Source organism: Hyperolius riggenbachi, chromosome 7 (genome assembly GCF_040937935.1).
Source record: "Hyperolius riggenbachi isolate aHypRig1 chromosome 7, aHypRig1.pri, whole genome shotgun sequence".
Lineage (NCBI taxonomy): Eukaryota > Metazoa > Chordata > Amphibia > Anura > Hyperoliidae > Hyperolius > Hyperolius riggenbachi.
In genome coordinates this window covers 217075384-217363741 of record NC_090652.1, presented here as the reverse complement: position 1 = coordinate 217363741, position 288358 = coordinate 217075384, and the positions used below count along the sequence as shown (strand labels likewise).

The 288358-nt window shown below is 44.6% G+C and overlaps 2 protein-coding genes across 3 annotated transcripts; one reads left to right on the top strand and one right to left on the bottom strand.

The window, feature by feature from the left end:
- Nucleotides 1-49662: 49662 nt before the first annotated feature.
- Nucleotides 49663-275346, bottom strand: TSPEAR (thrombospondin type laminin G domain and EAR repeats). The gene is made up of 12 exons (XM_068245224.1): nucleotides 274892-275346; nucleotides 170640-170857; nucleotides 166919-167157; nucleotides 165455-165545; nucleotides 151943-152102; nucleotides 151351-151482; nucleotides 143947-144179; nucleotides 121994-122180; nucleotides 116567-116796; nucleotides 63039-63229; nucleotides 58136-58237; nucleotides 49663-50248 (listed from the first exon to the last, which is right to left on the bottom strand). Exons 1-12 carry the CDS (start codon nucleotides 275025-275027, stop codon nucleotides 50095-50097), a joined length of 2073 nt encoding a protein of 690 aa, XP_068101325.1. The 5' UTR covers nucleotides 275028-275346; the 3' UTR covers nucleotides 49663-50094.
- Nucleotides 50390-58354, top strand: LOC137524837 (uncharacterized). Of its 2 annotated transcripts, none has more exons than XM_068245223.1 (2): nucleotides 50390-55309; nucleotides 55419-58354. In XM_068245223.1, exon 1 carries the CDS (start codon nucleotides 51107-51109, stop codon nucleotides 53915-53917), a length of 2811 nt encoding a protein of 936 aa, XP_068101324.1. In that variant the 5' UTR covers nucleotides 50390-51106; the 3' UTR covers nucleotides 53918-55309; nucleotides 55419-58354. The 2 variants fall into 2 exon arrangements, with proteins under 2 accessions (XP_068101324.1, XP_068101323.1); XM_068245222.1 differs by having other exon boundaries at nucleotides 50390-55313.
- Nucleotides 275347-288358: the final 13012 nt, after the last annotated feature.

The window sequence follows — 288358 nt, the reverse complement described above, 5'->3', positions numbered from 1 at the left end:
AGTGAATTTACCTGATTTCCAGCGCGAAATCGATATTTTTTGTTTACCGATTGTACATACAATCGTTATTGTACATGTATGGGCACCTCCAACCAATCTTAACCGTTTACTACACCCACAATTAATTTGCCTCCAGGAGTCTCTAGTGCATGAGACCTGCATGGCAACAGTGGCCTAGTAATACGGGACTGGTGAGTGATTGTCCCATTACATATTGTCGGCAGCTGCGCGACCAATCTCTATTGTCAGTCTGCTCACCGTACTTCCTGCGTATGCTAACGGGAGCAGATTAGACGGGATCACGGGGCTGGATTGTCACACCTAGTATAAAAGCCGTGATTAGTGGTAAAGAAAGGAAATTTGGGTGCACGGTGGTGTCAAAATGTACCTTCATTACTGCAAATCACGGCTTTTATAAAGCCTGCAATGTGTGGCAACCAAGGAAAAATGTCGGCGCCGGGGTTCTGACTGGTGCCAATATTCAAAAGCATTACCGCTAATTGCCACCTGCACCCGCCAAAATTCACCTTGTTTGCCGTACATCGCGGTTTTCCGGTAGAGAGGTTAAGAAAGGTTTAGGGGGGGGGGGGGGTTAGGGGTAGGCACCACCAGAGGGGGTTAGGGATGATCGGAACCAGCAAATTCCGTTCCGCCGGAATTCACGGATTCCGTCAGTATTAAATTCTGTCGCTATGAAAATTCCGCCGGATGTTTATTAAGTTCTGCGGAATTCCGTCGGAGATTTTTTTTTTTTTTAAATCTCATGGCTGGGATTTGAACCCAGGTCTCAGGGTGTAGTAGGTATCTGACTTACCCCCTAGACCACCAACCACACTACATGCTAAAGCCAGCCTAGCATGTACCATTTTGATCAATCCAATAGAAAAAGTAGCGTGCTTAAGGATTTGTACTTTTTCAAAAGCCAGCTTATATACCTTGGCCAGGAATTGAACCCAGGTCTCAGTGTGTAGTAGGTATCTGACTTACCCCCTATACCACCAACCACACTACATGCTGAAGCCAGCCTAGCATGTACCATTATGATCAATCCAAGAGAAAAATGAGCTCTCTCTAAGGATTTGAAGCCAGGCATGGCCTTGCCTTTTGTGTTCAACAGTTGTCCGAAGAGAACCCCAGATATGAGGAGGAGGAGGCGGATTTTTTAAAAATTCCGCGGAAATAAAAAAATTCCGCGGAATTCCGTTTGATAGGTATAGCAATTCCGTTACGACCACCGGATTCGGAATTGAACTAATTCCGACCGGAATCGCGGAATCCAGCGAGCATCCCTAGTTAGGGTAAGGCACCACCAGGGAGGGTCTTAGGGTTAGGCTCTACTGGGGGAGGGTCTTAAAGTCAGGCACCACCAGTGGGGTTTTAGGGTTAGGAACCACCACGGTAGGTCTTCGGGTTAAGCATCAGTAGAGAGGGTTCTTTGTGAGAGTAGGATTAGGTTTAGCCATAGTAAAATATCAGAATTAATAATCGTAATTCAGTAGTAGAATATCCCTAATCTTAGCAATACTCTACTAGCACCAATGCCCTGCACCCTTTTTTTAAGATGCCTTTTTTACACGTATGCATGATGACACCCTGTGTAAGGCTTTCGCAGTTTAAGCCCCGTCTTGCCTTCTCTTACACTTTCTCTTTCCCCCTCCTCTTCCTAAGCCTCTTTTCTTGTGCTTCTCTGTCTCCCCTCCCTCTTCTGATCTCTGGTATATTTCTCTGTCTCTGTTCTCTTCCCGCTCTGATGTCACTCTAGTCTCCAGCGTCCCTTTTGATCTGATGATTAACAATTTCATGTCTTTAAGTGCAGTTGACAATCAGGACACTTGTTCAGACAGCTTAGAAAACCTTCCCTGACTGCTTTTGTACTCTGCAGTGATAGATGGCACTGGCAGGCAACTTAATTCACATAAACAATCTACATGTGATCAGCTAACTAGCCAAGCTCGAATAACCATAATATAATTGGTACGCAAGAAATTATTATTATTATTATTTAGGTAGCAAAACATAATTATCAGAACCCGAACTAGACACAAACATTTAAAGTGGAATTAAATATGCATAGCTCCCAATTGTCCCTTTTTTGGAGGGATAGTCCCTCTTTGGGAACTCTGTCCCTCTTTCTTCCTCATTTGTCCTTCTTTCAAGACAGGTGTACAGATCTATGTATATTTCTACAGAAAAATGTGTTTAATAGGCTCTACACTTTACTCCAATGCTTTCAATTGATTAATTTCACATTCTCAAAATGTTAATATGAAGGAAATGAACAAGGATAGAAAGGACCAGTGTGGTTTGAATGATAAAACTTCATCTTTTTCTTATGAAAGGTTTATGGTTTGCAGCAGTAAGGGTGTGGCAGGGGCATTATTAGAGGTATGGCAGGGGTGTGGTTGGGGTGTGGCATGGGCATGGCTTAAAGGAGTTATCAGGCATTTACTAGTAAAATAAGGGCTACTTACCCGGGGCTTCGTCCAGCCCCAAGCATGTTCCTCCCCGCAGCCGTTCGCTGCCTCTGCCTCCCGGTCCGCAGTGATGACGTCAGGCTGACCCGCAGGTCTTGTACTGCGCCTGAGGCGCTGTCAATCACCGCCACGTGGACTGGAGCATACTGTGCAGGTGCAGTAGTTCTGCGCTTGCACAGTACGCTCCAGTCCACGTAGCGGTGATTGACAGCGCCGCTCGGGCAGGCGCAGTACAGGCCGACCTCCAGGTCGGCCTGACGTCATCACCGCGGACCGGTAAGCAGAGGTGGCGAACGGCTGCGGGCAGAGCTGCGGCGAGGGACATGCTGGGAGCTTGGGGCTGGACGAAGCCCTGGGTAAGTAGCCCTTATTTTACTAGTAAATGCCTGATAACTCCTTTAAGTATCCCTCTTTCTTATCTTAAAAAGTTGGGAGGTATGAATATGCATTGTTTACAATAGATGTCAAATTCATGAATGTGGTGCTGTAGCCGGAGGTTGTAATGTTTAATTAAAAAAAAATAAAAAATCTCAGCTGCTTATTTTGACCACATTGCATCAGGGAAACTGCCGTGCAACTTGCAATAATGTCCCATTGTACATCTCATTGTACGCAGAGCCGGATTAAGACCACACAGCGCCCCAAGCAGAGCAACAAATTTAGGGCCCTCTCAGTGACCCTGTTGAAAGGATGTCCCCTCAGTATAGGCGGCCGGATGTCCCCTACTAAAGGTAGTAACTAGCCAGATGTCCCCCCAGAATAGGTAGCAAGACAACCCCCCACTAAAGGTAGCCGAATGACCCCCCCCCCACACTATATATAGCCAGCTGTCATCCCCTCAGTATAGGTAGTCAGATGTCCCCCCACCAGGGGTGTTCCTAGGGCCCTTGGAGATCGGGGGCACCTGTGGGCACTAAGTGGGGGGGGGGTTATGCGCGGCAAAAATGGGCGTGGCCATGGGTGGGGCCAAATGTACATGAACTTAGCAGCGGTGTAAGCTACAGATAACCGGCCTGCCCTTCGAAATATTGGATGGAGCCCCCTGTCCTTTATTTAGATAATTTACAATCAGTATAGGCATAGATCAAAGATGTATACGCACATACAATTTTGATTGGTCAATCACTGACCAATTTTACCACCCCCATGCAGTAAGTTGGTCAACAGACAATGAATTTGATGAACAGAGCTAAAATTGGCTAATCAAAATTGTATGTGTGTACCAGGCTTTACAGTTAATACTGTACATACTGAAAGTAGCAGGGATTAGCATACAATACAGCTGGTTTACAATCAGTAAAGGCACAGAGTAACACCTTATACTGTGCACACTGGAGGTAGATCAGCACACAGTGCAGGCACTAGAGAACAGCTTATACTGTAGGCAGCAGAGATCAGCACACTGCAGCTAGCGCGCTGAAAAATATGAGGGTTAGGGCTGGTTCAAAACGGACATCTGCGTGGTGTCACGTTTGGGGGCGTTGCGGCGGCTGCACGGACAGGCTTCAGTAGCCTTCGCGTCGCGTTTCCGATGCGGTCGCGGTTTTTCTTCCCCTAGGGGGACAATAGCCGTCACGGTTGGCCGCCCCCTGGAAGCTACTTGTTGCTTCGGGACCCAAACGCTGCAATCGTGTAAACGCGCGCAAAAGCTTGGTGTAAACGCTCCCATTCACTTGAATGGGAGCATTTACCGCGACATTCCGAACGCTTGTGGTAAACGCTCCACAAGCGTCCGTCTGAACCAGCCCTTACGCCGAAAAATAGGTGTGGCCATGGACCAGAATATAGGTGTGGTAATGTGTGGAGACAAATGTACATGAACTTAGCAATGGTGGGACCTTAGATTAGGACTGTGGTGGCAAACTTTTTGGAGGCCGAGTGCCCAAACTGCAACCCAAAAGTCACTTATCACAAAGTGGCAACAGCAATTTAAACTAAATACTGTACAAACGTTTTAACACATACATGAACATTATGGAAAATCCAAGTTGAAAATAAACTGTGAAGATAAACAATTTCATCCATCCTACTCCTGAAAAAATGTATTCATTTTTTTTTAGAACCTTCCAGTTTTATTTTCTGTTTTAAAAAGCTAAAAATGTAGGTTTAATGCTATTGTCTCATATGATGATTGTTAGAATTTAAGGGGGGGGGGGGGGGGGTTGGGGCTACTACTGCTGCCTCTGACTTCTGGTTGATGACGTCCACTTTCTACTCTTTTTGTAATGTCTTGTCATCTTATCTAACTGTATGCTGTATATAGGCCTAAGCCGAGCGCAATGCAGTATAGATTTAACATAAGAGAGGCCTGATCTAGCTATTAGAGATAGATCAAGTATACAAGGAATGCAAAGAGGACTTACTACAGACCAATTGCTTCGCTGAGGTGTAACGAACATGTAAAGATAAGCATCTGTATAAACTCCTGAAACTTTGAAGACGGCTAAGAAGTTCTATCTCCTATGCTGTTGCTGTGATAAGAGTCAAGTTATCACACTTCCTGTGATATGGTACCTAATGAAGGTGTAGTGTGGGTTAAATGAGTACAGGTTTTAACACAAGACAACAATTTGTTACAACGGTTAAACAAACAGAGCACTAGCCCAAAAAATGCCCCCCAGGTTAGGTAGTGAGTGACAGGGACCCCCCAGGTTAGGTAGGGAGTGACAGGGACCCCCAGGGTAGGGAGTGACAGGGACCCCCAGGGTAGGGAGTGACAGGGACCCCCAGATTAGGTAGTGACAGGGACCCCCGAGTTATGTAGTGAGTGACAGGCGCCCCCCTCACCTGACAGCCAGCAGCGTGTCAGACCTCGATCAGCGGGCGACCCGACCAGTCAGAGCGGGCGCACCACGCTTTATATGCGGAAGTGATGTCACTTCCGCATATCAGCGGTGTCCGCTAGGTCCTAGCGCCCGCTGATCGAGGTCTGACGCTGCTGGCTGTCTGGCAGCGGCGCCCGGGAGGGGGCACCGGCCCGGGCACCCCTGGAAATAGATTGGGGCACCCCAGGACATGTTGGGGGCACGGGCCCCCCCAATATAAGGCTAGCGACGCCCATGCCCCCACCCAGGCATTTGTGGCCGATGTTGATCGATTTGATCTGTCAGAATGGAAAATTTGGGTTGATCTGCTGCTGGCAGCAGATCGTTGGCCTATAGAGTTGCATTGGATCTAATGATGCAGTAATGCCTTTAGATCGATTTTCAATAGATTTCATTCTGAAATCTATGGGAAATCTGTTCCTACTTTATGGCACACATCAGATAGATTCCTGTCAGATTCGACCGGACAGGCCTCTGACAGAAATATATCTGATGGTCGAATCTGCTGCAAATCTATCAGTGTATGGCCACCTTAAGAAGCACTGAGGAGAATCTGCAGCGAAGATGCAGCGCTGGAACCTGGAGAGGTAATAGACACTTAGCTCCTCTCTGCTCACACAATGCGAAATGCATCTTTTTTGCTGCTGGGTAATACTACAACATGTCAAACTAACAAGATTCACATCTGAGCTTGGCTGTGGCCACATTCAGGTATAACTCGGGTGATAAAACTAAGGCTAATTAGCTCAGAAATGACAGGAACCAATGGTACACATCACAAACACAACTCTAGACTAGGAGCACACTTGTCTACTTTCTGCCCTGGAGAACCAATGTAAACCAATGGAGAGCCAGTGCACACTGTTAGGGCCCATTTCCACTATCGCGAATTCGCATGCGTTTTTTGCATGCAAATTCGCATAGCAATACAAGTGAATGGGACTGTTTCCACTTGTCAGGATTCCTTTGCTTTTTTTGAGCAGAAAAAAATTTGCATAGCAGAGGCATCAGAATTCGCATATCGCATACCGCTATGCGAATCGCATACAATGTATTTAATAGGAAATTCGCATGAGGTTTGGGTATGCAAATTTTCATGCGAATTCGCATAGAAACAATGGAAAAGCACATCAGAACTGCCATGGTTAAATTCGCATACATCGTCATCCATGCGAATTCGCATGAAAATTCGCATAGACCCGCATGCGAAATGCGCATCCGCATGCGAATTTTTACCGCAGCGATTCGCACCGCACAAGTGGAAATGCAGCCTTAGGTGTTTTTCCTATCCAGAAAAAAAAACCTGACAGCAGTGAATCAAAGTGTGGATTTTCTATATCAATTAAAGTAGCTTCTGTGAAAAAAATGCCTGGGTTTTCCCACGTACACACTTGGTAAAAAAAACACACGCAGAAAAGTATGCACAGAAAACTGACAGATAAGTGTGCAACTAGCCAAAGGCTTTTTAGCAGAGCAGTTTGTAAAGGATGATGCTATTATGGATGAAAAGTTAACTACAGATATAAGTGTATCCTTCCTATCTAGGGAGCAGATTCTCCTGTTTGAATGCTGGATTGAACTGGCCAGAGATCACACAGATAACCTTAGGGCCCGTTCAGACTACAAAGTGCGGACCGCAACGCATGCGGACCGCAACGCGTACGAACGCACGCCATCCGCGTTCGTATGCGTTGCGTGGCTGATCCCATCACTGAAAAGTGAATGGGACAGCCGCGCGTTTTTGTAAAATCTGCGTGCAGCATGCGTTCCCGGACCGCACAGGTCCGGAACATCAGACATTGCACTCTATGCAATGTCTGATGTCCTGCGTGTCGGCCCCCCCGCACACGTTTCCAAAACGCATATGGAAACGCGTGCAGTGTGAACGGGCCCTTAGTCTTTCCAGCCCCAGCCTGTGTCTGACAGCTTTACAAGCTAAGAAGAGGGGGGGGATGCAGGAGTGTGAGAAACGCTTTAGCTTCTTGTCTGTAATGGCTCATACACATGCAACGTGTGTAATATGGCAATATTGCAAGAGCCATAAAAAAACAGCAGCGACAGCTCGTCGCCATGGTCCCTCTGTGCAACAGCCGTACACACGGCGCACAGAGGGACACAGATTTGGCAGAAGCTGTCGCCGAAGGTTCCTCCCCCCGCCGGAAGCTCCATACATATGGAGTTGCTGTCGCTAGTCTGCATACACACAGCGGACTAGTGACAGTTGCGTCGAAGGTGCGGCGACAGCTGTTGCCGGTGACAGCTCTGAGTAGCGATGGTTCGGGGTGCGCGCCTCATACACACGGGCGACCTGTCGCCACAACACACACGTGCCACGTGGTTGCGGCGACAGTTATAGCCCGTGTGTATGAGCCATTACAGAGAGCATTCATACAGACTTTGTTTTTAACGGACCATAAAACGTTACACGAACAGGGGCAATAAATCTTTACTGGGGCTGGCGGGGCCCCTGACCTTTCATTAGATCAAAGCAACTGCCTCTGTTGCGTGGTGGATAATCCGGCTCTGGGCCATGCTTACCACATATGATAGTGCGGCCCCTTCCAGGCACTAGTGGTCCCACAGAACCAGCCACACCACCTAGGCTACCAGTGACAGTCACTACATTACTTTTCACAACCCCACCATGCACATTATATGGAACAGACTTACCAGCTCCAGTCGCAGTTCCTCTTGGCAACAGCGTGCAGTTTAGGTGAGAAGAGAATAAGCTCTCCTCTCCAGGCTTTGCTTTTCCCACAAATTTATGACACTGTGCAAGCTCCCTTCCACTTGCATGCATCAAACATTTTGGGGTTCACAGATCCCTCTGAAAACAAACACACAGCTCCTCCTGCTGCTCTGGCTTTTGGTGATCCAGCTTCCTCAGGTGGCCTTTGGAAACAACACTCTATATCCGCTGCTTTGGCTTTTCCAAACTTTTGGACATCACCCTCTTATCCGGGACTGGCTGCTTTGGGCCTTTCAAGCTCTTGGACAAAACACTCTCATCCAGTACAGGTTGGTTACCCTTGGCAACAACACTTCCAATCAGCTGTTTTGGCACTACCTGTCTTGTGGAGCGCTTTCCAGGTTAGTTCCTTGGTAACGACATCAATCCACTGACAAGCACTGGACCCCAGTGATCCTCTTCATCCAGCGCAGTTGCATCACTCTGAACAGCCTGCAGAAATGCATCCCCCTGCTGCCGCCTCCATGCTGGTTCAGCCTTCACAGATCATTTTGGAAACACATGGACCTGCTTGGAAACGACCGCCTGATCTAAAACACCTGTGTGCACTTGCTGCAATACTGGCTGCAAGCTTCTCCTCACAGACACTTTTCCTGTGCTTTTAGCCGATTCTCATGATCTTGCATGATAATATGCTCAAACCATTCCATCACTGTCTTCAAACCATCTCTCTTGGACAGCAGGCGGACATTTTTTCTTGCGACCCGTCTCTGCATTATTAAGTTAATCCACTCGCAAAAAACTTCATAGAGGTGCAAAAAGGAAAAAAGAATGTTCTTTACTTTTGCAGACTGACATTTAACCCTTTCACTGCTGGCATGCTTTTTGCTTTTGCCCGCATCCGAGCACCAATTGTGATATTCTGGGATTTTTTTTTAAATGCGTAGCTCATATTGGTAGGGGAGATCATAGCATTAAGGGTCACAATATATTAGCCAGTGAGTCTTTTTAGGGTTAAAACAAAACAACACAGCTTTATTTTGTCAGTTAAACAATGTCCAAAACAGAAACAATCCACCATACAGGGTATTTATCACACTGTTTGTACAGCACTCTGCTTCTGTGCCATCCTGACCTCAGGTTATCTTCGGGGTTGCTGCATACCACCCTTTTGTACTCTCAACAGCCACACTGGGCTCTTCAGTGACACCCTGCCACGGGATAATGGCAGTCCTGGGCCACTCACCTTTTCCAGGCTTTTCCTGGATTACTAGTACTGGAGTCCAAATCCCTCCAGAACTTCTGCAGTTTCCCTGCTGCAAGAGGCCTGGCAGCCCTCTCGGCTGCACAGCCTTTCAGGAGTCTTTTTGCTCCACACACAGCCCACTGCATTCTGGGTAATGCAGCTACATAAACAATTCTTGCAAATTACACAGGTGAGTTAATTAACCCCCTCTCGGCTAGACTCAGGCCTGGACTTGGAGGAGTGGTGTGCAAGGCCCACCCTTTTCCCAATACACACTGGTCCTGGATCCCATACTAATCTGCACAACGGTGATGTTGCTAAATTGCAACAACAGTCACTATCCAGGACTTTTCCATCCAAAGCCAGACCAGAAACAAGCAGACATCTGCTCTGCCCATCACAGTGGGTATGTTTAAATGCATACCCAGGTTTACTGCTCATGGTTCCTTTAAGGCCTATTACTTATGGAAGACAAGAAATACATTCAGATATTACAGTATAACTTTTGCCTACTTCAAGCAATAAAAATATAATAAAAACGGAGTTGCACTTGAGAGATTGTGCATGAGTCCGGTTTCATACTTGTGCAGTGCGATGATCCCACAGCAGGGGAGCCTGCCACGCGGTCACCCCATGAATCTGCAGTTCATATGACCCTGTGGCAGAGCTGCACTGACAGGCTCGCTCCCGTTCAGTGACTTACCCCCTGCTGAACAGAAAGTACGTCACAGGGATGCCTGTCGGTCCGTGCATGCGTGCCAAGTCGCAATGTGCTCGTCATTTACACTTTATGCGTCGTCATAGGCTTGCATTACTGCATGATCCATGGGGTAGCCACAGTAACGCATTGTTGACTTCGCATTGGGTTTGCAGTAATTTGAGTTCTTCCCAGTGGCGTTCCTACCGTCAAGCGGCAGGGGCGGCCCTCCCCAGGTGTCTTCATGGTAGGGGGTGACACCCGGAGTCCTGTGTAGCCGCTCCTGCCGCTGCCCTGTGTTGCCGCCATGGCAATTTTGCCCCCCCCCCGTCCGCTGCCCCCCCCATCCGCCCGCTGCCCTATACTCACTAGCTAACCTGGGGGTCCCTGTCACTACCTAACCTGGGAGGTGCCTGTCACTACCTAAACTGGGGGTCCCTTTCACTACCTAAACTGAGGGGTGCCTGTCACTAAACTGGGGGGTGCCTGTCACTATCTAAACTGGGGGGTGCCTGTCAATATCTAAACTGGAGGGTCCCTGTCACTACCTAAACTGGGGGGTGCCTGTCACTCACTACCTAACCTGGGGTCGCCTGTCACTATCTAAACTGGGGGTCCCTGTCACTATCTGAACTGGGGGGCATGTCACTACATACACTGGGGGTCACCAGTCACTAACTGAACTGGGAGCTCCTGTCACTACCTGAATTGGGGGGCACCTGTCACTACCTAAACTGGAGGCTCCTGTCACTACCTAAACTGGGGGGCACCTGTCACTACATACACTGGGTACTCCTGTCACTACCTAAACTGGGGGGTACCTGTCACTAACTGAACTGGGGGGCTCCAGTCACTAATTGAGCTGGGGGGCTCCTGTAACTACCTAAACTGGGGGTCTCCGGTCACTACCTAAACTGGGGGGCTCCTGGCGCTACCTAAACTAGGGGGCACCTCTTACTACCTAAACTATCTAGGCCAGCCAGCCCAACATCACCACCAGCCAACCAGCCCAGAATCACTGGGAAGAAAGGCCACAGCATCACCACCAGGCAGGCCAGCATTTACTTCAACCAGCCAAGCACAGCCCAGCATCACCGCCAGCCAGCCCAGCCACAGCATCACCGCCAGTCAGGCCACAGCATCACTGCCAGGCCTTTCAGCCCACACATCATCCCCAATCCAGACAAAAACAGTATTGCCAGCCAGGCACAGCAGCCAGTAGAGGAGAATTCAGAAGCCACGTGAGAGGTGTCTACCATATCAAGATTGCTGAATTTGTCTTGCTGGAGGCCTCATGATTGCTGAATTTGTCTTGTTGGGGGCCTCATGATTTGTTGGGGGCCTCATGATTGCTGAATTTGTCTTGTTGGGGGCCTCATGATTTGTTGGGGGCCTCAAGATTGCTGAATTTGTCTTGCTGGAGGCCTCATGATTGCTGAATTTGTCATGTTGGGGGGCCTCAATATTGCTGAATTTGTCTTGCTGGGGGCTTCATGATTGCTGAATTTGTCATGTTGGGGGCCTCATGATTGCTGAATTTGTCTTGTTGGGGGCCTCATGATTTGTTGGGGGCCTCAAAATTGCTGAATTTGTCTTGTTGGTGGCCTCATGATTGCTGAATTTGTCTTGTTGGGGGCCTCATGATTTGTTGGGGACCTCAAGATTGCTGAATTTGTCTTGTTGGGGGCCTCATGATTGCTAACTGCGAGACTATGGGAAAAGCTGAATCATCATCATATGAGACAATAGCATTAAACCTACTTTTTTTTTTAGCTTTTTGAAACAGAAAATAAAACTGGGGGGTTCTAAAAAATAATACATTTTTCAGGAGTAGGATGGATGAAATTGTTTATCTTCACAGTTTATTTTCAACTTGGATTTTTCATAATGTTCATGTATGAGTTAAAATGTTTGTATTTAGTTTAAATTGCTGTTGGCACTTTGCGATAGATAAGTGACTTTTCTCCACCACTGTCCTAATCTAATGTCCCACCCATTGCTAATTTCATGTAAATTTGTCTCCACCCGTGACCACACCCACATTTTGGTCTATGACCACACACATTTTTCGCTACACACACCGCACAACGTAGCCCCAATTACTGGGGGGGGGTGACTGTGGATAATCAGCACCGGGTGTCAAATACCCTAGGTACGCCACTGGTTCTTCCGTCTCACAGTGTCGCTTCGCACTAATTCTGAAAGTCTCCATGGACTTTCATTAACTTAGCAGTCTTTTGCGGTAAAATTGCTTAATGCAACTTGCAACTGGAAGGGGCCTGAAAGACAAAGCATGTACTTAGTGTAAGATTACCCATATGGCAACCTAGGCAACTGCCTATAACTAAGTGGCTGTAAAGGCAGGACCTGGATGACACTGCCTCATACCCCATCTCCAAGCTTACCATCTCAAAAAAGGCACTTGGCAAGTATGGAGAACCAGGGCTTCTATCTTGCCATGGGCTCCATGTTGGTCTCACCTTTGTATGCATTTGTTAGAGTACGATATAAAAAACGAGAAAAAACATCTGTTTTGACCAGCAACTGTAATTATTATACGTTACTAAAGGGAAAAACATGTTGTACCATAATTATGATGAATTAGCTCTAGTTTTTCTGCAGTAGAATGTCTAACAGAATCCACTGCAATTACTGCCCGCAGGCAAACATCCAAGTCTCTGAGATGTATTTGAAAATTGCCTCTTGATGTTTAGTAGCGTGCGCCGTGCGGTAAATACATATGGTAAAATAGTACTGGTAAGTGGTGGCAACTGTAATTGCTGCCATGCTCTCAGTAGGAAAGACATAATTGGAAGATAAATCAGAAACGGAATGATTTTTATAGCCTACTTGCTGTAGGATTTTAAAGACGGTAGAAGATATATGGTTATATACTGTATATGGACGTAATGTCTTGGCTTTCTGTTAAACATCAGTCAAAAGGTCAACAATTGTATACATCACTGAAGAAGTTTAACGCAAGAAAGTTTAAGGCTACTTGCACACCAAGACGTTGCGTTAGGTGCTACGTTAAGGTCGCATAACGTGCACCTAACGCAAGGCCTGTTGCTCTTCGATCTGGACGTCAGAGTGAGCCGCGTTGTGCAGTAAATATTTATTAGCCATGTGCCCGGCTGCTCTCCGCTCCTCCCCAACATGACTGCGCATGTGCAAACAGTCTAACGCGGCTTAAGCCGCTGTAACGCCGTAGCATCCTGCACTTTCGGCAGAACGTGCAGCGTTACATGTAACGCAACGTGGACTGTGTGAACAGCCCACTTGTGTTACATTGCTGTGCGTTGGGGGAGCGTTACAGGCGCACTAACATGCGCCTGTAACGTCTTAGTGTGTAAGCAGCCTAAAGGATACCCGAAGTGACATGTGACATGATGAGATAGACATGTACTAGGGCACTTATAGCTAGCTAACTATACTGGGGCACTTGAAGCTAGCTAACTATACTGGGGCACTTATAGCTTGCTAACTATATTGGGGCACCTGAAGCTTGCTAACTATACTGGGGCACTTATAGCTAGCTAACTATACTGGGGCACTTATAGCTAGCTAACTATACTGGGGCACCTGAAGCTTGCTAACTTTTACTGAGCCACTTATAGCTAGCTAACTATATTGGGGCACCTGAAGCTTGCTAACTTTTACTGGGCCACTTATAGCTTGCTAACTATACTGGGGCACCTAAAGCTTGCCAACTTTTACTGGGCCACTTATAGCTTGCTAACTATACTGGGGCACCTGATGCTTGCTAACTATACTCGGCCACTTATAGCTAGCTAACTATACTGGGGAACCTGAAGCTTGCTAACTATATTGGGGCACTTATAGCTAGCTAACTATACTGGGGCACCTGAAGCTTGCTAACTATTCTGGGCCACTTGTAGCTAGCTAACTATACTGGGGCACCTTAAGCTTGCTAACTATACTAGGGCACTTATAGCTAGCTAACTATACTGGGGCACCTGAAGCTTGCTAACTATGCTGAGCCACTTATAGCTAGCTAACTATACTGGGGCACCTGAAGCCTGCTAACTATACTGGGACACTTATAGCTAGCTAACTATACTGGGGCACCTGAAGCTTGCTAACTATACTGGGCCACTTATAGCTAGCTAACTATACTGGGGCACCTGAAGCCTGCTAACTATACTGGGGCACTTATAGCTAGCTAACTATACTGGGGCACCTGAAGCTTGCTAACTATACTAGGGCACTTATAGCTAGCTAAGTATACTGGAGCACTTGAAGCTTGATAACTATACTGGGCCACTTATAGCTAGCTAACTATATTGGGGCACCTGAAGCTTGCTAACTATATTGGGGCACGTATAGCTAGCTAACTATACTGGGGCACCTGAAGCTTGCTAACTATACTGGGGCACCTGAAGCTTGCTAACTATATTGGGGCACTTATAGCTAGCTAACTATACTGGGGCACCTAAAGCTGGCTAACGATACTGAGGCACCTAAAGCTGGTTAACACTGGGGAACCTATAGCTGGATTACCTGTATCTGGGTAGCTATAGCTAGCTAACCTATACTGGTGCACCTACACTTGGCTACCTATACTGGGCACCAGCACACTTAAACTCTCTATTGGCATGCTGATCCTGTGTGTCAAGAGGCAAGTTCGCCGGCGATCGGTGCAGATGATGCCAGGGTCACGCAAAGTCATCAACATCTGGCAGCAAACTTATTTTTTTTAGTTTGCATTGAATTCATTATAATAACCTGCAGGGAATTCCAAAGATGGTTGAGCACTGCACAATGGTGACACAGGACTAGAGATGGACCGAACCTCCGATTTTCGGTTCGCGAACTTCCGCGGAAGGTTCGGTTCGCGTAAAAGTTCACGAACCGCAATAGACTTCAATGGGGATGCGAACTTTGAAAAATAGAAAAAATTATGCTGGCCACAAAAGTGATGGAAAAGATGTTTCAAGGGGTCTAACACCTGGAGGGGGGCATGGCGGAGTGGGATACATGCCAAAAGTCCCGGGGAAAAATCTGGATGTGACGCAAAACAGCGTTTTAAGGGCAGAAATCACATTGAATGCTAAATTGCAGGACTAAAGTGCTTCAAAACATCTTGCATGTGTATACATCAATCAGGGAGTGTAATTAGAGTTCTGCTTCACACTAACACACCAAACTCACTGTGTAACGCACCGCAAACAGCTGTTTGCGTAGTGGCGGCCGTGCTGGAATGGTGTGCACTGTGGCGAGAGTGTAGGCCGTGGCGGTTTTCAAGCCCATATGGTCTCCGGACTGTGGTAGCTCAATGATAGAACAACAGTGACTGTCCAGCTGATCAAATTTGGTCTGACCACAATGAAGCAACGACCTTATTATATTTTGTGTGCCACCCCCACCCGAGACACTCAAATAGCCGGCGGTCATTGCTTCATTGTGATACGCAAGCCACTGCACCGCGGCAAGGTAATGATCACGAAGGGGGATGGGCACATGTACATGCCTTTTGTTTTTTTGTTGCAGCCGCCCGCAGTGCAGCCAGAAAAATTAGGCAGGCATGTACACGCACCAGAAAAATTAGTGCAGCGGCCACTGCTAGCAGCTGCCTTAAAAATTCAGGAATCCTCCTAGAGTCCTGGACCCTGTTGGTGGTGGCGTAGAAGGCAAGTGGCCTGCAGGCAGAGATGCTGTGTGTGGGGACTGACTTAGTCTTCGGTCGCGCAGTAGCCCTCCGTGATCCATTCCTCATTCATTTTGATAAAGGTCAGGTACTGAACACTGTCGTGACTTAGGCGACTTCTCTTCTCAGTGACAATGCCTCCAGCTGCACTGAAGGTCCTTTCTGACAGGACGCTTGCGGCAGGGCAAGAGAGAAGTTGTATGGCAAATTGGGACAGCTCTGGCCACAGGTCAAGCCAGTGCAACCAATAGTCCAAGGGTTCATCGTCGCTGCTCGCAGTGTCTACATCCACACTCAAGACCAGGTAGTAGAGTTGGGCCGAACGGTTCGCCGGCGAACGTGGTTCGCGCGAACTTAGGTGGTTCGCGTGCGGGTACCGCACGCGAACGTTTTGCGGAAGAAGTTCGGTTCGCCCCATAATGCACCTGAGGGTCAACTTTGACCCTCTACATCACAGTCAGCAGGCCCAGTGTAGCCAATTAGGCTACACTAGCCCCTGGAGCCCCACCCCCCTTATATAAGGCAGGCAGCGGCGGCCATTACGGCCACTCGTGTGCCTGCATTAGTGAGAGTAGGGCGAGCTGCTGCAGTCTCTCATATAGGGAAAGATTAGTTAGGCTTAACTTCTTCCTGGCTGCATACCTGTTCTGTTCAGTGAGCCCTCAGCCCACTGCATACCTGTACTGTGATCCTGCCACTGCATACCTGTTCAGTGATCCTGCCACTGCATACCTGTTCTGTGAACCCACCCACCACCACTGCATACCTGTTCAGTGATCCTGCCACTGCATACCTGTTCTGTGAACCCACCCACCACTGCATACCTGTTCAGTGATCCTGCTGCCACTGCATACCTGTTCTGTGAACCCACCCACCACTGCATACCTGTTCAGTGATCCTGCCACTGCATACTTGTTCTGTGAACCCACCCACCACCACTGCATACCTGTTCAGTGATCCTGCCACTGCATACCTGTTCTGTGAACCCACCACTGCATACCTGTTCTGTGAACCCACCCACCACTGCATACCTGTTCAGTGATCCTGCTGCCACTGCATACCTGTTCTGTGAACCCACCACTGCATACCTGTTCTGTGAACCCACCACTGCATACCTGTTCAGTGAACCCGCCACTGCATACCTGTTCTGTTCAGTGGACCCGCCACTGTATACCTGTTTAGTGAACCCGCCACTGCATACCTGTTCTGTTCAGTGGAGTTTGGTGTGTCAGTGTGAAGCAGTACCTTAATTACACTACCTGATTGATGTATACACATGCAAGATGTTTTAAAGCACTTTAGGCCTGTCATTTAGCATACAATGTGATTTCTGCCCTTAAAACGCTGCTTTTCGTCAAATCCAGATTTTTCCCGGGGACTTTTGGCATGTATCCCACTCCGCCATGCCCCCCTCCAGGTGTTAGACCCCTTGAAACATCTTTTCCATCACTTTTGTGGCCAGCATAATTATTTTTTTTTTCAAAGTTCGCATCCCCATTGAAGTCTATTGCGGTTCGCGAACTTTAACGCGAACCGAACCTTCCGCGGAAGTTCGCGAACCCGGTTCGCGAACCTAAAATCGGAGGTTCGGCCCAACTCTACCAGGTAGTCGGCTACCTGCCGGTCCAGGCGTTGGTGGAGGGTGGATCCGGGAGGACTATGGCGAGGAGTTGGACTAAAGAATGTCCGCATGTCCGACGTCACCCTGAGATCGCTGGAGCGTCCTTTCCTTGCCTGCGTGGACTTGGGAGGAGGAGGGTTACTGCCAGTGGTATCTTGATTGCGTTGTGCAGCCACATCACCCTTAACCACTTGAGGACTCAGCCTTTACCCCCCCTTAAGGACCAGCGCTGTTTTTTCCATTCAGACCACTGCAGCTTTAACGGTTTATTGCTCGCTCATACAACCTACCACCTAAATGAATTTTGGCTCCTTTTCTTCTCACTAATACAGCTTTCTTTTGATGCTATTTGATTGCTGCTGCGAGTTTTACTTTTTATTATATTCATCAAAAAAGACATGAATTTTGGCAAAAAAATGATTTTTTTAACTTTCTGTGCTGACATTTTTCAAATAAAGTAAAATTTCTGTATACATGCAGCGCGAAAAATGTGGACAAACATGTTTTTGATGAAAAAAAACCCATTCAGTGTATATTTATTGGTTTGGGTAAAAGTTATAGCGTTTACAAACTATGGTGCAAAAAGTGAATTTTCCCATTTTTAAGCATCTCTGACTTTCCTGACTACCTGTCATGTTTCATGAGGTGCTAAAATTCCAGGATAGTATAAATACCCCACAAATAACCCCATTTTGGAAAGAAGACATCCCAAAGTATTCACTGAGAGGCATAGTGAGTTCATAGAAGATTTTATTTTTTGTCACAAGTTAGCGGAAAATGACAGTTTGTCACAAAAAAAAAAAAAAAAAAAGGTTTCCATTTCTGCTAACTTGTAACAAAAAAAAATGAAATCTGCCATGGACTCAACATGCCCCTCAATGAATACCTTGAAGTGTCTATTTTTCAAAATGGGGTCATTTATGGGGTGTGTTTACTGTCCTGGCATTTTGGGGGGTGCGGAATTGTAAGCACCCCTGTAAAGCCTAAAAGTAGTCATTGCACTGTGGGCCTCTTAGCGCAGTTTGGCTGCAAAAAAGTGTCACACATATGGTATCGCTATACTCGGGAGAAGTAGTACAATGTGTTTTGGGGTGTATTTTTACACATACCCATGCTGGGTGGGAGAAATATCTCTGCAAATGACAATTTTTTGATTTTTTTACACACAATTGTCCATTTACAGAGTTATTTCTCCCACTCAGCATGGGTATGTATAAAAATACACCCCAAAACACATTGTACTACTTCTCCTGAGTACGGCGATACCACATGTGTGGCACTTTTTTGCACCCTAACTGCGCTAAGGGGCCCAAAGTCCAATGAGTACCTTTAGGATTTCACAGGTCATTTTGAGACATTTGGTTTCAAGACTACTCCTCACGGTTTAGGGCCCCTAAAATGCCAGGGCAGTATAGGAACCCCACAAATGACCCCATTTTACAAAGAAGACACCCCAAGGTACTCAATTAGGAGTATGGTGAGTTCATAGAAGATTTTACTTTTTGTCACAAGTTAGCGGAAAATGATTGTTATTGGTTTTTTTTTACCAAGTGTCATTTTCCGCTAACTTGTGACAAAAAATAAAATCTTCTATGAACTCACCATACTCCTAACGGAATACCTTGGGATGTCCTCTTTGTAAAATGGGGTCATTTGTGGGGTTCCTATACTGCTCTGGCATTTTAGGGGCCCTAAACCGTGAGGAGTAGTCTTGAAACCAAATGTTTCAAAATGACCTGTGAAATGCTAAAGGTACTCATTGGACTCTGGGCCCCTTAGCGCAGTTAGGGTGCAAAAAAGTGCCACACATGTGGTATCGCCGTACTCGGGAGAAGTAGTACAATGTGTTTTGGGGTGTATTTTTACACATACCCATATTGGGTGGGAGAAATCTCTCTGTAAATGACATTTTTTTGATTTCTTTACACACAATTGTCAATTTACAGAGATATTTCTCCCACCCAATATGGGTATGTGTAAAAATACACCCCAAAACACATAATACTACTTCTCCTGAGTACGGCGGTACCACATGTGTGGCACTTTTTTGCATCCTAACTGCGCTAAGGGGCCCAGAGTCCAATGAGTACCGTTAGCATTTCACAGGTCATTTTGAGAAATTTGGTTTCAAGACTACTCCTCACGGTTTAGGGCCCCTAAAATGCCAGGGCAGTATAGGAACCCCACAAATGACCCCATTTTAGAAAGAAGACACCCCAAGGTACTCAATTAGGAGTATGGTGAGTTCATAGAAGATTTTACTTTTTGTCACAAGTTAGCGGAAAATGATTGTTATTGGTTTTTTTTACCAAGTGTCATTTTCCGCTAACTTGTGACAAAAAATAAAATCTTCTATGAACTCACCATACTCCTAACGGAATACCTTGGGATGTCCTCTTTGTAAAATGGGGTCATTTGTGGGGTTCCTATACTGCTCTGGCATTTTAGGGGCCCTAAACCGTGAGGAGTAGTCTTGAAACCAAATGTTTCAAAATGACCTGTGAAATGCTAAAGGTACTCATTGGACTCTGGGCCCCTTAGCGCAGTTAGGGTGCAAAAAAGGGCCACACATGTGGTATCGCCGTACTCGGGAGAAGTAGTACAATGTGTTTTGGGGTGTATTTTTACACATACCCATATTGGGTGGGAGAAATACCTCTGTAAATGACAATTTTTTGATTTCTTTACACACAATTGTCAATTTACAGAGATATTTCTCCCACCCAATATGGGTATGTGTAAAAATACACCCCAAAACACATAATACTACTTCTCCTGAGTACGGCGGTACCACATGTGTGGCACTTTTTTGCATCCTAACTGCGCTAAGGGGCCCAGAGTCCAATGAGTACCGTTAGCATTTCACAGGTCATTTTGAGAAGTTTGGTTTCAAGACTACTCCTCACGGTTTAGGGCCCCTAAAATGCCAGGACAGTATAGGAACCCCACAAATGACCCCATTTTACAAAGAGGACATCCTAAGGTATTCCGTTAGGAGTATGGTGAGTTCATAGAAGATTTTTTTTTTGTCACAAGTTAGTGGAAAATGACACTTGGTAAACAAAACCCAATAAAAATCATTTTCCGCTAACTTGTGACAAAAAGCTAAATCTTCTATGAACTCACCATACTCCTAATTGAGTACCTTGGGGTGTCTTCTTTCTAAAATGGGGTCATTTGTGGGGTTCCTATACTGCTCTGGCATTTTAGGGGCCCTAAACCGTGAGGAGTAGTCTTGAAACCAAATGTTTCAAAATGACCTGTGAAATGCTAAAGGTACTCATTGGACTCTGGGCCCCTTAGCGCAGTTAGGGTGCAAAAAAGGGCCACACATGTGGTATCGCCGTACTCGGGAGAAGTAGTACAATGTGTTTTGGGGTGTATTTTTACACATACCCATATTGGGTGGGAGAAATATCTCTGTAAATGACAATTTTTTGATTTCTTTACACACAATTGTCCATTTACAGAGATATTTCTCCCACCCAATATGGGTATGTGTAAAAATACACCCCAAAACACATTGTACTACTTCTCCCGAGTACAGCGATACCACATATGTGGCACTTTTTTGCACCCTAACTGCGCTAAGGGGCCCAGAGTCCAATGAGTACCGTTACCATTTCACAGGTCATTTTGAGAAATTTGGTTTCAAGACTACTCCTCACGGTTTAGGGCCCCTAAAATGCCAGAGCAGTATAGGAACCCCACAAATGACCCCATTTTACAAAGAGGACATCCCAAGGTATTCCGTTAGGAGTATGGTGAGTTCATAGAAGATTTTATTTTTTGTCACAAGTTAGCGGAAAATGACACTTGGTAAAAAAACCCATTAACAATCATTTTCCGCTAACTTGTGACAAAAAGTAAAATCTTCTATGAACTCACCATACTCCTAATTGAGTACCTTGGGGTGTCTTCTTTCTAAAATGGGGTCATTTGTGGGGTTCCTATACTGCTCTGGCATTTTAGGGGCCCTAAACCGTGAGGAGTAGTCTTGAAACCAAATTTCTCAAAATGACCTGTGAAATGCTAACGGTACTCATTGGACTCTGGGCCCCTTAGCGCAGTTAGGGTGCAAAAAAGGGCCACACATGTGGTATTGCCGTACTCGGGAGAAGTAGTACAATGTGTTTTGGGGTGTATTTTTACACATACCCATATTGGGTGGGAGAAATATCTCTGTAAATGGACAAATGTGTGTAAAAAAAATCAAAAAATTGTCATTTACAGAGTGATTTCTTCTACCCATCATGGGTATGTGTAAAAATACACCCTAAAACACATTGGTCTACTTCTCCCGGGTACGGCGATAGCACGTGTGGCACTTTTTTGCAGCCTAACTGCGCTAAGGGGCCCAACGTGCAATGACTACCTTTGGGCTTTACAGGGGTGCTCACAATTTAGCCCCCCCCCCCCCACATGACAGGACAGTTAACAAACCCCACAAATGACCCCATTTTAAAAATAAGACACCACAAAGTATTCCATGAGGGGCATGGTGAGTTTATAAAAAAAATTCTTTTTTGTCACAAGTTAGCAGAAAAGGATACTTTGTGAAAAAAAACAAAAAACAACAATTTATGCTAACTTGTGACAAAAAACAAAATCTTCTATGAACTCACCATGCACCTCACGGAATACTTTGGGGTGTCCTCTTTCCAAAATGGGGTCATTTGTGGGGTCTGTCCTGGCATTTTAGGGCCTCTGCAAGTACATGTATGGCCAGTATTTCTGCTATACTCCTTATATTGGGCATACAGGTAGTGCATTCTGGGCTGAAAGGAAAAATGAACGGCAAACATCCCTTCATTCGCATCGATCAATGTGGATGAACAAATATCTGCCAAAAAATGTGAAACAAAAAGAAAAGAAAGAGAGACATAGGAGCTGCCACCCCAAAAATCCAAACCCACCAGCTCGTATGCCCAGGCAATCCTGATTTATTCATCCACATTGATCGATGTGAATGGAGAAATCATTGCTTGAGTTCTTTTTTGATACAAAGTGCTTGCCAAAGCATATGAATCCCCAACACCACACCTTGGCCCATATGCCTCGGCAAACGTATCTTTTTTACTGTGGAGGAGAAATCTCGTCCTCCAGCGCTGCATGCACCGATTTTGTGTAACCTGACAGAAGCGCAATGCTTCTGTCAGGATGCACCATCAGTGCTGCAGCTGATTGGTCGGTCGGTCGGTCGGTCGGTCTGGATAGAAAAAAGAGAGAAGAAAAACGAAAAAAACAAAACAAAAGGAGGGGAAGGCGTCCGCCTGGACATAGGAGCTGCCACCCCAAAAATCCAAACCCACCAGCTCGTATGCCCAGGCAATCCTGATTTATTCATCCACATTGATCGATGTGAATGGAGAAATCATTGCTTGAGTTCTTTTTTGATACAAAGTGCTTGCCAAAGCATATGAATCCCCAACACCACACCTTGGCCCATATGCCTCGGCAAACGTATCTTTTTTACTGTGGAGGAGAAATCTCGTCCTACAGCGCTGCATGCACCGATTTTGTGTAACCTGACAGAAGCGCAATGCTTCTGTCAGGATGCACCATCAGTGCTGCAGCTGATTGGTCGGTCGGTCGGTCGGTCTGGATAGAAAAAAGAGAGAAGAAAAACGAAAAAAACAAAACAAAAAGGAGGGGAAGGCGTCCGCCTGGACATAGGAGCTGCCACCCCAAAAATCCAAACCCACCAGCTCGTATGCCCAGGCAATCCTGATTTATTCATCCACATTGATCGATGTGAATGGAGAAATCATTGCTTGAGTTCTTTTTTGATACAAAGTGCTTGCCAAAGCATATAAATCCCCAACACCACACCTTGGCCCATATGCCTCGGCAAACGTATCTTTTTTACTGTGGAGGAGAAATCTCGTCCTACAGCGCTGCATGCACCGATTTTGTGTAACCTGACAGAAGCGCAATGCTTCTGTCAGGATGCACCATCAGTGCTGCAGCTGATTGGTCGGTCGGTCGGTCGGTCTGGATAGAAAAAAGAGAGAAGAAAAACGAAAAAAACAAAACAAAAAGGAGGGGAAGGCGTCCGCCTGGACATAGGAGCTGCCACCCCAAAAATCCAAACCCACCAGCTCGTATGCCCAGGCAATCCTGATTTATTCATCCACATTGATCGATGTGAATGGAGAAATCATTGCTTGAGTTCTTTTTTGATACAAAGTGCTTGCCAAAGCATATGAATCCCCAACACCACACCTTGGCCCATATGCCTCGGCAAACGTATCTTTTTTACTGTGGAGGAGAAATCTCGTCCTACAGCGCTGCATGCACCGATTTTGTGTAACCTGACAGAAGCGCAATGCTTCTGTCAGGATGCATCATCAGTGCTGCAGCTGATTGGTCGGTTGGAGAAAAAGAGAGAAAAAGAAAAAAAAAAAAAAAAAAAAAAAAAGCAAGCAAGCAGCAAAGCACTTCAATAACATTAACTTTTTAAACTTTATTAAATATGTTCAAACCAAACAATAACATTGGTAACCAAATATTAACTTTTTTGCTTACCTGTTTTTTTTTTTTTTTGTTTTTTTTTACCTGCGAGCTGAGGATAAACTTCTCCTCCCCCATGGGTCAATGTGCAAAGTGCAAATCGCACAGATATGTGGCGAAGTACATTATGCATTCTGTCCCAAGTGAAAGGAGAGGTTTCTGGCAGGCCAGTGTATTTGGATCTCTCAAAACCTGATGTTTGGGTTCACACTGCATACTGGCCTATCCGGTCGGTCGAGCCCGCCGCACCGTCTCGCCCAAAATAGATCTTCAGGGAATACCACAAGAGTAGCATTCGGCCTAGTAATTAACTGCGTCGCCGTAGACTAACATGACTTCCGGGCCGACCCAAATTGCCGCAGAAGCCACGCAGTAACGTAGGCATGCACTAGCGTTAAGTCAAGCACTTCCGGCGTAGGGGGGGACCGCAAAGTGTGACTTTTGCTAGGCAATTTGCCCTAACGCATCGCGCCAGTGTGAAATAGCACTGAGAGACCCTTGTGTGCCTACTGCTGTGTCTGTAGTTCCCTAGGTTCTAAAAGTGTGCCTTCTCATGGTACCTCTCATAACACTCCCCTAGGCATAGGCCAGGCTGGTCAGGACAGCGGGGACAGTAAACGGGGGTGTCATGCCTTATTCCAGCCTTGCTGCAGACACGACATCTTTTTCTGGGGTTGCGTTGAGTTGGGGTACTGGGAATCGGGTAGGCGTAATGCCTTCCATGCAGCCGGCTAGTTGCATTTGGGGGTTGGGCTCTGTCACCTTCTGGATAGAGGAGTGCCGAAACAATGTCTTCCTGGAATTGAAGGAAAGATCCAGTTCTCCCAGCCTTACTGTAGAGAACAAAGCTGTTGTACATCGCCAATTGAATTAAATACACAGACACTTTCTTATACCAGCGTCTGGTTTTCCGGGAAATTAAATAGGGCCCTAACATCTGGTCATTGAAGTCCACCCCTCCCATGTTGGCATTATAGCTGTGGACGGCGAGGGGCTTTTCAATGACCTCTGTTGCCCGTGTAATTTGTACTGTCGTGTCTGTGTGAATGGTAGACAGAAGGTAAACGTCCCTCTTGTCCTTCCATTTCACCGAGAGCAAGTCATCGGTACACAAGGCGGCCCTCTCCCCCCGTTGAAGTCTGGTGTTAACGAGCTGTTGGGGGAAGCCCCGGTGACTAGGCCGCACGGTGCCACAGCATCGGATTCCTTCTAACTTTAAGTGCTGAAAGAGGGCCACACTTGTGTAAAAGTTGTCCACATAAAGATGGTACCCCTTCTGGAACAAGGGTGACACCAAGTCCCACACAATCTTTCCACTGCTCCCCAGGTAGTCAGGACATCCGACCGGCTCCAATTTTGAGTCTTTTCCCTCATAGACCCTAAAACGAGATGTATAGCCTGTGGCCCTATCACAGAGCTTATACAGTTTCACCCCATACCGGGCGCGCTTGCTTGGGATGTACTGTTTGATGCCAAGGCGCCCGGTAAAATGTACGAGGGACTCATCTACACAGATGTTCTGTTCAGGGGTATAAGCATCTGCAAATGTGGATGACAGGTGGTCTATGAGGGGCCGAATTTTGTGGAGCCGGTCATAAGCTGGGTGGTCTCTTTCATGACAGGTGTCGTTGTCATTGAAATGCAGGAAGCGCAGGATGATCTCAAATCGCGTCCTGGACATGGCAGCAGAGAACACGGGCATGTTATGTATTTGGCGTGTAGACCAATAAGAGCGCAATACATTTTTTTTAGTAATACCCATGTTGAGGAGAAGGCCCAAAAAAATTTTAAGTTCGGAAACTTGGAGTGGTTTCCACCGAAAAGGCTGGGCGTGGCAGCTTTTCGGATGGGCGGTTATAAATTGTGTGGCATATAGGTTGGTCTCAGCCACAATTAAGTCAAGGAGATCCTGGGTGAGGAACAGTTCAAAAAAGTCTAGGGCCGATCCTAGTTCAACTGTCTCCACCTGGACTCCAGACTGGGCGGTGAAAGGGGGCAGTATGGGTGCGGCGGGATCAGGGGAATGCCAATCAGGGTTTGCCAGCACCTCTGGAAAACCAATGGGAGTACGGGCCCGTCTACTTGGTGGCTGCGGATCGGATCTTAATTCACGTACCACCGAACCAGTTTCTACTTCCAGGATGGTGTCCGCCACTTCATCAGGGTCTTCTGCGGAAGTACTGGTGTTGATAGGCCCAGGAGATGCTGCGCTGCTGGTGCATGCCTCACCAAGAAAAATCAGATCAGCGCCACTCTGCTGCCCTTGAGACTGATCTTCCGCCACCTGCAGTCCAGTGACATGGGGTGTGGTACGCCTGGCTCTAGCCGGGACCTCAACCTCGTCATCGGAACTATCGGTCTGAGAGCCACTGCTGTCTACAGGATCGTACTCTGAACCCGAAGATTCGTCGAATAAGTCGACCCAATCATCCTCATCCGACTGGTCCATGTACCTGTAGATGTCTTCATTGGAAAACCTCTTTTTTGCCATGGTGGCCTGCTAAATTTAGGAGGTATTCCTCTGAGACTACCCAGGAAAAGAGCACCTACCTAGCGAAAGGGAGTACTTGAGAGGTAGAAAGCTGTGGTCACTGAGTTTAGATAAAAAAAATCAAAACTGATGTTTACAGTGCCACAGCTTGTGTAGTGTTTTTTGCAGTGATCAGAAAAAAGAAATTTCTGTCACTGCGGTGGGGCGGGCTGAACGCAGTGCAGGCGAACGATCAGGTCTGATCGGGCAAACACTGCGTTTTTTTGTGGATCCTAGAGACCCTAATATAGATCTGACTGTGATCACTAATAATCACTTACAGATACTATATAGTACCAATGCTGATTAGCGACAGTGATGACGCTAATTAGTGACTGTGGTGCAGTGGGCTGAGCACTAACTGACACTAACAACCCTTTTGCTTAGATAACTGGCCTAACTGTTTGTTACCACTAGTGATACTAAAAAAGTTTTTAGATCACTAGGATAGTGATGGTGAGGGGGGGGGGGGGGGGGGGGGGGTTGGGGATCAGAGAGCAATCACAAATAATCAAAAACAATCACGAGACAATTACAACACAATTACAGCAATCGGCGCAATCAAAGCCAATCACGGACCAATTGAATCCAATAACGTGACAATCAAAAACCAATTACGTGACAATTGAAGCCAATCACACGACAATCGATGCTAATCACAGGGCAAAACAGCCAATCAGTGGGCAATTGGCACAATCAAAACCAATTACGGGCAATTGAAGCCAATCACGCGACAATCGAAGCCCAATTACGTGACAATCGAAGCCAATCACACGACAATCGATGCCAATCACAGTGCAATTGAGACAATTGTAGCCAAACAAAGCACAATCAAGCCTTACAGACAGGAGATAAGATACACAATGGCAGGGGGGAGAATATACGCAATCAATGAACTAGGACGGTGTGGGGAGGATCGGAAGGGGTGGGGGGTGATCAGATACCCCTAAGGGGTAGTTGGGGGTCTAATCTGATGGATAGGAGTGACAGGTGGTGATAGATGGGTTATTGATGGGTGATAAGTGGGTGTTTACAGGGAAAAACAGATGTAAACAATGGACTGCTGATGTGATCAGGGGGGGGGTGTCTCGGAGGGATCTGAAAGGGTGGGTGGGTGATCAGAAGCCCCTAATGGGCAGTTGGGGGTCTGATCTGATGGGGGGCAGTGGCAGGTGGTGACAAGGGATGATTGACAGGTGACGGATAGGTGATTGACAGCTGATCAGCGGGCAATTACAGGGAAGATAGATGCAGTATACGGGGGGAGGGGGGGGGATCTGAAGGGGTGGGGGGTGATCAGATACCCCTAAGGGGCAGTTGGGGGTCTGATCTAATGGGGGGCAGTGACAGGTGGTGACAAGGGATGATTGACAGGTGACTGATAGGTGATTGGCAGCTGATCACTGGGGAGATAGACAGATGCAGGGGAGATAGATAGGTTCAGTATACAGGGGGGGGGGGGGGTCGGGGGGAGATCTGGAGGTGTGGGGGGTGATCAGATACCCCTAAGGGGTAGTTGGGGGTCTGCTCTGATGGATAGGAGTGACAGGTGGTGACAGGGATTGATTGATGGGTGATATGGGGGTTGGTTGGGTCTGATCTGCGGGCTGCAGGGGGGTACAGGGGGGTGTCTGATGGGTGCTGCGGGTGATCGGGGGGTCTGTGGGGCTCCTAATGTGTGCGTGTGTGTGTGCTTACTGTGCCTGCTCTCCTCGCTGGTGGTCGATCGCTAAGTGTGACCACCAGCGGGAGGCAGGCAGTATAATACAGTTTGTTACGTAAACAAACTGTATTATACCTGTTCTATTGGCCGATTTGAATTTTTACAGCCCGCCGGCGCTGCTGATTGGCCGGCGGGCTGAAGTCACATGGGGGCCGAAGAGTGTGACGTAGCGATCGCGCGGCTACAGCCGCGCGATCGCTCGTTAATTAGGCTGCAGCCGGCGACGCAGTACTGCGTCGCTGGTCCTGCAGCTGCCACTTTGCCGACGCACGGTATAAGCGTGCGGTCGGCAAGTGGTTAAACGCATTGTAAAGCATAATTGACAGCTTGTTCTGCAAGTGCTGCATTCTATCCGCCTTCTGTTGAGTTGGTAACAGGTCCGCCACTTTGTGCCTGCACCGAGGGTCTAGTAGCGTGGCCACCCAGTGCAGGTCATTCGCCTTGAGTTTTTTGATATGGGGGTCGCTCAACAGGCTGGACAACATGAAAGAGGCCATCTGCGCAAAGCTGGATGCAGACGTACTCTCCATCTCCTCTTGCTATTCCTAAGTGACGGGACGCAACTCCTCTTCCTCCCCCCAGCCACGAACAATACCACGGGAACGTGGAGCAGCAGAAGCCCCCTGTGACGGCTGCCGCGGTTGTTCTTCTTCCGCCACCTCTTCCTCCTCCACAGAAACACCTTCCTTATCATCTTCATCAGAGTCTGACTCCTCTCCTTCCTCACACGACTCCTCTTCTTCCTCCTCCTTCTCCCCCCTCTGTGCTGCCGCAGGTGTTGTGAAAGCCTCCGGTTCAGATGTAAATCGCTCCCACGACTCCTGCTGCCGTAACTGTTCTCGTTCACGCTCCTCCACAGCTGTATTCACCACTCTACGCATGGAACGCTCCAGGAAGTAGGCGTAGGGGATCAAGTCGCTGATGGTGCCCTCAGCGCAACTCACCAGTTTGGTCACCTCCTCAAAGGGCTCCATGACCCTGCATGCATTTCGCATCGGTGTCCAGTTGTTGGGCCACAACATCCCCATCCTCCCAGATTGTGTCCTTGTACTGTAATGATACAGGTACTGGGTGACGGCCTTCTCCTGGTCTAGCAGGCGAGAGAACATCAGCAGGGTGGAATTCCAGCGAGTCGGGCTATCGCAAATCAGGCGTCTCACCGGCAAGTTGTTTCTACGCTGAATGTCCGCAAAGCGTGCCATGGCCTTGTAAGAGCGCCTGAAATGCCCACACAACTTCCTGGCCTGCTTCAGGATGTCCTCTAAACCTGAGTACTTGGACACAAATCTTTGCACGACCAGATTCAGCACATGTGCCATGCAGGGTACGTGTGTCAGCTTTCCCAAATTCAACGCTGAAATGAGATTGCTGCCATTGTCACACACCACGTTGCCGATCTCAAGCTTGTGCGGGGTCAGCCATTGCTCCACCTGTTTGTTAAGAGCAGCCAGGAGAGCTGCTCCAGTGTGACTCTCCGCTTTGAGGCAAGACATGTCTAACACTGCGTAACACCGTCGTACCTGGCATGCAGCATAGGCCCTGGGGTGCGAGGGCTGTGTAGCTGGAGAGGAGATCACGGCACCAGCCGAGGAGGAGGAGGATGACGACAGCGAAGAGGTGGTAGCAGGTGGAGAGGAGGTGGCTGGAGCCCTGCCTGCAAGCCGTGGAGGTGTGACAAGTTGGTCCGTTGCGCAGCCACGTACTCCCTGCTTGCTGCCATCGGTCACCAGGTTGACCCAATGGGCTGTGCACGTAATGTAGCGGCCCTGCCCGTGCTTGGCAGACCAGGCATCCGTGGTCAGGTGGACCCTTGACCCAATGCTCTTCGCAATCGATGACACCACTTGCCTCTCAACTGCACGGTGCAGTTTGGGTATGGCCTTTCGTGAAAAATAAGTGCGGCCTGGTATCTTCCACTGCGGTGTACCAATGGCCATTGGCCACAAATTTATGGAAAGCCTCTGACTCCACCAGCTTGTATGGTAATAGCTGGAGAGCTAATAGTTCCGCCACGCCAGCTGTCAGACGCCGGGCAAGAGTGTGACTGGCAGACATTTGTTTCTTACGCTCAAATACTTCCTTTACGGACAGCTGGGTACTGCTGTGGGCAGAGGAGAAGGAACCGCTGACGGGAAAAGGCGGTGTGGAGGAGGGTGGCTGTGAAGGTGCAAGGGAGAAAGTGGATGAAGACGATGCACCTGAAGGAGGAAGAGGATAAGGAGGGTGGCTTGTCTTTTGGGTGCTGCTTTTCCTCAGGTGTTCTTGCCATAGCTGTTTGTGCCTTCTTTCCAGGTGCCTTCGTAAGGCACTTGTCCCTACGTGAGAGTTGGCCTTTCCACGGCTCAATTTTTGCTGGCAGAGACAACAGATGGCTTTGCTCCGATCTGAGACACACATGTTAAAAAATTTCCAAACCGCTGAGCCCCCCTGGGGTGATGGCGCTATGGTGACATCAGCAGCTGACGTTGAAGGGCATGTTGGCTGGCTGTCCATAGCTGGCGATACATGGCGCCGGACACTGCCCCCAGCTGTTTCTGAGGACGAGCTCCCTCTGCTTCTATCATGGAGTCGTCTCCTCCTACTCCTCTCTGACTCCCCCTCTGAACTGTCCCCCTGGTCATCTCCTCTACTGGGAACATACGTGGCATCCGTATATCGTCATCATAATCCTCCTGGCCAGCTCACTTTCCTCAGACACCTCCTTGAACTGCACCAACTTCAGGTGGTTCATCATCCCCCTCCTCACACGTTACGTCCATACTATCGCCACCTAACTCAGACGTATGAGGTGGTGTACCTGCGCCTTCTTCTTGTTGTTGCAGTAGTGGCTGGGAATCAGTGATTTCACCACCACCACCAAAATTTGAAAAACTGCGAAGTGTCAAATGCAGTGGATGTGGTGCTTGTTGTAGCGCTGGTGGCTGCGGGAGATGAGGTGTTCTGTGTTAAAAACTCAAGCACGTCCTCACAATTTTGGGAAGTGATGGCACGTGCCTTCTTCTGAGCACTGTATTTTGGGGCAGGTCTGCACGAAATCACAGCAACACCACCTCACACAGACCTGCCGGTGCCTGGTGGCCTTCCTCTGGGTCTGCCTCTACCTCTTCCTCTACCTGGTTTGTCCATTTTGTCCATCTCGGGGGGATGCTAGGTATATTCAGTGAGCTGGGTTCACTCAACACAACAGGTAGTTATATGCAGTGAGGTGGGTTCACTGAACAGTAAAGGTAGTTAGATGCAGTGAGGTGGGTTCACTGAACAGTAAAGGTACTTAGATGCAGTGAGGTGGGTTCACTCAACACAACAGTTAGTTAGATGCAGTGAGGTGGGTTCACTGAACAGTAAAGGTAGTTAGATGCAGTGAGGTGGGTTCACTGAACAGTAAAGGTACTTAGATGCAGTGAGGTGGGTTCACTCAACACAACAGATAGTTAGATGCAGTGAGGTGGGTTCACTGAACAGTAAAGGTACTTAGATGCAGTGAGGTGGGTTCACTCAACACAACAGGTAGTTATATGCAGTGAGGTGGGTTCACTGAACAGTAAAGGTACTTAGATGCAGTGAGGTGGGTTCACTCCACACAACAGGTAGTTAGATGCAGTGAGGTGGGTTCACTGAACAGTAAAGGTACTTAGGTGCAGTGAGGTGGGTTCACTCAACACAACAGGTAGTTAGATGCAGTGAGGTGGGTTCACTGAACAGTAAAGGTACTTAGATGCAGTGAGGTGGGTTCACTGAACAGTAAAGGTACTTAGATGCAGTGAGGTGGGTTCACTCAACACAACAGGTAGTTAGATGTAGTGAGGTGGGTTCACTGAACAGTAAAGGTACTTAGATGCAGTGAGGTGGGTTCACTCCACACAATAGGTAGTTAGATGCAGTGAGGTGGGTTCACTGAACAGTAAAGGTACTTAGGTGCAGTGAGGTGGGTTCACTCAACACAACAGGTAGTTAGATGCAGTGAGGTGGGTTCACTGAACAGTAAAGGTACTTAGATGCAGTGAGGTGGGTTCACTGAACAGTAAAGGTACTTAGATGCAGTGAGGTGGGTTCACTCAACACAACAGGTAGTTAGATGTAGTGAGGTGGGTTCACTGAACAGTAAAGGTACTTAGATGCAGTGAGGTGGGTTCACTCAACACAACAGGTAGTTAGATGCAGTGAGGTGGGTTCACTGAACAGTAAAGGTACTTAGATGCAGTGAGGTGGGTTCACTCAACACAACAGGTAGTTAGATGCAGTGAGGTGGGTTCACTGAACAGTTAAGGTACTTAGATGCTGTGAGGTGGGTTCACTCAACACAATAGTTAGTTATATGCAGTGAGGTGGGTTCACTGAACAGTAAAGGTACTTAGATGCAGTGAGGTGGGTTCACTGAACAGTAAAGGTACTTAGATGCAGTGAGGTGGGTTCACTCAACACAACAGGTAGTTAGATGTAGTGAGGTGGGTTCACTGAACAGTAAAGGTACTTAGATGCAGTGAGGTGGGTTCACTCAACACAACAGGTAGTTAGATGCAGTGAGCTGGGTTCACCGAACAGTAAAGGTACTTAGGTGCAGTGAGGTGGGTTCACTCAACACAACAGGTAGTTAGATGCAATGAGCTGGGTTCACTCAACACAACAGGTAGTTAGATGCAGTGATGAGGTGGGTTAAGTAAACACAACAGGTACTGGGTATATGCAGTACTGGGTAGTACAATGTGCAGCTCTCTGTCACACACACAGGTAGTCACTGAATGTGCTGGGCTGCTGGCAGTGGCACACACACTATGAATTAGCAAGGCTGTGCATGCAACAAAAGTGGCAGTTTGACACGCAGAAAAAAAAAAAGTACAGGATGAGCTCTGAAAAGAGCTGTTGAGGGGTGCTATAAAAGCAATAATAATCAGCCAGGAGCAAGCTAAGCAGCCAATAACCTAACTAATCTGTCCCTAGAAGAACAAGTCTGCAGCAGCTGTCCCTAGTCTGTCTCTCTAGCAGGCACACGAGTGAGGCTAATGGCCACCGGAGGCTGCCTTATATCAGGGGGGGTGGGGCTCCAGGGCTTAGTGTAGCCTGAATGGCTACAATGTGCCTGCTGACTGTGATGCAGAGGGTCAAAGTTGACCCTCATAGTGCATTTACTTCCGCCGGCGAACCGTTCGGCCCATCTCTACACAGGACAGATAATGTATAAATGTACACACGAGGGGGTACATTTATACACTAGTGGGGCAGCGGCGAGGCGGCAGAGACAGCTGATTCTCGAGAGATTTCATGCTGAAATCGACCGGGAATCAGCCTGTGGTATATGGGCAGCCGACAGATCTCTCTCCAATCAGATTTGATCAGAGAGAGATTTGTCTCTTGGTCGAATCTACCCATCATTTCTAGATGTATGGCTACCTTTACATTTGTATTAGTGCAGGTTGAGATGTGTAAATGAACAGAGATTTTAGAGAGTAATTTTAAAATTTTAGTTTTTAATTGATTTGATTTTGTGTTTCAAGCTTTTATTATACTCAAAATGTTTACTAGACCCTTGCTTGACACATTTTGGTAAGTTACAGGAAAAAGGGTTATGAAAATTAATTAGGTCACTTTTTGCACAGAAATCCAGCAGAAACTGAATGCCAGGGAGGTTAACTAAGAATTACCTGCACTCTGAATGGGCATTCAGCTTGCAAAAACACATTGCTTGCAGCTAAGTTTTATGTTTGTTGCATAAGCTTGAAATACAACCAATTTATCTGGTCTAATTAAGCCCTGCAGGAATGGAGACACTTTTTTATCGCGACTTATATAACCGGTTCAGCGCCGCAGTGCCGAAAATCTCATGCATCCGAGCAACATTCACCTCCCATTCATTCGCCTATAACTTTATTGCTACTTATCACAATGAATTGATCTATAGCTTGTTTTTTCCGCCACCAATTAGGCTTTCTGTGGGTGATACATTTTGCTAAGAGCCACTTTACTGTAAATGCATTTTAACAGGAAGAATAAGAAAAAAACGGAAAAAATTCATTATTTCTCAGTTTTTGGCCATTATAGTTTGAAATTAATATACGCTACCGTAATTAAAACGCATGTATTTTATTTGCCCATCTGTCCCGGTTATTACACCATTTAAACGATGTCCCTATCACAATTTATGGTGCCGATATTTCATTTAGAAATAAAGGTGCATTTTTTCAATTTGCGTCCATCACTATTTATAAGCTTATAACTTTAAATAATATAACAACATATTCTCTTGACATGCATATTTAAAAAGTTCAGACCCTTGGGTAACTATTTATGTTGTTTTTGTTTTGTTTTTTTAATTGTTTTTTTTTTTTTTTTTTTTATAAAAAAAGTGTATGTGGGTAATTTTTGGTGTGGGAGAGAAACTGCTAATTTTAAATGTAAAATAATGTTTTTTTTTAATCAAAAATGTATGTGGGTGCAGTTTACTATTTGGCCACAAGATGGCCACAGTGAAAAAAGTCCTAGATGCGAACCAGCTCGCATCTAGGAACTAAAATGTTGAGGAGTTGTTTCCTGGGGGCAGAAATACCGCGCTCTCTGGAGAGAAAGCGTTGGTATTTCTGCGGGGAAGTTAGATCGGTGAATGGGAATTATATTCCCATTCACTGATCGGGGGGCTAGCGGCGGGCAGCGGGAGCGCGCGCGGGGGCGCGCCCGATCGCGCGCACGAGCCGGCGGCAGCACCAGTGTCTATCTGGACGAGGAAACTCGTCCAGATAGGCCGAACTGGTTAACAGACTGCATATAGACTTTTTAGACAATTTTATTTCCATTCTTTTTGACCAATTTTAAGCACATTTCAAACCCCCCCCCCCCCCCCAGTTCTAGTGGTGATACACATGGCCTGCATGAGTGTATGGATGTGTGCATGAAGATATTATTCTGTTTAATTTCATAAAACGTGTGCATAACTATTGCATTTTATTTGTTTTCATTTTTTCTCTATTAAATTGCCTTATTAATTTTATTACCCTTGTACCCCCCCCCCCCCTCCCCCCCAAAAAAAAAGAAAAAATACACTATTTCTCCAACTCTATCCCCTATAGTTTTAAAATAAGCAATGCTGCTATAAATAAAACCCACCATTAGTCCCGGCTATCACAACAGTCAACTTATGTTCCTAGCACAATGTATGGCGCCAATATATTATTTGGAAATAAAAGTGTATTTTTTCTGTTTACGTTTTTTTTTGTGTCCCGTCAATTATAAGCCCTTATGTACTAAAATAACAGTAATATACCCTCATGACATACATAAAAAAAGCTAAGTCCCTAAATAAAAATATATTTGCCCATCCAGTATTGTTAAAGAGTAATGAAGTTTGCAGGAATTTATTCATGCACAGCACTTTTAACATACTGCCAGAGCATTTCACTGGGTTTGAGGACTGGACATGGCACCCTGAGTCTTTTTTTTCCCCCAACCATTCTGATGTAGATGTGGTGGTGTACTTTTGATGATGTGTTATCCCTGTTCATTGCAGGATTTTATTTAGGACAAGGTTTAGCTGTTGCATAGATGACCTACAACCTGCCTAGAATACCTAGGCTTAACTCAATGAATGCAAGGGGCCCAGGTCCTGTGGCTGCAATGTCAGTCCTCTGTATGTCAGTGTATATAAGCTGTGTTTTTCAGTTTTGGTCAGGAACCAGTCCGACGAAGGCTTTTTATAAGTCGAAAGCTCACTGTTTATCCATCTCTAAGTTAGCCAATAAATGGTATCATCCTGATTCAAAACTTCTTGCTGGGGCTGCAATACAAGCCAAAATCATCACCTCTCCTCGAGCGCTGTACTTGCTAGTTGAGATAATGTAGTTGTGCATTACTTTGCATTATGGGTAAGCATTTCCACTTTGGTCCTGTATGTCCAAAAGTCTGTGGTTTTAGTGTTTCTGTTATGAAGTAGGAAAAAGCACCAAACCTGCACTGCGCGGAAATCACTCAACATATAAAGTATGGCAATCACTTTACATATGAAGTGTGGCAATCATCCCACATATAAAGTGCGGCAATCACCCTACATATGAAGTGTGAAAATCCTCTTACATATGAAGTGTGGCAATCATCCCACATATGAAATGCAGCAATCACCCCAAATTTGAAATGCAGCTTATACCCCACAGATGAAGTGCAGCCATTACCTGGCATATGAAATATGACAATCAACCCACATATGAAATGTGGCAATTATCTCAAAAAACAAATGTGGTAATCACCCTAACATTGCAGAAATTAGTCCGCATAGATTAGCCAAATTCACAGACTAAATGCAGCTACTTCACATGCACCATTGCCCCATGTTATCACAGCCTCCCCCCATAGCCCCCACGTGCAGCATATCATTACCCCCAACTCACTATCTTCCACAGCCTGGCCATCATTGGTGTTCAGTGGTGGGCTTCAGAACGCTCAGTGCCCCCAGCCCTTTCCTTGTTCAAAGGTGGTGCTTAGTGCTTTAGTGTGTGGAGAGGCAACACAGTCACTCACTCAGTCCTCAGCTCGTGGAGCGTGGACCACTAGGTAATATGATAAGTGGGAGGGGGACTGCTAGACCAAAAGGGAATACATTAAGTATAAATGGGGACCAGTAGACTAGCAGGGAATACAATAAGGGTGAGGGGGGGACCATGAGACCACCAGGGAAACCAATAAAGATGGGATAGGAACCATGTCTTCTACATGGGAGGGGATCACCCAAAATTTTTCTATGAGGCCCAGTAATTTCTAGCTACCCCTCTGGTCTTTCTCTTGATAAACAAGGAGTCCTCAGGTAATGGCTCACTGTGAGGTGTGCCTCATGTACACTAGCACCTGTCTGGTTGTAACATTTGATCACCTTAATCTTTGGAAAGTTATCATTCTATCCAAACCAGGCAACTCTGTCCCTCCCTCCACCCCCACCCTTCATAAATCTTTGCTTGCCCTTCAGAGGAAACTGTGTACCATTTTGCAAAACATAATTACTCTTAAAAACCTTTTTTCATACTCCTACCTCTGAGTTTCTATTTATAAAAAAACGAAAAAAGAAAACAGAAAACAAATACAAGTTTTATGATTTCTTTAGCAGTTTTATTATTAAATAGCTGTAAAAATTAGGAAATTGTCAGGCAGTAAATAAATATACTGATAATATTAAAAAATTACTCATATTCTTAAACCTTCTACTGATTTATATATTATAAATATCAAACTTTTATAGATGACACAAACATAATTGATAATGAGTCCCAGCAAAGATTTACTACAGACAATGGAAAAAAAAAAACTACATATAATATTTAGCATGTTAGAACCAGACAAATGTTTGAAGATATGTTTTACACTTATTTTAACATATTTTCATGCACTTGACATGTTTCTACATTGAAATAATGGCTATAGGCTTATATGCTTTAGGTGTCCTTAAAGCAGACCTGAAGTCAGTACTTTCTCTCTGCTCTAAAAGATAAGGGACAGCTTAATATCCTTTAAGAAAAACGATTTCCTTGTTACAGTTTATAGGGCTCCTCAGAGATGCTGCAGTGTAGTTACTTCCTGTTTTGCTGGGTGCACAGAAATGGTTAACATTCTGTGTTGACATATTAGCTATCAACTTGGCAGACTCGGCAGGCACATGGGAGATCAAATTACTCTAACTCATTACTTGCTGAGAAAGGAGAATTATACAGGCTGTTCTCTATAAACACATGCAGGTTGGACACAGGGGGGATTTTTCTGTGTTCTCCTCTCCTGTGCAAGTAATCAGGTCCACTTTAAAGCAAAGAAGTTGTAGTTGACCCTAGTGCTAAGTACATGATGAGGGAGGGATCTTCTTGCACGACTGATCTCTTTAATTCATTTCCTGATAGGTAAACGACTGAACTGTATTGCAAAATCAACATACACAAAAGTACAATAGTTATCCGTCATGATATTTAGTTCCAAAAAAATCAGTAGGGACTTTTGGCAATCCATATTTACTACAATGTCCAGTTACTTAAAGGGAAACTCCGACCAAGAATTGAACTTTATCCCAATCAGTAGCTGATACCCCCTTTTACTTGAGAAATCTATTCCTTTTCACAAACAGACCATCAGGGGGTGCTGTATGTTTGATATTGTGGTGAAACCCCTCCCACAAGAAACTCTGAGGACCGTGGTACTCCTGGCAGTTTACTGTCTGTGAACCTTGTTGCATTGTGGGAAATAGCTGTTTACAGCTGTTTCCAACTGCCAAAAAAGCATGCAGCAGCTACATCACCTGCCAATAGTAAAAATGTCACCATGTAATAAATGTCAGAATGTAAATCAGGGATTTAAAAGATTTACAATGGGCAAACACTGACTAAATCATTTATACATAATTATTGTAAAAATGAAGCACTTTTTATTACATTATTTTCACTGGAGTTCCTCTTTAATTATCCCCAAAATGTTGGTCAGTAGAAGAATTCAGTCCTGACCAGTGGCCAAACCAATCACTCTGATCCGATCTTCCATTGATCAGGAGTAAATATTGACTTTCGTGTACTAGCCCTATGTGCTGTACAACACAACTCTGCATAATAAAAAAATACATTCTACAACTTCCACAAATACTAGTATAAAAACATTTGCAGAATCGTTGGCTTGTAGGTCATGCATAATACACATTCAGGCAAACACTGCCTGCTTGCTTGAAAAGTAGTTCATATTCAGCTTCCAAATGTAATTTCTCAGAGTGCAAAGTCCAGCCAAGCAAGCCCATTATAATTTTAATTCTTTATGTACAGTTATTAATAATTAGAACTTTTAACTTGACTAGAGAGCTAAGAGCAAATAGTAATTGGTGAAGTTCATTTGTATATGACCATTTGGGTCACTGTGTAATAATCACAGTGAAAAAATATTCCAAGAAAACCTAAAATGCATACTGGGATATGTCTAAACCACCTTTACCTCTAGTAATGACATGCTATACGCTGTTCCCAAATGTATACAATGTGCTCTTCAGCACCAGCTCTGATATCTCAGATTAAAGATCAATGCATATTGGGAATGGGTGAGATTACCTTTTAACATGTACCAGGGATTGCCAGAATCATGGTGCAGAGATTAGTACTCGGAAATATCCCTAATTCTAAGAAACCAACCGTTTGTTGTCAGATTTTCAGGGCTAATATTTACTGGTTGCAAGCAGAACAATCCTAAAAGCGCAGTATATTTAGAATAATTTCTGCCATTATAAGATACTGTATGTGCCATCCAAGGGGAATATGGAACATGATGGGCTTAACCTCACCAGCTTAGCTGCAGTAGCTACCAAGAAAATGATTTTAGAAAAAATAGCCATTATCCACCACGGAGGAGTCAGAGCAAATACCTTAGAATTTTTGTGATTTGCATTATGAGCAAATGTCAAATAAAATGACTAAGACAGCTTTCTCTAGAGCTCACCATATATATTTATGTAAAATTTAAGGTCATGTTCATAAAATAAACTCAACTTTCTGATTTAAAATGTGAAAAAAAGAATATTTTTCTTTTAAAGTCTTGTTTTTGACATTAAAGTTGCTGTTATTTGCAGTTTGTCATTTGGATACTTGACTTAAATTTTAATACACTCACTTATTTCAGAGGATCATCTTTTTATGTCATTCTGTCACTTAGCAGAAAGGTTCACTGATAGTAATTATTTGGAATCTAGGGGTCCTAGTCGTGTGAAGATATCCAATGTTGTCCCCATATCCCACTTCATAATGTTATGTTCAGATATCCAATGTTGTCTTATATCCCAAATCACAATATTGTGTGAAGATTTCCATTGTTGTCCTATATCTCATCTCACAATGTGATGTGTAAGCACTCTAGGTTTTGTACCGTGCTAGCCATCAGTAAAAGCAAGAAGTTTTGAATAAGGATGATACCATTTATTGGCTAACTTAGAGATGAATAAACAGTAAGCTTTCGGCTAATAATAAGCCTTGATCGGACTTAGTTCCTGCATATGTAAAGATATATATGCAGGAACCAAGTCTGACAATGGCTTATTATTAGCCCAAAGCTTACTGTTTATTCATCTCTAAGTTTGCCAATAAATGGTATCATCCTGATTAAAAACTTCTTGCTAATGTGATGTGAAGATATCCATGATGTCCCATATCCCACTTCACAATATCCTATGAAGGTATCCAATGCTGTCCTATATCCCACCTCACAATGTCATGTGAAGATATCGAATGTTGTCTTATATCACACTTCACCATGTTGTGTGAAGGTATGCAATGTTATCCCAAATCCCTTCTCACAATGTCATCTGAAGATAATTAATCTCTTTTATATCCCACTTCACAATATCATGTGAAGATATCCAATGTTATGCCATATCCCACTTCACAATGTTGTGTAAAGATATCCAATGTTGTCCCATATCCCAATTCACAGTGTCGTGTGAAGGTATCCAATGTTGTCCCCCACTTCCAAATGTTGTGTGAAGATACTGTATTTTATGTTGTTCAGTATCCCACTTCTAAATATTGCGTAAAGATATCCAATTTTGTCTCATATCCCACTTCATAATGTTGTGTAAAGATATCTAATGTTGTCTTATGTCCCACTCCAGTGTTGTTCTATATCCCACCTCCCAAGTTGCTTGGGTACAGGAAGTGACTGTACATGAATCATGAACACCACATAAGTTTCACTAATGCTTGGTGTATTTTTCGATCCCAGTTCTGCATCTCAATAAATCTGTGACTGCACAGGTCAGAATGGCTTTAACAAAAGTTAACACTTTCAAAAGGCTTTTTTTTAATCTCCAATCAGAGAGTGAAGATAACATTAACAGGAGCCATTTGTAGAAATACAATAAACCAATCAGAAATACATAGCAGCTTGAAAGGTGGCTTGGATGCTTTTCTTGTATTGAAGGACATCCATGACTATAATTACTAGGTAATGCCTGGTGGTGTTGATCCAGGGATTTTATCTGATTGCTGTCTGGAGTCAGGAAGGATTTTTTTCTCTTTTAGAGTTAATTAGCCCAGGCCTTGTATGGGGTTTCACCTTCCTCTGGATAAACTGCGATTTGTAAAGGTGCAGGCTGGTGGTGTACCAATGTTTCTGGTTGGAATCCATGAACATGAAAGTCTTTTTTCAACCAATATGTAACCATGTATATGTGCAATTTAAATTGAAGCTCTACCAAGCAGGTGCATGAAGAATATTGCTATAGTGTCATATACGTATATTCTTTATAAATGGACCCCTTTATCTGGGTAATGGACAGTTCCCCAAATTCGGAGCATATGTCTGTGGAGATAAAGGTACTTGTACACTTGTCCTAGTCTTTGTTGAGTGACACCACTGGAAACCCAGTGTGATTTGTGTGGAGTGCGTACAGTAAACAAATTTCCATCTTCTAGCACAGAGCAAAATGGACACAAAAAGAGGATGGCTTAGATTCCATCATCTAATCTAGACTATCCTTGATTCTATAATAAATTCAGATCTCAGTGGTAGCATTTCAGTTCCAAAAAGCCATGTGCCTAGCCACCAAGCTTTAACAAGTAAACAGTCCTGGTTTCCAAGAGAGGGCCAAACAAACATCACTAAAGGTCACATCTTTGTGCCAAGGTCACAGGTCAGACATTGTTGACCTGTGCAAGTCAAAAATCTTCCTGTGCGCACTGTGACTCACATGTTCATGTATGTAGTGTATTTTAAAGTAAACCTGACAAGACTGCACTATGGAGGCTGCTATTTATACTCTTATAACTGTTGTTTGGTTACATTGCTGATCTTATGGCTCCAGTAGTTTGTAGTGTTGACAGCAAAAATTCCATAGACATACACTACCGAATAGAGGAGTACCAGGGAAATAAATTCATACACTTGAAGTCCAGAAGGACATAACCCTATAGGTTCAAATAGTTAAGCTTATCACTCAACTGTATCAATACAGTGTCACATGTGAATACCACAAATTCTGAGTATTCTCCTGTGTGGGTCTAAATTGTCTATCTGCTGTCCGAGTGTGGGGGTCTTTGCTCATCCTCCTTTGAAACGTAGCGATAAGAGCTGTGGTTCCAAGGTGTAGCTATCCCACACTTCGGTGACTGCTGTCCCCACACAGTGTAGCAGAATGTTACACAGTCTTTGTACAGCACTTAGCACCTTGTATATATGTTTTATACCCTCCCGTCCATCGAGTCAGTGTGTACATGGGGAATTGATTCTGATGGTCGCATCTATCGGCACACTTTGCTTAATAGATAGCCTCTATCTCCTCAGTTACATTCTGTTACACTGTGTGGGGACAGCAGTCACCGAAGTGTGGGATAGCTACACCTTGGAACCACAGCTCCTATCGCTACGTTTCAAAGGGGGATGAGCAAAGACCCCCACACTCGGACAGCAGATAGACAATTTAGACCCACACAGGAGAATACTCAGAAGTTGTGGTATTCACATGTGACATTGTATTGATACAGTTGAGTGATAAGCTTAACCATTTGTACCTATAGGGTTATGTCCTTCTGGACTTCAAGTGTATGAAGCAAAAATTCCATGAAAGCTAATTTACTCCAAAACGGATAGTTTTTACATCTGGAGATTTTTGATGTGAAAACCTAAAATAAATTTGTATTTCTTCTTGTCTTGTCTCCCTATTGCTGACAGTCAGTTGAGAGCAGCTAACTGTCGGCAATAGGGAATCGCACACTATATATGAAAAAAAGCAACTGGTATTTTTTTGGGAAAATGCACATTACTTTCATTTCACTGTGACTTTGCATTTAAGGATACCCGAGGTGACCTATGACAAGATGAGATAGACGTGTGTATGTACCGTGCCAAACAAATTTTAAAAAAAAATTTAATAACTATGCTGTGTTCCTTTTTTTCTTTCTCTATCTGAAAGGTTTAAAAATCAGGTATGTAAGTGACAGTTCCTGTCTGAGTCAGGACTGGGTCAGACTACAGTGTAACCCTCAGTGATAAGGAATTACAGTCAGAAAACACTTTCCTAGCAGAAGATGGCTTATCAGAGCAGGAAATACATAAAAAGGGTCAATGGTTCATAGATTTTAGCTCTGGCACACTTTAATGAATGTGTCATTGAGCAGAAACAATGAAACAGTAAAAACTTAAAAAGTAGATTTAAATATAAATTAAAACTATGGGATATCTAAAAAAAGTAATTTCTAGGAGAAGAAGGATAGATGTAATTGTTCATCTTATCAGTTTATTTTCACCTCGGATGTCCTTTAAGTGCATTTTTGCTTTGTGAAAAACCACATGGGATTTTTGGAAAGTGTGACTCCTGGTTTTAAAGTCACAAGATATGACTCGTAATCTGTCTTGCTTTAGGCAATTGTTTGTGTTGGGGGAATTAGAAAAAAATAGTTTGAGTCCCCAACCTTGAATAAAAGAAAATGGAACCAGGTAGGAGTGAGAAAACATACAGTAGGTCTTCATCCAGACAACGCTTTTCCTGTGTTTTCTCACAGTAGAAGTTTTCATACCTGATCTACAAAATCCAGGCAGGCTTGCAGTGATGTTCCCTCCAATCACCCTCCCTCTCCCTCATTTTCCTGCCCCTTAAGAGGAGTGGATGGGGTGGAGGGGAGGAGGGAATGGGAGGGTGATAGGAGGAAACAACACTACAAGTCTGCCTCTTCTTGTCTGAAAATTTGCCTTTAGCCAAAAGTCACATTTTTCGAGGAATGATTATGGGGACTGGGTCAGGGGTGTGAGGAGAGGAATGGACAGCGCACAGAGGTATGTGGATCCGGCATGAACATGCCTCTGTGCTTACCTTAAAGGGTACCTGAGATGGGACTCCAGGCTATATTTATACTTACCTGGCCTATCCTCTCAGGCAGCTCCATTCTTTTCTAAGTCTCCCTGGTAATCTGGTCAATCGTTGCCAGTTGTGCGCACCTGCGCATGTGCGGTCCATTGCGCGTGCAAACCCGCCAGGCTCCCGTGCCTGGGATCATTCTGCACCTGCGCAGTGCTACTGCCCAGGAGCAGAACGTTACGTAATGTGGTTGCGCGGGGGGGGGGGGGGTGTGCGCGCAGCCGTGTCATGCATGTATAGAAGAGTGTGGCTGACCGGGTGACTGGAGAGAATTAGAAGAGAATGGAGCAGCCCGGGAGGACAACGAGGGAGCCCACGAGCCACATGGGTCTGGAGGAAGCCCCCGGTAAGTATTATTATAGCCTGGGGTCCCATCTCAGGTTCTCTTTAAGCAGCTTTGCCTCAGGTCTGGTATACTTTAACTCAGGGGTAGGGAACCTATGGCATGGGAGCCAGATGTAACTCTTTTGATGGCTGCATCTGGCTCGCAGACAAATCAGTAGGGGTTGATTCACAAAGCTGTGCCACTCAAGAAGTGCAACTTAGTGTGGCAGCGCGAGTAACATTTTCAAACTAGGTACGCTACTGCTATAGAGTGCACTACTAGCTTACTTGCGCTCCCTCCAAAACTAATAGCCAATCCAATTGTACTTGTAATTAGTTTGAAACATATTGTATGGCTCTCACAGAATTCCATTTTAAAATATTTGGCATTTATGGCTCTCTCTGTCACAAAGTTTCCTGAGCCCTGAATTAAGGCCCTGATCTGCATACTTACTCTGGGTCAGAGACTAAGAATATAATGAAACAGTAAAAGTCAAAGCAAATAGCAATTTTAAAAGTAAGCTCACATATTCATTTTGCTTTAGGTTTCCTTTATAATGCCTAGTGACTAGAAACTGCAGTGAAATTTGCAGGTATCCAGATCCAAAGATTAACCTAATTTAGCTGTTCATGGAAGGCTGCTAGTGTCTTCCTTTCTGCTCTGAAATTTGCTGCTAAGAGCGCACATTCCCATTTCACACTGTTATACATGTTCTATTTTACAACAACCTTTTGATTTTCTTTTACTCCGGGCAAATTACAGCATTCAATCAATGTAGCCTGATATCTGAATGGGCGCTAGGTGCAAATAAATTTCACGGCCACCCTAATTACATTTTGGTTATCGCCTGTGGGACTGTATTCATAGAAATTCATTATTCCTCTAACTTCAACTGGAGTGAGAGAAAATGAGTTTGCAGAACTACCGGTGGAAATGACAAAAGAGCCGTTAAACACGACTTATCTGCCGCTCTCTGTCTACAGCACAATAAATTATTTAACTGGCTTGCATTGCGTGCAAGCATGATCTGGCAAACCAATACGCAATCCAAATAATAGATTACAATTTAGCTTAAACAGAACATTTCTACAAGTATAAATATGCATACATAGCACCACTCCGCCATTTAAATGTTTATCCAGCGCAAGTGTGGTTGAATGTTATAACTTAGCTGATAGCAATAGACAAGCAAACGTGACAAAGTGTGCTACAGTGTGATTGTTTAGTGCAATAATACATTAATAATAAGTTGTTATCTCAGTTGTTATAGTCATGTTTTAGAGTAAACCTGTCATGAATGCATTGGAGACTGCTGTTGCTGAGATCCTAAAAAGATGCTAGTTTCATATTATTTGGTTGTAATCACTTCTACATCCACAACCTAGTGCAATTATATGGATTGGGAAAGGCAGGGGAAGACCAAGTCCCCTGATCTGCTTATTTGTTCTGGGTGAGTCATATTTGAAAGTATTATCAGAACCAGACTTCTGAAAAGGCTACAAGGCCTGGGTCTTGGGTGGCTGCTGCCCAGGAGGGCGGCTGGAGATGGAAAAAGGGTTCCTGAATATGGAAAAGAAGACTGCAAATAGAAGAGAGACGCTGCAAACATATGGAAGAGGAGAGATGCAGCTCAACGAAGCTGAACATAAAAGAGAGGGTAGTTTATGTTGATGGTTCCTGTGATTACAACAACCCCAGGTTAATCTAAAAGACAAAAGGAGACCCAATAGTGCAGAATAGTGTAAGATTCAGGAAAGCAAATTGCTAAGGATGTATATACTCACAAAGGCGGGTTGCAAATCCTTGCAACCACCATCAGAGCAGGCGGGAAATTAACCGTCCCCACTCAGTTTCCCAGGTCTGTGACAGGAACTGGGTGGTCGCACTCCGGAAGTTCTTTAGGACAACTAAAAAACTATCACCTCTAAAAGAGGTATGGCAAGATACTTCAAACAGGGGTGGAGACGCTCAATGCATAAAAGATAGGCTAATAAGCTATTAATATTATAAACAGAGGGAATCTTACCTCTCTTGAAGAATTTGGACCAGTTTATTGAAAAAAGGTATTTTATTCAAGCACATAAAATTGACAAGGCATTCGCACTCATGCTTACTACACAGCCATAGCAGTTAAAGTGGACCCAAATTAAAAATACAAGATTTCAGAAATAAAGTCTGTTTTCTAAATTATAATAATAAATAGCAGCCTTTTTTCAGCTGCATGATGACAAATATAAAATATTTTACATTTATTGGAGGAACCCCTCCCTTCCTTTCAAATTGCCGGGATTTTTCCGGCAAACTGGTGGAGTAGATGGTGTCCGGCAATGGAGGAATTGCTAATGGCTGCCCCCAGTATAACCCTAGCTATGAAAAGAGAAGGGTGAAAAGCATGCACTGAAATGCTCATAGGCTTGAAGGAGTGTTTATTTATGTTTGTATGTGTCAGAGTGGTGCAACTAAATATTTTTAATTAAAAAAATGTTTGGTTTGCGTCCGCTTTAAGGCACTTAACTTTCACTGACCTGAAGAAGCGGGCAAGTACCCGCGAAACGTGCTGTCAATTTTATGTGCTTGAATAAAAGACCATTTTTCAATAAACTGGTCCAAATTCTTCAGGAGAGGTAAGATTCCGTCTCTGTTTATAAGGTTAATAGCTTATTAGCCTATCTTTTATGCATTGGGTGCCTCCACCCTGTTTTAAGTACAAAAGAGAGGGGCTGCTGTACATGGATGTTACACATGGAAGAAGAGGCTGCACATGGAATGTGGGTTACTGTTTCCCATTGACAGAGAGCAAAGGGAAAATTGAGTATTATATCCAGAGGATCAGCATTAGGTGCGGGAGATGTTGGGCAGTTTAGCATCCCATTTGCCAGCCAATGAGCACCTTTCAGGTGAAATTTGATGCAGCCGAATGGCAGCATTTGCAACCCCACGTGTGTCAGCGTTTGACATGCGGTGTGGTGACATCATACCTCTAGCAGGCACCCAACCAGTGCAGGCAAACAGCTGACAGGCGGTGGATTCACCTCCTTCAGCTTGTGTGAAAGAGGCCCTACAGTCTATATAATGTATAGGCAAAACAGAGGCACCAAAAGGATAAAAATCCACTAAAAAGTTTAAAATAAGAGGAGGTCAAGGTGAACTTACCTCCTCCAAGCAGACAAACTATACTGTTATTATTCAACAAAAATATTTATTTACATACTCCAGAAAGTGCAACACGTTTTGCAAGGCATATCCCGCTTCCTCAGGCTATGAGCTGAGCATATAACTCATGCAAGCCTGGTATTAAGCTTAGCGCCTCTGTGTCAGAGCTTGATACTAGACTTGCATGAGTTATATGCTCCGTTTATTCTTTTGGCGCCTCTGTTTTGCCTATACATTACCTGGGTCCACCCTTGGTGGAGAGGTGTTGCCCCTTTCTTCCAATCTACAGAGAGTGACTTCTTAATCCTGAGTGGGGACAGATCTAATCTCCCTACCTGCCTATTCAGTGGTTGCCTTGAGGGTAACCCTGGTTTGTGAGTATCATTACATACTTGCTTTTTCACATCCATTTACCAGTACATACTACACTACATAGACTAGCAGTATTTTTTTTTTACAAGAAATCAGCAATTAGCAGTCTCCATATACTTCTCAATATAGATGTACTGTAATAATAAGTTTCAGTTCATGTATATTTACAACTTCAATAGCTTATTCTCAGTGTCACAGTGTAATTGAACAATCTGGCATGGGTAGAAACACATAAGGTAGCTAAACAGGTGAGGAAAGAATAAAAGGAAAACAAATGATCTATCCTCACCAGGTTTTATAGACCATGTAGGCTGCTATATAAGAATGCAGTGCCCCACAACAGGATTAGTGCATTTAAACAAACCATATACACATTCGATAAGCCCGTTCCTTCTTCAGCTTGTCCTTTTTACTATCACACTGAGCCTAGCTTATATATAATAGAATGGTAAAAAAAATATTTCTCTAGGAATTCCACTTGTAAGATTAAATCTTTTCAAATAGATCTGAAAGGTTGAAGTCAGTGGACATATGACCTCTTTTAACCTAAATGATTATGAAAGTATGTAAATGTCGATGTCCTCTGTATGTTAACACCAACAAGCTTGCATCCAGATTCAGAATTGCTGCAGTTCTGCAAAACAGAGTACATAAAGTAGGTTTTTTTTAATCAACACATAGACTGTTTTTTTTCTGTTATTTGCCTTAATTCAAGTCTCCTTTTTTATGCTATGTGCAGTGCTGTCAGTTCTGATACACCACACATGGTATGTGATCAGCATGGTAGCATGAAAATCCATAGACTTCCATGCATTGTGGGTAACCACAAATGTTCACTTATAACTGAATTATTGCAAAGTTCCTTCTGTTTTAAGAAGGCAGATTATACCAACCTTTGTTTTTTTAGTAGGAGGTCTTTTTGGTTCTTTTTATCCCCCTATACATTCCTAGTAGTTTGGGTCACCCTGAGCTGCTTGGTTACTCTGTTGTACTGGTCCAAGCCCTATTTCATACAGCCTTATCAATCCCTGCCATGTACTGATGAGGACCAAAAGTCTGAAACAGGCTGTCTACATGTGGGTTTGATATGGCTGTATAAAACTTAAAGCTATAGGCTTGCTATACACCAGCGGTTCTAGATGCTTGCTTGGCTTAACAAGGGCGAAAAGGGATAATTTGCATATTCAGTGGTAGTACATTGTGGGTAACCACAAATGTTCACTTATAACTGAATTATTGCAAATTTCCTTCTGTTTTAAGAAGGCAGGTTACACCAAGCTTTGCTTTTTTTAGTAGGAGGGCTTTTTGGTTCCTTTTATCCCCCTATACATTCCTAGTAGTTTGGGTCACCCTGAGCTGCTTGGGTACTCTACCGTTCACAGTACAGTGACATAATGCGTTCCCCAGCTTTGCTATTTAAAGTGGACCCAAATTAAAAATACAAAATTTCAGAAATACTGTAAAATCTATTTTCTAAATTATAATAATACATAGCAGCCTTTTTTCAGCTGCATGATGACAAATATAAAATATTTTACATATTGCCGGGACAGAATCCGGCAAACTGGTGGAGTAGGTGGTGTCTGGCAAAGGAGGAATTGCTAATGGTTGCCACCTGTATAACCCTAGTTATGAAAAGAGAAGGGTGAAAAGCATGCATTGAAATGCTCATAGGCTTGAAGGAGTGTTTATTTATCTTTGTATGTGTCAGAGTGGTGCAACTAAATATTTTTAAATAATAAAATGTTTGGTTTGGGTCCGCGGGTAAGCTTTAATGTGTCTGGTACAGTGGCTGAATAGAGTACTGGTTAAGGGCACTGCCTTTGACATGGGAGACTAGGGTTCGAATCCTGGCTATGGTCAGTACCTATTCAGTAAGGAGTTCAAGGCAAGACTCCCTAACACTGCAGGGTGGCCTCCTGAGCGCGCCCCAGTGGCTGCAGCTCTTGAGCACTTTGAGTCCGACAGGAGAAAAGCGCTATATAAATGTTCAAATTATTATGGGATCTGTCTTGCAGACAACCCACATGATTTTTCATTAAATCACATTGTATCGCTTTATGTCGCTTCCCGACATGCACTGTATGTGTCAGAAAATGCATGCATTAGAATGCATTTGCACATAAAGTGTGAATGGGGTCTAAAAATGTAATCAACACTTAGATTTCTCCTCTACCTATTATTGATGATTACCCAGCAAAAATAAACAAATATATGACATTCACAGATGTGCCGTATTTAGCCAAGGAATAATAGATCACACTTCTCATGTGACATCAATAATTCAAGATCTCTTTGGCTTATGAAGGCCTCTTTTAACGATGTTGAATAAGATCTTTAAACCTCTTCCTTTCATCCCAACAATCATGTTGATGTCATTCTTTTGCTTGTGAATGTGTGTCGAGTGTCTCTGTATTTCCTGGTGCTCAAAGAGTCTTCAGTCTCAGCACTCTTGATGTTGGCTCCTTGGCGCTCGAGTACATTATATAGGATCCATTGCTGGTTTTAAATGCTTCCCAGTCCCTACAGCCATAAGTAGGTAAATAATGGACAGCCACAAAGCCCTCATAGCCCTGCCACCTATAAAAAATAAATAAATGTAATGTTTAAAGGGAATCATTTGTTTCTTGAAACATAGCTTTCTAGTATACGGTGTGTTATTTTACTCCTGCAATGTGTATGATGATATAACTGTTGTGAATAATATATGTTATGTGTGTGCTGTCACAACAGCCTCCTTTAATGTTATTTAACATTATTTATATTCTTTGTATTAGTATATTCCAGTCCCCCTGCAAGATTTAGTTATTTAGCATTTCCCAACTGTAACTCCCTGCTCAACAGCCTTGTCTAGATGTTTCTGCAACAGTTGAGTTCAGTTAGTGAGGAGATCCTGCTGTGCTTGTAGTCGCATCATATTTTTACCTATGAATATGCTCTAAAAAACATCTTTGTATGCTTTCAACGCAAGTAAAGATACTACAGATTATACTTGGAGTCATTATTTCATCGAGTAAACTGCCTGTGGAGGTTTCTAAATCAGTGTGGAGTTATACTGCTATACAGACTGGGTCTTCTGGAGTATGCCTCACACATAAAGCGGGAATTCGAAACAGAACAGTAAAAATACGATATCTGCAAGAAGGTAATGGGATTTCCTGTCAACTCATCAGTAAAGGACTGATCTGCAATACAATAAAGGATTACCTAGCTACACATCAAACACAAATCTACAAAGAGTAAATAGACATTCAGCAAAAAAGTACAAGAATTGCCTGTTTGCCTTCCTTCAGTGAATACAGTGAGTACAGACTGCTTCAGAAATTGTGCATTTCTTCTGTTTGGGACTATCACTATTAAGTTTAAAAAAAAAAAAAAAAAAAAAAAAAAATCACCCAGTGATAAGATTCATAAGCATCATATCTGCAGCCATAGAGCATGTCTATTTCTGCGCATTCTATTAACATGGAAGATGAATTAATTCTCGGTCAAGATGATTCAGATAAACATGTTGTACTACCTGAGAGACCAAGGCGGTCAATACATCTTTCTCTAAAGGCAAGAGAGAGGTATGAAGCAGAAAGTGAAGGAATGTTTCATAGTCTGTCTGAATTGTGGATAAAAACGCTGCAACACATATCTGATATTGAGAAGACTGGCAGTAATGGAGAGCAATTAAACAATGCACTTACAAGACTTAAGAAGACATATGAAAATTACAGGAAACTCTCTGAAAAATATTCTTCCTTTCTATCGCAAGTTAGTACAGAACAAGCGTCAAAAGAGTTGAATGACTTTACCACCGCTGATCAACAGAGACATGTTACGTTTATGGAAGCAAAGTTACAGTTAGAGAATAGGATAGCAAATTTGATCGAAACTACATCCTGTACCTCTATTTCTTCTAGACACTCAAAAAAACTGTCAGTGCAAGCAACCTCTCACAGATTTACTAGATCATGCAAATCGCTGCAGTCACTCTCCCAGAGGTCATCATTAAGCATTCAGTTAGTCAAAGCCCGTGCAGAAGCAGAGGCTGCGAAAGCACAATCTTTTTGCTTTGAACAAGAATCGACTCTTAAAGCGGACGCAGCACGCAAACAGGCGGACGCAGCACGCAAACAGGCGCAAGCACAGGCAGAAGCAACACGTGTGCAGGCAGAAGCACAGGCAGAAGCAACACGTGTGCAGGCAGAAGCAACACGTGTGCAGGCAGAAGCACAGGCAGAAGCAACACGTGTACAGGCAGAGACAGAGGCCCAGTTAGAACTTCTGCAAAAGAAAAGAGAAGAAGCAGCAGCTCTAGCAAGGTTAAAGGTCTTCGAACAAGCTGTGGAAGAGGAAGAAGGAATTAATTACTCTAGCCTAAAGTCTGCTGACGATCCTGCTAAACGAACTTTGCAATTTGTTATGAACCAGAACAATGGATATACTCCCCTGCATACAGCTGAAGTCTCTACACCTACCTGTTCAGCAAGTAAGCAGCCAGAATGCATACCATTAAAACATGAATCTCAGCTTAACACTGTACCTTTGAAGGATTCTGCTATGCTGTCCAATACTACAAGTCCAAGAGAACAAATCTATACACCTTGTCAGACCTCAGCAAGATATAATCACAAAGAAATATCACAACCAATTGGAACAAATCCCATGAATCTCATAACACAGTCTTTTTCAAGCTCCCATGCTCCAAACATCACACAGATCAAACCCTTGCCTGGAGTAAACACATCTGCATCTCCATTCTCTACATCACCACTGGAACAGCACAAGCCACATACTGTCTGCAGTGGTGACGCATTTCCACGTACAGAAATAAAATCAGAAAAGTCTGAAATTGAAGAAGTTGGCAAGTATATGATTCGCCGAGAGCTTCTTAACTCTGGACTAACGAAATTTGATGATCAACCAGAAAACTACAGAGGTTGGCGAGCTACATTCAAGACTATAATCCAGAACCTGGAGATTGAACCTATAGGAGAACTTGACCTACTTATCAAATGGTTGGGACCGCAGTCATCAGAACAAGTTAAAAGACTGAAATCTGTTCATTGCGATGATCCAGCAATGGGTCTTAACATAGTTTGGGAGAGATTAGAGAGAGTTTATGGATGTTCTGAAGCTATTGAGCTTGCCTTTTTCAAAAGACTTCGAAACTTCCCAAAACTGTCTAACAAGGACAACCACAAGTTTCAAGAATTAAGCGACCTTCTTCTTGAAGTAGAAAGAGCCAAGGCAGACCCACACCTTCCAGGTCTTGTCTACTTGGATACAGCTCATGGTGTAAACCCAATTGTACAGAAGTTGCCACCGAATATTCAGAGTGAATGGGCAAAGAAAGGATCTAAATATAAACAGGACTATAAAGTATCCTTTCCACCTTTTTCTTTTTTCTCCAAATTCATTAGAGACATAGCTACTGTAAAGAATGACCCAAGCTTTTTATTTTTTGATACTACAGTTCTTCCTTCAACATCTTTAAATTGCGATACTCAAGGCAAGTTTAAGGACTCACGGAACTCTGTCTATGTCAAGAATACTGGAATCTTCTCAAGTTCTCAAGACTCTGATTTTAAACCACAGCAAGTCAAGGAAAATGATCCTAGGTATCAATGTTCTATTCATAACAAGCCACACCCTCTTAGAAATTGTCGTGTGTTTAAACAAATGCCCTTTGAAGAGCGCAAGTCTTTCCTCAGAGAACACGATATTTGTTATAGATGTTGTGCATCTACAGACCACTTTGCTAAAGACTGTAAAGTTCCTGTCAAATGTTTTGACTGCAACAGTGATAAACACATAACGGCTTATCATCCTAGTTCTCCCAAAGAAGTGCTTCAAACTGCTCAAGCCTCAAAGACCACACCAAGTTATGGCGGGGAGAGTACTGAGGAAATGACAGCATCTGTATTCACAAAATGTACTGAGGTATGTGAAGAAGGATTCCACAGAAAGTCATGCAGTAAAATATGTCTGGTCAAGGTATATCCAGAAGGACGACCACAGAGCGCAGTGAAGATGTATGCTATCCTTGACGACCAGAGCAATCGTTCATTAGCAAGTCCAGAATTCTTCAACGTGTTCAATATTCAAGGAGAAACCTGGCCCTATACTTTACGAACTTGCTCAGGCCTGGTTAAGATATCTGGAAGAAGAGCACATGGTTTTGTGGTAGCATCTGAGTATGGAAACACAGAATTTTCACTTCCAACACTTATCGAATGTGATCAGTTGCCAAACCATTGAGAAGAGATCCCTACACCAGAAGCGGCTCTTTATCATCCTCATATGAAACACATAGCCAGTTACATTCCACCGCTTGATGATGATGCAAAGATTCTCCTTCTTTTAGGCAGAGATATCCCAAGAGTCCATAAGGTGCGACAACAATGCAATGGACCAAATGATGCCCCTTATGCACAGAAATTAGATTTTGGATGGGTCATTATAGGAGATGTTTGCTTAAATACATTTCAAGAGTCTTATGATGTGTTCTCATGCAAGACCAACATCAGAGAATCTGAATGCACCTTTCATTCACTTAAACATCCTTTTAACTTTCAAGTTCAGGAGAGTTTCAGTTTAAAGACTTCATGCGATCTACAAAAGCAAATCAGTTGTAAGAACAGTTCTCATCAAGACTTTGGTGACACTATATTCCAAATAACTTGTGATGACAATAAGACAGTTCCTTCCATTGAGGATGAAGAGTTCATAAACATCTTGAATAATGAATTCTTCAAGGATGAAACTAACAGTTGGGTAGCTCCTTTACCATTTCGTTCACCAAGAATTAGACTTCCAAATAACAAGAAACAAGCTATTTCTAGGCTAACTTCACTTAAAAAAATTCTGAAGAACAAACCCGATATGAATGATCACTTTATAAAGGCAATCACTAGTGATGATGGAAAGGTTCGCAAGGTGAAAGTGAAGACAGCAAGAAATGGTAGTGTTAAGACTTTGTTTAGACCCATCACGGAGACAGTCTTACTCTTGCCTTCAAATGAAGATGTCTTATCTACTCGATCCAAGGGAACAGCCTGATATGCCTTCGAGTCTACTGAGTTACATCCTTTCTCCAGTGATGGAAGATTCTTCAAAGATCTGCATTCAAGAATTAATGTTTATGTTTTATGTTTTCTCTCTTCTCTACAAGTCTTAATTATACTTATAGTTTTCAATGTTAAATTGTATTATATATAGTGGTATCTACCGATACCAAGCGGGGAGTGTGCTGTCACAACAGCCTCCTTTAATGTTATTTAACATTATTTATATTCTTTGTATTAGTATATTCCAGTCCCCCTGCAAGATTTAGTTATTTAGCATTTCCCAACTGTAACTCCCTGCTCAACAGCCTTGTCTAGATGTTTCTGCAACAGTTGAGTTCAGTTAGTGAGGAGATCCTGCTGTGCTTGTAGTCGCATCATATTTTTACCTATGAATATGCTCTAAAAAACATCTTTGTATGCTTTCAACGCAAGTAAAGATACTACAGATTATACTTGGAGTCATTATTTCATCGAGTAAACTGCCTGTGGAGGTTTCTAAATCAGTGTGGAGTTATACTGCTATACAGACTGGGTCTTCTGGAGTATGCCTCACACATAAAGCGGGAATTCGAAACAGAACAATGTGTGTAAGTTTATTACATATTAAAATCTAGAGCATTTAGAAATCAGAATGTGTCTGACACTGTGGCTGCCTTCTCCATTATAACCTCTCACTCTGGTTTTCATCCCAGGGCCTCAGGAATTCTGGGTATACCTTAATTGGAATCATCCCATTGAATCAGTCAACAGGTTCTCCCACCTCTTAACTCATAAATGAGTTCTCTGGAGTGCTGAGCTGCATTCAGAATCTGCAGGGAAAAGAAATGCCTGGAACCCACCCACTGCTGAATAGAGTTTCAGAAAACCATATTTGACACTCACAGACAGTCTGCTAAATTGGGTCTGTAAGACATTTTCTAGTAGCTGTTACTGGGACCTATGAGGTTTTACCCAACAACAGAGAGAGGGAGGCTGCTTCTTTGTTATTCACCTTGGATCTAAAGGACGGATAGTGGTCTGCATCCTACTTCTATACTGGGCCATTCTGGGGCACTAGCCTGCACATTTGAACAATATCTTTTAACCACCCTGGCGTTCTAATAAATGCGCCAGGGTGGCTGCGCAGCACTATTTTTAATTTTTTTAATCATGTAGCTAGCCTAGCGCTAGCTACATGATAGCCGCTGTGAAGGGGCATCCCCCCACCCCTTCCGATCTCCTCCGGTGATCAGAGCAAACAGGAAATCTCGTTCAGAACGGGATTTCCTGTTTGGCTTCCCCCATCGTCATTGCGATGATCGGGATGACGTCATCGACGTCATCCATGTCATGGCGTCAGAGGGAGTCCCGATACACCTCTTAGCGATGCCTGGCACTGATTGGCCAGGCTACGCATGGGGTCTCGGGGGGAGGAGGGCATGTTACGCAGCGGGTTGCTGCGCATCGGCGGCGTGCGGCGGCGGCGATCGGTATAAACACGCGGTTAGCAAAGTCCTAGCTGTGTGTTTGAAAAAAATTGTGAAAATCGGTCCACCAGGGCCAGAGCAATCCAGCGCGGCAGTCATGGACGAGCTGAGCTCGTCCATACCGCTAAGCTGGTTGGAAGGTACCAATGTGTGTCAACAGACTACCATAAACACTGATGTACTGTATACTGTATAAGCAACTGCATTTCCTGCTGTGTTAGAGGCTCTCAGATTAAACTCTGCAAAGATTGTTTACATCTATCTACATATTTGTAAAAAAAATTTGAGGGGAGGCAGCCTTTTACAGTAAGCAATGGACGGAGGGGACTTTGGATGTCTGGTAGCTGGCTTGTGTTCTGGAGTAAAGGAATGTGTGTTATTATTGGCTACACTGCTGATCCAACAGATTCTACAATATCTTCTTTCTTGTACTGGATGACGTTCTAGGAGGAGGAATGCAGGGTTCACTCATTTTGATATATTCCCATTGGCCATGTTACATCCTGAGAGGATTGTTTTTCTTTTCTCTCTCTTAACCACTCAAGGATCACTATGCATAGAAAAATGTCCTGTTTGCCCCTGTTAACTGCAAATAAACGGTTTAATATGTTGCTCGCCGCTGCCACCCCCATTCACGCGTGTGTGCGCTCCCGCCGTGTGTACTCGCCAAGACTGACATATTTGTGATTGGTGAACAGGAACATGTGTTGAACCAATCAAAGTGCCTGTAATCTGGGACTGTCCTGTCCAAAATGGGATGGTTAGGGATATGGGTTTTCAATACCACTTACTTGCAGATGATACACAACTGTACCTCTCAGCCCCAGACCTAAACTCCCTCCTCACACGTGTTCCTGACTGCCTGTCTGCTATATCCTCTTTCATAACCTCTCGCTTCTTAAAGCTTGATATGAGTAAAACAGAACTAATTACCTTTCCATGGTCTCTGTCCACCTCTCTGCCTGATATAACAGTAAATGTTAATAACATTCCTATTACTTCACTTCCCAAAGCACAGTTCTTAGGGGTAATATTTGACTCCTCTCTTATTAATTCCTCACATTCACTCCCTAACCAGCTCCTGTCATATCCAACTCAAAAACATACAGTATCTCGCATTCAACCTTTTGTCACTTAGGACACAACTAAAATGTTAGTACATACTCTTATATATCTCATTTGGACTATTGTAATAAACTGCTTTGTGGACTACCAACTAACCGAATGGCACCGCTCCAATCTGTACTGAACTCTGCTGCTCGTCTCATTCATCTTTCTTCTTGCTATTCCAAGCTCTACATTGGCTGCCAATCAGCAAGAGGATCCATTTTAAGTGCTTAACCCTAACCTACAAAGCTCTCCACAATCTCTCTCTCCACTTTACATTTCCTCACTTGTTTCCAGATACCAACCCAACCATAATCTCAGATCTTCACACAACCTTCTTTTGGTCCTTCTCTAGAATCACCTCCTTGCATTTATGTATACAAGACAGCCCACGTGCATCACTTTTTCCGACAAGCACATGCTCTAACTTAGGCCATTCCCCCTTTGACCTCTGGCCAAGCTGTACTCCTCCTTACTAGATAACCTAAAAACAGTCTGCTATATGAATAACGTACCCCACCTCTTGTTCCCCCATTCCTTTAGATAGTAAGCTTGCAAGGGCAGGGCTCTCTCACCCTTTTGTGTCTTTGAATTTGTTATTCATTTTGTATCTTGCAATCTGTTATACATATTATTTAGCATGTTACATTTGTCACCGTAATTACTAATTCTGTATTTCGTACCAGTGTCCATATTTGGTGTATACCATTGTCTGTATTATATACTCCAGGTTTGTTTTACTTTGTACAGTGCCATGGAATACGTGTGTGTTTTATAAATCAATAATAATAATGTCTACATAGAGTTATGTGCACAGTACAATACAAACATCCCACCTGTATATGACACTGTTGACAGAGAAGGAATTGCCATCATAGGAATTTGCCACAACGAGAAAGTAATCCTCTCCAACTGTGAAGAACTCCCAGTCCACAGCACTGAAAAAAAGCATTAACATGTGTGTATTTTTTTTATTGATATGTAACACTCTAAGGCAACTTGTTTCTTTCATTTATTTTTGTGCAGGATACAAATAAAATTGTAATTGACTTAAATGTGTTAAGTATTAAAATTAAACTTTGATCAATAGTGCAATGTACTTGCACTATTTATTAATACCCCCTAATTAAGATGCAGGCATGCCACCCGAGTATGAGCTACTGCTCTGCGCCCATACGAATAGAAATGTTCTTTCTGAAAAATGAACCCACAAAATGCAATTATCCTTCCATTATCCTATTCAGTGATTCATTTTTTCTTTCAATAGTAAACCCCGCCATTGACACATAACACCAACCCTGTGCTCACTCCACTGGCTACCGATAAAATGGAGAATTCTGTTTGAGATTGGCTTACTGACATTCAAATCCTTGCACAATCTGGGCCCTGGATACCTGAAGGACTTGTTGCAACTGCATCACACCCCCCACAATCTTAGATCAAAAGGACGCAACACCTTGGTCACCCCCAGAGTCCACCTCAAAACCTTTGGAGACAGAGCCTTTCGTCATGCTGCCCCTACACTTTGGAACTCCCTGCCACACCCAATCAGGACAGCTCCATCCCTGGAAGCATTTAAGTCTAAACTGAAAACCTACCTCTTCAGTCTGGCATTCATGAACATCTGACTATCTCCTCTGTAACACAACCCAGCCTGCAACCCTGTATTAATCTGAGACACAACTATGCGCTTTGAGTCCTATGGGAGAAAAGCGCTTTACAAATGTTATTGTATTGTATTGTATTGTACTTATTGTATATGTAAACACATGAAAACCAAGGTACTTTTCACACAATACATATGTTGCACTATACAACTCTGTGCCGCTATTGACCAGCTGATTAGTCAACTTAATTGCACAGTTATTTATCTACAAAGCTACACATTACCTTGTTTTTTTGGCTTGGGGATTGTTTTGCTACACACTGTAAAAAATATCACATAGCAAAGCATGCTAATCGATTTTCACCATCATGGTCTCTCAACAGTAATTTTTCCCATCACAATTGCAGCATCTTTATGGGAGAGATTATTTATTGTTGAGTGATTATGACAATAACCATGGATATCCTTTAGCAAAACAAAACTGTAGAGCAAGGCATCTTGGGAGAAAATTTCACTTGAGAAATTGTTTAGACAATCAGCTAGAAATCTGGAATAGTGATTCTGCAATAAAATGTATAGTTTGAAGGTACAACCTACAATGCTTCAACTTCAGGTGCCAAGCACATATTTCACAATTCACAAACACCTGCTTAAAGTGAACCTCCAGACTAAAAATCTACTCAGCAGTAGAGATGTGGCGAACGGTTCCCGAACCGTTCGCCGGTGAACATCTCTAAATCTATGGGCCTCTTACTACTTCCGGGTCGCAATGACCCGGAGTAGTACGCCTGCGCTGCCCGGCGGAGCGCGTCCTAGATCGCGCTCCCGTTGCCGGGCACTCTCTGCGCATGTGCGTGACGTCATGAGTGACGTCACGCTCATGCGCAGAGAGTGCCCGGCAACAGGAGCGCGATCTAGGACGCGCTCCGCCGGGCAGCGCAGGCGTACTACTCCGGGTCATTGCGACCCGGAAGTAGTAAGAGGCCCATAGAGGTTCGCCAGGCGAACTGTTCGGCCCAACACTACTCAGCAGCACTGAAAAGGCTTGGTGTTTCTTTAACAGTTTCACAGCATCAGAACTTTTTTTTTTTTACCCAAGCCATATTTTTAGCTGTACAAAAGCTAAGCTCCGCCCCATCAAAGAAAACTGCCCGGGCTTTTTTCCCCTGATGCTGTGCAAAGCATGATGGGATTTCCTATGTTGTTGTTCACATTGCCTAGCAACTGGGAGGGGTGATCAGCACACAGGACAGTTGGAACTGTTTCTCATTCTCCCTGTCACCGCCTTTCAACCAAAAAGATGGCTGCCCTCATGAAATCACAAACCTTTGCCTGTTCTTTTAAAACAAGGTCGGTAAGATATTATATTACCTATCTATATTACCTATCTAATGTTGTTCACATTGCCTAGCAACTGGGAGGGGTGATCAGCACACAGGACAGTTGGAACTGTTTCTCATTCTCCCTGTCACCGCCTTTCAACCAAAAAGATGGCTGCCCTCATGAAATCACAAACCTTTGCCTGTTCTTTTAAAACAAGGTCGGTAAGATATTATATTACCTATCTTAATTAACATAACTAATGTAAAGTAATGACAGTATGTTTGTTTAGGCTGAAGTTCCTCTTTAAAAAGCATTTTTTACGTTAGTCATTTTTTGTTTTGTTTAAATGTAAGGCTTCCTGCTAAAACTACTACTGTAGTATTTTAGTTTTCTACTAAAAATATTTTCTGAAACAGGAAAATAGTGAATATTACAAAAGTGAATATGCTATTTTGTGGAGCCTGCTGGTCTGACTGGCAAGCAGAAGGTTTTTGTTTTACTGCTATGTTATAATGATAATATACTGTAACTGTACTGTGAGCAGTAGGGTTTATTTATACAACAGGTCACTTCTTTCATATTTGAGACATGTCTACTACAACAGTAAGGGGGGATATTTATCTGCTCACGTAACTTGCCAGTCAAGGCTGCAGGTAAAGCCTATAGAAGTAAAATATTAATATTTCCTATGTTCCTGAAAGAATAAATTACTTTTATTACAAAAAAAAAAAACAAATAAAATACTATCATTCAGCACTAAACACAAACAAAATAAGACAATTGTATTAAAAAGCACCATACATAGCCTGTAAAAATAACCAAAAAATGAAAGGGAATAACTTGGAATAGCTGGGACCCCTTAAAAAGTTTAGGTTTGGATTTGTTAAAAGTTAACATGGTACAAAATCAAGGTCATGAAGTCAACCAAAAATAAAAAAAAATACTAGCTAAACAGCAACTCTGAGGACATAAAGGGGTATATTCAATAAACTGCAGTAAAATTGTCATGCACAGGCATCGCACAGCAAATGTACAGCTATTTACAGGAGGTATATTCTGTTGCGCAATTAGCGTGATCCATGTTACCTAGCTTATAGGCGCATTGATTACATTACCAATGTATGCATTATCTAGGTAACACGGGTTGCGTTAATTGTGCAACATGTGCTACAAAACTGCCGTAACAGTAAAATTGCTGTGTGCTGCCTGCGCATATCACTTTTACTAATATGCCCCTTATGACTACCTGCACGTGGTAATTTTACTGCTGTTTAGGGAATATCCCCCAAAGTCGCTTGCAGAGCAAAAAAATAAGAGATTGGGGGATTTATGGGTGAATAAAACTGTATCCTTAAAGAGAAACTCCGACCAAAAATTTAACTTTATCCCAATCAGTAGCTGATACCCCCTTTTACATGAGAAATCTATTCCTTTTCACAAACAGACCATCAGGGGGCGCTGTATGACTGATATTGTGGTGAAACCCCTCCCACAAGAAACCTGTCCCACAAGAAAAGTACGTACTTTTTGGGCAGTTTCCTGTCTGTGAACCTTGTTGCATTGTGGAAAATAGCTGTTACAGCTGTTTTCAACTGCCAAAAAAACATGCAGCAGCTACATCACCTGCCAACACTAAAATGTTCACTGGAGTTCCTCTTTAATATATTACAGATCCATGTGGCTCTTTAGCATGATCACCATCAAAACAATTACAGCAGTAGGAGAACAGAGGCGCCAGCAGGATAAAAGCGGATAAAAACTTTAAAATTTGCTGGGAGGAAGCGGTGGACTTACCTCCATAAAGCAGACACGAAAGACTATCTGAATAGTAGCAATCACATTTATTATTAGTGGGGTACTAGTTAATAAATGTGATTGCTACTATTCAGACAGTCTTTCGTGTCTGCTTTATGGAGGTAAGTCCACCGCTTCCTCCCAGCAAATTTTAAAGTTTTTATCCGCTTTTATCCTGCTGGCGCCTCTGTTCTCCTACTGCTATACCGTGTCCACCCCTGGTTGAGGGGTGATCTACCCCCTTTCGCATCTACAGAGAGCGACTTCTTATCCCTGAGTGAGGACAGGTCTAATCTCCTCACCTGCCTATACAGTGGTTGCCTTTGTGTTAACCCACGTTTGTAAGTATAATTTTATCACGATAACCTTTACTTCATTTATGCTTAACATACTACACTATATTGGGCTCTCGGTTTCTCTACACTTTATCAAAACAATTATACAAGATATAGGGTACATACTTTACATTTGTATATGTCAGTGGTGATATGTAGTATTTCACTTGCTATGTATATTGAGTACTGGGGTTTGATGATATTTAAAGTTATTTTTTTTTTCTATCCATATGGACGCGTAATATATAAAGTATACAGTTTTTGTCATTTATTTAAAAAAAGCAAAACAAAAACGAATCTCATTTTGTGCTCTTTTAAGTTTTTATGTCCTCTTAGTTACTGTTTATCTTATTAAAAATCATGTGCCATTAGGAGTTAAGCAAGGGTTTGTATCCTTCATTTGAGTTACAACAGGCTTCAGTGAGGATTGCTGGAAGATTAATACATTTGTGGTTCTTCAACTGTAGTCTGAAACATTCCCACACATTACAAAAACACTTTGAAAAGGCTACATATACTCTTGCTTCTGAAGTGGGCACAGCCTTGTTCAGATCCGGCAGTGTGCTTATGTGAACAGAATGATCATCCGCAGCATCTCACAAAGGAAGCCCAGAGTATCTGGAAACACACAGGCCTCTAATACTTCTAAACTCTACAAACGCTGCATGAACAAGTCATTACCTGTAAGTGATGACATCCTGGAACTTCACAAACTGCTGTGCAGTGATATTCAGCTCGTAGATGTTGGAGTTAATAGCATATTCTTCTGGCTTTTGGGTCTTTATTCCCACAGTGTAATTGTGGCTGTTGGCTACAGCCAGGAAGAAGCGATCCTGTATTCTGAAAAACTCCCAGTCAGAAGCTCCAAATGTCTAAAATATAACCACAAAACAGTCAAAAAATAAGAAACTCTGGTTCCCCGAGAATAAGACCCACCCCGAAAATAAGCCCCAACATGATTTTTCTGGATTTTTGAGTATGCTTGAAATTCAAGCCCTACTCCCAAAAAAGTGTCTTTTATTACAGTTTATAAAATGAGTGGTAAACTGGCCACTGACTTTTTTTGTTTGTTACCAGCCCCTCGCCTGTGACAGGGGTTTCTACAAGCCAGGCAGGAGACCACATACTTTTTTTCCCTAGGCACTTTGCAAAGCTCCTGCAGTGATCAGATTGCTCCATCCAAAAAAGAGAACTGCAGGAGTATTGATGCACCCCTCCCTATACATGAGATAATTCTCACATTAGTCTTGTGAATCAAGTGTAAGGTGTAGTAACCTGTGTGATAACTGATGCTTAGGGTACCTCAACCATACTGAACATTTGTGAATCAATCTCAGTGTGAGATAATTCATAATCTTAGATTAGAGATGTGGTTAGATAACTGGCTAAGTTAAGCTTAAGGTAGCTACTAATGATACAATTTGACAAACGATCGTTTATGAACGATTATTTGTATAAATGATCGGAAATGAATGTTTTGGAGCAGTAACGAACAAACTGTCTTGACCAATCCGATCAAATTGATGGGATTGATCTGAAAATCAGATTGATTTCATCAATCTGATTGGATTGGGTTAGGATATTTTTGTCCATTAATGGTCCCACATTCACTTCTGATCTTTCAGGTGAATAATCAATTGTAAATTATTGTTCATCGAATTGTATCGTTACTGACCACCTTTAGGCATCAACAGATTCTTGGCATCAAAAGTTCATGTAAGTATAGGGTAAGGTTTAGCCATAGTAAAATATCGGTAAAAATGACCGATATTCCACTACTGCATTACCCATTGCCCAATAGTAGAATATCAGTAATTTTACCAATATTCTACTAGTGGCTATCCCCAGCACCCAAATTACCACAGCACCCTTTTAGAGTGTATGCTTGGCAATTGCTTTATGCTACAAAGTAAACAGACCTTAAAAGACAACTGAAGTGGGAAGAATATGGAGGCTGCCATATTTATTTCCTTTTAAACAATACCAGTTGCCTGGCAGCCCTGCTGGTCTATTTGGCTGCAGCAGTGTATGAATCGCACCAGAAACAAGCATGCAGCTAATCTTGTCAGATCTGACAATAATGTCAGAAACCCCTGATATGCTGCATGCTTTTTTAGGGTCTATGGCTGAAAGTATTAGAGGCAGAGGATCAGCAGGATAGCCAGGCAACTGGAATTTCTTATAAGGAAATAAATATGGCAGCCTCCATATACCTCTAGCTTCAGTTGTCCTTTAACTGCATTAGGGCCTGTTAAAATTGCAGCAAAAAAATATGTGTTTATTGGAACCGAATTAAATGCAAAAACGTATGGTAAATGCATCCTATGTTATTAATAGGTGTGTTTACACTGTCAAAGGGAAAGCAAATGCAGGACGCAATTGCCAGTCCACAAAATCCCGACCTGCTGCAATTTTCATGCAGGAGAACAGAGGCGCCAAAAGGATAAAAGGAAGCTAAATGAGCTTAAAAAAACTAATTCTTGGTAAATAGAGGAGGTAGTGGTGGACTTACCTCCTCCAAGTAGACACACAACAACTGTAGTAAAGACAGTTAATATATTTTATTTATGAACTCCAAATATGCAACGCGTTTTGCAGGTTTGATCCTGCTTCATCAGGCAATAACAACGGAGCAATAGCATATGTGGTCAGTAGAAGAGCCAGGCACCTCTGTTTGCTGCAATTTTCAGCAGCCATATCGAGAACAAACCGCAAATTGGAAGCAATGGAAACCTATGGGTAGGGATGCTCATTCAGATTTCCCAAAATTTAAATTTCCGAGTTCCGATCGGAAATCGGAAAATGGAACTCGGAAATCGGATTTCTGCAGAAATACTGCATTACTGCAATTCGGTAATTTTAGCCCAATTACAGAACTCAAACTCAATGGATCAATCAGAGAATGCAGAAACAACTCGGAAGCATTTGGCCAATCAATGAATGCAAAAAATGTCAAAAAGACACTACTCGGAAATCGGAAATACGAACTTGGAAATCGGATTTCTTAGAAATACTGCAATACCACAACTCGGTAATTTTAACCCAATCACTGAACTTGGAAACATTGGACCAATCAGAAAATGCAGAGTCAATTCGGAAGTATTTGGAAATCAGAGAATGCAAAAAATGACCCCAAAAAACCCACTACTCGGAAATCGGAAACCAATCGGAAATCCGTAATGGGCATTGGAAGAAATTGGAATTTCTCCAGAATCGGAAATTGACATTTCCGACCATCCCTACCTATGGGAGTGGACGGTGTCTGTTCCCACTAGGCTTCTTGCCACAAGATTGCTCACCTTCCCTGTGGATTTTTGGCTCCACCACTGCTGTTTGACCTCCTGTAGGGCAACCGACCGAGCTCAGCAGAAGCATGGGGCACCCAATTGGTTTGCAAAAGGACCAATGGGAATCTTCCTACAACAGGGGAATTCTCACTGTTTCATGGTGGACCAATGACAATGATCCCTGTTGCTAGGCAGGATTCACATTTGAGATTTTTATAAACCTACAGGTAGTCCTATGCTTCCTGGTCTCGTGGATCGAACAGGGACGTTACAGGACAACGGGGACAATGCATAAAGTGGCAGAAGTTACCAGAGAATGAGTGGATGAGTGGCCGGGTGAGGTAAACACAGCAAGTGGAAACAACAGGTAATGTGAACACAGCATCGCAGATGCAAGCACATCCCTAACGGACACGCTTAGCATGCCATTTCTGCATCCGCTGCTTTTGCATCCTAGTGTAAACAAGCCCTGATGGTGCCCATACATGGTACAATTTATACAATTATAATTTATACAATTATAAGGGTAATTTAAGTGAATTTACCAAAAGGATAATTTAGGCAGTTCCCTTATATTACATAGAAATGGTAAGATTGGATGAAAAATATTGTACCATGAATGGGCACCATTACAGTGCTTTTGCATTGCTACTGTATGCTTTGCCTGTGATGCACTGGGAGACATCTCGGAGCTCACTCCAACCTGAATTATCACAAATACTTTCTGTTTTAGTAAGAGGGCTTTTAGGTCAATTGTAGCCCCTTACACACTACTAGGAGTTCTGGTTCACCATGCTGGGTACTCTGTACCTTTGCCTGTGAAGAAACTATGAAAAAAAACAACAACAACACTGTTTTGGAGAAACAAAACATTAGCTTGTCGTGTATCATTATATACTGTAGGGCACATCACATAGGGCCTGAACACACTAGAGCGCTTCTGTCTGCTTTTCAGCAACCCAAATCAATCTGTAACATGAATGTGCTGTTAAAATGCGGACAGAAGCGCACAAATTGTGAACGATTTCAAGATTAGGATTTTGTTTATCTTTTATTTTGCTTATTACACTTAAAATGGCTACAATTGGAAATAAGCAAATTGACCAATTTTGAGCAGTTTGATTTACTCCAGAAGGATAAATACAAACAATTTGGGGTGGTAACCAAAAATTAAGCCTCCTGTTCTATCATCTGAGTCATCTTACGTATTTACAAGCTCCTAATGCTGACTTGAATGGCCTCGTACCCTGAGAGCATTTGTTAACTGTCAGTGGCAGCAGCTGTTTCTGGCTTCTCATGTGTCCTCAGACCTTCTCAATGTGTATGATGGGTAAGCTGACATGACTGCTGTCACATATGAAGGAAACAGCTGCCTATGACACTGGCTGAGGGTCAGAGGAGGGGCTGAAGCTAGGTATAGGACATACAGTATTTTGCTGTGTCCTTGTCAATTGTTTAGCCAAACAAAACTGATAACCAAACCAATGCCATCCTTTGCTGACAAATACTTAATTGCCTGAAAACAGGCTGGTATGCTGTATACTTTCCGTTACTGTTATTGTGAAAGAAAAACTACCAACCATACTGTAATTTAACAAAATACATGAAGGGCCTGATTAACCCTTCGGCTCTCCTCAGTCGGTAAGTGATAGCATTTACCAGACAGGAAACAATCACTTCCATACCTAGCACACAATACTATGCAGGGGCGCCTGAAGCAGCAGGCATTACAAGCAGCCGCTTGGGGCGCATTCCTATCAATAGGCGGTACCAGCCGTTACTAACGTTAATTATCTTTCACGTCTGACAATTCCTTCTCCCCCTGTCACTCTTCAGTGCTTCTCTCAGCTCCTTTACTACACTATCCTTCTGCCCCTCGGCCAATAGGTACATAGCTCTGTCCCACCTCCCCGCCCCTTCCTGGAAGCAGCCACAGAGCGTGTGTGAATCTGCCTGCCTCTGGCCCCCGCCAGCCAGAAGATCGGAGTTGCTTGGCTTGCCATACCTAACCCACTAGATCCTGTTTCCTCTGCAGAGGTGAGAGTAAGCTGCAGGGGGGAGACTCACTGCAATCAGCGGCAGCCAGCAGTGCTGATAAGGAGGAGAGAGGACAACTAGTCTCCTGACAAGGCAGCTGTGCACTGTGTGAGCCCACTTAGAGTTGTGTATATCGGCATGTAGCATGTGAACTGTAGGATGCTGATATACACTGTGCACAGCTGCCTGTCAGGAGACTCAAGTCTCATGTCATGTCCCTTGCTGTAATCAGCACTTCTGCCAGAGATCCAGAGATTTTGAGTCCTGATTAGGACAATGACTGACCACCTGCTGAGAAGATCAAAAAACAATAGCTGCATGCTGTTAGGGGAGGGGGCAGTGGTCAGGTGAGAGGAGAGATAAGCAAAGATTGAACACAAAGTAAAAAAAAATTACCTATGACATTTCTCTGGTCTTTGTAGCCTGAGCAGAAGCCATGGGTTTGCATATAAGCATACCCATGGCCATGGCTATTTAGTAAAGAGGCGAATCTCATCAGCCCCTTCAGTAAGCGCTGCTTCTCCCTGCTATAAATTACATGGCAACAAACAACACTGAAGCAAAGTCGTGCTGTCCCTGGACCAGAAAGGCTGCGCGTCCTCTGCACATTTACAGGCTTCCTGGCCTCTTCCCCTCTCCGTCTGCTGCGCATCATTATTCGGTTCACGCACGGAGGGGAGCAGGAAGCCAGTGCATGCACAGAGACGACTCTTAGCCTTCCTGTTCCGGAGGACAGCTCAACTTTTCTCCAGTGTCGCTTGTTGCCATGTAATTTATAGCGGCCACCCGGAAAGAAGCAGAGCTTACTGAAGGGGTCAGTGAGTGTCCCCTCTTTACTAAATAGCCATGGGTATGCTTATATGCATACCCACAGCTTCTGCTCAAGATCCCTTTAAGTGATTTAAAGTGTACCTGAGCTGGCATAATCTTGATTTGATACTTACCCGTGGCTTCCTCCAGCCCCATAAGCACGTACGAGTCCCTCGCCATCCACCCGCGGTCTGCCGTTCAGCCACGATCAGCCCTGATAACTGGCTCAAGTCGCATCTAGCCTGGGTCTTCTGCACACGCATACATCTGGCGACTTGGCTGCAAATCGTCCATCCGATTCGATTATTATAATCCAATCTGATGAAAATAGCTGCCATCAAGTGTATGCCCGACCGACAAGCGACCAATTTCGGCCCGAATTTGGTTGCATTAGTTGATTGCACATGCTGCAAGATATAGGGCAGACTTGCTCAAACGGGTGCTCGGCAGTAATGGCGTGTGATTTCGGGACGAGCGTTGAACGTGCTGAAACCACCAGCGCTGTCCCCTCAGTACCCAGTGCAAGTGGTACATTACCTGTCCGCAGCCCCCGGGCTTACTCCGTTCTCCATACATGCACGCCCCACGTTTTTGCCTAGTAAGGACACACGTGTGACATCAGACGTCACACACGTGGCCACATTACTAGGCAACCACGTGGCACATGGAGTGCGCCCAGAGCCAGCGGAGGTTTCAGACAGGTAATGTATTGTATTTTGTGGAGAAACACTGACGCAATACATGTATTTTCTGGTGAAACTCTGCCGCATTAGAATTATTTTGTGGTGAAACGCTGCCACAATACGTGTATTTTCTGGTGAAACGCTGCCGCAGTACAATTATGTTCTGGTAAAATGCTGCCGCAATACTTATATTTTCTAGTGAAACAGTCACGCATTACGATAATTTTTGGGTGAAACACTGCCACAGTAAGTGCATCTTTTGGTGAAACGCTGCCGCATTCCGATTATTTTCTGGTAAAATGCTGCAACATTACGATTATTTTCATTGGGGGGGGGGGGGGGCGCCACAGGTTTTCTTGCCTGGAGTGACAAAATGGCTAGAGGCGCCCCTGATACTATGCAGATAACTTTTCGGGTTAACCTGGCTAGTGCTACCCACCAGACATTGCAGTATATGTGGGAAGGGCACTTGCTTGATTAAGGGCTCGTTTCCACTGTTGCGGTGCGGAATCGCCTGGATTCCACTGCTGATGAAATCGCATGCGGATGGGATTCCCTATGCGTTTTTTTGCCACGAATTCGCATGCGAATTCGCATACGTGAGGGTATATGCAATTTTAACCATGTCACTGTAGGTGTGAATTTACATCGTACCTATGCGAATTCGCATGCGAATTCGCGGCAAAAAACGCATGGGGAAACCGCATGCGATTTCCCTATTAAATGCATTGCATGCGATTCGCATGCATTCCACTCTCAGGCAAAATCGTTGGCTCTTTTGTGCGTTTTTTCACCGCTGAAAAAAACGCACATCACCAACGCAACAGTGGAAACCGGCCCATCCACTTGCATACCATGTGCGAATCCGCATGCGTTGGACGCATGCGGATTCGCGATAGTGGAAACGAGCCCTAAAAAAAAAAAAAAAAAAGTGATGTGCACATATGTGGATACATGCACTGTGTTGAAATTGTGACTTAGAACTTTTTTTTTTAAATAAATGTATATAATAATAATGCTAACATTTGTATAGCGCTTTTCTCCTGTTAGACTTCAAAGTACTTGAGAGCTGCAGCCACTAAAGGTGTGCTTAATAGGCCACCCAGCAGTGTTAGGGAGTCTTGCCCAAGGACTCCTTACTGAATACTGTCCCCAGCCAGGATTCAAACCCAGCTCTCCTATGACAAAGGCAGTGCCCTTAACCAGTACTGTACATTATCTAGTAACTACTTGGAACATTGTCTTTTTCTTTAATAAAAAATCTAAAAAGAAAAAAAAATCACTAATATTTTGGTGCATGGGAAACACTCCAAAAAGAACGTTATATGCAGTCCTGCACTACACTGTTCACATCAGGATATTTGAAATATTATACTTTGCAGAGACAAAAGGGCCAGACACACTAGTAGCCTATAGAATTATTGCTAGCCAGTGGACGCGCTAGAGATCAGGGGCATAACTTAAATATGGCGGTGTTGTGTCTGATCGAGCTGCCCTATGAATTACGCTGCCCCGCATGTGCAGTAGGATCCTGTGCTGGCACACCTCCTATTCAATTATGCTGCCAGCGCTAAACACCCCAAATACTTCCGTAGCCACATTTTCTACACTCCCCAAAATTTAAGGGAGGGTTAAATTTAGGGTCCCCTAAACTACATCTGTGCAAAATTGCAGCACCCGAGCCCCACTGGTTCAAAAATGAAAAGATATTCATGTTAAAAATTGTTATGTAATCAAACAAAACAGCTTAACCTACCCTACTCTCACACAGAACCCTCCCCTGGTGGTGCCTAAACCTAACCACTCCCCTGGTGGCACCTAACCCTAACCCCCCCCCCCCCCCCCCCGGTGGTGCCTAACCCTAACCTCCGGAGTGGTGCCTGACCCTAACAACCACCTGGTGTTGCCTAACCCTAACCATCCCCCAGGTGGTGCCTAACCCTAACACCTCCCCTGGTGGAGCCTAACCCCAAACCACTCCCCCTGCACAAACACCCCTACAAACATAGAAACGATAATATATTTGATAACGTCAAATCTGTACATACAAGCAAAATCATATGGGTGCCATATTAACGATAAATGCATTAGTCAATGGCGGCGCCCTTTTCATCCACTAGCCGCCGCCGGCGTTTTTTCTTGCTTCCATATATTTTATATTGCTACTGTGTGGGGGTTATAGATGACCATTGGTTAATTAAATATAACACACCAGATTTGTAATTATATTGGCTGTTCTCAAATTGCACTGATTTATTAATGAATATTTGACTGGATGAAATATTGCTGTTTTAAATTTGCCTGCAGCTGTGCTTCACATTCAGCCGTGGTCATTCTCTGTCCAGCACATTAGGATTTTTTCATTAAGCACAGGGATCAAAGTTTAATTTCAATTTCTTGTTTGTGTTTCTAAGGAAAAGGATGGCTTTCAATCTTCTCTAATATGAGTCTCTAGCCACACTGTTTACGCACACCGGCATTTAATGTCCAATTTACAACACACGCAACCAAGCTTATGTGGTTATAAAGAGTATTGATGACACTGGCTTGTGAAGTATAACTCAGCAGCAGTCGATATACTAGACCCTAGGTTCTCAACGTGTGGTACGCGTACCCCAGGGGGTACTTTTGATGGCTCCGGAGGGTACTCAGGCTTGATATACTTAATCAAGAATAACAAATTTAGAGTTTTAGAAAATCATAAATCTTATTTGGAGCAACACCAAATTAGTATTTTAGCTAAGTAAAATCAATAGTAAATGCTTGAAAATTGTTTAGAACCAATTATCACGTAGTACGATTAAATATATTTGTCAAGGGGTACTTGTGATAATGTTTACTATGATAGGGGGTACTTGGTGAGTACAGGATTTTAAAAGGGGTACATACCAATAAAATGTTGAGAAACACTGTACTAGACAACTAATGAGTTCTTTTTTTAAATGAGAAATAAAGTAAATACCCACTTTCAGTTTTCACTGTTACATTTAACTGAATGTATTTTTGGCATTCATGTTTTCATTGTTTTATTCCTTGTATGCGAAGTTGGATTTCTTGCACTCTTTTAGGCTGGGTTCACATATGACATAGCGTGAAAGGCTGCGTTTTATGTCATGTTTTATGTTAATGTTGTGTGCAGTTTCGATGCGTTTTTCATGTGTTTTGCATGCGTTTTAATGTGTTTGCGGTTATACAAAACATATATGCGAAAAAATACATATGCGTTTTGTTTGCATTTTCCATGCATTTTTATATTTCCATTTATGCAAATCACTAGGAATACAACAGGAAGCAAAAAAACCCCACATAAAAACCGCATGGAAACCGCATGAAAACCGCATACCACTGCGTTCCCATTATGTGCATTTTGGCAGGTTTCCTGCATAATATGCAACAAAACCAGCGTTTTTAAAAATGCAGCTTTGAGAAAACGCATAGAAAATAGAGATGGCCCGAACAGTTCGCCCGCTAACTTCGGTGGTTCGAGGTCATGGTGAACCGCAAACTTTACTATACTACACCCCCTATACTACATCATTAGGGTCAACTTTGACCCTCTACATCACAGTCAGCAGGCACAGTGTAGCCAATCAGGCTACACTCCCTCCTGGAGCCCCCCCCCCCCTAATAAAAGGCAGGCAGCATCAGGCATTTCACTAACTCGTGTGCCTGCAATAATTAGAGAAGAGAGAGGTGCTGCAGAGACATTAGGGAAAGCTTAGTTAGGCTTGTTAGGTTTCTCTTGCTTGATGATCCTTATTGCTAAAAAGCACTCTTCCTCATCCTCAACAGCTCTTTTGAGAGCTAATTGTAATAAATCTTTGTTGGTTGCTATGGGCAACAACACTACACCTTAGTTCAGCACCATATCACAGGAAGTGTGATAACTCGACTCTCATCTAGTGTTGGGCGAACACCTAGATGTTCGGGTTCGCGAACGTTCGCCGAACATCGCCGCGATGTTCGGGTGTTCGCGCCGAACTCCGAACATAATGGAAGTCAATGGGGACCCGAACTTTCGTGCTTTGTAAAGCTTCCTTACATGCTACATACCCCAAATTTGCAGGGTATGTGCACTTTGGGAGTGGGTACAAGAGGAAAAAAATATTTGAAAAAGAGCTTATAGTTTTTGAGAAAATTGATTGTAAAGTTTCAAAGGAAAAACTGTCTTTTAAATGTGGAAAATGTCATGTTTCTTTGCACAGGTAACATGCTTTTTGTCGCCATGCAGTCATAAATGTAATACAGAGAAGAGGTTCCAGGAAAAGGGACCGGTAACCGTAACGCTAACCCAGCAGCAGCACACGTGATGGAACAGGAGGAGGGCGGCGCAGGAGGAGAAGGCCACGCTTTGAGACACAACCCAGGCCTTGCATGAGGACAAGAAGCGTGCGGATAGCAATGCTTTTTGCCGCCATGCAGTCATAAATGTAATAAAGATGAGAGGTTCAATAAACAGGGACCGGAAACGCTAACCCAGCAGCAGCAGCAGCAGCACACGTGATGGAACAGGAGGAGGCGCAGGAGGAGAAGGCCACGCTTTTTGAGACACAGCATCCCAGGCCTTGCATGAGGACAAATAGCGTGCGGATATAGCAATGCTTTTTGCCGCCATGCAGTCATAAATGTAATAAAGATGAGAGGTTCAATAAACAGGGACTGGAAACGCTAACCCAGCAGCAGCAGCACACGTGATGGAACAGGAGGAGTCGCAGGAGGAGAATGCCACGCTTTTTGAGACACAGCATCCCAGGCCTTGCATGAGGACAAATAGTGTGCGGATATAGCAATGCTTTTTGCCGCCATGCAGTCATAAATGTAATAAAGATGAGAGGTTCAACAAACAGGGACCGGAAACGCTAACCCAGCAGCAGCAGCAGTAGCACACGTGAGGGAACAGGAGGAGCCGCAGGAGGAGAAGGCCACGCTTTTTGAGACACAGCATCCCAGGCCTTGCATGAGGACAAATAGCGTGCGGATATAGCAATGCTTTTTGCCGCCATGCAGTCATAAATGTAATAAAGATGAGAGGTTCAATAAACAGGGACCGGAAACGCTAACCCAGCAGCAGCAGCAGCAGCACACGTGAGGGAACAGGAGGAGCCGCAGAAGGAGAAGGCCACGCTTTTTGAGACACAGCATCCCAGGCCTTGCATGAGGACAAATAGCGTGCGGATATAGCAATGCTTTTTGCCGCCATGCAGTCATAAATGTAATAAAGATGAGAGGTTCAATAAACAGGGACCGGAAACGCTAACCCAGCAGCAGCAGCACACGTGAGGGAACAGGAGGAGCCGCAGGAGGAGAAGGCCACGCTTTTTGAGACACAGCATCCCAGGCCTTGCATGAGGACAAATAGCGTGCGGATATAGCAATGCTTTTTGCCGCCATGCAGTCATAAATGTAATAAAGATGAGAGGTTCAATAAACAGGGACCGGAAACGCTAACCCAGCAGCAGCAGCAGCAGCACACGTGAGGGAACAGGAGGAGCCGCAGAAGGAGAAGGCCACGCTTTTTGAGACACAGCATCCCAGGCCTTGCATGAGGACAAATAGCGTGCGGATATAGCAATGCTTTTTGCCGCCATGCAGTCATAAATGTAATAAAGATGAGAGGTTCAATAAACAGGGACCGGAAACGCTAACCCAGCAGCAGCAGCAGCACACGTGAGGGAACAGGAGGAGCCGCAGGAGGAGAAGGCCACGCTTTTTGAGACACAGCATCCCAGGCCTTGCATGAGGACAAATAGCGTGCGGATATAGCAATGCTTTTTGCCGCCATGAAGTCATAAATGTAATAAAGATGAGAGGTTCAATAAACAGGGACCGGAAACGCTAACCCATCACAGATGGTCATTGTTCATGTTACTTGGTTGGGGTCCAGGAGTGTTGCGTAGTCGTTTCCAATCCAGGGTTGATTCATTTTAATTTGAGTCAGACGGTCTGCATTTTCTGTGGAGAGGCGGATACGCCGATCTGTGACGATGCCTCCGGCAGCACTGAAACAGCGTTCCGACATAACGCTGGCTCCCGGGCAAGCCAGCACCTCAATTGCGTACATTGCCAGTTCGTGCCAGGTGTCTAGCTTCGATACCCAATAGTTGAAGGGTGCAGATGGATTGTTCAACACAGCTACGCCATCTGACATGTAGTCCTTGACCATCTTCTCCAGGCGATCGGTGTTGGAGGTGGATCTGCACGCTTGCTGTTCTGTGGGCTGCTGCTGCATGGGTGTCATAAAATTTTCCCACTCCAAGTACACTGCCGATACCATTCCCTTTTGGGCACTAGCTGCGGCTTGTGTTGTTTGTTGCCCTCCTGGTCGTCCTGGGTTTGCGGAAGTCAGTCTGTCGGCATACAACTGGCTAGAGGAGGGGGAGGATGTCAATCTCCTCTCTAAAGTCTCCACAAGGGCCTGCTGGTATTCTTCCATTTTGACCTGTCTGACTCTTTCTTCAAGCAGTTTTGGAACATTGTGTTTGTACCGTGGATCCAGAAGGGTATAAACCCAGTAATTGGTGTTGTCCAGAATGCGCACAATGCGTGGGTCGCGTTCAATGCAGTCTAGCATGAATTGAGCCATGTGTGCCAGAGTCCTGCCAGAATCCTCATCATCCTCTTGTGAGCGTTGTGATAGTTGTTGTGATGCATCATAGTCGTCACCTTCTTCCTGGTCTGCTTCTGCTGACCATTCGCGCTGAATTGTGGATGTCCAACGTGCACCGCTCTGGCCCTCGTCAGTGGTGGCAGGAAATTCCTGCTCCAACTCCAGCTGTTCCTTCTCCTCTTCTTCGTCATAGCTGCTGGGGCCAGCGTTTCCTGATGCGGATGGCCTGATGTTGGTACCATCACGCTGATCGTTTTCTCCTTCAGATTCCCCCAGTTGCATCATGACAGCTGTTTCCTTGATTTTCAACATTGACCTCTTCAGTAAACACAGCAGTGGTATGGTAATGCTGACTGAAGAGTTGTCACTGCTCACAAGCAACGTGGATTGCTCAAAATTTCGGAGGACTTGGCAGAGGTCCAACATGTTGGCCCAATCGGATCCACAGAAGCTTGGCAGCTGTCCGGATGCGCCTCGGTACTGCGCCGTCATGTACTGGACCACTGCACTCTTCTGCTTGCAAAAGCGGGCTAGCATGTGCAGCGTAGAATTCCAGCGCGTAGGGACATCACACAGCAAGCGATGGTGGGGGAGATTGAAGCGCTCCTGCATCTTGGCGAGTGCCCCCGAAGCAGTACTGGAATTTCTGCAATGTTTGGCCACTCGTCGCACCTTCAACAGAAGATCGGCCACGCCTGGGTATGTCCTCAGGAACCGCTGAACTACTAGGTTCATCACGTGCGCCAGGCAAGGGATGTGTGTCAGCTTAGCCAACCTTACAGCGCGAATGAGATTACTCCCATTATCACACACAACCATGCCCGGTTTCAGGTCCAGCAGTGCCAGCCACAAATCCATCTGTTCCTTTATTCCCCTCCAAATTTCCTCCCCTGTGTGCTGCTTATCCCCAAGGCAGATCAGCTTCAGCAACGCTTGCTGACGCGTGCCAACAGCTGTGCTGCACTGCTTCCACGATCCTACTGCTGCTGGGTTAGCGTTTCCGGATGAGGTACAGCTTTGAGATGCGTTGGAGGAGAAGGAGTCAGAGAGGTAGGTGCTGCTGTTGTTATCCAGTGGGAGGGACGGCGGTGCAGCTGTTTGCGGCGTGGGCAACACCCGCGCCGTAGCAGGTGAGGAATCGCTGCCAGGCTCCACAAGGTTCACCCAGTGCGCGGTAAGGGAGATGTATCGACCCTGGCCGAACGCACTCGTCCAGGTGTCAGTGGTGAGGTGAACCTTGCAGGCAACGGCATTCTTCAAGCTTCAGGTTATTTTGCTGACCACGTGCTCATGCAACTCAGGCACTGCAGAGCGCGCAAAGTGGTAGCGGCTGGGAACCACGTAACGTGGGATGGCCACTGACATCATGCCCTTGAAGCTGTTTGTCTCCACCACTCGATATGGCAGCATTTCACAGGCCAGAAGCTTGGCTATGCTGGCTGTTACTGCCACGGCCCGGGGGTCATTTGCTGGCAATTTCCTCTTGCGATCAAACATCTCCGAGACAGACAACTGAATCGTAGGGCTGCACACTGAAGGGCTGTTGGTTGTTGTGTTTGATGAACACTGGGAGACCTCAAGAGCACTACTCCGGAAAGTGACAGTGTCAGCGTCGTCTGATGTTTGTGAATGTTGTGAACCACGCAATGGCTGGGCTACTGTTGCTGCTGAGGCGGGTCTGGTGGTGAGTCTGGTGAACCCAAGGGAGGCAGTGTTGCTGGTACCCTGTCCTGCCGCGTTTGCCCACAGAGTGGGATGTTTGGATAGCATGTGGTGGCTCATGCTGGTGGTGGAGAGGTTGTTAATACTTTTCCCCCTGCTCAGGCGGGTCTTGCACACCTTGCAAATCGCCATAGTACCATCCTCAGTGCAGTCTTCAAAGAAAGCCCAGACTTTGGAGCACCTGCCTTGCTGGCGATTTCTGTTTGCGCCTCTTTTGCCTCTCACTTGAACTTCCACGCTTGTGGTGCCTGAAATTGCGCGCCGCCTACCTTGTGGCACAAGGCGAACTCGTGCAGCAGTGGGTTCTTCAACAGACTCATCTGTGCTGCTGCTACGACGGCGATGTTCTCGTTCACAAACAAAATCTGGGTCTCTGTCCACATTGTCCATACCCTCCTCTTCCATCTCCTGAAACTCGTCATATGTCATTGTGGGGGGCCGCCGCCGTGGAGTAGAGCTCCCCAGAACAACCTCTGCGCAGCTCACTCCAACGTCGTCTTCCAGATCTTGTCGGCCGACCTCCTGCAATTGCAACCCCTCCTGCCCAACTTGCTCTGGGATTTGGGTTTCCGAGTCCTCCTCGGACTCGCCTTGTATTTCAGTGCGCGGTGCATTTCCCACAGTTAATGGTTGTGAATCCGGGCACAACATTTCTGGCTGTTCCTCCATTGACCTTTAAAAGGTGGAAGTTTGTTGGGCTGGGAATAGCTCCTGCGAATACCCCATTGTGTCCTGAGGTAATTCATCGGACTGGTTATCTGGCAGTTGTGTGCGTGGTGTCGCTGCCGGTTGTGTCAGCTTTGTGCCCACTGGCTCCTTGTAACTGGCTGAGGACTCGGACCTCGTGCGTGATGTGCTGGTGCTGCTTAACCCACTGCTGGACGCTTGAGAGGTCATCCAAGTAATTATCTGGTCCTGTTCTTTTGGATTTGTGAGGGTTGTTGTCCTGGACAACATGGGCAGTATTGAGTGGGTTTTCTTGGGTGCTCCCCTGTGGCCTGTACGTGAACCGTCAGGGGAAACACCTCTTCCCTTGCCCCTCCCTCTTTCACCGGATTTCTTCCTCATTTCACTTATCCTTAAAGTACATGCTGACTGGCAGCAGTACAGTGGCAGTACAGAAATGCTATACAGTGGTGGGTGAGCGGTGTACTACTATTCCCAGCAGCGACACAGAGCACAATACTATACAGTGGTGGGTGAGCGGTGTACCACTATTCCCAGCAGCGACACAGAGCACAATGCTATACAGTGGCGGGTGAGCGGTGTACCACTATTCCCAGCAGCGACACAGAGCACAATGCTATACAGTGGCGGGTGAGCGGTGTACTACTGTTCCCAGCAGACACAGAGTGGCAGTAAACACAATGCTATATAGTGTGGCTGAGCAAGGTACACAGAGTGGCAGTAAACAGAATGCTATATAGTGTGGCTGAGCGAGCGGTGTACTACTGTTCCCAGCAGACACAGAGTGGCAGTAAACAGAATGCTATATAGTGTGGCTGAGCGAGCGGTGTACTACTATTCCCAGCAGACACAGAGTGGCAGTAAACAGAATGCTATATAGTGTGGCTGAGCGAGGTACACAGAGTGGCAGTAAACAGAATGCTATATAGTGTGGCTGAGCGGTGTACCACTATTCCCAGCAGCGACACAGAGCACAATGCTATACAGTGGCGGGTGAGCGGTGTACCACTATTCCCAGCAGCGACACAGAGCACAATGCTATACAGTGGCGGGTGAGCGGTGTACTACTATTCCCAGCAGACACGGAGTGGCAGTAAACAGAATGCTATATAGTGTGGCTGAGCGAGCGGTGTACTACTATTCCCAGCAGACACAGAACAGTAAACAGAATGCTATATAGTGTAGCTGAGCGGTGTACCACTATTCCCAGCAGCGACACAGAGCACAATGCTATACAGTGGCGGGTGAGTGGTGTACTACTATTCCCAGCAGACACAGAGTGGCAGTAAACAGAATGCTATATAGTGTGGCTGAGCGAGGTACACGGAGTGGCAGTAAACACAATGCTATATAGTGTGGCTGAGCAAGCGGTGTACTACTATTCCCAGCAGACACAGAGTGGCAGTAAACAGAATGCTATATAGTGTGGCTGAGCGAGGTACACAGAGTGGCAGTAAACAGAATGCTATATAGTGTGGCTGAGCGAGCGGTGTACTACTATTCCCAGCAGCGACACAATGACTGGGGGGACCCTGGCTAGCGTGGCTGGAGCGCGAACTACCCTGCCTGCCTACCCAAAGCTAAACCCACAGACAAATGGCGGAGATATGACGTGGTTCGGGTATTTATTTACCCGAACCACGTGACAGTTCGGCCAATCAGAGCCCGTTCGGGTCCGAACTACGTGACCCGTTCGGCCAATCACAGCGCTAGCCGAACGTTCGGGGAACGTTCGGCCATGCGCTCTTAGTTCGGCCATGTGGCCGAACGGTTTGGCCGAACACCATCAGGTGTTCCGCCGAACTCGAACATCACCCGAACAGGGTGATGTTCTGCAGAACCCGAACAGTGGCGAACACTGTTCGCCCAACACTACTCTCATCACAGCAAAAGCATAGGAGATAGAACTTCTTAGACGTCATCAAAGTTTCAGGAGTTTATTCAGTAAACAGATATACAGACAAGACATTACAAAAAGAGTAGAAAGTGGAAGTCATCAGCCAGAAGTCAGAAGCAGCTGTCCGCCCCCCCCCCCCCCCCAGGAGCTCGTTAGCTCTTCTTATACTAACTCTAAAGAGTTAAATGTGACATCATCTGAGCAGTGACGGATCAATACCTCATCGCCTGCTATTGGCTGATAAGACCCCGTGATATCATGACAAGCACAGTCTTTACTGTGCATGGCCTGGAAAATTCCATGTTTCAGGGACCTGACTCTTAATCTAAAAAGAACATTGTTTACCTTTAGGAAATATGAAAAAACACTCGATGTTTACAGAACAAGACTGCCTCCCTGTCTGTACGAGGTAGCCTTGTACCATCCGAATCACACTGTTCTTCAGTGCTTCTAGAAATGCTCCTTAAAGGTATACTCTGCAAATCAAGTCTTTTACCTAAACTCAGTTAAAGTAACTGAGGCCTACAAATTCATATAATACTTAAATTCTAACACTGTTCTTGTGATCAATTTTTTTTTTGTGAGTGTGTCCCACAGACACTTGTGTTGCATATACAGCCCTGTCAGTCAGTCTTAGCTGCTAGACCTTGGCCCCTTGGTAATTCCTACTGTGTCACTGCCAGGCCCAGCACATTCAGTGACTACCTCTGTGTGTGACAGCTGTCCATTTGTAATACCCATCACTGCATATACCTACCTGTTGTTCACAGTGCACCCACCTACCTACGTGAGCATACGCAGTGTCACTGTAAGTGTCCGGTACCTGTGTGTGTGACAGGTGCACATTTGTAATACCATCACTGCATATACCTATCTGTTGTTCACAGTGCACCCAACTACCTACGTGTGCACATGCAGTGTCATTGTACCTGTTCGGTACCTGTGTGTGTGTGACAGGTGCATACTTGTAATACCAGTCACTGCATACCTGTTCACTGCACCTGAGTGACTGCACGCTGTTTTATATACCAGACTGTGCATACCTGTTAACTGCACCTGTGTAACCGCACATTTTTGTACCAGTAGTCACTACAACCTGTTCAATGAACCTGTGTAACCGCACATTGTTGTACCAGCAGTCACTGCAACCTGTACACTGCACCTGTGTAACCACACATTGTTGTACCAGCAGTCACTGCAACCTGTTCACTGCACCTGTGTAACCGTACATTGTATTAGTCAAGTCAGTGCATACCTTTCACTTCATTCCCCCCAATATGGACAAAACAAGAGGCAGAGTCAGAGGCAGGCCACCTGACAGGTCTGTTCAAGGTCGCGCTGTCGTGATTTCGTGCGGCCCTCGACCAAAGTACAGTGTTCAGAAGAAGGCACGTGCCATCAACCCCCAATATTGTCAGGACGTAGTTGACTATTTAACACAAAACACCTCATCTTCCTCAGCTTCCGCAAAGAAGCGTGACATATCTTCGTCCTCCTGCTCTGATTCTGGCACCCCACTTAACACTCCGTCGGCAGCCATCACCAAAGTGCCATCATCCCAGGGCTCAGCGGTGTGCACATTTTTTGTGTGTCTGCCTCAGATGAGAGCAATGCCATCTGTACTCTCTGCCACCGAAAATTGAGCCGTGGAAAGACCAAGACCCGTGTAGGGACAACTACCTTACAAAGGCACATGATTACAAAGCCCAAACTGCAATGGGATGACCACCTGAGGAAAAGCAGCGCACAAAAGCAAAGCCACACACCGCAGTGTAAGATACCAGGCCGCAATTATTTCTCAAAAAAGGCGATACCTCAACTGTACCGTGATGTTGAAAGGCAAGTGGTGACAAATCTTTGGCACACAGCGTTGGGTCAAGGGTCAATCTGACCACGGATGCCTGGTCTGCAAAGCACGCTCAGGCCTGCCCAAAGACTAAGTGAGTTCCCACACACAGCATCTCTACCTGCACGCTGTGGGACTGCCTGCCCCAAGACTAAGTTGGTCCCCACACAGCATCTCTGCCTGCAGGCCGCTTGACTGCCTTCTCCGCCACCACCAACAGGGTCCAGGACTCCAGGCAGATTCCTGAATTTTTAAGGCTGCTGCTAGCAGCGGCCGCAATACAAATTTTTCTGGTGCATGTGCATGCCTATCTAATTTTTCTGGCTACACTGCAACTGCAACAACAAAACAAAAGGCATATACATGTGTCTATTCCCCTTCTTGATCGTTACCTTGCCACGGTAAAGGGGCTTGCGTATCACAATGAAGCAATGACCGCTGGCTATATGAGTGTCTCGGGGGGGGGGGGGGGGGGCACACCCAAGATAATAAGGTCATTGCTTCATTGTGGACAGACCAAATTCAATCAGCTGGACAGTCACTGTTGTTCTGTCATTGAGCTACCTCAGCCCGGCGACCATATGCTTGAAAACCACCATGGCCTGCACTCTCGCCATGGTGCGCACCAGTCCAGCACGGCCATCACTACACAAACAGCTGTGTGCGGTGCGTTACATGGTGATTTTGGTGTGTCAGTGTGAAGCAGTATTCTAATTGCACTCCCTGATTGATATATACACATGCAAGATGTTTAAAGCACTTTAGGCCTCCAATTTAGCATGCAATGTGATTTTTGCCCGCTGCTTTGCGTCAAATCCAAATTTTTCCCCGGGACTTTTGGTGTGTATCCCACTCCGCCATGCAAAAACTCAGATGTTAGACCCCTTGAAACATCTTTTCCATCACTTTTGTAGCCAGCATAAATGTTTCTAATTTTTTAAGTTCGCCTCCTCATTGAAGTCTATTGCGGTTCATGGAACCAAACTTTTTGCGGAGGTTTGCGAACCTAAAGTCGGAGGTTCGAGCCATCTCTAATAGAAAACGCATATGCGTTTTTCTATGAGTTTTTTCCTGTGGCCCATAGACTTCCATTAAAGGCAAAAACGCAGTGTTTTCCACAACGCTAGCGTTTCTGCTATGTGTGCACCCAACCTTAAAGGAATACTGTAAGGGGGTCGGGGGAAAATGAGTTGAACTTACCCAGAGCTTCTAATGCTCCCCCTCGCTCCCGCTGATGTCACCAGGAGCGTAGTGCGCAGGCTCAGTATGGTCTGTGCCCGCGCAGCACGCTCCTGGTGACATTAGCGGGAGCGAGGACAATGCAACACAGGTGCAGTGGTTTTCAGACTTTAAAGTCTGAAATTCCAGAAGTGAACCGGAGGCGGGGCCGGGGCATCGGTGAATAGCTGTGCGGGCACAGGATGTCTGCAGGGGGCCATTAGAAGCCCCGGGTAAGTTCAACTCATTTGGTTAAGCAACCGTTAAGATAAAAGAATTAGCCACATAGAAGTTTTTATTTCCATTCTCTTTTTCATTCAATCTGAATAGACTGATCATTTGAACTTAGAAAGAGAACACCTATCTTATTAAATTGCAATACACCACACTGTACTACAGTACAATACACTTCACTGCAGTACACCACAATACACTACACTGAAGAACACCACTCTACAATACAATAATGTACAGTACCCTGAGATACAATACACTACACTGCAGTGTACCACAATACATTACAATACACTAAACTGCACTGCAATACAATAAATTGCAGTTCACCACACTAAATTACAATACACTATACTACATTACAATACACTATACTACAATACAATACACCACAGTTCAACACACTGTGATACACTAAACTACAATACAATGAACTACACTATACTGCAATACACTATACTACACAAATCACTGCAAAGCACTAGCTTAAAATAGACTATGTGGATTTCCATGTAAATAAATGATTGTGAACTAAACATATCAGGGGGAGTCCTCAAAAGGACATCAATCATGTCAACTTTTTATTCCCATGTCCAAGTTATAAAATCTAACATTTTCCAAACATTTCATCAAATTTTTTTCGCTGCATCATTATCATGGCAAAATCTACTTGTAGGTTAGTGGAGCTCTGGACTGTGACATAGGAAACACCAAAGAATTAACTAAAGTGCTGTTAACTTATTTTTGGGAGAGTTCCATTAAAACAGCTGGGAGTATCCTCAGGATATCCCCCCCCCCCCAAAGCTTTCAGGCTTTGTGTAATAGGATCAGAGAATCTGGTAAGAGCAGGGGCGTAGCAATAGGGGTTGCAGAGGTTGCGACCGCATTGGGGCCCCAAAGGGCCCTCCCTCAGCTGCAGTATTGGCTCTCTATTGGTCCTGTGCTCATAATAATCACTTCTATATATACTTTGAATAGTGGTAATCATTAACTAGCTGTTCCCCACTCCCTACTTCTGACACTGTAGTTGCCATTGGCAAGGTTTGGTGTGCCGTATTAATTGTTATTTATAGAATGCTTGGGGGGCCCCATTGTAAAACTTGCATCGGGGCCCACAACTCCTTAGCTACGCCACTTGGTAAGAGAGCACAGGCATGGAATGTGATGGTGGAATTGTGCTGAGTTTTATCAGCACTTCTTTACATGAACTCAAACTAAACACAATACAATATTGTGACTTTTACTTGCGGACAGATTTATTTTTGTGGACTAGTCCAAAACCTTCTGTCAGATTTCTACTACCTACTGTAAGTGACAGCAACTTAGGAGAAAAGTCATTTATGGCTCATTTTACTCTGGAAAAAAAATAACTTCTTATTTGTCTATGTTTGCACATATTTTAAATTTTACAATTTTTCACCATAGTGCCCCTTTAAGTCCCAAAATAGTTTCGTAATAACTGATATGTTACACCATTTTTTAACAGCATGTCTTTCAACAGTTCCGATTACTGACGAGAGGAAGGATTTGATGAGCTACTGCACATCTTAACTGCTGTACTACAGTATTTGTCCTATCATATAAGGCTGAATATATTTTGATTTGGAAGGAGTTATTTTTATGAGCAGGATTACATTTTAAACCATGAACAAAGAACATAAAGTAAGTTGAATAAGCTTACAGATGAGTAATAACTCCACTGAGAGATACTATTAGCATTACAAATTGCGGCAAAGAAAATAAAGCTCTGAAAATAAATTGGATCTGTCCAAATAAAATATATGCAACTGTCCATGTAAATATATGATGGTTAAAATATCCCATAGGTATTAGAGGGGGAGATGGAGCATGCAGTTAAAGTATATACATAACTTAGATACTAGAGGAAGATTGATCATTTAACTGCTTAGGGTTTTTTATATGGCACAACTATTAAATAAAGAGGAACAACAGAACTAGTTAAGTTTATGAGGTGGCCACAAGGCTGGCTCTACTAATAATAGGGCCCTGGGCAAAATTAATCCTGACAGACTCTACCCCCCTCCCTAAGGCAGCCCTAACAACCCTCCTTTCCTCCCCTTTCCCCCAGGGTGCCCTAGCTGGCTGGCAGCCTGCATCTCATTACCATCCTGGTCTCTGCCGCTGCTGGCAGCGGTTGGATAGGCTAAAACCTGAGGACACTGGTCGGGCGGACGCCCTTGATATGCAAAAATGTTACGGTCTTCTATTAAGTGCACTTGTTATGCGTGTTTTATCTGACTAAAACCACCCTACGGAGCGTTCCTACCTTCTTTCCTACCTTCTTTCTGTCTTATCTTGCAGGGAGCAGCTGGTATTGTGTACACATTGACAGGTTGTACCTCCAGTTGCAGTAGCGCAAGACTGAACTTCAACTGTTTACTTCCTAGTATTATATGTTCCTATGTTTATCTTATTATGTCACATGTCACTTCAGGTACACTTAACCATTTCTACCGCCCGGACGTGATGCTCATGTCGGGGCGGCTGCTCTGCTGCGGTGCCGCTCTTTGGCGCGCTCCCGTGCCCCCGTGCTGTCCCCCGGTAGCCCTGGGATCAGTGAAAGGGAACATGGTTGCCAATCACCGATCCATGTTCCCAGCAGAAAAAACGAAAAACCAAAGTAAAATTTTCCGCGTCCTTGTGCTTCTGGTTAGCGAGAAGCAAAGGAGGAAAAAAAACCCATCTTGTGGCCAAATAGTAAAACTACATATACATATTTTTTACATGGCAATTTACACATATAATAACATTAAAAATTAACTGTTTATTTCTCACTCCAAAATATTACCCAAATAAAATTTTTAATGAAAAAAAAATTACAATTAAAAAAAAGACATAAATAGTTACCTAAGGGTCTGAACTTTTTAACCCCCTTGCTGTTCCAATTACTGTGGCAAGGGGGCAGCGCAGCACTTAAATTTTTTTTTTTTAAAATCATGTAGCTAGCCTAGCGCTAGCTACATGATAGCCGCTAAAGAGCGGCATCCCCCCACCCACTCCGATCGCCTCCATGGCGACGGGGCAGGATGATGTCATGGACGTCGGGACGTCAGAGGGAGTCCTGATCCACCCCTGGCACTGATTGGCCAGGCTGCGCAAGGGGTCTGGGAGGGGGGACGCGGCACGATGGGTAGCGGCGACGAATCGGCGGTGAGTGACGGCGATCGAGTTATGCAAGAAGCTAGCAAAGTGTTATTGTGTGCACTGTGTGCAATAAAAAAAATTGTGAAAATCGGCCCAGTGGGGCCTGAGCAATCCTCCTGCAAAGGTTACCCCGAGCTCAGCTCGGGATAACCGGCAAGGAAGTTAAATATGCATTTGAAGGGGGTACACTACAAACATTTTTTAAATTATACGCTTGTAAATAGTGATGGACGCAAAACGGAAAAAATGCACCTTTATTTCCAAATAAAATATTGGCGCCATACATTGTGATAGGGACAAAATTTAAATGGTGTCATAACCGAGACAAACAGGCAAATGAAATACACAGGTTTTAATTATGGTAGCGCGGATTATTTTAAAGCTATAATAGACGAAAACTGAGAAATAATGATTTTTTTCCCATTTTTTTCTTATAACCGTATATACTCGGATAAAAGTCGACTTCATGTATAAGTCGACCCCAATATTTGACCCTCTTAAGCTGGATTTTTTTAAATTACTCAAATATAAGTCTATCCAGCAAAGTTAATGATTGCACTTGAGGACCAGGAGAAGCAGTGCAACCAAAATGGCTTCATTTCAATAACTATAGCATCTATTAACCCCTTCTATTCCCCAAGTGCAGCCAATAACTCCTCCAGGGCTCCACATGTAGCCAATAACCTTTCCTGCTTTTACCTCCCCCTCCCACCCACCTAAAGGAGTGCTGCCTCTCAATGCCCCATCCACCCACAGCGCCTAAACTGTCAGCTTCTCTGACAATGCTAGCAACATTGCATCACCTATATAATTCATGCTGGCTGTAAAGATCTGAAACACCACCAAAACAGCAAAAAATGTTAAATATAAGCAAATTTACAAAATTCCTCTTTTTTATTTAATTTTTTATATGAACTACATTTTGTGAAATGGGTAAGTTCCAGCCCATCTGTACTGGTCGCTGAGCTGTTGAAATTCACTTTCCAGTATGCTATGACCTGCCTGTGGTTGCTCGAGTGATTGTGAGGTTAAGTTACTGGCCAGGCTCTATTGCTGTGTTTTTTAGAGGTATGTGAATCGCAGAACTACCTGAGCAGACCTACATGGCATTTAAAGCATTTCACATAACCTTAAGTTCATCTGTGCATTTAGTAGCCTCCAGAGATTACATATTTCTCTCCTTCCTTGCAGCGCTGAAGCGGTTAGCTTCTCTGATCACCCCTCTCCCACCCACCACAACCTAGACTGGCTGCCTCTCACTGTCCATTCCCCCTCCTCCATGATGTAGTACAATGTGTCCAGCAGAAGTCATATTCTTCATCAATCTAGCTCCGGGTTCAGCACACTCTCCCGTAATTCACTCACGCTGGTCTGCATTAGCGTACCTCCCGACATCACATGCAATCAGAAACAAAAGTACGCTATACAGACCAGCGTGAGAGAAGTACGAGAGAGGATGCATAGCCCGGCACTAGATTGATGAGGGACGTGACTTCCGCTAGACACACTGCATTATATCATGTAGGAGGGGGGAACGGACAGTGTGAGGCAGCGACTCTAGGGTGGGGGGTGGGAGGGGGTGATCAGAGAAACTAACAGCTCCTGCCCTGGAAGGAGAGAAAGGGAAGGCAGCATACCACATCCAGGCTGTAAGTGGAGACATTTAGAACTGTCTCGAGTATAAGGCGACCCCCCCACTTTTATACTGTGAGTCAGTCCTAAATTTCTCGACTTATAGCCGAGTATATACGGTAATCCTGTTAAAATGCATTTATTTAAAAATTCTTCTTTGAAAAATGTACCATTAAAAGAAAGCCTAATATAGATCAATAAATCGTGTTAAGTAGTGATAAAGTTATTAGCGAATGAATGGGAGGAGAAAATTGCTCTGATGCATAAGGTGAAAAATCCCTGCGGGCTGAAATGGTTAAATAAGCTGTCACCCTACAGGTCTCTAAGAGCTAATGTTCACAACAATTGGCTTTCCTACAGCTAACATGCCGTGGCAAAACTACAGTTGGCCCCCTCCTGTGACTGCAGGGGGGGGGGGGGTAACTATTACTTCACTCCCTTTAATATAGGGGTCCATCCTTCAGATCAAGTGTTTTGTGGCTACACTTGTTATGGGTGTGAAGATTATGATGTCCACACTGGGTACAGTTAAAAAAGGCGCAGGTTGAAAAATGGCACACCATTCCAACGATAAATGTATCATAAAACGCTATTTAGCGTTTTAATGTAAATACATTGTTTAATACATTAAAACAGTAAATTGTGTTTTATGATACATTTATCGGCAGAAGGGTGCGCCATTAAAAAAAATGCAGGGGGGATAGTGTTAGGCAGCGAGGGTCGGAGGGGGAGAGTGTTAGCGGGAGAGCGGGACACTGCCTAACACTAGTGTCCCGCTGCCTAACACACTGCCTACCACTCTCCCCCTCCGACCCCCGCTTCCTAACACCAGTGTCCCACTGCCTACTTCTCTCCCCTCCGACCCCCGCTGCCTAACACTTTTGTCCCGCTGCCTAACACACTGCCTACCACTCTCCCCCTCCGACCCCGCTGCCTAACACCAGTGTCCCACTGCCTAACTCTCTCCCCTCCGACCACCGCTGCCTAACACTAGTGTCCCGCTGCCTAACACACTGCCTACCACTCTCCCCCTCCGACCCCCGCTTCCTAACACCAGTGTCCCACTGCCTAACTCTCTCCCCTCCGACCCCCGCTGCCTAACACTTTTGTCCCGCTGCCTAACACACTGCCTACCACTCTCCCCCTCCGACCCCGCTGCCTAACACCAGTGTCCCACTGCCTAACTCTCTCCCCTCCGACCACCGCTGCCTAACACTAGTGTCCCGCTGCCTAACACACTGCCTACCACTCTCCCCCTCCGACCCCCGCTGCCTAACACCAGTGTCCCACTGCCTAACTCTTTCCCCTCCGACCCCTGCTGCCTAACACTAGTGTCCCGCTGCCTAACACGCTGCCTACCACTCTCCCCCTCCGACCCCCACTGCCTAACACTAGTGTCCTGCTGCCTAATACGCTGCCTACCACTCTCCCCCTCCGACCCCCACTGCCTAACACTAGTGTCCCGCTGCCTAATTCTCTCCCCTCCGACCCCCGCTGCCTAACACTAGTGTCCCGCCGCCTAACACACTGCCTACCACTCTCCCCTTCCGACCCCCGCTGCCTAACACCAGTGTCCCACTGCCTAACTCTCTCCCTTCCGACCCCCACTGCCTAACACTAGCCCCCCTGCATTTTTGCATTTTTAAAAATGTATAACGCTATTTAGCGTTATAAGTGTAAGTCACTCTGCATGCGTAATTTTTTTTAACACTTATAATGGTAAACAGCGTTAGTAAGTCAATGTGGTGTCATTTTTATACCCTCGGCGCTGTCACTGTGTGCCATTTCTATCTGTCCCACCCCCACTTGTTTTATGTCCCTTGCAAAATAGGTCTCCAGGTTTGTGATCTTCACCAGGGGTAAGCAAAGGAAAAGCTGTAAACATTGTGGGTCCCCATCAAAGTTATGCTGGGGGGGTGTGAGGGGGAGGGGCGTGATTTCTAGATACGCCTCTAGCTACATGGCAAAGTATGCTAAGACCTGTAGTTCATCAGTCACTAGAAAGCTATTAGTGGTCAACTTACAATCCCTCAAAGGATGTTTCCTATATTGTAACTGGTGGAGCATCAAAGTGCCATCCAGCTAAATATAGATATGTGTCACAGCAGCAGCCTTACTATAAACTCCTAGACAGATCCCGAGCTGCCAATCTCTCTGTGTTATAATTCCCGTAAATGAGTAAGCAGAAATGTTTTCCCCGAAGGCCTCCTGTCTGTGCAGCTGAATGGATAATGAGCATCCTCTGTTCTATCTGTGCAATCTTCTCTTACTTCAAAGCAAGTCTACTCTATGTATAAACATATATTTAAATTTGCATCGTTTTCAGAAGCCAGAAGAAAGACATATATAATGATGATCCTGCTTCTGCCAGCTAATCATTCTCCAGTCTCTTTTATTTTGCTGTTTTGCAGATGAGGGAGTGTGAAAGTATTTCTTGTTTTAACGCTGCCCTTTTTCCTGTCTCTTTGCACAGATGATGTGGAAAGCTCACAGCGTGGTTTAAAATGAGCCATCATCAGTAAAACAATACTTAGGTGCGAAGGCTCAGCGCACCAATAACCACGCTGACAGCCAATCAATACTGCGAGCTGGGCAGAAGCAGGATAAATCAGCGCAGGATGTTCCGTCCGCTGTGTTAACCCCTTTTCTAAAATCCTGGATTTTCTAGAGCATGCATAACACATTCTTATTGCTCCATATTAAATAAGCAGTACTAATGCAAGCTGTGATAATTCTCTAATTACACAGCCACAAAAATCACATATTTTAGTTAAAGAAATTAAGGTCTGGATGTCCTATTTCTTTCTATTACTGTATGTTTTCCTTGTAGCTTATTATTGAAATGGAAGATTAGGCTTTCATTTTCATTAGCAGAGCATATGAAATCACTTTCTTTTAGAAGCAAACAGAAGGTCATATAAGCAATGAAGTAGTACTAAATAATTATGATGAAAAGTGTAGCAACCAAAGTACTCAGTTACGTCTCATGTCACCAATAGGAGCTGGTTTCTGGGTACAGGAGAATGCACACAGCTTCTAACAGCACCCACCCAACATAATACAAACTATAACACTTACTAACACCACCCACCTAGCATGTTATATGTAGAGATGGCCCGAACTGTTCCCTCTGCAAATAGTTTGTGGTGACCAACGCACGTTCTATTCGCGAACATTTGGCATGTTCAATTCGTCCACTATACATTATAATGGAGCTAAAATTTGTTACAAATTGTTACAGCGCCGGGTAGTTCGGCACGGGGCGAGCCGAATGACGGCTTTCCCCACTGCCGCAAAACTCCCCGGCGTCGTTAAATACTATTCCCCCTCCGAGTTGTTGCAACTCGGAGGGAGATGTAATTCGGGGTCTGGCAACCAACAGAGCCCTGAATTATCCCTACGCGCCCCGTGCAACATCACATTACTGCTATGGGGCACCCAGTCTTGTTGCTCGGCACTGAATGCTGCCCACTAAGATGACCTGCTCCGAAAAATTGACCCCTCACCCCAGAGTCAGCGGTTACATGGCAGTCAATCAGCTATCCTACCCACCTGGACCGCCCTCCCACCTATCAGAAAGCCAGCGCAGCAGCCATTTTACACTCTGTCTGTGGGTGCTGTGAAGGCAACTAGGGACAGAGTTGTAAAGCTATTAGGGAAAGTGTTAGTTAGGCCTGTGTTCTGTGTCCCCAGGGGTTTCTTGCTGCTGCAGTACCAATTCACCATCTACATAACATAGCCTTCTAAAGCCTTCAGTGTATCAACAGTGCAGTCAGTGCTTAATGCTACAGTTGTTCATCCTTCTAAGGGCTGTTTTTCTTTTTCTTGCTATTGTTATATTGCAATTCTGTGTGTCCAGTGCACCCATTAGTGGTTGAAGACAGATCAGCTGGTCCTAGTAGTGCACCAACTTAATAAATCAATCACTTTTATAAGGGCTGTATTTCTTTCTCTTGCTATTGTTATGTTGCAATCCTGTGTGTCCAGTGCACACGTTAGCTGTTGGAGACAGGTCTACTGGTCCTGGTAGTGAACCGACCATAACCCAATAATCCTTCACCACCACTACTGGCATCTAGTATCCACTACTGCCCCCTGTATAAGGTCTCGGTGCATAATCAGTTTTTTGGGGTCACTTAACTGTCATTGAACTAGCTCAGCCCGACCACAGGGGCTGGAAAACCATGATCACCTGCACTCCCGCAAACGTGCGCACAAGCACGGCAGCCACTACACAGAGATTGCCGCTGAGAGGACTAACATTTATGTCCTGGAGGTGTCAACTAGCCAAAACAATGATTTTTGGCTAGTTGACATTTTAAAGCACTTAATTCCACAAATTTAGGAATTTACTGTGAATCTGTCCTTTAGAGATTAAAATATGACTCTGCATCAACTACGTAATTTTTGGTGGGACTTTTGCCATGGACTCCTCTCCAGCAGGCCATGGTCTAGGTCAATGATCTGCAAACTTGGCTCTCCAGCTGTTAAGAAACTACAAGTCCCACAATGCATTTGCCTTTATAAATCATGACTGTGGCTGTCAGACTCCTGCAATGCATTGTGGGACTTGTAGTTCCTTAACAGCTGGAGAGCCAAGTTTGCAGATCACTGGTCTAGGTGTTAGGCCCATTGAAACAACTTTTCCATCACTTTTGTGGCCAGAAACAGTCCCTATAGGTTTTAAAATTTGCTTGCCCAATGAAGTCTATGGCGTTTCACCCAGTTCGCGAAAATTTGCAGAAAATAAGCATCTGCAAACCAAAAATTTGATGTTCGCTACATCACTAGTTATAAGCTATTCCACTTACTAACCCCATACATGCAACATAATATAAACCTGTAACAATTGTGGAATTATTTCCGTGGTCAGCGCACAGGATGCGCGCTGACACTGCGGAAATCCTCCACAAGCGTATAATCTGAGAGAACCCAGCAATGGTGCTATGCACCTGTAGAGGGGAATTCCTGCTGGCAGATGGAGCTGTGGAGAACAGAGGAACTCTGTACTGCCACAGATGCCAGATAGGAATTGTACAAGGGGAAGCAATGCAGGGCAAGATAGCCCTTAAAGAGAGAGAGCACAGAGACAGAATGTATGTGTGTCCACCTATCTAGTCGCCACCCAGCGACGATGAACACACAACAGTGAAGACCAAGTGGGAGAGCAATCGCAAGAGATGGCGATTGCCAGCAGCAACACAAGACTGAATAAACACAGAGAAGGAATGTATGTATGGCCACCAATCTAGTCGCCACCCAGCGACAGCAAACACACAACAGCGGAAAGCAAGTGAGAATGCAATTGCAAGAGCTGAAAATTGCCAACAGCGAAACGAGACTGAAAAAGTACAGAGATAGAATGTATGTATGTCCACCAATTTAGTCGTCACCCAGCGACTGTGAACACACAACAACGGAAACGAAATGGGAACGCAATCGCAAGAGTGGCGATTGCCAATAGTGACACAAGACCAAATTAGACAGAGCACAAGTGTAGCAGAAAATACATAACAAATAGCAATGGTGAGAACATCAAGGAAAATAACAAACGCTAGCTAAACGCGAACACCGCACTCATTCGCAACAGCGAACGCGTTTAAGCACGATCACCGCGCGTTAGGCGCCCAGTGATATGCGTGCCACCCTAACTAACCAAAGTACACAAACACGAAATAGAGAACGTGGACGCTTGCTAAACGGTTACCTCACCGAGCCTACAGCCATCGTTCGTACCAGACAAGACAGACAGACAGATGAGGCTACCAGTAGCAACCGCTGCTCTGGCTAGCACCCCTAAGGCAGAATATGGAAGGAACCACCGCTGCTACCGCTAGAGCGGATGCGATCCAGACAGACAAACAGATGGGGCTACCAGTAGCAACCGCTGCTCTGGTTAGCACCCCTAAGGCAGAATACAGAAGGAAGCACTGCCACTACCACTAGGGCGAATGCAATCCAGACGGATGGAGCAGCCAGTAGCAACCGCAGCTTTGGCCTACACTCCCAAACAGACAGAGCGATCTCCTGTCGATAACCGCTGGCGACCAGACAATCGAGAACAGAAATGGTAATACAGATAATACAACTTGACTGCACTAGAAGGGATGCCTAGTGCAGTCCCCAGGAATACTCTAAGATAATCTTTAGCAAACAATAGCGAGGCTGACACTCCAGGAGTATTTAGCAGGAACAAACCATCATGACCAGCAAAGGATCCTGGGAGAACATGGTATTTATACTGCAAGCCTTCAAAGAAGACAGCTAGGCAATTTGCATGAAAAGTGTATGCAAATTCCTCAGTAGCAGAGCAAGTCTGAAACTTGCAAAGCAAAGACAGGTCTCTTTTCCAGAGACCTGCAGCCCTCAGACTTAAGGAATGGTCAAAAACACAGACAGACAGCTGAGCGGATCATTACAACACCATTCCACTTACTAACATCAAACACCCAACATAATATAAACCATTGCACTTACTAATTCCACCAACCCAACATAATATAAACTATTCCACTTACTAATGACACCCATCAAACATAATATAAACTATTCAACTTACTAATGCTATCCATCCAACATAACGTGAGCCATTACACTTACTAACATCACCCACTCAACACAAATACAAGATCATTCCATTTACTAACACCACCCACTCAACATAATATAAACCATTCCACTTACTAACACCACCTACCCAACATAGTATAAACCATTCCACTTACTAACACCTTCCACCAAACATAATATAAACCTTTCCACTTACTAACATCATCCACTCAACACAATATAGGATGATTCCACTTACTAACACTACCCATTTGACATAATATTAGATCATTCCACTTACTAACATCGCCTCCCAACATAATATTAGATCATTCCACTTACTAACATCACCCACTCAACATAATATGAACCATTCCACATACTAACACCACCCACCCTACTAACATAATATAAACCATTCTACTTACTAACACCCCCCACCCAACATATTATTACATCATTCGACTTGCTAACACCACCCATCCAATATCATATAAACCATACCACTTAGTAACATCACCCACCCAACATAATATAAACATTCCGCTTACTAACGCTACCCACCCAACATATTATTAAATCATCCCACTTACTAATCTCAACCATCCAACATCATATAAACCATACCACTTAGTACATCACTCATCCAACATAATATAAGACATTTAAACCTTGGTCTCTCAAAAGGATATGCATAGCTTCTCTTGTTTGTGAACCTAAAACACCAGGTGTGTGCTTCCTGGAAACTTACCCTTCCCATTCCCATACTGCCACTCTGGGACCTTTCAAATCACCTCCCTTGCTAGTTGTGGCAGAGTGCTCTTTCCTCCCAGAGTTACACTTGCTGCCTGAGTGACCAATAACTATAACCAAGTGAGGTTTTGATAGTAGGAGCAGCTATTCAAAGGCATGGGACTGGGTAGGGTAAATAATTTGAAGCAGGCGGTTTTGTCTCATGGGTGCTTGTTGCATATTGGCTATTCCATAGCCAATGATTCGCATGATTGGATTGACTACTAGACAGGTGAGTGCTCAACCATGTAGCCAAACAGTAATGTGGTGCATCCACTCAACTAAGACATAGCTGAACGATCGGAGGGGCAGGAACAGCGCTAGAATCAGTGCACATCTAGCAGTAACAATGAGGGTGGAGGATAATGTTAGGCGAGGGGAAGTTAGTGTTAGGCAAAAAGAGGGGGGGGGTTAGTGTTATCATGAGAGGAGACAGCAGGTTAGTGTTAGGAATGGTTGGAAAATTTCTACAGAATTCCGAATACCGAGTTTCTGATCGGAAATCGGGTTGCCGCAGTGGAAATCGGTATGTGGAAATTGGAATTTCAGTAGAAATGCGCACTACAGCAACTCTGAAATTTTAGCCCAAGCACAGAAATCGAAAGCATCGGACCAATCCTATAATGCAGAATTTTTCTGTGGAAATCGAATTACCACAGAAATTTTAGATCAATCAGAGAATGCAGATTGTTCCACAGAAATCGGATTGCCACAGAAATTTTAGGACAATCAGAAGGCTTTGGAAGTATTAGGCTAATCAAAGCATTCAGAAGTTTACCAAGGTTGTCAATCAGAAATGCCACATAATAGCATGCATTCATTAAAAAAAAAAAAAAAAAATATAGCGGATTTCACTTTTTTTTTTTTACGATTAACTTTGACCAAAAAAAATAACATTATGTGGAAATCAGAGTAGTAAACTCAGATTTCCGTGGAATTCGGAAAGACACTTATCAGAAAGCGCAAAGTGCATTGGAATCCGACCACCCCTAGTTAGTGTTAGAGTGTTAGAGATTAAGAGAAAAGTATTGCCGTAAAAGACGATTTGTGTTGACAATGAATGAACGCTAAATATCCTTGCAGTGGAGAAGTTGAAGGCACTTAACAAATTTGAAGTGAGCTTTGCACCTCTCATTAGAGATGTCCCGAACGGTTCGCCGGTGAACGGTTCCCGGCGAACTTCGGTGGTTCGCGTTCGCCTGCCAAAGGCGAACTTTCCCAGAAGTTCGATTCGCCCCATAATGCTCTATTGAGCCGAACTTTGACCCTCTACATCACAGTCAGCAGGCACATTGTTGCCAATCAGACTGCACTCACTCCTGGAGCCCCCCCCCCCCCCCCTTATAAAAGGCAAGTTCCTTGATCCGTTTGACTCACTCGTCTGCCTATACTAATTAGTTAAGGGACACAGCTGCTACACACACTCTGCTAGGGAGAGTTTAATTAGCCTCATGCTCCCTCCACCCTTCTACCTATTCCCTCCTCTCTATTACCGGAGGGAGGAGGGTCTCATCTGCCAGGGAATTCCAGTATTTCAAAAGCCAGCTTACATACCGTGGCTGGGAATTGAACCCAGGTCTCAGTGTATGGTAGGTAACTAACATATCCATTATACCACCAACACTGCTAGCTGAAGCTAGCCTAGCATGTACCATTTATGCTCAATCCAAAAGATAAAGTAGACAAGACAAATAACATTTATATCACGCTTTTCTCCTGGCAGACTCAAAGAGCCAGAGCTGCAGCCACTAGGGCACACTCTATAGGCAGTAGCAGTAAGACTTGCCTAAGGTCTCCTACTGAATAGGTGCTGGCTTACTGAACAGACAGAGCCGAGATTCGAACCCTGGTCTCCTGTGTCAGAGGCAGAGCCCTTAACCATTACACCATCCAGCCACTGCTTAAAGAGAATCTGTATTGTTAAAATCGCTCAAAAGTAAACATACCAGTGCGTTAGGGGACATCTCCTATTACCCTCTGTCACAATTTCGCCACTCCCCGCCGCATTAAAAGTGCTTAAAAACAGTTTTAAAAAGTTTGTTTGTAAACAAACAAAATGGCCACCAAAACAGGAAGTAGGTTGATGTACAGTATGTCCACACATAGAAAATACATCCATACATAAGCAGGCTGTATACAGCATTCCTTTTGAATCTCAAGAGATCATTTGTGTGTTTCTTTCCCCCATGCACTGAAGTTTCAGGCTGCATTTTTCTTCCTGCAAACAGCTTTGCCCTTGTTTGTAATTCCTCAGTATGTGAAAGCCCAGCCAGCTCAGAGGACGATTTATCCAGCTGATTAGAGCAGCTTCTCTCTTCTCTCTTATCTAAATAACACACAGGCAGTGTGCATAGAGGGGCCAGAAAGGGTGAGTTCATAGCAGAACCACAACACTGAAGAACTTGGCAGCCTTCCAGACACAGGCCGACAAGTCTGACAGGGGAAAGATACATTGATTTATTACAGAGACTGTCATAGTAGAAAGTGCTGCAGTTAGCCAGAACACATTAGAATAGCTTTTGGAACATATAGGATGATAAAAAACAGGATGCAATTTTTGTTACGGAGTCTCTTTAAGGATTTGTAGCCAGGCATGGCCTTGCCTTTTGTGTACAACTGTTGTCCAAAGAGAACCTCAGATAGCCAGGTAGATTCATCTCTCTTTCTCTCTAGTAGGGATGGTCACCGCTTTCCGCGGAATTGTATTTTTGAGCATAAATGGATTGAGCATAAATGGTACATGCTAGGCTGGCTTCAGCATGTAGTGTTGGTGGTACAGTGCCACCAACACTACATGCTGAAGCCAGCCTAGCATGTACCATTTATGCTCAATCCATTTATGCTCAAAAATACAATTCCGCGGAAAGCGGTGACCATCCCTACTAGAGAGAAGGAGAGAGAGAGAGAGAGAGAGAGAGAGAGAGAGAGAGAGAGAGAGAGAGAGAGAGAGAGATGAATCTACCTGGCTATCTGGGTTTCTCTTTGGACAACTGTTGAACACAAAAGGCAAGGCCATGCTTGGCTACAAATCCTTAAGGAGTGGCTGGATGGTGTAATGGTTAAGGGCTATGCCACTGACACAGGAGACCAGGGTTTGAATCTCGGCTCTGTCTGTTCAGTAAGCCAGCACCTATTCAGTAGGAGACCTTAGGCAAGTCTTCCTAACACTGCTACTGCCTATGGAGCGTGCCCTAGTGGCTGCAGCTCTGGTGCTTTGAGTTCGCCAGGAGAAAAGTGCAATATAAATGCTATTTGTCCTGTCTAATTATTCTCTTGACAACTGTTGAACACAAAAGGCAAGGCCATGCCTGGCTACAAATCCTTAAGCAGTGGCTGGATAGTGTGATGGTTAAGGGCTCTGCCTCTGACACAGGAGACCAGAGTTCAAATCTTGGCTCTGTCTGTTCAGTAAGCCAGCACCTATTCAGTAGGAGACCTTAGGCAAGTCTTCCTGCTACTGCCTATAGAGCGTGCCCTAGTGGCTGCAGCTCTGGCGCTTTGAGTCCGCCAGGAGAAGAGTGTGATATATATGTTATTTGTCTTGTCTAATTTTTCTCTTGGATTGAGCATAAATGGAAGATGCTAGGCTAGCTTCAGCTAGTAGTGTTGGTGGTATAATGGATATGTTAGTTACCTACCATACACTGAGACGGTATGTAAGCTGGCTTTTGAAGTACTGGAATTCCCTGACAGATGAGACCCTCCTGAGGGAGGAGGGAATAGGTAGAAGGGTAGAAAAGGAGGAGGGTGGAGGGTGTTCCTCCAGGTATTAGATCTCTTGAAATATGTTTTATATCCTTTTTCCAGCCAGTAGAATTTTTTTTAAATTTTTAAGTTTGCTTCCCCATTGAAGTCTATTGCGGTTCGCGAACTTTTTCGCGAACCGAACTTTCCGCGGAGGTTTGCGAACAGGGTTCGCGAACCGAAATTCGGAGGTTCGCGACATCACTACCTCTCATGCATACAGCAGCTGAATGAATACAGGTGCACGTGAAAGGCCATAGTTCCTTTGGTTCCTGGCACTTTCATGACATGTAGGTCAACATAAAAAGTTGCCATTGTCACACTACAAGAGTGTCACAGTCCAGAGAAGTACAGAAGGCTGGGCACAATCCACATCAAAAATACAGTTCATTGGCTTAATTTGGCTACCAGATACAGTACTCACATGTGAAAGTAGGTAAGCTGGATGTCAAGGCAGGAGAGTGATATGTGGATAAGCTAACCGCTGCTTTATGTCCTGCGGGGTGCTTATATGATGTGAACTAGCTGTGCAGCTTATCCCTGTAGCACTGCTGGACATTCAGCACACCTACTTTCATATGTGAATGCCTTGTCTGTTGTTCAGTGAACTGTAATTATGATGGGGATTGTGCCCAGCCTTCTGTACTTCTGGACTGTGGTATATGCTCTTTGTATGCTGGAGCATATCCTCCTGATATTCAAAATAAGAGGCAGTAGGACTGGAAGCAGGAATCATGTACTGTGTTAGTGCAAGGTGCCCGTGGAGGAGTCAGCTACCCGGGCTCTCTTTACCTGTGTGTTTTCCTGGTCCCTGCTTCTTCCTGGTTGATCGGCTGGTCACTAATAAGTAGGCAGATCTACTTGTGACCTAAGGCTGTGTGACTGACCCTAAAGAGTAAGGGTTCGTGAGTACACGAGGGGGGGGGGGGGGGGTGTTGGCGGAGGGGGTGCGCAATTTTTACACCCTCGCCCTGGGTGCAATTTAGCCTAGAAACTGCCCTGTCTGTACACCGCTGATGTTTTTGCGTATCACAAACTATGTACATTTCTGAAATGCGCAAAGCATATAGTGTGATAGATCTTACAAAGTCTAACATGAACTGTTTTGCCATAAACCATACAACGAAGGAAGAGGTTAAGCTGCTTAGCGGAACCAATTTAAAAAACAAACATTTAGAAATGCTATTCTTGGAATAGAAGTTTATGGAAAAACGCTTTGCCCTGACGATGCCAGTGTAACCGGCGAAAGCAGTTAGCTCCTTTCATCTATAATGGCACTGGGCCCCAGTCAGCCTGATGATCACAGCCAGATAAGTATATAGCTACCCTCTGTTTTTTGGACTTATGTCAATCACACAATCCTAATGCTTGCAGTGGCAGCCTATGCACCTAGGACTTGGATATAACCAGTACAGCACTTTTAATTACCAGAATGTTGTATTAGTCTCCATTATTAGATAACAGCAGTGGGACTGTTATTATACAGATACCATTTAGAAGCCACAGTACAGCGGCTAGTTTTGTGCAATCCTTGATTATTGGGTAAATCCCCAGCATATAGAACATTGATATGTGACTGCGATTGGGTCGCAATCATATGGGAGACACAACTAGTTATTGAACATTTGGATGTACTGAGACCTTACCTATACAGTAAATATTGACAACAAACTCCTGTGTGATTTTTGTTCTATGCTGGGACCTGCTATTCTGTTTGTGATCATCACTTGCATCACTCAATCAAAGTTATGTCTACTGACTACTGGTGCTCCATGTCTATGAAATATTTGCACAGATCTCTAACATAATGTAAACGGGTGCATATAGACTACATGCAATTGTTCTAGAATGCTATGAGGCATGCATCATTATTCTAGCATTATATGTGTTCAGTATAGATACGCTATTGAAAGAAAATACGTTGGTGGACATGCAGCTTGCACGGGGCATTGAAAAACAATGAATATGGCGTATGTTTTATTTTTGAGGGTGCCGTTGCTCATATATGTTCAGCTGTGGCCAAAGCTTGAAACAGTGACGAAGGAAGGGGGGGGGAGGGATGGGCAGAACCTTTTAGGGAGTTTACAAATTAGGTGTCATGCTATAATAATTTAAATGTTTGTAGAACCATTGGTTAATTAATAAAGCAATAAGATTTGTTTTATATTTCTTATACATTTGTCTGCCCCCAAGTTCTTATTTAGAAATGTTAACTGTTATATGTTGATTTAGAACTTTTTAAAACTCATGGGTGAAGAAGAACATCCAGCTGAACATTTCAATAGGTCGCCACATCTCAGCTATGACTCATTGCTTTTATATCTAGATGGAATGCACAGACAGCTAAAATGTTCTATGACAATACAATTTCAGTCCTAAGAGAATAAAGAAGTGCCTGAGTCCATTTAAAGAAAGCACTTAACAATACCAAAATAGCACATGTAGGTATATCTCTTTTTCCCAAGCACAACCTGCATTTGGAGGCCATTGTTTCCCTAAAGCGTACCGTAACTTACCTGTGGCATGGTGATAAAATGATGGGTACACAATGTACTAGTTCTTCTAATGGCCTGTGTTAGGTACCTTTTTTACTTTTTACATAGCAAAGGTTAAAACAAAAACACGTTATTTATGCAAACAATACAGTCAAAAGCTTTCCTGAAAAGTAAACAAAAGGCAAAACACTTCTATTTGGCTGAGGAGAGAGATGCTTAGTGCATTGATATTATATATTGCTGGCACTGAAATTTGGCTTGAGGAAGTGAGCCATATATACTCACGAAACTTGTTGCCATAGTGCAAATATATTCTCATTTTTTTCCATAACTTATTGTTCTTAAAGTGCTTTATTTTTCCTCCCGTTGTATTTGGCTGAGGAAACACTGCTGTTAGCAAGACTATTTGCAGTATCTACAGAGTTACCTAAAGCAACCACAAGATGAAAAATGTAACTGCAATGATCTCCATGGTAAACAAAGAGAAACCCTGAGAATCCCCCATGAGGCGTTAGACTAGTACAAAACATGTCAGTTCTGTCAGATTTTTAACTGCTTACTTTTTTGTTGTTGTAGTGGTCCTTTAAAAATGGTTCAAAGTAAAAGAAGAACTGTATAATGCAACAATCATGCCGCAAACACCTAGCTGAACATAATAGAAAACTGTTACTTTTTATCTTGGCTCCTGTTTTTTAGTAACACACCCCAGTGGCTAAATCAAGCCAGACAGAAAATGACTACTGTATGTTAATCAGAAGTAATCAGTGCTCAGAAGAGCTGTAACAAAATTACCTTGAGCAAACAGAAGTCATTAAACTGAGAACAAAGTGTCTGTGTAAGCCACCAAATTTATTTTATTCTAAGCCGAAAATAATTTTCATTAGGTCATTTAACCTTCCTAGCGTTCTGGACGAGCTAGGCTCGTCCAGAGACGCCGGAGGGGACTCAAATCGACCGCTGGGCCGATTTAAATAATTTTAATTTGCTTGCTGCGTGCCTTACCCGATCGCCGCCGCCGATCTGCCGCTACCCGCCGCGATAGAGCGCACCCCCAACCGAGACCCCGTGCGCTGCCTGGCCAATCAGTGCCAGGCAGCGGTGAGGGGTGGATTAGGTCTCCCTGTGACGTCGCCGACATCACGACGTGCGCCGCCATAGCGACGGGGGAAGCCCTCCAGGAAATCCCGTTCAGAATGGGATTTCCGGACGGGCCATTGCGCCGGCGGCGATCGGAGGGGTGGGAGGGACGCCGCAGGGAGGAGGGAATCATGTAGTTAACGCTAGGCTAGCTACATGAAAAATAAAAAAAATATGTGCAAAAAACGTTCACGCGGCCGCAGGGCCGCGGGAATCAGAACGCCAGGCAGGTTAAGAGCCCTTTATATATTTCTTGCTTGTGTAATCTATACACATATAAATCATATAAAATATAATGTACATATTTCTGTGAAGGTTCCCATTTATCCATATGGTAATACCGTAAACAAAACCATTAAAATCCACCATTTTCCTCAGTGTTTTTTTTTTTTTTGTAAATAAAAATGTGGTAATTGGTTATCTGCCTCCTCTATACTCTTTTCTTTGCATTTTTATATTATATTCCTGGAGTGTTTTTTTTAAATAAAATATTTACAAATCTGAGGAAAAATTTTGAGGAAATATAAAGAGAAAATCCAGAGCTCACTCTAGTATAGTATTATAAGACCAAGAATGAGGTTAGACAATGTACAGTATATAGCGTTATACTCACAAGTGTGGGTTACCAATAGGCAACCATTTTTTGGTCGGGAGGGGAACTTAAACTCGTCTCCTCAAGGGATTAAGATGTCGCTTTCTGTAGAAGTAGAGAAAAACGGGGGTAGACCCCTCCTCCAGTGGTGGACTCAATGCAATGTATACTGATGAAGCAGAGGCGTCAATCAGATTAAAATATGTTAAAACAGTAAAAACGGGAAAGTAAATCTTACCTCCCCATAGAAGTGCCAGTGAGATCCTGTGATCTAGGGTGGTGCCTTGCTTGTTATGTGATAAGCAGCAGCTGCTCCTGTTTTCACTGCCTGAGGAAGTGGGTTAAGACCTACAAAATGCGTCACAATTTTTTGGAGTACATAATAAAGAAAATTCAATGACAGTATCTTGCTGACTATTCTATGGGGTGGTAAGTTTGACTTACCCGTTTTTTGGGGGTTTTTTTACATATTTTAATCTGATTGACGCCTCTGTTTCATCCCTATAAATTGAGGAAAAATATGAAACATAAATACTTATTTCAGTAAAGGAAGCCTCTGGTTAGTCCAGGCTTCACGATCCATCCACGAGCCCACCATTCCCACTTAGGGTTCCTCTGAACATAGCTGAAAAGAGCTTGCTGGATATTTTCTAATGGCCATGCGCCTCCATGTATGAATGTATGAGCGTGGCCATAATGCACATGCGCGAGTATTAGTGTTGGGCGAACATCTAGATGTTCGGGCCGAACAGGCGAACATGGCCGCGATGTTCGGGTGTTCGAGCCGAACTCCGAACATAATGGAAGTCAATGGGGACCCGAACTTTCGTGCTTTGTAAAGCCTCCTTACATGCTACATACCCCAAATTTACAGGGTATGTGCACCTTGGGAGTGGGTACAAGAGGAAAAAAAATTTAGCAAAAAGAGCTTATAGTTTTTGAGAAAATCGATTTTAAAGTTTAAAAGGGAAAACTGTCTTTTAAATGCGGGAAATGTCTGTTTTCTTTGCACAGGTAACATGCTTTTTGTCGGCATGCAGTCATAAATGTAATACAGATAAGAGGTTCCAGGAAAAGGGACCGGTAACGCTAACCCAGCAGCAGCACACGTGATGGAACAGGAGGAGGGCGGCGCAGGAGGAGAAGGCCACGCTTTGAGACACAACAACCCAGGCCTTGCATGAGGACAAGAAGCATGCGGATAGCAATTTGCATTTTGTCGCCATGCAGTCATAAATGTAATACAGATGAGAGGTTCAATAAACAATAAACAGTAATTGGTGTTGTCCAGAATGCGCACAATGCGTGGGTCGCGTTCAATGCAGTCCTAGGCCGAAGAGGTCATAGCCTAGGGTCACAAAAACCTGTTTATTTGGGCAATTTCAATGGTGGCGAGTCTGACGTACATAAATCGCAGCAATGGCCGTTAGCAACGTCTGAATCTCACGAAATGTCTCATGCAGGTAGAAGACATATTGTTAGACTTGGGCTCCAAAGATGGGTTCCCTACATCTCTGCAAACCAGAGTTACAGGGCTCCAAATTTGGTAAAATCCCCCATAGGCTTTCATTGGGCCTCCTATTTACAGTTCCAAAATCTCACATCTTTTCAAAGGGCAATTGCTCAGCAGTGGCAAATTTTCTAGCATTGTAGGGACCCTTAGGGGGAACATGACTGGTGAGTTTCGGGCCCCTAGGCCAAAGAGGTCATAGCCTAGGGTCACAAAAACCTGTTTATTTGGGCAATTTCAATGGTAGTTATGCTGACGTACATAAATCTCAGCCATGGCCGTTAGCAACGTCTGAATTTCACGAAATGTCTCATGCAGGTAGAAGACATATTGTTAGACTTGGATTCCAAAGATGGGGTCCCTACATCTCTGCAAACCAGAGTTACAGGGGTCCAAAATTGGTAAAATCCCCCATAGGCTTTCATTGCCTCCCTATTTCACTTTCCAAAATCTCACATCTTTTCAAAGGGCAATTGCTCAGCAGTGGCAAATTTTCTAGCATTGTAGGGACCCTTAGGGGGAACATGACTGGTGAGTTTCGGGCCCCTAGGCCAAAGAGGTCATAGCCTAGGGTCACAAAAACCTGTTTATTTGGGCTATTTCAATGGTGGCGAGTCTGACGTACATAAATCGCAGCAATGGCCGTTAGCAACGTCTGAATCTCACGAAATGTCTCATGCAGGTAGAAGACATATTGTTAGACTTGGATTCCAAAGATGGGGTCTCTACATCTCTGCAAACCAGAGTTACAGGGCTCCAAAATTGGTAAAATCCCCCATAGGCTTTCATTGGGCCTACTATTTACCGTTCCAAAATCTCACACCATTTCAAAGGGCAATGGCTCAGCAGTGGCAAAACTCACCAGTCATGATCCCCCTAAGAGTCCCTACAATGCTAGAAAATGTGGTACTGCTGAGCCATTGCCCTTTGAAAAGATGTGAGATTTTGGAAAGTGAAATAGGGAGGCAATGAAAGCCTATGGGGGATTTTACTAATTTTGCACCCCTGTAACTCTGGTTTGCAGAGATGTAGGGACCCCATCTTTGGAATCCAAGTCTAACAATATGTCTTCTACCTGCATGAGACATTTCGTGAAATTCAGACGTTGCTAACGGCCATGGCTGAGATTTATGTACGTCAGCATAACTACCATTGAAATTGCCCAAATAAACAGGTTTTTGTGACCCTAGGCTATGACCTCTTTGGCCTAGGGGCCCGAAACTCACCAGTCATGTTCCCCCTAAGGGTCCCTACAATGCTAAAAAATTTGCCACTGCTGAGCAATTGCCCTTTGAAAAGATGTGAGATTTTGGAAAGTGAAATAGGGAGGCAATGGAAGCCTATGGGGGATTTTACCAATTTTGGAGCCCTGTAACTCTGGTTTGCAGAGATGTAGGGACCCCATCTTTGGAATCCAAGTCTAACAATATGTCTTCTACCTGCATGAGACATTTCGTGAAATTCAGACGTTGCTAACGGCCATGGCTGAGATTTATGTACGTCAGCATAACTACCATTGAAATTGCCCAAATAAACAGGTTTTTGTGACCCTAGGCTATGACCTCTTTGGCCTAGGGGCCCGAAACTCACCAGTCATGTTCCCCCTAAGGGTCCCTACAATGCTAAAAAATTTGCCACTGCTGAGCAATTCCCCTTTGAAAAGATGTGAGATTTTGGAAAGTGAAATAGGGAGGCAATGGAAGCCTATGGGGGATTTTACCAATTTTGGAGCCCTGTAACTCTGGTTTGCAGAGATGTAGGGACCCCATCTTTGGAATCCAAGTCTAACAATATGTCTTCTACCTGCATGAGACATTTCGTGAAATTCAGACGTTGCTAACGGCCATGGCTGAGATTTATGTACGTCAGCATAACTACCATTGAAATTGCCCAAATAAACAGGTTTTTGTGACCCTAGGCTATGACCTCTTTGGCCTAGGGGCCCGAAACTCACCAGTCATGTTCCCCCTAAGGGTCCCTACAATGCTAGAAAATTTGCCACTGCTGAGCAATTGCCCTTTGAAAAGATGTGAGATTTTGGAACTGTAAATAGGAGGCCCAATGAAAGCCTATGGGGGATTTTACCAAATTTGGAGCCCTGTAACTCTGGTTTGCAGAGATGTAGGGAACCCATGTTTGGAGCCCAAGTCTAACAATATGTCTTCTACCTGCATGAGACATTTCGTGAGATTCAGACGTTGCTAACATCCATTGCTGCGATTTATGTACGTCAGACTCGCCACCATTGAAATTGCCCAAATAAACAGGTTTTTGTGACCCTAGGCTATGACCTCTTCGGCCTAGGACTGCATTGAACGTGACCCACGCATTGTGCGCATTCTGGACAACACCAATTACTGTTTATTGTTTATTGAACCTCTCATCTGTATTACATTTATGACTGCATGGCGACAAAATGCAAATTGCTATCCGCATGCTTCTTGTCCTCATGCAAGGCCTGGGTTGTTGTGTCTCAAAGCGTGGCCTTCTCCTCCTGCGCCGCCCTCCTCCTGTTCCATCACGTGTGCTGCTGCTGGGTTAGCGTTACCGGTCCCTTTTCCTGGAACCTCTTATCTGTATTACATTTATGACTGCATGCCGACAAAAAGCATGTTACCTGTGCAAAGAAAACAGACATTTCCCGCATTTAAAAGACAGTTTTCCCTTTGAAACTTTAAAATCGATTTTCTCAAAAACTATAAGCTCTTTTTGCTAATTTTTTTTCCTCTTGTACCCACTCCCAAGGTGCACATACCCTGTAAATTTGGGGTATGTAGCATGTAAGGAGGCTTTACAAAGCACGAAAGTTCGGGTCCCCATTGACTTCCATTATGTTCGGAGTTCGGCTCGAACACCCGAACATCGCAACCATGTTCGGCCCGAACCCGAACATCTAGATGTTCGCCCAACACTACACGTGACCCGTTCGGCCAATCACAGCGCTAGTCGAACGTTCGGGGAACGTTCGGCCATGCGCTCTTAGTTCGGCCATATGGCCGAACAGTTTGGCCGAACACCATCAGATGTTCGGCCGAACTCGAACATCACCCGAACAGGGTGATGTTCTGCAGAACCCGAACAGTGGCGAACACTGTTCGCCCAACACTAGCGAGTATGGGCCACACCTGTGTAGTAGCTTGAAACCGCTCATGCACGTCTTTTTCCACTTTTCTGTCTGATGTAACAATAAATGACAGTAACACTCCTATAACCTTTACTTTGGCCAAACAACTAACAGACTTGCAAGCTTCAAATCTATACTGGATTTGTCTGTGACTCATCCACCTCTCTTCTCGTTCCTCAGCTGCTGCTCCACTCTGTGAAGCCTTACATTGCCTGTCAATTAACCAAAGGATACACTTCAAACTCCTATTTTCAACCTAAAAAGCTCTCCATATGTTTTCTCCCTAGTTCATCTCATTAATTTCCTTCTTCTGTCTTCCTCTAGAATCACTTCCGCACATTCAAGTATACAAGATTTCTTGCAAGCCTATCCTTTCCTGTGAGTTCTGTCCAAAATACATCCATCAGTCTCCAACCCTCAAAACCTTGAAGTGCATCCTTAAAAATCATTGTTCAGACAAGTGCGCAACCTAATCAAAGTAATTCACCTTCAGCCTCTGGCCAAGCTCTGCCTCTTGATTAATATATTCAAAATCGCACTAGCTCTGGAAACATACCTTATGTATTTCCCCATCTCTTGTTTTCTCCCTATTCCTCTACATCTTTCCAAAGATCTTTCCAAAGGGGTGAATCTTTAAAGCCCCCCCCCCCCCCCCCCCTTTAAAGTGGTCTGAAACTCCGACATAGCATTCAATAAAATGTGTTTTCCTACTTTTTATTACTCATACAGTTATCATATTTGCTTTTGTGCATAAGTAATATTGTCTGTTTACAAATTACAAGTTTCCAAAGTGTAGTTTATCTTGCCCAGGAACCTTCCATTGCATTTTATTCAAACTGCTTTTTATTTTATATTAACATCTTTTAATTAGCTGTTCTGAGCTGTTTGTGTGCTTGAAGCACAGAGAGCTTCACAGAGAGCTCCTTTTCACTGGTTACACTGTGTTTACACACATGTAAAACAACATTGGAATGCAAACACAGCTGCTGTTATCTCCAGTTTGGATGTGGATTTGAAGCTGAATAGCAGGACAAGGTGCTTTGTTTAACCATTTCAGGAATGTTCTGCTAAAAATTCTGGGGCAGTAGCTTTCAAGCTGTGACGAATCTTTTAGAGCAAAGTCAAAATGCTTGTTATTTTCTGGTGAAAAGCTGCCCACATTACGATTATTTTCTAGTGAAACATTGCCACATTTAGATTATTATCTAGTAAAACATTGCTGCGTTACGATTATTTTCTGGTGAAAGATTGCTGCATTACGATTATTTTATGGTGAAAAATTGCTGCCTTGCGATTATTTTCTGGTGAAAATTTGCCGCATTATGATTATTGTCTGGTGAAACATTGCTGCATTAAGATTATTTTCTGGTGAAATGCTGCCTAAGTTATGATTACTTTCTAATGAAACATTGCTGCATTAAGATTATTTTCTGGTGAAAGATTGCCACATTATGATTATTTTCTAGTGGAAGATTTGCATTACAATTATTTTATAGGGAAACATTGCCGCACAATGGTTATTTTCATTGGGGGAGCACCATGGGGGGGGGAGCACACAGGTTTTCTCACCTGGAGTGACAAAATGGCTAGAGATGCCCCTGCACATATGGTGCGGTGTGATTGTTCTGCAGCAGGGGAGCTTGAATCAGGACAATCGCACCTCACCATTTCCCCGCGCACATTACCCTGGGGCAAAGTGCACCGACAGGGTAATATGCATTGCTCCGCTGCCTGAAGAGTGATCTGCTTCTCACTGGACAGGAAGTATGTCACTGTTTTTCACCTGATCAGCACATACATGCCGCACGACCACCCCAACAATCTAAATAGATTGTTGCAGTGCCCTAGACTCCAATGCAAATACCTGTTGCGTAGTACTGCTCGGCGATGCACTGCAGAGAGTCTGTGTTGTCGGAACCACTTCTGCTGTATCGCGTTGTACCGGGGGTAGTGTGGCCAGTTTCATAGAGTCGGGGGAGCGGTAGGGCAGCATAACGTGACGTGATGCGACACAGTATGTGTGAAAGAGGCCTATTGCATTACAGTAACGCAGTAATTTTCATTTTTATTCCTTTATATGTCTAAACTTTCTGGTGATCAGGAGACAGTTTTCTCCTCTACATATGTAATATTCTTTTAGAGGGAGAGAGATACAGATTCACTATATAGACACAGAGGATAAGAATTTGGAGTCCTTCCACAACATAACATAAAAATTACCCTAAAAGACAATGCCTTAATTTATGAAGTGATCCTTTTACACTGCAACAATCCAGGAGACTGGAGAACAAGCCAAAAACACCTGCCCTGCCATCTACTGGACAAAGGCAAGTACTGCCATTTTAAAATGATCAAAGCACCATGTTGTGGAATCCTAAACACATTTCAGAATTAATTAAAACTATACACAGAACTGATGCAGCAAAACTCTGTGGCAATTTTTTTAGGTCCAGGGCAAGCAGTCAGAATTATCTTTTCCTTTTAAACCTTGATATCCGATTGCAGTTGAGTAGCAATAGGGGAAGCAGAGGTTGCGACCACACTGGGGCCCTTCGACCAGAGGGGCCCATTAGGGGCCCTCCTTCATCCATCTTATTACCTTTTAATTGGTTCTAGGCTGGTAATGAACATCCCCATATGTGCATTGAATAGTGGCAATCCTTAAACTGTTTCCTTAATACACCTCTTGAACACTGCACCTGTCCTCGGTAGGTTTTGGGGCTCCACATCAAGAGTATTCTTGGGGGCCCCATTTACAACTCGCACTGGGTCCTGAAGCTCCTTAGTTATGCCACTGTCTGATTGCTCTTTGCACTGAGTACAGACGGCCGGTCACTCAGATTGCCACCAGATTTGGCCATCAGATAGATCCTTGTTAGATCAAATCTGATCTGAGAGAGATCTATTACTACTACACACTAGGAATAGATTTTTAATAGATTTTTTTTTTTTATCGATTGCTCAGACGATTACACAATCGGGCAACCCACACAATCATTTTCTAGCAAATTTTATTAGAGTGATCTGCCGAGTGTCGATGGGAAAAAATGAACTTAAATGTTCCCTTAGTACAGATTTTCTTACATCTGTGGCCTGTGAACCATGCAGTGCCTGAACATACACTGCTCCGCTGCACCTCCACCACCAGTATCCACCTAAAACTTTGCAAATGTGAGATGATAGGTGCCAGTCAGTGGCGGCTCCAGGAATTTTTTTTAGGGGGTGCTATGCAGGTGCTGGACCAATTTCCGGGGGAGCTGACGACCTGCGGCGCGTGAAGCGCGCCGCGGCAAAAAAATGGGTGTGGCTACAATGGGCGTGGTCATGACCGGATGAGGGCGGGGCTAACTGTAATTTAAAGTGAACCCAGGGTGAGAGTGATATGGTGGCTGCCATATTTATTTCCTTTTAAACAATACTAGTTGCCTGGCAGCCCTGCTGATCTATTTGGCTGTAGTAGTGAACTGAATTACACCAGAAACAAGCCATGCAGCTAATCTTGTCAGTTCTGACAATATTGTCAGAAACCCCTGACCTGCTGCATGCTTGTTCAGGGTCTATGGTTGAAAGAATAAGAGGCAGAGGACCAGCACGGCAGCCAGGCAACTGGTATTGCTTAAAGGGAGATAAATATGGCAGCCTCAATATTATTCTCACCTCGGGTTCCCTTTAAAAATGCAACGCAAAGACAGAGGGCCCAAGTTTTGGTGACCCTTTTCCCAGAAAATTCACATAATTGTGCAGGTTTTCTCAAGAAAATACATGTAATGTGAGCAGATTTTAACAAAAAACACGTCCAATGACCCCAATATGCACAATCGTTATCAGATATGGCCCCAATATGCACAATCGTTATCAGATATGGCCCCAATATGCACAATCGTTATCAGATATGGCCCCAATATGCACAATCGGTAGCAGATATGACCCCAATATGCACAATCGGTAGCAGATATGGTCCCAATATGCACAATCGGTAGCAGATATGGTCCCAATATGCACAATCGGTAGCAGATATGGTCCCAATATGCACAATCGGTAGCAGATATGGTCCCAATATGCACAATCGGTGGCAGATATGGTCCCAATATGCACAATCGGTGGCAGATATGGTCCCAATATGCACAATCGGTGGCAGATATGGTCCCAATATGCACAATCGGTGGCAGATATGGTCCCAATATGCACAATCGGTGGCAGATATGGTCCCAATATGCACAATCGGTAGCAGATATGGTCCCAATATGCACAATCGGTGGCAGATATGGTCCCAATATGCACAATCGGTGGCAGATATGGTCCCAATATGCACAATCGGTGGCAGATATGGTCCCAATATGCACAATCGGTGGCAGATATGGTCCCAATATGCACAATCGGTGGCAGATATGGTCCCAATATGCACAATCGGTAGCAGATATGACCCCAATATGCACAATCGGTAGCAGAAATGACCCCAATATGCACAATCGGTAGCAGATATGACCCCAATATGCACAATCGGTAGCAGATATGACCCCAATATGCACAATCGGTAGCAGATATGACCCCAATATGCACAATCGGTAGCAGATATGACCCCAATATGCACAATCGGTAGCAGATATGACCCCAATATGCACAATCGGTAGCAGATATGACCCCAATATGCACAATCGGTAGCAGATATGACCCCAATATGCACAATCGGTAGCAGAAATGACCCCAATATGCACAATCGGTAGCAGATATGGCCCCAATATGCACAATCCGTAGCAGATATGACCCCAATATGCACAATCCGTAGCAGATATGACCCCAATATGCACAATCCGCATCACCTGAAAAAGAAAAGAAAAACCCATTTACTCACCTACAGCCAGAAGACCTTCTTTCCCGACCTCCTGTCCCGAGTCCCGACCTCATTGTGGCGCGCAGCGCCCGCGCGATCACGATCCTCTTCCTTCCCGACGTCACCACGAGACTTCCTGCCTGCATGCAGAGAGCAGGGCTACGGGAAAATGGCCGCCCGAAGTCTGCAGAACAGGGCTCCGGGTGGCCATCTTACCGTAGCCCTGCCTGCTGCTCCGTGCTGCCGCTGTGTGAACTGACTTGGCGTCTTTTAGACGCCTGAAGTCAGTTCACTCCAGGGGGTGCTTTGGGGGTGCTTGGACAATTCTAGGGGGTGCTCGAGCACCCCCAAGCACCCCCCTGGCGCCGCCCCTGGTGCCAGTTGGTTTGCAGATAAACAAAAAATGTAGTAAAGCATTGAAACATGAAGTCTGTACAGACAATCTAATCTTCAATACAAATCAAATGTTTACAATTGAAATATAAGCACAGTACATCTTCAACAGCTTGCCCAGTGTGCCTAATCCCATGAAAACCAGTTCCTTGTATTTTAAGGCAAATTGCAGTATAAACTAATCTAAAACACCTCACCTAGTTTGTAGCTGAGGTGTTTTAGGTGTGCTACAGGATGTCTTCTCCAATAATTTCACCCTGGTTCCTTCCTCCCCTCCTCCCTCCCCCCTCTATGTGCAGCTGTGCAGGAAACAGCAAGAGGCTGATATAAATACAGATGAGAGTAATTAAAAGGGCTATATTGGGAAATAAATATAATAACTTAAAATGTCAAATTCAGTTTGATTATATTGATTTTATGTTAGCTAGAAGTTAGTTGTAATTGTATTAATTAAATACAATACTTGATTAAAAGGAAATTGTCCATATTTGCCTGGACTTTCACATCCTTGCAACAAAAATGTTATTCCAGCCTGTTATCTTGCTTTTCTTACCAAAATCTCCCACTACCCTCAACTAGCCCAACACTGTATCTCAACACCCCCCATTCCCCCCCCCCCCCCCCGGCCCCACCACCACCACCACACACACTCCACACGCGCACACACACCTTGCATCACTTGCTCTTTTGTGAGGCTTCGGAACTTTTCCAGAGCAGCTCAAATTCTATGGAAATCCCTCCCACCATCAGGCTCGCCCCAATCTTAAACTCATTCAAGCAAACCGTAAAGACCTATCTGCCATTTCTTACTCACCACCTTCATACCTCCCAACCAATCTCTTGGACTAACCCTCCCCCCCACCACCACCAATTTGTCACTCTCCCCAGCCTTAGATTGTTAGCTTATTTGGCAGGGCCCTCCTGTCTGTGTGTTCTTCTCCCTCACCATATGGACTCAGTGAGTCGTCTGCTATATTTGGATAAATATTATAAATACATTGTTACATCATTATTGTCCCTGTGTGTAACACTGTTTAAAGTGGTAATGTCATTTTACGCAGAGCTGCGTAAAATGTTAGTGCTAAATAAATAAAAAATAAAGTTTAATAATAACTATCTATGTAATTGACGCAGTTACCATATTCAATTGTATATGCCTGCAGATACTTGACAAGCAGTTGTTTTGAAGATTTCTAAATGACATTGTAATACAAATATAAGAAAATAACAACAGAAGAATACTCTACCTGCACACTCTGACCTGCATATGATTCCTCTCAAAGGTAATACCACATAAGCAATGGAAGTGCTTCCAGCTCTGCATGACAACCCATCCCCTGGAGGGAAGCAGCAGAACAACGTGACATTTCTGCCCTCTGCCTGAATACTGACATTTACCTCCCCTACATGAAAGCAGCTCTGCAGCTGATGAAATAATTTCCTCTGAAAGGAAGGGCACCTTACACTAGATATGGTTATAGGATCCTCCTATGGGGCACATGCAGCCATTTAAATCATAGCTGTTCTAGTATTGTAAACATAAACGGTTTATAAGAAGTTCTTTTAGCTATCAAAGAGCATATTAAACTTTACAGCACCTCAGAATACTCATAAAATAGGAATACGAATTAGGAGCTGTAATGCACTGTAAATCAATACTACTTCACTTATTGGCATTCTGAATATTTTCACCCACACTACACAACACACACAGATCAGCAGCCACTGATAGGTGACATGAATACCATTGATTATCTCGTTACAATGGAATATGTCAAAGGGATATATTTCTTAGTAATTCAAACATATCAAAAGTTACATAGTTACATAGTTACATAGTTCAGTTTTTTTATTGATTGTAACATGAAAAATCTGATCAATTTATCACACACCTGTGTTAAATTTTTCTAAATTATGAAAAAAAAAAGCATTAAACAATTCCTTGAGTCTTTAAATTAAAGAAATTGACAATCTACCCAGTTTCCCTGATAATAAGCCCTACCTTGAAAATAAGCCCTAGCTGGAATTTTAAACATGCCTGAAATGTAAGCCCTAAGCGGCAGTTAAAGAACAGAAAGAGGCACACAGCAAGCGGAGACACAGTGGTGCAGTACCAATCGGGCACCAATTCTGTCATCCCAGCACACAGCAATGTTATCAGGACAGGTGCCTGATTAGTACAGTAGCATACCTATTGGATGCAGGCAGGCGAACACACATCACAGGAACAGCACACAACAAAGGAACAGGAAATGTTCTGCTGAGAGACACTTCCTGATAGAAATAGGACACATCCCCTGCAAAAAAGCCCTATCACAACTTTTGAAGCAAATATTAATATAAGACAATGTCTTATTTTCAGGGAAACACGTACATGATGTTCTGAAAAATTGTACAGAACTCTCTGCCATTCCTGAACGAGTTTTATTGAAAAAAAAACCAGGAAATTCAGTCAGAGTTCTCGTTTGATTTTTCTGTACAACCAATCATTTTTATCGAATTCCAGTAACATTTAATCTTTTTATTGTATTGTGTGTAGCCTCATTAGTGATACAATTGAGATCCCAGTTATGCCATAGAGGGCCTTATCTACGCCTGTGTTTAGGATAGACAGAGAACTGGAGAAATGTGTTAATTGATTAATCACACTTTTCCTGATTGAAACCCATTGTTTAATTTGAGCTGTGCCAAAAATATATGAGGACCTCGGCCCTTGAAAACTGGAATTCGACATATCTGATCTAGATTATCTATGTAGCAGAAGGTTAAACTGAGTGAATGTACTTTGAATGTACTTCATCAGTTCCTTGTGTTGCATAAAGGTGGTAAGATTGTGCAATCAAGATTGTATAGTCAATGGGCAGCTTTAGTTTCCAGGCTATAGCGCTGCTAGAGAGTTGAATCATGTCTGCAAATCCACCCACCCCCAAGAATCAGTATGTTCATGAAAGTCGAAGACAACAATGAATCTGGTATGAATACTTAAACACTTTTAAATGGCTGTTTTCATATAGTATATATCCAGCCACATTTGTTCCATTTAGCGACACAGACAACGGTATATTATAACAGAACACTTTCTTCTGTAGCTATTATCCTTAGTATAATTTCTCTGTAAAGAAAGACTTAATTTGCAAAACATTATTTTCTGGTTTCTGAATCACAGACTAAAAAAGTAAAACAGCTAAGATTCGTTCTGGTGAAACACATTGCTTACCATTATGGACTGAAAGGAACGAAAACTGCTTCCCAGCCAAATGTAGATATGGGACTGTACGTTGGTTGATGTACCATTAAAAGTATTTGCTACAACCAGAAAATAATAAGGTCCGATAGTAAAGAACTCCCAGTCATAGGCACCTGAGGTAGGAATGGTTTGGTTGATCTCAAATAAGCCATTGCTTGAGTTCCACTTGTAAATAACACTGTTGATGTTGTGGTTATTACCTGTGGGGGGGGGGGGGGGGGGAGAGCTATTTAATACAAATCATATAATATGAGTCAAATCTGCATCAGTTCAGTCTCTACCAGTTTTGTAGAAAGCAGAATGTCTGGTAAGGTTGCATACTGCATTTACAATCTTGCATGCCATGCTCACTAAAATCAGACTGTAAAGAGTCCTTGAGCATACCTTAAACTTGGAAGACTTTTTGGCATTTAAGGTTAGGGACCCCCACCCACCTACACGGCCAAACATACACAGATTAGATTATATGCAGGTGGCTGGCACTAACAATTTACATAGAGTGGTCTGACATCCAGAACTGGAAGTTCTGTAATCTGTGTGTACCTATTTAAGCTCACTACAGCTTTTTTTATTAAGCACTTTAGTTAGAATGGTAGGACTGTATAATAAACAGCTATACCCAATGGACTACAAATCTAGGTCATAGGGAAACCTCCATGTTACTACATGGAATGGCTATGACCTGGTAGTTAAAAATGTACCACTCCCCTAGACAGGCCCAGATTTACCTCACAGGAGCCCATAGGCACCAATGTCATGGCACCCTACACTTCGCCAACCATAACCCTACAAACCCCCTTCGAACCGCAAAGCAAGTGTGCTGGCCGCCCCAGCTGCCACTTTTGCCTTACTTTCAATGCCCGTCATAGGTAGCAACAGGTGCCCATTAGCATTACACAAAACAAACACAGGACATTTATATTGCGCTTTTCTTCTGGCGGACTCAAAGCGCCAGAGCTGCAGCCACTAAGACGCACTCTATAGGCAGTAGCAGTGTTGGGGAGACTTGCCCAAGGTCTCCTACTGAATAAGTGCTGGCTTACTTAACAGGCAGAGCCAAAATTCGAACCCTGGTCTGAGTGGTCTCCTGTGTCACAGAGCCCTTAACCATTGCACTATCCAGCCACTATCCAGCATTAGGTAGCCAGAGGAACTCTCAGTATTAAGTATCTAGTGGTGCCCCTGACTAAAAGGAGATTTTGTCAGTTAAATGCCAAGAGTTGAGTGAGTAACCTCTCATTTAAACGTTGCTCAGCACCCTGCATAGGGAAGGAGGGAGGATCAGGATCAGGGAGGGGAGTTAGCCGCCTCTCCATCATCAGGCACCTGTAGGCACATGCCTACAGTGCCTTATGGTAAACCCAGCCCTGCCCCAGAGAGCTACAAACAAATCTCAGAATAACAACATTGAAAGATTTTCAGATGTACAACCTTTTGCAACACATGGGCCAAGCAAGGGGCTACTCACTAGGAGCATAAGTGAACATGTGACACACCCAGTACCTTAACCCAAGCCTAAACTAAACCTTTGCCCACTTTAACCCATCTGTAGTGATCCACATATCTCAATGGTCTTGTTTTATTAGTGCACAATGTCATCTCATAGTTGGACTGAGATGCAAATTTGTTTCTGTGTCATGGGGGTTGATATCTTGCTTTTTCTCAGTAGAGACAGGAAGTGTTGAGAGAAATATGAGAGTCCCTGTAGACACTAAAGACTTGAACATACGCTAGATCGTTCTTGACCGAGGTGGACTGTTGGGCCGCCTATGCCGAGAATCTTGCATTGTGTCTACAGCAGAACCAATTCTCCTTTGATGCCTCAGCAAATGATCTGCCTGGTGGACCAATCGCAGACCAAAAGGCATCATTGTTGACATCTCAGAACATTATAATTAAAGTCATAAGGTATGACTCATGAAAGTTACATCTCCTGTACAAAAAGGAGTTATTTGAAGTCCTCTTTGTGAGCGGAACATAGTAAAAGTTTTATTTGCAAAACTGTTCCTGAGTTTTGGTACACCTTAAATGTGTCAGCTGTATACTGAGGGGAGAGCATTATTTTAAAATAATGGTTTAAGTTTTCTTATTTTCTCAAAATGTTTATTAATAGTTCATGTTAATCAGCAGGCTTGGTTAACTGCAGACATTGAATGAAAATGATGCCTGGCCAAAATATACAAAAACAATTATGTATATTTTGTGTTTTAAATATATATTCCCTTATGCAATTCACTTTTCTGCTAAGTATTCTCCTTAAAGTCACTTTTCAGCACTTTGCAATTTAAAAAATAGGTGTAAAAGTACTATGAAAATTATTCAGAGTATGTCCTTGCTTGCTGGTGGTTTAAAGAGCATTATATTGACAATGGCTTCAATTCACTAAGCAGTTTAGAGTAGTCTACAGATGGTTTTTAGTCTACTGATGGTTTGGTGTAATGTTTTAGACCTGTTTTTAGACCTGGTCCAACATTCAGTAATTACACAATTCACAAAGGCAAACAAGGAGTAACCACGCCCACTTTTTTGACAGAGATTAGACCAGCTGATTTCTTGTCGGTAAAGTAATTCTGGGAGGTATTTTAGATGTATGGATGGAACCTTTTGAATTAATTATGCAGGAGTTTAAAGAGACACTGAAGCAAGAATAAATCTCGCTTCAGTGCTTATATTCAGCAGGGGCATGTGTGCCTCTGCTAAAACGCCGCTATCCCGCGGCTAAATGGGGGTCCCTTACCTCCCAAATCCCCTCCGTGCAGCAGGGGATCACTTCCGCATTGTGGCATGGCTAATGGCCGCAGCCCTGCCTCACGCGCGTCTGTCAGCGCGTATCTCCACCTCTCCCCCGCTCCTCTCAGTCTTCCTTCGCTGAGAGGGGTGGGGAAGAGGCGGCGATGCGCCACTGATAGACGGCGCTGAGAGGCAGGGCTGCAGCCATTAGCCCTGCCTCAATAGCAGCAAAATCTACGACCAAGTTGGTCGTTGATTTTGCAGGGGGGGAATTGGGGGGTAAGGGACCCCAGTTTAGCCGCGGGATAGCGGCGTTTTAGCAGGGGCACACATGCCCCTGCTGAATATAAGCACTGAAGCGAGATTTATTCTCACTTCAGGGTCTCTTTAATTGTAACCAGAGGAGAGCTCATCAAAGAAGAAGAATGTCAGTCGTAGCTACTCGTTTATGAATTGCATCTTTTGATCATTTCCCCTGCTTTACCCATCTAATTACCAAATGGTTTAGACCAGGTCTAAAAACAGATCTAAAACATTTGGTAATAGTGAATTCCCCTTTGATGCAACTGACCAAACCATCGGTAGTCTAAAAACCATCAGTAGACTAGTCTAAACTGCTTAGTGAATTGAGGCCATTGTGTAAAAATATCGCCTAGGAGAAATCTCAGCAGGCCCATATGCAATTCACTTTTTTTTCCTGAGTTTTCTCCTAGGTGATATTTTCACAACTTGTCATAACACGCGAAAAAATACCAAAAAGTTTGTAAGAAAAAGTGATGTCAAATTTATTTTAATTGTAAAATGCTGAAAAGTTAGTTTTAAGAGAAGATGAAAATTATCTCCTAGGAGATAACTCAGGTGAAAAAGTTAATTGCATATGGGTCATTATACTAATATGGAAGAACACTTGCATGTTTGAGTACAAAGCATTCAACAAAACATCACATCTTACCATACTACGGTAAAGAAGACTAAAACATGTTTGGTTGTTTAATGTTACTCAGTGGATGACAGATTTTCACAACCGTTAGATGTAAACCAAGCCACAGGAATCCAGATTTTGACTTTTTTAGTTTCACCCCAATTATTTTTATAGCGTAAGGCTGGATTGTGTTTACAACATTTCATTTATTTGTACCCATAACCCTCAGTGGCAGGAGACTAATAAACCAATGTGAATAAATCAAATTTGTGAGGTTTTAATACAAACAATATTCAGCTTTTAAAAATGTGTAAAAAGCAGTAAAAGACGTCATAGAAAGATAATGAGAATAAAATAATGCCATTACATGTCATCATTTATCTTAAAGTGACACTGAAGTGAAAAAAACTTATGATATAATGAATTGTATGTGTAGTACGGAAAATTCCTAGAGCATTAGTAGTAAAAAAAAAAAATAGTCTCATATTTTTCAGTTATGTAGCTTTTTTTTTTGTAACATTTCATCATTCTGTCATATTTACAATTGACAAACCACACTCCGTATTTTAAACTATGAAACAGAGCAGAGCTAATGACTCTGAACATCCCTGCAGTAAAAACTTTATCTGAAGCTGTCGCTTTATGTTTCTTTGATGTATAATGCTTCAGAAAACAGCTCAGAGAAGCTATTTTGCATAGATATATAACAAGTGAAGTTTCTTAACTCTTCCTATACTGGAAACAATATGAGACTCTTTCCTTTGCTACTAATGTTCTATTTCTCAGCTGTACTACACATACAATTACTTATCTCATAAGTTTACTTTCCCTTTAAAAAGGCCACATTACACAGTGACGCATAATGACATCTTTAATCTACCCCTAGTAACTGATGATATCACTTGTCCTGAGCGGCTCCATGTGCATACAAGGTGAATTTCCTAAATTACTTGCTGTTATTGAAAGATCACGAGAGGCTCATCAAATGCACAAATAAGCCTTGAACAATCTTTCAGTATTCCTGGAAAGTAATGGACTTATTTAACAAGAAGATTATTCAAATGTTCTAATGTCCTCACAGATAAAAAGAAAACACTGGGCGTATTGTTAATATGATTACAATAATAGCTGTGACTGCCATTCAGGCTAACTTAGAAATTAAGTTTAGCAGATCATTAAGTAATTAGGCACTTGACTGTATACAAATCAGTTCCAGGAATTAAATTGGACCTAAGAATGAAACTTTGCATATATCACTATCAGACAGCAGTCATAGTAATTACTCATTTTTTTGGTTATATCCTTTATTTTAAGGTAAAAAAGCTAAGACCTTAGGTTCATCTTGTGATCATGATATTATGCCAACTAGGTATAACCTACCAAGATGCACAGTCAGAAATTTACATTTGCCAAGGCTGTAGGAAACCTGATCCAATTTCTGCTTCTCTGTAGCTCTGCAACTCACTTTTTTTTGGTATTCATTGTACAAACTAAGCACTTAACACATATGGGCCCATATGTAATAGACTTTTTCTCCTGCGTTTTCTCCTAAGTTATATGTTCATACTGGTACCATTAAATGCCTTTTAAACCACAGACAAGCAAGAAAATACTTAATATAATAAAAAAAATATTTCCTATGGGAAAACGTAGGAGAAAAAGTTAATTGCATATGGGCCCTGGTGCCTTTGATTCAGGAAAGGAGAATAATACATTGATTAAATGATTGGGTACAGCTTAGGTACCTTCTCTGTGGTTGGCTACTGCCAAAAATGTCTCTCCCTCTATATGGAAGGCCTCCCAGTCACGAGCACTGTAGGTTTGTATTCTTTGGTATGGAAAGAACTTCATTTTCTTTGGGTTCCATTTGTAAATGACTGATAGCTCGTCTCCATTGTCATCTTTCTCAAAGTTAGCTAAGGCTAAGAATATCTGTAAAAGAAAAAAAAGCAAGATAAATAGGGCAGTGGCCTTGAGCTCTTATACAGAATGAATCCGGACTATCATTACTAATTTTTGCACACAGTATAAGACTACACTGATAAAACTCAGAAATCATAATATTGTGTTTTTGTCTTGTTTTTAATTTACAATCCTTGTCAGGCCCACAATAAGCCTGCTATTTTACTGCCTGGGCTCAGTCCTTCTAATTGAATTACCACCTGTTTAGAAACCCATTCGTTTTGTTTGCCATGTGCAGTGCACCAGGCAGCCATGTTTCATATGTCCTAGTTCTTTACACTATCCAGTGGACACTGAAGCACGCGGTTTCAGCGCAAGGCGGCCGGTCAACCATTTTATGAAATATGCAACCAGACATTACCTTAGTTAAAACCCACACTCAGTGACTCCCTCACCTTTTTTTGTTGGATGTGTAAGTTTGGAAAAGCTCTCCGGGCCTCAATTTTGTGTCAAGTGTGTTTTGCAAGACGGAGGTAGGTTCACCTTCCCACCTTGCAAGATACATACCCAATATAAAAAGCTTTGTAGGTTAGTTATGCCTCAGGGGGAGGAGTTTTGCACTTTGTGGCTTCTTCCTAAAGGCCATCCTACCTGCATGCATGATAATGGGGTCAATGGGGCAACCCTATATTTTTTAGCACTACAAATATTCAGATATTTATAAAAGATTTATTTGAGGTTGACATGGTGAATTATAAACATTTTATTTCTTGTAATCTCTGTTTCCCTGGTGCCTCCATGTCAGCATACTCTATGGGTTAGCTCAGCCCCTCTCACCCAATCAAGAGATTATAAAAGAAAGTCATGACCCCACCAATGTATTCTCTTTTTTGTCCTCAGGCACTATAGGACCTGTTTCTCTGTGCTTTTATCTTTTTCTACCTTTCTCTTTAATTTGCCTCTCATCTGTATTTGTCTCTTATTTCTAGTTAAATCCCATGGGGTATGCCGACATGGAGGCACCAGGAAAACAGGACAATTGATACTTACCTCCGTAATTTTCCCTTCCTGGTGCATCTTCATGTTGGCATACGACCCATCCTTTGTGTTTGACGTGTCTGAGTTCTAGTTACCAGAATATATTGGTGGGGTCATGATCTTTTATAACCTTTTGATTGGGTCCTATAGGGGTTAGAGAGGCGGATCTAACCCATAGAGTATGCAGACATGGAGATGCAACAGGAAAGGGAAATTACGGAGGTAAATATCAGTTCCAGTTTCCTGTTTTAGAAGCAGCATTGCCATCTCTTTTTGTAGAGAAAGCTGCAGCCAAGACCTGGGACATAAAAGAAGCAGCAATGGCCTGGGAGCAGTTAATGAATCCTCTTAATGTAATTGACTGTCATAGGCATACTCGCCATTTTTTTAAATTGATTTTTTTTTTTGCAGTCGTTAGTCCTGCTTACAGCTTTAATAAATCAGGCCCTTAGTAACACTTCTGGTTACCAGACTGATAACTAGAAACTGTTTTTACAGCTAAGTAAGATATTATTTCCGTTTCAAGTGCTGTTTTCACACATCACTGATAAAACAGTCACAACAACTTCACAGGAAAAGGTGGGAGCATGAAGCTCTGCTACAGGAGACCATTAATCATAGCACCATGTAACACCGCATCATGTTAAACAGTGTGATAGCATACCACAACAAAACCCATCCTTCTCACTCCATCACTCACGCCTATTCACCTGCATACTCACGTGTGTGTTAAAAGGCTTATTCTCACGAGCAAATACATTTTGCCAATGTTTTTCACAAATCGCCCAACTGCTGTTTGTACGGATGGAGAGTATATACTGAAATAGCAAAATGTACACAGTGAAAATTTCATTCACTTTATACACTTGTGTTATTTGGATTACGTAACTCTCAAAAGCAAACCTGAAGTGAAAATAAACTGATCCTAAAAAATGATTGTCATTATATTTCATAGTTTTTTTTTTTACTTTTTTATTAAAAGCTTAAAATCTAACTTTAAACTTGTTTGGACTCAGTTGAATGATAGCAGATTTGAGGTCCCTTGCACACTGGCCGCGGTGCGTCACACCGCAGTACTCTTCCCCACCGCAATGGACATGCAAGTCTATGAAGACTTGTACAGTTCACGCGATGTAACGTGGGGCGATGGGAATATCCAAATTGCTGCAATGCCGTGGCAAAGTCTGCATCGTGTTACCGCATGAACTCCGCTTACTGCATGAATCATGCAGTAATGCAAGTCAATAAGCGACGCAGGCAGTGTGCTCTACAGGAGCGTGGTGCGGTGGGCATGCACGGACTGATATGAATCCCAGTGACATACTTCCTGCCCAGCAGGGACCCAGCATATGACCCTGTCTCTGCACCCTACTGCAGTGTCATATGAAGCTCAATTTCTGTGGTGCAATACAGTGCTTGCAGCGCATCATACACATCCAGTGTAAAACAGGCCTAAATGTTTTTAGCTCCTACACAGACAGATCTTGAATGATTTTTTTTAATCTGTACCCTCCACTCAGATGTGTTTCTTAGCCACAGAGTGTTTTCAGTTCTAATTAATTATTAGTGAATGTTAGTTCACTAACCCTAACTCTAACCCTACAAAAAATAATAATAATAATTTTGAGTCCTGAATTATTAACCCTTACAGTGAGAAAAAAGAAAAACATGGAACACATGCTAGTTCTAACTAGAATTGGGACTGTACGTATCCAATTTTATCCCATCATGTCACATTACTACTGTTACCCATTAAAATGAGAGACTATAGGCTTGCTATAGATCAGCAGCTTACCACGGCATCAAGGAATGACCTGTGCGGCTCTGCCAACCTCTCTGAAATAAAGTATCTTTGTGAAGTTTGTTGGAAGCAGTATCTTCTAAATTATTTGTTTTAATAACAGAATACCTAGTAGTGACAGTAATACTAATGTTAACCCTATAAGAGTTAGTAATCATACTAGTAGTAATAATAATATAGGCAATAATAGTACCACCATCAGTAATAGTAGTAGTAACTGTAGCATAGAAAAAGTAGTCCTGATTTACAATGGAGAGGGTTTGCATTTCACGATCCCTCACATTAGTGCTGCCACAATCACTTGGGAAATAAATGATCAGCATATAGCCAAAAGTAAGAGCTATTACATTTTATGAGCAATAACCCTATGGTGCAAAGTTGGACATGACCAGCTATGTATAGCCCCCAGTTATGTCCTACAAAACACAAGTGCACCTTTTTTATGTCTACTTAAAGGAATACTATCGATTAATGCATTTTTTAAAATGCTGTATGTTAGGGCAGGGGTCCCCAACCCCCGGTCCATGGCCCACTGCCGGTCCGTGGGGCATTTGCAGCAAGGCCGGGGGTCTGGGAGTGTACACTGGGTGCTATACTGGGGCACTACCTACCCATACTGGGCACTATACTAGCTATACTGGGCAATATACTAGCTATACTGGGCACTAGGTAACAGTAAAAAAGGGCGCAGGAGGCTAGTGGACAAATCGGGCGCCGCCATTCACTCCTATAATAATTATCGTTTACTGGGCGCCGAACAGGAAAAAAGGGCGCCCGAGAATAATAATGTTTTCCAACGGCGCCCGAAGATTTTTCATGTTTTATAACTGCTTGTGATGATTTACGTTTCTTATTTCAATAAAACATTATTTTAAATGTTATCCCTTACTGTTTGTAAAACATTATTATTCACGAAACAAAGCGATCAGTACATAATGTAAATTGTAATATATTTTATCCCTTACTGTTTTTAAAACATTATTCTACACACAATACAGTGAGCACTAAGGAGGGTCTTAGGTTTAGGCACCAACAGGGGGGTCTTAGGTTTAGGCACCAACAGGGGTGTCTTAGGTTTAGGCACCAACAGGGGGGTCTTAGGTTTAGGCACCACCAGGGGGGTCTTAGGTTTAGGCACCAACAGGGGGGTCTTAGGTTTAGGCACCAACAGGGGGGTCTTAGGTTTAGGCACCAACAGGGGTCTTAGGTTTAGGCACCAACAGGGGGGTCTTAGGTTTAGGCACCAACAGGGGGTCTTAGGTTTAGGCACCAACAGGGGGGTCTTAGGTTTAGGCACCAACAGGGGGGTCTTAGGTTTAGGCACTAACAGGGGGGTCTAGGGGTTAGGGGTAGGTACAGGGAGGGTTACTTAGGCACCAACAGGGGGGGTCTTAGGTTTAGGCATCAACAGGGGGGTCTAGGAGTTAGGGGTAGGTACAGGGAGGGTTACTTAGTAATTTTTTTTTTTTAAACGTTATTATACGTTTCACTATTTAAACGGAAGATTAACGTTTTTACAATTGCCGATTTAATGCACATTATTTAATGATTTATAACTTTATAAAACATTAATTTTAAACGAAATACAGTACAATACATTTTTAAACATTATCCATGCTTATCGTTTAAAACCCAGCGCCCTTTTTTCCCAGCACCCCTTTTTAACGTACGCTGGGCACTATACTAGCTATCACTACACAGAGAATTAAATGTGTGCATTAAACACCAAGTGAACACCTGACATAACTGGCTAAGCAAATTTGGCCTAATTGGCTATTCATGAGGCAATGCTCATGCAAATATGCATTCGCTTTCACATGCCGACTTATGCAGGGTCAAAAACCAACTCCCCCTTGGAGTGCTGTGTGTGAGCCAGCCCTGAGCACTAAAGCTCAGTGCGACCCATGCTTCATTCCTTTCCTTTTCAAATGTGTTGCACCCAAGCTATGCTCAGTAGCAGAACGCAATGGACGTTAAGGTAAGTGCCTGTTTTTAAATATTGGGAGGTGGGTGCGGCCGGCTCTCCCTGGCGCTGGCCACGCTTGGGGGGGGTCGCCTGAGCCACCCAGCCTCGCCCTCCGGGGTGCTGCTGTGGTTCCCAGGCAGTGAGAGCGCCTGGTACCCCGCAGTCCCCCGGTTGTATGGGGGCATTGGGAAGCCTCCACGTGGCGCTCCTGGATAGTGCTATTGCAGCATGAACTAATTCCTGCAGGGCGACCGCTTTGCGGCATTGGTTTTTGACCCTGCATAAGTTGGAATGCGAAAGCGAATGCATATTTGCATGAGCATTGCCTCATGAATAGCCAGTTAGGCCAAATTTGCTTAGCCAGTTTTGTCAGGTGTTCACTTGGTGTTTAATGCACACATTCAATTCTCTGTGTAGTACTATACTGGGCGCTATACTGGGGCACTATACTAGCTATACTGGGGCACTATGCTAGCTATACTGGGGCACTGTACTACCCATACTGGGCACTATACTAGCTATAATGGGGCACTACCTACCCATACTGGGCACTATACTAGCTATACTGGGCACTATACTTGGGCACTACCTACCCATACTGGGCACTATACTAGCTATACTGGGCACTATACTAGCTATACTGGGGCACTACCTACCCATGCTAGGTAATATACTAGCTATACTGGGGCACTACCTACCCATACTGGGCACTATACTAGCTATACTGGGCGCTATACTAGCTAAACTGGGCACTATACTAGCTATACTGGGGCACTATACTACCCATACTGGGGCACTATACTAGCGATACTGGGGTAACTATACTAGCCATACTTGGGCAACTAAATTCCCTATACTGGGACAACTATGCTAGCTATGCCGCTGCACCACAGCCCTACCCCCCCCCCACCCCGTAACCCGCTGCGCACGACACTATCCACTATCACACACCCCTTCCCAAGAGAAAAATTTGGTCGGAGAGCTGTCTCTGGGCCGGAAAAGGTTGGGGACCCCTGTGTTAGGGCACACATTACCACCACAAGTACTAGAAGCAATTTCCTTCCTCACAGAGGTCTGCCTCTCTGCTTTAAAAACCTCGGTCAGTTTAAGATACAAAAGTGTCAGGCTCTTAAAGGGCTAGACCATGTCCCTGCAGAGGGGGCTTGCTATCAACTCCTCAGTGTATAGTTTAATAATCACCTTGCTGAAAGAATCTTATTCAGATGGTGGTAAGGGGTTAAAGATTCCAGCAATGTTACATAGTTACATAGTTATTTTGGTTGAAAAAAGACATACGTCCATCGAGTTCAACCAGTATAAAGTACAACACCAGCCTGCTCCCTCACATATCCCTGTTGATCCAGAGGAAGGCGAAAAAACCCTTACAAGGCATGGTCCAATTAGCCCCTAAAGGGAAAAATTCCTTCCCAACTCCAGATGGCAATCAGATAAAATCCCTGGATCAACATCATTAGGCATTACCTAGTAATTGTAGCCATGGATGTCTTTCAACGCAAGGAAAGCATCTAAGCCCCCTTTAAATGCAGGTATAGAGTTTGCCATAACGACTTCCTGTGGCAATGCATTCCACATCTTAATCACTCTTACTGTAAAGAACCCTTTCCTAAATAAATGGCTAAAACGTTTTTCCTCCATGCGCAGATCATGTCCTCTAGTCCTTTGAGAAGGCCTAGAGACAAAAAGCTCATCCGCCAAGCTATTATATTGCCCTCTGATGTATTTATACATGTTAATTAAATCCCCTCTAAGGCGTCTTTTCTCTAGACTAAATAAACCCAGTTTATCTAACCTTTCTTGATAAGTGAGACCTTCCATCCCACGTATCAATTTTGTTGCTCGTCTCTGCACCTGCTCTAAAACTGCAATATCTTTTTTGTAATGTGGTGCCCAGAACTGAATTCCATATTCCAGATGTGGCCTTACTAGAGAGTTAAACAGGGGCAATATTATGCTCGCATCTCGAGTTTTTATTTCCCGTTTAATGCATCCCAAAATTTTGTTAGCTTTAGCTGCAGCTGCTTGGCATTGAGTACGATTATTTAACTTGTTGTCAATGAGTACTCCTAAGTCCTTCTCCAAGTTTGATGTCCCCAACTGTATCCCATTTATTTTGTATGGTGCTAGTCCATTAGTACGTCCAAAATGCATGACTTTACATTTGTCAACGTTGAATTTCATCTGCCATGTATGTGCCCATATAGCCATCCTATCCAGATCCTGTTGCAATATGACACTATCTTCCTGAGAGTTGATGATTCTGCACAATTTTGTATCATCTGCAATGTGAGTTCCTTGTCCTCTCTTCTCTGATTGATAAAGATCCTCATAATGCCTTTGTAAATAGCATCTCTCCCTCTCAAAGGAGCCTATGAAGTAGATGCAGCCTGGAGTGTATGATCACGAGCAAGCCAGTCAGTCAGGAATACTGTAAATTATACACATCTCCTTGTTAGTTATATTTACAGGTTCGTTTAAAAACTGTCATTTGTTGCAGAGTGACTAACAAAGCACAATGCTTGTTCAGTCTGTAGTTAGAATTGTATATATTGTATAGTTAGAGCCGAGACACGGGCAGGGTTTAGTTTCGGATTATTTTTTTTCAAGTACCTTTTTATGCACCTGTGTATATAGCTGTAAATAGCACCAATAAAAACACCACTGTTTGAAGGAAAAGCCACTGGACTGGTTCTTATACCTGAAAAGGTTGCTCATCCCAGGTAGCTTAGCACCCGCAACATATTCCCCCTCTCAACATATATATAGTGGACATCTTCTGAGAAAAATCCATAATATGCCGATTTTTTTATATATTTAGTTACATTAAGATTGTAACCACTAATCCCAGTAAGAAGAGAACCTCCTGTATCCTTAGGACCAGTTAATTGGGTTAGTGTATATTAGTGTATGTAGTCCTAAAGTGGACATCTTGTGAGAAGAATCCATAATATGCCGATTGTTCCCTTGAATGACTAATTATACAGGAGATATATTCAATTTTACTGATAGTATAGACTTTTGCCTCTGGCCACACTCGATAACATTAATTCTATGATGGACAAAGTGCTTCTTGAACCTTGTACAGCAGACAAAACTCATTTTCTGCTGCTTATAACACATTGCTGCTGCTGCTTATAACACATTGGACTAAAAAAAGAAATGTGAGTCACATCTGATCTTTTAGTTCTAAGTTCTATATGGTTTATTATGTTGTCTATATGTTGTGTTTCTCTCCATGTTATTATTGCTGTTATTTGTAATGGATTGCGGAGACACCGCCGCGTGGTCTGACAGCGGGGCGGCTGGTTCCGCGTTCAGACCGGCGGTTTCTCCGCAGCAGCAGCATGCGTCTGGTTTGTCTGAGCCTAGTAGTGCACACAGATGGAGAGCTGCGCGCGCGCTAACAGACAGGCCCTTTATGCCAATAGGAGAGGGATCAGCTGATCAGGACGATCAGCTGATTCCAGCGCAGTAGGTGATTGGCTGAGGAGCGCTCTGCTATATATACATCTTGCCTGTCAGTTGCTGGTTGTCTGCCGTTATGTGTTAGCACTCAGACCATAGTCAGATCCCATAGTGTGTTAGAACTAGGTGGACCTGGGAATTCACACTAAGCCAGATTACTGTGTTATACTTTAGACCAGTTCCAGGGTGTTGAGACCACGGACCTCACACCCCAGCCTAGGGATACTGTGTCATTGCTGTGTTATTCTTTAGACCAGTTCCTGGGTGTTGAGACCACGGACCTCACACTCTAGACTAGGCCTCTGCTTGATATCTGTTATGACCTATTGCTCTCTTGACCCTTCTTCTGCTTTCTGATTCGGTACCTACGCATATCTGATTACCTGTTGCCAACCCTGCCTGTCCCTGGTTACCGAATCAGCCTTCTGTCTCTGTACCTTATCTGCTCGTGTGTTGCCGACCCGGCCTGGCCAACCCTTCTACCTGTGACACCCCCCCCGGTGGGGTGTCCAGTAGCTGCAGGGACTCCCTGTCCCTCAGATGGACCTCTCTGCAATCTAGTCAGGGACTCTATCTCATAGGAGCACTTTGACTGCAATAGAGTCTGACTCCCAGCAGTTCAGGGAGTCACTGGCTCTCTGGCTATCTCCAACCCTGACCAGGAGATACTCGTTATTAGAGTTGGGCCGAACCTCCGATTTTAGGTTCGCGAACCTGGTTCGCGAACTTCCGCGGAAGGTTCGGTTCGCGTTAAAGTTCGCGAACCGCAATAGACTTCAATGGGGATGCGAACTTTGAAAAAAAAAATAATTATGCTGGCTACAAAAGTGATGGAAAAGATGTTTCAAGGGGTCTAACACCTGGAGGGGGGCATGGCGGAGTGGGATACATGCCAAAAGTCCCGGAGAAAAATCTGGATTTGACGCAAAGCAGCGTTTTAAGGGCAGAAATCACATTGAATGCTAAATGACAGGCCTAAAGTGCTTTCAAACATCTTGCATGTGTATACATCAATCAGGTAGTGTAATTAAGGTACTGCTTCACACTGACACACCAAACTCACCGTGTAACGCACCGCAAACAGCTGTTTGTGTAGTGACGGCCGTGCTGGACTGGTGCGCACCATGGCGAGAGTGCAGGTTTTGGTGGCTTTACAGCCCATATGGTCGCCTGGCTGATGTAGCTGAATGACAGAACTGAACACAACAGGTATGCAGTGGCGGGTCCACTGAACAGAACAGGTATGCAGTGGCGGGTTCACTGAACAGGTATACAGTGGCGGGTCCACTGAACAGAACAGGTATGCAGTGGCGGGTTCACTAAACAGAACAGGTATACAGTGGCGGGTTCACAGAACAGGTATGCAGTGGCAGGTTCACTGAACACAACAGGTATGCAGTGGCGGGTTCACTGAACAGGTATACAGTGGCGGGTCCACTGAACAGAACAGGTATGCAGTGGCGGGTTCACTGAACAGGTATACAGTGGCGGGTCCACTGAACAGAACAGGTATGCAGTGGCGGGTTCACTAAACAGAACAGGTATACAGTGGCGGGTTCACTAAACAGAACAGGTATACAGTGGCGGGTTCACAGAACAGGTATGCAGTGGCAGGTTCACTGAACACAACAGGTATGCAGTGGTGGGTTCACAGAACAGGTATGCAGTGGTGGGTTCACAGCACAGGTATGCAGTGGTGGGTTCAATGAACAGGTATACAGTGGCGGGTCCACTGAACAGAACAGGTATGCAGTGGCAGGTTCACTGAACAGGTATGCAGTGGTGGGTTCACAGAACAGGTATGCAGTGGTGGGTTCACAGCACAGGTATGCAGTGGTGGGTTCAATGAACAGGTATACAGTGGCGGGTCCACTGAACAGAACAGGTATGCAGTGGCAGGTTCACTGAACAGGTATGCAGTGGTGGGTTCACAGCACAGGTATGCAGTGGTGGGTTCACTGAACAGGTATGCAGTGGTGGGTTCACAGCACAGGTATGCAGTGGTGGGTTCACAGCACAGGTATGCAGTGGTGGGTTCACAGCACAGGTATGCAGTGGTGGGTTCACAGAACAGGTATGCAGCCAGACAGGAACAAGTTAAGCCAAACTAATCTTTCCCTGAGAGACAGTCTGCAGCAGCTCGCCCTACTCTCACTAACGCAGGCAGCACACGAGTGACCGTAATGGCCGCCGCTGCCTGCCTTATATAAGGGGGGGTGGGGCTCCAGGGGCTAGTGTAGCCTAATTGGCTACACTGGGCCTGCTGACTGTGATGTAGAGGGTCAAAGTTGACCCTCCATGTGCATTATGGGGCGAACCGAACTTCCGCAAAGGTTCGCCTGCGGGACGGGAACGCGAACCACTGAAGTTCGCATGGAACCGTTCGCAGGCGAACCGTTCGGCCCAACTCTACTCGTTATACGGTCTAGGGTCACCTGCTCCTCAGGTGGTCCAGGCTCATATACTGTTGCACCAAACACTTACACGTTATCAGGTGTCCAGAGGTTAGTTATACTTGTATTATTGGTGATTCTGCAAATCATCAATAATCAGGTATATATCTGTATTCTTGGTGATACTGCAGATCACCAATAATCAGATTCTCTCTGTGTGCTGACACCGATCGTTACATTATTGTTTTGTTTTTTGTGTCTGTTTTTTATGTTTTTGTTTTCGGGTTTGTTTTTTTTTTTGTTTTTTTTTGGGGGGGAGGGACATTTTTTGAGCACCAGCAAAATTGAAATTGTACACGTTACTGTGAAGAAGACATTTGCTTCCACATTACTAAAAATATTCTTTAAAACAGCTGACTGCATTCTGCATATTAGTAAGCAAAGCTTGCTCTCTTTCCATAATATTGCCAGCCATTGTGCCATCACTCCTGCCACTATATGGTGTGGCTTGAAGATGGCGTTTGTCACTCATTAATAGACAAATCTTCAGAGCTGCCTTCATGACTGGACTGGTCGCTTCATGAAAATGATTCAGACCACTGAGGTAAAGCATTACGTATACTGTTATTGATTCAGCCGCCAGCCTTGTAGCAGAGATTTGTGACTGGATAAACCTCGTCACTGTTGAGCTACAATATGTTGCTAATGTCGTGGCTATTAGCAGCTGCATAGCGTCACGTTAATAGCACCTCCTTTTTTTGCGCTCGTACATATCTCACATTTGACGTAACTTACTAGGGTTATTTGTGGCATTTTTTAATTAACCAATGAGACCCCCTTCACAAACCCTCCCTCACATGCTAATGGAACCAAGCATTAATAAACTGGAATAATCCATCCAATCTGTTTTAAGAATTGAAAGAAGTTTTGCTTTTTCTCTTAACCAAATTCTCATTTCCCTAATCTGCGCTGAAAGTGTTGAGTTGAGACGCACCCTAGTTGCTATGGGAACAATTTCCTTTTAGAAACTATTTCAAAAAAAGGAATTGTAGTAACAATGGAGTATATTCACTGAAATGAGGCAAAATTGCTGTGCGAAAATTACATAATGCTTGTTCTGCAAATAGCGGGACTCGCATTACACTAGTAATGTTTGCGTTATCTGGGTTATGCAAGTTGCAGCATTTGCGTGATGCATACTACGTAACTGCCGTTAGGACCAGTAAGATTGCTGTTAGGTACCTGCATGCAGTGATTTTACCTCAGTTTACTCATTGTACTGCAATATAACTACAAACAATAATAAATATAAAATATAGCTATTACGAGAATATGAAGAACCTAACGTAACTTAAATTAGTTTTCAGACGTTAGCAACACATTACTAGGCTACATACTGAACAAACATGAAGATGTTATTTTTGACAAAATAAGTTATCACATATACAGTAGGATACAATTATCACCTCACCAACTGCATATCTCAGACCCGAAGCAGCTGAAAGTGAATATTGATTTCTTTCTATAATTGCTGAACGGTGTAAGGATCATTTTAACAAATCCTTGGAGCATTGAGAAAATCAATAGAAAAAAAAATACAAACCAGTCATGACTATCATTAATACTCTGTAAGTTTTAAGGTGGCCATACATCTGTAGATTTGGCGGCTGATCAAGCATGAAAATCGGTGCTGCCAAAAGCATGCCTGATCGACGATGCAACCAGTTTCAGGCCAAAATTGGTTGCATGTGTCGATCGGACATGCTGGAAAATCTCAGGCCAACATGCTTAATCGGGTTGCGCAGCAGTAACGGTGTGTGATAATTGCGAATGATGACCACAATTGAAGATACCGGCCACCCCCCCCCCCCCCCCAAATGTATATATACCCTTGAGTGCCCATGCATTTATACTTTACCTATAGGGTATCTGCCCCAGTGCGGACTCCTCTCCCGGGTTCGGCCCCCACCATGGCATGCAAGGCGCACGTCATGCTCGCGCCCCTCGTACAGTATTCCGGATACCACGCTGGGCTCGAACACAGAGGAGGAGTGAGGACACGGGCGGACACCGGACAAGTCAAGTATTAATGTAGGAACAAAGAGGGGTACATCTACATTTGTGGGGACGCAGTCTAGCGTGGTGAGGTGACATCACAAGGCCGATTCCTGAAAGATTTTATGCTGAAATCAATCGACCTGCAGTTTGTGGTCACCAACAGACCTTTCTCAATCAGAGAGAAATATATCTTTTGGTTGAATGGCCGCCCAAATTGCTAGATGTATGGATACCTTTAAACTACTGCATGATTATGATTATTTATTGCATCTGTGTTTTTCTTTTGGCTACTCAGGTAGGTGATAGAAGGGTGGCACATTCCAATTCCCAGCCTTCTCTGTGTAATAAATAAATCATTGTAGAAATAAAAGAATCCCTGATCAGCATTGCAAATATGTGGTTACTAATACTGCTTCTTTAACCTCCGTAGCGGTAACCACGCGCTGGACACGGGGTAAGCCGCTGCGGAGGATTGCTCAGGCCCTGCTGGGCCGATTTGCATACATTTTTTTTATATACATACAGCTAGCACTTTGCTAGCTGCGTGTTACTTACGATCGCCGACGCTCCGCGACAATTCGCCACTACCAGCCGCGTTAGAGGGTGCCCCCCCCCGAGACCCTGTGCGCTGCCTGGCCAATCAGTGCCAGGCAGCGCTGAGGGGTGGATCAGGACTCCCTCTGACGTCACGACGTCGATGACGTAATCGCACCCGTTGCTATGGTGATGGGGAAGCCCTAATGGAAATCCCGTTCAGAACGGGGTTTCCGGAACGGGCTTGATCGCCGGAGGCGATCGGAGGGGGTGGGGGATGCTGCTGCGCAGCGGCTATCATGTAGCTAGCGCTAGGCTACCCACATGATTTAAAAAAACAAAATAATTAAAAAATAGTGCTGCGCCGCCTCCCTGGCGAATTTAATTGACCGCCAGGGAGATTAAAGGGAACCTAAAGTGAAAATAAACTGATGAGATAAACAATTGTATCATCAGAACTAAGTCTATATAAAACACTATACACACATGTAACATACTGTACATAAGAAGGAGAGGGGGCTAAAGAAGCCACACTTGATTATTAATATTTAGCTTTTTTATAAAGAGCTGACATATTACGCAGCACTGTGCAATAGATAGGGGAGTTAGTACAACATTAAACAGTGTTATGCTGGGTACACACCATAAGTTTTTCCTCTCGATAGATGTCCAAGGTAGGGGGATGGAGCTATGAATATGGTGGGTAAGAAATTGTGGGAATAGATGGGTCTTTAAGGCCTGCTTTTATGGGTTGAAAGTGAACCTGATGGATGGGAGAGAATTCCATAGAGTAGAGGCTGCTGTAGAGAAGTCTTAAAGGCAGTCTTGGCGCACGAGCAAGTGATGCGAGGTCCCCGGTAGTGTTGAATGAGCAGAGAGAATGGGTTGGGTTGTATCTCTGGACTTGATGTTAATATGTAAGAGGTCACAAGGGGGAGGGGGGACCTACTGAATGGAGCCCACAAAAATGTCTTAAAGTGTACCCGAGACAAATAGGTATAAAAGTTTTATAAAACCTTGGGCTTCCTCCAGCCCCCCCCCCCCCTTCTGCATGGAATGCTCCCATGCCGTCTTCCTCCGCCTCCTCTTTCTCCTGGTAGAATCCCGATAAATTTGGCCAGTCGAGGTCTGTCAGTGCATGCGCAGTGCGGTTGCGCGCGCCCCCATCTAGCTCCAGCAGCAGCGAGCGCTCTGCGTCTGCACAGTAATACTGTGTGAACATCTTTTGAGCATCTGTGGTTACCCACATCGGTGCATTGTGGGTAACCACAGATCAAAATTAATTTCACTTAAAGCTGAATTATTGCAAATTCCTTCTGTTTTAGGAAGGCAAACCAAGCCAAGCATTGTTTGTTAGTAGGAGGGCTTTCCAGCCTCTTTTAGTCCTCTATAATTTCCTTGTGGTTTTGGGTCACCCCGAGCTGCTTGGTTACTGTGTTGTACTGGTCCAAGCCCTATCCCATAGAGCCATATCAATCCCCGCCATGCATTGCAGAGAACCAAAAGTCTGAAACAGGCTGTCTGCATGTGGGGTAGGTGTGGCTCTGTAAAATTTATAGCTGTAGGCTTGCTAGACACCAGCGGTTCTGGATGCAAGCGTGGCTTCAGGGGCATAAAGAGATAATTTGCATATTCAGTAGCAGTGCATTGTGGGTAACCACAGATGTTCACTTAAATCTGTATTATCACAAAATGACTTCTCTTTTTTTAGAAGGCAAACCCCACTTATCTGATAACTTTATTTTCAACTCAGATTTGCTTTAAGACTGACTTCAAATTATTCTCGAAGCCCATTCCTATTCTCATTGATATTTACTGCTGTTATTAATAATAATAATTATTATTATTTCCCTCCATAGATGTTTACTTCTGCAGCCCAGTGCCCACATGCCACACTGTTCCCAAGCCAGACACATTGGCAAGATGACAACCTGTTGTCTTATCTTCTGTTGTTTCCGTATTCATTGTGAGGCAGTTTGGCTATTCTCTATTGCATCTATAAATAATGCTCCCCGTGGCTGCTGCAAAACTACAATGTACAGCTTTCTACAACTGGAACCGCCTCAGCGTCTGGAAAAGCAGGAGTTGCTTAAACGCCCTGTGCGCAGAGAAACCCCCTAGTCATTTATGGTTTTTGCCGTACCTCTCTGCCCTTTTTCTTCAAACATAAAACAGCTGGCAAATTCTCAGCTGGTGCAATGTAAGCCCCTGACATAGCTGTTTGTATATAAAGCCTTAATTTATTCATGGCAAGTCCTGGCCTGCATTCCGTACCACCTGGGGTGTTTCTTAATCGCTCCGAAATCTTTTCATCATCTCTCCCGCTTTGTGTTCAAACAACATAAAACAAACTTTACAGTGGCAGTTCTGCTTTGCACTTTTGCATTATCAAAACATAATTCCTAGAAAAGCTGAGGCCGAACATGAGAGACAGTCCCATCTGTAAGAAGCCATCAAGTAAAATCTGACTTTAATGAACGCCAACTTCCGTATTACATGCCGCTATGTTGTGAAATCATATTGATTGTATCTGGGACAAGATCTTGTCTCAAACCAAATGGGAGTAAATTCTTTTGTAATTTGAAAGCAGAGATGTTTTCCTCGGATAATTCTGCGCACGAAGCAGGTACTCAGGGAGTACAAAGCTGCTTAATCCCATATGGGGCTCCGTCTTTAGATGTAGATTTGGAGCACCTTTGAAATCACCTTCACAATTAAAAGTTTGTCCATTAGTAGATTGAAAAGTTTAAAAGGAGTAGGAAACCTATTTAGAATTCTTTGGCTAGGAAAAACCATAGATTATATTTAATCGTTCTTATATTTTTCTACGTGTTGTGGCTCTGTCCCGCATGGACAGACATCTGCTGGTACAATATACTCTAGTCTACATTGTCGATCTGTGCTATGTGCACATTAATGGCTCTAATTACTCTAAACAAGATTAAAGTTGCTATCCATGTTAAAATGAGACTCCAGTCAATGTGTGAGAATCTGCTCAGCTGCCTGTGCAGACAGGCAGCGTTTTGATCACTTTTCACGTCTGCATTCTGCAGGTCTCTTTAAGAGAGACATTTTTCTGCAGCTTGCTGCTGAGGAATTTGCATACATTCGCTATGCAAATCCCCTACCTGCCTCCTGTGATGACTGGCAGTATAAAGGTTGGGATTACCCACAGTCCTTTGCTGGTCATTCCTTCAGGGTTTGTAGTACACACTCCTAGAGAGTGTCAGCCATGCTACTTCTTGTTGAAGTTATCTTAGAGTAATTCCTGGAAGCTGTGCTAGGCAGATTTCCCTAGTGCAGTGAGTGCAGTTGTTCTGTTGCTGTTGTCCTGTCCCAGCGGTGGTCGACAGGAAATGGTTCTGATCTCTGTTCTTGGAGTATAGCTGGTGCAGCGGTTGCTACCAGCTATCTCTTCTGTTCTGTCTCCTGGGATCGCGCTAGCCACTTTTCTCTAGCGCTGGGGATCCTTCTGTTCTGTCTCCTGGGATCGCGCTAGCCACTTTTCGCTAGCGCTGGGGATCCTTCTGTTCTGTCTCCTGGGATCGCGCTAGCCACTTTTTGCTAGCGCTGGGGATCCTTCTGTTCTGTCTTCTGGGATCGCGCCAGCCACTTTTCCCTAGTGCTGTGGATCCGTCTGTTCTGCTACTCTGTACCTGGATTGCACTCGCTTCTCGCTAGTGCTGTGGATCCTATCTCCCGCTTGTCCCTGTTTTCGTGTGTCTGTCTTGTCCGCTACGGACGCTTGCTGGAGGCTCGGTGAGGTAACCGTTAAGCAAGCGTTCGCGTCCTCTGTTTCATGTTTGTCTGTCGATGGTTAGTTAGGCGTGCTTGTCTCTATTGTGCTTATCACGTGGAGACCGCGCGTAACCGCGTGCACTGTTGCGAATGAGTGCGGTGTTCGCGGTTAGCTAGCTTTTGTTATTTTCCATATTTCCTCATTGTATTATTTGCTGTGCCTTTGCTACTCTCCTGCTCCGCCTTGCTGTAGCCTTGTGTCACGCTTGGCGATCGCACCTCTCACGATCGCGTTCCTGCTTCGTATCTGCTGTGGTGTGTGCACAGTCGCGGGTTGGCGACTAGTTTTATGCACACACACACAATCTGTCTCTGTGCTCACTCTCAATTGCTTCTCTTGCGATTACAGTTCTTCCCTTCGTACAATTCCTGTCTGGCGTGTGTGGTAGAGCAGAGGAGCTGTTCCTCTGCACTCCACAGCTCCACCTGCCGTCAGGAATTTCCCTCTGCAGGTGCATTGCACCTACTGCTGGGTTCCTGCAAATTTATACGCTTGTGGAGGAAATCCGCCGTGTCAGCGCACGTCTGGTGCGCTGACCACGGAGACGATTCCACAATCGTTACACAATGCTTTTTAGATATTTAGATAGCATTGCTTGGAAGAAATTAGAGCTTTCATCACACACTACACCGCGTTCGTCTTTGGGTGAGGCTCCCTAATTATACTGGTCACCTGTGGAGCTGTGGCTTCAGCCCCAAAAGCGATTTGAGTCCACCAGGAGAAATTCATGATATACTGTAAATATTCTGTGTCTTGTCTGGTTTCCTGCCTGCCAGAGACCTTGGGCCTGTTTCTAAACTTTGCTTGTTTGCTGACTGCCAAAAATACAGCAATGGAATCCAGGTCTATATTCCTATATACTTTTAATCTTTCTTTTATGTTTTTCTTTCTCATCGTCTGTACTTGTCATTCTCTGAACAATGCTGGCAAAATTTCCTATTGGATCATTTGTCTGGACCAATCGAGATGCTAAGTGAAAAAACAAGCCTAGATAGGAAATCTAAACTTGAATGACCAAGATGAGCCACAGTGGGCTCTGGGACTGGGTACAGCCATGCTGCACATGGCACTCTTTTATTGTTAAATCTGGATCGCAGCGCATTTCCACTTTGCAGATTAATCTCATATTCTCTGCATTTCTGTTATGAATAAATAAGCATTTCCTAACACAAAACTTCAGTGAAAATGATTTTATAGGCCACTTACTGGTACATAAAAACTCCCCTGAGATTGAGAATAGTAGGTATAAATAAATGCTGTTAATTACCCTTTTAGAGGACCACTAATCTACCCCATTCACCAAGATCTGAAGGTGTCTGTTTCTATTGCCTACTAGTTCTGTAAGGTCAAAATTGTGCATACGGTATATATAATTTTTTTTAAATTGAGAGCTGTCACCTTTATATATGCATATGCATAGATATGGGGTCTTACAGGGCACCTACCATGGGCATCAGGAAATTATAAGATTGAGAACCTCTTCTGAAGTCATCCCCATCATCATGATCATTATTGTTGTCATTGTGTCATCATATAAAAGCTGAGAATATTTTGCAATGTGATTGGCTAGTGGCTCTAACCAATCCGTGCTGCAAATACCTACTATACTGAGATTGAGATGAGAGATGAGCTATCATGAAAGACAGTGGGTACATTTACCCTGAAGGTCCTGTGGACTGTTAAGCAGTAAACATTAAAATTATTTTTACATTCTCATTTCTTATTCTAGGTTGCAGAGAAATGCTAGCATATTCCCTTTTTGTTATTTTTCTTACTAATAAATACTGGTACATTTTCCAGTTAGAGAAATTAGGCTACCATCCCCGGTTGCTATGCATGCTTCAAAGGTTACCGAGCCTTTTAGGGTATGTGATCATGCCTACACTTCAGAGCCATGGGGTACAGGCACAGATGCAGCACATTCCAGCAGCTCTTAAAATTCACTGCAGCTAGAAAAGACCTAACAGGGCTGCTTCTGATTTTAACCTCCCCGGCGTTCTATTGAGATCGCCAGGGAGGCTGCGGGAGGGTTTTTTTTCAATTAAAAAAAAACTATTTCATGCAGCCAACTGAAAGTTGGCTGCATGAAAGCCCACTAGAGGGCGCTCCGGAGGCGTTCTTCCGATCGCCTCCGGCGCCCAGAACAAACAAGGAAGGCCGCAATGAGCAGCCTTCCTTGTTTGGCTTTCCTCGTCGCCATGGCGACGAGCGGAGTGACGTCATCCGACGTCCTGACGTCAGCCGCCTCCGATCCAGCCCTTAGCGCTGGCCGGAACTGATTGGTCCGGCTGCGCAGGGCTCGGGCGGCTGGGGGGACCCTCTTTCGCCGCTGCTCGCGGCGGATCGCCGCAGAGCGGCGGCGATCAGGCAGCACACGCGGCTGGCAAAGTGCCGGCTGCGTGTGCTGCTTTTTATTTGAAGCAAATCGGCCCAGCAGGGCCTGAGCGGCAGCCTCCGGCGGTGATGGACGAGCTGAGCTCGTCCATACCGCTCAGGAGGTTAACCAGCAAAAATGTTTTATAGTAGAAGTATTTATATAGCTTTTATAATTATTTTAAGTCTTAAATTTCTGTGCAGACCTCTTATATTTTAATTAGCTTAGAGGTTTACTTTAAAGTGAAAATGTTGCTAATACAAATGCTCTAAACATGTATGTTTCAGTACAGGAGTCCAGGCATTTCCTCTTCCTGTATAAATAATCAAGTGCACAAAGAAGGAGGCCTTGTTAGTCATTTTCTACATCTGCAATAATTGAGAGGGTTGCAGCAATGTGAACACTCCCCAGGTTTCAGTCTGTGATAGGACCCTGAAGGAAGGTACTATGGATGGACTGTGGAGAGAATAAGGCTGGTTTCACACCAGGACGTTGCGTTTTGGGGACGTTATGGTCGCATAACGTGCCCCTAACGCAACGCCTGGTGCTCTCTAAGGTGGACGTCAGAGTGAGCCGGGTTGTGCAGCTCACTCTGGCGTCCGTGATGCCGTGATGCGTACTCTTGTGCGCATGCGGCATCACGTGGTCCCGCCCGGTCAATCGCCGCACAGAGCGGCCACTCCAGGAAGTAAACACTGCACGTCACTGAGTGCAGTGAATTATAATTAGCCATGTGCCCGGCCGCTCTCCGCTCCTCCCCAACATTACTGCGCATGTCCAAGCAGTCTAACGCGGCTCTGCCGCTTACAAAGTACTGCATGCAGTACGTTGTGTAATGGCGCAGCGTTACTGTGTAACGCAACGTGGGCACTGTGAACGGCCCATTGATTTTTCATTGCTGTGCAGTGGGGTGCGTTACAGGCTGCTCTAACGTGCGCCTGTAACGTCCCACTGTGAAACCAGCCTTAAGGCACACATTTCCAATAAGGGGCATTAATGCTAGCAGTTTGTGGCGAAGCAAGAAATTTGGGTGTCGGTGGTGGTACGGTAAAATTGGTGCCTCATATGGTCGGGCAATGTTAATTGCGGCCAAGGGGTATTTTGGTACCATGGGTGTCCCATAGATATTGGGATTAGGTAGGTGATCCCTGATAAACAGTGGCGAAGGCAGAGCTGACATTGCCAGAAATTATGACGAGGGGTGTTGGTTGGAGTTAAGGTGGCCACACACGATACAAAAAAAGATCCGATTTTACGGCAATTCGATAAAAACTATCGTATCTCCCAAAAAAAAAAATCGAAAGCTTTTTTCTTTCATTCAACTGAAAAATCAGATCGGATTTCCCGTTTTCTTCGATTTTTATCGATCCGGAATGCCAGATATTTTTCTTCAATCTTTCTAAAGATTGTATGGTGTGTGTTAGATTGTCACTTTATTAATATACACACCCTAGCAATTTTGTCAGAGTTTCCAATCATTTTTAATAATGGGGAAAAATTGAACATACGTGTGTGGTACATTGGTCATATTTTTGAAATGTTACAATCAGTCAGAAAAATGTATTGCAATTCTTAAATTGAACAGATATTTAAAAAATGGTATGGTGTGTAGATACCTTTAGGCATTAGCAGAAAGAGGGTTTGTAATAGAATAGAGTTAAGTTTAGTGTTAAATATTGGTAGATTTTGTGGAGGTGGGTTTATTAGTGTTAAGGTGGCCACACATGATACAATAAAATGATCCGATTTTACGACAATTCGATAAAAACGATCGGATCTCCCGAAAAAATCTAAAGCTTTTTTCTTTCATGCGACTGAAAAATCTGTTCAGATTTCCCGTTTTTTTTCTATTTTTATCTATCCGGAATGCCAGATATTTTTCTTCAATTTCTCTAAAGATTGTATGGTTTGTGTGTTAGATTGTCAATTTATTAATATACACACCTAAGCAATTTTCTCAGAGTTTCCAATCATTTTTATCATAATTGGGGAAAAATTTAACACAGGTGTGTTGTACATTGGTCATATTTTTGAAATATTACATTCAGTCAAAAAATAAATTGATATTTAAAAAATTGTATGGTGTGTGGCCACCTTAAGGCATGGGTAGAGAGAGTAAGTTACCAATATAATATCAGAATTACCTCTTCCCAATAGTAGAATATCAGTAATTTTACCGATATTCTACTAGTGCTATCTCTCTGGCACCCAAATCTCCATGGCGCACTTTTTAGATGTATGCATTTGTAGGGCAGAACTGAAGGGATTTTGTACTTCTCGACAAAGATAGAACTTCATTGCAATATCACAGAAATATATGAATAACAAAGCAATTGAATTTAATCCTCACCCTTTTTTCTATAGTGAAGTGTTTCCAGGCTTGTGCTTGGTAGGTGAGAAAATATTGATGAATGGTAAACCTGCCATCCACCCATCTATAAAGAGCTGAACCAGGCTGATTGTTCCTGTTGGCCATGACAGCAAAATAGCCTACATCTGGGATGAGGAAGATCTCCAGCCCCATGGTTTCAGAAGCAGTTGCTAGGCTCTGGTGTTCCTCCACATAATCCAGCTTCTCTTTTCCTAAACACAAAAAGAAAAGACTATTGACACAGGTGCAAACCTTTCCTTTACGCTTTCACTTTTGTCACACTGTAACAATACCAGTATGCATCTGCAGTCACAGCAGTGGGACAGTCACATGCGCCATGTGCTACATGTGGCAGGCTGGCAGCCATGTAGGGGCGTGAATGGGGAAGTAGGAGCAGCTGGACTCCTGTGGCAGCTGGACAGGTGAGAGCTTTGAGGGCACAGTGACTGGGAGGCACATTAACATTTGGGGGGACAGAGCCCAAGAGTTCTGTCATGTTCATTAGTCGTCATGATATCGCATGCCATTACCGCCACCATGCACCCAATCGACTACGTTGGTCCGAGACTTCTGAGCATGTTCAATCGAAATTGGACAAATCGTCAACTGGGTGTGCTTGTTACAGCACTGACTTTCATACAATTCAATTAAATTATCAAACCAGATGGTCGATCACGCCGCAAAATCGATATATGTATGATCAACTTTACTCTCAATCTGTCTAGACTTTTGTCCTATTATTATCCTAGTATCACATACATTGGATAGTGGAGACAATGTGCTGAGGACCGCAACCATTGCTACTTATCAACTGAGTGCTGTGGAATGGGTACAGGGGTAGCCAGTAAACAAGGGGCAAGAGCATTTTCAGGACCAATGGCTTAATGGCTTGATGACCAAAGAGCTTCCGAAGTGCTCCCACAGGCTGGGTCTGGTACTGCAAAGACTCAACCACCACGGGATCTTGGAATCAGCAGAGTTCCAGTAGACAGGAGGTATTTCGGCAGGCAGGGGTTGGCAAAAGATCAGATTTTCGGACAGGCAAAGGGTCAGTAGCAGATCAGTTTCTCAGACAGGCTGGGGGCGATAATAGAACGGGTAGCCATACAAAACAGAAGTCAAAATCAGAGTGGGGAGTCAGACAGGCCGAGATCTACATCCGAGGGACAGGTACAGGTAGACACTAAGGTGTCTCAGGTCACGGCTGTAAAACTCACACACTAGTTGCAATATAACAGCACTGGAGAGTGGCACTCTCCATACCAAAATATGCCTCTTGGGGGAAACTGCGTAACGCGCTGATACGCATTCATGTACAACAACAACATGTACATCACAGGTGCGTATGCCATGGACTCAAATCACAATGGTGCTTATGCACATGTTGCAATGCACCACCCCCATGGGCAAAGACTGCCAGGACCCCATAGCTGGGACCCTGCTGACTGCACCAGCATGCCTGTGGACATCCGTACCTATCAGCCACCTCTTCTGGACAGGTAACTGACCATGACACCTGGTAATTATGCCCCCATAACAGTTCCCCCGATTATAGTGCCCCCAAAACAGTGCCACTTAGTTATAAGGACTTCAAAAAAGGAGATCTTCCCAGAAAGGATGAGATACTTGCACCAATGATCACCTCCTTCCATCACACATGGTATGGAGTGAAAGTGATGCAGTTAAAGCAGCTGACTTTTCCTGCAATATATCATATATGTCAGTGGATGTGTGTGACCTGCATTGGGGCTGGGGAAGTATGGAAGGAGTCAGGTCAGCGCTTGTTAAAGCCAGAATGGCTCTGCGTGATTTGGAGCCTGTCAGATCGATTATTTCCAATATGTCCGATTTGCTTTCCGATCGATTTCCGAACATTTTCAGATCGATTTCCATTAACTTTAATAGGAAATCTATCAGAAAATGCTCGTAAATCGATCGGAAAGCAAATCGGACATGTTGGAAATAATTGATCTGACAGTAAATCGGTCAGAAAATCTCATAGTGTGTACCCAGCAAGTGCTGAAAATAAAGACTTAAAATTTATTATGAGGTAAAAGAGGGAAGGGTTGAATGCTTGGAGGGTAAAAATGTCACAGTTAGGTAAGTTAGGGGAGGAGGAAGATTATAGTTTAACAAATCCTGGAAAGGGGCTTTAAAGAGAAACTCCAACCTAGAATTGAACTTTATCCCAATCAGTAGCTGATACCCCCTTTTACATGAGAAATATAATGATTTTTACAAACAGACCATCAGGGGGCGCTGTATGACTGATTTTGTGCTGAAACCCCTCCCACAAGAAGCTCTGAGTACCACGGTACTCTGGGCAAACTGCCACAATGTAACAATGTTCACAGACAGGAAATAGCTGTTCACAGCTGTCTGTAACGGCCAGAACAGCTAGAAGCAGCTACATAACCTGCCCACAGTAAAAATGTCACCATGTAATAAATGTCAGAATGTAAATCAGGAGAGGAAAGATTTTACATTGAGCAAACACTGACTAAATCATTTATACATAATTATTGTAAAAAATGAAGCACTTTTTTTACTACATTATTTTCACTGGAGTTCCTCTTTAAATGGACTACTACCGTAGTAGCTTTTATTTCATTTTTTTTTAAAATTTTAGCCTTTAGAACCACATAATACTATGAGAATTCATATTATCGTCAGCTTTGTACAATAAATAGGGGAGACGTTACAGTTTTAAACAATTTCACACAGGTACATTATTGTGTTCAACAATGGTACACAAAATCGTGATGTAACAATGTAGGAAATAATAAGTATAACAGTTGAGTCACTGAGCCCAAATAAGAAGAATATACATAGAGGAGGGGCCAGCCAAACAAGCTTACAATCTAAAGGTGCGTACACACCTAACAACTTATGTTGCCAGTCGGGATTGGGACCCAATCCCTTGGGTGACATCACTGGGCTGGCCTGTATAGACGCATGTCAGTTGTAAAGCTGACAATGCGTTCTGTTGCTATTGCTATATGGGGGGAGGGACAGCGAAGTGGCGTGTGCATGATGTCACGTGGTGGGTGGGACAGTGGAATCTTCAAAGAAATTGCCTGCCGTTTGGCCAAGTTGAACCACTGGGTGGATCGCTTGCCGAGAGGCCATACCTGGTCGGGGCCTCTGTACATGAGGCGGTGTATGCCTGTGCGATTAACCATTCAATTGCAACATATGTTTAGGGACGCGCAGCCTTTCCCCCCACCTTTTCTTAACTTTGTAACTATGAAACTTTCAGGTGCGCTGGCGTTCTCCTCGCTGTTCAACCAAATGTAAGTCACACTTTTTTTTGCTTAGCTGCTCCCAAGGTTTTAAATTTAGGTTAGGTCACTTGCCCGGAGGTTTGCCTCACCGTGGCGCAAGTGTCTAGTATAATATACTTTGCATGCAAACCATATTGGAAGCTAAAGCTCCTCCTAGTTTAATAAATGTTAGCATTTGTCTTGGATGCAGGGCATGCATTTTTCAGTCCAACAGAGGCGGTGTATGCCTGTGCTATTAACCATTCAATTGCAACATATGTTTAGGGACGCGCAGCCTTTCCCCCACCTTTTCTTAACTTTGTAACTATGTAACTGTCAGGATAGCTGCTCCCAGCCCCTCCTCCTGAGTTTCCTGTTAGCATAATAAGTAGTAGCAGATTTGCATATGATTTGCATCTGAATTGAATGCAAAGTGTGCAGAAAATCTATTTAGGTGCTGCACACTGAGCTGGTGGTCATTTCAGATGCAGCCTTAGTGGTATGCGTTGGCATTCTCCCCTCTGTACATGTGCCTGACTATCAGCTGAAGCGGTTGTTGTCAGGCCTGTATATGAGTGTTAAGGATAACAATTAAGGTGCCCATACACTCGTCAGATTGGCAGCAGATAGATAAGAAATGCATCTGATGATCTATCTGATGCATTTTTAGAACATTTTTTACCAGGATAGAATTCCAATAGATTTCAGTTTGAAATCTATTGAAATTCGATCTGATGGCATTTTTTTGCCATCAGATTTCCATTAAGGCCAATGCAAACTGATAAGCAATCTCATCAGATCGACCTAAATTTTCCACCCTGCCAGTTCGATGGAAATCCATCGAAATCGGCCATCGATCGGTCGATTGGCCAACCGATTTGCAATCGATCGATCGGGATCGATCGGTCGGCCAGAAAATCGGCTGAGTGTATGGGCCCCTTAATATGTAGTTCCATTTCTGTTTAATCTTAGAATACATTTATTTAGTGAAACACGATTAGATTTGCAAATCGTTACAATTTATCTAATCTATTTCTAGATCCCCAGGTTTTCTCTCTAAAGTTCAGCTCTTGCCATCTATACTGGAACAGCAAGCTCTCTAGATGAAAGCTGCAATCTCCGTTTTTACTCCTGGTCCTCCTTGGAACAAAAATATTAACCTCTGAATGTGATTACATTAAGCAGTTCTGTAAGTAATAAAGAAATCATTTAATTCCTTTCTTCAGTCACAGTGAGTAAGCCTCACAGTATAATATGATTTTCATTAAGATTAATAGCAGCAATCTGAAATGCATTATACATCATTACATGTTACTAGAGTTTGCAGGACACGGTTTACAAGGAACCATTCTGTGTACTGAGTATTTAGAATGTATATTATACCTTGCTGCAGAAGTAGCCATTGCCTTAATTCATTAAAGCCCAACTCCAACCAAAGTGTTTCCTTAAAGTGGACCCGAACTCTTGCACAGGACAGAAGGAAAACAGAGAGAAATGCACCCTGTATGTATTTAGAGAGTTTAGCCTGTTTAATTCCCCCTTATCTGTGACTAATCACAAGTGTAATTTGATATCTCAGATGTTTCAGTTGGCTGCCTCAGCAGAGCAGCTAATTTGTAAACACATGAAAGCAGGAAGTGGAAACAGTGCAGAATTATTGCAGGCTTTCTATCAGCTGAAAGGTTTTTATGTCAAAGGTTATTATGCTGTTGCTTATTTTTTAGAGCAGAGAGGAAGTTCTTAGTTCAGGTCAGCTTCAGGGGCGTAGCAATAGGGGGTGCAGAGGTAGCAACCTAGCAACCACATCGGGGTCCTTGAGCCAGAGGGGCCCCAAGGAGCCCTTCCTAAACTGTAGTATTAGATCTCTATTGGTTCTGTGCTCATAATAATCACTTCTATAGAAGCTTTGAATAGTGGTAATCATTAACAAACTGCTCCCCATTCCCTTCTGGCACTTCTGACACTGTAGTTGTCATTGGCAGGTTTTGGTGCGCAGTATCATTTGTTATGTATGGAGTGCTTGGGGGGCCCCAATGTAAAACTTACATCAGGGCCCACATCTCCTTAGCTACGCCACTAGTCAGCTTTCACTAGTTTACACCAAAGCCTTGGAACCATTAAGTATTTTTTGCCCAGACATATATATATACAGTGTATATATATATGTATATATTATATGTATACATATATATATAGATAGATAGATAGATAGATAGATAGATAGATAGATAGATAGATATAGGACGGCACAGTTAGTGGGATCTGCATTTGCTAGGTTATACCATCCTACATAGGGACAAGGAGTTAATAGGGCTTGGTGAGAGGGATCTTTTTCTTTAATTAACAAAAACAATCTTTTTTATTTTTTTTGCATGGTCACAGGACTGTGAACAGGACATTGCCAGCCATCACACTGTCTGGCCTCCAAACATTTATTTGATAAACGTGCAGACGGGCCGCCATCTGACTTCTGTAATTGATGGCAATGTTTACAGAAACCTGCCTGCGCATATACAGCTTCCCTAGTCACGTCAATGGAGCCATGCACAGTGCAGTAGCAGCCATCTACAGCTCCGTAAGTGAGTTACCGTAGTTTGCATTTTTGGTGCCCATATACTGCCTGGTGCATAAGTTACTTTGAAAGTATAAGTTACTGTGATCCCTTTCTTTACTAAATCAGCCTCATAGACTTTAGAGAACATCATGTTTTTGATAGTCATCCTTTAAAATTTCCGGTTTCAAATTATAAGCTGGTAAAGTGAAAGTTTGCAGCTATTATTTCTGATACCATTCCATGAGTAGTAACAGAAACAAATTATATTGTTCATTGAGCCATATCTGTACATTCATAGTTTACATCTCTATAAATCCACTGTCCCTGAGATAGTGTAGCAGACCTCAGTGTACAGTGGAGGAGAGGTGCATTCAATGGCCAATCACAGTGTCTCTGGCTCTTCATGGATGGGGAATTCTTCTCTGCATCTTTGGATACTCGGCATCACATGATGGGGTAGTTTAATTTGCTATTGGGGTTTAATTGTTGTTATTGTAGTCTAAGGCTTCTTATTCATGAGCAGCTGAAGGTGGTGAATCCACCACCAGTCAGCTACTCCCATTCACCAGCCAGGCTCTTGCTAGCACTTAGAATGGGTAGTGGACAGGTGCCCCTCTTCTCCAGACATGAGATGTTTTTGGCTGCCATGTAACACCGCTGGTGTTACCACACAGTGCCATTTGGCTACAAGTTATTGCAGCTGAATGGTGCTTGTGGCCAGCAGCCAGGACACTGAACTGCCTGACAAGAGCACAGTTCAGTCTTCCATGGAAAAGAGGCCTTAATTGGAGCCTTGGTTGTCAATGAACAAAAAGCAAAATAAATATTTACTCAACCAGGCCATAGACAGCAGTAATAGCTTAATAGGGAATCTCATCCTTTCACACTCTATCCAAATTAGGGATGATCACAGATATGCAAATTATTCAGAGTTGGTGCAAATGTATGCACATTCTTATGCAAATATATGCAGTTTGAAAATAGATCAATCAGTTTAAACCTGAGTTTAAATTGATTGATCCATTTTCAGACTGCATACATTTGCATAAAAATTTGCATAATTTCAGAAGAATTTGCATCTCAATGATCATCCCTAATCCAAATATGTAAAAGAAAAATGGTGGGTGTTGGGTTTGAAAAATGGGAAGTTCCTCTTAGTACCTAATCAAGACATTTAAAAATCTAAAAAAAAATAGAAATTAATATAGATCAACTATTATTCAACATTCTAGTGATTTTCTTTAATGTTTCTCTGTATCATTATTATTAGTATTATTATTTGTTGTATTTATAAAGCGCCAACATATTACGCAGCCCTGGACAATAAATACATACAATGATACAAAGGATGACAGACGTAACAAGGTTATACAACATAGGACACAGCTGTACATAGCAAACAGGGTACAAAATACAGGATCATGTGATTTTTGGCTGGTTAGGTAGGCCCAATAGTAGTAAAATATTTGACTTGGGCTAACACAAAAGAAGCTGCAGGATAATAATATATTCATTATTAAACATAAGGAACCATTGTCTTGTACATTTATAGGTCAGCAGCCTTACTTTCAAGCACTGGGATCCACTTGATGCCATTGCAGAGGAAGAGACCTTTCAGAGATGTATCCATCCAGAATTGGGACGTTTCATGGTCAGAGCAGGGGGGCTGCGGCCCTAGTGTTACTTTCATGTCAGCTTCTGGGAACAACAAAAAGAAAACTACAGCTATCTTTTTTTTAAAACAATATTTAGTTAATCACTACAGTATATGTATCTAAAAGACTCCAGGACCCTTATTCAATTCACTTTTTCTCCAAAGTTTTCTCCTAGATCATTTGTCATATTTTCTTTAAAATAACTTCACAATTGAAGAAAAGTGAGTGAAAAAGTACTATATACATTAATTTGAGTATGTTTCTGCTTGCCGGTGGTATAAAAGGCATTTCACAAGGGCATGTGAAAATATCCCCAGGAGAAAAAGGTAATAGCATGTGGGCCCAGGTAGTTTATTTACCATAATTCTCCTTCAAATTCATCACTGAACATAAGAAAATATTCTTTATATACATGCTGTGTATTTGTGCTCCTTATTTGCTTTAATAATACTATAACCAGAGGATATTCCTTTCCTAATTATTTCATAAGTAGGTCCACTAACCATAAGGGTACATCAGCTGAAGTCCATTGTCATTGGTCTTTAGTGGCAGCTCTTTCAGCACCTCAGGGATGGACAGCTCTGCCAGCCGTGGTCTGGAATTAGGACATATTGTAGACGTTGCATCGGATCCTGGCAGAAGAACAAGCTGTCTCAACAAGCCCTGGAAATCAAAACACAATCCCTTTAGTATCCTGTTCTGCAAAAGTGCTGCCTGGTTCTCTAGCTGGGAATTTTTTCTACGTTCACACAAAGTCTTTCAGAAAGAGATATAAAAATAGACATTTCTAAGGTGACTGAGCGGCAAAGACATCCTGGCTTGCTACTTAATTTGGAACGGATACAATGGATTTGATTCAGTCTTTGACCCTGTTTTACATTGAGTCAATGTTCACGGTAATCTAAAGGTGTTTTAAAATTACACTTTCCCACTTCAGAGAACTCAAAAGCTCTGTCTGCAGGTTACATTTAACTAGATTAGGTAAAAGCTGCAGCAGTAGCAGCAGGAAGCAAGCTTAAGGCAAGAAAAGGATAGTGATTAATAATATTTATATTTCTCAACTATTCAAGTAGAATTGCTCAGTATTTGTGAACATGATTATGTGCATCTGTACATTCCATACCTGTACCTTACGTTAGATACCACCAGTACTGTGTACAGTTCGTATGCCTACTAATGCTATGGATCTGATGCTATAAAGAAATACTTCACTTTCCCTGGTTTCAAATGAAGAAATCAGGAAATTCCAGACAGATTCTACTTTACATTATTTTCACCCAGCTGAGTTTTTGAATGTGAAATAGCCAAATTTAAGTTTTAGGGTTTTATATAATTAACGCCAGTACATGTTGTTCAACATTTAATAATAAAACCTATTATTCTTTATTTAATTACTTTATTAGTCAAAACTTTGCATATCTATCTATCTATCTATCTATCTATCTATCTATCTATCTATCTATCTATCTATCTATCTATATATATATATAATGTTTAGAGGTGCTTTTACTAAAATGGTATCAAGAAACTAATATTGCATGATTAAAAGGTAGTCTTTTGTGAGTATATTTAACAAATTTCACCCGAGACTGACTGGATAGCGTTGTGAATTTTCTGTTGGTTCAGCAGAGGGAACCAAAGGAAATTCATGAATTTAAAGCTGAGATCTAAGGACCTAACATTTCTCCGTATAATTCTACTATTAAGTAGTGGGTAGCTAATTTTAAGAGGGCTGAATGCTGAGAGAGAAAGAATGCTTACATCAAAGGATATTTTGGCATGTTTTGCACATGATGATGATGTTGGCATTAATGGCTGAAACCTGGTTGTAGGATTTTCTAACAAAACAACAGTCAGTGAATTGTCAACACAGTGGTTCACCGTGTCCCGAGATATTTACAGTTCAGACGTCAGCTGGAAAAAGCCTTGCCTCAATTCTGTGGTATGATCATGAAATCCTACTGACTACTTAGAACACAGAAATACAGATTCATTGCTGCAAAAATTACCTCAGTTACTGAAGCAAACCAAGATACAGCAAATTGCACAAAGATTTTATATTTTTCTGTAGAACAGCACCCCAGAAAACAAGTCTGGTAATACAGCACAGAACAGAACTATAAGTTAGGCGTCCAATGTGTCTGGCACATGCCTTATTCACCTGACTTGGATCTTTCAGATTTATTTCCCGTTTTAAAATTGCTTGAAGAGCCAGATATTTGCTTAAGATAATGATCAGTGGTGTAGCTAAGGAGATAGAGGTGAAATAGCTAATTTGGGCGGTTATTTGAATGCGCCATAGGCACCAATGTAAATAGTCGCATTAGCGTCTATAAGTGTTAATTTGGGCACCAGCAATTTTTATAGTGGGCAGTGCCAGCGCTCCCCATTTTATCATGCTTCTCCAGTGCCCAAATTAACCACTGACTGTGAATATTTACATCAGCACCTACTGCATTGCCCAGAGTAATGCTTAGTAGCAGTAGGGTTAGGTATTATTTTAGGAGGTCCGCTAGGCAAAGATTTGGGGGGTTCTTTAGGGTTAGGCATAGGTTTAGGGGGTCCTTTAGGTTCAGGCATATGTTGGGGGGTTGGTTATGGTTAAGTATTGGATGGGGATGGTTAGGGTTAGGCATCAAAGCGGGTGTTTACGTTTATAGATTGAAAGGGGTGGTTATTAGAGATGGCCGGAAAGGTTCGCCGGCAAACTGGAACCGGCGAACTTCGGTGGTTCGTGATCGCGATCTAACGCGAACTTCATGGCGGTTTGATTAGCCTCCTATACTACATCATTAGGGTTAACTTTGACCCTCTACATCACAGTCAGCTGGCACATTGTAGCCAAGCAGGCTACACTCCCTCCTGGAGCCACTCCCCCCCTTATAAAAGGCAGGCAGCGTCAGGCATTGGACTCAATCGTGTGCCTGCATTAATTAGAGAAGGGAAAGCTTCTGCAGACTCTCATAGGGAGAGCTTAGTTAGGCTCTTGTAGGCTTCTTAGCTTGCTCCTTGCTGATTCTTATTGCTAAAAAAGCACCCCTCAACAGCTCTTTTGAGAGCTAATCTTGTTCTTGTGATCCAATTTTTTTGTGTGTGTGTGTGTGTGTCCCACTGACACTTGTGTTGCATAGACAGCCTTGGTAATTCCTACTGTGTGTGCCACTGCCAGCCAGGCCCAGCACATTCAGTGACTACCTCTGTGTGTGACAGGTGCACATTGTACTACCCATCACTGCATATACCTACCTGTTGTTCACTTCAGTCAGTGCACCCACCTACCTACGTGAGCGCACGCAGTGTCACTGTGCCTGTCCGGGACCTGTCTGTGTGAGACAGGTGCACATTGTAATACCCATCACTGCATATACCTACCTGACAGTCACTGTTGTTCTATCATTGAGCTACCACAGCCCAGTGACCACATGGGCTTGAAAACCTCCACGGCCTGCACTCTGGCCATGGTGCGCACCAGTCCAGCACGGCCGTCACTACACAAACAGCTGTTTGCGGTGTGTTACACAGTGAGTTTGGTGTGTCAGTGTGAAGCAGTACTGTAATTACACTCCCTGATTGATGTATACGCATGCAAGATGTTTTAAGCAATTTAGGCCACCAATTTAGCATGCAAATGTGATTTCTGCCCTTAAAACGCTGCTTTGCGTCAAATCCAAATTTTTCCCCCGGGGACTTTTGGCGTCTATCCCACTCATCCATGCAAAAACTCAGATGTTAGACCCCTTGGAACATCTTTTCCATCACTTTTGTGGCCAGCATAAGTTTTAAAAAATCGCCTACCCATTGAAGTCTTTTGCAGTTCGCGAAAGTTTGCGCGAATCAAACTTTCGCAGAAAATCGGAGGTTTGGGCCATCTCTAGGGGTTATGTTTAGGAATCGGTAGAGGGAGGGCTTTGTGTGAGACTAAAGTGAGGTTAGGCTATAGTAAAATATCAGTAAAAAATCACCAACATGTAACTGTTGCAATAGGGGCTCCAGTGCGCAACTTTTGCCCTAATGCCATGCCACTGATTATGATGTCATTCATGCAATTGATGCTGTTTTTTTTTTTAACAAGGGCATAACTTCTTTTTGGTGGGGTTAAGGAAGTTCAGGAATCACTGTAGTAAGTGTGCTTTGAGCAAAATAAGTGCCAAGTTTAATGCTTCTACCTCTGCTGCGCCATCGCTAGATTTAGTATTTTCAGCACCTCCTCATACATATAGCTAATTATTCATGCAGCAAGTTGGGAATTAAGGGTTGTTTATGCCAAAGGGATGTTAGATATAATAAACAGTGTTCTGCTGATAGAGGTTAAAATTAAAATAACTTAAATTTGTACTACCCACAAATGGAAAAAAAAATATTGCATGCTGTAACTTGAAATGGAGTTTTTATTTTTTAAAAACAAACTACAAAATGACTTCTGGAGCACTCTGCATGGTACGTATTTTTTTAATGATAACATTTTGCTTTTATGCAGGCTCTTGTTTGAATGTTCAGTGATAAAAAAAATCTGATTGGCCAACTTTACCGGAAGCAGGAAATTTGGGCGCATGAGGCAGGTGGACAAAAAGGGCGCCGCCATTCACTCCCATAATAAATATCGTTTAATCGGTGCCCAACAGGAAAAAAGGGCGCCGGAGAAAAATAACGTTTTAAAAGCGGCGCCCGGAGACTTTTAATGTTTTATAACTGCTTCTCATGATTACACGTTATTTAATGATTTATAATTTTCTAAACATTATTTTTAAACGAAAAACAGTACAATATTTTTAAAACATTATTTATAAACGAAAAATTATAAAATTTTTCTTTTTTAAATCATTATTTTTAAACGAAAAACCGCACAACATTTTTTAAAACGTTATTAATGCTTATCACAGGGGGTCTTAGGTTTAGGCACCAACAGGGGGGTCTTAGGTTTAGGCACCAACAGGGGGGTCTTAGGTTTAGGCACTAGTGTTGGGCGAACAGTGTTCGCCACTGTTCGGGTTCTGCAGAACATCACCCTGTTCGGGTGATGTTCGAGTTCGGCCGAACACCTGACGGTGCTCGGCCAAACCGTTCGGCCATATGGCCGAACTAAGAGCGCATGGCCGAACGTTCCCCGAACGTTCGGCTAGCGCTGTGATTGGCCGAACGGGTCACGTGGTTCGGACCCGAACGCGCTCTGATTGGCCGAACTGTCACGTGGTTCGGGTAAATAAATACCCGAACCACGTCATATCTCCGCCATTTGTCTGTGGGTTTAGCTTTGGGTAGGCAGGCAGGGTAGTTCGCGCTCCAGCCACGCTAGCCAGGGTCCCCCCCAGTCATTGTGTGTCACTGCTGGGAACAGTAGTACACCGCTCGTTCAGCCACACTATATAGCATTCTGTGTACTGTTCTGTGTCTGCTGGGAACAGTGGTACACCGCTCGTTCAGCCACACTATATAGCATTCTGTGTACTGTTCTGTGTCTGCTGGGAACAGTAGTACACCGCTCGTTCAGCCACACTATAAAGCATTCTGTGTACTGTTCTGTGTCTGCTGGGAACAGTAGTACACCGCTCGTTCAGCCACACTATATAGCATTCTGTGTACTGTTCTGTGTCTGCTGGGAACAGTAGTACACCGCTCGTTCAGCCACACTATATAGCATTCTGTGTACTGTTCTGTGTCTGCTGGGAATAGTGGTACACCGCTCGTTCAGCCACACTATATAGCATTCTGTGTACTGTTCTGTGTCTGCTGGGAACAGTGGTACACCGCTCGTTCAGCCACACTATATAGCATTCTGTGTACTGTTCTGTGTCTGCTGGGAACAGTAGTACACCGCTCGTTCAGCCACACTATATAGCATTCTGTGTACTGTTCTGTGTCTGCTGGGAATAGTGGTACACCGCTCGTTCAGCCACACTATATAGCATTCTGTGTACTGTTCTGTGTCTGCTGGGAACAGTAGTACACCGCTCGTTCAGCCACACTATATAGCATTCTGTGTACTGTTCTGTGTCTGCTGGGAATAGTGGTACACCGCTCGTTCAGCCACACTATATAGCATTCTGTGTACTGTTCTGTGTCTGCTGGGAACAGTGGTACACCGCTCGTTCAGCCACACTATATAGCATTCTGTGTACTGTTCTGTGTCTGCTGGGAACAGTAGTACACCGCTCGTTCAGCCACACTATATAGCATTCTGTGTACTGTTCTGTGTCTGCTGGGAACAGTAGTACACCGCTCGTTCAGCCACACTATAAAGCATTCTGTGTACTGTTCTGTGTCTGCTGGGAACAGTAGTACACCGCTCGTTCAGCCACACTATATAGCATTCTGTGTACTGTTCTGTGTCTGCTGGGAACAGTAGTACACCGCTCGTTCAGCCACACTATATAGCATTCTGTGTACTGTTCTGTGTCTGCTGGGAATAGTGGTACACCGCTCGTTCAGCCACACTATATAGCATTCTGTGTACTGTTCTGTGTCTGCTGGGAATAGTGGTACACCGCTCGTTCGCCACTGTATAGCATTGTGCTCTGTGTCGCTTCTGGGAATAGTGGTACACCGCTCACCCGTCACTGTATAGCATTGTGCTCTGTGTCACTGCTGGGAATAGTGGTACACCGCTCACCCGTCACTGTATAGCATTGTGCTCTGTGTCGCTGCTGGGAATAGTGGTACACCGCTCACCCGTCACTGTATAGCATTGTGCTCTGTGTCGCTGCTGGGAATAGTGGTACTGTATAGCATTTCTGTACTGCCACTGTACTGCTGCCAGTCAGCGTGTACTGTAAGGATAAGTGAAATGAGGAAGAAATCCGGTGAAAGAGGGAGGGGCAAGGGAAGAGGTGTTTCCCCTGACGGTTCACGTACAGGCCACAGGGGAGCACCCAAGAAAACCCACTCAATACCGCCCATGTTGTCCAGGACAACAACCCTCACAAATCCAAAAGAACAGGACCAGATAATTACTTGGATGACCTCTCAAGCGTCCAGCAGTGGGTTAAGCAGCACCAGCACATCACGCACGAGGTCCGAGTCCTCAGCCAGTTACAAGGAGCCAGTGGGCACAAAGCTGACACAACCGGCAGCGACACCACGCACACAACTGCCAGATAACCAGTCCGATGAATTACCTCAGGACACAATGGGGTATTCGCAGGAGCTATTCCCAGCCCAACAAACTTCCACCTTTCAAAGGTCAATGGAGGAACAGCCAGAAATGTTGTGCCTGGATTCACAACCGTTAACTGTGGGAAATGCACCGCGCACTGAAATACAAGGCGAGTCCGAAGAGGACTCGGAAACCCAAATCCCAGAGCAATTTGGGCAGGAGGGGTTGCAATTGCAGGAGGTCGGCCGACAAGATCTGGAAGACGACGTTGGAGTGTGCTGCGCAGAGGTTGTTGTGGGGAGCTCTACTCCACGGCGGTGGCCCACAATGACATATGACGAGTTTGAGGAGATGGAAGAGGAGGGTATGGACAATGTGGACAGAGACCCAGATTTTGTTTGTGAACGAGAACATCGCCGTCGTAGCAGCAGCACAGATGAGTCTGTTGAAGAACCCACTGCTGCACGAGTTCGCCTTGTGCCACAAGGTAGGCGGCGCACAATTTCAGGCACCACAAGCATGGAAGTTCAAGTGAGAGGCAAAAGAGGAGCAAACAGAAATCGCCAGCAAGGAGGCAGGTGCTCCAAAGTCTGGGCTTTCTTTGAAGACTGCACTGAGGATGTTACCATGGCGATTTGCAAGGTGTGCAAGACCCGCCTGAGCAGGGGGAAAAATATTAACAACCTCTCCACCACCAGCATGAGCCGTCACATGCTATCCAAACATCCCACTCTTTGGGCAAACGCGTCAGGACAGGGTACCAGAAACAACACTGCCTCCCTTGGGTTCACCAGACCCGCCTCAGCAGCAGCAGTAGCCCAGCCATTGCGTGGTTCACAACATTCACAAACATCAGACGACGCTGACACTGTCACTTTCCGGAGTAGTGCTCTTGAGGTCTCCCAGTGTTCATCAAACACAACAACCAACAGCCCTTCCGTGTGCAGCGCTACGGTTCAGTTGTCTGTGTCGGAGATGTTTGAGCGCAAGAGGAAATTGCCAGCAAATGACCCCCGGGCCGTGGCAGTAACAGCCAGCATAGCCAAGCTTCTGGCCTGCGAAATGCTGCCATATCGATTGGTGGAGACAAACAGCTTCAAGGGCATGATGTCAGTGGCCATCCCACGTTACGTGGTTCCCAGCCGCTACCACTTTGCACGCTCTGCAGTGCCTGAGTTGCATGAGCACGTGGTCAGCAAAATAACCCGAAGCTTGAAGAATGCCGTTGCCTGCAAGGTTCACCTCACCACTGACACCTGGACGAGTGCGTTCGGCCAGGGTCGATACATCTCCCTTACCGCGCACTGGGTGAACCTTGTGGAGCCTGGCAGCGATTCCTCACCTGCTACGGCACGGGTGTTGCCCACGCCACAAACAGCTGCACCGCCGTCCCTCCCACTGGATAACAGCAGCACCTACCTCTCTGACTCCTTCTCCTCCAACGCATCTCAAAGCTGTACCTCATCCGGAAACGCTAACCCAGCAGCAGTAGGATCGTGGAAGCAGTGCAGCACAGCTGTTGGCATGCGTCAGCAAGCGTTGCTGAAGCTGATCTGCCTTGGGGATAAGCAGCACACAGGGGAGGAAATTTGGAGGGGAATAAAGGAACAGACGGATTTGTGGCTGGCACCGCTGGACCTGAAACCGGGCATGGTTGTGTGTGATAATGGGAGTAATCTCATTCGCGCTTTAAGGTTGGCTAAGCTGACACACATCCCTTGCCTGGCGCACGTGATGAACCTAGTAGTTCAGCGGTTCCTGAGGACATACCCAGGCGTGCCCGATCTGCTGTTGAAGGTGCGTCGAGTGTCCAAACATTGTAGAAATTCCAGTACTGCTTCGGGGGCACTCGCCAAGATGCAGGAGCGCTTCAATCTCCCCCACCATCGCTTGCTGTGTGATGTCCCTACGCGCTGGAATTCTACGCTGCACATGCTAGCCCGCTTTTGCGAGCAGAAGAGTGCAGTGGTCCAGTACATGATGGCGCAGTACCGAGGCGCATCCGGCCAGCTGCCAAGCTTCTGTGGATCCGATTGGGCAAACATGTTGGACCTCTGCCAAGTCCTCCAAAATTTTGAGCAATCCACGTTGCTTGTGAGCAGTGACAACTCTTCAGTCAGCATTACCATACCACTGCTGTGTTTACTGAAGAGGTCGATGTTAAAAATCAAGGAAACAGCTGTCATGATGCAACTGGGGGAATCTGAAGGAGAAAACGATCAGCGTGATGGTACCAACATCAGGCCATCCGCCTCAGGGAACGCTGGCCCCAGCAGCTATGACGAAGAAGAGGAGGAGGAACAGCTGGAGTTGGAGCAGGAATTTCATGCCACCACTGACGAGGGCCAGAGCGGTGCACGTTGGACTTCCACAATTCAACGCGAATGGTCAGCAGAAGCAGACCAGGAGGAAGGTGACGACTATGATGCATCACAACAACTATCACAACGCTCACAAGAGGATGATGAGGATTCTGGTAGGACTCTGGCACACATGGCTCAATTCATGCTAGACTGCATTGAACGTGACCCACGCATTGTGCGCATTCTGGACAACACCAATTACTGGGTTTATACCCTTCTGGATCCACGGTACAAACACAATGTTCCAAAACTGCTTGAAGAAAGAGTCAGACAGGTCAAAATGGAAGAATACCAGCAGGCCCTTGTGGAGACTTTAGAGAGGAGATTGACATCCTCCCCCTCCTCTAGCCAGTTGTACGCAGACAGACTGACTTCCGCAAACCCAGGACGACCAGGAGGGCAGCAAACAACGCAAGCCGCAGCTAGTACCCAAAAGGGAATGGTATCGGCAGTGTCCTTGGAGTGGGAAAATTTTCTGACACCCATGCAGCCGCAGCCCACTGAACAGCAAGCGTGCAGATCCACCTCCAACACCGATCGCCTGGAGAAGATGGTCAAGGACTACATGTCAGATGGCGTAGCTGTGTCGAACCATCCATCTGCACCCTTCAACTATTGGGTATCAAAGCTAGACACCTGGCACGAACTGGCAATGTACGCAATAGAGGTGCTGGCTTGCCCGGCAGCCAGCGTTATGTCGGAACGCTGTTTCAGTGCTGCCGGAGGCATCGTCACAGATCGGCGTATCCGCCTCTCTACAGAAAATGCAGACCGTCTGACTCAAATTAAAATGAATCAATCCTGGATTGGAAATGACTACGCAACACTCCAGGACCCCAACCAAGTAACATGACCAATGAACATCTGGGATGGTGTTGCGTTTCCGGGCCCTGTTTATTGAACCTCTCATCTGTATTACATTTATGACTGCATGGCGGCAAAAAGCATTGCTGCTATATCCGCACGCTTTTTGTCCACATGCAAGGCCTGGGTTGTTGTGTCTCACAAAGCGTGGCCTTCTCCTCCTGCGCCTGCTCCTGTTCCATCACGTCTGCTGCTGCTGGGTTAGCGTTGCCGCGTGGTCCCTGTTTATTGAACCACTTATCTTTATTACATTTATGACTGCATGGCGGTACAAAGCATGCTATCCGCACGCTTCTTGCCCTCATGCAAGGCCTGGGTTGTTGTGTCTCACAAAGCGTGGCCTTCTCCTCCTGCGCCTGCTCCTGTTCCATCACGTCTGCTGCTGCTGGGTTAGCGTTGCCGCGTGGTCCCTGTTTATTGAACCACTTATCTTTATTACATTTATGACTGCATGGCGGTACAAAGCATGCTATCCGCACGCTTCTTGCCCTCATGCAAGGCCGGGGTTGTTGTGTCTCACAAAGCGTGGCCTTCTTCTCCTCCTGCGCCACCCTCCTCCTGTTCCATCACGTGTGCTGCTGCTGGGTTAGCGTTACCGGTCCCTTTTCCTGGAACCTCTTATATGTATTACATTTATGACTGCATGCCGACAAAAAACATGTTACCTGTGCAAAGAAAACAGACATTTCCCGCATTTAAAAGACAGTTTTCCCTTTGAAACTTTAAAATCGATTTTCTCAAAAACTATAAGCTCTTTTTGCTAATTTTTTTTTTCTTCTTGTACCCACTCCCAAGGTGCACATACCCTGTAAATTTGGGGTATGTAGCATGTAAGGAGGCTTTACAAACCACAAAAGTTCGGGTCCCCATTGACTTCCATTATGTTCGGAGTTCGGGTCGAACACCCGAACATCGCGGCCATGTTGGGCCTGTTCGGCCCGAACCCGAACATCTAGATGTTCGCCCAACACTATTAGGCACCAACAGGGGGGTCTTAGGTTTAGGCACCAACAGGGGGGTCTTAGGTTTAGGCACCAACAGGGGGGTCTTAGGTTTAGGCACCAACAGGGGGGTCTAGGGGTCAGGGGTAGGTACAGGGAGGGTTACTTAGTATTTTTTTTTTAAACGTTATACGTTTCACTTTTTAAACGGAAGATTAACGTTTTTATAATTGTCGATTTCATACACATTATTTAATGATTTATAACTTTATAAAACATTATTTTTAAACGAAATATAGCACAATTTATTTTTTAAACGTTATTCATGCTTATCGTTTAAAACCGTGCGCCCTTTTTTCCCGGCGCCCTTTTTTAACGTACGCAAATTTACCACTTACTGGAAGTACGAGAGCTTACTTGCATAATTTGTTCAGAGCATTCAACAATCTATTGGACTCCATACTACGTGGAAGAGGTAAAACTGACAAATCAAAATTGGATATATAGTATGTATGCACCTTTAGATATAACAAACATGTTCTCATCTTTTGTTAGGAACACCAGGAACTGTATGTTTCTGCTGTGCATTCTAAGCCTAGTACACGCATCCAATGTTTGGAAAGTTTTACCACTTCCATGTAGTATGAGGTCCAACAGATTTTGAATACTGTGGGCAAACTGTGTAAGTGAGCTCTCATATTACATAAAGGTAGTAAAATTGACCAGAATTGGATGTGTGTATGCACCATAAAGCTTGTACGCTAGTGATGAGCCAACATTCCGCATTTTCGTAATCACAATAAGGAATATTATTATAAATTTTATTATCATAATTATTACAAAATGTGTAAATCGTAATTTCATAATTCGCAATTTAGTGTCGTAATTTTGTGTCGTCATTTCAGGTTAAATCGTAGTGGGACAGCACGGTGGCATAGTGGTTGTACTTTATTTGTTCTCCCCGTGTCTGTGTGGCTTTCCTCCTGGCAATCCAGTTTCCTCCCACATCCCAAAAACATACAGATAAGTGAATAGGCTTCCCCCTAAATTGGCCCTAGACTACTATACATGCACTGCACGATCCATACATAGACATGTGACTATGGTAGGGAATAGATTGTGAGCCCCTCTGAGGGACAGTTAAGTGACAACACAATACTTAGACAATATACTCTGTACAGCGCTGCAGAAGATGTCAGCGCTATATAAATAATAATAATAAAAAATTTGTGTTTAATATTATTACTCGTAATGTCATCATTTCTTGTAAAACAAGAAAATTACACAAAATTGCAGGTAATACACAATCGTAATTTCATGTTTTACACAAAAATTCATGTCATGATCACAAAAATTTTAGTAATCATGAAAAATAAATCACGAAAATTATTGTAATTACAAAAACGGTCGTAATTATGAGAAATTTGTGTATGGTTGTAATTATGTGAAATTTCGCATCATTTACCATGATTACAATTTTTCCATTATGACTGTAATCGTAATTACGAAAATAACCTGAAATTTGGCACAGCACAATCATCACTACTGCACACACATTCAGTTGTTGGCCAATTGTACCCCCTCCACAGAGTTTGAGAGCTTACCTACACTATCTGCTCATAGTATCCAAAATCTGTTGGCCCTCATACTATATGGAGGTGGTACAATTGGCCAGTCATTGGCCCTTCAAAATTAGGTGTGTGTACTAGGCTTGTGCACACATCCAATTTAATGTTAACAATCTGTTGGCCCTCATGCTACATGGAGGAGGTAAAATTGGCCAGTGATTGGCTAATCAAAATTAGATGTATGTACCAGGTTTTAAACAAATCCAATTTTGATTTCCCAATCAGTAGCCAATTTTGCCACCTCCATGTAGCATGATGGGTTATCTACACAATCTGTTCATAGTTTTCAAAATCTGCTGACCCTCATACTATATGGAGGAGGTAAAACTGGCCATTCAAAAGTGGATGTGTACAAGGCTTAAAGAGACTCAGAGACGAGTAATGAGGTTTTTTTTTTATTTTTACTTACCCGAGGCTTCCTGCAGCCCCATAAGCACGGATGCGTCCTCCTGGTGGTCTCCCGTTCAGCCACGGTGAGTCCCGGTAACGGGTTCAGTTGAAGCCAGTCTGGATCTTCTTCGCATGCGCGGAACTACTGCACAAGCACAGTAGACCCAGGCTGCCGTCACTGAGCCTGTTACCGGGGCTCACCGCTGCTGAACGGGAGACCGCAGGAGGACGGCGAAGGAATGCATTCGTGCTTATGGGGCTGGAGGAAGCCCTGGGTAAGTAAAAAAACCACCTCATTACTCGTTCTGAGCCTCTTTTAGACTTTGGATGACCCCTGCACATTGTGGATTGGTGAAGTCACCAGAATTATCCCCAAACATAGCAGCAGTCCTCCATCCCTTCTGATGCGGCCATTTCATATTATTAAACTAGACCCTTTTAGTCTTATATCATATGGAGCTCCACCTCCTACCCTGGCTGCAACTAATATAAAATTAGGGTGTAAGATCCGTTCTTTACACACTTCCCGGGTCTAAAGGTTCTAGTGCAGGTGGTGCGGATGTGTAAGCCAAAGACACCGGAAACAGTCCACAAAAAAAGAAAGGTTCGCAGCACACTGTTCTGTCACCGATGTTGTATTTTGCACAATAAAGAAGTAAGTTTGGCATTGATAGTGTGCTGTGGGCCTTTTTCTTTTTGTGTAATTAATATAACATGCAATCCTGAGGTCAATACTTACAGAGAAAAAGCCTTTGAGTCGTCTTCTGTTTCCAACATATATCCATGATTTTGTGGTGCTTAATGACATTGGAAATGGTTTATCAAGAACGCTGAACAGAGACAAAAACAGTGAATTGTAATCCTTATAATTATCACAGTCACATTTTTTATGTTTGCTTCTTTATTGCATTGTATGACATTCAAAGAAATGTATCCTTAGGCACTAGCAGCATTATTGATACAGCAAGGGACATAGAACATAGGAACTACAACTTACTGTAATTAAAAAGAGATTTGTGTTGCCATTCATTGTAAACAAAAAGCATAAAAAAACCTGCTAGAGAGGTCTATGAATAACATTGGGGATTTAAGCATTGCCTGGCACTCAGACAGCTTCTATTCTAATTTAGGCACCCACTGACAAGAAGTGGCTGAAGGCATTAAGAGAGAAAAAGGCTCAGCTAATTTATTTGAAGTTAATTTTCATTGAGTGTGTAAAAAGCAGCTACAGTTTCAATCTGTTTTAATTATTTTCACTCAAACAACTGTGTGCAGCAACCCTTCTTCAGTAATAGACAAGACAAATAAAATGTATACAGTATTCCACTTTTCTCCTGGTGGACTCAAAGCGTTTGAGCTGTAGCCGCTAGGGCACGCTCAGTAGTCAGTAGCAATGTTAGGGAATCTTGCCCAAAGTCTCCTTACTGAATAGGTGCCGGCTTACTGAATAAGAAGAGCCAAGATTCAAACCCTGTGTGTCTTAATTTGTTGAGCACAATTATTATAACACTGACTGTATGAGCTCTGGCCAAGGTATAAAGCCACCACTTAATTTTGCTATTAGCATACACTGTATGATAAATGTAACTTTTAATTTATTCTGGATTGCTGGGATGCCCCTAGCTCTCAGCAGTGTGTTTCTTGGTGTCCATGCCCACTGCATCTAGGCTGCAATTTTGATGTTCTAGGCAAGACATCCACTGTCACCCCTGACTTCTACTCCCCCCAATGTTAATAGGATGCTGCACTAATAGATCATATTAAAATCGTCTCTTGCACCAATGAGAACTGAAGCAACTTTTGATTCTGGAAGCTGATCATAGAAAAGTTTTTACACCAGTTTTTTTACACCTGTTTTTTCCTTCTATATAGTTAATGGTGGGCATAGACTGAGGCAGTCAACAAATTACAAACCTGAGCAGGCATAAGTTTAGCTAGATGAGTAATGGAGCTAGCTACACCACTGTCATGATACTATGGTCATCACTAATATGTAACTTCTGGGTAATATACGGTCTGGGGATCACAAGCAGGCTGCCCGGGGGGAGGGGGTCAGGTGTATTGTAGCATGGCGTCCCACAAATATTTTTTTTTTGGGGGGGGGCATGTAGCCTAGTTATACCTCTTCTCCTCCAGCAACCGGTCCCCAAGACATACATAAGGACAGTCAGGGGCTTATAAAAGATAGAATAACTTAACTTACAGTTCTGTTGGCATGTTACAGTCAATGGTAAGGGTGATGGAAACCCCAGACACAGCTATAACCAGTGTGTGCCATCGATCATCAGCTAAAGAGATGCCACGAAATGTCACTTTGGTCTGCCATTCGTGAGGACGTTCTGCATTCCAGAACAGGAAATGTAGCTTATTTTCAGAGTACCTCAGCCCAAGAAGCACATGTCTGCTTCCTTCTGTGATCATCGTAAACAGGTATTCATTCTTCTGTAAAAATACAACCACAGTTTATGGCTTAGAAACATACAGAGATTATTCAGGAAACACCTCTGGTCATCAATGATTATTTCCCAATATGAAACGATGTCTGTATGAATCTAATCAGCACAACAGTAGGTTATTATCAGCAACATCAATGTGGCCTATTAATACTCGTACATCAACATGCAAGGAGTAATTGTACAGCATCTAAACTCAAACATTTTATAAATGGTCAAATTAGTATAATTAGGTTTATGATTGATTTACACGAGTTATGTGTATATTGTATAGTTTAGCTACTTTTGATTAGAATTTTAGAAAAGGGTCTGATTTTCTACAATGGAAATGCTGCACTCTGACAGTAAAACACTGAGCAATTAATCCCAGATAAATTCCTTGCTGTGATTTAGCCCAACTACTTCAGGTCAATTCCATCTCTAAAATCTTCTGATCTCCAGAGGAATGCAGCTTCCTGACTTCCACAGATTGAGGTAAGCCATGTTACCAGAGGTTACAGATTTAGGAGGATTTAGGATTGGGGTTTGGAAGATACATGTACAGGTGGCGGATGTTTAAGGCTTTAGGCCAGTCTTTTTATGCTGAAAGGTTAAAACGTGATATGTAATGTAACATTCTATGCATGGGAGGATAGGTTCAGGATTGTGTGTGTGCTGTTAAAAGATGTCTAACACACTAACAGTGAAGTAAACATAATTGTTGGGATGCAAATTGTTGGAAAATATATTCTGGCAAAGTTTCTCTTTGTATTTGTTTTGTGAGTTTCAGATATATAGTTCAGTTTCACTTGTCTGTTCTACCTTCCTTTAAGACTTTTGAGTTAAGGAGAGTCTAAAGCCTTATAAAAATCATCTTTTCATTACACATTTAGCTTTAGCAATATCAGCAGTGCTAAAACGCAGCATTCCCGCGGCAGAACGCTGTCTTTAAACCCCCCAAATCCCTGGGGCAAAATGCGGGGAGCGCTTCCTGAAAGAGGCAGAGCTTTGTGCTGTAGCTTTGCCTCTACTGGAGTCAATCCCCGCTGATCGCCGCCTCTCCCCACCCCTCTCAGTCTTCTTTCACTGAGAGGGGCAGGGAGAGGGGCGGCGATCAGCGGGGATTGACACTAATGGAGGCAGAGCTACAGCGCTAAGCTCTGCCTCCCTGGGCAGCAAAATCCACGAAAGTCGTGGAATTTTCCCCCAGTATTTGGGGGGTTTAATGACAGCATTCTGCTGCGAGAATGTGGAGTTTTAGCACTGCTGATATTGCTAATGATAAATGTCTTATTAAAAGATGATTTTTATAAGGCTTTAGACTCTCTTTAAGTATAGCCTTCTTTTGGTATAAGGCATTTATTTTGTTACATTATTATTATTATTATTTAGTATTTATATAGTGCCGACATCTTCCGCAGCGCTGTACATAGTATATAGTCTAGTCACTAACTGTCCCTCAAAGGAGCTCACAATCTGATCCCTACCAGAGTCCTATGTCTATGTATGTATCGTGTAGTGTATGTATTGTAGTCTAGGGTCAATTTTAGGGGGAAGACAATTAACTTATCTGTATGTTTTTGGGATGTGGGAGGAAACTGGAGTGCCAGGAGGAAACCCACGCAGAAATGGGGAGAACATACAAACTTCTTGAAGATGTTGACCTGACTGGGATTTGAACCGGGGACCCAGCGATTCAAGGCAAGAGCGCTAACCACTACACCACCGTGCTGCCCTTTACATTAAAAAATGAGTGCTGTATAGTATAAGCACATTATCTCAACAGCCCTGGCAGACTGACAAAACAGCCTCTAGTGAGCCTCGTATTAGGTGCACCTGCTTTGCTAGACTTTGATAGCCCATATATGCCTACCCATATGACTACCAGCCCTAACATTACCATGCCTACTACCCCAGCTAGGCCTGTTCCCAATCCAGTAGTGACATAATTTCCTAGCCTCTGCACCAATACTAAGGTCCCACAGTGATCGCATGGGTAGGAAAGGGGAAAGAGTATTCCTGTGGAAACTTCTTGGAGCATAGTAGAGTCCATTTGTGATGGTGTTTGGTGCTGCTGAGGTAATAACATACCATACACAGCCTTACTGTCAGCCATGGAAGTAATTCTGCACTTTGACACTTTAAGGGCCTTAAGGGCCCCTGCTTTGTGTTAATCATGTTAGCTGTAATGATTTGGTGAGCCTAATAAAGCTATCAAATATCTACCTAGTCCAATTCACTTTTTCTACTAAGTTTCTCCAAGGAGATCATTTGTACTCTTCCGTTTAAAATAAACTCTTCAGCACTCTGCAATTGAAAAAGCACCAAAAATTAGGTAGAAAAGTACAGTCACAATTATCCTAAGTATTTTCTTGCTTGCTGGTGGCTTAAAAAGCATTTTATTAGTTTAGATGTAAAAATATCACCTAGGAGGAAACTTGGAGAAAATGTGAATTGGATTGGGCCTCTTATGCCTTGTGATGTCAACATACATGTCTGCTAAAGTTATAGGCTCTCTGACCTGGAGATCTCCTGATGCTCAAGTTGGAGTTGGACAGAAATTCTTGGTGTTCAAGTTTAAACTTGATACACTGTTTCCTTCCTGTTACAATTTTGTTTGATTTTTTTCCTGTTGTACCTCATTCTAGTTCCCTGTGCTTCCACTGAACCATTTTATCCACCAGTTCTTTGCAGACCGTGCTGGCCAGTAGATATCTAATATCTGTGATAGTGGACATTGTCATGCTGTTTCTTTACAGGTTTAAAATGTTTTGTTTCCATGGAGAGGTCACTGTTGAGGTTCTCTTATTCCCCAGCGATGGTGGATGTCTCCTAGCATACTAGGGGCAGCATAGTCCCTAAATAAATCCCCGGTAAAAGCCTGGTTAAAGGATACCCCAACTGAAATGTGACATAATGAGATAGACATGTGTATGTACAGTGCCTAGCACACAGATAACTATGCTGTGTTCCTTTTTTTATTTTTCTGCCTGAAAGAGTTAAATATAAGGTATGCAAGTGGCTGACTCAGTCCTGACTCAGACAGGAAGTGACTACAGTGTGACCCTCACTGATAAGAAATTCCAACTATAAAACACTTTCCTAGCAGAAAATGGCTTCTGAGAGCAAGAAAGAGGTAAAAAAGGGGAATTTCTTATCAGTGAGGGTCACACTGTAGTCACTTCCTGTCTGAGTCAGGACTGAGTCAGCCACTAACATACCTGATATTTAACTCTTTCAGGCAGAGAAAGAAAAAAAGGAACACGGCATAGTTATCTGGGTGCAAGGCACTGTACATACACATGTCTATCTCATTATGTCACATTTCAGTTTGGGTATCCTTTAAGACTATGATAGATAGATAGATCACAAGTAAAGGGACTTGTCTTGGCCATTGCTTATGATTTCATTGAAAGTTAATTTTTCGGGGGGACTCTGCATTCTCTACTAACTCACTGGCAGCAGCCCTCAGATTTGGAATTAGATGCTCACCTTGGGTGGAAGACTGGGGATCTTCACAGTAAGAACTATGGAAAACTCCTCTGGGAAGAGATTGCAGTTGTGAAATAGACGGGATGAGGGAAAACTCAGCACATGAGGCGATCCTGAGAGATGAAAACCTCGCACTCCCTGCGACTGAACCATCTTTAACCCAGCCAAGGTTTTGTTCGGAGAGATTATTTCGGACAACATGTCTAGTGGTTGGAGGTCTACAAACAATGATGCAAAATAAAGGAATCAGACCTTTTCTCACACAACATGAAGAATTGTCATTTTCATGAAATATGTCAATTATATTTAATAAAGTATGATCCTTTTTAAATAAAATCTGTAAATTCTGAGGCATTTATTCATTTCAAAATTGTTGCTGTTGTGTTCTGATCTTTTGGCTTCAGTACTTTACAGCGCTCTTTTTACAGGGACAGTGCTATCATTCATTTTTATAGTTGCAAATATAGTTTAAGATAGATAGATAAATAGATAGATAGATAGATAGATAGATAGATAGATAGATAGAACAAAAATGTAATTCAAAAATATTTTGGGTTTTAAATAACATACATACAAATTAGCCATGTTTTATATTGAACATGTAAATTTCTGTGACTTTTTTTACAAGTGTCTATCAAAAACTTTTGCTTTGCTACTGTTTTACCACACTGTTATACTGGGGATATAAGCTGATCTAAAATATACTTTTTCTTGCTTGTATACTTAATGAAAAACAGTGTAATCAAAGAAATGTAGCTATGTTTAAATAGGCAGTTGAGAATCCAACAGATAATAACAATTAAAGTAAACCTCCGGACTAAAAATCTTCTCAGCAGCACTGAAAAGGCCTGGTGTTTCTTTAACAGTTTCACAGCATCAGAACTTTGTTTTTCTTACCAAAGCATCATTTTTAGCTGCATTTTTAGCTAAGCTCCACCCATCAAAGAAAAAAAGCCCGGGCTTTTTTTCCCTTATGCTGTGCAGAGCATGATGGGATTTCCTATGCTGTTATTCACGTTGCCTAGCAACTGGGAGAGGTGCTCAGTACACAGGACAGTTGGAACTGTGTCTCATGCTCCTCGTCACCTTCTTTCAACCAAAAAGATGGCTGCCCTCATGAAATAAAATATTTGCCTGTTCTTTTAAAACAGGGTGGGTAAGAGATTATATTACCTATCTATTTTAATTAACATAACTAATGTAACTTAATGAAAGTATGTTTGTTTAGGCTGAAGTTCCTCTTTAAACATGACAAATTAAAACTAAAAACAATCTGTGATTAATAGCTCTATTTATGCTCCAGAGGACTCCAGCCTTCTACCTGGAGCAGGCTTCAATAACTAGAGAGACCTGGCTGTTCAGGTGAGGACTAGGGAGTCAATGAAATGAAGTAACTTAAGACCCCAGGTGGGTCGTATCATCATCGGTAGGATCAGGGTCGGACTGGGACACCAATGGCCCACCAAGGAAGTTTCAGCCTGGGGCCTGCCCCCCTCTCCTCCCCCCCCCCCCCATTTTGGGCTCACATACACATGTACTCTAGAAATTTTGCATGACTTTATAGTAGAGAATAGATTTTGAGCAATTCTGAGGACAGTCTCAAATAGGGATATGTCTAAACTAAATGGGTGTCACCACGCACTGGAACATCGGCGTGGTCATGATGAGTCATGGGCAGACTTAAAAAAACAAAAATACAAAACACAAAATAAGTATAAGTAGCGGTGTTATTCACAGAGATTAGGTCTGACCAGATACATTTTAGATAAAATATTCAAGTAGTTACATGCCTCATGATAATTCATAAAGTAGTCAAATGGCAGCAGATACCCCCACAAAATGCAATCAGGTTGCCGACAGATGCCCCACAAAATTCAATCAGGTTGACGGCAGATGCCCCCACAAAATGCAATCAGGTTGGTGGCAGATAACCCCACAAAATGCAATCAGGTTGGCTGCAGATACCCCCACAAAATGCAAACAGGTTGGCTGCAGATACCCCCACAAAATGCAAACAGGTTGGCTGCAGATACTCCCACAAAATGCAAACAGGTTGGCTGCAGATACCCCCACACAATGCAATCAGGTTGGCTGCAGATACCCCCACACAATGCAATCAGGTTGGCTGCAGATACCCCCACACAATGCAATCAGGTTGGCTGCAGATACCCCCACAAAATGCAATCAGGTTGACGACAGATACACCCACAAAATGCAATCAGGTTGGCAGCAGATACCCCCACAAAATGCAATCAGGTTGGCTGCAGATACCCCCACAAAATGCAATCAGGTTGACGGCAGATACCCCCACAAAATGCAATCAGGTTGGCTGCAGATACCCCCACACAATGCAATCAGGTTGGCTGCAGATACCCCCACACAATGCAATCAGGTTGGCTGCAGATACCCCCACAAAATGCAATCAGGTTGGCTGCAGATACCCCCACACAATGCAATCAGGTTGGCTGCAGATACCCCCACAAAATGCAGTCAGGTTGGCTGCAGATACCCCCACACAATGCAATCAGGTTGGTGCCAGATACCCCCACAAAATGCAATCAGGTTGGCTGCAGATACCCCCACACAATGCAATCAGGTTGGCTGCAGATACCCCCACAAAATGCAATCAGGTTGGTGGCAAATACCCCCACAAAATGCAATCAGGTTGGCTGCAGATACCCCCACACAATGCAATCAGGTTGGTGGCAGATACCCCCACAAAATGCAATCAGGTTGGCTGCAGATACCCCCACAAAATGCAAACAGGTTGGCTGCAGATACCCCCACAAAATGCAAACAGGTTGGCTGCAGATACCCCCACCCACAAAATGCAAACAGGTTGGCTGCAGATACCCGCACAAAATGCAATCAGGTTGGCTGCAGATACCCCCACAAAATGAAATCAGGTTGGCTGCAGATACCCCCACAAAATGCAATCAGGATGGCTGCAGATACCCCCACACAATGCAATCAGGTTGGTGGCAGATACCCCCACAAAATGCAAGTCCCCCCCAGCTTGGAAGGGGGGGCAGCGGGCACAGATCAGCGGGGAAGCCTCCCCCCCTCCCTCACCTAGGGGCCCCCCCTTCCGCGCACCCCCCTCCTCCAGAAGTGCAGCCAGCAGCGATCGTTAAAATATAAGGGACTGGAAAGCTAACATTTGCAAACATCTAATTCTGTTCCCCATAATCCTGGTAGTTATAGAGGTAAGAAAAAAGGCGCCTGGAAAAAATGGGTGAAGGGGATTGCCGCTAGTAAAATATTGCTAAACTTAGTGATATTCTACTACTGCATTTTTATAGCAAAATAGCAGTAATTTTTACCAATATTTTACTATGGCTAAATCTAACCCTACTCTTACACAGAACACTTCCCTGGTGGTCTCTAACCTTAAGATCTCCCCTGGTGGTGCCTAACTCTAAGACCCTCTAACGGTGCCTAACCCTAAGACCCTCTACTAGGGATATCTAACCCTAAGACCCCGTCTGGTGGTGCCTAACCCTACTCCCACACAGAACCCTTCCCAGGTGGTGTCTAACCCTAAGACCACTCCTGGTGGTGCCTAAACCCAAGACCCCCCCCCCCCCCCCGGTTGTGCCTAATCCTAAAATCCCCATTGGTGGTGCTTAACTCTAAAGTAAACCCTCCCCCTCCCTCCTAAAGCTAACTAAGCTAACTAAAAGTAAAATCTCTGTGCCTGAAGGTGCCCGATTAGCGGCAAGAGGGGGCAATTTCTGCAGACAGGCTTGCGGAAAAATAAAAGTTATCCGCAAGCCAATTTTTTTCCCGCACGCCTGTCTGCAGAAATTGCCCTTTCTTACCGCTAATCGGGGACCTTTGGGCACCAAAATGTACCTTCATAGCTGGATACGGCGGCTATTCTAAAAGCTAAGATTTGCACAAAATAAGGTAAAATTTGGCATCCTGGGGCGCCCGCTAGCAGGCACCACTGTGTACCCAAATTTCCCTATCATGCCAAAAAATGTAGCTTTTATTATAGGCACCTGTGGCGGCACAGTTTTTACCGAAAGGGCTTTCAACTAAAACTGCTTGGTACCGACAAATACTCATGATGCATTTTACAGGTTCAGACTAACTTCCACAGATGTACAAAGCTAACAAACTAATGGAAGGAATATAAAGCATTCTCTAGAAAATAATAGACATCACAAATTGTATCACAAGTATGCAGTAATATAAACAGCATTCAAACAGATAAAAAAATTATAAATCTGATATATGACAAGACAAAGAACATTTATATCAAGCTTTTCTCCTGGCAGACTCACAGCACCAGAGCTACAGCCACTAGGATGCGCAGTAGCAGTGTTAAAGAGTTTTGCCCTAGGTCTCCTTACTGAATTCGTGCTGGCTTACTGAGCAGGAAGAGCCAAGATTTGAGCCCTTGTCTCCTGTATCAGAGGCATAACCTTTAACCAGAACACTATCCAGCCACAGATATATACTCTGTAAGTCAAATATGATCAGGTTGTAATAAAGTCTTACATTTATTTATTGAGATCATAAGCTTCCATAAATACATGGTTCCTTATATGTTACAGTATATATTTACAGGTATTTGTTAAAACTCTGATTATAGTACATACAATACTGCTTCTTATGATATCGTTATATAAGCAACAGCTCATTAATATTTCAATATGGCATATCAGATAAAACGAATTCTCTGCCACATTTTCCTTTTCTATGACTTTTTATGACATTTTTCCTATAAGTTTCATTTTGAAGGAAACCTCTATGAGAATTTTAAATGTGAACAATGCAAGTAATATTTTTTCAAACTTGAACATGTTATCATAACACCAGTGCATCAGACATATAGGATACATATTCTACAATTACAAATTTGTAATTTTGATTTGCATGAATGTACACTTGTATATCACTGAACAATTGCACTTAGAATTTTAGATGTGTATTACACTGTATTATTTTTTGCATTATATTCCTCTAGTTAATTCATAAACATAGCCGGCCTTTGACCTGAGCGACCAGAGCGTTCGCTCAGGGAGCTGGCTTTCAAGGGGGTACCTATAGCTGGCTACCTATACTGAGGGCACCTATACCTGACTATACTGGGGGCACCTATATCTGGCTACCTATACTGAGGGCACCAACACCTGACTTCCTATATTAGAGGCACCTACACCTGGCTACCTATGGAGGGAGACCTACAACTGACTTCCTATACTGGGGGCACCTATGCTCTGCTACCTATATTGAGGGCACCTACACATGAGATCCTATACTGGGGGCAGCTATACCTGGCTACCTGTCTATACTGAGTCCAAGGGCTTTTTTTTTGGGGGGGGGCGCACTGTGGCTATAATGCATGGTACAAATTGTCAGTGCTGTGCTACCACGCTGTGTGTTTCTACATGCTATGACCACCTGTGTTGCACATAGTGTGCATGCGCTGAAGAAGAGGCCCTGCTCATCTTTTTTTCCCTTATGCACTTACACAGTAGATTTTTTTCTTTCATTTTTAAAATAACTTTATGTTTGTGATTTAATTTTAAAAAGTCACATGTCACATAGCATTGGTGTATTTAATATAACAGATGTGCCCTAATGAACTTCTCTAGAGGAAGACACGAGCTCTGTTTGTTCATGCATTTTGCAGGTACAATAATGAAAGCTAACCATTCTAGAGTAGTCAGACGGCCTTGTAGTACATTAGTCCACACTGAGACACATATTTGAACAAATCTTTGGGAATAATGTCATGCTATTCTAACGCTAATGATCCCATATGAAAATGAAGCACTGCAATGATTATGTTAGCTGTCCATCATCAGTAACAAATGAAAGGCATCTTCAGCTGATCAAATAAGCCACACTCCGGCAAAGATCTGACAGCTGTGCACCAGCCAAACAAAAACCTAGGTGCTCATGCTAGAGGCTGCAGATCCCCAGCCGTAACCAGCTGCACTGAAAACAGGCATCACAGTGCTGCTCTACACCTGACTGAAGCTGCCTTATCATCCCCACGCAGCATTGTACTGCCGAGCCACACAAAAGCACAAGCTCACTTTGATCCGCATTAATATTTGAAACTCATGCATATTGATGTCTTCAGTCCTCTGTGCCAAATATAATTCTGGAGAACTAAGAGTCTAAAAATGATATAGTATGTTCTGTTAAAAGCCTAACTCCAGGCATAGTTCTATATATATATCACTCATCTGAGAGCTGGGTACGCAGAATGTTCAAACGCTACCTTTTATGTATCATGTGAGTTTTCTGCAGTAAATGACTACATAGGTGGTGTGTCAGCCCAGCTGAAGCAGTGACAACAGGCGGGTGATCGGGACTGCTGATCAGAATGCACATGAGACAAAGCTGTCTAATACTAGGTACACACCATACAATTTTCTGGCAGATTTACCTGCCATATCGATTATTTCCAACATGTCCGATCCGAATTTCAATCGATTTCCTGTTCGTTTCTCCAATCGTTTTTCCAATCAATTTCCGTTCATTTCTATGATAATCAATCAGAAAAACATCCAGAAAATCGATCGAAATTCAGATCGGACAAGTTGGAAATAATCCATCTGGTAGGTAAATCAGCCAGAAAGTTGTATGGTGTGTACCCCACATTAAATCTAGAGGTCATTATTCATTTAAAGAGGAACTCCAGTGAAAATAATGTAGTAAAAAAAGTGCTTCATTTTTTACCATAATTATGTATAAATGATTTAGTCAGTGTTTGCTCATTGTAAAATCTGTAGTCTCCCCGATTTACATTCTGACATTTATTACATGGTGACATGTTTACTGTGGGCAGGTTATGTAGCTGCTGCTAGCTGTTTTGGCTGTTAGAGACAGCTGTAAACAGCTAATTCCTGTCTGTGAACATTGTTACATTGTGGCAGTTTGCCCAGAGTACCGCGGTACTCAGAGCTTCTTGTGGGAGGGGTTTCAGCACAAAATCAGTCATACAGGGCCCCCTGATGGTCTGTTTGTGAAAATCATTATATTTCTCATGTAATAGGGGGTATCAGCTACTGATTGGGATAAAGTTCAATTCTAGGTTGGAGTTTCTCTTTAAGATAACATTGAGAAAGCATGTAGGTGAGGACACAGTTTTCTCTTGGAACCCTAAGGCTACTTTCACACACCACCAACGCTCATTGATGTGCTCACTGTTGAACAGGAATTACATGTCACTGAATTTTATACGATCAATGCATGCGCTGTACACCGCAATCGGGAATCTCTGTTCAGACTGTTCATGTTGCCATTGACTAGTACCATTGCCCTGTGGTCAGTGCGATACCACACAGACCATGCGGCAATGTGCTGCAGGCCTGGCATTGGCTGGGCCATTTCCTTTGCACCACATCCCATTACAGTAAGTGTGTAAGGCCCCACAGACTTACATAAGACTCATGACGAGCTGTGGGGGGGGGGGGGGGGGAGTACCGCAACACACTAATGTGTGGTATGTGTGAAAGGGACCTAAAGCTATCTCCAAAGTTGTCCCCCGAGCTGAGAAAGCAGCTTCTACACTCTTAAGAATAAATTAGAATGTCTCTGTAATAGATGAACAACCCCCTGTTATCTCAGTTTAAATAGAGCAGACTCTTCGGAAGGAATGTTGAACCCAGGATATAGCTGCTCGACAAGTAAAGGTGTGTACACACACTAAAACTGAGCTCAATCTCCCGCCAGGATGGAATTTGATCCTGCAGAGGACATTATGGGGCCCTAATGCTGTACAGATGCGTCACTTGGCAACAGCCAAAGTAGAAACTTATTATAGGCAGAAACGTCTCCCATCCATTTCTAGACAAAGACAAGACAAATAACATTCATATCGCGCTTTTCTCCTGGCGGACTCAAAGCGCCAGAGCAGCAGCCACTAGGGCGCTTCTATCAAATCTCTGTGACACAATCTGAAACCCTCAAATGACCCCTCTTCCCTCATATGTCCGGAAATGGGTGTTGGAACTTGACTTAATATTAAGCACTGAAAATAAGAGACGAAATGTACTGCGCAGGCGCAGAGCCCTCTCGGGTGGCGTGCATGTGGCCTAGCCACGTATGCGCAGAAGAGCACAACTGGCCAGATTACCGGTGGGGATAACGAGAGAACGGAACAGCTGGAGAGGATTGCAAGGGAGCCCACACACCTCATGGGGCTGGAGGATGCCTCAGGTAAGTATAAATACACCTCTATTTAAAATCTCAGGTTTCCTTTAATTCCAGTACTTTGGATCACCCCACTTAGTAGGTCCATCCCATGAGGAATGGCTTATCCAAGTAAAAAAATAAATGTATTTAGAGGATAGCTTATATGGCAACTATTTGTTTCCTTGAGAAATGGTGAGAGAGAACAGAGAGCGCAAAATAGTATACTACATATGTATTATTGTATGGATAAAAGAATGTGAGAAAAGGGGGTTCTCACAGAGGTTGGTTACCACAAAAGCAACCACTGTATCAACAGGTGGGGAGAACAAACCTGACCCCACTCGGGTTTAAGAAGCCACTGTCTGTAGGATCAGAGAGCTAGGGGTAACATCCCTCAACCAAGGGTGGACAATATAATACAGAAATGTCAGTAAACAGAGGTGCCAACAGAATAAGACACACTAAAGCAAATAGATTACAATGGATTACAATGGTTAGAAGTGGTGGACTTACCTCCAGGTGTATGACAATGATACTAATTAAAATGGTTTTGAAAAATTGACTAAGACATAACAACTCCAAACTGCAACACATTTCATGTTTCTCCTGCTTTTTTAAGCAAAAAAGGTGGCAGTATCTGTAGCACAGTAGGAAAAGGCTTGGCGCCCCATTTTTTTTTGCCTAAGGAAGCAGGAGAGTCCTGTAAAACGTGTTGCAGTTTGGAGTTTTTATGTCTTAATTAAAACAGTTTTGAAAAATTGGCTACCAGTGTCATATACCTGGAGGTTTGTTCACCACTATCTCCATTTCGAACCAGTTTTTAATCTACATTATTCTGTTGGCACCTATGTTTACCAACATTTCTGCATTCTTTGTTCTCAGTTCAGTCTCACACTGCCCTGCCCTACATTACATTATACAGCAACAGAAAGACTGGGTTTCAACCTGGATTTAGGCTAATTGACCAGTTTATTTCAAGTAACACAGTGCAAAGCTGTAACGATTGTGGAACTTTCTCCGTGAGCAGCGCACAACGCGTGCGCTGATACGGCGGAAATCCTCCACAAGCGTATAATTGCAGGCACCCAGCAAAAGGTGCTACGCACCCGTAGAGGGAAATTCCTGTTGGCAGATGGCGCTGGGGAGTGCAGAGGAACCAATCCTCTTTACCTCCACATATGCCAGACAGGAATTGTACGAAGCGCAGAACGCAATCGCAAGAGAAGCGATTGCGAATGAGAACGAGCAAAGGGACAGGTTGTATGTGTGTGCGCCAATCTAGTCGCCACCCTGCGACCGCGCACACACAACAGCAGATACGAAACAGAAACGCAACTGCAAGAAAGGCGATTGCCAGAAGTGACACAAGGCAGATCAGAACAGAATACGAGGATAGCAAAGGCACAGCAAATCATACGATGAGGAGATACGGAAAATAACAAACGCTAGCTAACCGCGAACACCGCACTCATTCGCAACAGTGCACGCGGTTATGCGCGGTCTTCACGTGATAAGCACAATAGAGACAAGCACGCCTAACTAACCATCGACAGACAAACATGAAACAGAGGACGCGAACGCTTGCTTAACGGTTACCTCACCGAGCCTCCAGCAAGCGCTCGTAGCAGACAAGACAGACACACGAAAACAGGGACAAGCGAGAGATAGGATCCACAGCACTAGCGAAAGTGGCTAGCGCGATCCAGGAAGACAGAACAGAAGGATCCACAGCACTAGCGCAGGATGCCAGTGCGATCCAGGTAAACAGAACAGAAGGATCCACAGCACTAGCGCGAAGCGAGTGCGATCCAGGTACAGAGTAGCAGAACAGAATTATCCACAGCACTAGCGCAGGATGCTAGTGCGATCCAGGGATCCAGGAATGAGTAGGACCGGCACCACTCCAAAAGAATGTATTAAAGCTCTTTATTCAAACATGAATGGCTCAGCAATGACAGACGCTGTTTCGGGCATAGCCCTTTCTCAAACTGCAATAGCCTAAAAACACACCAGTGCACTAGTCTTTAAATAGCCCACCCCCTATAAAAACACCAATCGGTGTCCTGCTGGGCATGGTGAACAAAGCGGACCTGATGGGGAACTATAGGCATAATATGCAAAAACTGGTAATGAGCCATTTACCTGTCTCCTGTGTCAAACAAACGTGTACAGCCGACAGAACCAATCACCGGTATGGAGGCAGGAGGAAGTGACGTCCACTCTCCTCCCCATGCACCGCTGTGTTTTCATCCCACTGGAACTAAGGATAGTATTCCATATGGTCAGATCGGAAGGGTTGAAAGGATAGTGAGTGATGAATGTCGACGTACCTCACGAATAGAGGAGGTGACATCCAAGTTCAGGAGGAGAGGATATCCATCATCCACCTTGGACTCTCGATCCAGGGTGAGACGTAGACCGATTGGCCCTCGTATGCCGTTTGTGTCGACTTTCAGTGCCTGCAGTGATGCTGTGTCTCGGGTCATTCGCAGGCACTGGAAGATCCTCACGGATGGTTTTCCGTTTGTCCCCGAGTTCCGTCTTCCCCCACTCATGTCATTTAAGAGAGCACCTACTATTCGCGACAAGCTGACCCCAAGGGAACGATGTGTTGCCGGGGTTAGAAATGCGGGCATGTTCCCATGTTTGGGATGTCATATGTGTGGAATGGTGTTGAAGGGTAATACGTTTACCCACCCATCCCAGGGTACTATCTTTTCTATCTACCGACGGTATACCTGCGACTCCAGTTTTGTTGCAGTTTGAGAAAGGGCTATGCCCGAAACAGCGTCTGTCATTGCTGAGCCATTCATGTTTGAATAAAGAGCTTTAATACATTCTTTTGGAGTGGTGCCGGTCCTACTCATTCCTGGATTACTGCAGACCTCTGAGGGCACAGAGATCTTGACCGTGGCACACTTATTTCCTTTGGCGATTCTTTGGTGCTCCTCCTGCATACTGTTTGCTATCCTTGACGGTGCCCTGGGGAGTGGAGCATCATGACCTCTACACAGACGGATAAGGTGGCAGCTACATTTTGCTACAGTGACCAACAGACGACTGAGATCTTGTCCTTGGTGGAGAGAGGCACGGCTTTTCTTAAAACTCCAGACCCGAAGCCCTTACAGTGGGAACTAGAAATGACCATGAAGCGGAAGATTAACTTGGACATACACTCCAAGACTCTGGCTGAGTATTGCCATACAAAGAGGATTCCCAGGTCTATGAGGTCCCAAATAGCGCCAGTGATGTTTCCACATGACGCAGCTTTTTGTGAGGTCTGGGCGAACATTTGGAATAAGGTGTCTCTAGACGCAATGTTGCATACTATTGTACGCATACAACAAGAGCTCCCTCTGCTGACGGCCAAGGTTGATGTCCTCACTAAGCAAATTAAGGACACTCTGCCAAGTGACAAGTTTACTGAGTTTATGGAATCTTTGAATAATAAGATGGCGTCTTTGACAAAATCAATTGAGGAGGATAAGAGGGTGAAGTTTACCCGGGACACTTGTGATTTTGTGTCGGGCTATGTTTATTCTTGGCAACGACTTCCAGGTTTACGTCACCCGGTTCCAAGAGGGAGGAAACCGCCTAAAGGGAAAAAACCATCTAACCCTGGTTCTGGGTCGGCCCGTGATGAATCGGGTGCTTCCTCACGTGATGCTTCCCCAAACTGCGGAGGAGGAGGAATCACCGAGGGGGGAGGCGCCGTAGGAGGAGAATCCTCCAAGAAGAGGCTGAGTCCTCGAGTTCTACGGCAGAGAAAGAACCTATAGAACCGTTGGTTGTGAATATCTCCTCACATATCCTTTCTAAGGAAGAGGTCCATGTATTGAACTATGGACTTTCGTTTTGTCCGACACACTTCACTGATTTTTTCCTTCTTGATCAAGAACTATTTCGTTTTTTTCGTAACATCCGTTTGAAACATTTCTTTGCATGTTTACCCCCGTTTCCTTCCAACCAACAGGGTGATGATGACGATGGATGTTTTAGATTAAAATCTTTAGGCTTCAGAAACCCTAGTTCGTTTCTTCCACCTAGTCATCCCATTATTGATAATTTTATGTCTAAGGTACAGGACGATGTGAGAGCACTTGAGGCAAGCAATAAGAAGGGTGATTTTGTGGTTCATCACAATCTGTCTAAATCTGAGAGGGAGGCATTGATATCTTTGCAGCAGAATGTGTCCATCACTATCCGCCCCGCCGATAAGGGTGGGGCGGTGGTGGTGATGGACACAACTATGTATGAGACAGAAATATATAGGCAGCTATCTGATCAGGAGGTATACCAGAGGGTGCCAGGTGATCCCTTGGCCTGGATACGGAAAAGGGTCGATGACCTTTTATTAGATGCCCTGAAGAAGGGCCTTATTGATCAGGGCCTTTTCAAATTTTTACGAGAGGACTATCCGGTGACGCCAAAGATTTATACCCTCCCCAAAATCCACAAATGTCTTAATAATCCCCCTGGCCGACCTATTGTGGCCGGTGTAGGCTCTATTTTTGTGCCGTTGGCTAAATTTCTAGATTCAATTCTACAGCCTCTGGTCCAGGCGATTCCCTCATACCTGAAGGATACCTCTATGTTTCTTGAGAAATTGGGCGGCATTTCTCTTCCTGAGGAAGATGTGCTTTTGGTAACCCTTGACGTTGAGAGGCTCTACACCTCCATCCCTCATGATGGGGGTGTGGAGGCGGTCGAGTGGTTTCTGATGACCCGGACAGATCTGACGGATGAGCAGAGAAGGTTTTGTTGCGGTTTGCTTCAAGTTGTCCTACAGTGTAACTACTTTGAGTTTAAAGGTCAGTTTTACTTACAACGCCGTGGAACGGCGATGGGGTCGAATGTGGCCCCCTCCTATGCTAACTTGTATATGGGCCTCTATGAGGAGGCCTTTGTTTATCAAAACACCTTGTTCCACCGGCATGCTATGTGCTGGTGGCGTTATATTGATGATGTTTTTTGCATCTGGAGGGGGCCACATTCGACCCTTATTGAATTCATGTCACAGTTGCATGATTTATGTCCATCTATACGTTTGACATCTCACTGTGACCTGGCGTCAATTCCATTTTTGGACACCTTGGTGATTAGAGTTGGGACAGGTCTCTCTACTGATCTTTATGTCAAGGACACAGATCGCAACTCTCTGCTTCACTATAAAAGTTTTCATCCCACTGGAACTAAGGATAGTATTCCATATGGTCAGATCGGAAGGGTTGAAAGGATAGTGAGTGATGAATGTCGACGTACCTCACGAATAGAGGAGGTGACATCCAAGTTCAGGAGGAGAGGATATCCATCATCCACCTTGGACTCTCGATCCAGGGTGAGACGTAGACCGATTGGCCCTCGTATGCCGTTTGTGTCGACTTTCAGTGCCTGCAGTGATGCTGTGTCTCGGGTCATTCGCAGGCACTGGAAGATCCTCACGGATGGTTTTCCGTTTGTCCCCCAGTTCCGTCTTCCCCCACTCATGTCATTTAAGAGAGCACCTACTATTCGCGACAAGCTGACCCCAAGGGAACGATGTGTTGCCGGGGTTAGAAATGCGGGCATGTTCCCATGTTTGGGATGTCATATGTGTGGAATGGTGTTGAAGGGTAATACGTTTACCCACCCATCCCAGGGTACTATCTTTTCTATCTACCGACGGTATACCTGCGACTCCAGTTTTGTTGTCTATATGCTCAAGTGCCCTTGCGGCCTTGCGTATATAGGCATGACTACCCAACGTTTAAAGGACCGAATATCATCACATAAGTCGGCGATTCGTAATAAGCTGCGGGGCCAGTCGGTCGCAGAACATTTTACTGATATGAGACATGCAGTCTCACAACTTAGAGTGACAGTGATTGATTCTGTCCCCATTAATTGGAGGGGAGGGAATAGGGAAACGGCTTTGTTGAAAAAGGAGGCGGCTTGGATTAGGAGGTTGGGGACGCTAGAACCGGGGGGACTGAATCGTGAATACGATTTGAGTTTTTGTATTCACCCTTGATGACATATTTCAGGTTTACATTGCATTGATATTTGGGTTGTTTTTTCTGTAACTTGGGAGGGGGGACCTTGTCTGCTTACCTTATTGTTTGTGTATTTATGCATCCTTGTATATATGTTTATTGACTTATTTATCTTTGCTCTTTTTGTTGTCTTTTTAGGATACCCCTGGGCTGTGGTGGATGCTGACCTGTTGGTGGGTGAGGTGGTCATCCATTTGCCTGTCTATAATGTTTTTTATTTGCAATTTGTTTTTTTTATATATGCTGTACTTCTTGGGATGCCTGTCTGCGTTTGACTGCAGGGGGCGCGGCCCAGATCTTGTTTATTTCTTCTGGCCTTCGGTCATCACATATGTTTTTGTGTGGCCTGTTTGGCTGGGCGTATATGTATATGTGGATATACTAGTTTGCAGGTCGGGGCGCTCCCTTCCCTGTAGTCACACTGCAGATCGGCATCCTTCGTTTTTCCTATGCTGGGCTCTGGCTGTTTATGTGTAGGCTGGTTGCCTAGTTACCGCCGAGTACAGCGTATCATCAGAGCGTCACTTCCGGTTAAAACCGGATGTTCGGGGGACAAGTGGAGCGCAGCTTGATGCGCTCCAGTGACGGTTATTGACTTCCTCATTGCGTGCAGCCGCTTATTGACACAGCGGTGCACGGGGAGGAGAGTGGACGTCACTTCCTCCTGCCTCCATACCGGTGATTGGTTCTGTCGGCTGTACACGTTTGTTTGACACAGGAGACAGGTAAATGGCTCATTACCAGTTTTTGCATATTATGCCTATAGTTCCCCATCAGGTCCGCTTTGTTCACCACGCCCAGCAGGACACCGATTGGTGTTTTTATAGGGGGTGGGCTATTTAAAGACTAGTGCACTGGTGTGTTTTTAGGCTATTGCAGTTTGAGAAAGGGCTATGCCCGAAACAGCGTCTGTCATTGCTGAGCCATTCATGTTTGAATAAAGAGCTTTAATACATTCTTTTGGAGTGGTGCCGGTCCTACTCATTCCTGGATTACTGCAGACCTCTGAGGGCACAGAGATCTTGACCGTGGCACACTTATTTCCTTTGGCGATTCTTTGGTGCTCCTCCTGCATACTGTTTGCTAGTGCGATCCAGGGAGGCAGAACAGAAAGATCCACAGCACTAGCGAAAAGAGGCTAGCGCGATCCAAGGAGACAGAACAGAAGGATCCACAGCGCTAGCGCAAGATGCTAGTGCGATCCAAGTGAGACAGATCAGAAGAGATAGCTGGTAGCAACCGCTGCACCAGCTATACTCCAAGAACAGAGATCAGAACGATTTCCTGTCAACCACCGTTGGGACAGGACAATCGCAATAGACAAACAAAACAGATAAACAATCCTAACTGCACTAGGGAACCTGCCTAGCACAGTTTCCAGGAATTACTCTAAGCTGATCTTCAAACAAAGAGCATGGCTGACACTCTCCAGAGTGTTTTACAGGAAGACTCCTTATGAACAGCCAAGCATTGTGGTAAAGACATAGTACTTCTAGTACACGCCTCCAATGAATGTGGCCAGGCAATTTGCATGACAACGTATGCAAACTCCTCTGCAAGCACAAGCTGCAAAACTGACAGAAGCTCTTTTTTCCAGAGTTCTGCAGCATGCAAACCTAAACAATGGTCAAAAAGCTGCCTGCCTGCACAGGCAGCCGAGCAGATCATTACAGTACCCCCCCCCCCTCCAGGGTCGAATTCCAGACGATCCTCAAAACTGCTATTAGCAAAAGACTCCAACCGAAGACTCATGAAGGTCGGGACAGCCCGACAAGGTCCAATTCCAGAGTCAGTCCACCCGAAACCGACCTCATCGGAAACAGAAGCCATCGTTGATCTTATCCAGGGTACCAAGCAAAATTTCTCCCGGAATCTCCCAGAACCTTTTGAAGCTCCACAGAGATCCCAAGAGGGCAGAACAATCACCAGGATCACATGGAGAACTATCAAGAACCCCTATGGAACCAATGACAATTCCAGACTCAGAATTACGAGGACACCCATCAAGATCAACACTTTCAGGGACCACTTCTGGGCATGCAAGCAGGCAGGCTAAATCAGAACATATCTCCACCGAGGAAGCATCTGAGTACGCTGGTAACCGAGGCACACTTGGGCTTTCTGGGTCACAGAGCACACTGGGGTACACCAGCACAGGAGAAACCTCAGGACATGTCGGGGAACTGCCAACCTCAGAGTCCGGCACGACCAGACCAAAACCAGGACCGGGCAGAAAATCATCACGAGTAGAGGTCACAGGTACTGGTATTTCAAAAGAAGACTCGGTCTCAGGCTTAGAGATCTCAATGACTGTAATGGTATCTGACAGAAATTCACCATTGACTACCCATCACTGAAGCTCCACCAGAGCTGAAAAGGTAGCCAGCAAGGCAGCAATGCCCACGGAAGAGGGTAACACCTCAGAAGGACTTGGGGGGCAGGACACATCTTCCACAAGTTCTGTACCCTTTGGGAGGAACTCGGAGACCTCCAGAACATCAAACAAGACCTCAGGAAAATCATTTTCCAGGTTTTCTAAGAAGGATTCTGAACTATCCATGTTACAGGGCAAAACTGGAACTTTATTTTGTGGACAGGGCAGATGTCCCAGGGAAGGTTCCACCACAAACTGAGACTGGATCTCATCATCATGAGGGGAATGTACAGGTATATTTACTGGAACACACACTGACTCCCTAACTTCATTCTCACTGTACCCAGAATTCTGTGTGGCAGTCAAACTAGCTTGTAACTCCAAAACTGCAGAAAAACAGGTGAGTATAGTGGCAATACCTAGACAAGCCTCTAGGGGCACTGCAGGGGATTCTGAGCAAGGCCACATTGACTCATCCAGAGTACAGGGTGCAGAATCAGCACTTCCCTCAGAGCAAGAAAGGGGCTCACAAACGTCAGTGTGAAAGGAAAACATGTTTTCATTCATGGTACAGGGCAGGTTCAGAGAAAGCGTCTCTGAATAAGGCAAAGAAGGTTCAGCATCAGATTCGCAAAACCGAAGCGCTGTCTCACTCTTAGATTCGGCTAACAATGTCGAATCCGAGGAATCAGAACGCAAAACCTGCGAATCAAAATTCACTTTAGGTTGTGAAACTGATGCTTCCATAGCGCAAACCTCCGCGATCTGCGGAGCAGACTGCAAGGCATCTAGGACCGAAACACTGGAGCAACTGTCATCAGGCAACGGGTCCTTACAGGTGTGAACAGGGTGAGACAGAGACTCATTTGCAGAAGAAATAGCGACATCAACAGGATAAACTTTATTATGCATAATAATTTTACTTTTGACGCTGCATAGTCGAGAAATTTTCCCCATAGCAGGGTCACAGACGGAAGATCTCAAAGATCTGTTTCTAAATGACAAATGATCCCACACATCCTTGAGGAAACCGGCAGACTCATGCCGATCACAATCTGCAGGAACATCCGAGAAACAGGCATCAGATCGCACAGATTCAAACTGCACACTGTCAGGAGAGAATCCTTCAGGATTCGCACAGGAATCAACCACAGCGGCACACTCATTCATTTCAGATTGCACAAAGTCAAGACTCACATGCTTTACCCCAGAAAGGCAGGAACAATCATCCGACAACAATGTCTCTTTATTGGAATCAATTGGTTGGTGTGTGTGCAACTCATCCAAAATCATTTGCCATACAAAGATCACCAGATCCACATCATCCTTGTCACATTCATCAGAATCAATCAGAAGGTACATAGAATCGAGACAAGCATTCAAAACATCTTCGCTTTTTGCGATGTAAAAATCGCAAAAGGCTTTCCAATCAAAATCAAATTCCTCCAGCAAGGCCCCAACATCCCAGGAAGCAAATGGGGGTTCAAACAGGCCAGTATACAGATAATCTCCATATGGGTGGAGTTCAGGAACAAGAGCAGATATTTTAACTGCTTTAATATAGTGTGCGATCCTACCTATAGCAGGATCCACATAAGCTTTGGATTGGGGCAAAAAACCTGGAGATTGAGCAACATCATCATACACATCATTAGGGAGGGAGTGTTTTATTCAAATGCTTGCGCTTCTTAGTTTTTCCCTTTTTTGTAACTTTGCATGTCTGCTGTTTAAAACCTGAAGTGGCAACAGACACATTGAACTGATTGTCATACTGAAAGGTTTTGCATGGAAGGGAAAGATCAGCTGACTTATCAGCAGCTACACAGTCAATCAGAGCAGGTGGAAAGCCAGGCATTTTAAACCAGTGAGAGAATATCACTGTAGGAAACTGGTACAGATTATCATTCCAGGAATTGATTTTTACCACATCATACGCCCAGGTGAACAAATCGCCTTTTAAGAGCACATAGGCAAACTGAAGAGCCGACGTGGACGGATCAGAAATCTGAAAGGTGGGATTCAGGCAAAACCTCACACATTCAGAAAGAAATTCCGCCTTGGTCTCTGAATTTAGCCTTTTAAAGCTCTTAAAGACACAGGACCCAAACTCGACAAAATCGTACAAATCAGAAATTCCGTCTACACTGGGGTTTCGGGTTGGGCTGGTCATACTGTAACGATTGTGGAACTTTCTCCGTGAGCAGCGCACAATGCGTGCGCTGATACGGCGGAAATCCTCCACTACCGTATAATTGCAGGCACCCAGCAAAAGGTGCTACGCACCCGTAGAGGGAAATTCCTGTTGGCAGATGGCGCTGGGGAGTGCAGAGGAGCCAATCCTCTTTACCTCCACAAATGCCAGACAGGAATTGTACGAAGCGCAGAACGCAATCGCAAGAGAAGCGATTGCGAATGAGAACGAGCAAAGGGACAGGTTGTATGTGTGTGCGCCAATCTAGTCGCCACCCCGCGACCGCGCACACACAACAGCAGATACGAAACAGAAACGCAACCGCAAGAAAGGCGATTGCCAGAAGTGACACAAGGCAGATCAGAACAGAATACGAGGATAGCAAAGGCACAGCAAATCATACGATGAGGAGATACGGAAAATAACAAACGCTAGCTAACCGCGAACACCGCACTCATTCGCAACAGTGCACGCAGTTATGCGCGGTCTCCACGTGATAAGCACAATAGAGACAAGCACGCCTAACCATCGACAGACAAACATGAAACAGAGGACGCGAACGCTTGCTTAACGGTTACCTCACCGAGCCTCCAGCAAGCGCTCGTAGCAGACAAGACAGACACACGAGGGACAAGCGAGAGATAGGATCCACAGCACTAGCGAAAGTGGCTAGTGCGATCCAGGAAGACAGAACAGAAGGATCCACAGCACTAGCGCAGGATGCCAGTGCGATCCATGTAGACAGAACAGAAGGATCCACAGCACTAGCGCAGGATGCTAGTGCGATCCAGGGAGGCAGAACAGAAGGATCCACAGCACTAGCGAAAAGAGGCTAGCGCGATCCAAGGAGACAGAACAGAATAATCCACAGCACTAGCGCAAGATGCTAGTGCGATCCAAGTGAGACAGATCAGAAGAGATAGCTGGTAGCAACCGCTGCACCAGCTATACTCCAAGAACAGAGCTCAGAACGATTTCCTGTCGACCACCGTTGGGACAGGACAATCGCAACAGACAAACAAAACAGATAAACAATTTCCAGGAATTACTCTAAGCTGATCTTCAAACAAAGAGCATGGCTGACACTCTCCAGAGTGTTTCACAGGAAGACTCCTTATGAACAGCCAAGCATTGTGGGAAAGACATAGTACTTCTAGTACACGCCTCCAATGAATGTGGCCAGGCAATTTGCATGACAACGTATGCAAATTCCTCTGCAAGCACAAGCTGCAAAACTGACAGAAGCTCTTCTTTCCAGAGTCCTGCAGCATGCAAACCTAAACAATGGTCAAAAAGCTGCCTGCCTGCACAGGCAGCCGAGCAGATCATTACAAAAGCTCAACGTTTTGACCAGTGTGGTCTTTATCAAGTGCTCACAGAACCATTGTACAAGCATAAGTATTAATATAAAACCATGGCCGGCCTTAGGTTTCACAGCGCCCTGAGCGAAACCTGAGTTTTGTGCCCCCCCCCCCTTTCATCCTCATCCCACGTGCATATACACACACACACGCGCGCGCACACACACACACACAGGCCCATATGCAATTCCCCTTTTATCCTGAGATATCTCCTAGAACAGTGGTTCCCAACCTTTTTGACATTGTGACACATCACGCCAAATGCTCATATCTCTGTGTCACGTCACATATGTATAATAGAAAAAAATACTATTAATAACCACGAATGGATGGAAAGAGTGCATTATCCTGAATACACTTACAAATGAAGGGTAGAACCTTTTAGGAATATTAATAAAAACAATCAGTGGGACAGTTAGCCACCTTACCCCCATTTAGAATGATAGCACAGCACTGACAATTTGCACCACACGTTATAGCCGCAGTGCTCCCCCCCCCCCCCCCAAAACGCCCTCAGACTCAGTAAAGATAGGTTGCCAAGCATAGGTGCCCCCAGTATAGGAAGTCAGTTGAAGGTCTCCATCCCCTCATAGGTAGCCAGGTGTAGGTAAATAGTAGTTTAGGGAGCTAATAAAAAGGCATTTTATTATTATAAATACACAATAAACTATTAAATAGGGGAGGGTTATGGGGATTTTTTCATCTGTGTGTATTTATAATAATAAAATGCCTTTTTATGATTAATAGAGGCTCCCTATACTACTATTTTCTTGAAGTTATAATTTCAGGTGAGACTCTGCATGAAATTTAGGTTGATATCCCACTATAAAAATATGTTTATAGACAGGCGCAGGTGCCTCCAGTATAGGTAGCCAGATGTTGGAGCCCTCAGTAAAGGTAGCCAGGTGTTGGAGCCCTCAGTAAAGGTAGCCAGGTGTTGGAGCCCTCAGTAAAGGTAGCCAGGTGTTGGAGCCCTCAGTAAAGGTAGCCAGGTGTTGGAGCCCTCAGTAAAGGTAGCCAGGTGTTGGAGCCCTCAGTAAAGGTAGCCAAGTGTTGGAGCCCTCAGTAAAGGTAGCCAGGTGTTGGAGCCCTCAGTAAAGCTATAGGTGCTCTCAGTATAGGAAATCAGGTGTAGGTGCCCTCAGTATAGGTAACCAGCTATAGGCGCCCCCATGGAAGCTGGCGCCCTGAGCGACCGCTTCGGTCGCTCATATCAAAGGCCGGCTATGTATAAAACACACCCACTTAAGGGGCTCTGAACGTGACTTTTTTTGAAAATGTCTTCCTTACCGATCAGATGCATAAGGGAATTATCTCATTTCTTTATACCCATATAATGGGGTATTCGGCTAAGACCAAAACTAGCAGTATGATTGCTTAGGAGATGGATTTGAAGCAAGAATTTGATCTAGCCCAATGGGATAAATTATTTACCAACTTGAAAATAGCCACTAAGACAGCTGCAGTTCCGGACACGGTATTGAAAGTGGCGTCACACTGGTATCGCACACCGATCAGGTTGCACAAAATGTTTCTGCAGGTTTCCCCCTGCTGTTTCAGGGGTTGCCCTGTGGATGGGTCAATGCAACATATATTTTGGAGTTGCTTGGTGGCCACGGGTTTGTGAACACAGGTGAGGACACAACTGAGTGGTCTATGTGGGTAGTCAATTGTACTTGATATCTCACAGGCTTTGCTTTTGGCACCAAATTTCTCAGTACCAAAGGTATGGAGGAGAGTGCATTATGCTCTTTTCAGTGCGATCTTATGGGTAATTGCATGCAATTGGAAGAAAACAACTGGCCTATGAACAGGTCTTTACCAGAGTGGATAGTCTTATGCTGACTGATTATATTACTCACACTATGATTCATTGACACAATGGATACATTTCATCTCCATTGGGATGGATAGAATGCTGTTTGTAATCATTCAAGCTCATGATGGCTTTGCTCGCATTATTAGTTATATGTTTTTGGATCTTTGTTTATATGCATGGTTTCTATTCTGTGTTGTTTAGTATTTTGATGGATACTTAACCACTTGAGGACCACAGTCTTTTCGCCCCTTAAGGACCAGAGCCTTTTTTCCCATTCAGACCACTGCAGCTTTCACAGTTTATTGCTCGGTCATACAACCTACCACCTAAATGAATTTTACCTCCTTTTCTTGTCACTAATACAGCTTTTGATTGCTATTTGATTGCTGCTGTAAGTTTTACTTTTTATTATATTCATCAAAAAAGACATGAATTTTGTCAAAAAAATGACTTTTTTAACTTTCTGTGCTGACATTTTTCAAATAAAGTTAAAATTCCTATACATTTGAGCACAAAAGTTATTGTGCTACATGTCTTTGATAACAAAAAAAAAAAAACATTCAGTGTATGTAACATCAGTGGATTGAGACTGCAATATTTATACCCACCACACGATGGAAACCTGACCCCTCTTTCAGGGCTAAAGGAAGTGGACAAAGGGGGGTGATGGGGGAAGGGCAAGAGAGAGAGGGGGAACAAAGGAAAAAAGGACAAAGGAGAGAGGCTGGAGAGACGTGTGGATCTCTCTGTCCCAGCCTCTGCGTAAGCGATCTTCGTGTGGTTCAGAGGAACGGACCAGGGCAGAAAGAGGAGTACAATCAGGCTCCAATTGATGCTTTGAAGCCAGGATAGCAAGGAGTTGGACGCGAAACAAGCCACCAGCGACCAGACAGGAGGAATCATCTCACCCAGCCCAGAGGACAAGCCATTCCTGAAGGTTTCTTGCTGCAGCGACTAGATGGGTGAGGGGCCTGTGGCCACAGTACTTTGCGTTTAATTGTGCCTTCGCCTGGCGAGCGAGAAGGGACCACTGCCCCTCTCAGCTCAGAGTCTTTTGGAGAGCTGGTCGTGCCATGTGGATTACAAATACCTTCTCTTGAAGGTCTGAGCGCTCCAACTGTAACTTGAATGGGCCCCACCGCTAGCAGACTTTATAGCAGTTTCACCACTGGCCAGTGGTTAGTCAGGGTTTGAAATGTTTTAGCTAAGTGCAGTAGCTAGTTGCACCTCCTCTGCTATTTGTGTGAATTGCATATAACTGTTTGCCTGTTTGATTGTTAAGAATTGTACAGCAGTTTTGTCTCTCTCTCACCCAGTGCATTAAGGGGCAGAGTCTCTTCACGGGTGGACAGGGGAACAAACTCTATTTATGACTGTTGCACTATTGAACTGCTATTTCTGCTTCACTAACCCATTGTCACTAAGCTGTTGCTTTTATCTGATGCCATTGTACCCCTATACCATTGTGAACCCTGTTTGCCCACACCCTTCTCACAGGGCATCTTGTCTGCCCCTAATAAAACCCCTTATAGTTATTGGTGTGTCGGAGTATTAGAGGGTCCTTTCACAGGACGGGTCATCACTGGGGACAGTAGGAGAACCCAACTCTTACAGCAGCTCCTGTGGGAGTCAGTGCTACACGTGGGGGCTCGTCTTCTGGGATTCTAACCTAGCCCCTTAGAGTGATGACTGCCCTAGGAACAACGAGCCAGGCCAGCAAAATGGACCCAGTCACTGCTGCCCGCTGGTGTGAAGAAAAAAATGGTAGACTACAGTTCAGTGTGGTGATGGATATACCTGCTGATGGATGGACAGAGAATCAAATAGATAAAGCTATCACAGCCCTAGCACTTGATCGTCGGGTGTTCGTCTTAGACACACGGACTGATCCGGAGATCTCTCACACATATGCCCTGCTAGAAGTGAAAAAAGGCCTTCCCACTTGCTTCAAGAACACAATCTTACAGCTAACGGATGACATCAAAGTTCAGTTGATCCGACCAAGTCCCTCAACCAACCACTCAGACAGTTCCAGTGAAAGGCCACCAAGTAAAAGAGAGGTCTGCTCAGCCTCTGTTGACTCCATGTCCACCACCCCAGGATATCCACCCGCTTCCTTCTACACTGATATGGGAAAACTGATGGAAAATTTAGTGACAAATTCATTCCAACCTATCAGTTATGGGTACAGAAAACTGAGGGTTTGTTCTGGGCAGATACCTGTCCCATCCAGGGAAGATGACTTTGAGACCTGGATAGACCAGGCTGCACAGGCCTTAGATGAGTGGGAGGTCTCAGATACAGTCAAGCGACAGAGGATTGTAGAGAGTCTACGTGCCCCTGCTTCAGATGTTGTCCGGAATCTTAAAAGAGACCAGCCAGGTTGCACTGCCACAGAGTGTCTGGATGCCCTTCGTGAAGTTTTTGGGCAAATAGAAAGTTGTGCTGACTTGATACATCGGTTTGGACATACCTACCAAGAGGAAGGGGAACGCCTATCCACCTTTGTCACTCGCCTGGACAAGATCCTACACCAAGCAATCCTAAAAAAGGGAATGGCACAAGACAATGCAAGTGAGGCTTTATTGACTCAGATCCTAAAAGGTGCACAACCTTTAGACCCTATCATGCTGAAAATTCAAATGAGAGACCGAAGTGACCTTTTCACCTACTCAAAACTGATTAAGGCCATTCGAGAGGAAGAGACACTGTTGTCCGCTAAGTCCCAGAAGATGACCACCTCTGCTGGTTCTGGGCGAAGTAGTGGTAGTGCATCTGTGTACTTAGCACGAACCCCCTTGGAAGCTCCAGGAGAGATGGACAGTAAGACCCCTTCTACTGCTGAGGCCCTCACTCAGGCGATAACCCAGATGGTGCAGTCAAATTCCACTTTACAACAAGCTTTTACTGAGATTCAGAGGTCAATGATGCAAGTGATAGAGACTCAGGCAGGGATGCAACAGTCCATGGCTGATCTGCAGAGAGCTATTGCACACCCTACCCCAGAGGGCTCACAGCTATCCAGAGGAATGAAGAGTAGAAGATATTCAGCCGGAGTAGAGTGCTTTAATTGTGGGCAAACTGGACATTACCGAGCCCAATGCCCTAAACCCCGGCACTCTCGGACCTTAACAGAGGAAGTGCGCCAGGCCCTACAGGATCTTTTACCTGCCAAGCCGGCGGAAAACTTCAGAGGGCCCCGGTGAAGGAGCAAGCCGGGAGCCCACTTGCTTCAGACAGCTCCAGCCCGCATCAAAAGGCTGACTGGGCAATTGTACAGGAACCCTTGAGTAGGATTCCTAAGAGACAATCAAATACGCCTCCCTCAGCAATGGGCCCCAGTGTACAGGGAAGAAATACACATCAATGTGAGAAAGGCCACCAGGAGCATCGCTTAGAGCGTAACAGGAGGCCAAAAGGAGTACAAGCTCAACCAGCCAGGCCTACAAGTACACCTCCTTCTGGGCAAATCCCTGCTAACTTAGTGGGCCCCTCTCCAGTGGTGCCTGTTCAAATAGAGGGCATCTTCACAAGAGCGTTACTTGACTCGGGTGCACAAGTGACTTTATTATATCGGGACTTCTATGATAAGTATCTGCAGCACCTGCCCCTGCGAGAATTAAAAGACCTAGAGATCTGGGGAATTGGAACCGAGCAGCTCCCCTATGATGGGTATCTGCAGATCAAGTTGACCTTTGACCCACTGGTTGTTGGGCAACCGGGAACCTTTGACACCTTGGCCATTGTATGTTCTCGACCCCCAGGTTCAGTGAGAAGTTCTTTAATTGTGGGGACTAATACAGACCTGATAAGACGAATCTTGTCCCCCATAGCCTCCTGCTATGATCTACCACCAGAAGGTGTGCACCCCATGCTTCATCCAGTCTACCAACGTTTAGTCCAAGAACAGAGGGCTCCAGCCCAGGGAGTAGGAAGATTGTGGCGATTGGGGAAGAAGGAGAAACTGTTGCAACCAGGGGAAGTGGCATGCCTTCAGGCATCAGTAAGACTGAGCTGGGATCTGCCGGGACCGCATGTCCTGCTAGAAACCATCCCTGGAGAGAAGACAGCCCCCGGGATAGAGTTGATCCCTGAAGTGATCCCAACAAAGGCACTACAGAAGGCTCAAGGAAAGATCTCCGTCAGTGTTTGTAACACCACTGACTCCCCAGTGAGGATCAAAGCCCGGATGCTTCTTGGACAGGTAGGCTCAGTCACCCCAATTTCGCCATCCCTTTCAGTGGGGGGAACTGAAGATGGAATCCCTGTAGACTGCTTCTACCCAGCAGACTCCCCGATATCTCCAGAATGGAAGAGCAGGATTCAAGCCCTGCTTCTGAAACGGCAAGAGTTATTCTCCAAGAGTGAATTTGATGTTGGGTGTGCGAAAAGTACTCAACATCGCATACGCCTACAGGAAGACAAGCCTTTCAGAGAGAGATCTCGTCGGATTCCATTTGGGGATTTGGAAGATTTGAGGGAACAGATTGCAGAGTTGAAGAGAGCTGGAGTGATCCGTGAATCCCGAAGTCCCTATGCCTCTCCCATAGTGGTGGTTCGGAAGAAGGATGGTTCCATCCGAATGTGCATAGACTATCGCACTCTTAACCGTCGTACCACCCCAGATCAGTACACAACCCCACGAATAGAAGATGCCCTACATTGCCTAACAGGAGCTAAGTGGTTCAGTGTACTGGATTTGCGCAGTGGGTATTACCAAATTCCCATGCACCCCGATGACAAAGAGAAGACCGCTTTTATCTGCCCTTTGGGGTTCTACGAATTTGAAAGAATGCCTCAAGGTCTTTCAGGAGCGCCTGCAACCTTCCAGAGGCTGATGGAGCGCACAGTGGGAGACATGCATCTGCTAGAAGTCTTGGTGTATCTGGATGACGTGATTGTCTTTGGAAGAACACTGGAGGAGCATGAGCAAAGGCTGGAGAAAGTACTGAGTCGACTTCAGGAAGAAGGACTGAAACTGTCCCTTGAGAAGTGCCAGTTTTGCCAACCGTCTGTCACCTATCTGGGGCATGTAGTCTCAGCTGAAGGCGTGGCCACAGACCCCAAGAAGCTGGAAGCTGTGGTCAATTGGCCTAGACCGCAAGATGTAGCGGGATTGAGATCATTCCTGGGGTTTTGCTCCTATTACCGAAGATTTGTGGAGGGTTTTGCCAAGATGGCCCAACCCCTTACTGAGCTCTTAAAGAATGAAGGTGAGGAAAGTGACTCGAAACTTTCAGACGAGGCTCAATCAGCCAAAGGGCCCAGAAGACCTCGGGAGTCAATACAGGAAGAGTGGTCCGATCGTTGTGAGGAAGCATTTCAGCAGCTGAAGTGGAGTCTAACCCATGCCCCAGTCCTAGCCTATGCTGATCCTACTCTTCCTTATGAACTGCATGTGGATGCTAGTAGAGAAGGGCTCGGTGGAGTGCTGTACCAAGAGCATGAACGGCATCTAAGACCTGTTGCTTATGTGAGTCGAAGTCTCTCCCCATCTGAGAAGAACTATCCTACCCACAAGCTGGAGTTCTTGGCTCTTAAATGGGCAGTAGTAGACAAGCTTAGGGACTACCTGTATGGGGCTGAATTTGTAGTCAAGACAGACAACAACCCACTCACCTACATCCTCACTACTGCTAAGTTAGATGCTACAGGACACAGATGGCTAGCTGCACTGGCTGAGTTCCGCTTCAGCTTGAAGTATCGACCAGGAGTGGGGAACAGAGATGCTGATGCCCTGTCCAGAAGGCCTCATAACACTGGAGCTTCGGAAAGAGACTGGACTCAGCTGACCCCAGAAGGGATACAAGCCTTGTGCCAGGGGGCAGAACATTGGGTCAGAGGAGTGACAGGGGCTGAAGTTGTTGGAGTCAGTACAAAAGGGGTCCCCAAACTCTACTGCAACCTAACCCAATTGAAGGATGGGAGCTTGCCCATCCTTAGAAAAAAGGATCTGAAGCAGGACCAGTCAGAAGATCCCCTCTGCCGACTGACCCTGGAGGCCCTAGAAAGCCAACGACCAGAGCTCCTGCAAACTGAATCTGTTGAGAAGGCCAAGATGGTTTACAGAGAATGGAATCGGCTACAGCTCCGAGACGGACTGGTCTACCGTAGAGCTCCTGTTGATGATCTGGAAGAAAAGTGGCAGTTATTCCTTCCTGAAAAACACAGAGAGACAATACTAGTGGCCTTGCATGATGACCATGGTCATTTGGGAGCAGAGAGGACTCTCGGCCTAGTCAAAGATAGATTCTACTGGCCCTGTATGAGGGCTGAAATAGAAAGCTACTGCCACTCATGTCTGCGGTGTATACAACGAAAGACCTTGCCCGCTAGATCTGCCCCAATGGGTCACCTACAGAGCCAAGGCCCCATGGAGTTGGTATGCATGGATTTCCTGTGCCTGGAACCAGATATGAGCGGACAAGGAAGTATCTTAGTGGTGACTGATCACTTTACCCGATACGCCCAAGCTTTCCCCACAAGGGACCAAAAAGCTTCCACAGTAGCCAAAGTCCTAGTAGAGAAGTTCTTTGTCCATTATGGTCTACCGCAGCAGCTTCATTCAGACCAAGGTCGAGACTTTGAGAGTAAACTCATCAAAGAGTTATTGCAAGTGCTGGGGGTGCAAAAGTCACGGACTACTCCTTACCACCCCCAGGGCGATCCGCAACCCGAGCGGTTCAATCGCACACTTTTGAATATGTTAGGGACACTTACCTCTGAAAAGAAGCAGCACTGGAGTAAATATGTCTCAGCAGTGGTCCATGCGTACAACAGCACAAAGCACGATACGACAGGATATTCACCTTACATGCTAATGTTTGGGAGAGAAGCTCGACTACCAGTAGATCTTGCCTTTGGCACCTCCACTGATGGGACTTCAGCTGCATCTCATAAAGGCTATGTTGACCGACTTCGGAGGAACCTGAAAACTGCCTATGAAAAGGCCCAAAGTGCTTCCAATATTCGGGAACAGCAAAACAAGATATGATCTGAGGGTTCGGGTCCATGACTTACAACCGGGTGACCGGGTGTTATTGAGGAACCTGGGCCTTCATGGGAAGCAGAAGTTAGCTGACCGGTGGAGCTCACAGCCATACATTGTTTGTGCACGGTTGCCCGGCCTTCCAGTGTATCAGCTCCGTCCAGAGGGGAAGACAGGGCCCTTGAAGACTTGGCACCGCAATCACCTTCTACCACTGAATGAAACAGTGCGGGTGCCCCCTCCACGTGAACCATCCCTGCCTAAACGAACCCCAGTAACTCGGTCACAATTGCCTTCTACTGCAGAGGAAGAAGAGGATGACGAGGAAGAGGACCTGGAGATGGAATGGCTGTGGCGGTTTGACCCCATTGTTTCCACACCACCTATAGAGGACACCTACTCTAGGCCATTAAGAGCTGATGCACAAGAATTCATACCACAGGCCCAGGTTGAGGAGGGGCCAGAACAGGTACCCACTGAGCTTGAAGAGGAAGGAGAGACCCAAACTATTGCTGAGGCCCCATCAATGCCACCTCGGGAGATTGTAACAGAATCCCCCGCGAGAGAGGTTGTAACTGAATTCCCTGCCAGAGAACCCCTAGAGCCTATGGAGCAGAGAACCAAGCGACAAATCAAACCTCCCCTGAGGTTGACATATGACTCCAGAGGAAACAGTTCTGAAGAAGCCATCACCACCGTCTGCAGATCTACTGAGACACAAGTCCATCAGACCACTGTACCAGTGTGTGATACCTCCTGCCCTGTACCCGACACACCATGGTGGGAAGTCCCACTGCCCACAACTCAGGATAGCTTCAGTTACCTAGTTACATGTAGGTATTAAGTTAATTTGTAGTTAAAACTTTGTTCTTTGGGGACCAAAGACTTTCAGTGGGGGGAGAGTGTAACATCAGTGGATTGAGACTGCAATATTTATACCCACCACACGATGGAAACCTGACCCCTCTTTCAGGGCTAAAGGAAGTGGACAAAGGGGGGTGATGGGGGAAGGGCAAGAGAGAGAGGGGGAACAAAGGAAAAAAGGACAAAGGAGAGAGGCTGGAGAGACGTGTGGATCTCTCTGTCCCAGCCTCTGCGTAAGCGATCTTCGTGTGGTTCAGAGGAACGGACCAGGGCAGAAAGAGGAGTACAATCAGGCTCCAATTGATGCTTTGAAGCCAGGATAGCAAGGAGTTGGACGCGAAACAAGCCACCAGCGACCAGACAGGAGGAATCATCTCACCCAGCCCAGAGGACAAGCCATTCCTGAAGGTTTCTTGCTGCAGCGACTAGATGGGTGAGGGGCCTGTGGCCACAGTACTTTGCGTTTAATTGTGCCTTCGCCTGGCGAGCGAGAAGGGACCACTGCCCCTCTCAGCTCAGAGTCTTTTGGAGAGCTGGTCGTGCCATGTGGATTACAAATACCTTCTCTTGAAGGTCTGAGCGCTCCAACTGTAACTTGAATGGGCCCCACCGCTAGCAGACTTTATAGCAGTTTCACCACTGGCCAGTGGTTAGTCAGGGTTTGAAATGTTTTAGCTAAGTGCAGTAGCTAGTTGCACCTCCTCTGCTATTTGTGTGAATTGCATATAACTGTTTGCCTGTTTGATTGTTAAGAATTGTACAGCAGTTTTGTCTCTCTCTCACCCAGTGCATTAAGGGGCAGAGTCTCTTCACGGGTGGACAGGGGAACAAACTCTATTTATGACTGTTGCACTATTGAACTGCTATTTCTGCTTCACTAACCCATTGTCACTAAGCTGTTGCTTTTATCTGATGCCATTGTACCCCTATACCATTGTGAACCCTGTTTGCCCACACCCTTCTCACAGGGCATCTTGTCTGCCCCTAATAAAACCCCTTATAGTTATTGGTGTGTCGGAGTATTAGAGGGTCCTTTCACAGGACGGGTCATCACTGGGGACAGTAGGAGAGCCCAACTCTTACAGCAGCTCCTGTGGGAGTCAGTGCTACATGTATATTTATTGGATTGGGTAAAAGTTATAGCGTTTACAAACTATGGTGCCAAAAGTGAATTTTCCCATTTTGAAGCATCTCTGCCTTTTCTAACCACCAGTCATGAGGTGCTAAAATTCCAGGATAGTATAAATACCCCTTAAATGACCCCATTTTGGAAAGAAGACATCCCAAAGTATTCAGTAAGAGGCATGGTGAGTTCATAGAAGATTTTATTTTTTGTCACAAGATAGCGGAAAATGACACTTTGTGACAAAAAAATAAAAAAAAAAGTTTCCATTTCTTCTAACTTGCGACAAAAAAAAAAATGAAATCTGCCACGGACTCACTATGCTCCTCTCTGAATACCTTGAAGTGTCTACTTTCCAAAATGGGGTCATTTGTGGGGTGTGTTCACTGTCCTGGCATTTTGGGGGGTGCCTAATTGTAAGCACCCCCTGTAAAGCCTAAAGGTGCTCATTGGACTTTGGGCCCCTTAGCGCAGTTAGACTGCAATATAATGTGCAATATAATGCAGTATAATGTGTTTTGGGGTGTATTTTTACACATACCCATGCTGAGTGGGAGAAATATCTCTGTAAATAGACAATTGTGTGTAAAAAAATAAAAAATTGTCATTTACGGAGATATTTCTCCCACCCAGCATGGATATGTGTAAAAATACACCACAAAACACATTATACTACTTCTCCTGAGTACGGCGATACCACATGTGTGACACTTTTTTGCAGCCTAGGTGCGCTAAGGGGCCCAACGTCCTATTCACAGGTCATTTTGAGGCATTTGTTTTCTAGACTATTCCTCACGGTTTAGGGCCCCTAAAATGCCAGGGCAGTATAGGAACCCCACAAGTGACCCTATTTTAGAAAGAAGACACCCCAAGGTATTCCGTTAGGTGTATAGTGAGTTCATAGAAGATTTGATTTTTTGTCACAAGTTAGTGAAAAATGACACTTTGTGAAAAAAACAATAAAAATCAATTTCCGCTAACTGTTGACAAAAAATAAAATCTTCTATGAACTCTCATACACCTAACAGAATACCTTGGGGTGTCTTTTTTCTAAAATGGGGTCACTTGTGGGGTTCCTATACTGCTCTGGCATTTTACGGGCCCAAAACCATGAGTAGTCTGGAAACCAAATTTCTCAAAATGACTGTTCAGGGGTATAAGCATCTGCAAATTTTGATGACAGGTGATCTATGAGGGGGCAAATTTTGTGGAACCGGTCATAAGCAGGGTGGCCTCTTAGATGACAGGTTGTATTGGGCCTGATCTGATGGATAGGAGTGCTAGGGGGGTGACAGGAGATGATTGATGGGTGTCTCAGGGGGTGGTTAGAGGGGAAAATAGATGCAATCAATGCACTGGGGAGGTGATCGGAAGGGGGTCTGAGGGGGGTCTGAGGGTTTGGCCGAGTGATCAAGAGCCCACACGGGGCAAATTAGGGCCTAATCTGATGGGTAGGTGTGCTAGGGGGTGACAGGTGGTGACAGGAGGTGATTGATGGGTGTCTCAAGGTGTGATTAGAGGGGGGAAATAGATGCAAGCAATGCACTGATGAGGTAATCAGGGCTGGGGTCTGAGGGCATTCTGAGGGTGTGGGCGGGTGATTGGGTGCCCTAGGGGCAGATAGGGGTCTAATCTGATGGGTATCAGTGACAGGGGCTGATTGATGGGTGATCAGTGGGTGATTAGATGGCAGAACAGATGTAAACAATGCACTTTGGAGGTGATCTGAGGGTAGGTCTGGGGCAATCTGATGGTGTTGGTGGGTGATCAGATTGCCCGCAAGGGGCAGGTTAGGGGCTGATTGATGGGCGGCAGTGACAGGGGGTGATTGATGGGTGGCAGTGACAGGGGGTGATTGATAGGTGATTGACAGGTGATTGACAGGTGATCAGTGGGTTATTACAGGGAAGAACAGATGTAAATAATGCACTGGCAAATTGATAAGGGGGGGGTCTGAGGGCAATCTGAGCGTGTAGGGCGGGTGATTGGGTGCCCGCAAGGTGCAGATTAGGGTCTATTCTGATGGGTAACAGTGACAGGTGGTGATAGGGGGTGATTGATGGGTAATTAGTGGGTGTTTAGAGGAGAGAACAGATGTAAACACTGCACTTGGGAGGTGATCTGATGTCGGATCTGCGGGCGATCTATTGGTGTGGGTGGGTGATCAAATTGCCCGCAAGGGGCAGGTTAGGGGCTGATTGATGGGTGGCAGTGTCAGGGGGTAATTGATGGGTGGCAGTGACAGGGGGTGATTGACAGGTGATTGACAGGTGATCAGTGGGTTATTACAGGGAAGAACAGATGTAAATAATGCACTGGAGAATTGATAAGGGGGGGTCTGAGGGCAATCTGAGCGTGTGGGCGGGTGATTAGGTGCCCGCAAGGGGCAGATTAGGGTCTAATCTGATGGGTAACAGTGACAGGTGGTGATAGGGGGTGATTGATGGGTGATTAGTGGGTGTTTAGAGTAGAGAACAGATGTAAACACTGCACTTGGGAGGTGATCTGATGTCGGATCTGCGGGCGATCTATTAGTGTGGGTGGGTGATCAGATTGCCCGCAAGGGGCAGGTTAGGGGCTGATTGATGGGTGGCAGTGACAGGGGGTGATTGATGGGTGATTGACAGGTGATTGACAGGTGATCAGTGGGTTATTACAGGGGGGATAGAGGCATACAGTACACAGGGGGGGGGGGTCTAGGGAGAATCTGAGGGTTGGGGGGTGATCAGGAGGGAGCAGGGGGCAGTTTAGGGTTAAAAAAAATAGCGTTGACAGAAAGTGACAGGGAGTGATTGATGGGTGATTACGGGGTGATTGGGTGCTAACAGTGGTCTGGGGGGTGGGCAGGGGAGGGGTCTGAGGGGTGCTGTGGGCGATCAGGGGGCAGGGGGGGGGGAAATCAGTGTGCTTGGGTGCAGACTAGGGTGGCTGCAGCCTGCCCTGGTGGTCCCTCGGACACTGGAACCACCAGGGCAGGAGGCAGCCTGTATAATAGGCTTTGTATACATTACAAAGCCTATTATACATACGTGCATCGGCGATCCGGGTGCTAGTAACCCGCCGGCGCTTCCGAACGGCCGGCGGGTTACAGCGCGAGGGGGGCGGAGCCAGTCGCCGGCGGCTGATCGCGTCACGAATGACGCGATCGCCGCCTAACCACGCCCGCCACCGCCGCCCCCGCCGATGGGCGTATTGCAGGTCGTTTAGGCCCGGACTTTGCCGCCGCCCATCGGCTGGGGGCGGTCCTGAAGTGGTTAAGATTTTTTTCATTATCTTGAACATTTGACTATTATCCGACAATGTTGTCCAGCATTACTATTTGTAAACGTGTTCACTGCTTTTTGCTTAATAAAACATTATTAAAAGTAAACACCCACTTAATCAGACATTAGACCCAGGGCCGGCCTTAAGTTTCACAGCGCCCTGAGCGAAACCTGATTTTTGTGCCCCCCCTTCATCCTCTTCCCATGTGCATATACACACACGCACGTATACACACACACAGGCCCATATGCAATTCCCCTTTTCTCCTGAGATATGTCCTAGGACAGTGGTTTCCAACCTTTTTGACGTTGTGACACATCACGCCAAATGCTCAGATCTCTGTGTCACGTATGTATAATAGAAAAAATACTATTAATAACCATAATTGGGTGGAAAGAGTGCATTACCCTGAATACACTTAAAAATGAAGGCTAGAACCTTTCAGGAATATTAGCCGCCTTCCCCCCATTTAGAATGATAGCACAGCACTGCCAATTTGCGCCACGTGTTATAGCCACAGTGTGCACCCCCCCCCCCCCAAAAAAAAACGCCCTCAGACTCAGTATAGGTAGGTAGCCAGGTATAGGTGCCCCCAGTATAGGATCTCATGTGTAGGTGCCCTCAATATAGGTTGCCAAGCATAGGTGCCCCCAGTATAGGAAGTCAGTTGAAGGTCTCCATTAGCCCCTATAGGTAGCCAGGCGTAGGTGCCTCCAGTATAGGTAGCCAGGTGTTGGAGCCCTCAGTAAAGGTAGCCAGGTGTTGGAGCCCTCAGTAAAGCTATAGGTGCCCTCAGTATAGGAAATCAGGTGTAGGTGCCCTCAGTATAGGTAACCAGCTATAGGTGCCCCCTTGGAAGCGGGCGCCCTGAGCGACCGCTCCGGTCGCTCATATCAAAGGCCGGCTATGATCAGACCTCTTTGCTATACATAGAAAGCAGTGTACATGTGACCTTGGGACTCTTGCTCTTAATGAAATGAACGTAGCTTGTAAGTTAAAATGCTTCCTGTGAATATTTCTCTGTGTTGTCTTTAAGTTTTGTGCCCACTGGTGAAATTTGGAAGTCAGTTCCACAGTAAATTGCTGGTGAATTGCAAGGGCTCCTTACTGATTACCTTTAAAGTGATTTTTCTGACAAAACACAAGCTCTGCCACTGAGGCTGAGGTAACATGTGCCCTCCCTGAACTGGGTTTTAACTGTACTTTATTTATTTTTAGTTTTGTAGTCTGACGTGTTACACAGCGAGTTTCTAACTGAAGCGAGAATGGGAAGGTTGACCAAACAATATGATGAAAATCTGTATTTAGAAGGATGTGGTGGGTGTCAATATCTCCTTACAAAATGCTCTATGACTGCCTGATTCTCTGTCTTTGTTAATTTCAGAGTCACTCTAGCCTGACCTCACTGGGGCACGCTTCTTTCAGGTAATCCTCTGACACAACTAATGCCTACACATCAGTATTTCACACAGGAAACTGATATTTTTTCAAAAGGGAATAAAGATGACAGATTCCATATAGCTACACATTTCTTTCATTCCATGATCGGTCCCATCACTGTAAGAAGTGACCTATGGCATCTCAGGGATGCTCAGGCCACATGCCCTTCATGACTCACTGAAGTATTGGGGTGTCGGAAAGGATACTTCATATTCTGCGCAAATCAAAGGGAAACACAAAACTACTGCCAGTGTAAATTCCATAACACATAGATGATACTATACTGTATACATACTATACTGTGTACCTAGCATCCCTTATTTGTTATTTGACCAGCCAAACATACTCTTAATAGTTATATGTAAAAAATATATATATATTGTGAGAATCCGCTCAGCTGCCTGCGCAGGCAGGCAGCCTTTTGACCATTGTTTAGGTTTGCATGCTGCAGGACTCTGGAACAGAGACCTGTCTTTCCATTGCAAGTTCTGGTCTGTTCTCTTGCTGGGGAATTTGCATACATTCGTTATGCAAATCCCCTACCTGCCTTCTTTGATGACTGGCACTATAAGAGCTTTATGTTTCCCAGAAGGCTTGGCTGGTCATTTCCCTTCCATGGTCTGTTCCTGATGGACACTGCTGGAGTGTCAGCCGTTGCTATCTAGTATAGTTAATTCCTGGGGGTTGCTTTAGGCTCCCCTTCTAGCCCAGTCAGGTTGTATTATCTGTTTGTTTGTTCTTTTGCCATTGTCCTGTCCCAACGGTGGTCGACAGGAAATGGTTCTGATCTCTGTTCTTGGAGTATAGCTGGTGCAGCGGTTGCTACCAGCTATCTCTTCTGGTCTGTCTCTTTGGATCGCGCTAGCCACTTTTCGCTGACGCGGCAGATTTCCTCCACAAGCGTAAATTTGAGGACACCCAGGCTAGGTGCTATGCACCCGCAGAGGGCAATTCCCTCCGGCAGATGGCGCTGTGGAGTGCAGGCGAACACAGTCGCTGCACAGCCACAGATGCCAGACGGGAATTGTACAGATCCAGGACAAGGTACGATCAGGCAGGGCTGGATAGCCCACAAGAAACAGAGCAAAGGTACAGAACCAATGTGTGTCCACCAAACTAGTCGCCACCCAGCGACGGTGAACACACAACGGCGGAAACGAAGTGGGAATGCAATCGCAAGAATGGCGATTGCCGACAGAGACACAAGACTGAGCAAAACAGGGCACGAGGGTAGCAAAGGCACAGCAAATAATACAATGAGGAGATTCGGAAAATAACAAACACTAGCTAACCGCGAACACCACACTCATTCGCAACAGTGCACGCGGTTATGCGCGGTCTCCACGTGGTAAGCACAATAGAGACAAGCACGCCTACCTAACCATTAACAGACAAACATGAAACAGAGGACGCGAGCGCTTGCTTAACGGTTACCTCACCGAGCCTCCAGCAAGCGTAGCAGACAAGACAGACACACGAAAACAGGGACAAGTGAGAGATAGGATCCACAGCACTAGCAAAAAGTGGCTAGCGCGATCCAGGTACAGAGTAGCAGAACAGAAGGACCCAGAGCACTAGCGGAAAGTGGCTAGCGCAATCCCAGGAGACAGAACAGAAGGATCCACAGCACCAGTGAAAAGTGGCTAGCGCGATCCCAGGAGACAGAACAGAAGGATCCACAGCGCCAGCGAAAAGTGGCTAGCGCGATCCAAAGAGACAGACCAGAAGAGATAGCTGGTAGCAACCGCTGCACCAGCTATACTCCAAGAACAGAGATCAGAACCATTTCCTGTCGACCACCGTTGGGACAGGACAATGGCAAAAGAACAAACAAACAGATAATACAACCTGACTGGGCTAGAAGGGGAGCCTAAAGCAACCCCCAGGAATTAACTATACTAGATAGCAATGGCTGACACTCCAGCAGTGTCCATCAGGAACAGACCATGGAAGGGAAATGACCAGCCAAGCCTTCTGGGAAACATAAAGCTCTTATAGTGCCAGTCATCAAAGAAGGCAGGTAGGGGATTTGCATAACGAATGTATGCAAATTCCCCAGCAAGAGAACAGACCAGAACTTGCAATGGAAAGACAGGTCTCTGTTCCACAGTCCTACAGCATGCAAACCTAAACAATGGTCAAAAGGCTGCCTGCCTGCGCAGGCAGCTGAGCGGATTCTCACATATATATATATTGCATGTGGCACCACCTATTATTGACCACTATTAATTTTGGACCACCCAGCTACATATTTTCCCAACCTATTGCAGGGCAGTGCACATAAAACATTTTGGGAAAAGTATTATTTTCTTCCCCGGCTTGCAGAGATGTCTTGCTGTGTCAATGTCAGATGCAGGTGGGTTAGACTGAATAACAGCCTGAAATCTGTCCAAACGTCTCCCATCATCCCATCATCACCAACAGAAGGTAGCTATTATTATTATTATTATTGATTTATAAAGCGCCAACATATCCCATGGCGCTGTACAAAGTAAGAAACAAACATGGGGCAGGAGGAGGGATGAGATGAGATGACACCAACCAGTATTTTATTGTGAACACATAGCTGACTCTGCTCTTTTGCTCTGCACTCTGCCTATACAGCCCAGCCTCTGTTGCTATCCCAAACCCCACTAAGGTCCCCCTGCACTCTGCAATCCCTCATAAATCACAGCCATGCTGTGAGGCTGTGTTTACATCTGTAGTGTCAGTCTCCGCTGCTCCCCCGCCTCCTGCATAGCTCCGGTCCCTGCCCCCGTCCCTTCCCTCCAATCAGCAGGGAGGGAAGAGATGCAGGCGGGGACTGGAGTTCTGCAGGAGGCGGGGAGAGCAGCAGACTGACACTATAGAGATAAACACAGCCAGCTCTGACAAGCTGTTTGTCAGCAGCGTGGCTGTGATTTATGAGGGATTGCAGAGTGCAGGGGGACCTTAGGAGGGTTTGGGATAGCAACAGAGGCTGGGCTGTATAGGCAGATCCAGCCTCTGTATGCAGATAATATTCTTCAACCCCACCTCGGGTTCTCTTTAAGTAATGCTATGAGTTTGTTCTCACTTGAGCAATGCGATTTTATAAAAATCGCCCATAGCATTGCAGTAGCAAGAGCAAATTACTTTTGCTGGTAGTGTGCACCAGCCCTAATGCTTGTGAAGTCACTGGCCCAGAACGAGCATGTAGATCTGACTCCACTGGCTGCATGCTTGTTGCAGGTGTGTAACTCAACAGCAACACAACTAAAGCCAAAAGCTCAGCATAACAACCAGGCAAATGGCATTGTTTTTAGGGGGATAAATATTGCAGCCTCTATAGACTTCTCACTTCAGGTTCCCTTAAAGCAATACTACAGTAACTTTTTTTTTTTTTAAGGCAGATACTCTCCTATGGGAGGCTCTGGATATCATCGAACCTCCCCGGTCTTCTGTCAGTGTCCTTGTTTCAGCAATGTCCCCTGTTTAAACTTGCCACCTCCAGGACCCCTCTGATGTCTTGGGAAGCACTTTTGTTGTTGGGTGCTTCCGAAGATGGACAGCTTCGCTCTGCGCATGCGTGGGGACGCGCCTGCGCAGTATGGAGCCACCCCATCTTTGGAAGCACTCATGTAGAACTGAGCTTTAAGTAAGCAAAACAAAGAATTTGTTGATTTTTGTTTGTTTTTTTACAATCAGTTTTTAGCATTGGAAAGTTGTGAGAGCTTGGAAGAGTTTCTGCAGAATTCCTGGAGATCGGTTTTAATATTACTTTAGTACTAATACTAACAACACAGCTTTCATATGGAGATCCTTCTTTACTTTGAGCCAGCCTGGTTTTATGTCAAGTATCATATTACTGACGTGCTGGGTTATGTAAACGTTCTGATAGTATAGCGTCTTCTGATTCATACACAGGAGCTCTGTAGCTGTGAAAGCAGAGCAGACATAATGGATATTCTATGCCTCATCATGTAAGCTCCTTGTACCATTTATAGGCTTCTTTTGTGCATTGTCTAGCATTTGGATGGGCTAGCACAGGGCTGAGTAGTGGCCCATAAGAGATAGCGCTATCTTCTAGCACAGATACATTTTTCAACTATTGGTTCTACATGATTTCATTAATTTTCTCCACTACAGGCTGCAGAGAATATATGATTATAATGAAACTGTTTAAATGTTTATACTAGATTTTTTAATAGGTTCCTAAAGAGGCTCTGTCTCCAATGGCATTAGTAAAAAAAATTCAATCTCCACACTAAAATTTAATTTTTCTTAGTCAAACAATAAAATCTGTTTGTTTTTTCTTATAAAACTCGTGAAAAACGGGTTGCATGCCTAGGAAAATATTCAGCTCCTAAAACAAAATATTTAACAACCTTTTCAGGTAATGCATTGCAGAGACATAGTGATCCACTTATTCATGCTGATAACTAACATGTGAGAAGCATACGAGACTAGGCAGAAGAACAAAATTTAAAGAGACCTCAGGTTCAACTCACATGAAGCCAATGGATGCCAGTACCGAAAGATGTAGTCCGTGGATGCGTGTACAGAGATATACTTGCATATCCACAGACTACATCTCCCAGCATTTTGGAGCGCATGACTTCGCTAGGAACTTGAAAATGCAGCACAGCTGTGGTATCTCCCTGGAAGATGGTGGATCCCATATAGATTGGGGGGGGGGGGGGGCAGAGGTGTAGTAGGTAAGTAATGACAGTTACCTACGTAGTTTACATATTTCTATTGAAAAATAATAAACTACTAAAGAAGTGTGCTAGTCCATTCACACAACATGTGCATGGATCTCAGAACTAGTCTTGTCAGATCTGACTTTAAATTCTGAAACACACAATGTCACTTTGAATGTACTTTATGATATTTATAGTTTTTTGAACCCGGGTTCTACATGGAAGTGGGTCTGACTCAACCATGGAAATGATCTATATTTTTGTTATACATTGCCAATTGTGGAGGTTTATTATTCATATTTTTAAATGGTTTTCTGATAATTGAGTACTAAATAAACATTTTGAGTATTATACAACAGGTGGTGCAGTGATTGGATCATTCTTTTTCTTTAAATTGCTGTTGAAAAAGACTTTTAGTCAGATTCCATGCTTCATTTTCAAGTCAACATTATAAAAATTACATTTAAAGAGACACTGAAGCAAACTTATTTTGCACAAGTTACCTTATAAGTCGCTTCAGTGCTCTCATAACAAGTATTCCGCCGTGTCCCCGCCGCTAAACGAGGGCAGCCGCGCCCTCAAATCCCCGGGGGGCAATCCAGCCGCCATTTCCTGGATGGGGCAGAGCTTTCAGCTTCAGCTCTGCTCCTCCTGACGTCAATCGCGGCGCATCGCCACCTCTCCCCGCCCCTCTCAGTCTTCCTTCACAGAGAGGGGCGGGGAGAGGCGGCGATCCACGCGGTGATTGACGTCAAGAGGGGCAGAGCTACAGCTGGAAGCTCTGCCTCTCAGCACAGAAAAATCCACGACCAAGTTGGTCGTGGATATTTGCAGAGGGATTTGGGGGCTCTGCAGCCCTCGTTTAGCGGCGGGGACACGGCGGACTACTTGTTATGAGATCACTGAAGCGACTTATAAGGTAACATGTGCAAAATAAGTTCGCTTCAGTGTCTCTTTAAAAGCTTTCATGAAAGGACAAGGACAAAGCTCTCGCCTTGCAGCTCTGGGTCTCCGGTTCGAATCCCAGCCAGGTCAACACCTGCAAGGAGTTTGTGTGTTAATAGGCTTCCCCCTAAAATTGACCCTAGACTGTGATACATGCGCTACACAATACATACATAGACATATGACTATGGTAGGGACCAGATTGTGAGCCCCTCTGAGGGACAGTTAGTGACAAGACAATATACTCTGTACAGCGCTGCGTAATATGTTGGTGCTATATAAATACTTAAATAAATAAACTAGAAATAAATAAATAAATTGTGAAAAAAATAAAAGTGAAGTTTTAACTTTATTTTTCTCTGTGGACTAAATAATATGTCCCTCAGAAAGTCCCTTTAAGTGACCATAACACTTTTTTTTTATTTATGTATTTATTAAGATGTTGGGGACTTTTGTTACCAAACCTTTTGGGTATTTTTTTTTACTTAATTTACAAAATATTCAATGTAACTAGTATATGGGTCCATGTGGTTCTAATTAAAAGCTGATAGGTTGCCATGGACAACAATTTTCTTTAGAACAATTTTCAGAGTTTTGAGGTCGTAAAACTTTTCCTACTAAATAAAGATTATGCAAACAGAGGCAGAACTTCATACAGACTAAAAATCCAGAGGAACTACAACAGTATTTTTACATATACGAAGGATGTAGGAAGTAACCTCCTGCTAGCCACAAAAAAGAAAAAGCTTGGTAAGTAACAATATTATTATTAATAATAATAACTACAGTCTTCAAGTGGGGAAGAGGGACAGTATTTTAATTACACTTACTTATCCTTAAAATCAGGCTAACTCAATCCTTGCACACACATATAAGGCATGTCAACTGGTAGGAAATGGCACGCAATCTCTCGGCCACATTGCAAGGCTGAGGCTGTACAGATGCACCACTAGCCTTCAGGCTAACAATGTAGAGGTGTACAGGTCTAGGGTCCTTCCTTCACTTCGGAAGTGGGGTCCCCTTTAGTGCAGTATCGTTAGTGCCGCCTGGTGGCTCAAATTCAAAAGAAGTGAATACTGACAAGCATGGGTTGCAGTCCTGCCACCACCGTATAGGCATGCGGGAAAAAAATGTTCCCGCTCGGTATCCCAGACTGCTCAGGAGGCGGGCGGTCGCTCTCCTCTTAGGGTCCTCTTTTACTGATGGAACTAGTCCACCGTAGTCGAGTGGTGTGGAGTAACTGGATCAGGGTTATGAGGAGGCGCCCAAACTATACAAAATTATACAACTAGTATCTATATGTATAAATAAAAAAAAAGAGGTTTCTTACCTCTATAGAACACTCACAAGAGTGAATTATCAGAGAGCCTTTATTTAAAAAAAAATGGTTATACTGTCAACAGGCTCCCTGATAATCCACTCTCATGAATCTTCTATGGAGGTAAGAAACCTCTTTTTTTTATTTATACATATAGATACTAGTTGTATAATTTTATATAGTTTGGGCACCTCCTCATACCCCTGATCCAGGCTAACAATGTGTTCTGTTCCTATGCGGGGGAGGGGCCAAGAAGTGATGTCACGCAGCAGGATAAGTGAGGAGGGCAATGCTCTCGACCATTGCTCTACCGAAGAACAGCCAAGAGGGGTCAGGGGCTGCTGTACTCACGCTGGATTCTCAGCAGAGGTAGTCATCATTGGTCGCCTCAGACGAGTTTCATCTAGTGTGTGTGTACGGGGCTTCAGATTAGTAGCCTCAGCAAAGTAAAACAGTGACTATTGTATGGTAAGAGGGCTCACTCAGGGGCGTAACTAAGAGCCCCCGGGCCCCCCTACAGAAATTGTGAGCAGGCCTCCCTCCCCCTGGGGCCCCCCTCGTGGCTGTTTTGGGGGGCTGGAGGGGTCGCAGCATGAGGGGAAAGCTATGGCCACAGTCAGCGGGGAGGGGGGGAAGGTCCCCCCCCTCCCTCACCTCGGGCTTTCCCCTCTGTGCTCCCCTCCAGCTTCTAGCTATACAAGTGCAGAGGACTGAGCGGAGCGGCGGGCAGCGGCAGGCAAACATACCTTCCGTGCGTCCGGACGCTTCTCGCTCTAGTGACTGACACGACTTCCTGTTTTATACAGGAAGTCGCGTCAGTCACTAGAGCAAGAAGTGTCCACGCTGGAACGCACGGAAGGTATGTTTGACTGCCGCTGCCCGCGCTCCGCTCAGTCCTCTGCACTTGTATAGCGATTGAAGCTGGAGGGGAGCACAGAGGGGAAAGTCCGAGGTGAGGGAGGGGGGGACCTTCTTCCCGCCCCCGCCGACTGTGGCCATAGCTTTCCCCTCATAGTGCGACCCCTCCTGCCCCCAAAAACAGCCACGAGCGTGCCCCCCCCCCCCCCCCCCCGCGGGCGCATGGGCTGCATCCCCTATTGTTACGCCCATGGGCTCACTAAAACTTTGTACAAATGCCAGAGGGCTCTCATCTGAGACAGCTGGTTGCTACCTCTACTGAGAATCTAGCGTGTGTACAGTGGATACTGATACCCTTCGACACGTTGTTAAGCGATCTGCCTGGAAGATCATCTCATCCAAGCAAAGGCCGAGGGCATTATCTTCCTCCTCACCTCGCCCGCTCTGTGCCGCTCAATCGTGTGCCATGCCGTCAGTTTTCTTCTACTGTCCCTCCATAGCAACAGACTGCAAGCTGATTTGGCTCAGAACTGTTGCCTAAGGTATTGAGTCTCGTTCCTCGCAGGCGACAGCACTTGTATGTGGGGCCCTGGGCACAATTAATGTGGGGCCCACTGACTCCTCTACGACCCCCCCCCCCCCACAATCTCCCCACCCCCGTAAGTGACATTAGCGGCCAGTAGACGGAAGTGCTTGGATTGACAGAGGAGCATGCCGGCAAGGACAGGTGAGTCGCTCCACTGCCAAAAGCTCTGCAGGGGCCCAGAGGACCACAATAAAGTTGGGGACTGACCTGGGGGGGAGAGGCAGATGGCTTGAAGGCCTAGTTTGCCCCCATTAAAGCGCCGGCTCTGGTAAAGCTGTACAGAAAAGGTTTTGGCTGAGCAAATGTTACTTACAGACAGCAGAAATGGTTTGAAAGCATATTTTATTTTTTTACTTATGCTTCATTCATAGTCTGCTAGAAGAATTCACGCAGACTGCTTTTTTCTCCTTTTACAGCTAAATGCCATGGTGCAAGTTCATAAACAAAGGCCAATAACTACACGGACTTGGCACATTTCACCTTCACATAGCTAGAATAATGTGCCTTGATCGCTCTATATGCTGCCATCCTCAAGTATTTGTTCTGTGAAACCTTGTTAGAGCTCATTTTCTAGTTTTAACTTTTTTAAAGCTTTTCTTGCTCATTTTGTCAGGATTCCCAGGGGTCCTTCTCAGTTCTATTTCTGGAGGCGGCTGGGATATCTAGACATCAAGAGAACGTACCTCTCAAAATGCAGGATGCTTTGAAAAGAGTCAGCTCCAGCAATGCTAGCACAGAAATGTCTGCCTTTTCTCAGAGGGTTCATGGGGGCCAGATGGAACTTCTAAGAAATATCTTTAGCTGCTGCTTCCACCGCCCTTATTCGGCCAGAAGAATGAGGTACAGCCTGATAATAAGTTTTGTCTTCTGAGAGCTGCCTTTTCTTTTTCTACACAATGAGAAAGTTAATGCATTGGATCAGTTACTTCTTATCACCAGTGTTTGGTCAGATGATGATGCTCAAAACTCCGTTCATGACATCCACTGAAGAGCTCTTTTACTATATAGAGCAATTTTAGTTTAAAAAAATATATTGCTTTAAATTATTTAAAATATTGTGTTACATTATTTTTCATTCATTTTAAAGGGGAACTGAAGTAAGAGGTATACGGAGGCTGCCATATTTTTATTTCCTTTTAAACAATACCAGTTGCCTGGCAGCCCTGCTGGTCTATTTCTCTGCAGTAGTATATGAATAACACCAGAAGCAAGCATGCAGCTAGTCTTATCAGATCTGACTTTAAAGTCTGAAACACCTGATCTGCTGCATGCTTGTTCAGGGGCTATGGCTAATAGTATTAGAGGCAGAGGATCAGCAAGGCTGCCAGGCAACTGGTATTGCTTAAAAGGAAATAAATATGGCAGCCTCCGTATACCTCTTACTTCAGTTCCCCTTTAAAAACAATAGCTTAATAAGACTGCATTGAAATCTATGAAATCTTAAAGGGAACCTGAAGTAAGAGGATAATGGAGGCTGCCATCTTCATTCCCTTATAAACAATGCCACTTGCCTGCTTGTTATGCTGAGCTTTTGGCTGTAGTTGTTATTGAGTGGCAGGGTTGGTTCCTGTGTGTGCTTTGTGTGTGCTTGCAGTCTCTTTGCACCTGTGTTATAAATAAGTACCGTATATATGCACCTAAGCCCACGCACACAGACACACTTTTGGCATAAAAAAAAAAATAGGCCAACTTTCTTTTCATTGGTTGTAAATGACATTTGTTATATGCAGGAAATTATGTAATTATGCCTGCACCTGTCATATAGACACACAATGGTTGCACTTGTTTTGGGAAGACATGCTGCTTGCACTTGTTATCTGGAGGGAATTCAACAGACACCATGGCGGGCCATATGCAATTCGAGGAGATAAGAAGCTGAAAACATGCGAGCTTCTTATCTCCTCACATCGCTCAGGATTTACCGGCAAATTCAATTGCCAGTTTCACCTGAGCGTTGTCCTTGCGTAAAGGAGCATAACTCAGGCGAATACTAGGTATTCACTGAGCGATGCTCCTGTGTGGCCAGCGATGTGGAGCGAGGCATTTGTGCCGTGGATCTGTCCTTCAACACCACAACACTGCTGCCTCGCTCCCCGGAAGATGCGCGCGCATCGTCGCAAGAGCCAGCGCATCGTCGCAAGGCTCTTACCCGCCGCCTCCTGCCGCTCGTCGCTACCGCGGGACCTTCAGAAGATACATACCTCCATCGTTCCGTCTCGCCGCATGTCCTACGCCGCTCCTCTGCTCATCTCTGTGACTGTCAGTGTTCTTGGAGCCTGGCAAATCATCCTGATTCTAATTGGACCAATGAGAATCAGGATGATTCTCATTGGGCCACCTAGTGGACAAATGGGGAGCCCCGGCGGGAGACTCAAAGATGCTTTGCCGGGCTCCAAGAACACGGACAGTCACAGAGATTAGTAGAGGAGCTGCGTGGGACATGCGGCGATACGGGAACAATGGAGGTATGTCTTTTTGTTACATTTTAAATAGGTAATCATTTTAAATAGGTAGTCAAAACTGACTCCTTTACCTATTTAAATCGTTGGCATCTGGAGTTTCCTTAGTAAAGGAGGCTCCCAGATGCCAAAAGCAGCCCGCTGACAGCAGCGATAGGTCTTTTCGCCTGCTCAGAGCAGGTGAAAAGTTAGCACCTATGTTTGGCGGGAAGCATCGCTTCCCGGGGGGTGCAAATTGCAATTGCATAGGGGGAAAGGAACTTGCTGGGCGATTATATCGCCCAAGCGAGTTCTTTTCCGCCCTGGGGGGTGTTAAATGCAATTGCATTAGGCGACCTTGCTGACGTCTAATTTAAGAACTCGCCAGCACTTAGCGCTGGTGAGTTTGGTAATTGCATAGGGCCCCATGGCACCTATGCAATTCACTTTTTCTCCTGAGTTTTCTCCAAGTTGATATTTTCACACCCTGTTGATCAAGTGCTTTTTAAACTGCCAGCAAGCAAGAAAATATACAAAATAATTTTGACAGTACTTTTTACTACTGCTTTTGGTAGTTTTTCAATTGTGAAATGCTGAAAAGTTATTTTAAAGAGAAGATGAAAAATTATCACCTAGGAGAAAACCTAGGAAAAAAAATTAATTGCATATGGCCCCATGGGCCATATGCAATTCACTTTTTTCTCCTGAGTTTTCTCTTAGGTGATATTTTCACAATTTGTCATAAAATGCCTTTTAACCCTCCTGGCGGTCTATTAAAAACCGTCAGGGGGCAGCGCAGCCGTTTTTTTTTATTTTTTAAAATCATGATACCCGCTCTGCAGCGGCATCCCCTTACCCTCTTCGATGGCCTCCGGCGATCGGCGATCAGGAAATCCTGTTCAAAGAACTGGATTTCCTGGAGGGCTTCCAGCATCGCCGTGACGTCATCGGGAGTCCCGATCCACCCCTCAGCACTGCCTGGCGCTGATAGGCCAGGCTGCGCAAGGGGTCTAGGGGGGCTCTGCGGCGCGGCGTATAGCGGCGAATCGGCGCGGGGCAAAGTGCTAGCTGCGTGCAGCAAAAAAAAAAATTGCGCAAATCGGCCCAGCAGGACCTGAGAAAACCTCCTGCGCAGCTTACCCCGAACTGCGTTCGGGGTTATCGCCAGGAAGGTTAAAGAGAGTCTGAAGCCATAATTAAAATGGCTTTTTTCCTTATATATAGGGGGGGCATGTGTTCCCCATGCTAAAACGCTGCTATTCCGCGGCTGAACGAGGGTCCTTTCCCCTCCAAATCCCCCCTGTGCTGCCCGGGGAGCGCTTCCGTGTGAGGCAGGGCTATGAGCTGCAGCCCTGCCTCACACGCGTCTATCAGCGGCGGATCTCCGCCTCTCCCCCTCCCCTCTCAGTCTGCCTTCGCTGAAAGGGGCGGGGGAGAGGCGGAGATCAGCCGCTGATAGACGCGTGTGAGGCAGGGCTGCAGAACATAGCCCTGCTTCACACGGAAGCGCTCCCCGGGCAGCACAGGGGGGATTTGGAGGGGAAAGGACCCTCGTTCAGCGGCGGGATAGCGGCATTTTAGCAGGGGCAAACATGCCCCTGCTATATATAAGGAAAAAAGCCATTTTTATTAAGGCTTCAGAGTCTCTTTAAGCCACCAGCAAGCAAGGAAACACTCAAAATAAATTTGATAGTACTTTTTCACCAACTTTTGGGTCCTTTTGCAATTGTAAAATGCTGAAAAGTTAGTTTAAAGAGAAGATAAAAAAATATCACCTAGGAGATAACTCAGGTGAAAAAGGTAATTGCATATGGACCCATGGGCCATATGCATTTCACTTTTTCTCCCAAGTTTTCTCCAAATTTTCTCCTAGGAGATAATTGTTCATCTTTGATTTATATTAACTTTTTAGTACTTTGCAAATAGACAAAGTATCAAAAAGTAGGTGAAAAGGTTCCATCAAAATTATTTTGAGCATTTGTTTGCTTGCTGGTGGTTTAAAGGGCATTTTATTGACACATTTCACAATTTCACCTAGGAGAAAACTCAAGTGAAAAAGTGAATTGCATATTGGCCCATGGCTCATGTGCAATTAACTTTTTCTCCTAAGTTTTCTCTTATGGCCCATACTCACGGGCTACAATTGTCGCCGTAACCACGTGGCACGCGCTTGTTGTGGCGACAGGTCACCCGTGAGTATGGCACGCGTGCCCCGAACCATCGCTCGTCGCTGCTGTCACCAGGCGATTGGCGTGGTCAATCGCCTGCCGACAGTTGCCGCCGCAACTTCAACGCAACTGTCGCTAGTCCGCGTGTGTATGCGGACTAGCGACAGCAACCAATAAGCACTGCACAGGAGTTTCCGATGGGGGAGGGACGTCAGCGGCAGCTTCCGTCGCACCACTAATCCCTCTTCCGCAGTGTGTATGCGGAGGGACCCAGCGGCAAGCTGTCGCCAATCTGTCGCGCACACGCTCCCGTGTGCTAGCGACAAGCTACATTTGTAGCTCATGAGTATGGGCCATTAGGTGGTATTTTCACACCTAACCAATAAAATGCCCTTTAAGCCACTAGCAAACAAAAAAATACTATGAATAATTTTGAAAATACTTTTTCACCTACTTTTGTTTTTGTTTTGTTTTTTGAATTGCAGAGTGCTGAAAAGTTAAGTTTTAAGTTACCGTAAGTATTTTAAACAGAGGATTAAAATTTATCTCCTAGGAGAAAAATTAGGAGAAAAGTTGAATTGCATATGGGCCCATGGCTCATTGTAATGATCGGTGGTACTCTGCTGATCAGCGTGAGCTCAAACAGACTAGTTAGTAATACAACAGTAATAAGTATAGCAAAATGTCAGTATTTTAATAAAGGTGTGATTACACGTGTTTAGGTGCACAGTAGCTCAGGAGTACTCCGAGTCCTAAGTGATAGCCCCTGGCTGTGGGGACTATCACTAATCCTAGAGAGGTCGTACAAGCAGGGTCGGTAACTGATCGGTCAGGTCGCAGTACAAAATCGGTAAACAGAATCGTAGTCAGAGTATAGCCAAGGTCGGCAACAATCAGATATGCGGAGGTACAGAATCAGAGGGCTAGAGCAGAGTCGAGGTCGGCAACAAGACAGATAGGCAGAGTACAGAATCGTGAGGCAAAGGATAGTCAGAAGTTCAGGCAAGGTACATACACATAAAGGCAAGCTATATCAGTTATAATTATAGCTATCAATAAGATCCTAAGCTATGTGTGAAATCCCCGGGTTCCTGCCGGATCAAAGCACACTGGGAACTAACTAAGGTCTGAGAGCTCAACCACAAAGTTTCAGCAACAGCAGACAACGATGTACTGACAGCCCGGGTCTTAAATGCAAAAGGTAATGGCCGCGGCTCCGCCCACTCGCCTCAACCAATCAGACGGCAAAGGGTCAAACCAGAGTTGTCAGCTGACGGGCCGGTCGCGCTGCTCTCCGCTGAAGAGGTAATTTTGCTACTACTGACACCCATATACAATTCCCTTTTCTGCTAGGTGATATTTTCACACCTTTTCAAAAAATGCCCTTTAAATCATCTGTAAGCAAGAAAGTACTCAGAATAACTTTGATAGAGCTTTTCACCTACTTTTTAGTACTTTTTCAGTTGCAAAGTGCTGAAAAATTATTTTACAGAGAAGATGACAAAATATCTCCTAGGAGAAAACTCAGAAGGAAAACTTAACTGAATAAGGGCCCTTGCCTGTTGTCATATGAATTATTACACTTGTTATAGGACACAAACCACTTGTTATACAGGCATATCAGATGTCTGCACTTGCTATGGGAGGACATGATGGACTTGCAGTGTGACAAACCACATTTCATCTCCAGCCTGGACTACTGCAATGCAATCCTTTCTGGACTTCATAAGAGCAGATTTTGACCCCTGCCAGGGGCGTTCCTAGGTCCTTGGAGATTGGGGGCACCTGTGGGCACCAGGTGGGGGGAATATGCGGCGCACGGCAAAAAAATGGGCGTGGTCATGCAGTGAGTGGGTGGGGCCAAACGTACATGAACTTAGCAGCGGTGTAAGCTACAGATAATGGGCCTGCCCATCGAAATACTGGATGGATCTCCCTGTCCTTTATTTAGATAATTTACGATCAGTATAGGCATAGATCAAAGATGTATACGCACATACAATTTTGACAATTCACTTATCTATCGCAAAGTGGCAACAGCAATTTAAACTAAATACTGTACAAACGTTTTAACACATACATGAACATTATGGAAAATCCAAGTTGAAAAACTGTGAAGATAAACAATTTCATCCATCCTACTCCTGAAAAAATGTATTCATTTTTTTAGAACCTCCGAGTTTTATTTTCTGTTTTAAAAAGCTAAAAAAGTAGGTTTAATGCTATTGTATCATATGATGATGATTCAGCTTTTCCCATAGTCTCGCAGTTAGCAATCATGTGACCCCCAACAAGACAAATTCAGCAATCATGAGGCCCCTATCAAGACAAATTCAGCAATCATGAGGCCCCCAACATGACAAAGGCAGCAATCATGAGGCCCCCAACAAGACAAATTCAGCAATCATGAGGCCCCCAACATGACAAAGTCAGGAAGCGTGAGGCCCCCAACAAGACAAATTCAGCAATCATGAGGCCCCCAACATGACAAAGTCAGCAAGCGTGAGGCCCCCAACAAGACAAATTCAGCAATCATGAGGCCCCTAACAAATCATGAGGCACCCAACAAGACAAATTCAGCAATCATGAGGCCCCTAAAAAGACAAATTCAGCAGTCATAAGGGAACATAAATAGACAGCATTTCACATAAATCGGCAGAATGCCCCCTTAATATGGTAGACACCTCTCACCTGGCTTCTGAATTCTCCTCTACTGGCTGCTGTGCCTGACAATACGGTTTTTGGCTGGATTGGGGATGATGTGTGAGCTGAAAGGCCTGGCAGTGATGCTGTGGCCTGCCTGGCAGTGATGCTGTGGCCGATGTTGTGGCTGGGTTGGCTGGCAGTGATGCTGGGCTGTGCTAGGCTGGTTGAAGTGAATGCTGGCCTGACTGGTGGTGATGTTGTGGCCCTTTTGACAGTGATTCTGGGCTGGCTGGCCTGGATAGTTTAGGTAGCGACAAGTGCCCCCAGTTAAGGTAGCGCCAGGAGTCCCCCAGTTCAGGTAGGGACAGGAGACCCCCAGCTCATTTAGTGACAGGAGCCCCCCAGAGTATGTAGTGACAGGAGGCCCCAGTTTAGGTAGTGACAGGCACCCCCCAGTTAGGTAGTGAGTGACAGCAGGGACCCCCAGTTAGTGAGTGACAGCAGGGACCCCCAGTTAGATAGTGAGTGACAGCAGGGACCACCATTTAGGTAGTGAGTGACAGGGACCACCCCCGTTAGGTAGTGAGTGACAGCAGGGACCCCCAGTTAAATAGTGAGTGACAGCAGGGACCTCCAGTTAAATAGTGAGTGACAGGGACCCCCAGTTAGATAGTGACAGCAGGGACCCCCATTTAGGTAGTGACAGCAGGGACCCCCATTTAGATAGTGAGTGACAGCAGGGACCCCCAGTTAAGTAGTGAGTGACAACAGGGACCCCCATTTAGGTAGTGAGTGACAGGGACCCCCATTTAGGTAGTGAGTGACAGGGAAGGACCCCATTAGGTAGTGAGTGACAGGGACGGACCCCCGTTAGGTAGTGAGTGACAGGGACAGACCCCCTTTAGGTAGTGAGTGACAGGGACCCCCATTTAAGTAGTGAGTGACAGGGACGGACCCCCTTTAGGTAGTGAGTGACAGGGACAGACCCCGTTAGGTAGTGAGTGACAGGGACGGACCCCCGTTAGGTAGTGAGTGACAGGGACGGACCCCCTTTAGGTAGTGAGTAACAGGGATGGACCCCCGTTAGGTAGTGAGCGACAGGCGCACTCCCCACCCCCACCTACCTCGCCATGTCAGACCTCAAGATCAGCGGGCGGCCCGACCAGATAGAGCGGGTGCCGGGCACAAATATGCGGAAGTGATGTCACTTCCGCATATCAGCGGTGTCCGCTAGGTCCTAGCGCCCGCTCTATTTGGTCGCCCATTGATAGAGGTCTGAGTGACGCGCTGCTGTCTAGCTGCTTGCAGCGGGGAAAGTCGGGGGAGCAGCGGCGGCCGGGAGATCCGTGGCACCCCAGGAGAGATTGGGGGCACGGGCCCCCCTAAAATAGGGCTAGCGACGCGCCTGACCCCTGCAATCTGTTATAGGCATAGCTGCCAGGCTCATTCACTCCTCCCATCGCTCCACTTCAGCTGCCCCCTTCAAAAGTCCATTCACTGGCTCCCTGTCTACCTAAGAAGTAAAAAAACTGCTCTGCCTGGCATACAAATCCTTTCGCCATACCTCCTCTGCATACAGTGGCTTGAAAAAGTATTCGGCCCCCTTGAAGTTTTCCACATTTTGTCACATTACTGCCACAAACATGAATCCATTTTATTGACAGACCAATACAAAGTAGTGTACACGTGAGAACTAGAACGAAAATCATACATGATTCCAAACATTTTTAAAAAATAAATAACTGCAAAGTAGGGTGTGCGTAATTATTCAGCCCCCTGAGTCAATACTTCGTAGAACCAACTATTGCTGCAATTACAGCTGCCAGTCTTTTAGCGTATGTCTCTACCAGCTTTGCACATCTAGAGACTGACCTTGCCCATTCTTCTTTGCAAAACAGCTCCAGTTCAGTCAGATTAGATAGACAGCGTTTGTGAACAGCAGTTTTCAGATCTTGCCACAGATTCTCGGTTGGATTTAGATCTGGACTTTGACTGGGCCATTCTAACACATGGATATGTTTTGTTTTAAACCATTCCATTGTTGCCCTAGCTTTATGCTTAGGGTCGTTGTCCTGCTGGAAGGTGAACCTCTGCCCCAGTCTCAAGTCTTTTGCAGACTCCAAGAGGTTTTCTTCCAAGATTGCCCTGTATTTGGCTCCATCCATCTTCCCATCAACTCTGACCAGCTTCCCTGTCCCTGCTGAAGAGAAGCACTCCCAAGGCATAATGCTGCCACCACCTTATTTGACAGTGGGGATGGTGTGTTCAAAGTGATGTGCAGTGTTAGTTTTCCGCCACACATAGCGTTTTGCATTTTGGACAAAAAAATGTCATTTTGGTCTCATCTGACCAGAGCACCTTCTTCCACATGTTTGCTGTGTCCCCCACATGGCTTGTGGCAAACTGCAAACAAGACTTCTTATGCTTTTCTGTTAACAATGGCTTTCTTCTTCTATAAAGGCCAACTTTTTGCAGTGCACGACTAATAGTTGTCCTATGGACTGATTCTCCCACCTGAGCTGTAGATCTCTGCAGCTCATCCAGAATATGGGCCTCTTGACTGCATTTCTGATCAGCGCTCTCCTTGTTCGGTCTGTGAGTTTAGATGGACAGCCCTGTCTTGGTAGGTTTACAGTGGTGCCGTACTCCTTCCATTTCTAAATAATCACATAAAAAGTGCTCCGTGGGATGTACAAGGCTTTGGAAATCCTTTTGTAGCCTAAGCCTGCTTTAAATTTCTCAATAACTTTATCCCTGACCTGTCTGGTGTGTTCTTTGGACTTGATGGTGTTGTTGCTCCCAATATTCTCTTAGACAACCTCTGAGGCCACCACAAAGCAAATGTATTTGTACTGACATTAGATTACACACAGGTGCACTCTATTTAGTCATTAGCACTCATCAGGCAATGTCTATGGGCAACTGACTGCACTCAGACCGAAGGAGGCTGAATAATTACGCACACCCCAGTTTGCAGTTATTGAATTGTAAAAAATGTTTGGAATCATGTATGATTTTCATTCCACTTCTCACATGTACACATGTACACCACTTTGTATTGGTCTTTCATGTGGAATTCCAATAAAATTGATTCATGTTTGTGGCAGTAATGTGACAAAATGTGGAAAACTTCAAGGGGGCCGAATACTTTTGCAAGCCACTGTACAATCCATTCACCATACCTCTTCTTTGGACTTGGATTTTGTCCAGAGATACTACCCAACCCTCTTTCCACTTCTCCAACACTCTACGGATGTAATTCCCCCATATCATTTGCTCGAGTCCAGGACATCTCCAGAGCAGCCATTACTCTATAGAACTCCCTTCCTCCCCCCATCAGGCTCACACCCACTTTAAACTCATACAAGTAGCCCTTAAAGGCTTATCTGTTTACCAATCACCATCGCTTGCCCACCATTTTCATAGCTCCAACCCCTCCCTTGGAGATAGACCCCACTCCCCCCCTTATGTGTCTCTCTCCCCCACCCCTTAGATTGTAAGCCTATTTGGCAGGGCCCTCCTCCCCATGTGCTCTTCTCCCACACCATATGGACTCAGTGACTCGTCTGCTACAGAACATTGTTTAATCTTGTAGAATCTTTCCCTTTCTATGTTACAGTGGGGCATAATATGTTAGCGCTTTATATATAAAGTTTATTAATATTAATAATAACAACAGCAAAGGTTGTAGGTTCCACAATGGCAGGTATTGGAATAGTATGCAGTTCTCCTTGTAGATTTGTCAGTGCAAGAGGTTAATTAACAATTTATGTGCGTGAAATCCTCTCCTTGGTGTCATCTCATGGGGGAAGATTCCTGTAGATCCAGGACATTTCACATTACACTAGCTACCTGGAACACTCCATAAAATGAAGCACCAAGGTTATTGCCTCATAATGAATTCTCCAAGACTTCAGCTGTCAAACAAATTCTCAGGAGACCTGACACATTGTGTTCAAGCACCGATATAAAAGCGCATCAACTAATCCTATAATCCTCCAATAATCCAATCCAATAATCAGAAGTAGAAAAGAAGTTAAGGAAAAAATATCTAATAAGTCCTCGTATGGAATATTTAATTCATAATGTTTATCTGGGAAAATTTAGGTTTTGTATTATGCTATTGTTACCAACTTATGCTGCTTAAACTTTTTTTTTTTTTTTAGAAAAAAAACACTTATTTCAAAGTAGCCTAATTGGCATATAAATGGCTAACTGCTAACTCCCCAATTTTAACTGTATAATGCACATACTATGTAGGAAATAGTCAATTGTTTGATCCTTCCTTGCACAATCTCCTTAGTGCCATTTAGCTGGGTATAAGAGAAATAAAGGTGCCAATGAAATATCAGCCAGTTGACTTTGAGAAACTGCCATAAGCAGCAAAAAAACAAAATGTGACTGGGTGGAGGACGCAACCTGACGTAGCCCCCGCTTAACGGAGCTTGCTATACCGCTTGCCAGGGCTTTTATCACACTCTTATTGACTGCAACCTATAGCACCCCTGAGCGGGATCATCAGTGCATGTCTCCGAAGAGACAGAAGAGAGTAGATTCGCAAGCTGACTCCTGTTCAGACTGGGCAACTGCCCGACCGGAATAAGGGCCTTACCATACAAGACTTGGAGGAAATCCTTGAAAACATGTATGCCAAGCTTATTACGAAGTTCCAAACGAAGCTGCATAAAACCGAATCCGCGCTGCTGCAGGAGATTGCCTCACTCGGAGGCCGCACAGACATCTTGGAAAGTAAGCATGACGACCTTTTGGCAGCTCATCAAACTTTGCGCTCAGAGCTCGACCAATTACAAGAAACCGTAGCCTCTTTGCTAGGACGGACCAAGGACTTGGAAAATCGCAATAGAAGAAACAACCTCCGGGTAAGAGGCCTACCGGAGTCCTTCACAGATTTGGAACCACACATTACAGCTATCTTTGCAGCCCTCCTACCAGATGCAAAAGAAGGTGCATTCTTATGTGATCATATGCATAGAGCACTGCGTGCACAACCAGGCCCAAATTTACCTCCACGAGATGTGGTCCTATGCTTAAAAGATTACCTGGTAAAGGAAAGCATAGTAAAAGCTTCTAGAGAACAACTTTCCATAGAATATGAAGGACATCGCATTTAAATCTTCCAGGATGTTTCACCTGTGACACTTAAAGACGGAAGATGAAAGACACCACCTCGGCCCTGGTTAAAGCACAGATTAAATACAGATGGGGCTTCCCATTTCACTTACTGGTTACCCACAATGGAACTACTCTTACAGCGACTACGCCATCAGAGGGGAAACGCCTCTTGGTAAAGCTAGGCCTGGAGCATCCTTTTACACCGCCTCGTAAGGCCTCAGGGCCTCTCTCTAGAGATGTAGAGAACGGTTCGCCAACGAACGGTTCCAGGTGAACTTTGGGGGTTCGCGTTCGCCTGCACCAGGCGAACTTTTGCGGAAGTTTGATTCGCCCCATAATGCAGTATGAGGGTCAACTTTGACCCTCTGCATCACAGTCAGCGGGCACATTGTAGCCATTCAGGCTACACTAAGCCCTGGAGCCCCACCCCCCCTTATATAAGGCAGGTTTGCCGGCCATTACACTCACTCGTGTGCCTGCTAGAGACAGACTAGGGACAGCTGCTGTGTGTGTGTGTTGCTCACTGACACTGTTGCAGCTGGACCTTGGTAATTGTTATTACTGTGCCAGCCAGACCCTGCCTAACTATCTATACTGGGACACCTACCTATGCCTACCTAACTACTGGGACACCTACTTACCTATACGGGGACACCTACCGACCTACCTATACTAGGGGACATACCTATGCCTACCTACCTATACTGGGTCTCCTACCTATGCCTAGCTAACTACTGGGTCTCCTACCTATGTCTAGCTAACTACTGAGGCACCTACCTATGCCTACCTACCTATACTGGGACTTCTTCCTATGCCTACCTACCTATACTGGGACTCCTAGCTATGCCTAGCTAACTACTGGGACACCTACCTATGCCCACCTACCTATACTGGGACTCCTACCTTTGTCTAGTTAACTACTGGGACACCTACCTATGCCTACCTACCTATACTGGGTCTCCTACCTATGCCTAGCTAACTACTGGGACACCTACCTATGCCTACCTACCTATACTGGGTCTCCTACCTATGCCTAGCTAACTACTGGGACACCTACCTATGCCTACCTACCTATACTGGAACTCCTACCTATGCCTACCTACCTATACTGGGACTCCTACCTATGCCTAGCTAACTACTGGAACACCTACCTATGCCTACCTACATACAAGAAGATAATAAGGTCGTTGCTTCATTGTGGACAGACCAAATTTGATCAGCTGGACAGTCACTGTTGTTCTATCATTGAGCTACCACAGCCCGGCGACCATATGGGCTTGAAAACCGCCACGGCCTACACTCTTGCCACGGTGCGCACCAGTCCAGCACGGCCGTCACAAAGCAAACAGCTGTTTGCAGTGCGTTACACAGTGAGTTTGATGTGTCAGTGTGAAGCAGAACTCTAATTACACTCCCTGATTGATGTATACACATGCAAGATGTTTGAAAGCACTTTAGGCCTGCAATTTAGCATTCAATGTCATTTCTGCCCTTAAAACGCTGCTTTGCGTCACATCCAGATTTTTCCCCGGGACTTTTGGCATGTATCCCACCCCGCCATGCCCCCCTCCAGGTGTTAGACCCCTTGAAACATCTTTTCCATCACTTTTGTGGCCAGCATAGTTTTTTCTATTTTTCAAAGTTCGCATCCCCATTGAAGTCTATTGCGGTTCGCGAACTTTTCCGCGAACCGAACCTTCCGCGAAGGTTCGCGAACGGGGTTCGCGAAGGTTCGCGAACGGGGTTCACGAACCGAAAATCGGAGGTTCGCGACATCTCTACCTCTCTCCCCATCTGGACCAGAGATGTCGCGAACCTCTGATTTTCGGTTCGCAAACCTTCGCGGAAGGTTCGGTTCGCGGAAAAGTTCGCGAACCGCAATAGACTTCAATGGGGATGCGAACTTTTAAAAATAGAAAAAATTATGCTGGCCACAAAAGTGATGGAAAAGATGTTTCAAGGGGTTTAAACCTGGAGGGGGGCATGGCGGAGTGGGATACATGCCCAACGTCCCAGGGAAAAATTTGGATGTGACGCAAAGCAGCGTTTTAAGGGCAGAAATCACATTGAAGGCTAAATTGCAGGCCTAAAGTGCATTAAAACATCTTGCATGTGTATACATCAATCAGGGAGTGTAATTAGAGTTCTGCTTTACATTGACACACCAAACTCACTGTGTAACGCACCGCAAACAGCTGTTTGCGTAGTGACGGCTGTGCTGGACTGGTGCGCACCGTGGCGAGAGTGTAGGCCGTAGCGGCTTTCAAGCCCGTATGGTCGCCGGGCTGTGGTAGCTCAATGATAGAACAACAGTGACTGTCCAGCTGATCAAATTTGGTCTGACCAAAGGTCAAAGGACCAAAGGTACTTAGATGCAGTGAGCTGGGTTCACTCAACACAACAGGTAGTTAGATGCAGTGAGGTGGGTTCACTGAACAGTAAAGCTACTTAGATGCAGTGAGGTGGGTTCACTCAACACAACATGTAGTTAGATGCAGTGAGCTGGGTTCACTGAACAGTAAAGCTACTTAGATGCAGTGAGGTGGGTTCACTCAACACAACATGTAGTTAGATGCAGTGAGCTGGGTTCACTCAACACAAAGCTAGGTATATGCAGTGATGAGGTGGGTTAAGTAAACACAACAGGTACTGGATATATGCAGTACTGGGTAGTACAATGTGCAGCTCCCTGTCACACACACAGGTAGTCACTGAATGTGCTGGGCTGCTGGCAGTGGCACACACACTATGAATTAGCAAGGCTGTGCATGCAACAAAAGTGTCAGTTTGACACACAGAAAAAAAAAAGTACAGGATTAGCTCTGAAAAGGGGTGCTATAAAAGCAATAATAATCAGCCAGGAGCAAGCTAAGCAGCCAAGAACCTAACTAATCTGTCCCTAGAAGAACAAGTCTGCAGCAGCTGTCCTCAGTCTGTCTCTAGCAGGCACACGAGTGAGTGTAATGGCCGGCAAGCCTGCCTTATATAAGGGGGGATGGGGCTCCAGGGCTTAGTGTAGCCTGAATGGCTACAATGTGCCTGCTGACTGTGATGCAGAGGGTCAAAGTTGACCCTCATAGTGCATTATGGGGCAAATCGAACTTCCGCAAAAGTTCGCCTGGTGCAGGTGAACGCGAACCACCGAAGTTCGCCTGGAACCGTTCACCGGCGAACCGTTCGCTACATATCTAATCTGGACTCCCTCTAAATCCCAAAGAATCAGAAGCCTACGGTCCTCGGAAGATCCTGAATAAGGCCGGTATAGTTTTTATTTTGCTTTTTGGCCTCTCTCTTTTGACCCTCATTTGCGGGACATGTCACTGACTCTGCACCAACCAAAATAGCGGTTTGCTCCTGGACTCTCGCTCGTGCTTGGGTGTCCCCCCTTTAGTGCCCTCTTCTGGTGGGTGACTGAGGTTAGTCCGAGTATCCCAACTCCTGTTTTGGGGTCGGCTTGGAATTGACGATTTGCTCTAATTTGCTCTCAATGTGTTTGATAATATTTTTTATATCTTTGTTCTGTTTTTACTTGGTTAACATATTAATGGTAATTTTGTTCGGTTTAGCCGCTTTCTGGTATTTCTCTGAAATAACATACGCCTATATTCTGTCCACCCTGATCATACGTACTCTTTTCATTCAGTCGACTGTGGCTGATGGGGCTGGCTACATCCCTGGTCTGGTAAGATTATTTTCACTCAGTTTTCTAAGCAAGCTAAATTTATTTGTGATTCATGGACTTACAAATGTTATCACATAATGTACAGGGATTCAATTCCCCAATTAAACGCAGGAAAGCCTTTCTCCAATACAAAGCTCTTAGAGCTGACATCATTTTTTTTTTACAAGAGACTCACTTTACTATAGAAAACCCTCTTAAATATTTAGATAAAGCCTTTTCTAAATGTTATTCTACAGTCTATACTACTAAGACCAGGGGAGTAGCCATACTCATACACAATAGAATTGCCTTTGAACCGTCTCATATCTACAAAGACCCAGATAGTAGATCCATAGTTGTACAAGGTCAACTAAGAGGAAAGAACATTACATTTTGCAATATCTTTGCCCCTCAAACTTCACAGGCAGAATTCTTTAGAAAAGTATATGATAAACTAGAATGCTACCACTCTACACATGTAATAGTGGAGGGGGAATATAATTGTGTTCATAATCCAGTGGCTGACAGAAGTAAACCCTCTGAATACAGCAGAACCTTTCCCAGAGTTCTGGCAAGTCATCACAAATTCTTTCAACTTGCAGACCCCTGGAGAACGCTTAACATGGGTGACAAAAAAGATGAGAGGCTCACAAGCCATTTTCTCTAAGGGCTGGTTCACGCTGGCACTTTCAGGGAAATGGATCTGTGAAACCGGCTCCGATTATCATTTGAACGGATCCATTTCTGTTCTGTTTTCCCGTATCCTCCCCAGACCCCCATCACCAAAGTAGATTTTTGCTGGCTAGAACGGTCCAATTTCTAGCCAGTGTGTTTTTAGGATCTGTTTCTCATTGCTTCCAATGCAGTGCTTCATCGTCCCTTTCCATTCCGCTGGGCTCCGTGATCCGGAAAAATCGATGCAGCAGCAAACTTGCCGAGAGTGCAGAGATCCAATCGAACGGACCAATGTGAACATATCCATAGGTTAACTATGGATCCGTTCACATGTGTTATGATCCGTTCCATTACTATCTGTGACCGGGCCATTTTTAAATTAGAGCCAGTGTGAACCAGTCCTAAGTGATACACTGGTCTGATTAATTTGCAAAGATACTGACAGAGGACCCTGAAAACAGCATGTAGAGAACATGCAGTACTCAAGATTTACCAGCAGATGGCCTGGCATGTACCTATGATAGACGACACAAGTATGAGAAGTAATAAAGAACTAGAGCAGGTTGTATAGTCGTCAAACTGTGCTCACAGGAGGCAAGTGGTACCTACTGGCTTATTATTACCGGTACTTATTATATAATTATTTTGGAATTTAGGAAGAATCTGGCAATCCCAGGGGGAATGCACGCAAACATGTGAAGAACATACAGAGCTGGGACAAGGTCCTCCAGCACCCAAGGCTGAGACACCAAAGTGTCCCTTTCCATTCCTCCCAACCCAGTCGTTGATAGACTAAGAGGTGCCCCAGGGCCCCCAACACTTAATCTCTAGTTATCTGGCTTGCAGTCACTGCCATGTATCCCCTTTTCTTATTTCTCTCTGCTTTAAACATAATAGGGGAATGATAGCTGAGTGATTTGTGCGCCCCCTCCTACACTGCGCCCTGAAGCTGGAGCCTCTCTTGCCTCTGCTTCTACTCGACCCTGAGAACATATACACTCCACACCCACACGCATAGTTTTCGGGTCAGTAATAGAACCCATGACTCCAGTGCTGCAAGTCAAAAACTGTGCCATTGTGTATTCCATAAATAAAATCATTGATCTTAGCTTCTTTTTACCCTACAGATTCTGATCAGAGTAACAATAATGCAAGCACAATTAACAATTACTTCTAGAATTTAAGTTCATATGGGAAGGTTCTTGCCCTTTGTTTTTGTTTTTTGCTGCAAAAATTCCTGCCACAACAATATTGTTGTATCTGTCATTTTCTGATCTATTTGTGTTACCCACTCATGTTTACACCATACTCTGTACAGCACAACAGCAGATGATGACACACAATTACTAATAATAGCCCTCATTTTCAGTACTCCATGGCTAAGAGATACTTTAGCTGTTTACACTGATTATCTTTTTAGGTATCTGTCCAAACCATAAGACAATAAAAACAAAAACACGTATTAATGTCTACAGGTCCATTAAAAAACATGTATTCATTATTTACGGTGTTGGGAAGGATGATAATTTACATTTAATTTGCTAATACAATCCCAAACTGCTACATTTGCCACCTTATTGTTTATTTAAACTAAAATTCCAGGCAAATGTCTGAAACCTCAGATGAAAAAGGTTGTAAATGAGAAAAACTATGGGACTGCCACCTGAGACAAACTTGTAAGGATGCGTGCCAGCCCCCCCCCCCCCCCCCCCCCCCACGACTCATCAAGCATCCTAGCGCTGCCCCCCCCCCAGACCCCCTCCTCCCCACACTGCTCACCGGCCATCCTACCGCTGCCGAACCCACCCCTGGGACTCATCGACCATAGTGGCTGGAGGGGGCGGGGGCAGCTCGTCATCATTTCGGGTGATTAGTAGCATTGAGCTGCCACTGCCCTATACGTCAGAGACAGGCAGGGTGCAGCAGCCAGCAGAGTGGGCAGGGGCTGGGGGTGTCATGTCCGGGTCGCTGTGATGTCCACTCCAGGCGGCAGGGGCAAGGCAGGCGGCGGGACACCACACGCACTCTTCATTTCCTGTTTCTGCCTGGCGCTGCCCCCACACTTTCACCGCCTGAGGAAGCTGCGTCACCCCGCGTCATGGGCGGGACGGCCCTAGAACTGATATAAGTTCTTCTAAGCTCTTACTGATGTTCGCCCTGTTACCCTTTCCTGCATGGTTAATATTCACCATGTCCCAGAAGTCATGAATGAGAGCACTCTCACAGGGGTTCCAGCCATGGATCTGACTGCTTGCGCAGTTGTATATTATATTATGTAAAGGCACCGGAATGGGTGATGGTAGGAACCCTAGAGGCAACTCTCAGTGGAAAAAGCTTTGGAAAAAATATAGGAGGCCCCTAGTTTGCTTAAATTCAAGCCCATACTTCACAATAGGTACCCTTTAATAAAAAATAGGAAGTTTATATTCGTCTCATCCATTGCAGTTCCCCTTCAAGTCAGAATGTAGATACTGAAAATCTGCTAATATTTCTTTACTGAAACATTTCCAATACTGAAAAGATTTCTGATTTCTGATATTTACATGTGTTCTACCATTACTCTTTTTTTTTCCCATTAACAACAGCGCCAAAAGCAAACACAGTAGCTGTGCATTTGGCAATGACAGATTTAAACAATGGTGAACTTGATAGCTGCATTAGCCTAATTGGAACAACCAGTTACCTACATGGATGCTAATTATGTACCTGAAGCTGCTCCTCCTCCATGAGCAAATTTAATGTGAATTCATGCAATTATATATTTTTAAAAATACTTCATGATAAATGTGGTCTTTCGACATCGACATTTACGGAGACTCTAACTACAATACATGCGGTGCTGCTGCAAACTAAAGGTTGTAATAGTGTAATGGAAACCATAGAAACAGTATTGTATTCAAATAATGTAAATCTGACTTGGTTCTGATATTTACCTGATTTATTAGCAATGAGGAAATCCATAATTGTAGGAAATGACCCACAGTATCACATCAGGAATCTCTGGTATGATTCCCAGCAACAATACTCTAGAAGACAGATGAGTAGCTATGGGGATTGGGGAGGGGTAAGGGATACATCTGTACCCGGGGGCAGCATCTGAGGGGGCGCAGTTACAGGTTTTACTTTCCCTAACATGTCCCCATTAAAGAGTCTATGAAAGTGTAATGATTGTGGAATTATTTCCGTGGTCAGCGCACAGGATGCGCGCTGACACTGCGGAAATCCTCCGCAAGCGTATAATCTGAGAGAACCCAGCAATGGTGCAATGCACCAGTAGAGGGGAATTCCTGCCGGCAGATGGAGCTGTGGAGAACAGAGGAACAACCCCTCTGTACTGCCACAGATGCCAGATAGGAATTGTACGAGGGGAAGCAATGCAGGGCAAGATAGCCCTTAAAGAGAGAGAGCACAGAGACAGAATGTATGTGTGTCCACCAATCTGGTCGCCACCCCGCGACGGCAAACACACAACAGTGAAGACCAAGTGGGAAAGCAATCGCAAGAGATGGCGATTGCCAACAGCGACACAAGACAGAATAAGCACAGAGATGGGATGTATGTATGTTCCCTAATCTGGTCGCCACCCAGCGACGGCGAACACACAACAGTGGAAATCAAGTGAGAACGCAATCGCAAGAGATGGCGATTGTTAGCAGCGACACAAGACAGAATAAGCACAGAGATGGGGTGTATGTATGTCCACCAATCTGGTCGCCACCCAGCGACGGCGAACACACAACAGCGGAAACCAAGTGAGAACGCAATCGCAAGAGATGACTATTGCTAATGAGAATGAGCACAGGGACAGAATGTATGTGTGGCCACCAATCTAGTCGCCACCCAGCGACGGTGAACACACAACAGCAGAAACGAAGTGGGAACGCAATCGCAAGAGTGGCGATTGCCAATAGTGACACAAGACCAAGCAGGACAGAGCACGAGAGTAGCAAGAAAGGCACAGCAAGCAACAACAATAGAACTACAAGGAAAATAACAAACGCTAGCTAAACGCGAACACCGCACTCATTCGCAACAGCGAACGCGTTTAAGCACGATCACCGTGCAATAGGCGCCCAGTGATAAGTTTGCCACCCTAACTAACCAAAGTACACAAACATGAAAATAGAAAACGTGAACGCTTGCTAAATGGTTACCTCACCGAGCCTACAGCAAGCGTTCATACCAGACAAGACAGACAGACAGATGGGGCTACCAGTAGCAACCGCTGCTCTGGCTAGCACCCCTAAGGCAGAATATAGAAGGAACCACCGCTGCTACCGCTAGAGTGGATGCGATCCAGACAGACAAACAGATGGAGCTGCCAGCAGCAACCGCAGCTCTGGCCTACACTCCCAGACAGAACGGTTACCTGTCGACCGCCGCTGGCGACAAGACAATCGAGGCAGAGAAACAGAACAAGGCAATACAAATAATATAACCTGACTGCACTAGAAGGGATGCCTAGTGCAGTCCCAAGGAATTACTCTAAGATAATCTTTAGCAACCGATAGCAAAGGCTGACACTCCAGGTGTTAGCAGGAACAAACCATCATGACCAGCAAAGGATCCTGGGAGAACATGGTATTTATACTGCAAGCCTTCAAAGGAGGCAGCTAGGCAATTTGCATGACAAGTGTATGCAAATTCCTCAGTAGCAGAGCAAGTCTGAAACTTGCAAAGTAAAGACAGGTCTCTTTTCCAGAGACCTGCAGCCCTCAGACTTAAGGAATGGTCAAACAGCAGTCTGTCTGTGCAGATAGCTGAGCGGATCATTACAGAAAGACGGTGGAAGGATCCAATCTTCTCTCCTGCTTCCTCTTGCTCTCTGCCCAGGTGTTTTGTTTGATTTTATCTCCCTGCTATCAGCACTTGCCATGTTGGCATCAGCAAAGTAGATCATGTGTATTTCTGCGTATTTCCCAACTAATGCCTGTTACACACACAATTTCCTGCCAGGTGGATGGGTAAAATTGACAATTTCCAGGATGTCCGATCTGCTACTGATGGAGAACAGGATCGATTTTGTGCAGTGCTGATCTGAAAATCGATCCTATTCTTAAGCTGAGCTCGGGGTAACCTGCCGCGGAGGATTACTCTGGCCGCTGGGCCGATTTACATAATTTTGCTTGCTGTGTGTTACCTGCGATCGCCGCCGCAGCCGATTCGCCGCTACCTGCCGCGTTAGAGGGCCCCCCCGCCGAGACCCCGTGCGCAGCCTGGCCAATCAGTGCCAGGCAACGCTGAGGGGTGGATCGGGACTCCCGCTGACGTCACGACGTCGATGACGGGGGAAGCCCTAAAGGAAATCCTGTTCAGAACGGGATTCCCTTATGGGCGAGCGCACCGGCGGCGATCGGAGGGGTGGGAGGGACGCCGCAGGAAGGGGGGAATCATATAGCTAGCGCTATGCTAGCTACATGATATAAAAAAAATTCAATCCAAACATTTTTTACAAATCAATAACTGCAAAGTGGGGTGTGCGTAATTATTCGGCCCCCTTCGGTCTGAGTGCAGTCAGTTGCCCATAGACATTTCCTGATGAGTGCTAATGACTAAATAGAGTGCACCTGTGTGTAATCTAATGTCAGTACAAATACAGCTGCTCTGTGACGGCTTCAGATGTTGTCTAAGGCCTGGTGCACACCAAAACTCGCTAGCAGATCCACAAAATGCTAGCAGATTTTGAAACGATTTTTCTTATTTTTCTGTAGCGTTTCACCTAGCATTTTGCGGTTTTGTGAAGCGTTTTTAGTGTAGTAGATTTCATATACTGTATTGTTACAGTAAAGATGTTACTGAACAGCTTCTGTAACAAAAACGCCTGCAAAACCGCTCTGAACTGCCGTTTTTCAGAGCGGTTTGCCTTTTTCCTATACTTTACATTGGAGGCAGAAACGCCTCCGCAATCCAAAAAATGCCTCACCCCGGGAGTATGCGTTTCTGCAAAATGCCTCCCGCTCTGGTGTGAACCACCCCATTGAGATACATTGACCAAGCGTATCCGCAGCCGCAAGCGGCTGCAGAAACGCTCAAACAGCCGCTCGGTGTGCACCAGCCCTCAGAGAATATTGGGAGCAACAACACCATGCAGTCAAAAGAACACACCACCCCCACTTAAATATGGTGGTGGCAGCATCATGCTCGGGGGGTGCATCTCTTTAGCAGGGTCAGGAAAGCTGGTCAGAGTTGATGGGAAAATGGTTGGAGCCAAATACAGGGCAATCTTGAAAAAAAAACCTCTTGGAGTCTGCAAAAGACTTGAGACTGGGGCGGAGGTTCACCTTCTAGCAGGGCAACGACCCTAAACATAAAGCCAGGGCAACAATGGAATGGTTTAAAATAAAACCTATCCATGTGTTAGAATGGCCCAGTCAAAGTCCAGATCTAAATCCAATCAAGAATCTGTGGCAAGATCTGAAAACTGCGGTTCACAAACGCTGTCCATCTAATCTGACTGAGCTGGAGCTGTTTTGCAAAGAAGAATGGGCAAGGATTTCATTCTCTAGATTTGCAATGCTGGTAGAGACATACCCTAAAAGACTGGCAGCTGTAATTGCAGCAAAAGGTGGTTCTACAAAGTATTGACTCAGGGGGCGAATAATTACGCACACCCCACTTTGCAGTTATTGATTTGTAAAAAATGTTTGGAATCATGTAGGATTTTCGTTCCACTTCTCACGTGTACATCTTTGCATTGGTCTTTCACGTGGAATTCCAATAAAATTGATTCATGTTTGTGGCAGTAATGTGACAAAATGTGGAAAACTTCAAGGGGGTCGAATACTTTTGCAAGCCACTGTATATATATATATATATATATATATATATATATATATATATATATATATATATATATATATATATATTTATTTTTTTTTTCTTTTTGATAAATGGAACTAGTTTTTTATTTATTTTCACTTCCTGGACTACAGAGGGGGCCGGCTGACACGGCTGTCCCCAGTACAGCGCTGACTTAGATTGCAGCGTTGTACAGGTATATTAGATGGCGGTTTCGCTGTCTAACAGTCTATGAGCAGCGATCGCTGCTGGGAGACTGAAGGCAGAGCCTTCCAATCGGAGATGCGCGCACATCGGCTTGCGCGATTTCCTACAAGCCCCATTCCCAGCCATTCACGCCAATCGGCGTGGAGTGGTCCTGGGGCTGCTGCCGCATTCATTTGGTGTGGGGCGATTGGCAAGTAGTTACGGTGCATACACATGTCTAACTGTTTTCTAACAACTTGTCGTCTGACTTGTCGTTTGAACTACTTGGAGTGCAAAGTACAAGTCGTTCAGATGTCATGTACACACTGACTAACAAAGCAGCTGATATATACTAATTTACCTCATTTACATGTCATTTAACCAACTTGATAATGGACAATGGACTGGATAGAACAATGGACTAAATCAGTGATGGCGAACCTTTTCGCGGCCGAGTGCCCAAAATGCGGCACAATATGCACTTATTTGTCACAAAGTGCCAACTCAACAATGTATACTGGATACCGTAGTTTTAGTTAAGAAAAAACAACAGAGAGAGTGACAGAGAGTGAGCGAGAGTGAGTGAGAGAGTGAGCGAGTGATAGTGTGTGTGTGTGCGTGTGTGTGTGAGTGCTAGAGAGTGAGCGAGTGAGAGAGAGAGTGTGTGTGTGTGTGTGTGTGTGTGTGTGTGTGTGTGTGTGTGTGTGTGTGTGTGTGTGTGTGTGTGTGTGTGTGTGTGTGTGTGTGTGTGTGTGTGTGTGAGTGAGTGAGTGAGTGAGAGAGTGTGAGAAAGAGAGAGTGTGAGAAAGAGAGAGGGAGTGGCCCATATGCAATTCACTTTTTCACTTGAGTTTTCTCCTAGGTGATAATTTTAAATTTGTCAATAAAATGCCTTTTAAGTCACCAGAAAGCAAGAAAATACTCAAAATAAGTTTTGATAATACTCTTACACCTACTTTTTGGTATTTTTTAGTTGAAAGGTGCTGGAAAGTTATTTTAAATCGAAGATGAAAAATGATCTCCTTGGAGAAAACTCAGGTGAAAAATTGAATTGCATATGGCCCAGTGTGAGAAAGAGAGAGTGTGTGTGTGAGTGAGAGAGAGTGTGAGTGAGAGAGAGTGTGTGTGAGTGAGAGAGTGTGTGAGTGAGATTGTGTGTGCGTGAGTGAGGGAAAGAGAAAGTGAGTGCGAGAGAGTGAGTGTAAGAAAGAGAGAGTGTGTGTGTGAGTGAAAGAGTGAGTGAGAGTGAAAAAAAAGAGAGCGTGAGTGTGAGAAAGAGAGAGTGAGAAAGAGAAAGTGAGTGTTAGAAAGAGAGAGTGAGTGTGAGTGAGAGGGAGTGTGTGAGTGAGAGGGAGTGTGTGTGTGTGTGTGGTGTGTGTGCGTGTGTGCGTGTGTGTGAGAGAGAGAGTGAGAGAGTGAAAGAGAGAGTGTTAGAGAGTGAGTGAGAGTGTATGAGAGAGTGAGTGTGAGAGAGAGTGTTAGAGAGAGAGTGAGAGTTAGAGAGAGTGAGAGTTAGAGAATGAGAGAGAGAGTGCGAGTGTTAAAGAGTGACTAGGGGCTTGATTCACCAAGCGGTGCTAACCTAGTTAGCACGCCTAAAGACTTTTGGGCGTGATAAGCATTGCACAAAGTAGGTTAGCACCGCTTTGAGGGAAAAATTTGTGCGCGTCCAGTGCGTGCGAAACGTTGCATAGGGTTTAACGGCGTTGTGCGTGTAAACTGGGCCTCTCTCCTCCCCACAAATTGCCTGGTCTGGAGAGGGTTTGGGCTGCATGGCTCAGGCAGGTCTCCCGTTTGCAGATTCCAGTCACTCTCTCCTCTGTCTGTCTCTCTCATGGCTGCTGAAATCTCCTCCATTCCGATTTGCAACACCTGTGAATCCTGTCACTGTGAGCTGAGCCTAAGCGGCAGACAGGCAGGCTATGATGCAGGACAATTAATTCACGTGCACGCTGCTTAGGGGAGGCCAGCTCAAACTTCCTCAGTCAGCTGACTTGGCTCCTCCTCCTTCCCCCAGAGTCCTCAGCAGCCGCACAGGAAACACACAACATGAACCACTCTGGTGATTGGCTGGCAGTGCCTGGCCAGCCAATCAAAGAAGAGAGGAGTGAGATGTGTCCAGTTCGGGTCGCCCAGCTGAGGAACTATTTTACCGGCAGAAGACATGCTGGTAAAAATGTTATACCAGCGCCAACTTTTCATACGATGTAACTGTGTGCCGATCAGATACCTGCTGTGTGGCAACCCTAGATGGAGCAGCGCCGGCCCACAGAAATGGCTCTGCGTGCCGGCTTGGGCACGCGTGCCATAGGTTCGCCATCGCTGGACTAGATTAAATGACTGATCAAATGACTTGTTGTTTGAACTTCTATTAGTTGGACAAACCACTAAGAGTCCTTTGTACACATGCACGGACCTAACAGTCGTTTGATCAACAGTTGGTCCAACGGATCCGCTGAGCGGATTGGGCGGACCGGCTGTTATCAGTTGCTCAGCAACGCATACACACGTCCAACTTGTCATTCAAATAACAAGTTGGACAGCAAAAAAGTTGGACGTGTGTACATACCTTTACAGAAGTATTGCAAACCTTTTTTTAGACTGCAGAGACAGGCTTGGCCCCCAGAAAACACTCACAGGCAAGGCTTTTCTGTAATGGTCAAATGATGGCTCCAGTTCAGATAAGAAAATATAGACATTACTGGCCACTAGGAATGGTCGTAAATGCCAATTTCAGATTCCGTCGGAATTTCCGCTTTACGAAAAGTGTCTTTCCGATACTGTGGATTTCTGCGGAAATCCGTTTTTCCAATTTTCACATATTTTTGTAGAATGTTTTTTTTTTGTTAATTTATCAATAAAGTTAGTAAATTGCAAAAATAAAAAGTCTGCTGCGGAATCTACTATTTTCTGCAGATAAACGCTATCATGTGAAAAACGCATTACGATTGCAGACCGCAGTACGCTTCTGCATTCTCAGATTGGCCTAATACTTCTGAAATCTTCTCATTGGCCTAAAATGTCCGCATTAATCCGACTTCCTGTGTACAAATTCTGCATTCTCTGATTGGTCCAATGCTTCCGAGTTTTGTGAGTGGGCTAACATTTCTTGTGGTAATTCTGATTTCCGCATGCCGATTACAGCATACTGATTTCCACTACGGCAAGCTCATTTCCGATCGGTAATTTTTGGAAATTGGAATTCCACAGAAATGTTATTACCATCCCTTTGCTTTGTAAATGTGCATACACCAGTTTTTGCCATTGACACTTTAATGGATATTTAAGTAACCCTCAATGATGTTGTCACAATTCTGTAAAGCTTTTGCATCTTTCTAATGGTGCCCTCTAAGCCACATAATATGTTTCAGAACGCTCCCGGGCATGCAGAAGTGCACAACTGGCCAGATTACTGGTTGTGGCTGGAGAGGACAGCAAAGGAGGCCACACACCTCATAGGTCTGGGAGAAGAATCAGTTAAGAATAAATACAACCAGTATGCAGATCTCTTGTACACTTAAAGAGACACTGAAGCAAAAAATAATGATATAATGAATTGGTTGTGTACTATGAATAATTACTAGAAGATTAGCAGCAAAGAAAATATTCTCATATTTTTATTTTCAGGTATATAGTGTGTTTTCTAACATTGCATCATTCTCTAATATGTGCAGATTACACAACACTCTGCATTCAAGATAATTTTTTCAGAGCAGTCTGTGAACTAATGACCTCCCCTCTGGCAGATAAAAAGAAAACTGTTCACTTACAGTTGAGATAATAAAAGTCAGAAGACAGCCCTCTCCACGACTTCGAAAGTCGTAGAGATTAATGGCTTTTTTGCATAGAGATAACAACTGGAGTTTCTTAACTCTTCCTGTACTGGAAACAATTACACTGATGTATCTGATCCAGTGGCGTACCTAGGGTATTTGGCACCCGGTGCTGATCATCCACAGTCACCCCCCCCCCCCCCCGTACTTGGGGCTACGTTGCGCGCAAAATGTGTGTGGTCATAGACCAAAATGTGGGTGTGGTCACGGGTGGAGACAAGTTTACATGAACTTAGCAATGGTGGGACATTAGATTTGGACAGTGGTGGCGAAAAGTCACTTATCTATCGCAAAGTGCCAACAGCAATTTAAACTAAATACAAACATTTGAACTCATACATGAACATTATGGAAAATCCAAATTGAAAATAAACTGTGAAGATAAACAATTTCACCCATCCTACTCCTGAAAAATGTATTTTTTTTTTTAGAACCCCCCAGTTTTATTTTCTGTTTTAAAAAGCTAAAAAAAAGTAGGTTTAATGCTATTGTCTCATATGATGATGATTCAGCTTTTCCCATAGTCTCGCAGTTAGCAATCATGAGGCCCCCAACAAGACAAATTCAGCAATCTTGAGGCCCCCAACAAGTCAAATTCAGCAATCATGAGGCCACCAACAAGACAAATTCAGCAATCATGAGGCCACCAACAAGACAAATTCAGCAATCATGAGGCCACCAACAAGACAAATTCAGCAATCTTGAGGCCCCCAACAAATCATGAGGCCCCCAACAAGAAATTCAGCAATCATGAGGCCACCAACAAGACAAATCCAGTAATCATGAGTCCCCCAACATGACAAATTCAGCAGTCATGAGGCACATAAATAGACAGCATTTCACATAAATGGGCAGAATGCCCCCTTAATATGGTAGACACCTCTCACCTGGCTTCTGAATTCTCCTCTACTGGCTGCTGTGCCTGGCTGGCAATACTGTTTTTGTCTGGATTGGGGATGATGTGTGGGCTGAAAGGCCTGACAGTGATGCTGTGGCCTGACTGGCGGTGATGCTGTGGCTGGGCTGGCTGGCGGTGATGCTGTGGCTGGGCTGGCTGGCGGTGATGCTGTGGCTGGGCTGGCTGGTTGAAGTAAATGCTAGCCTGACTGGTGGTGATGCTGTGGCCTTTTTGCCAGTTATTCTGGGCAGGTTGGCTGTTGGTTATGTTGGGCTGGCTGGCCTAGATAGTTTAGGTAGTGAGAGGTGCCACCTAGTTTAGGTAGTGCCAGGAGCCCTCCAGTTTAGGTAGTGACAGGAGCCCCCCAGTTTAGGTAGTGACAGGAGCCCCCCAGTTTAGGTAGTGACAGGAGCCCCCCAGTTTAGGTAGTGACAGGAGCCCCCCAGCTCAATTAGTGACTGGAGCCCCCCAGTTCAGTTAGTGACAGGTACCCCCCAGTTTAGGTAGTGACAGGAGCCCCCAGTGTATGTAGTGACAGGTGCCCCCCCAGTTTAGGTAGTGACAGGTGCCCCCCAGTTCAGGTAGTCACAGGAGCTCCCAGTTCAGTTAGTGACTAGCGACCCCCAGGTTAGATAGTGACAGCGACCCCCAGTTTAGATAGTGACAGGGACCCCCAGTTTAGATAGTGACAGGGACCCCCAGTTTAGATAGTGACAGCGACCCCCCAGGTTAGATAGCGACAGGTGCCCCCCAGGTTAGATAGTGACAGGGACCCCCCAGGTTAGATAGTGACAGGGACCCCCCAGGTTAGATAGTGACAGGGACCCCCGGTTAGATAGCGACAGGTGCCCCCCAGGTTAGATAGTGACAGGGACCCCCCAGGTTAGATAGTGACAGGGACCCCCGGTTAGATAGCGACAGGTGCCCCCCAGGTTAGATAGCGACAGGGACCCCCCAGGTTAGATAGCGACAGGGACCCCCCAGGTTAGATAGCGACAGGGACCCCCCAGGTTAGATAGTGACAGGGACCTCCGGTTAGATCGGGACCCCCCAGGTTAGATAGCGACAGGTGCCCCCCAGGTTAGATAGTGACAGCGACCCCCAGGTTAGATAGAGACAGGGATCCCCCAGGTTAGATGGTGACAGCGACCCCCCAGGTTAGATAGTGACAGCGACCCCCCAGGTTAGATAGTGACAGGGACCCCCAGGTTAGATAGTGACCCCTAGGTTAGATAGTGACAGCGACCCCCAGGTTAGATAGTGACAGGGACCCCCAGTTAGATAGTGACCCCCAGGTTAGATAGTGACAGCGACCCCCAGGTTAGATAGTGACAGCGACCCCCAGGTTAGATAGTGACAGCGACCCCCAGGTTAGATAGCGACAGCGACCCCCCAGGTTAGATAGCGACAGCAACCCCCCAGGTTAGATAGCGACAGCGACCCCCCCAGGTTAGATAGTGACAGGGACCCCCCAGGTTAGACAGTGACCCCCCCCAGGTTAGATAGTGACCCCTCCAGGTTAGTGACAGGGACCCCAGGTTAGATAGTGACACCCAGGTTAGATAGCGACAGGGACCCCCCAGGTCAGATAGCGACAGGGACCCCCCAGGTTAGATAGCGACAGGGACACCTCCGGGTTAGATAGCGACAGGGACCCCATAGGTTAGATAGCGACAGCGACCCCCAGGTTAGATAGCGACAGTGACCCCCAGGTTAGATAGCGACAGTGACCCCCAGGTTAGATAGTGACAGCGACCCCCCAGGTTAGATAGTGACAGCGACCCCCCAGGTTAGATAGTGACAGCGACCCCCCTGGTTAGATAGCGACAGGTGCCCCCCAGGTTAGATAGTGACAGCGACCCCAGGTTAGATAGTGACCCCCAGGTTAGATAGTGACAGGGACCCCCCAGGTTAGATAGTGACAGGGACCCCCCAGGTTAGACAGTGACAGGTGCCCCCCAGGTTAGATAGCGACAGGTGCCCCCCCAGGTTAGATAGTGACAGGGGCCCCCCAGGTTAGATAGTGACAGCGACCCCTGGTTAGATAGTGACCCCCAGGTTAGATAGTGACAGGGAGGGACCCCCCAGGTTAGACATTGACAGGGACCCCCCCCCCCCAGGTTAGATAGTGACCCTCAGGTTAGATAGCGACAGGGACCCCCCAGGTTAGACAGCGACCCCCAGGTTAGATAGTGACAGGGGCCCCAGGTTAGATAGCGGCAGGGACCCCAGGTTAGATAGCGGCAGGGACCCCCGGTGCCCTTAACTCACCAGCAGCCCAACTTCAGACCTCAGTATCAGCCGGCGACCAGTTAGAGCGGGCCGCGGGCGCACCGATCTCGGTGTACACCACGCTGTATATGCGGAAGTGATGTCACTTCCGCATAACAGTGCGGTGTCCGCTAGGTCCTAGCGCCCGCATAGTGGTCGCCGGCTGGTCGGAGGTCTGAAGCTGGGCTCGGCTGCTCCTGCCTGGCAGCGCGGACTGCTGGGCGGGTGTCAGCGAGTACGGGGGGGGGGGTGTCAGAGGGGACGGCCGCGGGGGGGGCAGCGGGCGGCGGCGGGGGGGTGTAAAATTTTGCAACACAGGGCAGCGGCAGGGACGGCAACACAGGACTCCGGGTGTCACCCCCTACTGTGAAGACACCCGGTGCGGGCCGCCCCTGCCGCTCGACGGTAGGTACGCCACTGATCTGATCTTAATGTTTTCTTTCTTAGCTGTGCTACACATACAAATCATAATATCATACATTTTTTTTCGCTTCAGTGTCTCTTTAAATAATTAAAGGCTGTGGACTTTTATTGGGAAAGACTATGTACAGGGCTCAAGGGATGGGGTCCTAGATGAAAGATACATATTGCAAAAAGGGTGTGTGCATCAAACACACGGTGAACCCCTATATACCTGCCTTTGCAGATAAGGCCTGATTAGCTTATTCATGAGACACTGTTCAAGCAAATCTGCATTCGCTTTCGCATGCCAGGATATGCAGGGTTATGCCAACTAACTCATCGCAAAATTTTTGCCCTGCGGGGGATTAGTTTGAACAGCATTTAGCACTTATCCAGGATAGCCACATGGAGGCTCCGCCAGGATCCCAGTAAAAGGGGGGCCAACAGGGCACTCCAAGATACGTTTCCCCTTATCTTGTGCAAAGATAAGAAAAATAAAAGAGCGCTCTTAACTATTGTGTAAATATGGCGTAGTGCCCTATCCAGGACAGGTCCCACCTCCTTAAGATGTTGCTGTGCTTGGATAACAGCCTGTAGTAGCGTTTATCTCACTTGGTAGCCGGGGACCAGGCTCTCAGGCTGCAGCGGTGGAGGTGGATGTGCTTCCCTATGGCAGCGGAGGCGATGGTATCCTCGGCGTGTATTCCAGGCTTGCAGGGAGGCCCCAATAGGCAGCAGTACGCTCTACTGAGTGGTCGCTAGCACACAGAGTGTGGAAGCTGTAAAACCACAGGGAGCAACAGCTGCTGAATAAGAACGCTGCACTGCCGCTAGGTTGCTGGCAGCATACAGCATATGCTATAGACAGCGCAGAATCATAGGTAACTTATCTTGTGCAATGGTCCTTTTAGAAGCAGGTGTGAACTGGGTAAGGAGCACATGGTAGTTTTGGCAACCATCAGTTGCGTTGTTTTTGCTCTGGTTGCAGGGTCCCGATGCTCTGGAACAGGAGGGAAGGAACTGGGTGGGCCTTCCTGTTCCACCCCCAGTCCATTCCTGGTTTTGAAGCAGTCAGGCCATGATAAGAGTGCATCATGCATCTTGTCATCACGGCAGCCACTGCGCGTCATCGCGGCGGCCAGCATGACAGTACTGCGCATGCACGGTTTTCTAACTAAGAACCACACGTGCGCAGTACTGACACGCCGGCCATCGCGATGACGCATAGCGGCCGGCGTGATGACGAGGAGGGTCACTGATCAGGAAGTCAAGTACCAACACTCAGCAGGAGTGTCGCCGGTGATGGAGCCATTAGAGGGACCCAGAACGGAGCCAGGACGCCGGGGGACCTTGCAGCCTATGGTGGGCTGGAGGGAGCCCCAGGTGAGTACCAATTTTAAATGTACCCCACTGCTCAGGGTCCCTTTAAGGATTAATACAGTATGGTGTTGTTTTAATAATCTTTGACATCATTTTTTCATTTTAAACTTTATTTAAAAAAGTAAAATATGATAATAAAACCTCCATACTTTATTAATCCATAAACACTGCATAAAAATACAAGTAGGCTCTAATCTGTTGTGCATAATAAGACAGTTGTTTCCCCCTTACTGTGTTTTCTCATTTACCCTGCTGAATTGATAGTGGCACAGAGGTATCATTATGTATTCATTAGTAATCATCATTCATACCTACTACTGTTCCAATCAGGGGATTGTTTTATTTGCAAAACTGAATTATGTCTACCTGGTATTGATCGTTTACATGGTTTGCTACATTGCACCAGTAAATATGAGACAACATTTCAGCAAACATCTTGACTGACCATACCATATATGCTACTGCTACTAGCTTGCTGTTGCCTGATGCAGTACACAGCAATGCAGACAGCATACTGCATGCCATTCTGATGCACATCAACTAAACTGCTAGACCCCCCTGCATTAATTATCTAATTTTTTTTTTTTACGTAAACTTTATAGTGTTTTAACAAATATCAGAATTACAGAAGCAGTGGAGTTGTACTTTGTTAGCCATCAGTAAAAGCAAAAGGTTTTGAATCAGGATGTTACCATTTATTGGCTCTAACTTAGCCGATAAATGGTATCATCCTAATTCAAAACTTCAGAATTACAGAAGCAATACACAATTGGTACAGACAATACAGAAAATTCTTCCACTGAGAGTACAACAAGAACAACTGTAAAAAGGATATAGAGAAAGAAATTATAATAAAAGGGACATAGATTGGGCCAACCATCTGGCTTCACCTCATGGTGTTTTTAATTAGTCGAGCATCTTATCTATATAAGGAAGTTATACAATATATGCCTACGTTTACTGCAAACGTGTTAAGTGCCCCATGCTGGCAAATCAATCTGGTAAAGACCCTTCAGATTAGCAAAATTTAAGCTGACCACTAGGCATGAACGCTTGGATTCTGCAGAATTCTGAAATCCGAGTTTCCACTTGGAATTCGTCAATTGCGGGTTTAAACAAAAAAGACAGAAATGTTCAAGGATTTTATAGAGCCCCCCCATACCATGGACCATGGAGGCTGAAATACCTCAGGGTACCGGACCCCACACTGCTGGGCTCCAAAATCCCTGAGGTAAACCAGCTTGAATGGCGCTTTGAGTCCGCCAGGAGAAAAGTGCAATATAAATGTTCTGTGTCTGCGTCTGAATGAAAGATAAAAGTTAACAGTGCCCGGGAGGGTCTTTAAAAAAAACAAAAACTTACATGTTCCCACTATTGGCCCGAACGCACAGAGAAATTTTGGTATTCATAGCCTTTATCTGGACTTCGCAACTCAGGAAGTCGGCACACTAGACTTCAATAAAAAATATTCAGAATCTTCAAGTTTAAGAAAATCAGAATTCATATGTTTTGGAATTTCGCTAATCCATCAATTTCTAGTGGCCCATACTGATTTCATTGGTTCCTGGCCGATTCAATTGCCCGCCAGTCATCTATTGCCCCAGCATGTTAAATCGATTCCTTTTTAATTGATTTTAAGCAGTCTACCGATCTAAAGGGAGATCGGACATGTTGGGAGGTCTTTGTGCCCATTGCAGCTCGATGGAGGTTGAACACTATCGCAGCCAAGTGAATTGATCAATATGCAGTGAATTCCTATCAGATAGGGATCACTGGCGTAACAATAGCCCCTGCGAGCCCTGCCGTCGCAGAGGGGCCTGAAGGCTAAGGGGCCCGGCAGGGGCAGCTCCTTGCGTGCGCTCGCTCCCACGTCCCGAACACCTTTCCCCCCCTCCACCAGCTCTTACAGCTCTTTTTTCCCCCCTCCTGCAATTGTGCAGAGTTAAGGCAGCCACAATAGTATACTTTTCCTAATTCCGGCGGGGCAGGTCCTCTTCACTACTCCGAGTAGCCACACCATGAAACCCATTAGCTTAATTTAATTTAAAGGTGGATCAGCGCATCACCAGGCCTGATCCACCTTTTGCGCAATTTTCAATTTTCGATTTTACTTGGTAGCGCACCCAGGCTATGCATATGCATAGGTTAGGATTTAGTTACAGAATAATGGGCCCCAGTCAAAATTTTAAACTAAGCCTCTCCTAGACATCTATGTATAATTATCACATTGTACAAAAATCAGGTAAATAATACTATAATCAGTAAAATCAGGCTTCCAAGAACAAAGAATTCTAAAGGTGCCCATACACTGGTCGATTTCAGCAAAATTAAATCGATTCTTTCAAATCTATTGATCGATTTGTGGCCGATTTCGATGGATTTGATCTATCGGACAGGATGGAAAATCTAGGTCGATCTGCTGCTGGCAGCATATCCATGGCCCGTAGAGTTGCATTGGATCTAACGGTCCAATAATGCATTTAGATTGATTTCCAATAGATTTAATTCTGAATTCTATTGGAAATCTGTTCCTAGTGTGTGGCACACATCAGATAGATTCCAGTCAGATTCAACTTGACAGGCATCTTACAGAAATCTGATGGTCGAATCTGCTGCAAATCACTAAGTGTATGGCCAATGACTACCACTGATCAAAGCACATACAGTCATGGCTGAAATTGTTGGCACCCCAGAAATGTTTCCAGAAAATCAAGTATTGCAGTAACACATGTTTTGCTATATACATGTTTACTCATTTTGTGTGCATTGGAACAAAACAAAAAAAGGAGAAAAAAAAGCAAATTGGACATAATGTCACACAAAACTCCAAAAATGGGCTGGACAAAAATATTGGCACCCTTTCAAAATTGTGGATAAATAAGATTGTTTCAAGCATCTGATGCTCCTTTAAACTCACCTGGGGCATGTGACAGGATTGGACAATTTAAAATATCACACCTGAAAGCAGATAAAAAGAACTTAGAAGAGAAGTTCACTTATGCTTCATACACACTTGAGATAAAAGTCTTTGGAAAAGGCAAGATCACAGACCAATCTTACCACCCTTCATGTAGTATGAGAGCCATACTCTACACAGTCTATTCTATGGAGCTGCACTCCCCATCAGATAAAATCTTTGCAAGATGCTGCACACAAAGATGCCCGTACACACTCAAAAGATCATTATCTGCAAAAGATCTGTTCCTGCAAAATATCCATTCCTGCAAAATGCATTCATTGTCTATGAGATCTGCAGATCATCATACACACTTGGTTTTAACAGACTTCATCTGCACATCTGGCAATCATCTGCAGATCTGAAAATCCATCCTGGTGGATCTGATCTGCAGATGATCTGCAGATGATTGTCTGTTAAACCAAGTGTGTATGATGATCTGCAGATCTCATAGACTATGAATGCATTTTGCAGGAATGGATATTTTGCAGGAACAGATCTTTTGCAGATAATGATCTTTTGAGTGTGTACGGGCATCTTTGTGTGCAGCATCTTGCAAAGATTTTATCTGATGGGGAGTGCAGCTCCATAGAATAGACTGTGTAGAGTATGGCTCTCATACTACATGAAGGGTGGTAAGATTGGTCTGTGATCTTGCCTTTTCCAAAGACTTTTATCTCAAGTGTGTATGAAGCATTAGTCTTTGCAATGTGTGTCTGTGTGCACCCAAAGCCGGCGCTACAATACAGGCAAAGGGGGCAATTTCCCCAGGTCCCCAGAGTCCGAAGAGACCCCCCAGGCATCCCCCTTTGCCTCTTTAAAAAAAATTCATTTATTTAAGACCTCAAGATCAGCGCGGCGACTTGGCTAACAGACCTCAGGCTCGGAGCCGGACCGAGGCAAAGAGCGCAGCGCACTGCACCACTGAATTCATATGTGGAAGTGACTTCACTCGTCACCTCCTGCATTTGAAGTTATGCGTGCAGCTGCTGTGGCCGTTCTGCCTTGGGTCCCCCTCTGAGCATGAGTTCTGTCAGTTGTGTCGCCGCGCTGATCTGGAGGTCTGTGACAAGGTGAGGGGTACTGGGGGCAGATATATGTATATACTGGGGAGAGGCATAATTATATACTAAGGGCACATATATACATATAATGGGGGCAGCTCTATACCTGTACTGGAGACAGAGCTATACTTATACTGGGCGCCGAGCTATACTTATACTGGGGGCAAATCTATACCTGTAATAGGGGCAAAGCTATACCTATACTGGGGGGAAGATATATACATATACTGGGGGCAGAGCTATACTGTGGGCACATCTATACCTATACTGGGGGCTCTACTTTATCTATACTGGGGACATCACACTGCCTACACTGGGGGCACTACTATACCTATACTGGGGACACCATACTACCTACGAAAAGAGAAATTTTACTGGGGGATGTATCACTGAGCTGCTTGCCAGGGAGTTGACGGGGAAGGGGTGGCAGTGTGGCTGACAGGGGCGTAGGAATAGGCCCTGCAGCCCCTGCGCCCGTGGGGGGGCCCGGCCCACCCCCCCTGGGGCCCGCTCGGGGCCGTTTTGTGGGTGCTGGAGGGGTGGCAGCATGAGGGGAAAGCCTTGCCCACAGTCGGCGGGGAGAGGGGTAGTTCCCCCCTCTCCCTCACCTCGGGGCTCTCCCCTCCAGCTCGTAAGTGTCTGTGGGGCTGTGGTGGGCAGCGAGCGGCGGGCAGATACATACCTGCTTCCGTGCGTTCCATCGGAGACTTCTCCCTCTAGCGGCTGACGTCACTTCCGGAAGTGACGTCAGCCGCTAGAGGGAGAAGTCTCCGATGGAACGCACGGAAGCAGGTATGTATCTGCCCGCCGCTCGCTGCCCACCACAGCCCCACAGACACTTACGAGCTGGAGGGGAGCGCAGAGGGGAGAGCCCCGAGGTGAGGGAGAGGGGGGAACTACCCCTCTCCCCGCCGACTGTGGGCAAGGCTTTCCCCTCATGCTGCCACCCCTCCAGCACCCACAAAACGGCCGCGAGCGGGCCCCGGAGAGGGGGGGGGGCCGCCCGCTCGCTCGCTCAGAAAATCTGCAGGGGGGCCCGGTGGGGCCTAGTTACGCCCCTGGTGGCTGACTTTGCCTTTGGGTAGGGGGCCCCCATGTTATCTTTGCCCTGGGAACCCCATGCTGCTTAAACCGGCCCTGTGTGCATGGACAACAGAAAGAGGAGAAGAGAACTGTCTGAGGACTTGAGAACCAAAGTTGTGGAAAAATATCAACAATCTCAAGGTTACATCTCCAGAAATCTAGATTTGCCTTTGTCCACAGTGTGCAACATTATCACAAAGTTTGCAACTCATGCCACTGTAGCTAATCTTCCTGGCCCTGGAAAGAGAGAAATTGATAAAAGGCTGAATGGTAGTAGAAAAGTCCAGATGGTGGATAAGCAGCCCCAAACAAGTTCCAAAGAAATTCAGGCTGTCCTGCAGACTCAGGGAGCATTAATGTCAGCACAAACTATCAGTTGACATTTAAATGAAATGAAACGCAATGGCAGGAGTTCCAGGAAGACCCCACTGCTGACACACAGACATAAAAAAGCAAGAATAAAGATTGCCAAAATGTACTTGAGTTAGCCAAAATTCTTCTGGTAAAACATCTTGTGGGTAGATGAGACCAAGATAGAGCTTTTTGGTAAAGCACATCATTCTACTGTTTACTGAAAATGAAAGGAGGTCTACAAAGAAAAGGACACAGTACCTACAGTGAAATATGGTGGAGGTTCAATGATGTTTTGGGGTTGTTTTGCTGCCTCTGGCACTGGGTGCTTTGAATGTGTGCAAAGCATCATGAAATCTGAGGATTACCAAAGGATTTTGGTCTGGATCACACTGTAGAGCTCAGTGTTAGAAAGTTGGGTTTGCGTCAGAGATCTTGGGTCTTCCAGCAGGACAATGACCCCAAACATATGTCAAAAAACACCCAGAAATGGATGGCAACAAAGTGCTGGAGAGTTCTGAAGTGGCCAGCAATGAGTCCAGATCTAAATCTAAAGATCTTAAAATTGCTGAGAACAGAGAAAAAAAGAGAGAACACCAAGAGCCCAATATAGTGTAGTTTGTACTGGTAATGTATCATTGGAAGAGTAATAATATTAATTTAATACTCACAAACCAGAGTTACCAAGTAGGCAACCACTGTCAAAGGAGGTGGGGAGATTGTCCTGACCCCACTCAGGATTAAAAAGTTGCTCTCTGTATTAGAAGAAGGAAGGGTACAACCCTCCACCAAGGGTGCACTTGATGTAGAAGATAGGATAACAGAGGCGCCAACAGGATAAAAAACAGAAACTAAAAGAACTTAAAAACCCATCTTGGTAATAGAGGAGGTAGTGGTGGACTTACCCCCTCCAAGCAGAACATACGACTGTGGATTTTCAGTCAAAACAATGTTATTGGATACTCCAAATAAAGTGCAACGCGTTTCGCAGGATACAAACCCGCTTCATCAGGCAATAACAGATAGTAGTAAACAGCATTGCTGAGAAACCTGAAGCAGTTTGCATAGAGTGGTCCAAAATTCCCGGGTGAGAGATGAAAGAAGCTTATTGATGGTTATAGGAAGCAACTGATTTCAGTTATTTTTTCTAAAGGGTGTGTGTTAGGCTTGGTGGTGTAATCTCCACAGTCAGCATACAACACATAAGCTGACGTGAAGGAGGTACACACACCAGCACAAGGGATCAGGATATCCCCAGTTTAGTGGAGGAGAAGACTGACTCCAATAGGAGATTGTGGCGCACAGAGCCGGTGCAGATCCGAACAGCCACAAACAACACTTTCGTAATAACGTCTCAGCGCAAAGTAGCGCTGAGCGCATAAACCAGGACTGAGGAGATCAGAATAAGTAGACAGAATGAACGCTTGCTAGCTAGCGGCTACTTAGCGACAGCAAGCGTCCAAAACCAGACAGACTGGAATGAGGCAGCCAATGCGTTGCGGCGATAGCGTGCCTCACAAAGACAGGACAGGATAGTCAGAAAATAGCAGGATCGAGACAGATGAACGTAACACAGATAAATATACAATAAGTATGTTTTCCTAGCGTATTACAATTACAGCTATCAATGAAACTCTTTGTAAGGTCTGACTAACATATGTATATATCGGCAATGAACCGATATATGACATAAGCAGGAACGCTGACTAGGACTGGAGTAATACAGGGAACAGGACTCAGAAGGATTCGCTATCTCTTCGCAGAGATGAACGCAATCCACAAACAGAACCAGGAACAGGATAACTAGCTCAGCACGGGTGTTCACGGTACGCGCAAACTACCAAAACGTGCTGGAAAACAGACTAACTGAACACAGGAAATAAACAGTTCGTGTACGTATATATCAGCGACACTGATATATTAACGTAACACGAATACAAGGAAAATAACAAAATGCGCAAGTATGCGTATATATTGGCGATGAACCAATATATGACACAAGACAAGCAAGTAGCAACTTCTAGAACAAGAGCAGAACTAGGAGGACTCGCTGACCCCTTCGCAGGAGTCAGCGCAGTCCACACGGACCAGGAACGAGGTGGGGCACGAGCAGAGTAACAGATACAATCTGAGACTATGATAGCCCATGAGGCATTGCAGGAAGCAGTTCTTTATACTGAGGTCATCCAATGGGAGCAGACCTGCAGATTCCCACACAAGTGAATGGTAATTAATCACAGGCTGATAGCAGGAAAAGGCAGACAATGATATGCAGCCTGCAGGAAAGGGACCGCCCCTCCACTGCAGCAGACAATGTTTGTTTACACAAAAGCATATTAAACTGTCATTAACTTCAGAGCGACTGCAGATGGAATCAGCAACTAGTTTAAGTGCAAACCAAACTATGCAAGCAAATGCATGTAATGACATTAGAACTGCTTGGTTTGCAATACCACTGCAGTCAGCAGTAAACGCTGCAGAAGCGATCATAACAGTGTGCAACCAAATATTAAGTTAAGAGTGCCAATACTTTTGTCCAGCCCATTTTTGGAGTTTTGTGTGACATTATGTCCAATTTGCTTTTTCCCTCTTTTTTTGGTTTGTTCCAATACACACAAAGGGAATAAACATGTCTGTAGCAAAACGTGTTACTGCAATACTTTTCTGTGAGAAATACTTGATTTTTTGGAAAAATTTCTGGGGTGCCAACAATTTCGGCCATGACAGTATTGGGCCTTATTCAATTCAAGTTTTCTTGTGGGGGATTTTTTTTTTTTTTTTAAAGAGGACCCGAGGTGGGTTCTAACAATGCTATCAGCATACAGAGGCTGGGTCTGCATATACTGCCCAGCCGCTGTTGCTATACCGATTCCCCCTAAGCCCCCCTCCTGTACTCTGCTATGCCCCATAAATCATCAGCCGAGCTGTCTACACACAGCGTGTCGCAGTCTGCTGTTTATCTCTGCATTTGTCAGTCTCGCCGCTCCCCCTCCTCCTGCATAGCTCCGATTCCCGGCCGCGTCCCTACCCTTCCCTGCTGATTGGGGACCGGAGCTATGGAGGAGATGGGAGAGTGGCGAGACTGGCAGATGCTAAGATTAACAGCCTCTGTATGCTGATAGCATTGTTAGAACCCACCTCGGGTTCTCTTTAAATAACTTTTCAGCACTTTGCAATTGAAAAGTACCAAAAAGTAGTTAAAAAAGTACTGTCAAAATTATTCTATCTTCTTGTTTGCTGGTGGCTTAAAAGGCATTTTATTGTTAAAGTTTGAAAATATCACCTAAATAAAAGAAATCTGAGGAGAAAAAGTGAATTGAATAAGCGCCATAGAGGTGACTATTACGACTACTACAGTACCAATAAAAAGCTAATGGCTCCTTGTGGGTTTCTCAGGTCCAGGGGCCCTCAGCAACTCGAGAACCATGCTCAGCAACTAGAGGACCGCCCTTTGTGGGTTCCTCAGGTTCTGGGGCCCTCAGCAACTGGAGAACCGCTCTTTGTGTGTTCCTCAGGTCTTAGGGCCCTCAGCAACTGGAGGACCGCTCTTTGTGAGTTCCTCAGGTCCTGGGGTCCTCATCAAATGGAGAACCGCTCTTTGCAGGTTTTTCAAGTACAGGGAACCTCAGCAACTGGAGGACCAGCCTTTGTAGGTATCTCAGGTCCAGGGGACCTCAGCAACTGGAGGACCGCCCTTTGTGGGTTTCTCAAGTCCAGGGGCCCTCAGCAACTGGGGGACCGCCCATTGTGGGTTTCTCAGGGCCAGGAGCCCTGGTTCAGTCACAACCTCTGGATTCCCTAGTGCGACACCACTGGAGACATGCCAATATGAGACTCTTGAAAAAAGAGGAAGGTCAAAAGTACAAGGATGGATTGGGGAACAGATTTGTAGCAATGTCCAGATTAAATAAATCACATCTTATTTTTTTTATCTAGGATAACTTAAAGAACGTAAAGTACTAGCAAACATCTTTATTTGATGTATTATTGGTAATTTGCTGTAATTTACTAAATCTGGCAGCCCACAGGGAACTATAAATGCTGAGGAGGCTCTGCTAAGCCTGCTGGGATTGGTTGCTGGAGCACAACAAGAGCACAAGCTAAAAGGATGCTTTTTGTTGCAGAGTGAAGCACATTCTAAATATAAAGTAAACATGTTCTTTTTCACAAAGAACACAATACATTCTATAAGGAAATAAGAAAGCACACCATGTTTTACTGACAACACTGAGATAGTATAGATCAGAATAAAAAATGGCAAGCTAGTGGCAAATTTATGCTTTCCATTATCCTATGGAGCAATGACAAGGGCCCTTAGGCCCGGTTCACATTGGCGGTCGCCGTCCGGAATCGCCGTGCCGGAGCCGGACCGCATGCGGAACGGACGGAACGGACGCACGGCACAGCAATGAAAGTCTATGCGTCCGTTCACATGCGTCCGTTCCGTCCGGACCGGAGCCGGACCGGATCCGGACTCCGGCGTAAGATCCAACATGCGCTATTTTTTGGTCCGGCTCCTCCGGCAGACGTATCCGGAGCGGAGCCGGACTGTTGCATCCGGCCAATACAAACCAATGAGAACCGGAGAGCGCACAACACACTGGCCGTAAAAAACGGACGCTCCACCCCACCTCCCATGCTTCCTCCATGCTACAGCAGCCATCCTGGACGGGGACACATGGGCCCAGCGCCCACAGAGTGGAGCAGCAGCGACCTCACGCTGGAGCTCCCCGGCAGCAACATGTCCGATACGTCTGATAACGAGGAGGTGAGGCCCTACAACGACCCCAGAGCTTTTGCCGACCTCCCAGACCCCAGGTATAATTATACAGCTTGTTATCTTAAACGGATCCGGACCGCAACCGTGTTCATACCACACGGAAAACGGATGCAAACGGACCGGATCCGGATAGGAACCGTACGGATCAGGTCCGGTCCGGATCCGGTGCGGTCCGGACATCCGTTCCGGTTTTTAAGAAAAACGCGCGTGTGAACGGGGCCTTATTCAATTTCCTTTTTCTCCTACATTTTCTCCTAGGTGATATTTTTCCCATATCATCAATAAAATGCATTTTAAATGGCTCCCGAGGTGAGATAAAAAAAACTATTTTTATTCACCTGGGGCTTTTTCCAGTCCCTATAAGTCATGTGTCTCTTGCCGCAGCTCTGGTCTTCCCCGTTTTCTCACGCTGGCAGCCTTTAAAGATCACCAACCCCCAGATGAGACGATGTCTTCTGTGCATGCACAGGCTTTCGCCTGCACCACAAATGCATCAACAGGAGCGTACTGCACCTGCGCAGTACTACTGCACCGGCGTAGTACGCTCCCGATGACGCATGGGCAGAAGACGCCAACCCCTCTGGGGGTCAGCCACTTTCAAAAGCTGCCAATGGAAGAAAGTGGAAGACTGGTGCTGTGGCGAGGAACACACATGACTTGTAGGGGCTGGAAGAAGCCCTAGCTAAATAAAAAAAAAATTCTCACCTTGAGAGTCCTTTAAGCCAACAGCAAGCAAGGAAATACTCTGAATAATTATAACAATACTTTGTAACCTACTTTTTTAGTACTTTTTGTAGAGTGCTAAAAGGTACTTTAACCACATTTTACCGAGCATACAGTACATTCACATAATTTCTAGCAACTGATTTGCCAGAACTACGCAAATGTTAGTTAGCTGCTTTTAATGAACACCCTGGTGCTCGATCTCCCGTCCTCCTTACCCCTCACTAGAGTTGAGCCTAAATTTTCGTAATTTCGCATTACTATAATTACGCATGCGAAATTTGCGATTACGATGCAAAATTACGGTAGCGTAATTGCCATTAAAATCGTAATTGAAAATACCGTAAGCGTAATTTTCAACGCATAATTTCGCGTTTCGTTCATGCCGTAATTTTGCATTAAACGCTACCGTAAATTTCGCGTTAAACCATAACGCTCCGTATAATATAAAAAAGCCGTCGACTTTAAGGGTTAATAGCAAAGCCCCCTTAAATGCTAAGAGCCTCAAATTTCGAGAATATATTAAGGAGATCAGGAGGAATAAGAGGAAAATTTTTTTTTTCAAAAAGACCTTATAGTTTTTGAGAAAATCGATGTTAAAGTTTCAAAGTAAAAATGTATACATTTAAAAACCCGCCGACTTTAACGGTCAATAGCAAAGCCTGCTTAAAGTTTAGGAACACCAAATTCCTAGGGTATATTAAGGGGATCAGCGGGAATAAGAGGAAAACATTTTTTTTCAAAAAGACCTTATAGTTTTTGAGAAAATCGATTTTTAAGTTTCAAGGGCAAAAATGTCTTTTAAATGCGGAAAATGTCTTTTTGCACAGGTAACAATAGTGTATTATTTTCATAGATTCCCCCAAGTGGGAAGAGTTTTACTTACTTCGTTCTGAGTGTGGGAAATGTAAAAAAAAAACGACGTAGGGTCCCCCCTCCCAGACCGCTTTAACTCCTTGTCCCCCATGCAGGCTGGGATAGCCAGAATGCGGAGCACCGGCCGCGTGGGGCTCCGCACCCTGACTATACCAGCCCGCATGGTCCATGGATTGGGGGGTCTCGGAAGGGGAGGGGCAGCCAAGCTTTCCCCTCCCCCTCCGAGCCCTTGTCCAATCCAAGGACAAGGGGCTCTTCTCCACCTCCGATGGGCGGTGGAGGTGGAGGCCGCGATTTCCTGGGGGGGGGGGGTTCATGGTGGAATCTGGGAGTCCCCTTTAAAAAGGGGTCCCCCAGATGCCCACCCCCCCTCCCAGGAGAAATGAGTATAGAGGTACTTGTACCCCTTACCCATTTCCTTTAAGAGTTAAAAGTAAATAAACACACAAACACTTAGAAAAAGTATTTTAATTGAACAAAAAACATAACCACGAAAAAAGTCCTTTAATATTCTTAATTAACCATTAATACTTACCTGTCCCTTTAAATAAATGATCCCACGCAATATCCTCGGAAATGTTCTATCAGTTACAATGTAACAAAGTTATTACAATGTAACAACTTTGTTACATTGTAACTACGCCGCACCCGACGTCACTCGCCGCTCAGCCGCCGCACGGACCCGACAGAGCTCTGAGCTATATAGCCCAGAGCTCTCTAAGCATCTTTGTATTTGGGCTCCAAGGAGCCCCATTGGTCCTTAGCAGACCAATGGGGTTCCTTCTGATTTGAAGGAACCCCATTGGTCTGCTAAGGACCAATGGGGCTCCTTGGAGCCCAAATACAAAGATGCTTAGAGAGCTCTGAGCTATATAGCTCAGAGCTCTGTCGGGTCCGGACTCCGTGCAGGACGCTAAGTTCCGCCGGCTCCGCTGCCCTCCCTGCCTCTCCCACATGTCACCCACATGTCACCCACATGTGGGTGACATGTGGGTGACAGATGTGGGCGGGGTGGACGGCGGGAGCCGGCGGGGACTTAGCGTCCTGCACGGACGCGTATGCGGCGGCTGAGCGGCGAGTGACTTCGGGTGCGGCGTAGTTACAATGTAACAAAGTTGTTACTCCCAGATTCCACCATGAACCCCCCACCCCCCAGGAAATCGCGGCCTCCACCTCCACCGCCCATCGGAGGTGGAGAAGAGCCCCTTGTCCTTGGATTGGACAAGGACACGGAGGGGGAGGGGAAAGCTTGGCTGCCCCTCCCCTTCCGAGACCCCCCAATCCATGGACCATGCGGGCTGGTATAGTCAGGGTGCGGAGCCCCACGCGGCCGGTGCTCCGCATTCTGGCTATCCCAGCCTGCATGGGGGACAAGGGGTTAAAGAGGTCTGGGAGGGGGGACCCCACGTCGGTTTTTTTTTATATTTCCCACACTCAGAACGAAGTAAGTAAAACTCTTCCCACTTGGGGGAATCTATGAAAATAATACACTATTGTTACCTGTGCAAAAAAAACTGACATTACCGCATTTAAAAGACATTTTTGCCCTTGAAACTTAAAAATCGATTTTCTCAAAAACTATAAGGTCTTTTTGAAAAAAAAAAATTTCCTCTTATTCCCACTGATCCCCTTAATATACCCTAGGAATTTGGTGTTCCTAAACTTTAAGCAGGCTTTGCTATTAACCGTTAAAGTCGGCGGGTTTTTAAATATATACATTTTTACTTTGAAACTTTAACATCGATTTTCTCAAAAACTATAAGGTCTTATTCCTCCTGATCTCCTTAATATATTCTCCAAATTTGAGGCTCTTAGCATTTAAGGGGGCTTTGCTATTAACCCTTAAAGTCGGCGGCTACCTAACATTGATCCATGCGTCAACTTTTCGCTTGGGAGCATGGCCATACGCATTAATTTCGTAATACCAACTGCAATGCGAAAATTACGCGAAAAATTACGCTTACGCGAAATTTCGCGAAATCCTTCTTCATTACGATTATGTACTTACGGCCATAATCGTAATTACACTCATTACGCGAAATTTCGCGAAATCTTAATTACGTCATTACGCTCATCTCTACCCCTCACCCATCATCAAGCCGGGACCCGTACATGCAGATGCTAGAGTCCAGCAGGGGTGAGTTTTACTCTGCATCTACACCTCCAACTCGAGGGGGGGGGAAGGGGAGGGGAAATCCATCTACCGAGCTCTGCAAGCGTGGGTGGGGGGGTTATGGGACAACCTAAGGACCACCAAACTCTCATGGATTTAAAGGGACATTGGGGGGAGGGAAGGGGGTACCACTAGACTTCTAAGGAATTTCTAAAGTGCTAGAAGGATTCTACTAGACTGGGGGTCTGAATCTGTGGCTGTAGAGCCATATGTGGCTCTTTAGCCATTTGAGTGTGGCTCTGATACAGGCTGGGGCTAACCTGCCATTATGCTCTGCCCCCCCCCCCCATTTAGTTGTTAGTTGGTGCAGCCCAGCTTGCCGAGTCCTGCAAAACTCTCTACCTCCTCCCCTTTGGGCCTCTCTACAGCAGCGCCATGTGACTGCGAGTGTGACCCAGGCTGTACTGCACAGATTTTTTTTGTGCACAGCCTTGTTCAGATCCTTCACCAGACTCATCCCGGACTCCGCTAGCAGCTTAATGTGTTAAATGTGCACAGGCGGGCCAAGCACTACTAGGGGGCCTCATGTTCCATAACAAGTACACTGCTGAAAGGTCTAAAGTTGGCCAGTCGAAAGGATTCAGCTTGCATGGGACTACAAGAACCAGCACGGATCTACATGGTTTATTTTGGTGTACCTTCAGCTTATATAATAGAAACAGATAGGAACTGTATAATAAACCATGTCGATCTCTGCTGGTTCTTGAAGTCCCACGCAGGGGCGCCTCTAGGCATAGGCAGAACAGGCCATTGCCTGGAGAGCCATTGGTCCTGGGGGGGCGCCATGTTTCTGGATTAAGCCCCACCCCCAAATTAAGCCCCACCCCTGGACTAAGCCCCACCCCCATGGGTGTTCTATTACTTGCTTCTGCTGCATCTCCTTAGCGTAAGTTGCAGGCAGCTGCCACCTCTGTGCCTTGTGCATCCTTCTTCCCCCCTTTGTGCCTCCTTCTGTCCCTTTTGTGCCTCCTTCAGTCTCCATGTGCCTCCTTCAGTCCCCCTGTGCTCCCTCTGCCTCCTTCTGTCCCCCTGTGCCTCCTTATGTCCCCTATGTCTTTATTTGTCCCCTTGTGCTACCTCTGCCCCCTGTTCCTCTTTCGGTCCCACTCTGCCTCCTTCTGTCCTCCTGTGCCTCCTTCTGTCTCCATGTGCCACCTCTGTCCCCTGTGCCTTCCTCTGTCCCCCTGTGCCTCCTACTGTCCCGCTTTTTTTTCTGTCTCCCTGTGGATCTTTCTGTCCCCCTCTGCCCCCTTTTGTCTCCCTGTGCCTCCTTACATTTCCCTCTGCTGTCTTCTGTCCCCCTTTGTGCCTCCTTCTGTTCTCCTTTGTGCATACTTCTGTCCCCCTTTGTGCCTCCTACTGTCTACCTGTGCTTCCTTCTGCCCCCCCCCTTTGTGTTTTTTCCTGTCCCCCCTTTGTGCCTCCTTCTGTCCCCCTGTGCATCCTTCTTTCCCCCTGTGCCTCCCTTTGTCCCCCCTTTGTGCCTCAATCTGTCTCCATTGTGCAACCTCCTGTCCCCCTGTGTGCCTCCTTCTGTCTCCCTGTGTGCCTCCTTCTGTCTCCCTGTGTTCCTCCTTCAGTTCCCCTGTGCCTCCTTCTGTCCTCTTTTGTGCCTTGTTCTGTACCCCTGTACCTACCACTGCCCTTCTGTGTACCTCCTTCTGCCGTCCGAGTTCTTCCTTCTGTCCTCCTTTGTGTCTCATTTTGCCCCCCATTGTGCCTTCTTTTGTCCCCCATTGTGCCTCATTCTGTCCCCTGTGTGCCTCCTTCTGCCTCCTTCTGTCCACCTTTGTGACTTCTTCTGACCCTCGTGCCTCCTTCTGTCCCCCTGTGCCTCCCTATATTCCCCTGTGTGCCTTCTTCCTTACATGCATTTTCTTTCTTACATGTATTTTCTGGTGAAACGCTGCTCCAATAAGTGTAATTTCTGGTGAAAGCCTGCCACATTACAATTATTTTCTGGTGAAACATTGCCGCATTACGGTTATTTCCTGGTGAAACGCTGCCACATTACGATTATTTTCATGGGGGGGCCACAGGTTTTCTCGCCTGGAGTGACAAAATGAATAGAGGCGCCCCTGGTCCCACGCAGGCTGAATAACGTTAACTGGCTGACTTTATACCTTTCAGCACTGTACTAGTTATAAAAGGTCTAAAATCAGCCCAATAACAACCTGTGAGTCGGCCCAGTGTCACCCTGTGAGTCGGCCCAGTGTCACTCACCATTATTAATGTAAGGCTGTGTCAAAGCAGGGGCTAATCATTAATAATGCAAGGCTGTGTCAATAACTTTAGGGGCTAATCATTATCTAAATTCCAAGAAAATGCTAGGTCATTCTTCACATTAAATGTGAGTATTGTCATATTTCTATTTAATGTGAAATATCACTTTTGAATTATCTGGCTGTCCTGCTGATCATCTGCCTCTAGTAATTTAAAGTGTTCCCAAGGTGGAGCCTAACAAAAAAGTGTACCGTATATACTTACCTAGGAAGAGGGAAGACTCTGGAGGATCCAGGCCCAGATTTACCTCACAGGAGCGTATAGGCACAGATGTCCTGGCACCTTAGATTCTGCCTTCCATGAACCTACAAATCCCCACCAACCTGCACCGCAAGTGTGCTGGCTGTCCCAGCTGTCACTTCTCCTTTATTTCCCTTGCTATTTATAGATAGCCCTTAGTATTAGGTATCCAGAATTACCCTTAATATTAAGTAGCTAGAGTTGCCCCCAAGTATTAGGTAGCTAGAGGTGCCTCCAACTGAAGGGAAATCTGATCAGTGGAATGCCGAGAGCCGGGTGAGTAACCTCTCATTTGCACTCTTATCAAGACTCTGCATAGGGAAGGAGGGATGCCGTGCCTACAGTGCCTTATGGTAAATCCAGCCCTGGGAGGATCCCGTGTCATCCTCGCCCCCACCATTGCCACATGCGGATCTCAGGAACATATGTTATCTTGGTCATACTCCCTGCTGCACCTGCACAGCAAAGCGGAGCCACTCATCCAGACGATTCTAGGTAAGTATCTGCTTTTTTTTGTTAGAATCCGCCTCCAGTATTCTTTAAGCTCTAGAGCCAAAATGAGGATATGGATCACATGCTATAGGTGCTATGACTTAAAGGGGAACTGAAGAGAGAGGTATATGGAGGCTGTCATGTTTATTTCCTTTTAGACAATACCAGTTGCCTGGCAGCCCTGCTGATCCTCTGCCTCTAATACTATTAGCCATAGCCCCTGAACAAGCATGCAGCAGACCAGGTGTTTCAGTGGTTCAGACTTATAAGTCTGATCTGACAAGACTAGCTGCATGCTTGTTTCTGGTTTTAATAAGATACTACTGCAGAGAAATAGACCAGCAGGGCTGCCAGGCAACTGGTATTGATTAAAAGGAAATAAACATGACAGCCTCCATATACCTCTCTCTTCAGTTCCCCTTTAAAGGAAACATCAAGCAAATCGTACCTCCCCATGATATATTTACCCGGGGCTTCTTCCAGCCCCTCGCAGCCGATATGTCCCACTCAGCATTTCCGCTCACAGCCACCGACCCGGGGTCCCCGCTGGTGCAGAGGGTGACTTCGAGGTTGTCCTCTACTGCGCCTGTGTGAGCGTCGCTGTCAATCAAGTCCACATTGTCCGCAGTGTACTGCGCAGGCACAGAACAACTGCGCCTGCGCAGTACGCTGCAGACAATGTGGACTTGATTGACAGCGGCACTTGCACAGGCGCAGTAGAGGAGGTCGGTCTCTGCAGCGGCGGGGACCCCAGGCTGGTGGTTGAAAGCGAAGATGCTGCGTGGGTCATGTCGGCTGCGAGGGGCTGGAGGAAGCCCCGGGTAAGTATATCATGGAGAGGCACGATTTGCTTGATGTTTCCTTTAGAGAGGAACAGTAGTAAAAATAACAATGAACAAAATTGCTTATTTTTTTACAATATTGATTTATAGATTATTTAGTCAATGATTGCTCATTGTAAAATCTTTCCTTTCCCTGGTTTATATACTGAAATTTATCATAGCAGGCAACATCTAGTTCTGCCAGGTGATCTGTGCGGAATGTTGGTTACTAAGAGTACTATGCACAGAGGGAGATAATGCTTGTTTGGCAGTTGGAAAAAATCTGTTATTTCCCACAATGCAATGAGATTCATAGACAGCAAACTGTCAGGACCATGGTCATGGCATCACCACAATATCAGCCATATAGACTCTCCTGAAGATCTATTCAAGAAAAGGTAAAGATTTCTCATGGTAAAGGGGGTATCAGCTACTGTATGAAGTTCATTCCTTGGTTAAAATTCCTCTTAAAACTTGATCACACTAACCACATTCTTCTTTCAGGTGTGTGATTCTTCAGATACTACTAGTGCCAAAATATCAGCAGGACAACCAGGCACTGGCATTGTTTAAAAGGAAACAAATATGGCACCCTGCATATGGTCAGCACGGTGACATAGTGGTTAGCACCCTAGCCTCGCAGCGCTGGGTCCCCATGTCTGTGTGGGTTTACTTCAGGCACTCTGGGTTTCCTCCCACAACCCAAAAACATAGAGATAAGTTAATTGGCTTCTCCCTAAATTGGCCCTAGAGTCTAGACTACAATACATACGATACATACACTACACACAATACAGACATATGACTATGGCAGGGATTAGATTGTGAGCCCCTCTGAGGGTGACGAGACTAGAAACTCTGTACAGCACTGATGTCCGCGCTACATAAACACTAAGTAATGATAATAAAATAATAATCCAGATCTCTATCACTACATAGTGTCACTTTAGCAATACATAAGACAGCGTTTTCAGAATTCAGGTCACTGCTCCTGAGAAAAGTAAAAAAAAAATTGACCCTTTTCAATAACAGTAACAACAGTTCTCTACCAACAAGAGTAATAGTTCTAATCATGCAATGATGTTAGAAAGCATTAAAAAGATAATTCCAGGTTGAGGATATTTTTAACAAAAGGTACAATGAATATCCAAAGTTTGTAAAGCAGAGTAGCAAACAGATAACGGCTGTGATAGCAAGTGGAGAAAAAAGTGCTCTTTTCAGTTTTTTTGTGACGTCAATCTCTTGCAAAGATTTCTTTATTAAGAATAGGAACATTTGGTTCAACATTAAATATACGTTTAGACCGCTGTCCTCTCTGTATGGGAACACTTAGAATACATTTGAATTAATTTGGCTAATGCCCATCACCACACAATTGACTGGGGAGAGAGTCTGAGGTAACATACATTGGATCTGGGAGTGGATCATTCTATTTGTAGGTTTCTGTGAGAGGACAAAAGCAGTCATTATTTTAATGGGCACTTATACCTCAGCCAAGGAGGACTAGCTTCAGTTTCTATTAAGAAAACTGAAGCATGTCAGATTGCTGGTTTCATTCTACCTTTATTTGGATATACACTTTCTATTATAAGTTTCGCTCAGCCAACTTCTGAAGTAATCCCTAAATCTCCATAAATACACAGTCAAAATTGAATCCAGTGTCAGGTGCTTCAAAATGCCCTGAAAGGAAAATTTCACGGTCGCTAAAAAAATGATGACGAATTTTGTGCTTCCCAAGTTATTTTGTGTACTGTGTCTGAAGATACAACCATGGTATTCTGAAATAATATAAATATAAATAAATATAAATAGATAAATCTGAAATACTATTGGAAAGCCTTTTGTGATGTTTAGATCTTAATTCATGGATGGCATTCCTTTTTTTATCAGCAAGAGTAAAATTTCACTTTAAAGTGAACTTGAAGTGAAGAAAACCGTATGAGATAATGCATTTATATGCGAAGTAAAGATAATAAATAGAACAGTAGTAATATAGAAAAGAGTCTCATATTTGCTTAATAGCTGTTTTTTAAGATTGCATCAGACAGTGACATTTACTATTTAGAATCCACACTCTGCCCTTTGAACTGAAACAGAAGCAGAAGTAATGACCCTTTCAACTTTCCAGCACTAAAATCTTATTTGTCTTTTCCCTGACAGACACCAGGCTTTTAGCTTCTTTTTACTTTTCAGGAAACCAGACTAAATACAACAAGCTGTTCAATAAGCACTTTTGCATACATAACAACTCTTGCTAGTCTGGAAAACAGAAATGGGGTTTCAGATCATTTCTTAGCAGGGCTAGTAGTATAAGTGCATATGTTTATCTCATCATGTCACATATTGCTTCTGCACCTGCAGCTTTTATTATCCAAACACAATCATTTGTGTGTTGTTTTGACCATCTTTACATTTTGTGTATAGGTCTCCTGTGACATCTGGAGACAGGTAGGCTATGAATGGGCATGCTGGAAAACCCTGCCCAACCAATATTGTTATATCCCACCACATCGTCAACCCTCCCCTCTTCATAAAGCAGAAGAAGCTGCTCAGCAGAGACTTTGTACATGGACTGGTAACCCAAAATCCTCACAGACTATCTTTTCAGATGGCCAATGTTGCAGATCTGTACTAGGACTAAATCCTTATATACATGCTAGATGGTTCTTGGCCAAGCTAGCTGGTCAGGACAGTGTCTGGAAAATCTAGCACATGCACAGCCTACCCAGTCCACCTGAAGAGCCATATTGTCTTGGCTGAGTGCACTATCTTCCTCTTTACCTCTTCCACTGGAAGACACTCAGTCATGGCTTCACCGTTGTCCCTCCTCCACCCTCCAAAGCAACAGAATGCATTTGCAGCCTGTAGTCTAGGAAAGTGTCTGCACAGCACTCAGTCCTGAACTGTCACTTAGGGGATTGAGACCCGATCCCTGTGGGTGACATTTTTCATGCATGTGGAAACACGACTTTAGTTTCTAGCAAAAATGTCAGACACTCTCAACAGATATTATAACCAGTTTTTCTTAACATACCATAAAGGTCAGTAGGGAGCATTAGTATCCCATCTCGCAAAAGCAATGCTTCATCAAAGTGCCGCACAAAAGCCAGATAACAAGCTCTAAAGGTGAGAATGCTCCATTGGTTAAACCAGGGATCCTGAAATATAGTGTTTTCATTGCCATCATCTGCAACAGTTTAGCACCACTAAGCTGTCAGGTGAAGCTTGTCACTCTGAATCCAGCATTACTGTTTGACAAAAGGTATCATTATTTATCCATCATGTAACCTTTGCGCAAAACACACAATTTACCCATTAAAAAGTGACGGACAGATTAATTTATCCGAGTGTCCTGACTTGCATGTAAACAGTAAACTCTGACCAAAGCAATTTGCTGTTCCCCTAGTTAGAGGCAACATTTCCTCTGCACCTCATAGACCTTTTTCTGTTGGACGGAGTAATAATATGTTTGTGGAATGTCTGTGTTGATTGCATTTTTTCTCCCCTGAAAGTTGGTGTGTGAAAAGTCTGGTCACTCTTTATTGATCCTTCATCTTCTGATATAAACATGCATCCTCAGCCATGCTCCAGAAGTGTGAGCAGGAAGCAGCCTCTGCTACTGCAGGGGGCCAAGAGCTGCGGGGGGCGCCAACTACTGTACTATACAGGCGTCCATCCTCTAGATCAGATATTTTGGTGGCTACACAGCCCCAAGCTGTGGGGGTCACCAAGGGGAGACATGTGAATGTTGGGATCCAACCAAGGAATGCCAGTAGAGCAGTGTACTTACATCCCCGGCATTACATCTCCCGGCATGCATCGCAGCCTGCGCGCATGCATGATCCTTGGTGGGAGTTGCAAATGCCAGTAAAATCTCTGGTCGGATTAAGAAGATGGCGCAAGTCTTATGGCCCAGGGGCCAGAGGAGCAGCAGTCAGTAAATAGTTAATGATTATTTTATTCAATTTATCAGTTCAATATCAACAGATTAAAAAAGAAATGGACCATACACTGATACTTGTGGCAATCCTTTCTCACCTGCTTTTCACGATTTACATGTTACCGCTTTGAAAACTAATCCAAAAACATGGCCTAACGTACCACTGCTATGCAGATGACACCGAACTATATATTTCCTTCAAGCCTGGTGTGACAGACCCAACTCCAACTATAAACGCCTCCTTAGGCGAACTACAGCAGTGGATGAGTAACAACTGGCTGAAACTAAATGCAGACAAAACTGAAGCCCTTCTGATCGGAGGGCAGCACATGACAAAACAACTTAACTTGCAGTCTTCACCACTGGGAATAGGAGGCATGAATCTACACAGCTCTGATCATGTGCGTAGCCTCAGAGTTATAATTGATGGGGATTTAAACTTCAGAACTCACATCTCTGCTGTGGTGAAATCAACCTATTTATTTATTGCAAAAATCAAGCACCTCATCTCCCCAGAAGATATACCAACCTTAGTTCATGCCGTCATTACATTGGCTGCTGCAATGCTCTCTATACTGGCCTTCCAAAAAAGGACTTGTACCGCCTAGAGCTGATACAGAATACTGCTGCCAGACTGTTAACCAACCAACCCCGTCACTACCACATAACGCCATTCCTGCACTCCCTTCACTGGCTACCTATAAAATGGAGGGTTCTATTCAAGATCGGCCTACTGACATTTATATCACTAAATAATCTGGGCCCTGGATACATGAAAGAAATGTTACAGCTGCGTAGCAATGCCAATCTCAGATCCACAGGTTTTAATAATCTAGTCATACCTAGAGTCCACTTCGAAACCTTTGGTCCCAGAGCCTTCTGTCATGCTGCTCCTACGTTTTGGAACTCCTTACCTCAGCAAATCAGGACAGCTCCATCCCTGGACGTGTTTAAATCCAGACTGAAAACCCACCTGTTCAGTTTGGTATTTGCAGAAATATACCTTTTCTTGTATGAATACTTCATCCTACTACCAACTTCTGAATCTGAGAGAGCCTAAGCGCTTTAAGTCCTATGGGAGAAAACGCTGTAGAAATGTTATTGTATTGTATTGTTGTATTGTAACTCACTACTATCTTTGGCCCTCTAGGAATGTGTTACATGTTCAATACATTGTCCAGTGTTTTAGCTGATCTGATAGTCCTCCTGACAAAACTGCCAATATTTACATAAAACAGAATAATCTGACACAACACTTCCTAAGTTAATGTACAGGAAATGCTACTCATGGAGGAGGATCTAGCTAGTAACAGACAAGCAAATATCGGATCAGTGAATAATGGCGCACAGCGCCTATGCATAAAAATGGCGCCGCATTAAAAAGATACGCTTATCACTTTTTATCGTTAGTACTGCATAATAATGGCACACAGGGAAAAAAGTAGAAAAAAAGGCACACAGTAACGTTATTTATCAATAGCGCCGTTCATATGCCAAACGGCAGACGTTATTGCACACAGTAATGTTATTTATCAATAGCGCCCTACATAAGCCAAACTGCAGACGTTATTTAACTGCAAAACCATGAATGGATTTAATGTAACACTGTTAAGGTTAGGGTTAGGCCCCACCAGGGGAGATTTAGGGTTAGGCACCACTAGGGAGGTCTTAGGGTTAGGCACCACCAGAGGGGTGCTTAGGGTTAGGCACCACCAGGGGGGTCTTAGGTTTAGGCACCACCAGGGGGGTCTTAGGTTTAGGCACCATCAGGGGGGTCTTAGGTTTAGGCACCACAAGGGGGGTCTTAGGGTTAGGCACCACCAGGGGGGGGGGGGTCTTAGGTTTAGGCACCACCAGGGGGGGTCTTAGGGTTAGGCACCACCAGGGAAGTGGTTAGGGTTAGGCACCACCAGGGGGGGTCTAGGGGTTAGGGATAGGTACAGAGAGGGTTCTGTGTGTTAACGCTAATTTTCAATAAAATAAACAGAGCTAAATAGCGATAAGGCATTAACATTAAACAGCGATTAGCGGCAACACCGTACGCCATTATTCGCAGGTGCCATTTTCAGATGGATCCAGCAAATATACCTGGATTACACCCACTCTTAATGAACAGACCAAAAAGGTAGTTTTCAGAAGAAAAAAATAGATGATTAAAAAAAAAGATGATAGATAAAAACTGATTAGATAAACAACTGTGTCTATAGACTTAACCCTAAATTTAGCAAGTTAGAAGAAACGGTTCACACTCTCCAGTGTCGTTTGCTTCGTTTATTCCATAGAGCTGCGTATAGATAATTGCTTCAGGGATGCGCAATCAAGCTGCTTGATTACTTTGACAAAGGGGAACTGCACATGCACGAAACGATCATCTGTATACATATGTATGTGATAAATAATAAAGCAAAAGACATTGGAGAGTACAGATCCTTTCTTTTAACTTGCTGCACTTCACCGACCCCAAGAATAATCACACCCTAAAACCTCCATCAACAGATTGTGCGCTTCTATCCTTCACTATTCCTAAATTGTACTTTTTTGTTTTAAAGATGGTTTTGAAGTTTTGACTGTCGCAGGTACAGGACAGCTGTTTTCAAATGTTTATTTGCCCAAATATTTTTTCGCGGCTCCCTGCTAATTGAAATTTGAATAAATGCACACAAAAAAACCTGAAAAAATATGAACCTATGCATTTCTTAAAAAATTGCCATGGATAAAATTATCCTGGTACTAAAAAAAAAACAAAAACTATCTGTCAATAATATCTGAGAATTTGCAGTTGTTCCACATCCTGCGATCATGCCCTGCTTCATCCAATAATCCCTCAGCAAAATTCACAACAATCCTTCTCTGAGTCAGCTCAGGTCAGGTAGAGAGCCAGTCACTGTGATGTGTGCACTAGCTTTATTATATCTCTGACCGTAGTTCAATCATTTAATACCACCAGTGCCTTCAGCAGAAACAAAGGGATGGTTATCCTTTTCCTTTATTCAGAAATGACAAAAAAAAACAAAAATTTCAAATACTTATAGTAAAATATGGCACTATAGTTGGAATTGTCAACATATTTTAAATATAGAAGGGTCGAGCATCAAATTAGCGAACTGTCCTCACCAAAACTGACAAATACTACTGAAACAGCACGATACGTTTTGGATAGACATAGGCAGTGAAATCACAATGATTCTGATTTATCTTCAAGCTTACATCTTCATTGCATATTTTCAAGCTACATGCTATTTGCAAAAGATTGCTATGCAAATCAGAATTCATAGCATTGCATTGACCATCTTTAGTGTTGGGCGAGTGTGACCAGTGACACAGAGAGGAATACATACATACAGTGCTATAGATATTAATATTTAATATTTATATAGCACCAACATCTTCCACAGCGCTGTACAGAGTATATTGTCTTGTCACTTAAAGTGGTCTAACACCCAGCATTTCAACTTTGCTTTAAAAGATTGCTTACAGCTTATAAACTATTATGCCAGATTTTTTTTTTAGCAGAAATTCACTGAATGGATTAAACATGACATTTTAGTGCTGCATTTAGCTAGAAATGCTCCTCGTGCTTGCTTGTTTAGTTACAAATGTATCTATCTACAATGTAACAAACAAACACTGCTCTGAGAGAACAAAGAGGGCTTCCCGGCAGGCTTTTCAAAGGTCTATTTGTATTACAAATAAAGATACATTTTGTAACTACAGATAAGAACGGATGCGGATTCCTAGTTAAATCCAACACTAAAATGTCATGTTTAACCCATTCAGTGAATTTCTGCTTAAAAAAAAATCTGGCATAATAGTTTGTAAGCTGTAAGCAATCTTTTAAAGCAAAGTTGTATTGCTGGGTGTTAAACCGCTTTAACTGCCCCTTAGAGGACTTACAATCTAATCTCTACCATAGCCATATGTATCATGTAGAGCAGCCTTCAACCTTTTTACCCTGGAGGAACCCTGCAAATACTTTTTGGATCTCAAGGAACACCTGACATGGTCTTTAAAAGCTGGTGTGGCGGTATTGGTTGAAAAGGGCGCCCGAGCTGCCTGTATGAAAAGGGCACCGCCATAGACATCAATGTTATTTCTGGAAATATGGGCTACAAGGTGTAGAAAAGGGCGCCCGAATTTTGATATAGGCTACAAGCGGGCTCCCCTTTGTAGCTCATATTTTTTCGGCTACAAGGTTTTCTGCTACAGTAGGGAGCCCCTTTGTAGCCCATATTATTGCAATTTTTTTGTAGCCTATGTTTTTATATGGGCTACAAGTGCTGGAAGCCGATTTATTTCATTTCCCCACTATCCATGGCGGCCTGGAGGGGGAATAGTAATTAACACATCCCGGAGTTTTTTTGTAGCCGAAGTTTTTATATGGGCTACACCAGGCGCCTTTTTTGTAGCCGAAGTTTTTATATGGGCTACACCAGGCGCCCTTTTTGTAGCCGAAGTTTTTATATGGGCTACACCAGGCGCCGTTTTTGTAGCCGAAGTTTTTATATGGGCTACACCAGGCGCCCTTTTTGTAGCCGAAGTTTATATGGGCTACACCAGGCGCCTTTTTTGTAGCCGAAGTTGGTATATATGGGCTCCACCAGGCGCCCTTTTTTTACCGGCGCCCTTTTCATATAGACCCGGTGTGGCTGTTTATGCCACTACCCCCTATTACAGTGCCCTTTATTACAATGTCTCCTTATTCTAGTGCATTTTTATTAATGTGCTCATTATTATTCTGATCCCCAATTTAGTGCTCCTTTTACAGTACCCACTACTATAGTGTGCTTGCTATCATACGTCCCTCAACCCCACAATGGGGAAAAATGCCAGGGAACCCCTGCAGAGTACTCAGGGAACCCTGGTTGAGAAAACCTGATGTAGAGTATGTATCGTAGTCTAGGGCCAATCTAGGTGGAAGTCAATTAACTTATCTGTATGTTTTTGGGATGTGGGAGGAAACCGGAGTGCCCAGAGGAAACCCACACAGACGCGGGGAGAACATACAAACTCCATGCAGATTGGCTGGATTCAAACCAGGGACGCAGCACTGCAAGGCAAGAAAGCTGCCCACTATGCCACTGTGCTGCCCTGTCACATACAGTATATGACATAAAGGACAAATACGGTCTCACAGGCAAACATAAGGTCAGTGAGACAGGATGAGATTAATAGTTAAATGTCTTTAGCAACCTCCATCCATCAGATATTCAACACTCAGTCAGGGAAAAGTGCTAACAATTGGAAGCCCATCTGGCTGATGTGTTAAACACCTTGCTTGCAAAAACTGAAACATTTGAAATACCTATGTGTTAATGTACATTTCTACCAGAGTAAAATACACTATAAATTACTTTTTCCTATGCCGCTTTCACTTATAGCAGGAAGTGAAAATTGACAGGTTTTGGACAAGTCTGTGTACTCAGTTATTTCTTTATTTACAAATGCACTTACTGAATTGCAGTTGCTTAGTCCAACAGCCAAAATGGTTTACAAATAAGTAGGGAAATTGGTTTACATCCTTATATAGATCATTTCCAGGGAGTGCTTTCGTTAAGAAGAAAGGTAATACTGAGAATCCCCCATGAGGACATGGACTGATCCAAAATCTGTCAGATGTGTCAGCTTTTAACTACCTACTGTAATTGTATGTGACACAACATGGGGAAAAATAAGTAATTTATAGTGCTTCTTACTCCGTGAGAAATGTACATTTTATATTTATGCATTTTACATGATAGTGGATTTTTAAGGTAAAACAACTGTTGGTCAATTTTTAATGATTCCCAATTCCCACCAAGCAAAGGCATTGTGGGAGATGTCCTGTCAATTTCATCCTTCATCCTTCCCTCTTCCATAGGGAGGAACATGCACAGTCAGGAAAGCCAGGCACACATGTCTGTACAATCATTTTTCATTGAAAAAATATTTGGTGGCCAGGTCATGGTTTCTGTGCTTGTCTCCCACTGAATAACTACAGGTAGCTTTAGCTTATCTTACCTGTGCAAGGTGTCCATGGTTTCAGGCCAATGGTCAGGCCTACTGGTATCCAGCTGAATACAATCCACACACAGACCAGAAGAATGGCAGACATCAGTGGACTTTCACAGATTTGGGGTCCATGTACAATGTTCATAAGCCAGGTTTGTTTCAGTTAAACCCACAGTCTGATTCGAAATAGCACTGAAGTCCTCATGGTGAGTCAGTGACGTTTCAGTTCCCAGTCAGATATCCATCATTCTGTACATAGTGCTTTATGCTGTCAGAGGCCATGTACAGAATCTTCCATCATTTCTACAGTAACTTTGAATAGATATTCTGCCTGAGTGTCTTCTATATCATGCTTGAAGCCACCTTCCTTCTGTCCTTAAAACACTGAGACAGCTTGGAGTTTACTTATGTAAAAGTTAGCAGAGACAGCTGTTTGATCAGGACACAGCAGGTGAGGCGTGTGTGCTTCTGAGGGATGAGCAGGTGAGTGTTCAGGGAGAAGCCAAATATCCAGACATTTAAAGGAGTTCCTAGTCATGTTCTACTCTTGAGGATCTTTTCATCTTTTGCCCAGCCCTCCCCAGGTGAAGGAATTTCCCACTGTAAATGTCTCTACCTTTACAAAGCATATATTACTAGCATAGGAGGAGCCAGGAGCATGCTGTGCACCTGAGTGACTGCATAATGCAAGTGTGTCAGGTACTAGATGGAATGCCTCTCTTCACTTAATCAACACACTTAAGAAGCAGGAATCTCATTCACGGAATTACAGAGAAAAATGTCCCACACTGCGCACTCTCTCTCTCTCTCTCTCTCTCTCTCTCTCTCTCTATCTATTCTGTATCTTTTTCTACCACAGAAATTCTTAAACATGTTTTTAAATGTGCTAAAATACATTTAAAGTTAATATTGAGAAAGTCTGAAATGAAGAAATCTGCCTTTCTTCATATATCAGAGCAACCAAGCAGCTTGCAGTGCGTTACCTCTAAACGGACACGTTAGCAGGTACAGGAAAGCAGAGGCGGGACAAGGTCCTCCAGCACCCAAGGCTGAGACACCAAAGTGCGCCCCTCCATCCCTCCCACCCCAGCCGTCACACACTGATTGCTATTAGACTAAGAGGGCTACAGGGCCCACAACCTCCCCAACACCTTAATATCTAGTTATCTAGCTTGCAGTCACTGCCATGTATCCCCTTTTCTTATTTATTTCTGCTTCAAACACAATTATGTTGACAACTGAATGAATTCTGCGCCCCCTTCTACACTGCGCCCTGAGGCTGGAGCCTCTCCAGCCTATGCCTCGGCCCGGCTCTGCAGGAAAGCATGCTTTTCATTGCCTGTATGCTTTACTATACCTACTGTATGCGACGGTATCTACATTACCACTTTTTTTTGCATTGTGTTGTAATGCTGCGTTGTGACTTTAATGTTGCATTACAACGCAATGTCCCACTGTGAATGCAGCCAAACAGTACAGCTTGCATTACATAAACCGTGTGCACATTGCTTGTGTAATTAGCATTATGTTATTTGGGTAAGCCAGAGGTCACACTTATCATTGCCTTATTTCCCATTCAAATGTTGCACTCATATGCTATTTTTTTTGTTTGTGTGTACAGTGATCCCCAACCCTTCTCGGCCAGTCGGCCAGCCAAACACCAGTCGACCGGCAGCCGAGAGCATTGTTCTCTCCACTTATCCCACCCACCATGGGACATCATGACTTCAATGCTCCTCCCCCCACTTCCCCAAGGACAGAACACAAAACAGAACATGTTGTTAGCCTGCAGGCTAATGATGCATTTGTCAGCCTAGGCCCAGCCATGTCGCCTGAAAGACATAAATTGTTCAATGTGCTCTGTAAAGCACTGCAGAAAATTCCGACAATAACAATAACATTATATCTACAGAGAGAGAGAAGGAGAGACTATCTTATATAGGATTTGTATATACAGCATCACCAGCTATGTCACTAGTTACTGCTGAGCAATAACTTTGGAATGAGCGGTTAGTAACAGATCTGGTATCTCAGCTGAATGTCACTCAGACGCACTGTAGTCTGCTAAAATACCATAATGGCCATACTGTGCATTTTAGCGCCACCCATAACACTGCATCCCAGTTCTACATTATGCTGTCAATTCAATCCAAATACTGAATTGTTTTTATTCATTTTTTAAACCTGTCCTGCATTATTTACAATTATCAGAATATGCAATCATGATATGTACCACTCAGTCTAGCTTTTGCTCTAATGAAAAGGCAAGTTTTACATGCAGTAAGCCATGTTTAGAGAAACGGAAGAACAGTCGCCAGTCAAAGAGTTAATGCCCTATTAAAATGAATAGAGTAAGTGCTGGGTGCCCAGAGATGAAAAGCTAGGATATGTTTGTTGACCCACTGAGCCATGAAGCCCTACACGGCTAACTTAAAAAATGCCGACTTATCCAGTAGTATCCGACCACGCACTTCTCAAGTCAAACATTAACAGTTCCTGAGATTTATATTTACTTAAAGATGAATGAGTTTCAGGTCATTGTGGTCAGTAAAGAAAATGCTCCAGTGTAGAATTGAAGAAAAAAAAAACGTAATCCATAGTTATGAATGAGTAGTTTTTTTCTTCTGAATAAGACGTGACTGCCGTCAATGGGTTAGTAGTTCATGGATCCTTGCTGGTACATTGTTACAGATTCTGAGCTTGCTTAATTTAATGCAGAATTCTGACCAAAAACTCTGGCAACACATGGAATAGGAAAACATGTTTCTATACTTTAAAGTAGGAAGTTCTAAGGTTTATTGGGTTGTTATAGCTGCCTAGGTCATCGCTGGAGAGATTTGTACTCATTCTGTTTTTCTGTCAGTTCTCCATAAATTAGAAATTGTCTGAATAGGTGTGTTTTATGAGTATATTAGACGGTTTCCAGGCCTGGAGCATGACGGACAAGCAGTGGGAGAGAATTCCAATTGAGAGCTCATGCTCACAAGAAGTCCCGGATGCAGGAATGTTCAACATTACAAGTCCAACATTAATTCTTATAGCAGCTGCCATGTCACTCTCAAGCTTTTCTGATATGACACATGCCATGATGACTGGCAATAATGATTTGAATCTCTGTTCCAACACCTTCAGAATAGGATAGATGAGTGTATCATGCTTTGCTGATAAAATATGATATCGTTCAACTTTGATTTGAACATTGGCTATGAAGATGTGTGAATGCTAGCTATGCAACTTAATAGCTCTAAACGTTAAGTGTCAGTAGAGTTACTTTAAAAAATATGGCCTGGAGAGACTGTAGTGTTTAAATAAAAAAGAGAATGGTTCTCTAATGTTACAAATAGTAGTTGATTCCTCCTGTAGACACTTTTTCAAAATGCAAAAAACACATCATTTGGATATGTTGCTGTGCAGTGATTGGCTGTTCTGTGAACAAGTTTCGTTTTCCATTAAGCCTTAAAAAAGCTCATGTTATTGGATGAAACATGTAAATATGAAGAAGAAGACAGAACAAACTACGGTGCTGAAAGACAACCTCTGCGCATTCAAGCAGACTCTAGTATGGCAATGAACACCAGGTATGGATGTGATACTAAGCGTGGTAGAATAACAGAGCTAGTTTATCTACAGAACCTTTTGGTGTCTCTAAAGCCTCATCTACACGGTACAATTCTCCGGCAGATAGACGGATCGATTAGATAATTTCCAACCGGTCCAATCGGATTGTGATATACAGTAATTTGCAAAAGATTTTGGGTACTTATCAAAATCTATCGCAAAAAATTGATCATAAACAATTTAGACGTCTTCACTTACTTATCAGATCACCGGTCGGTCTGTTGGGAAATTGTACCGTGTATATGAGGCTTAAAGCAAGCGGTTCATCTGCCTAGTGCATCTAGGTGATATATTTTACATGTTAATTACCACCACTCTTCCAATGCCGGAAGTCACCAATGCATCTGACATTCAGCCAAGATAGTTCCCCAACCAGAACAGTGTGTGCGAGTTGTATGCCAGCACTGAATGTGTTGTGAATGTCATATGAGTGACTGGCACTGGTTCTTATGCATAGGTTAGGCAGTAATTCTAGCTAGACAGTGAGCAGTGTGAAAATATAGGTTAGTTCAGCAGCGGGTGTTGATTTCTGTTTTTGAGGTTGGGAAAACTGAGTTCTTGGGTTAATGCTGGATGCTCCAATTTTTTAAGATAGTTTTTTTTATAATAAAGTTATAAAGTTTTTTACACACTGAAAAGCACAGCAATTTATTTATTCCCTTTAGTTCATGCAGACTGCCAAGTAAGCTGTTGCTGAAGACTATTGTTGTTTTATGGACCTCAGATTACTTTAGGCAGTAAGCAGGAAAAGCATTTTTAAAGGTGCGTACACACATCTTGACTTTATGCCGTTGGGGATTGGGACCCAATCTCCTAGGGCGACATCCTCCAGATTCCCACTGGTCTATTGATAAATCAATGGGGAGCCTTGGAGGGAAATTTAAAGATGCTTAGGTTCTAGCTATACTTAGTGGCGGGGTGCATGGAGATCTTCAATCAAGTTAACAAAGGATATTAGGATGGGACATTTCTGAGGAAATTGGCGTGGGAACATTTTTTTAAAGGTAAGTATTCATGCTTAATTTAGAATATTTACCACTTGAGCCTATCTGGACGAATATGTTCATCTAGATAGGCTGTGCTGCTGCGGCTGCCTGAGGCTCGCGATCGTACTCGCTCCCGCCGCCTGCCGTTAGCCCACAGATCAATGAATGGTAATATAATTCCCATTCATCGATCTAAGTCCCCCACAAAAAAAACGACGGCCTCTTATCAGAGGTTACGGTATTTCTGCACAAAAAAAAAGTTTCCCTTCTTCTTTCTAGTTCCTGGAAGCTTGATCGTTCGCTTCCAGGACTTTTTGACTGTGGCCAAATAGTAAAACTACACCCACATCCATTTTTTATTAAATAAATACATTATTTTACATTTAAAATTAGCTGTTTACTTCCCACACCAAAAATTACCCAAATAAATGTTTAAATAAAAAAAAATAAATAAAAAAAATTACAATAAAAAAAACAACAACATAAATAGTTACCTAAGGGTCTGAACCTTTTAAATATGCATGTCAAAGGATTATATTAATATAATTTTTTTAATTATGGACTTAAATAGTGATGGACGCAAATTGAAAAAATGCACTTTTATTTACAAATAAAATTATCTGCGCCATACATTGTGATAGGGACATAATTTAAATGGTGTAATAAGCGGGATAAAGGGACAAATAAAATACATGGGTTTCAATTACGGTAGCATGTATTAATTTCAAACTATAATGGCCAAAAACTGAGAAATAATGAATTGTTTCTATTTCGTTCTTTATCTTCCTGTTAAAATGGATTTAAAATAAAATAATTCTTAGTAAAATGTACCACCCAAAGAAAACCTAAATGGTGGCAGAAAAAACAAGATATAGATTATTTCAGTGTGATAAGTAGTGATAAAGTTATTGGCGAATAATTGGGAGGTGAAAGTTGCTCGGATGCATAAAGTTAACAACACTGTAGGCTGAAGTGGTTAAAATACTTTTTTTGTGTGTTTTTATTTCATTTAACCCTTTGTGGAAATGAGTAAGTGGAACTATGTATTTCCATACTACCTCTATACTCCTGGGGAGGAGGCTGGCATCTGAGGGCACTTCTTAAAGGGGACCCACAGATTCCACCATAAACCCCCTTCCCCCATTTACCTGTCTAAATCATTGTTCTTGCAGCCAAACTGGAGGCCTCAAAATTTGGGCAATCGCCTGCCAAATAAATATTTGAATTTCAGCTTCTGTACGAGACAGAGGCCAGTAAAATTGGGCAATTACCTCCAAAATAAATATCTAAATTACAGCTTCGGTATGAGACAGAGGCCTGGAGTAACTAGCATGCACTAGGGCAATAATATTATTTTTTGTTTGGGTAAAGCCAATTGAATTAGGACCACATGACATATTGGGTGCTTTGCTGCTACATGTGCAGGATAGCTGTGCCTGTGTCCATGATGGACATGGGGCCTGGAGTAACTCGCAAGCGCCAGTTATTTTAAAGACCTTCATTTGGCAAATCTAGGAACCATGTGATTTTTGCCATTTACACATGAAAAAAGCCTCTGCATAAAATATGTAATTTTGGAGGAACATTTTGCCCTTGATTCCCCCTCCACCATGCAGCTGTCTGGGTTTTTGGACACTTTGTACACCTTTATTAAAAGAAATTGTGGCTGCAGAGACGCCCTGAAGGTTTTTGATGTTCGCCTGCCATAAAAGTCAATGGACCTCCCCGCAAATTTTCGGTTTGCAAATTGTCACGGTAAGATTCGCTAATGCGTTGGCAAACACGATATCGATATGTGCGGTCATCACTCACTACCAACATTAACCCCTCTTCTGCCAACACACAATTCATTATCTTTAAAAGTGCAAAAGATATAAACACTGGATAACCACACCTAAGTGTATAGGTCAGTCCATATGCAGATCCATTGCATAGAAATAATATTAATACTCGTAATACCCCATCCTGCAAATCAGTCCACAAGAAAGAAGGGTCATTCATCATGTCCTGCAATGCAGATTACAATTAGTCAAGCATTTTAGGCTAGCACTGTCTTTTATGCCTGTCAGGGCGATGTAGTTTCACCTGACATTTTTGTGTTTTTCTTTGTTTCTTTGGGTGGGGTTGGTGAGTGCAACTCTATGAAGGTATCTTTTTCAGATAAAGAAACCAATTTGAGCACAATCTCCACTAATATGCAAGGGACTGTCTGAGGGAGCTTATGCTCGGTACACACGATACGTTTTTACATTTAATCAGTTGCTCTCAGTAATAACTAGAGATGGCTCAAACGGTTCGACCGCGAACCGTTTTGCGCAAATTTCGGTGGTTCGCGTTCGCAGTGAACCTCGAACTATATGCGAGTTCGACCTGCGCCCTATACTACATCATTAGGGTCAACTTTGACCCTCTACATTACAGTAGGCAGACACAGGGTAGCCAATCAGGCTTCACTCCCTCCTGGAGACCCCCCCCCCCTTTATAAAACGCAGGCTGCGTCAGCCATTTCACTCACTCGTGTGGCAGCAGTAAGTAGAGAAGGGAGAGAACCTTGCTGCTGCTGACAGGGAAAGCTTAGTTAGGCTCTTGAGTTAGGCTCTTGCGTTAGGCTTGTTAGCTTGCTTATTCTTGCTGATACTTCTTGCTAAAAAGCACTCCTCGTCCTCAACAGCTCTTTTGAGAGCTGATGTTGTTCTTGTGATCTATTTTTTTGTGTGTGTGTGTCCCACAGACACTTGTGTTGCATATACAGCCCTGTCAGTCAGTCGCAGCTGCTGGACCTTGGCCCCTTGGTAATTCCTACTGTGCCACTGCCAGGCCCAGCACATTCAGTGACTACCTGTGTGTGTGACAGCTGCACATTTGTAATACCAATCACTGCATACCCACCTGTGTAGTGCACCTACCTACCTACGTGAGCGCAACCAGTGTTATGTACCACCAGTCGCTGCACCTGTTCACGGTACCTGTGTGTGTGACAGCTGCACATTTGTAATACCAATAACTGGTCTGTTCGAGGTCGTGCTGACGTGATTTTGTGCGGCCCTGGCCCAAAGTATAGTGCTCTGAAGAAGGCACGTCCCATCAACTCCCAAGATTATCAAGACATGGTTGACTATTTAACACAGAACACCTCAACTTCCGCAGCCACCAGCACTACTACAAGCACCACATCAGCATTTGACACTTCGCAGGAGTTATTTGGTGGGGAATTCACTGATTCACAGGCATTATTGTTACAACAAGATGAAGGCGCTAAGCAAGTTACACCACCTCATATGTCTGAGTTAGGCGACACTATGGACGTAACGTGTGAGGAGGAGGATAATGAAGTACCTGCTGTTGGTGCAGTTTATGAGGTGTCTGAGGCAAGCAAAGCTGGCGAGGATGATTATGATGATGATGATGATGATGATGATACTGCCATGGATGCCACGTGGGATCCTAATAGACAAGATGACCAAGGGGACAGTTCAGAGGGGGAGTCAGAGAGGAGTAGGAGGAGACGAGTTGCTGAAAGAAGCAGGGGGAGCTTGTCATCAGAAACAGCTGGTGGCAGTGTGCTGACATGCCCTTCAATGTCAGCTGCTGATGCCACCATAGTACCCACACCCCTGGGCTCAGCGGTGTGGAATTTTTTTTGTGGGTCTTCCTCAGATCAGAGCAATGCCATCTGTTCTCTCTGCCACCAAAAATTGAGAAAAGGCCAACACCCGCGTAGGGACAACTGCCTTACGAAGGCACATGGAGAAAAGGCACAAACTGCATTGGGAAGACCACCTGAGAAAAAGCAGCACACAAAAGCAAAGCCACCCTCCTTCTCCTCTTCCTCCTTCAGGTGCATCATTTTCAGCCGCTTTCTCCCTTGTACCTTCACAATCACAGCCACCCTCCTCCACTTCGCCTCTCACCTAGAGCGGTTCCTGCTCCTCTGCCCACAGCAGCAGCCAGGTGTCCGTGAGGGAAATCTTTGAGCGGAAGAAGCCAATGTCTGCCAGTCACCCCCTTGCCCGGCGTCTGACAGCTGGCTTGGCGAAACTGTTAGCTTGCCAGCTGTTATCATACCAGCTGGTGGACTCTGAGGCCTTCTGAAAAATTGTGGCCATTGGGACACCGCAGTGGAAGATACCAGGCCACAATTATTTCTCAAAAAATGTGATACCCAAACTGTACAATGAAGTTGAAAGGCAAGTGGTGTCATCTCTGGCACACAGCGTTGGGTCAAGGGTCCATCTGACCACGGATGCCTGGTCTGCCAAGCACAGTCAGGGCAGGTACATTACTTACACAGCCCATTGGGTCAACCTGGTGACTGCTGGCAAGCAGGGAGTACGTGGCTGTGCAGCGGACCTTGCAGGCAGGCCTCCTGCCACCTCCTCTCCTTTTCCTCCTACTCCTCCTGCTACATCCTCTTCGCTGTCATCGTCCTCCTCTTTGGCTGAGTGGCAGTACAACTCTATTGGTGCTGCGATCTCCTCTCCAGCTACACAGCCCCAGCTCCCCAGGGCCTATGCTGCATGCCAGGTGCGACGGTGTCACGCCATCTTAGACATGTCTTGCCTCAAAGCGGAGAGTCACACTGGAGCAGCTCTCCTGGCTGCTCTGAACAAACAGGTGGATCAGTGGCTGACCCCGCACCAACTGGAGATCGGCAACGTGGTGTGTGACAACGGCAGCAATCTCATTTCGGCTTTGAATTTGGGAAAGTTGACACATGTACCTTGCATGGCACATGTGCTGAATCTCATAATTCAGAGATTTGTGTCTAAGTACCCAGGCTTACAGGATGTCCTAAAGCAGTCCAGGAAGGTGTGTGGGTATTTCAGGCGGTCTCACACAGCCATGGCACGCTTTGCCGATATTCAGCAGGGAAACAACTTGCCGGTGAGACGCTTGAATTGCTATAGCCCTGTAGCCCTGCTACAAATAGTGCAGCTTCTTTAATTTAAAAAAAAAAAACATGTATTTTTATTCCTGGCCAGCATCAGCTATGAGAATTAGTGCTGGCACAGGCTGTATTTACACAGAGCAAGCAGCCAGCACTCAAGATGGCTGTTCTGCTCTCAGTCAGGTGGTGGGTGTCAGTTACACAGGTTGGGAACGCCCCTCCAGCTGAAGAGGCAAGCCCTCTCTGATTTTTACCTCAGTATGTGACACAGGCAGCGTGAGGAGAGATGACAGAGACCAGAGGGGGAGAAACTGAGCTGACAGAGAGAGAAATGGCATTCAGTAGCAGAGGAATTTAGCTCACTGATGACACACAGAAAGGGGACCATGAGAGACAGCTCCCTGAGTCAAAACAGGGAGACACCTCATCCACAGAGGAGTGAGAGATAGCTCAGCAAGGCCAAGGAGACCGCTTCAGAAAAAATTGACAGATAAGTGAAATTTCACCACACAGAAACACAGAAAGAAAGTGACAGGAGTTTATCTAAAAAGACATTTTCCTATTAGTAATGACACAAAAATCAGACTGTCAAATCAAATCAGCTAAATATTCTTCTTCTGATTCTCTACAGTTAGATAATATATATACAGTGTGTGTGAGGAGAAGAAATGTTGTCATAGCAACACCAGAGTACTGTATAATGTAAATCAATGACTGTGTTTCCCTACCTGTCACCACAGAGCTGATCAGTGAGAGAATCTGTGTGTGCACTCACTGGTACTGATTATTAATCTGTCTCTCCACAGTAAAGCCAGTCAGCCTGTGTTTAAATGCAATTGCTCTGTACATTGACTGTGCATATGCCTCAAGAATAATCCCCAGTGTGGCTCTGCCTCTCCTCAGTGTGGCTCTGCCTGATATGAGTGGAAAAGACACTTACCTGACGATATTTTTGTAGTGTTAATTTCTCTGTGTGTAGAAAAGAGAATAACACATTAGTAAAGAAGTTTATCAATTCATGGGAGAAAAAATAGGAACTTACCCGTGAACAGATCTGTTGCTGTGTTCTGTGTGTTCTGCAAGTGAAGTGATTGCATTTAGAGCTTAAACCAACCTGCAGTGAGAAGTAATAAAAGGAGAGAATTGATACTTACATATGTGACATACAGGAAAAAGAAAAACTTTGAAAACAAAAAGAAAAAAAAAAAAGGAAAAAAAGAATGTCAGATATTTGTGAAGTTTAACCGTTAAAAGGAACAATAAGGGAAGAAACTTACTTCAGAGTTATTGAACTGGCATTTTGGAGTGTGCTGCATGTAAAGTAAAGGAAAGTTAGTATAAGCTATCACCTGCTTCAGGAAAAGATCTTCAATCAGCAACTTATCATCAGTTCTTTTAAAGGGGTACCCCTACTCCATGATCATATACAGGCTTAAGTAGGAATATGAATTCATAGCCACTGTATGGTTAGATAAGACTTTTGCAAGGAACTGAAGACTGTTAGGGTCATTACCATACAGTAAGGACTACTTAGAGTCAGTCACTACTTATCTACCCAACCAGAAGCATTAGTCCATTTCCTATTTGGTTTCTCTCAGGTGTATTTGTTCACATACATGTATGCATACATATTTTTAGATAGGAAAGAGAAAACTGTATCGCTATAGACGTATTGAGAGTGAGATGAAGAAAAAGGTCTGATGAAGTATTGTGAAATGTGTATTTGCTGTGTTTTGTTCTTTGTTTTTTTCCTACAGGTGCAGGAACTTCAAGCAAGGTCCAAGTGTAGTAGCCTCTAATGATATTTTAGGAAGTAACCTTTTTCTTTTCAGGTGCTAGATCTTCAAGCAAGAAGTGTTAACTCTGAATTTGTTGCTTATTTTACTTTATTAATTTAGTGTATTTCAAGGGTGGTCTTGATATTGAGGATTTCAATTGGGGGTTTGTATTCTTGTTCTGCATGTTAGTGGACATTATTTCTTTGTTTGCCAAATAAAAACAATTGTTATTTTTCACCAATTTATCCTCCTGGTTAGTCACTATCCTTCCGCTTTAAGAGTAAAAAGGGAACTCTCTCCTTGTGATAGTAATCGATTGGTCGGTTACATTTTGGCGTAGTCGGAAGGATGGACTCTGACATCAATAGACCAGGAGAGAACCTGGGGTCAGACGTACCAGCTATGGGTGAGGGATCCGCTGAGAGAGCTCTATTAAGGGAGAATGTGGATTTTACCATGTCTATGACTATGACTCCTATTGGTATTTTAGCTACCTACTTACCTAAATTTACTGGCAATAATATGCCTCTGAGAGATTGGGCAGAGCGTATTCAAAGTGCTATCAAAGCATATAAAGTTCCAGTTGATATGCATCGGGAAGTAGCCATTTTAGCTTCTGAGGGTGAAGCACGGAAAACAATAATTAATGCCAGTCGGGATCTTCCTGTGAGTTTAGAAGACATTTTGGAGATACTTGAAGAAATATATGGGGACCCCTCTGACCTACACGTAGTGCGGAAGAGGTTCATGGATCGAACCCAGCGGGAGCAGGAGAGCATACCTCAGTTTGCTAATGCTCTACAAGAACTGATGAGAGCTATACAAAAAAAGGAAGAAGCGGAGGGTCCTTACCAGAACAACGGGATGTCTTCCTGGCTGAAAGACCAGTTTGTGCTGGGATTACGGAGCCATGTAGTAAGAAGGGCAGTAAAGAATAAGTTAGAACTAGACCCTGCAATTTCCTTTCAATCAGTCCAACGACTAGCTATTAAATATCAACAAGAGGAGGAAATTACTCAATTGGCTATGCGACAACCAAATTCTGATACAAAGGAAAAGGAAAGTGAGAATAGACATACCGCCCATACCTCTGCCTGTAAAAAAGGGGAAGAGGCCATTGAGTTAGGTCACATTTTGAAGCAGATGCAAGAAGATATTGCTAAGTTAAGATTACGCCAAGAAGTCAGACGAGAAGAATACCATGGGCCCAGGAAATCTACTCAGAATAGAAATGACCAACCATTCACTTGCTGGAACTGCCGAAGAGAGGGACATTTTGCCCGTAATTGTCCTAGACCTCAACGATATGCTCGCAATGGAAGCAATCAGAATTTAAACTAGAGCCTCCTAGGGTTGAAGGTCGGACGTTGGGAATGGCTACTCAGACCTATGTGCAGCAGGAGACAGGGCCAGTAGTAGGAAATTGTCCTTTTATTAAAATTAAGTTAGAAGGGAAAGAGGTTAATGGCTTGTTAGACACAGGATCCCAAGTGACTACCATTTCAGAGGCGTATTTTGCAAGGAATTTTCCTGGAAAAATTCAGGATTTGGAGATGTCGTGGATTGAGCTGGCAGCAGCCAATAATTTGCCCATCCCAGTCAAAGGAATTATTTGGATGAATGTGGAAATTGGTGAGGAACAGTTGGGAAAAAGGGGTATAATGGTGGTAAAGGGACAGCCATCCTCAGAAACCCCAATAATTGTTGGAATGAATATTCTGCAGGATCTGGATGGACGATTATTTTCGCAGTATGGACATCGGTATTGGCAAAAGGTTTCCCGGCAACAAGAAGAGAGACGAGTGTTTCAAAATTTGATAAAAACATGTAGTGCTATTCGAAATGCCAAGCGTTGTAAGGGGAGGATTGGAGTGATAAGAGCACCCTGTGAGAAGGGTTTGTCTGTTCCCCCTAGGTCTGAGGTAGTCATGCAGGTGGCTGTGGGTTCCAACTGTCAAATTGCAGGTCTGACGGTGATGGTAGAACCAGTGAATCCGAGATTAGATATTACTGTAGCAAAGACAGTAGCCACGGTGAAAAATGGGCAAGTTCCTGTCCGAATGTCAAATTGGGGAAAAGACACTGTACATATACCTTCGGGTGCTTGGTTGGCCGATGTGTGTCCGGTGGAAAGTGTAGGTGGTAAGGAAGTGCAAGTGGAAGAGAAAGGAAAAAATCTTTGCTCATGTCGGATAATGTCAACGGA

Bases quoted from the DNA above. Each gene is read 5' to 3' on its own strand.
- TSPEAR (XM_068245224.1), bottom strand. From the start codon at position 275,027: ATGAACATTGTACATGGACCCCAAATCTGTGAAAGTCCACTGATGTCT. The intron at 170,858-274,891 runs GTAAGATAAGCT...CATTGTTTGTAG, and splicing joins ACCATGGACACCTTGCACAG to ACCTCCAACCACTAGACATG. The intron at 152,103-165,454 runs GTAAGTATTGAC...TTTGATTTCCAG, and splicing joins GACTCAAAGGCTTTTTCTCT to GGCTTGTTGAGACAGCTTGT.
- LOC137524837 (XM_068245223.1), top strand. From the start codon at position 51,107: ATGTCTATTTCTGCGCATTCTATTAACATGGAAGATGAATTAATTCTC.